Raw genomic sequence first — 288,358 nt, forward strand, 5'->3', positions numbered from 1 at the left:
ATTCCCAAGAGCAGCATAAGAAGGCAAGCCCCAGTGTACAGGGACTTGATCACATTTTCTCATGTCACATTGGCCGAAGCAAGACACCCAGACACATAGCCAAGCCCAGGGGAATAACAGCCAACAGATATGGTTGTTCGCAAAGTTTATTATTAATATGAGTGAATGTATTTAGCTCCGTCTAGAGGCATATTTGTGGGTGAAATTATCTTTTTTTTTATATTGAAATAAGGGATTTCCCTCTTTTTTTTTTTTTTTTTTTTTAGCCATATGGATAGACTGGGAATTTCCCATTTCTGGTAACTTTTTGTTAAAAAGTTATTTCTTCAATTCTCATTTCAACATTCTGCCTGGAAATCTCCTCAGCTAAACATCAAATTTCTTTGTTTACAATTTCTGCTTTCCACATAACTGCAGGATACAGGTCTGCTAAGCTTTCCACCATTATATTTCTTAACCACACTCAGATACGAAAGGCAGGGAAATACACTTCCCCTCTTGATGAGATAAGAAGAAAAATCACTTTGTAAAGAGTGGGCACACAGGAAGGGAAAAATTTTGACCCTATATTATAATCTATCACAATTAGACCTGGGATTTTTGAAGATCATTATAAGATGGTGGGGAGGGGGGAAAGATTTTTAAACAAGATGCTGCCCAGAATTCAGAAGAAAACTGATAAATCTACTTTTAACAATCTGATGCCTTCCAAACCTCCAAATTCTTGGTCATCTCCCTCAGATTGCTAGAACCAGTCTGAGGAAAACAGCACCAAGTGTAGTTTCTGCAAAGCTTGTTGTCCAGAAATGCATGTGAGTGACCTTGAGAAAACTATCTTCATTGTCCTTCTTCGAGGACAATGGGCTGCATTAGAATATTCTCGAGTTGGAAGGGACCTTTTAGAGATGGCATTGCAGGAGAATTAATGGAGAACTTCTAACATGCTGAATGGCCCAAGTCCTGCTTGTAAAGATAAGATGACCAGGCCTGGGGCTCAATTTTTTAGCTTTCATCCAGATTTTTGGCATGGTCTGTGAGTCTATGATTTTCTACTTTTCCTCCTCACAGGCCTGATTAAACTCTTTGATCTCATTTTATTGGGCAATAGTATTACACCACTTCACAAATATACCATTTATTCCAGGCTGACCTTAAAAGCCTTTCCATTCCCTCAAGCCTTGCAGCACATGCACGGTGAGCAGAAGACTTAGACAACACCAGGTTTTAAGAAAGGGGGGAAGGCGTAGAAGAGATGCTCAAAAATGTTGAAATAAAGGAAGGCCAGGAATGAAGGGAGGAAGAGGAGAAAATGAAGGCAAGTGAAAAGAATCGGTTTACTTAGGGTATTTCCTATGCATGTCCAACGTGGACTATTTTTTACAGCTTTATTGTGATACAATTCACATATCATACAGTTTACCCACTTAAAGTATACAATTTCAATGGTTTTTAATGTATTCACAGACTTGTGCAACCATCACCATACTCTAATTTTGGAACATTTCCTCATCCCCAAAAGGAAACCCTCACTAATAGTTACTCCCCACTCCCTTTTATCTTCAACCCCTGGCAACCACTAATCTACTTTCTGTATCTTGTCCTATTTTATACTAAGCTTGGGATTGATATGTTTGTTTTTTGTTTGATTTGGGGTTTTTTTTTGTAGATTGACCTCTAGTAATTGAGTAATGGACTCATTTCTACTCTTCTCCCATGCCACCCAAATGGAAAACAAAAGTTTGGATGAGCTGACCCCATTCTGCATTCTACATGACCCCGGTGGAGAGAGAGGTAAGAGGCTGATCTGGAAGGAACAGAGAAGGGAGAGGGTCTGGAGTGGGGTGGGGTTCATGCTTCCTGTGTCTCCCTCTGTCTCAGAGCCATGTCTGTCTGGCCTTTTCCACCCTAGTCCCAAAGGAGCTATGGGCATCCTGGCATCCACAGCATTGAATGTTTTGTTTCTGTGTTCTGCAGATAGACAAGAAGTGAGGGAGGTGAGTTTTTGCCCAGAGTGGCAAAAACTTGGCGGTTGGGAAAGGCCTGCGTAGCCAGGGACTGAGGAGGCAGATTCAAAACTTCCTTCCTAACCCCCAGCTGGTGGCCTGGTGTTCTTCAGTTGCGATAGTTCAGGGAACAGCCTCCCAGTGTTGCCTTTGGATAGGCTGAGCTGAGGATTGTGTAAGGATGTTCCCACATTGTCAATTGTTCTTTGTACTACGGAACAGCCAGCTTGGCTTCCACTGGGTATTCCCTGCCCCCACCCCCTTTATCTAGTTTGTCTTAATATTGAAGTTAGAATGACCAGAAACATACAGTAATCATAGCCTGCCTTTCCCATGGTAAATGATAAGAAGGGCAAAAAAAAATCCCGGCTCAGGGAGGGGGCAGGTGATAGCTAAAAGGTATGAGTTTCTTCACCTTGACTGTAATGATGGTTGCACATATCTATAAATATACTGAAAACCAGTGATTGTACACTTTAAGTGGATGAATTGTATGGTATGTGAATTATATATATATTTTGAATTAAAATTTTAAGAGGTGGGTATGGAAATAACATATAATATATGCTCATGTGCACCTGGACTACCTTTGGAAGGAAACAAGAAACTGAACAATAGTTGTTCCTCGGGAAGGAGGCTTGGAGACTTGAATTAAAGTTACTTTTTATGACTTGAATGAGGTATAATTGATGTACAGTAGACTGCATATATTTAAAGTGTACAAATTGATGAGTTCAGACATAGGTATATATTTCTGAAATTATTACTGCCAACAATATAAACATATTCATCATTCCCTAAAGTTTCCCCTTGCCTTTTTGTAATCCATTCCTCCCTCCCCTGGCTCAGGCATTACTTTTGACATTTTTAAGTAAAAAAAGTAACATTAAATATGTCACTATCAGATGTCTTTGGAGCTAAAAGAATATAGAGGGGACAACCAGCAAGATGGCGGCAGAGTAAGGAGCTCCTAGAGTCAGCTCCTGCTACAGGGTACTTAGTAAACACCCAGAGCTATCTGAGCTAGCTGAAGCACCTGTTTGGGGGCTCCAGGAGGCCAGAAGAGCATCCTGCCACATCCTTGAAGGAATGGAAGTAGGAGATTGCCCATCTGCAGAGAAGACTCGTAAGTGGAGCGCTCCATACCCTGGAGGCCGGTGTCCATCCTCTACTGGAGGCACAAGCTGCCTTGGGAGCTATTCTGCAGCTGGAATTGAAAGCTCCACTTCCCAAAAATGGGGGAGGAAGAGATGGTTGGGCACCAATATCAGCTACTGATGAGTAAATTCAGCGAGCTAAAGTATAATCCTGAGGACAGCTAAAGTTTGAGTCTGTCCAAGTCAGAGAAGCCGGGAGCTGCCATCTTAGCTCTGTGCCTGGCACAAGGGGAAGCAGGGCAGAATGAGAATCCCAGTGTTGGTGGGGGCCAGCTTCTTTCCATCCAGATCAGATTGTAGCTCTAGCATAGGCCCCAGCCCCACCTCCAGCTGGGAGGAAGCTGCGGGGACCTGTGCCAGCCTCTCTGGGAAATTACTGTCAAGCTGCAGAGACCAGTGATTATCCTATTCTGGAGGCACGAGCCACCCCAGGAGCTATTCTGTGGCTGGAATTGGAAGCTCCATTTCCCAAAAACAAGGAAGGAGGAGACAACTGGCTGCCGATTTCAGCTACTGACTGGTAGACTTGGCTGGCTAAGATATAACCCTGGGGACACCTGGGGTGTGAATCAGCCCAAGTCGGAAAGAGGCTGGTAGCTGGCATTTTGACTCCGCCCCCAGGCTGACAGGGAATCACAGTGATGGTAGGAACTGGTTTCTTTCACCCAGAACAGTCTACAGCCCTAGCCTAGGCTTCAGCCCCACCTCTAGCAGGGAGGAGGCTGGAGAGCTCTGCACCAGCCTATCCAGGTAACTGAAGGTACCTTTAGCTGACAAATAGACTGAAAATCGGAAGTCTATTGGGGCAACTGCAGTCATCTTGGACCTGCACTGCATAGATTGCTTCCCACACCTGCAGCTCCATCCCTGCCCCCGGCAGGGGAGAAAGGGGCATGAAGCCTCATCAGTCTCTCTGGGCAACTATAGTCTAGGCCTGCACAACTTGGATTATTCCACACAGCTGTGACTCTGTCCCTAACCCTGGCAAAGGAGAAAGTTTGGATAAGCTCCATTGGTCCCTGGCTCAATGAGGGCAGCTTGAACCTCCACAGCTTATAGCACCAATTACAACCTTGGCTCCTAGTGCACAACCAGCAAGGGAGAAAAGGCAGGAAGCCCTAAACTAAAGAGAAAAACTGCACCCAGAATAAATACTTACTAAGCCAGATGCCAAGACACCAACAAAAAATTACAATTCACACCAAAAAACAGGAAGATATGGCCCAGTTAAAGGAACAAGATAAGCCTCCAAATGATATAGAGGAGTTAAGACAACTAATCATAGATGTTCAAACAAAACTCCTTAATAAATTCAATGAGATGGCTAAAGAGATTAAGGATGTTAAAAAAACACTGGATGAGCACAAAGAAGATTTGAAAGCATACATAGAAAAATAGCATATCTTATGGGAATGAAAGGTACAATAAATGAAATTTTAAAAACGTTGAATCATATAATAGATTTGAGGAGGCAGAAGAAAGGATTGGTGAGCTTGAAGAAATGGCCTCTGAGAGTGAACATTCAAAAGAACAGATGAGGGAAACGGACTTGGTTAGGGCGTCTGTCTACCACATGGGAGGTCCGCGGTTCAAACCCCGGGCCTCCTTGACGCGTGTGGAGCTGGCCCATGCTCAGTGCTGATGCGCGCAAGGAGTGCTGTGCCACGCAGGGGTGTCCCCGCGTAGGGGAGCCCCACGAGCAAGGAGTGTACCCCGTAAGGAGAGCCACCCAGCGTGAAAGAAAGTGCAGCCTGCCCAGGAATGGCGCCGCCCACACTTCCGTGCCGCTGACGACAACAGAAGTGGACAAAGAGACGAGAGGCAGCAAATAGACACAGAACAGACAACCAGGGGGGGGGGGGGGGAGAATTAAATAAATCTTTGAAAAAAAAACAAAACAAAAGAACAGATGAAGAAAAGAATGGAAAAAAATTGAACAAGTTCTCAGGGAACTAAATGATAGCAAAAGACGTGCAAACGTACATGTCACGGGTGTCCCAGAAGGAGAAGAGAAGGGAAAAGGGGCAGAAGGAATATTAGAAGAAATAATGGTAGAAAATTTCCCAACCCTATTGAAGGACATAGATATCCATGTCCAAGAAGCACAAGGTACTCCCATCCGAAAATATCGAACAGACCAACTCGGAGACACATACTTATCAGAATGTCAAATGCCAAAGACAAAGAGAGAATTCTGAGAACAGCAAGAAAAAGCACTGCATAACATATAAGGGATACCCAATAAGATTAAGTTCTGATTTCTCACAAGAAACTATGGAGGCAAGAAGACATATCTTATATCCAGGACTGTCTTTCAAAAATGAGGGTGAGATTAGAATATTCACAGATAAACAGAAACAGAGACTCTCTAAGCAAGAGACCAGATTTTCAGGAAATACTAAAGGGTGTGCTAATGCCTGAAAAGAAAAGACAGGAGAGAGACACCTGGAAGAGAGTCTAGAAATGAAAATTATATCAATAAAAGTAACTGAAAGTAGGGAAGCAGACTTGGTCCAATGGATAGGGTGTCCGCCTTCCACATGGGAGGTATGCAGTTCAAACCCAAGCCCTCCTTGACCCGTGTGGAGCTGGCCCATGCGCAGTGCTGATGCGTGTAAGGAGTGCTGTGCCACACAGGGGTGTCCCCCGTGTAGGAGAGCCCCACGCTCAAGGAGTGCGCCCTGTAAGAAGAGCCACCCAGCACGAAAGAAAGTGCAGCCTGCCCAAGAATGGCGCCACACACATGAAGAGCTGACGCAGCAAGATGACACAACAAAAAGAAACACAGATTCCCAGTGCCGCTGATAAGGATAGAAGCGGTCACAGAAGAACACACAGCAAATGGACACAGAGAGCAGACAACTGGGGGAGGGGAAGAAAAAAGTAACAAAGTATCAAAAGAGTAGTGAAAATAGATTAAGACAAAACTCAGGAATAAATTTAAGCAACGATGTAAAGCACTTGTATTCAGAAAACTGCAACTCAATGTTAAAAGAAATCAAAAAGGCCTAAAGAACTGGAAGAACATTCCATACTCATGGATTGGAAGACTAAATATTATTAAGATGTGAATTCTACTCAAATTGATATATAGATTAAGTGTAATCCCAATAAAAATTCCACCAGCATTAAAAAAAAAATAGAAAACACAATCATCAAATTTATTTGGAAGGGTAAGGGGTCCTGAGTAACCAGAAACATCATGAAAAGGAAGAGGGAGCCCTCATCTCCAGATTTTAAATCATATTACCTAGCTATAGTGGTAAAAACAGCATGGTACTGGCAAAAAGACAGACACATAGACCAATGGAACCAAATTTATGGTTCAGAAACAGACCTTCACATGTATGGTCAAGTTATTTTTGACTAGCCTGTCAAACCCACAGCTCGGGCAGAACAGTCCATTCAACAAATGGTGCTGAAAGAATTGGATATCTATAGTCGAAAGAAGGAAAGAGGACCCCTATCTCACACCTGATTCAAAAATTTCTCAAAATGGATCAAAAACCTAAAAATAAAAGCAAGAACCATAAAACTTACAGAAGAAATTGTAGGAAAATATCTTCAAGACCTGGTGGTATGTGGTGGATTCTTAAAGGAGCTAAGAAGAGGCCTGAGATGGAGTACCGATGTTTAATGTATGTAGAAGTTTTAATTAGCTTTCCTGTAAAAGTGTGGAAATGTATAGAGTGAATGGTAACACATAGTAAGTAACAGCTAGTTTATAAATGGGGATGTGGCCAAAAATGGTAGTCTAGGTATGTAAATGCCTGTTGGAGATTTGGACCTGAAGGGTATTGGGAATGAAAGAAAGAGAGAAGGGAGAAAGAAAAAAAGAGAAAGAAAGAGCTAGAGAAAAAGAACGAGAGAGCTGGGATCAGGGGGTCTGCGAGTAATAACTTCTCAGACAACTTTATTGTTTACAAGGGGCTCTCTATATACCCCAGTGTATGTGACAAGAAGCAGGCATACGTAGCCTACGTGCCAATAAGCATAAACACATAGCATACGTGACATCAAGCAGCAACACGTATTAACTATCAACATTACCCATAGTCTAAGAAATTTAAAAAAAAAATCTTATCTCAAGGTACGAAGTCTGAGTGTTCTATTCATTACAAAAGGTATGTGCTCATCTTTTCTTTCAACCTTTAACAGCTTCATCCCATTTGCCAGGAACTCTTAATTACTGCATTCCTTAGGTTGCAAGCGTAGCCATGGAGACAGCACTAGCATGGAGACAGCTCGTCTCTCCTTGTGAGGCCACTGTGCCTCAGTTTCCAACAAATGCCAAGAGACAGAATGCTAGAGAATAATCTAGGAACTGAATAGCATAGTAAACCAAGTGGTGGATGAGAATTGTGGTTGATGGTACAGATGCAAGAGTGTACTTTGTGAGCTAGAGCAAATGTACATAACTACTGCAGGGTGTTGGGAATGTGGAGAAGCATGGAAAAAATACAACTGGAGTGACCTATGGACTGTGGTTAGCAGTAATAATGTAATATTCTTGCATCTATGCCAAAGATGTACTGTGTTGATAATGGGGCAGTATGGAGAATGTGTGCCAAATGTGTATTATGGATAATATTATTTTATCTGTAGCAAATGTTCCACCACACTGTGGTGTATTGGTGGAGGGGTGTTTTTTGGGAATTCTGCACATGTGCATGATTGTTTTATATGTTTACAACTTCTGTCATAAAAAAGATATTTTTAAAATAATAATAGGGTGGGTTGGGGGGAAAACACACCAAATGTAAGATAAGGACTATGATTAGTAGTAAGATTTTGACAATATTCTTTCATAATTTGTAATAAATATCTCACAACAATGGAAGGTGTTGGTGGAGGGTTGATGTATGGGACCCCTGTATGATGTTATGCATGTTTGCTTTGTAAGTTCACAGCTTTTACTATACACTTAATTGTTTATGTATGTTCATATATAAGTGATATAAAGATAGTAATAATAGGGTTGGAAAAATACATTGGTTAGTAGTAATATTTTGACAATACTCTTTAATCATTAGTTAAAAAGGTTTAACAACAATGCAAGTTATTGGTAATAGGGTGAGTTATGAGAGTCCTGGATGATATTTTATTTGTTTTGTAAGTTCATAACTATAATTATATACTTATTATTTATGTATGAGTGATATACTTCAATAAATTAATTTTTAAAAAAAAGAATATGGAAGGTGGTCTTAGATTCTTAGAGAAACCCTAAGAGATTCAAATTCAGATTTCTGAAGCAGGTCGAGCCATAGGAAAATTATTCACATTTGCCAACAATGTTCACTGTTCTAATAGATGATCTATCTGGGGTCTATCTAAAGGCACCTCCTCCATTCAGGCACTAAATCCCAATATTTCTCTTCTATTAAAAATGACATCCTCAATTTTTGCTCATAATTAGATCATCCCTTTCAACAAACCAACATGCTGTAATATCTGTCATTTTTACAAAAGGAATCCTGCCTTCTCATTTCAGGCCTCATACTGTAAGAAAGTGTTCTTTTAGTGGTATATTTACTCCCAACATTTATTCACTTTTGTGCCTTTTGTGGTGATTTCAGCATAGTGTTTCTAAATGCAAGAGGGCTGTGACATGCCTTCATGGAGAAAATGTGCATGTTGGAAAGCCTGGTTCAGGCATGAGTTATAATGCTTATGGCTATGAGTTCAGTGTTAATGAATCACATTAACAATGGTTGATGAAAATGTTATGACCAGAGGCTCACAGGAACCTAACCCTGTATTTCCCCTTGGCGCAATGGCCCAGTATTGTCTAACTCAGTTTCTTTTTTCTTTTTTTTTTAAAGATTTATTTTTAGGAAGTGGCTGTGGCTCAAACAATTGAGCTCCTTTTTACCATATGGAGGACCCCGGTTTGATCCCCAGGACCTCCTGGTAAAAAAGAAAAAAATAGAAAAGGAAAAAGGTGTCCCAGACCTGCGTGGTGAGGTGCAGGCCCCTGCACAGTGCAGAGAGGTGTAGGCTTCCGCATGGTAAAGCAATGCACCAAAAAATGTGGTGATGATGGGAAACGGACTTTGGCCCAGTGGTTAGGGCGTACGTCTACCATATGGGAGGTCCGGGCCTCCTTGACCCGTGTGGAGCTGGCCGTGCGCAGTGCTGATGCGCGCAAGGAGTGCCGTGCCACGCAAGGGTGTCCCCCGCGTGGGGGAGCCCCACGCCCAAGGAGTGCGCCCGTGAGGAAAAGCCGCCCAGCGTGAAAAGAAAGCAGGCGCCGCCCACACTTCCCGTGCCGCTGACGACAACAGAAGCGGACAAAGAAACAAGACGCAGCAAATAGACACCAAGAACAGACAACCAGGGGAGGGGGGGAAATTAAATAAATAAATAAATCTTAAAAAAAAAAAAAATGTGGTGATGCAACCAGATAGAAAAAAAAGATTTTACTTATTGCCCCCTCCACCTCATTTGTGCTCTCTGTCTGCTCTCTGTGTCCATCTGTTGTGTCCTCTTTATGTCTGCTCATCTTCTCTTTAGGAGGCACTGAGAACTGAACCTGGGGAGAGAGGTTCAGTTGGAGAGAGGCACTCAATCACCTGAGCCACCTCAGCTCCCTGGTTTGTTATGTCTCTCATTGTCTTTCCTCTTTGCATCTCTTTGTTGCATCATCTTGTTGCATCAGCTCATTGTGCCTGCCCGTCATGCCAGCTCACTGTCTTATACACCTTCTCCAGGAGGCACTGGGAACCGAACCTGGGGCCTCCCATGTGGTAGGTGGGAGCTCAATTGCTTCAACCACATCTGCTTCCGCTAACTCAGTGTATTAATCAGCCAAAGGGGTGCTGATGCAAAATACCAGAAATTGGTTGGTTTTTATAAATGGTATTTGCTTGGGATAGTCGCTTACAGATACCAGGCCATAAAGCATAAGTTACTTCCCTCACCAAAGTCTGTTTCCATGTGTTGGAGCAAGATGGCTGCCAACACCTGCAAGGGGTCAGACTTCCTGGGTTCCTCCCTTCCTCAGGCTTCTTTTTCCTGGGCTCAGGGTTCCTCTCTTTCTGAGGCTTGCTTCTGTTTCTTCTGTGAGCTTATTACCTGAGGCTCCAGCTTAAGGGTTGAGCATGAAACTCCAACATCAAAAGCCCTTAACTCTGTCCTTTGCCATGCCTTTTATCTGTGAGTCCCCACCCACTAAAGAGTGGGGACTCAACACCCTACTGGCACAAGAGGTTTACATAATTACTTAATCAAGTAAACCTATGAATCCAATATAATCTAATATGCCCAGAGGAAAAGATGTTTACAAACATAATCCAGTATTTCTTTTTGGAATTCATCGATAATATCAAACTGCTACACTCAGTTTCACAGCCACTTTATAGCACATAAGTACTGCAAATAACAAGAACCGTCTGTGTGTGTGCACATGCATGCATGTATATCTGGGTCCATTTCCATTAAACTCTTCTGTGTTATTAAGAGTCTGAGCATGTTCACATTAATACAAATACATGTAATAGTTCAGTTTTGGGCTGCTTTTCATGCTGTTGATTTTTTCTGTTCAGATGCAACAAGGAGGTCTCAATTCTTTTAACTTCCTGACAGTTATTTAGGAGCCTAGTTCAATGTGGTCAGTATAGGTTTATACTTTTCTTCTTTTATTGGTTTTTGTTTTTAAGCACATTTTAGGGAATTTAATCTCTTAAGGGCTTTCATGAAGGTATTTTTGACCTCAAATTGTTCAAAAGGCTCATAGTAATGACTAAAGGCTAGAAGCCTTATACTTTTTTCTCTGCATTTGTTTTAGACAAATCCATTGCAGGTCCAAAATAGATAATTAGGTAATTAATAGGCACCCCTTTGGGAAACGGACTTTGGCCCAGTGGTTAGGGCGTCCGTCTACCACATGGGAGGCCCGCGGTTCAAGCCCCGGGCCTCCTTGACCCGTGTGGAGCTGGCCCATGTGCAGTGCTGGTGCATGCAAGGAGTGCCGTGCCACACAGGGGTGTCCCCCGCGTAGGGGAGCCCCACGCGCAAGGAGTGCACCCATAAGGAGAGCCGCCCAGCGCGAAAGAGGGAGCAGCCTGCCCAGGAATGGCGCCACCCACACTTCCCGTGCTGCTGACGACAACAGAAGCGGACAAAGAAACAAGACGCAGCAAAAAGACACAGAAAACAGACAACCGGGGGAGGGGAGGGGAATTAAATAAATAAAAATAAATCTTTAAAAAAAAAAAATAGGCACCCCTTTAAAACCTATCTTGGCCTCATGTTAGATCCTTTTTTTTTTTTTTTTTTTGAGGTACCTTGGCCGGGGATTGAACCCAGGCGGGACCTCATGTGTGAGAAGCCAGAGCTCAGCCACTGAGCCACATCGGCTTCCTTGAGTTGGTTTTTTTCATTTGTTTGCTTGCTGTTTGTTTTTAGGAGGCACAGGGAACCAAACCTGTGATCTACGGTGTGGGAGACGAGTGCTCAACTGCTTGAGCCACATCCACTCCCTAGATCCTTTCTGGATTAGCACAACCCTGACTTTCATTATGAAATAGCTAGCATTTTTGTAAAGAATCAGTGATAAAAAGGATTATTGTGTCTCTGTAGAGAATGCAAATTACAAAATTTCTGGGACAGAGGGGACACAACAGGGTTCCAAGTCAGAAATGAAGCTTCATTCATCCTGTTCTCCTTCTGGTAAATGTATACGACTGAGGAATCTGGGGCTTAATTATTAACTTTAGCTCTTCTTCCTTTGAAGCACCTTCCCTGCCTGTTACAGTTAACCTCCAGAGTACTGCTTACAGCACTCACTGTTGGTTCCTCACTAGTATCCCTTCTTTCCTTTCCCCAGAATACTGATTTTCTCCAGGTATTCCCTCTTCCTCCAAACTCAGTGGAATCCGAGCCCTCCCCCCACACCTCTAGAAGTGACTAGTCTTAGGATATTGCATTCCCATTGCCAGCGCTTGGCTCAGGTATAGTCATGTGGCCAGATGCTAATCAATGAGATGTGAGGGGCAAGCGTGATGGGTGGTGCAGTGGTTCCAAAACTATGTCCACAAATTCTCTGATACGCCTCCCTTTAGGAGGTGTAGCTTAATTCCCATCCCCTTGAGAGTGGGCTGGACTTAGTGATTAGGTTCTACCAAATAGAATATGACGGAAGTGATGGTATGTCACTTCGGAGATTAGTTTATAAAAAAAGACAGGCTTCCGGCTTGGACTGGTGCTGTCACTCTTTTTTTGCAGATAACTCATTCTGGGGGAAGCCAGCTGCCATTTCATGAGGCCCACATGGCAAGGAGCCAAGTCTCCGGCAATCGCCAGCAAAGAACTGAGGCCTGCCAATAACTATGCTGTTGAATGAGGGCTCCTGAGAGGCACAGGTATCACTCCTGTCCTGGACGAATCATTTTCCTTTCCTCTGTTAGGTAGGACTGCCTCTTTCAAAACCCAGCACAAACTAGCTGAGAAATATATTGGACTCCAGGGCTCAAACAATATCATCGAGATTCAGTCCCTCTCCATCTCTCAGCTCTGTTGTTCTCTGTATTGACTTCTTTCTCTGGCACGTAATCCTTAGATGGTAGTAAAGATGACGCCCAATAGCTCCAGGCTCCCATTCTGACCAGCTCTGAAATCCCAGAAGACAGTAAAGACCTAGGGCTAATGCTCATTGGGCAAATGTGTGTCACATGTTCACCCGTAAACTCATCACTACGGCCAGGAGATTAGAATATGCTGATTGGCCAGACCTGAGGCACATGAGTACTTTCAGAGTGGTGGGGGCAGGCTATGGACCAAGAAGTGGAGAAAGGATGGCTCCCTAAATAAAAACTGCTTTTAAGGGAAGCAGCTGTGGCTCAATCAGTTGGGCTCCCGTCTACCATATGCGAGGCCCTGGGTTTGCGGCCCGGGGCCTTGGGAAGGCCAGCTGGCCCATGCGCCTCGGAGAGCTGAGGGCCTGTGCTGGCGCAGCAAGATGATGCAACAAAGGGAGATAAGCAGATACAGAAAAAAACGCATAGCGAATAGGCACAGAGAAGGGACAGCAAAGAAAGGAACAAGCCGCAAGGGGGGGATTAAATAAATAAATAAATACATCTTTAAAAAAAAAAAGAATAGTGAGGGGCTTTAAAACAAAACAAAACGAACAAACTGCATTTAAGGGAGCAATGGGAAAGTAAAAACAACAGGTCCCCACCTAACTATGTCTCCGTTACTGTTTCCCGCTGATTCTCAAACAAAATAAAACCACCTGCCAAACGTTCTCTTTCCTTTTGCTGCCAAACCTCAGGTGTCCCCTGGCTTCTCTACTTCCTGACTTTCTGTACCCTCCTCAGTCCTGGGTGGCAAGGCTTCCAGCCCCAGCACTTCTCTGAAAGTGCTCCGGCCATGGTCACATTGTCCCAGTGCAGAGGCCTTGCTTCTGTCTCTATCCTGCTTGCCCTCCCTGCCTCTAAGCCAGTGACCACCATCCCCTGCTCCCCAAAGTGCCTTGACAAGACTGGTTTCAGGACATCTTCCCAGCTGGTCCTCCTCCAGCCTCTCAGGTGGCTCTTGCTCTGTCTCCATCACTCCTGCCCCAGATGTTGTTCTCCAGGCTTCTTTCTTAAGCCTTTATGTCATCTTACATCTACACTCCCTCCCTGGTCATTCTTATTTACATCCAGGGCCTCGGCCACACATAAAATGAGGGACCCCCAAATCTCTCCTTTCTGGAGCTCAAAACCCATCCTGCCAGCTGCCTGCTGTTCAGTTCCACCCAGACATCCTACAGAAATCTTCAGACCCAATGTGTCCATAATCACATCCATTATCCTTCCTTCTCCGGGCAGGTGTGCTGTCACCCCCAAGTTAAGACTGCCTGGGGATGAATGCCAGTTCCACTGCTTGCTAGCCGGGTGACTGTGGCTGCCATTTCCTCATCTATAAGATGGAGGGAATAGAACCTACCTCACAGGATTGATAAAACTCGCCAAGTGCTTAGCACAAAGCTTGGCACAGGGTCAGTGGTGTACAATCAGGAAGAGAAGTCAAGCAGGATACAAGTAAAAAAGAACCTCAGCTTCCACAGTTCAAACCCCGGGCCTCCTCAACCCATGTGAAGCTGGCCCATGCGCAGTGCTGATGTGCGCAAGGAGTGCTGTGCCACTCAGGGGTGTCCCCCACGTAGGAGAGCACCACGCGCAAGGAGTGCACCCCGTAAGGAGAGCCGCCCAGCGCGAAAGAAAGTGCAGCCTGCCAAGGAATGGCGCCGCACACACGGAGAGCTGACAGGACAAGATGACGTAGCACAGATTCTCGGTGCCGCTGATGGGGATGGAGGTGGTCACAGAGGGGCACGCTGCAAGTGGACACAGAGAGGAGACAACTGGGGGGGGAGGGAGGAAGGAAGGGGAGAAAAAAAAAAAGAACCTCAGCTTGAGCCCTGAGTTCATAATGGATGCTTTATTGGCTCTAAGAAGGCAAGAACAACCCTGTTCCTCCCTGCTCTGCCTCAGTTTCCAGGACCACCATCTGTGTGGCTGTGCATGCTGGAAGCCTCCACGCTGCTAGGATTCCTCCTGCCCACTCATGCCTCCACTCCCCAGTCCCACCCCCCCCCAGAGCTCACTAATTTGGCCCTTGGTAACTTGGAAACAACCTCTCCATCTTTTTCCACCTCTCCATGTCCTAACAACGAGCCACCATCTCTCACCTGAGCTTCTAAACAGCCACACTGGTCTCCCAGCCTCTGACTCCCTTCACCCCACACCCAGCCCTCCTTCCCATAATCACAGCAAAGTTCTCTTACCAAGATACCATCTAATCACACTGTCCCTTTGCTTGCAAGTCTCTTATGGCTCTGTCCCATATGGGATGAAGTCCCCATGTCTTGGTGTGACAGACAAGTCCATATAAGCTGACCCTATTCTCCTCCGTTACCCCACCCCTCTTGTATTAGTTTCCTATCGCTGCTGTGATGAATTACCAACAATTTAGGGATTGAAACACAAATGTATTATCTCACAGCTATGGAGGTCAGAAATCCAAACTGGATCTTATGGAGCTAAAATAAAAATGTTGGCAGGGCTGGTTCTTTCTGGAGCATTAGGGGAGAATCCATCCCTTGCCTTTTCCATCTTCTCAAGGTCAGCTGCATTCCTGGGCTTGTGGCCCTGCATCAGTTTGCCTTTTCTTCCTCTGCTTCCATCATCACTTTCTACTGATTCCAATCTCCTGCCTCTTTCCTTTGCTCTTATAAGGACACATGTGACTGCATTTAGTACCTACCCCGTAATCCAGGAGAATCTCCCCATTGCGAGATCAGTAACTTAATCACATCTGCGAAGTCCCTTCTGCCATATCAGGTAAGAGTCACAGGTTCCCGGAATGACAATAGAGACATCTTTGGTGGGGGGCATTATTCAGCTCTCCACCCCGCCCAAACATTAGGGGACTCATGCTTTAGCCAGTTGGGAATGTCCCATGACACTCTCAGGATCCACAGTCACTTGCTCCCCTTTGTGCCTTTGCTCCTGCTGTTTCCTCTGCCCGGGATGACCCCCCATCCCACCTCTTTCTACCTGCCAACCTCCCTACTTGAACTTCAAGGCTTAGCTCAGTGGCACTTCTCTTTTGAAGCTTTCCATAACCCCCAAAGGTAGGTCAAATTAAGGGCACCCTTTCTAGTGTTCCCAGAACATAGCATTTTATGATATTGAGCCATAATAGCCAGTTTATATATCTGATCATTTGTTCAACTGGGAAGTCTCTGGGAATAGCGACCTCTGCTTGATCATCTTTATTGCTTCAGCTGCTAACATATAGCTCCTGGCACTTAGGAGGGTATGAAAATTATTTATTGAATCCAACAAAAATTGATACAATCCATTTAAGATTCTTTTAAAACCCTGTTTTGTAGTGGGATGGTTTTATAGTGGACGTCAGTTGTTTCATCTGCCTGGCATTCCTTACCACCTTGTTTGTATCACAGCGTCCTCTTGGATCACAAAAAAAGCTCCTGTAGCACCAAGCACCACAGTCTCATGTAGAGGCATCCTAAGAAAGAAGGAAAGAGACAGGAAGAACAAGAAGAGCTTTCTCTTTTTTACCTCTTTCATTTCAGGGAGTAACGTTTTTCCCTGAACGCCCCAGCAGACTTCCCTCTTCATCTCATTGGTCAACGCCAAGTCACACAATCATCCTGACCAATCTCTTGCATACGGGAACAGGATTGGTATTATTGAGTTAGACCAGTCACAGTTTATTTCTATGATTTCTTTTATTTTTCCTTATTTCTCCCCCCTTCCCCCCTTCTGTTGTCTGTTTCCTGTGTCCATTCACTGAGTGTTCTTCTGCGTCTGCTGTATTCTCATTAGGCAGCTCCGGGGACCCATCCTGGGACCTCCTGGAGTGGGAGAGAGGTCATCATTCTCTTGCTCCACCTCAGCTTCTAGTTCGCTGTGTCTCATATTGTCTCCTCTCTGTGTCTCTTTTTTGTTGCGTTGTCTTGCTGTGTCAGCTCTCCGTGTGTGTGGCACCACTCCTGGGCAGTTTGCTCTCCTGTGCCAGGCTGCACTCCGTTGCGCGGGGGGGAACCCCTCTGTGGGGTGACACTCCTTGTGCGTGGCAGCACTCTACGTGGGCCAGCTCACCACGTGGGCCAGGAGGCCCTAGGTATCAAACCCTGGACCTCCTATACAGTAGGCGGAAGCTCTATTTGTTGAGTCATATCCACTTCCTTCTATGATTTCTTTGCTAAGAGAACCAACCACAACTGCCCCACTTCTCACCCTCTGTGAGCCTAAGAGGGGACGAGGCCCATCTCCGGACTTGGGAGGTGAATTATGATTGGCCTCCTGAAGCATGAGGGAAAGTCTCCTGGGAACGCTTCCGGACAAGATTTTTTAACCTTTGAAAGGCGACCCCAGGAAGAGATAGACCCTTTGTTCCTCTGTGGACATTTGCGTGTGAGAACCACAATGGCTGGAACCACAGCAGCCATCTTGCTACCCTCAGGGTAATTGGTCTGAGGAGAAATTGCTGAGGATGGCTGAGCAGCAAGATGGAACAATCCCGGGTCTATAGTGAAGTTGTTAGCTTCTCATTTAACCAACTCAGAACTTGACCTATCTCTAACCTTCTAGTGTTGTAAGATAATAAAATTCTTGATTGTGTAAGCCATTTTGAGTTGGGACACCTTCTAACTCAGGCTGAATTTGCTCAGGTTCATATGTTCCAGAAATTTGCCTCAGTGCTCCAAAAACAGAAAGATCACCAGGGCAGGCCAGCTTGCTCTCTCCTTCCAAGGCCCATCTCAGTGCTACCTTGATCCTAAAGCCTTTTTTTCTGGTATACTCAGCCAAAATCATCCTGCCCTCTTCTGAATCCCCAAGCACTCGGTCATGCTTCTCCTGGCACTTACTGACTCACTCAGCAAGTGTTTATGAAATGCAGGCATATCCAGGTAATAGCATTGCTCAGGTGAAGACCACTTCCTGCCTTTGATCGTTCAGTCTACCTGGCTTTTCTCTGCCTGGCCTTTGTTCATTCATTTATTCCTTCATTTATTCCAACAGTCCTGTTCTCAGGGCCTCCTCTGGACCCAGCCTGAGCTATACAGATGAAGGATTCCTTGTCCCTGCCTTTGAGATGCACTCAGTCTAGCGGGGGGAGGTGATCAGACAGTGACAGAGCTGCATAAGGGCCACCAGGGAGCAGGCTGCAGGAAGAGGACACTAACACAGAGAGCTGAACAGTGATCACTGAGCTGAGCCAAGCACTGTCTCATTTAATCCCAACAGCAATCCTGAAAGCAACGGACACTATTATTAGCCCCATTTTATAGAAGATGAAACAGCTGCTTAGAGACGTCAAGTAACTTTGCCTAGCTCAAACTGCTCGGTAGTGGCAGAGCTGGGATTTGAACTCAGGAATCCCAGTTCCAGGCCCGTGAGGATAACCTCTGCACCTTCTGCCTCCCAGCCTCGGCGGCACACTTGTGGGAGCTCTCCTAGTCAATGGTGAGCTCTCTGAAGGAAGGGACGCCTGCTGCTCACGTGTGGACGCCCCACTCCCGGAGCTGCATATTTAAGGAGTTGGCTTGAAAGCACCACTCCACTCCTGCTTCTCTGTGCTTTTGCCATTGACTGAACCCTGTGCCAGGTGCTTTACAGTCATGAAGTCATTCAGTTGTCATATCAGCCCTATCGGGTGGCCATTATTGATTTTGCATGTTTTATGGGCGGGGAGACTGAAGCGCAGTGTTGTGAACTGAATCCCCCGAAAAGAGGGTCAAGTTCGAACCCCTGGTCCCTGGGAATGTAACTTATTTGGATGGATGAGGTCACACTGGATGAGGGTGGGCTCTAAATCCAATATAATTAGTGTCCTTACAAGAAGAGGGAAAACTGGACATAGAAATGGAGACACAGACACAGGGAGAAGCCCAGTGGAAGGCAGAGGCAGAGGTGGGGGTGCTGCTGCCACAAGCCAAGGAACAGCTGGAGCCACCAGGAGCTGCAAGAGGCAGGGAAGGATCCTCGCTTAGAGCCTTCAGAGAAAGCCGGGTTGATTTCAGATTTCTAGCCTCCGAGACTGTGAGAGAATAACTTTCTGTTATTCTAAAACGTCCGGTTTGTGGTAATTTGTTGCGGCCGCCGCAGAAAACTAAATCACACAATGCACTGGACTCAGTAAGGACCAACAGCCAGTAAGGGAAGGAAGTGGGATTTGAACCTAGATAGCTCAAACACTTAATTACTCTTTGCGGTGACTATGCAAATCAGCCATCTGGAGGCTCATTTCATGGGGACTCTCAATTAGAAAGAAGCTTTTTTAGGGAGGGATTGTGGAAGGCCATAGAAATTAGGAGGCAGGAGATCTGGGCTGTAATCCCAGTTCTGTGAGTGATCAGGTACCCTCGACAGTTATTCAGCCGTTTAGTCAACAACACTGGGAAGAGTGAGGAATGAAGCGTAAACCCTGGCTGCAAGGAGTCTGTTGTCAGTGGGAGCAGGCAAGGAAAAAACACAAAACAGAGAAATGAAATTACTTTAAACATCATGAAGGGAACACACAAGGGGTGTGACGTCTTAATTTGCATCCCTGTCTACCTATACGTGACGAGGCAAATCAGAAATCTGTGACATCCCCAAATAAAATCCCTCAAGGGCTTCCTCCTTTTCCTTCCTGAATTGACTCAAAACCAAAGTCACCAGAGCAAAGGATACTGTGGCCCAAAGTAACCCCTAGAAACCTGTCAGAGTAGAAAAATCTATTGGGGTTGTAAGATGACTGCTAATGCCAGGCTCTTTTTTTAAAAAAAAAGATTTATTTTATTTATTTCTCTCCCCTTCCCCCTATTGTCTGCTCTCTGTATCCACTCGCTGTGTATTTTTCTGCATCTGTTTGCATTATCCAGTGGCACTGGAAAATTGCATCTCTTTTTTGTTGCGTCATCTTGCTGCGCCAGCTCTCTGTGTGTGGGGTGCCACTCCAGGGTGGGCTGTGCTTTCTTCACACGGGTGATTCTCCTTGTGTGTGGGGTTCCCCTACACAGGGGCACCCCTGTGTGGCACAGCACTCCTTGCACGCAGCAGCACTGAGCATGGGCCAGCTTACCACACGGGTCAGGAGGCCCTGGGGATCGAACCCTGGACCCTCCATATGGTAGGCAGACACTCTATCAGTTGAGCCATGCCTGCTTCCCAAATGCCAGGCTCTTATAACTTTTACTAGAAGGATCCTGTCAACTTGCTAATGTAGATTCGTACATTTTCTTATTTTTTCAGATTTTATCTAATCCCTAGTACGTGAAAGATAAAAAAAAAGAAATAGACCCTACCATCTATAGATATTTTTCAGCTCACTCCTCATGGGAGATCGACTGGTTAGGGATGCAGGAAAATCCTTTTCCAATAATGAGGAATTACAGAAGTACAAGCAAGTGAACTTTATTCACTAGGCAGTAGTGCAAAGTTAAACCATAGCAAAAGAAGGGTGGACAGAAAAAAGGAGTAAAGGGGACTTAAAGGAGCAGAAATAATTTATAAAGAACCTTGAAATTTGTTGCTTTAAAATGGGGGCTGGGAAGCGGACATGGCTCAACTGATAGAGTGTCCGCCTACCATACAGAGGATTCAGGGTTTGATCCCCAGGGCCTCCTGGCCTGTGTGGAGCTGGCCCACATGCAGTGCTGCTGCGGGCAAGGAGTGCTGTGCCACACAGGGGCACTCCAGCTTAGGGGAGCCCCACGTGCAAGGAGTGCGCCCCGCAAGGAGAGCTGCCCCATGTGAAAAAAGTGCAGCCCGCCCAGGAGTGGCACCGCACACATGGAGAGATGATGCAGCAAGATAAAGCAACAAAAAGAGACACAGATTCCCAGTGCCACTGACAAGAATGCAAGCGGACACAGAAGAACACAGAGCAAATGGACACAGATAGCAGACAACAGGGGCAGGGGGAAGGGGAGAGAAAAAAAAAATTAAAAAAAAGATATATATACATATATATATAAATTAAATTAAATAAAATGGGTTTGGCAAACTATAGCCACTAGCTGGCAACCTGATTTTATAAATAAAGTTTACAAACAACTATGCCCATTTGCTTATGTATTGCCCCTAGCTGCCTTGGCACTACAATGGCGAAGTGGAGTAGTTGAGATAGAAACCATATGGCATGCAAAGCCTAAAATATTTACTGTCTCTCCTGCCAAACTCTGCTTTAAAAGGCTGAGTAAATTATGGTATGTCCATATGGGAAAAACATGATGTAGCCAGTAAAAAGGATGCTTCCACATTATTTTCAATGTCATGGGAAATGTTTGTGACATAAAGCAAAGTGAAAAAAATCAGGAAAAAATTTCATCTGCAGACTGTTTTTAACTTCTCAGTCCTGTACCCTGACCCAGTTTTGTTTTTCCTCCTAGCACTTACATTATCTGAAAATTTATATAGTTCTGTTTGTTTTCAGGAGGGCGAGGCCTGGGACTTACATTCCCTCCTGTAACCCCAGAATCTATCCACAGTGTCTGGTACATACACAGTAGACCCTTGAGTAGTTACTGAAAGAATAATATGTAAAAAGAAAAAGCACAGGAAATACTGGAAGAGGGAAGCGGATGTGGCTCAAGCAATTGGGCACCCGCCTACCACAAGGGAGGCCCCGGGTTCAGTTCGCCGTGCCTCCTTGAAGAAGATGAGCAGGAAAGCAAGCTGATGTGATGGGCTGGCATGGCAAGTGGACGCAACAAGATGATGCAACAAGGAGGCACAGTGAGAGACATGACAACAGGGAGCGGTGGTGGTTCTGGTAATTGGGTTCAGTTCTTGGTGCCTCCTAAAAAAGATGAGCAAACACAGAGAGCACAGAATGAACAGACAGAGAGTAGACAGGAAGTGTAAACAATGAGGGGGTAGAGAAATAAATAAATCTTAAAAAAAAAGAAACAGAAAATACTAGTAGAAACACACTAAAGTATTAAGGATTTCCTCCAGTGTGAAAAGGTGATTTTAATTTTTTTCTCTATATTTTCCTTTTTTAAAACAGAGCATTTTGGGGCATGGGTGTAGCTCACTGGTTGAGTGCCTGCTTCCCATTTACATGGTCCCGGGTTCAATCCGTGGCGCCTCATAAACAAAACAAAGACAAAATAAATAAAATAGGACATTCTATTTTTCTGGGAGGATGGAGATGTTCTATATCTTAATTTGTGGTGGTTACACAAATGTATACAATTGTCAAACCTCATCCAACTGAATACTTAAGATCTGTATTCTATTGTATGTTAATTATCTCAATAAAAATATGCAAACAATACACTTTTGTATTTTAAAAGATAAAGTTTGTTTTTTGTTTTTTGGGGGTATGGGGACCAGGGACTGAACCCAGGACCTCATATGTGAAGCTGATGCTCAACCACTGAGCCACGTCTGCTCTCCTGAATTGGCTTTTTCTTATGTTTGCTTGTTATTTGTTTTTTGTTTTTAGGAAGCTCCAGGAACTGAACCTGGGACCTCCCAAGTGAGAAGTAGGCGCTCGACTGTTTAAAATACATCTGCTCCTGATATTGTTTTATAGCATTTAGAAGACATATTTGTAAATAAGATAAATGGAAATAAGTGGGGGTGTGAATTAACACAAAAAGAGGCAGGTATCTGATGTGGCTCAGTGGTTGAGTGACAGCTTTCTGCATATGAGGTGCTGGGTTCAATCCCCAGCACTGGTATCAAAAAAAAAAAAAAAAAAAAAAAGAGATATTTGAATCTACGCCATAGAATTCAATTTGACTTGTTATAAAAAACAGAAAGAAAAAGCAAAGGCTCTTGGAACACACTTGCGCATAGACACCACCAATTTACACCTGCCAAATTAACAGTTGGCACTGCTTCATAATATTCCCCTGCAGTTTGTAAGGATTTTGTTCCTGGCTTTCTCTCATCTCTTTATTCCATAATAAGCTAAAGCCTCAGATGAAGCTGATCCCCCAGAACCTGTTTTCACTTAGCCTGTTTATGCCCCTGTGTTACCTTCCTGGGGCTGTACTGACACAGCCCCGCCAACTGGGTGGGTTAAAACAGTAGAAATGTCGCCTTGCAGCCTGGAGGCTGAAGTCTGAAATCCAGGTGTTGGCAGGGCCGGGCTCCCTCCGAGACTCCAGGGAAGAATCTGCCCCACGCCTTCCTCCTGGCATCTGGTGCCTTCCGGCAGGCCTTGGCATTCTTGGCTTGTAGCTCCCGTCTGCCCATGTCTGTCCCATCTTCACATAGCTATCTTCTCTCTGTGTCTGCATCCAAATTTCTCCCCTCATAGGAGGACAACAGTTGGATTTAGGGCCCACCCTAACCCACGATGACTTCACCTTGACCAATTTTATCTGCAAAGACCCCATGTCCAAATAAGGTGACATTCACAGGTGAGGACCTGAATATCTGTTGTGTGGGGACAATTCAACCCACAAGGGCCCTTTTTTTTTTAATCCCCCCCCTCAGTCGTCTGCTCTCAATGTCCATTTGCTGAGTGTTCTGTGTGACCACTTGTATTCTTGTCAGCAGCACCCGGAATCTGTGTTTCTTTTTGTTGTGTCATCTTGCTATGTCAGCTCTTCTTGTGTGTGGTGCCATTCTTGGGCAGGCTGCACTTTTTTTTGCGCTGGGTGGCTCTTCTTATGGGGTGCACACCTTGCGCATGGGGCTCCCATCCCCTGCGTGGCACGGCACTCCTTGTGCACATCAGCACTGCGCATGGGCCAGCTCATCACATGGGTCAGGAGGCCCTGGGTTTGAACCCTGGACCTCCCATGTGGTAGGTGGACGCCCTAACCATTGGGCCAAATCCGCTTCCCAAGGGTCCTTTCAACAGTGTCTCTAGGGGTGGTGACTGAGCTTCCACTCTCCAACCAGCACCCCTTCAAGCCTGGATAGGTTTCTTCAGAAGTTCAAGATCTCAAGCTGGAAAAGCACTTTGGCTTCCGTGTAGCTCTGTATAAAAGGACTGAGAGGTCTGCTGGTGGTTGAGCAAGACTGGGTTCCAACTCCCAGTGTGAAGGGGCCATGACAGGCAAGGGAAATGAAGTGATTTCCCCAGGACCACCCTTGGGCTAAGAGGGCAAAAGTATTGGATTGTTTTCCTCTTCCTTTCCCTTTCCCATCTCCGGGTGGGACCCAGCTGAGTGGAAGAGAGGAGAAAGAGAAGTTAGAAAACGACTGAGAAGAGGGGAAGGCTTGCCGAGGGTGGGTGTGCACGGCCAGCTTTCCATGCTCAAGAGTGGTCTTCACTCAATACTCTCCTTTCCCAAAGCAACAAGAAAACAGGAAGTGGAGCCATGTCTTCCACATTTATTCAAGAGGCAGGAGCTCAGAGCGGTGAAGTACCCAGACTTCGGGGACAGACAAAGCAGCCACATGACGTCGGCAGGTCCTGTCCTTTGCTGGGCCTTGGTTCCCTGACTTGTATTAATAAAATGGGATAACCGTGCCCACCTCTCAGAGGGGTGGTGAGGATTAAATGACACAATACACAAAAAGTCCTCAGCAAGTGCCTGTGGCTCGCTAAGTAGGAGATTCAGGCTTAACTAGCCTTGGAATCAAACTCTTCAAAAGAGCTGGGCAGGACAACCTTCCATTTCTAATTCCCAGCTAGTGCAAGAGGCACTAGCAGCTCCAGTGCTATCAGATACATATTTTGTGTCTGACCCTTTGGATTGCCTAATGCCGGGATCAGCAGAGCTGGGGAAGAAGTCTCTTACAGGGCTGTCCTCGTAGGTTTTTCCTAGTCCACCAGGGGTCACACATGCTAACAGTAATCCGTTAGGGGTCATTTAGACTCACTTACCTCCCTTCCCACAAGAATGTTATCTCAGATGGTGCAAAGAAAACTGTTTTTTAAGAGTTCACCTAAAAGCGCTCTCCTGTGGGCTGAGAAGAGAGGAGGGGCCTGATCTGGGTTATCTTTTTCAGGATTATTCTGTTTCTGAAAGCAGCAGCATATTTTGCTTACAGCTATGAGGGGCAAAGTGGCCACAGGGAGAAGAGAACCCAGCACGTGGGAAGAAAAGGACGGAAGTGAGCTTTCAGTGTTACTCTGGCCTAGCAGAGCCAGGAAACTCGCCAGAGCAAGTGCAGCACTGGCAGAGGGGCTGTACGGAGCACAGACGGGGGGCCGCCCCCGCTGGGGCCTGGAGAGTTCTGGCAGCAGCCCCCGGCCCAGGCATGTTCCCACATAATTAAAGCTGAATGCGCTGGGGGGAGGGTGCACGGCGCAGGCCTCTGCATTCTTCCTGGCTGCCGAATCCTCGGCGTCCTGCAGTTGGCCCTATTTGGGATCAAAGCCAGTTGGTGTAGATTTTCTGCAGCATGGAAACAAATGCAGTGAAGCTGTTTTACTGAGACATGTGTTTTGAAAAGAGGATTGTAATTTCTTCCCCAAGGGCAGGTGTGCGGTGGGGGGAGAGAGGGAGTTGTGACGTGGCTTTTCTATTGCTGTACTTTTTGCTAACCATTTTGGGCTCAATCCTTCCGTGTGAGCGTAAACTAATCAGAATATGGGAGTGGGCACCGCTACAGCTCAGGCTGAGTCTTTCACAAAAGATAATCTCTGGAAAATGGTGTTGGAAGACCCTCTGGCTGTATGTGATATCTCATTTTGGTTGCTCTTCTTTGGAGTGTTTCCAAGGCAGTCACTCTCCTTTTTCCTCTTAAAATTTTTCGTTTACTCTTCTTAACTTCTAGGTCTTTCTCTGGGCTCTGTTCTTCTCCAGAAATTAGATGTTCCTTCTTTTCAGTTAGCACTGAAGCCTTTTGGTTCTAAGTGTTAGGTTAATAATGGAAAGTGATAGAGGCAAGTTTCTCAAGTTGCGGAAACACCTCATTCTTTTAACGGGGCATGACTTCTCCAGTTCTCCAGCGAATATTTGAACCTTTTTGCCTATAGGACCATAACCAGGGAATTGGGAATTTAGAATCATAAATCGATCTGGGCTTTTACTTTTAAAATGAGGAAACCAATGTACAGGATTTGGCCTGGGACCTGCTACTCCTTTGGGGCAAAGCAGCAGAAGTTAACTCTACTGAAGCCCAGTCGGCACTGCTTTTCCAGTTCGACATTTATGCTCAGTTTTAGTTTCTCTTTTTTTTACATTTCTCAATTAAATGTACTGGATACCTAAACATTTTTTTTGAATCATACAATATATCACACAATATATTTGGTTCATAGTAATACAATTATACAGTATTTGTCCTTTTGTATCTGGCTTGGTTCGCCAACATAATGTTCTTCAAGTTCATCCGTGTTGTCATATGCTTTACGACTTCATTTCTTCTTACAGCTGCATAATATTGCATCGTGTGAATAGACCACAGTTTGTTCATCCGTTCATCTGTCGATGGACACCAGGGTTATTCCAACTTCTGGCAATTGTGAATAATGCCGCTATGAACATCGGTGTCTGTTCGTGTCACTGCTCTCTGTTCTTCTGGGTATCTACCCAGTAGTGGTATTGCAGGTCACCGGGCAAATCTATATTCAACTTCTTTAGGAACTGCCAAACAGTCTTCCGCAGTGGATGTACCATTCTGCATTCCCACCAACAGTGGATACGTATTCCTATCTCTCCACATCCTCTCCAACACTTGTAGTTCTCTTTTTATTTTTTTAATTTTTTAAAGATGTATTTATTTTGTATTTATTTCTCTCCCCCCCACAGTTGTCTACTCTCTGTGTCCATTCACTGTGTGTTCTTTTTTTTTCCTTCCCTTCCCCCACCCCCAGTTGTCTGCTCTCTGTGTCCATTTGCTGGGTGTTCTATGACCGCTTCTATCCTTATCACTGGCACCAGTATTTTGTGTTTCTTTTTATTGCATCATCTTGCTGTGTCAGGTCTCCTTGTGTGTGGTGCCATTCTTGGGCAGGCTGCAATTTCTTTCACACTGGGTGGCTCTCCTTATGTGGCGCACTCCTTGCACATGGGGCACCCCTACGCAGAGGACACCCCTGCGTGGCACGGCACTCCTTGTGTGCATCAGCACTGCGCGTGGGCCAGCTCCACATGGGTCAAGGAGGTCCTGGGTTTGAACCGCGGACCTCCCATATGGTAGGCGGGTGCCCTATCCATTGAGCCAAGTCCGTTTCCCATCTGTCCTAATAGGTATGAAATGCTATCTCATTGTTTTGATTTGCATTTCCTTAATCATTAGTGATGCTGAGCACTTCTTCATGTGTTGTATTTTTTTGCCATTTGTATTTCTTCTTTGGACAAATGTATATTCAAGTCTTCAGCCCATTTTTTAATTGGGTCATTTGTCTTTTTATAGTTGAGTTGTAACATCTCTCTCTATATCCTGAATATTAAACCCTTATTGGATATGTGATTTCCAAATATTTTCTCTCATTTAGTTGGCTGCCTTTTCACCCTTTTGACAAAGTCCTGTAAGGTATGAACATGTTTAATTTTGAGGAAGTTCCATTTATCCATTTTTTCTTTTTTTGCATGTGCTTTGGGTATAAGGTCCAAGAAACCACCGCCTATTACAAGGTATTGAAGATGTTTCCCTACCTTTTCTTCTAGTAGTTTTATAATCAGGTTTATCTTTTGAAAATAATTCCATTGTCAGTTGTATTTTACTAGAGTGGGTTTATCCTGAGTATTGTATTGTTTTGTTTTGTTTGTTTTCTTAAAGATTTATCCCCCCCCTCCCGTCTGCTCTCTGTGTCCATTCGCTGTGTGTTCTTCTGTGTCTGCTTGTATTCTCATCAGGCGGCGCTGGGGATCTGTGTCTCTTTTTGTTGCGTCACCTTGCTGCGTCAGTTCTCTGTGTGTGTGGCACCACTCATTCCTGGGTGGGCTGCAGTTTCGTGTGGGGCAGCTCTCCTTGCATAGGGGCCGCTCCTTGTGCAGGGGGCACCCTTACGCGAGGGCTGGCATTCCTTGCGCACAGCAGCACTGTGCATGGGCCGACTCGCAACACAAGCCAGGAGGCTCTGGGTATTGAACCCTTGGACCTCCTATATAGTAGGTGGACACTCTATCTGTTGAGCCACATCCGCTTCCCTAGCCTGGGTATTGTAAACCTTCATATTCCAGGACTGAGCAGGTGATTTTGATACCCAAACAAAAGCAGGTTCTTTCCTCCCAATGTGTCTTTAAAGCCAATTCCTGAGACACTGGGACTTCAAAGAGAGAGTTTATTAGTTGTGCAAGCACAGAAACTGCCTCCCTGATCTGCAGAAATTCTAATATTTTATAACCCCGGGTGCTAATGAATAATTGGGTGGAATTGGACAGAGGTAACTTCATTAATAAACAGGACAAACAGGGGTGGGCCCCAAGCCAGGGGTCGGGGTCACAAAGTTATAATCATTTCAGAGATCAAGGTTCCGAGGTAGGAAAGTACAGAGTAGAGATGAGTCACAAGGTTTTTTGTATGAATATTAAACAGAGGAGGGTAGAGTGCTCACAATCCCAATAGTAAACACACACAAGGGTGAGTCTACTCCATAAACAAGGGTGAGACCTCTCTAGCTAGCTTCAGTGATTTTGGATACTAACATTTTGCTATTTTATACTATAAAGGCATCTATATAATGATTTTGTTATCATAATTGTTAATTTTTAATCCTTGGTTACAACGTCACTCTTTGATTGAACTCCTGCCTTGGACAAAGATGTCTGCATTTATTTCTAGAGGCAATCGTGGAAATGGATCTAAATGGAGAGTTGGGCCAGGGGATTTAGAACATGGTATGAAAATGAGCAAAGCTGCTTTCATTGGGAAGCGGATGTGGCTCAAGTGATAAGGCCTCTTCCTACCACACGGGAGTACCCGGGTTCAATTCCTGGGGCCTCCTGGTGAAAAAGAAGAGAAAGCGTGCCTACGTGGCAAGCCAGTGCCCGCATGGCAAACCAAGTGCCTACATGGTAAGCCAAGTACCCGTGCGGTGAGCTGAGTGCCCACGTGGGTGCCTGCGTGGCAAGCTGAGTGCCCATGTGGTGAGTGAGCTGAGTGCCTGTGTGAGTGCCCGTGTGGCAAACCGAGTGCCCATGTGAGTGCCTGTGCACCTATACGGCAAGCCAGTGTCCACGTGGCGAGCCGAGTGCCTGCACAGCAAGCTGAGTGCCCGTGTGGTGAGCCAGTGCCAGTGCAAGTGAGTCATGCAGCAAGATGATGACACAACAAAAGAGAGACAAAGGGGAGAGTCAAGGTGGAGCACAGTAGAACCAGGAACTGAGGTGGTGCAGTTGACAGGGAACCTCTCTCCACATTAGAGGTTCCCAGGATTGAATCCCAGTGAATCCTAGAGGACAAAGATGAGAAGACAAAAAGAGAAATAGATACAGGAGATCAAACAGCAAATGGACACAGACAGCAAAAAACAGCAGGGGATGGGGAGGGGAAGAAGAAAAGAAAAACTGCTTTCATTCACTGAGTAATAAATGTTATCTGGGGAGCAGATGTAGTGCAGGTGATTGAGCGCCTGCTTCCCATGTACAAGATCCTGGCTTTGATCCTCAGTACCTCTGAAAAACAAAGAACGAAGAAACCAACTCAGGGGAGCCGGTACAGCTCAGTGGTTAAGCGCCAGCTTCTTATATACAAGGTCTCAGTTTCAATCCCTGGCCCTGGTGCCTCAAAAAATACATACATACATACATATATACATAAAGTAAAATAAATATTATCTGCACCAGTGCAGCTATGTGCCAAGTACCAATACCATATTTTCTAAATGATTCCTGTGAGGTTTCTGACCTGAAGCAATTCAACATTAGGCCCCAGACATCACTATCATTTTGTATAAAATTGTTCATCTCTTCCTGGCCTTCTCTGATGCAGCAACAATGCAAAAAATCAGATTAAGGACCAACTGCATAGCCCCTTTCATACTTTCCTAAGTTTACAGAATTACGGTAAGAGACTACTCAATATTCATGAAAATTATTCTTAAATGATTCTGTAATAGTTCTGGCTTCTGGAATCAGTTTTCAAAATTATTATCTGTGAACAGATGTTCAGAGCAGCATTACTTAACAATAGCCAAAAGCAAAAGCAACCCAAGTGTCCATCAACTGAAGAATGGATAAACAAAATGTGGATTCTCCATACAATGGAATATTATTCAGTTGTATAAAGGAATGAAGTTCTAATACAGGCTACAAGATGGATGAACCTTGAAAATATGCTAAATCAAACTGAGTCAGGAAAAAAAGGGCAAATGTTACATGATCTTATTTATATGACATAATTAAAATATGCAAATCCATAGTCAGAAATTAGACAGGTTAAAAGGGGCAGGGGTAGGGGTTGGAAATGGGGAGTTAACACTTAATGGGCATAGAGTATCTGTTTGGGGTGATGCAAGTTTTGGTAATAGATAGTGGTGATGGTAGCATAACATCAAGAATATAATTACCACCACTGAATTGTGTACTTGAAAGGGGTTGAAATGGGAAATTTTATTTTTTTTATTTTTATTTATAAAGATTTATTTCTCTCCCCTCCTCCCACCCCAGTTGTCTGTCCTCTGTGTCTATTTGCTGTGTGCTCTTTGTCCACTTCTGTTGTTGTCAGTGGCACGGGAATCTGTGTTTCTCTTTGTTGTGTCATCTTGTAGTGTCAGCTCTCTGTGTGTGTGGCATCATTCCTGGGCAGGCCGCACTTTCTTTCATGCTGGGCGGCTCTCCTTACGGGGCGCACTCCTTGCGCGTGGGGCTCCCCTACGCGGGGGACACCCCTGCGTGGCACGGCACTCTTTGCGTGCATCAGCACTGTGCATGGGCCAGCTCCACACGGGTCAAGGAGGCCCGGGGTTTGAACTGCAAACCTCCCATATGGTAGACGGACGCCCTAACCACTGGGCCAAGTCCACTTCCCTTATTTTGTATATATGTTACCACAATAACATTAAAAGAAAAAAATCAGTGTCTGATAGAAACTATCGTTAGGGAACAAGTTTCAGGAGTGCAAGGAAAAGGGGACAAAAAGAGGGTATAAATGGGTCAATTATCACCATAATCAGTGCAAGAAATCTCCCATCTCCTTCCCACAATCCACCAAAAAATAAAAAATAAAGGAAGGCTTATATAACTTCCTTTGGAGTTCCTTAATGCACAAATGCAAGGAATGTTCATTTGCTCCAGGCAAATTGCAATAGACTGTTTTTGGGGAAAAATTCCACTTCAGTTTGCAGAGGGAAGGAGACATTTGGCCATGGCTCTTGGCTAAAACTAGAGGTTCATGAAGGGAAAGTCTTTTCTCCCTATTATTTCATTTTTTTTCCTGACATTTAACACTTTCAACTTTCAACTACATCTGTTGCTGTAGCCACTCTGCAAATAGTCTAGGAATCCCATTTCAAGAATTTTCACAGGCAAGAATGAAAAAAAAAAGAATTGGCTAGCAGAAGAGGCCTGTCAAAGAACATTAAGTGGCTTCCTAAACTCACCGAAGGTGGCAGCTGGGTCTTTGGGTAGTTTAGGTGTACCCTGATACCATTTAAGAAGCAGAATCATTTCTTAAGAAACTCATAGGACGCCTTTATCAACCAGGAAAATTTCCCTTCTTTGCCTGAGAGAGATTATGCAGCAGAATCACTGTGAAGCAGAGTCAATTCAGCTTTATCCTGGCAAAATGAATTCGCTTACAAAATATTGTAAGAATGATGTCCCCTCTTCAGATAAAGCCATGACTCCAAAACACAAGCCAAAATATGCTACCAACACTAGCAAAGTGACATTGCATATAGCAGGCCTGTCTTATAGGTAGTATTTGTAGCTCATGTATCCTGACTTCACTAGAAGAGGGGTTTCCAAGTTATGAGAGGTTATTCACTCGTGATTTGCCCAATTCTCCACTCTACTGCCACACTATTTAAATGAATTCCTTAGCCCCTTTGATGCAGACAATTTTACTGTTCAAGCAAGCAGGAGGGGGTAGTTGGTTCAGTGCTTAATATTACCCAACACGGCAGATTAGAGAACTGGCAGAAGAAAGCAACAGATAACATTAAGATAAGACAAGAGAATATTCCATTCTGTCTGAGGAGCAGAAAGAAAAAGAATGAAGAAAAGCGAGCAAAGCCTGAAGAACCTGTGGGACACCATCAAGTTCATGAATATACACATTGTGCAGAGAGACACGGGACTCTTCTCCTCCAGAAAAATAGCTATAGGACAGGCTGAAACAGCCTGGAAAAAGATCTTCTAGGGTTTAGGACACCAGGTGAAAGGCTGGACACCGCCCAGAGGAGTAAGGAACAAAGGAGTGGGGAATCATGACTGCAGAACTGTGAGCTGAAACCAGCGGCTGCTGCTGCCAGCACCATGCCCCATACTAAAGACACTTTAGAATTCTCAGGCCCCTGGTCCTGTGGCTATAGACAAAGGGGCCTCCAGGGATCCACCTCCCCAGGAAAGGGGAGAGAGAGGGACACAGTCTAAGGCTGACTTAGCTTCTGACCCACAGATTTGGACTGCTGTGTTCCAGGAGCCCTTCCAGGCCAGGAAGGGCTGTGCCATTGTTTGCCTGGGGAGTAGGCAAAAGGCTAAAGACATACGACCCTCCCAATCTCCTTCTGTATTAACTGGGACTGATTGTTAAGGATGCAGAAGGGAGCAGAAATATTTCTTACCCTGGGTGGGGGCTGCCAGAGAAGTCTGGAGAACTGTCATAGAGCAAGTTTGAATTACAAGGCTCTTAGCCTCCAGGTAGGAAGCGCTATCCCGGTAATCTGGTCTGTGTTCCATCAAACACTCTGACCAGGCGTTGAACTGAGAGGGCTGTCAAAGTCCACCATCTGCTGGCAGAACAAGGAAGTGCATGTAAGAAAATTAAAAATAACTAAGTTTTTTTCCGGCCTTTATAGCCTTCCTCCCCAAGGCCCTAGGAAATGGGTCCGCAACCAATTACTGGGTCCAGAGCCCAGTTTTGAGCAACTTACAGGGACAATCCTAACGATTCAGGTCAAGCCAAGAATCAAAGAGCAGCAGTAACACAATCTCCCGCCACTAAATCTCTACAAAAGAGAAAGAAATCAGGCGTCTGACTAAACTACACATTGTGGGAGTCCCAAAGGAGAAGAGAGAAAGAGGCTGAGAGAATATCAAAGAAACAGTAGCTGAAAACTTCCTGAATATAATGAAAGGCATAAACATATGCATCCAAGATGCTCAACAAACACCAAACAGGATAAACTCAAATAGACCAACAATGATGTATAATCCAACTGTCAAATGTGAAAGAGAAAGAGAATTCTGAAAGCTGCGAGAGAGAAGCAATGTGTCACATTACAAAGGAGTCTCAATAAAATTAAGTGCTAATTTATCAGAAACCAAGATGGCAGGAAGGCCTTCTTGGTTTGACATATTTAAAGCAAAAACTGCCAACCAAGAATTCTGCATCTGGCAAAACTGTCTTTCAAAAATGATGGGGAGATTAATACATTTCCAGATAAACAAAAACTGAGGGAGTTCATTACCACTAGATCTGTCCTACATGGGATGTTAAAGAGAGTTCTGAAGGTTGAAAGGAAAGGATAATAGACAGATCAAAGCTGCATGGTTATCTCTAGTAAGGGTAAATAGATCAAAGCTGCATGATTATCTCTAGTGAGGTTACTTACATATGTAAATAATTTTTTTACCACCATCTTTTACTTCCTATAGTATCTAAAGGACAAATGCCTAAAATGTAGTGATAAATCAGTGGTTTTAGACTCATATTATATGAACATGTAATTTGTGACAAGAACTACACAAAGGTGGGGGGGATGGAGGGATATAAGAACATACTGTTAAGTTGGTATCAAAGCAAACTGCTAAAGATTTAGGATGTTATATTTAAGCCCCATAGGTAACTACAAAGAAAATATTGGAAAATATGCAAGCTCAGAGAGACAGAAATTACAGATTGCCAGAGGCAGGGGCAGAGGGAATGGGGAGTTAATGCATAATGGGTGTGATGTTTCTGTTTGGGGGATGGGAGTTTTAATAATGGAATGTGGTGAGGGTACTGCAATATTATGGATGTGATTAATCCCACTGAATGGTAGACACAGGAAAGTTTATGTTGTATATATGTTCCCAAACAAAAAATTTTTTTTAAGAGCAACTAAAGACAATGGCAATGAAATGTTATACATGACACTGGATGGGATCTAGTAAGAGAGGAGAAAAGGCTCAAAAGGACATTATTGGGACATACAGAAATTTGGAATATAGATTGTAAACTTTATATCAATGTTAAATTTCTTGAACTTGCTAACTGAACTTCAAGTGGTTACATAAGGTGCTTAAGAAATGTACATGACAGTATTAAGTATTCAAGGAGCAAGAGCAAGATGTATACAATCTATACTCAATGGCTTAGAAAATGGATAACAAGATAGGCAGGCATATAAAAGTAAATGTTGCAAAATATTAAAACTGGTGGATCTGGGTATCTGAGGGGTAGGGGTATGTTGGAGGTTTCCGTACGGCGTATTATTTTTATCACTGTCCTGTCAGATTGAAATCAATTAAAAATACTTTTGCCAATATATTCTAAGAAGTCATATTTGTGACAGTTTCCAAAACTAAAACTAAAAATATCAGTGTGGTAGGACCTGGGAAATATTCTCAGGTTTATAAATTGATTGCTTTTAGTTTGCAAAAGCAGTTTGGATCTTTACCTACCTGAGCTCCAAACTCAGGTAATTTTCCCTTTTTAATCAGCTCCTTTTTATTAATTTAGGAAGTTGGAGTGGCTGAAGGATGAATAATCTAGCTGTTCACTGTATTGCTGAGGGGTTGATTTTTATACTTCTTTTGAAATCCAGACCATTGACTCTTTATTAGCTACATCCTCCCAAACAAATGACAATCAGAAAGACACAAATTTCACACAGGGCAAAATAATTTCAAAGTTTGGTTATTTTAATGCAACTTCATCATTTAAAGTCTTACAGATATGTTAAGTGGTTCATTCCATCCTGAACAAAACACTAACAGCTCCTATCTTAGTAATTTTCTCAAATTCAAAACACATGACTCTGTTTTAAAAAACAGTCTTTACATATCTTGATAAGATTTTGTTTTTCCTGTTTTTTTTTTTTAACCTTCAAGTAATTTGGAAACATTTGCCTATTTGCTCATTCCTCTGGGCATAGTCTTTCAAAGCATTTATCCCACCTTTGCTAAAAACCTCTGCTCTCCCAGCTGGTGCCATGGCTGCTTTAATGGAGGAGATCATAGAGAAATGAGGAGCCAGCAAGCTTTATAAACCACTTCTAATTCTCTTAATTAGTATGCTACAATCCACCCCAGCTTCTGCAAGGTCAGACATGCAAGACAAGTACTTGGCCAAAAAAGCAGGATTTTAACTAGTGTAAAAATAGATTTTAAATAAAATAGAATCTCTATAGGAAAGAGAATTAGGTTATGCTTTACTTTCCCACTCTTGCTTTAAGATACCTGTATCTAAGTCCAAGGTGGACTTACAGAGTTGGTCTGCCCTAAGTAAAAATTGAGAATGTGTAAGTACATTCGTTTCGCAAAGTTACACATAAGGTTATTCAGGAAATGCTGCAGCACATCCCACAAAAATGGTGATTAATAATACAGTTGCTATATCAAACTGTTTAGGTCAAAGGGGTGAAGTCTAATTTCAGGCTAAAAACCAATTCCAAAATATGATAATTTGAACACTTTGGCTAATTACGAGGAAGAAAAAAAAATCCATCATATAACAGTATGTTGTTATCTCTTTTCTTAAAACTAAATCCAACATGGATCTTACTTTAATTTTGCTCAGTTACTACATATTACAAATTATTTGATGTTAATGGCACACAGCCCCTCTGTTGGGCCACAAGCATTACATGGCAGTTTTAAAGGCGGCTCTGTTTACATTCTAATTTTCAGATTTATAAACACCCTCTGGCTATATCTTGAAAGCATAATTGAAAATCTGCCCAAGCTCCTTCTGACCGCAACCTGAACATGCAGCCCAATCTTCTGTAAACATTCAGAAAACACTGATCCCAGCAAAATAAACTATCAGCTGGTCAGAGGCCTCACTCTACATTTTCAAGTGGATTATAAATCTGCCTCCTTTTCTTGCTAGATGGTAGGTAATCCACTTTGAGATCTGAACCTTCTTATTTGAAGTTCAAAACAAAGTGTGGAATCACCAAAAGTAAAGTGGCAACACCACCATTTTTCCTACACTAGGTCTACTTATTTTGCCCTGGGTCATTTGTTTTTCCTGTCTAGCCCTAGAGCAGGAAGAGATGGCTGTTGGTGACAAGCCAGTGCTTGGTACAGGCCCAGCCTCTTTTCATATAACATTCAAACAAATTCTTTGATCCCCCAGAGGAAGAGGTGGATGACAAAGACATGAGACTAACATTAGGGTGTTTTCATAAATCCTCAGGAGCCAATGGGAAGCTCTCTTTATAGTGCCGCTATGATCACAGGGAGGCTTGGTGTTCTCATGCTAACATTACCTTTGCGGTTACAAAAAAAATGTAATGTCTTAAACTGACCCCAGAACTCAGGGTCAAACATACCAATTCAAAAAATACAACAGAAAAATGTACAGCAGAATTGGGGCATCTATCAAGTAGGAAGGCAAAATGGTCATTAGAATGTTTGAGGTTAGTGAACTATTATGGTTGAAAAAGCAGCCACCTTTTAAAAACTGCCCATTTCCATCAGTTCTTCTAGTCATCACCCCTCTACATTCATTAAATCACACACTAGGAAATAAAAGATCCAAACAACTGTGGGTCGATCCTCACTTGATGTACTTATTTAGAGTGCGCCCTTACATTTAGCCATAGGTTCCAGCACACCCCCTTAGTGCCAGGGAAAACAGTCTCAGGGATATCTGTTTCTCGGAAGGTCACTTGCCCCTCTTGCTGCGGCCCTTCCTGGAAGGCAGCTTCCCGCTGCCTCCGGAAGAGGCGGGGCTTGCGGCTGAGGCCATGGCAATGTTGATCTGTCCCTCCTGAATTTCCTGCCGGGTCTCAGCAGGCAGATGGTTAATCTTCTGCTGTGCTTCCAGGTAGAACATGACATCACGCAGCTGCTCCTGGATTTCGGTGATCTGCATATCTTTTTGGTCGCAGGTCTCCTTCAACACCCTCTCCTCTTCCTTCAGCTTATTCTGCAGGAGGACTTGGTTGGCTCGCAAACATTTGTTCATTTCCTGCTCTTCTTTGAGCTCTGTGGTAAGTTTGGCCACTTTTGTGTTTAGCTGAGTGCACCTTTTGCAAAACAAAGGAAGACAAAAGCACGTCTTTCATTTGCTGACACAGTCCACTTTCTGCTCTGGGATTTAACGGATGAGCCATGACCTCAGAATCCATTTACGGTAGGCTCCTCCCTCCTAGGGTGAGGGCAGCTGCTTTGCTGCCATTACAATCAGCTACACAAAGAAGGAATTCTGCTCTAGTTAACTCAAGCATAGCTTCAAGACAATTTTTTTTAAAGAATCAGAAATTTTTCAGTAGGAGAAATTATAACGTGATTCATGGTAAAGCTTCTACTGCTTCCCTGTTTTATAGTCAGTGGTTAAAGAGGCGCCTTATAAATGATAGCTATGATAAGTAAGTTATGAGGAAAAGTGACATTTTTAGAGAGTCAAGTGCTCTGACCTTACTACATTTGCCAGAGAAGAAAGGAGCTTGTTCTAACCAAAGAGTTTTCAAGAATAGGGAGCGCCTGTTCGTGATGCTCAACCTTACTTCTGAGTAAAGAATTACCAACTAAAACATATTTGAGATACCTCTTTTATCTGTCAGAATGCCAAAGAGTTTGGACATGGGAAAAGAGGCACTTCCACACATTAGCACTGGATTGTGAACTGGGAAAGATTCTACTGTAAGTCAAATGGGCAATTATCTGTAAAAATGAGAAAATCTACATGCTCAGTTATTCTAGTCTAGTTCTAGGAATTTATCCCATACAATAGATATACTCAGGCTGTGCAAAAAGACCCAAGGAGAAAGATGCTCATTGCAATATCATTTACAGTAGTGTAAGTACTACACGAGGCAAACTAATGTCCATTGAAAGAGAACTGGTTAAACTATTATGGTACATCCACACAATGGAATACTATGCAGCTATTATGAAGATCAGGATAGATTTATATGTGCCAATATGAAACAATCTTCAAGAAAATATTTTTTCATGTGTGTATTATTTTAACAAAAATAACACCATTTTTTTTTTAAAGAAATCTATAATTGTAGGAAAAAAGATTATGTCTGTGAGATGTTTATGTAAACAGAACAAAAGATTTGGAAGGATAAATACCAAATTATCTCTGTTAATAATGGTTACCTCTGGGTAACAGGATCTGAGGGGTGAAAGAGAACTTTCACTTTTAACTTTAACACAGTTTCCAGTTTTAACTTGAACTCTTTAACAAACTCTTCAATTTGTTAGAGTGCTGAGAGGTAAAAAGTATTTTTAATTTTTGTTTCAATTAATGTTGCAGTGCTACTTTTACAACAGCTCTTTAAAAAAACTTTTAGCAAAGGGGGAAATTGGATGAATGGTATATGGGAACTCCTTGCAACTTTAAATTTATTCTAAAATAAAAAGTTTTTTTTTTTTAAAAAAAAAACAAAAACAAGACTTTTTAGGGAAAATTTTTCCCATTTAAATTCTTTTTTTTTCCTAGATAAAATTGTTTTAATAACCATTAAATTCATTTTTTAAATCCATTTTTATGGAGGTAAAAATCCACTTATCTTGTGGGTAAACATAAACCAGAAGGGTAATTTCCATCAGTGGCAACTATCTTCCCAAATAGCAGTAACAGGGTTTGTTCTTGCCATGCTGTTAATGAGTGCTCTGCCCCATATTCAACATCTATGTCCTTTAATCTTACACAAGGCCAGAGTGTACGACATCTCCAGTTTAGATGCAGTCTCTTTCATAACCGCCAATACTCAGCCACCACGGCTGAGAGGAGCAGCAGGCTCTAGGCTCAAGGAACTGCACTCCACAGGCAAAAATGGAATGGATTTGAACACACCCATAAGCACATACATGTTGGAGGAGAGTGTTCCACATGGCATCCACCTAGTATACAACACATTTTTAAAAAACAGGAAGTCACAATAAGTTTGCTCCATATTTAGGGAGGCCCCCCTGAAAATCTAGTGATGCGAACACCTGAAAATGAGGGTGTTTGTATAGGAAGAAAAAGTATCCGTTTATAGAGACTGTACAATAAAAAAGCTAGATTTAAGAATTGACCAATTATACCTACTTTCTTTCTACAGACTGCTTTTCTTTTAGGAGATCATTTAGTCTGTGCTCCAGATTATCACATTTCTCAATTGTTTCTTTAAATTTGGTCTTCATGTTATTAATCTAAGAGAACAAAGAAGAAATCAGATGCATTTCACAAAGGCATACTTCCGTGATTTCTGGGGCTATTTTAAAAATACACTTTTTTTTCTAATTATTTGTTTATAACTTTGACAAACCAAACTTAGAAAAGATGAGACAATCATTTGAAATAATTTCTGAAATAGGAATACAAATTTTGAGAAATCCTCTTTTTCTTACTTCTTTTCTATTCCAGGATGAACAAGGAATCAAGAGTTGTTGAATGCCAAGCAAAACTGCTGGAAAGTAACTAGAGCAGGAGGTGGCTTGTCAGAGGCGCGACGGAAGCCTTCCATTCTTAACTTAATGGCTTAAAAGCCATTGCTTTTTTTCCTCCAGTGATTACATTCCAAAAGTTATTATCCACTGGTAATCTAGGAAACTTGTGACAGCTGATGTGAGTTATTTTTCTCATATGCACTATTACTTTTATCATGTACCACAAAGCCATATGGAATATAAGCAGTCCTTGTTATACTGAGTTTATTTATAAAGGCAATCTATATAAAACTAATTCCTAATATAGAGTCTTAAAAACTTAAGGCATTTTTAGACTTTGGTGTATAATGTGTCAGATGGCAGCAATCCTGGCAGCAACCCTCAGGTTGAAGGGGTACCAAGATCCGTGGTCTTGGGAAACGCCCCAGCTCCCCTGGTCTAAGGATACTGGAGAGAAGATTAGGTGGGAAGGGGAGGTAGTGAGGCTGGGTGAACCATAAGGCAGTAATATTAGGAGGTGAAAATGACTGAACATTGAAATCCTATGATACAGACATCGGCCAGATGTTTTATAAGCAATATTTCAATTTATTCCTCATAACAATCCTCTGACTAAGGTATATCAACTTTTTATAGAAATTGAGGTTTTTTTAAAAAGAGAAAGGTTAGGGAATATGTCCCAGGTCACCCAGCTAGTGTTGTAGATCCAGAACTGGAACAGAATTCTAGGTACAAACCAAAGTTCTAAACCTTTGCACTACACTGTAGGCCAAAGCTCTATAGCAAAGGAGATTTGACCACCAGGCAAGATCTAAACTCTTAGTAGTGATGGTATTTTTGTTGCATGCAACATCCATCATGCAAAGGGAAGGGTCACACACTTTTAACTCATTCTTTGTAAACATTTTCCAGATGGATAAGCAGCTCCCCAATCGGAACTGATAGTTTTTAAAGAAAAAGAAAGGGAGATTTTTACAAGTTCTCTGTCATAAAAATAAAAATAGCTTTAAAATTACACTAATTCTAGTTTGGCATGTTTCTCTTTAATATTGATTTAAAAACAAGAGAACAGTAGATCATTTTGTCATTTTCTCCTGAACTGTCTTGTGATATTGTTGGGAAAGGCAGAAATTACTATCAAATGAAAACAAATTGTATATGATTTGGTCAGTAAAGAAACATTAAAAAAAAAAAGTCAAACACTTCTATATCAAGATGAAAAACACAAAGTAACCCTAAAATGATTTTTAATGCTCCTATAGACGAATGTTACCATGGTTTAAATTAGTAAATTTTTAAACATTTCTGACTATTAGCTCACAGTAAGAAATACCTAATACACGTACACATACATAAGTGTATTTAAATATATATTAAAATAAATTGTATATAACATACATATATAATTAAAACAAGTTCCTCAAAACATTATTACATGTGATACACTGATTTTTTTTTACATCTTCCCTATTTAATTAGTAAAAATAGTAGGTAAGACCCATCAAACTCATTTCACAATTCAAAACTGGAAAAATACTGACTTACAGTGGAACTAGGGGTCCAAAGAGAAGTGTTATCTTGGGAGAATTCACTTGCAGTGACTGCCTAATATTAAGAACCTTAAAGTGAGATGAGTCTCATTATCTAAGAACAAGCCTCTGTTCACATCACATAATAAAGGTACTACCTAAGGCATTATGGGGTAAGAATAGTATTATAATTGAAATTCCCAATTAATTCCAATCTTCATCAATTGTCCCTCTCCCAATGAGACCCACGAACAAGAATCTTTGTCTGGGACAGGCTATAGAGGGTTAGTGCTTCTCCCTGCACAGGCTCTACTGTGAGAAGTGCTAATGGACAGAGAACTGGTCAAAAGGAGGATGGGGCAGGAACAAAAGGGTTGCATAATCCATTAGTTTGTGGATAAATCACATTTGTTATTTGAAAACAAAACATGCTTTCAAGTACTTAAAGCTTGCCTCCACCTCACTCCTACCATAAAGTAAATAAGCATTTCCCAGTTTTCAGTTTCCCTTCTTTTTACTGGTTTGTCCTGGGGATTGCAGTTAATCCTGAAGTATTTCCAAGGGCAGAGAGAATCCTGAGTCTGGCGCTCAAGGGTCTGCTTGAAACCCTGGTAGGTGATCAAGGTGCTGTTCCTCCTAGGAAAACCCACTTTAAGGTAGCAGTTGAAATGCTGATACTCCTGCCCTGCAAGTCCACATCATCAAGTGGCAGTGACCTGTGCTCCAGAACTCTCCTGGGCACCACTGGAAGGCATATGCTTCCCCACACGTACTCTGATTCAGACTAGTAAATCAGACTAGTAACTCAAGTGGACCTGAGCAGCACCTCTGGAAAGGCATATCCATTGCTAGGAACGTTCTTATAAGAATTTCATCAAGAACTTTTAACTAAAGATAATTTTAAAGCTGGTGTTAAGCATTTATTTTTAAAAGTTGATCTCTCATTTATAAGCACAAGATGCCTGGATATCCAGAGACTAGGGTTTGTAAGCCTGACTTAAAGTGAAAGCCTGGGTCCTGCCTGCTGAGCTCCAGGGTCATCCTGATCATCAGAGTGGTAGTTCCCACCTGAAGACTCAAATATCACTAAATCAATCTTTTTTTTTTTGTTAAGATTTATTTTATTTATTTTTCTTCCCTTCCCCCCTGTTGTCTGCTCTCTGTGTCCATTCGCTGTGTGTTCTTTGTCCACTGGCATTCTTGTCATGTGGCACTGGGGAAGTATCACTTTTTTCTGTTGCGTCATCTTGCTGCGTCAGCTCTCCGTGTGTGTGGCACCACTCCTGGACAGGTTGCACTTTTTTGCATGGGGTGGCTCTCCGTGTGGGGCACACTCCTTGCAGTGGGGCACCCCTATGTGGGGACACCCTTGTGTGGCACGGCACTCCTTGCACACGGCAGCACTATGCGTGGGCCAGCTCACCACACAGGTCAGGAGGCCCTGGGTATCGAACCTTGGACCCCTCATATGGTAGGCAGATGCTTTATCAGCTGAGCCACAACTACTTCCCTAAATTAATCATTTTAAATTTTAGAAGTTTTATTTAATATTTAATACCAAATTAGACACTGCCTCCAAGTCCTGAGAACGGTCCCTAGAACCCCAATTATATACAAACCCTTGGAGGATTTTCTATCCCATAGGTTTTCAAACTATCTTCTTTGGAATCTTAGAGGTTCCTTGGTATGTTGGGGACAAGGGGGAACAAGAAGCAGCTAGATCTCTGGGCCTTCCACCTGGGCTTCTACCAAAGTCAAACCAGGGAAGAGGATTTGGCTCAACTGATAGAACGTCTGCCTACCACACAGGAGGTCCAGGGTTCAAACCCAGGGCCTCCTCACCAGTGTGGTGAGCTGCCCTTGTGCGGTGCTGATGCACGCAAGGAGTGCCGTGCCTACGCATGGGTGTCCCCTGCGTTGGGCAGCCCCACGCGCAAGGAGTGCACCCCTCAAGGAGAGCTGCCCCAAGCAAAAAAAGTACAGCCTGCCCAGGAGTGCTGTCGCACACACACACAGAGCTGACACAGCTAGATGATGCAACAGAAAAAGAGACACAGATTCTTGGTGCCACTGACAAGAATGCAATCAGACACAGAAGAATGCACAGCGAATGGACACAAAGCAGACAATGGGGGGTGGGGGGGAGGGGGAAGGGGAGAGAAATAAAATTTTTTTTAAATCTTAAAAAAAAAAACCCAAAAAAACAACAAAGTCAAACCATTTTTCTCTTTCATACATTGGAGGAATGAACAGCATAAAAGGATTATTTTGTTAGGGCACAAAGATGTCTGCTGAAACTTTAGCATTTCTGCCCAATTTCACTTTTTACAATTTAGAATGGCTCAGCATAATCTTGGTGCCTCAGCAGCCCACGCTGAGTTCCTAAAATGAGCTGTTTCCTAGTTGATAAACTAACTGCTGATTCAAATTACAAACCCTCATGTAGGACTTCTATTTTTTTTTTTAATGAAATTGTACAAGGCACTAAAAACCTGACTGAGATCGATAAATAAACAAATACACAAACTCAACCCACCCAAAATACTCAAATCTTCAAATTAGAATTTTTTTTTTTTTTTAAGATGCAAACAGTTCTCTACCTGAATATAAGACTGAGAAAGGAAGCATGTAGGAACCCTTTCCCCTGTATTCTACCTCCTTGCACCCTCCACATCAGACTGCCCAGAACTGTGGCATTTCAGCACTAACACCAAACCAAACAAAGAGACTTACTTCCTCTGCTGTGTCCTTCTCTATCCGAACTATCTTGTTTTCCCAGTAGATTCGCTGAGATTCCAGCTGGCTTGTTAATAAATATGAATACTAAAAGCAAAGAATAAACACCAAAACAACACTGCTGTCAGTCTCTAAAATTCGATTACAACTTCATTTTTAATGATCTACTGAATAGAAAGATTAATACTCGTCATCAGGATACGTATTATACCTTGGTCCAATTCTCAACAAACTTTGGGCCAGGGGGATCACAGAGATGATAATTACACTCCTATTTTCCTGAGGCTTATGATCTTGTGGGGAGAAATGGAGAAATGCACATTAAAAATCATGTTCTGTTCAAGCAGACTTTACAAAGAACCACAATGGTTATAATTAAGTGTTAACATAAATCAACTTACCTGTCTAAGCCACTCCAGGAAGCTGTCCCTGTTCCTCCCAACCCTTGTGCTAAGTGTCACTTCTTACCTCCTCAGTCCTCTGCCTGTCATGAATAGCACTTATGATCCTAGCATGTAATCACTAGTTGACCAGTCTGCCTCCTTGATCAGGCTGTGAACTCCTGGAAAGTGAGGATTATATCTCTGTTTCTGTACCCCCAGTGCCTCAGTGAATGTCAAGAAATGTTTGCTGCATGACTGAATAACAGTGCTGTGTCTCTACAGGGAAGGGACAGATAGCTTATGATAGTGGGGTGTGGTAGGACTTCTGAGAGAAGGTGAGATGTGAAAAGGCTCTTGACAGATAGGAGGGGGAGGCAGATAAAAAAAGAAAGATATGATTCCAGAAATAAATGCTGGACCAAGACAAGACCTGAGAATGTTCAGGATCTCTTCAGAGATTAACAAGTGAGGCTGATGGGTAAGGGATTAAGAGAGAAGACTAGGGAGATAAACTGGGACCAAATTGTAGACTCTATATTGAGAAATGTGGACAGAGGAGAATCAAAGGCTGAAGAGTGGCAAGATCACATGTGCATTTTGAAAGACAATTCTGGAAGACTACAAAGAGATCTGAGGGGAGCAGATGTAGCTCCTCAGTGGTTGAGCACCTGTTTCCCACGTACAAGGTCTTGGGTTCTATACCTGATACCTCCTTAAAAAAAAAAAAGCAACCCAAACATGTTTGTAGGCTAGAGAAGGCACTAAAAGTGCAAAAGAGAAAGGACAATTGGGAGAACGTGTGTGCACTGGATGTACATTCCATGAGGGCAGGGAATACACCAGGTTTGTTCAGTGCGGTGTCCCCAGCATGGGAACAGTGGCTGACACATAGTAGCTGTTGTGGGTTGAACAGTGTCCCCTAAAGACATACTTAAGTCCTAACTCTCAGTATCTGTGAATGTGACCCTTGAATACAGGGTCTTTGTAGCTGTAATTAGTTAAGATGAAGTCTTTACAGTGGGCACTAAATTATACGTGACTGGTGTCCTTCCAACAGGGAAATTTGGACACACAGACCCAGATACAGAGGGAAAATGGTCACATGAAGACAAAGACAGAAATTGGAGTTGTGCTGCCACAGCCAAGAAACATGCAGGGCCACCAAGACCTGCAAGAGGTAAGTAAGGTTCCTCCTCCAGAGCTTGAGGCTCTGCCAGACTGTGGCTCTGCCAACGCCTTGATTTTGGACTTCTGGCTTCCAGAATTGTGAGAGAATGAATTACTGTTGTTTTAGCTCATCCAGATGTGGCACAGACATCCAGTATGTGGCAACTCTAGGAAACTAATATAGTAAGTAGTGTTCAATAGACAATGGTTGACTTTTTAAAAAATTCAATTATATATTTACAATTAATACAGGGAGTTATTTATTCTAGAAACAATGTGAAGTGTTTAATCTTTTTCCCATCAGTATAATAATACATTGATGGTAACAACACCAGACTTATTTTAGGCCATTTTTCTGAACTATCAGATCTTTAAGAGTCTTGAGATGATCAAATTTTCAAATGTCCATTTCCTCCCACGGTTAAGATATTCATATTTAAAATAATCTTTTTTTTTTCTTTCAAATTTATACGAAACAGGATGTGTTAAATTTTCCTTTCATTAACACAAAATTTATACTATATCACTTTTACAGTAGATGGGATTTACTGTTATGGAGAAAAACCTGATTGTGTAAATTAACAAAATTACGTTGTTTCTTGAAGTATATGAACAGCAAAAATGGCTTTGAGTATATAGCCTCTAATTCATAAATGGCAGCCCAAAATATAAGAAAAAGCTTCTTGGGAATGCAAAAATGCTATTGGGTTTTCTTCATTCTGTCCAAGTAAGCTCAGTTTTTCTAACTGCTCTTGTGATGCTAACATAACTTGCAGTTTTCTTGCAGCTATGGAGGACAACCTAAATACTGAACTTGAGATAACTAGGAACATCACACTGAAAATAAGGTACAGTGAAACTTAAACTTTCAAAGAAGAAAAATAGAATAAAAATATCTTAATAATCATTTACAGTAATGATAGAACTTTCAAAAAGTTTACATGCAAGTTAAATGGCAAAATTAAAAGCTCAAACAACCTTTCAAGTTAGAATAGTAAAAGCAGTAGAAATAGGTACTGAGTGATAAAGTATCTTACCTCTAATTGTAAGGCATCTATTTTCTCTTCCTGGCATGTATCTCCCTCACATTCATACTGTACTATTTTTCCATCTGTTTTACTTGCAACCAGTCGATGTACATAATTATCTAAAGAAAAGAATGAGTCAACCAAAGCGTGATTATTTAGATTGAAAAGTGGCCTCCATTTGCTTTAACGCTGAGAAAATTTTTGTCTTTATAAATGTAATTCAATGCCTTGGCGATATTTCTCTAAAAGAAATATCACTTGAATTGTAAAAGGAGTGAGAGAGCAAGAATGGAAGTGTGAACTCTCCTTAAAATGTGTGATTCAGGCCATTCCTGGCAAGGTGTGCTCTCAAGGGCACCTTGACAATTCAAGTTGCAAAAGCTACTAGGAAGATGGTATTTCAAATAGTAAGGGACAGTGGAAAGGTTCTGAAAGAAAAATTTCTATACAGCAGGAATCCAAATTAGAAAATAAGAGCAGTGTTCACCTCCAGCATAGTCCCAGACTCGATGGTTGGTGAGCTGCATGGCGTACGTGTGCTGGGTCTCCTCAAAGTGCTTGTAAGCATGTCGACTAACATATCGTCCACATCCTATGTGCCCACATATTAAACAAATCCAAAGGTTCTGCCAAGAAGAAGGTCATTTCTTAATTAATTAAATAAAAACACACAATTAGGCCCAGTAGGTATGAAGGGGCCTGACATAGAATTAAACTTCGACTTGTTTCTACAGGAGTTTTGCATAATAAATCAAGGGATGCTTTGATAGGTTAATCATTTCTCTCTCTGATTTCTAAGAAGCAAGAAAAAAAATCTTACAATTTATCAGTAAAATGTATACCTTTTAAAAGAACAAAGAATAAAAGCATAAAAAATATAAAGTATTTTGTTTAGAAGTAAGATAATTTGTGTATTCACATCTATTGCCTGATCCAAGACAAAAAGAAAACAGAAATCTGTTTTAAAAAAGAATTTAAAAGACTTTAAGTCATTAAGGGCAGAAGAAAACCCCAGACAATTGAAGCTGTGTTAATTATTCTTTTCCTGCCCCATTACTTACTTCCTGAACACCACACTCAAAACACTTATTTTCTTCTACTGGCTCTGGAGTTTGACAGTACCGGCAAACGGGACACCTACCCAAGACACCAAAAGATAATGGTACATATTAAATATAAAAGACAGAGTTACAGAACCCAAAAGTCAAAATTCGAATCTTATGTACTATTTTTAGGTTGATCACTATTAAGGATTATAACTCAAAAGAGAAAAATTTTCAAGCTATTCTCAAACAAAAAATACAGAAGCTTGATAAAATAGAAAGAAAGGGAGAAATCTTGATCTACCTCCTGTCTTTTTCCACTTTCCTATCTAAGGCTTAATAGCTAAATATTTACAGGTTACAATTAGGAACCTTAGACAAATTTTTTTTAAGGTTTATTTTTATTTATTTATTCCTCCCCACCCCTTGTTGTTTGTGCTAGCTATCTGCTCTCTGTGACTGTTCATTGTGTGCTCTGTCTGCTAGCCTTCCTCTTTTTTTAGGAGGCAGTGGGAACTGAACCTGTGACCTCCTATGTGGGAGGGAGGCACACAATCGCTTGAGCCACGTCTGCTCCCCGCTTATCCTGATTCTCATTGTGTTCCTCATGTCATCTTGTTGCGCCAGCTCACTCTCTTGGTTGTCTTCTTTAGGAGGCACTGGGAACCGAACCTGGGACCTCCTATGTGATAGGCGGGAGCCCCATTTCTTGAGCCACATTCACTTCCCCGAAACAAATTATTACTTGTTTCATATCTGGTTATTCACAAGGTATTTTTATTCCAATCTACCTGTATTAGTCAGCCAAAGGTGCAAAATGCAAAATACCATAAATTGGTTGATTTTTATAAAGGGTATTTATTTGATTTACAGATATCAGGCCATAAAGCATACGTTACTTCCCTCACCAAAGTATATTTTCACGTGTTGGAGCAAGATGGCTGCTGACATCTGTGATGGTTCAGGATTCCTGGGTTCCTCTCTTCCAGGGTTTTGCTTCTTTCTGGGCTCAGGGTTCCTCTCTTCCTGGGGCTTGCTTCTCTTTCTCTGTGTGCTTACCTCCCAGGGCTATAGCTTAAGGCTTCAGCATCAAACTCCAACATCAAAAACCCCTCCAACTCTGTCTTTGCCATGCCTTTTATCTGTGAGTCCCCACCCACCAAAGGGCGGGGACTCAACACCCTACTGATATAAGAGGTTTACTTGATTAAGTAATCCAATATAATCTCATATGGCCAGAGGAAAAGATCAGTTTATAAACATAATCCAATATTTCTTTTTGGAATTCATCAATAATGTCAAACTGCTACACTACCCTATCCCCATTTATCAAAAGAGCTGAATTATTCATAATTAACCCTGTCCTCTCAAGGTTGTTCTTTAGAATTGGAAATAAGATCTGTAGTAAAAATTTTATCAAATTAAAATAAAACTGTTAATGTACTTCCTAATATTACACACGGCATCTTATCATACTGTAAATATCATCTGAGGATATCAGTACTGTCAGAACTTAAGTTGTGATTTACAAAAGCCAATAAAAACAGCATAGGAAAAAAATCCATAACCCTTTTCTGTTGTACTCAAGACAAAGTAATGCTAACTACTAGACATGAATATTTTTTGCCAGACGAGTAAAAACAGTGTGTCAGAATTAAAGAGTTATGGTTAACTAAATTGGCAGTAAGAAAAAAGAATGTTCAAGGTACAACCTGTATCAGTTTAATTTGTCACCCTGACTGAGTAAATGAAACTGAGAAAAGGAAATGAACAGAAAGAACACTAAATTTTTGACACAGATAAGGAAGCTCTGTGGTTCCTCTATTAAGGCTGAAGGATCCAGTCTCTGTCTTTCTTTGACAGGAAAAAACCTCAATGAAACAACAATGGTAGCTAGTAGGCAGCAAGCAGTTTTGTTGAGAGTAGAAACTAGCTTTGTGCCACACACTTGGTTTGTGTGTGGCTCTGGCAGTGACTGGATAAAAAAACTCTAAATTTTCCATATTGTGGAGAATGAGCTTTCTGAAATATAAATCTGATACTGAGAATATAAAGGAAAAAAGTACAAAATTATTTCTTCTATATAATTAGCATTCTATTACATACCATCTCATTAAATACAATTAGTATCTATTAAATATAATTAAGTTTATTAAATTCTCAGTGCCTTCCCCTCCAAAAATAATTTTGAGTTTTTATCTTATTTTCCCTCTGAGATGTTGAGGAAACCTCCTCCAAATGCCCTGACCTGACATCTGTCTTCCTGTGTCAGAACAATACCCTTCCAGATGTAGTATCAATGGTGCCTCCTACCTGCAGCCCTTCCTGACATCCCACAGCTGGGAAAGCCATCAATTTATTCTCCGTCTCTACCTTGAATCATATACATCTATGTTTATGTGTAAGCTCCCTTTGTAGATTGAACTTCCCTGAGGAGGGTCTGCCTTTGACTCTTCTCTCTCAACACCTAGTATTGTAATAAGCATATAATGAGGCTCAAACCCACATGCTAAATAAACTGTGTGCTTTAATTAAAAAAAAAAAAAAAAGATTTTATTTCTGCCCACTCACCCACTGTTGTTTGCCCTCACTGTCTGAGGTTCTGTGTGTCCATTTGCTGTGTGCTCTCTGTGTCTGCTTATCTTTTCTTTTTTTAGGAGGCACTGGGAACCAAACCTGGGACCTCCCATGTGGGAGGGAGGTGCCCAATCACTTGAGCCACCTCTTTTCCCTGCTTGTTGTGTCCCTCATTGTGTTTCCTCATTACATCATCTTGTTGCATTAGCTCGTCACGCCAGCCCATTTTGTCAGCTCTTCTTTTTTAGGAGGCACCGGAAACTGAACCAGGGACCTCCCATGTGGTAGGTGCCCAACTGCTTGAGCCACGATATGAAAGTTGAATTCTAGACCCAGTTCTTCTACTGTCTGGTCCTTACACCTTCAGCATGCTAAGCCTCATCTCTCTGAGTCAGTTTCCTCCTTTGTCAAATGAGGAAACTTCCAACTTTAATATGCTATGGCTCTATGATAGTTAATCTATAATGAAAGTAAAAACTGGATTGGCAGGGAACAAAGTGCTCAAAATTTAAATAGCATAGCAAATGTATACAAGATATAGATAAACATTGTATGGAATGCATGCATCCCACTGTGGCTGTGTTCCAGGCAATTTTAAACCTGGACAATTCATTGAAGAACCCCAAATGATACTCCAGAATATAACTGGGGCAAGATTCTCATCCAGCTAAATAAGCATGCTACATAAAACCCAGTGTATATTTGCTCAACAATATTAACTGAACTCCTATGCTTCACCAGGACTCATGCAAGCCAAGTTCTTGCTCTGAGAGGGCTGGCATTCTTCTTCCAGTCCAGCCATGGGTGGCAAAGAGAAATTCCTACGGACTTTTACCCCTCATAACTTCCTGGCTTTGGAATGTGACTTCCCACATCATGTGTGCTGCCCTTCCTTTTAACTGTCTTCTCCTCGGCTCCACTCTTCCACTGGCTAACTCCTATACCTCCTCAGCCCTCAGATCCAATGCTGCATCTCAGACACTCTGACTGCAAAGGGCTCCTATTCTCCGGCCATGATGCTGCACACTGCTCCTTCGTAACACTTGTTACGGCTATGAGTTCACATTTATTTATGAGATTATTTAATTCTCCTTCTTTCCCCCTGTACTGTGGAACCCAGGAGGCCAGTGTCTGATCTACTTTTCTAGCTAAGTCCCACAGTGCAGTTTCCAAAGGGAACAACCACCCCTGATTGAAAAAAAAAAAAGGTACAGGCCATGCAGCAATGCCAACCTGCAAATAAGGTCTTTGTTGAATTGGGAAATAGGACATGCAGGTGTGTGCCTCACACTTGGTGACTGCTCTTACTACTGGCCAATGAGCCATTAATACCTGACAAGTTAAAATCTTAAACTGCTATAACCCAGTCGATGAGAAAGTAAAAGAAACTGGCAGATATGAAGTGCTGCTGATAAATGAGATTTTGGACCTATATTTGGTTTTAGCATAAGAATCTTAAGGCTAAGCTTAGTCCCACCCCCCCTCACCCCCACATTTTTTTTTCATTCTCTGCCTCTTAGAAGGAAAGAGTAACTCATATTACTGTGGGAAGTACCACAAGAATTCAGAGTGAGCACACTAAAAAGGACTTGGAAGAATGCTGATTCCCATATAAAGGAAGGAAAGGAAGAAGGAAAACTGAATACCCTTCCATGTGACCTCTTTACTATCAAGGTGCTGAGGTTTATAAAATCAAATACTTAAAATGGATAATTTTTGGTGGTGGCCGAGTTTTTTTTTTGTTTTTTAATTTGAAACTTTTTATTTTGAAATACTTCCAAACTTACAGGACTGTTAGAAAATAATGTAAACCTCATACAGAGAACTACAATATATCCTACCCTCCCAGAGACTCAGATTCACCAATTTTAACATTTTGTCGCACTTGCTATAGCATTCTAGCTATCTATCCATCAGTCTATCAATTTATCCATCAATCTATCAATTTATTCATCCATCCACCCATCCCTTTTCTGAACACTTGCGTATAGGTTGTAAACATCATGCTCCTTGAACACTTAATAATGCCATGTACATTTCCTGAGGACAAGGACAGTCACTTATGAATCCACTTTAAGTGCAGTTCTCAAGTTCAAAAAACTTAACATTGATAGAATGTTTACAACCTATAATCCTATTGTTTTATATGTCCCAATAACTTCCTTTTGAGCCTTTTCTCCTCCCTTGTTAGATACCATCCAGGAGCAAGTATTGCCTTTGCTATTGTCTCTTTAGTTGTTCTCTCTCTCTCTCTCTCTATTCTGGTATCACATATATAACATCGACTCTTCGAAGTCAACCACTCCTTAGCATATCATTCATTGGGATTAATAATGTTCACTATGTTGTGGCACCCTCAGGTGGTGGCCACTTTTAACTCTGGAAAGGGTATGAGGGGCTTTGATATACTGGGCGTTGAGCCTCTGCACTCACGTGGTGTCGTCCCAGCGCTGCAGACACTGGCTGTGGAAGCTGTGGTTACAAAGTGTGGTGAGAATGCCATTCACGGACTCATCCATGCGCTCCAGACATACTGTGCACTTGGGGAGCTCGGTTAGGTCCATCACTGGGAGGCTGGCACCCTATAGGGAAACATCTCACGTAAGCCACACTTGAGGAACACCAGCTTTCTTTCTCTTTTTTTGGCAAACAATAGCTTTTCTGTTGCTCTTTGACTTCTGACAAGATAGTATCAACATTATTATTCTTTCCAGATCATTTAAATTGGTAAGATTTTCATCCACTCCTTGATTCAACAAATATTCACTGAGAACCTCCTATATTGCTGGCACTGTGGAAGGCACTGGGGATACAGTGGTGGACAAAACAGACCAGATCCTCGCCCTCAGCTGACATTCTAGGAAGGGAGACTGCTGCCACAACCTTAACAGATTATTTGACTTGTTACCAGACTCCTGTCTCTAGCTCTAAACATCTAGGATTATGATAGAACATAAAGCAACAAAAGCTGTAGAATAGGAATGGATTTGGATGATGTTTCTGCAGAGTAAATTATAACAACACTTTCTAGTTAGTGACAATAGTATTAACAGCACAGATTTTTTTTTCAGGAGGTACAGGGGATTGAACCCAGAACCTTGTACCTGGGAAATAGGCACTCAGCCACTGAACTATACCCACTCCCCTTAAAAACACTGATTTTATTTGGTCCTTGCTATCTGCCAACACTGTTCTAGGTGTGGAACAATGGTGAGCAACAGATCCAGTAAGTGAAAAAAAAAAACAAGAGTCAGTCCTGACCTTCAGAGAGCTAAGAGTCTAGAAGAACAGTTAAAACTCAAATAATAAAAAGAAGCATAATTACCAAGAGTTATAAGTGCTATGAAGGAAAAGTGCAGAAAGCTATAATAGGGTAGGAAACAGGGGCATGACTTGGGCTAGGTGGTCAGGAAAGGCACCCCTAAGAAAGCAATATCTAACTTCAGACCTGATAGCTGAAAGCCCAGGAGGAATACTTAGAAGGTGAAAAGGGATACATATAAAGGCAAGCTTCTGAGAAAAATCACGTTAATATACATCTCCCAAAAAATAGATATTTCCCATAAGTCTCTCAAGAGATCAAGTTCATTTGGTACACTGAGGCCTAGTGCACTGCCTGGCATAAGGGAAGCACAATTTTAGCACCTATCAAATTTATTTTACCTAATCAAATGACAGAAACAATTATTTCCATAAGGAGGTACCAGGGATTGAACCCAGGACCTCGTACATGGGAAGCAGGAGCTCATCCACTTGAGCGACATCCATTCCCAAGCTGATTTTAAGGTAAAAAGAGCTTTAGGTCTATTTTGAAAAAAAAAGAAAATCTAAATATATACAGAGTAGTATCTGTTACATAAAATGATTCAATGATCATATATTGTAAAGGAAAGTCTCCTAAGGAGGGTGGCAGCTTAAGTCAATCACAAGTTGCATCAAAAACAGAACAGGGAGGCAGACTTGGCCCAGTGGTTAGGGTGTCCGTCTACCACATGGGAGGTGCACAGTTCAAATCCTGGGCCTCCCTGACCCGTGTGGAGCTGGCCCATGCGCAGTGCTGATGTGCACAAGGAGTGCCCTGCCACGCAGGGGGGTCCCCCACATAGGGGAGCCCCCCGCGCAAGGAGTGAGCCCCGTAAGGAGAGCCGCCCAGTGCGAAAGAAAGTGCAGCCTGCCTAAGGATGGTGCCACCCACACAGAGAGCTGACACGACAAGATGACGCAACAAAAAGAAACACAGACACACGGATTCCTGTGCCGCTGACAACAACAGAAGTGGACAAAGAAACAAGATGCAGCAAATAGACACAGAGAACAGACAACCGGGGTGGGGTGGGGAGGGGAGAGAAATAAATAAATAAATAAATCTTTAAAAAAACCACAAAAAAACAGAATAACAAAACAAATCAGAATCAAGAATCAGGAAGATTAAGGGTTAATATTTAAAACAAAAAACATTAACCTCTTTTTGGCTCCAGGTGATGTTTCATCGATCTGAAATAGCTGAAAGCTTATTTTAACAACAAAGGAAACATTTTCTTTGCAATTTAAAAAATTAAGATAAAATTCACCATTTAAAAATGTACAATTCAGTGGTTTTCAGAATACTCATAATTGTCCAACCATCACCCTATCTAATTTTAGTACATTTCCACCGCCCCAAAGAAACCTATACCCATCAGCAGTCACGCTCCAATCCTTTCCCCAGTCTCTGGCAATCACTAATCTACTTTCTGTCTATGACTGTCGTTTTGGACATTTTCACAGATAAAATTTTAACATTGCTACATTTATATCAAATATAAAAATTGTTTTCACTTACATCTTCAGATTTCAGCACTTCAGCCCTTTCCACATAGACGAGCTGGCAAACATCGTCTTCTATTGAGTTAAATTGGCGGCCATTGCATGCCATATAAAAACTATCTGCATCAGCCTATGTACATAGTAGGGAAAAGGAAACATTGAGAAATATTCTTAAAACTTGCTTTATATTCAAAATGCATGACTTTATTCTCATTAGCATTTAAAAATTATACATGAGAGAAAACCACTAAAAGTAACTTCTACAGAAGCAGGTTTTCATAAGCTAATTGTTTAACTCCTTGGTCAACATCCTACATTGCCAAGGTGTTTCCTGGGCTACATTACAGTTTTAACTTGAACTGGCAGAAAGTACTGAGAAAGTACTGACATGTAGTGCACTGACAGCCAGTACAATTTAAATATTCAACCAGCAACAGTCAACATTTCCCTTGAAATCAGTTTCTTTTCCCCCTCTAGTCAGCATTTTCATAGCAGCTGCAAAGTAAACTCTCATTTTTGCAAAGCTTGGAATCAAATCATAACTGATGATTGCTGTACAAAGGCTCTTTTAAAAAAACAGAATCAAATCAGAAAAAATAGAAGACCAGTGGAACTGGCATTGAGTGAAAAGCCAACTCCTCTTCAATAAACTAAATAGTAATGATACATGAGAGTTAGATAAGGATTCCACTAGAAGATTTTAAACAACAACCTTGTGTACAAGACCAAAAGCAAAACTCTCAGCCAAGGTCAAAAGGTCCAAGATGAAACAGTTTCATCCCCTTTGAGTAGAAGACAGACAGAATATGGGTAAACAGTCTCTTTTAAGTTTAAAAAGCTATCAAGGCTCATGAGAGCATTTTTGAGTATGGACACAGGTAAATCAAAGCTCCTAGACTAGCCTTTTTAAAAGCAAGAGAGATAAGAAGCAGCTGGGAAGCCAAGGCTTGTCTGCGTTTCACTAGCACACAGATCAGCCCAAACACAGGAAGCTGTGTGCTTTGGCCCTAGTAATATTGACAAGCTATTTCTTAGGGGAATTCTGCAAAAGGAAATGCTGCATGATCGATCTCTAAGAAGAGATTCAAGGTTGTTCCAGGCAAAAATAGTCCTGCTTCTCTACCCTCATTGGGCTTCTAAATCTTACAGCAATTTTAAGTTTTTTCAGCAGCTTTTAATTCCACTCTGAAGATGTAATTCCAGTAAATTCTTGCTTATTTATGCTACTCTGTGACCAAATGAGCTAAGCAGCTAAGGAAAGATGATGAGTCTGAAAGTAGTGTGCCCCCCCACCCCCTCCCAGGTTGGAGGTGGGGCAAGAGATTCCTTCCTTCAGGAAATGATCTTTGTGATAGGTACAGTGCATTTTACCTTGATCAAAATATTTCAAGTCTGTTGTTGGACAGTAAATCTTTTTAATACAATAAAGAAGCAACCTAAAATGGCTTCCCCCATTTTTCAAGAGCAGTGGCCTTTTCCTGAAATGATTTTGGATGAGTAAGCAGCAGAATGAGCACATGGATTCATGTACTAATAGAACTGTCTGGAAGCACTGACGGTGGCTCAGGTCAGAGCCTCAGGTTCCAGCAGAGGATAGCACTGCGGCTATCCAGAAAAGGTGGATCCCTCCTCAGACCTTCCAGCTCTGAAATGCTCACCAAGCGACCACACCTCCCCAGAGGAAGGGACAAGGTTCATGACACTTAGCATGTGATAAAGCCCACTGGACACAACATAAAGTATTTTTTTCTTGGGGGAACTGTTTGTTTATACCACAGAAATGTACTTTTTAAAAAAAATGAGAACATTTATTAACAGTTGAGATCCCCCAAAATTCTGATTTCTTCTTTAAACTTCTTGGTATTGGAAATGCACCTTCATTCATTCAAATAGTTACTGAGCACCCAATATGGGCCAGGACTGTGCTATGCACTGTTAAGAGAGTAGGGAGCAAAACACATGATTCCTACTTCAACCCACCATTGAAATGCACACAAAAAAACCCTGAAGCTGGGGACCAAATGTGGCTAGTGGTTGAGTGCCTACTTCCCACATGGGAGGCCCCAGGTTCAGTCCCTGGTGCCTCCTAAAAACCAAAACAACAAACAAGCGAAAAAAATGAAAAACCAACTCAGAGGAGCTGATGTGGCTCAGTGGCTGAGCACTGGCTTCTTACAAATGAGGTCCTAGGTTCAATCCCTGACCCCGATACCTCAAAAAAAACAAAACAAAACAAAAAACAAACAGGGATGCGGATGTGGCTCAAGTGACTGAGCTCCCACCTACCACACTTGAGGTCCCAGGTTCGGTTCCTGGTGCCTCCTATAGAAGACAAGCAAGACAGCAAGCTGATGCAATGGGCAGGCACGGTGAGCTGATGCAATAAGATGATGCAACAAGAGACACAAGGAGGAAAACAATGAAAGACACAACAAAGCAAGGAGTGGAGGTGGCTTAAGTGATTAGGTGCCTCCCTTCCACAGCGGAGGTGCTGGGTTCAGTTATCAGTGCCTTCTAAAAAGATGGAGAGCACACAACAGACAGACATAGCAAATGCAAACAACAAGGGGGTGGTGAGAAATAAATAAATCTTAAAAAAAACCAAAAAATCTGAAGCTAGTTTCAAAACACACAGAAGAAACAATTCTTTCACGTAAAATGTTAGTGTCGTGTACAGCCAACAATTTAATGAAACCCAACTTTTCCTTTCGTCTGATCTCTTGCTTTTGTTTGTTCTCAGGATAAAGTGAGAAAAAGAAAAATCCATTATGCTCAAAGTTCCTTCGTTGTCAAAGTGGTTGACTCTACCATTAAGAAAATATTTTTACTTCTCAAAAGAAGGGTCTCCTAGCCGGTCCTAAGCATGACACTGAAAATGAGCCAAAATACTTGTTCTGGTTTGAGTCTTCTGTGGACCCCAGAAAATGATGTTCTTAAGCAAATCTATTCCTGTGCCTGGAAATCAATTACATGTGCTAGAACCTTTTGGTTAGATTCAGTTAAGGGCCTTTGATTAGATTGTGAGAACTAGGGTGGATCTTAATCCTTTTGCTGGAGTCCTTCATTAATGGAGGAGAACATAGTTAAAGACAGTTGCCATTTTACCCTGCCATGTGAGAGAAGACTTCCAGATTGCCTATAGCAGCAGAAAGATAGAGAAACTGAGAGAGAAGCTAGAGACCGGAATCAGCAGAGGAGGCTGAGTCAAGGAGGAGGGAGAGAACTATATGCTGATCTCCCACAGCTGAGCTTGAGAAGAAAGTGAGCCTGGAGGGGAAAGCAGGGATCTCTGCAGAGGCCCATCTTCATTTTGCCTTGCCATGTACCAGGACCTCACCAGCAGCCAACCTTGAAGAGAAAGCATCTCTGCTGATGCCTTGATTTGGACATTTTTGCAGCCTCAGGGCTGTAAGCTTTTACCCTAAAAAATCCCTATTGTAAAAGCCCAGCCATTTTTGATATTTTGCTCCCAGGAGCTTTAGCGAACTAAAACAATACTCTATTGACAAGTTATCTGACCTTTTTTGGTCCCAAAGAACTATAAAACTGAATCTTTCCTGCTTTCATGTGTTCTGATGAATCACAAAATGCTTACCTAAAGACCAAGCTTTCTAAAAGGTCACAGTACAATTTTTTAAGGACATGTTTGTAAGACTTCCACATAAAGCAATGGCCAACAGAAATACAAAAGATCACAAAAGATATAGAGGCCTATTACTTATTAAAATTCTCCAGTGAGAAAAAGAAAGGAATAAAAGTATGATTAGCTGTGCATGCTATGAAGTTGGGCTAGCTGGGTTTGAATCCTAGCTCTGATGCTTATGAGCTGTGCAACACAAACAAATGACTTATCTATGCCTTACAGATTCCTTAATGGTGAAGCAGGAAAGTAATACCACCTACTTGAAGGAAATGTTGAGAGGATTCAGGGAGATAATCCATGAAAAGCTCTTTGCACAGGGCCTGGCTCCTGTTGGAAGCTACTGCAACTGTTCTCACTATGGCCCATTATTGTATTTAATGACTTCAAGTCTTATACCAGGAGAGTGTTAGAAAATCCTCAATAGGATAGGCCTCGAACTCTAAAATCCAGGGTTAGCAAAAAATTATGCAACTCATGATACCAAGGTCAAGAGTTCTATCCCTATGGGGTAGAGGCATGCAGCAAGCTGTTTCATAGTGCCAAGAATCATCCTTCAATTTGAGCAACCTGGACCTGGTCAAAACACAGAGGTGGCAAGAATGTGCATATGTACAAAGAAAATCTATTAACAGTAACAGAAAATACCCAGAGTATTATCTGCATGTTACCAAAGGCAGCATTTGCTACAGGGAAGTTGGTGGGTTTATAAGGCAAGTCAGTGTCATGGGTTTATTAGACTTTTGACAATTTTAAAAGTCTAATATGTCTTTAAACTTTTTTTCCTCCTAATCAATATGGCTGACTCACAGATTCAGTTACTGGCTTAACCTAAGTGCTCTTAATTGTTAATGAGAAACTATGACTAAAGTGTTGCTGTTAAAGAATGTCTTGAAAACAGTGACTCTCTTCCCTTACTCATACTCATACCTTCATCCCATCCCTACTAGAGGATTATGTCCTAGGGATTACTATTGAGGGTGCAAATCCCAGCTCAGTCAACATTGCGAGTTGCGTGGCCCTGGGCAAATCACTAATTTCCCTCAGCAGTCAGTTTTCTCATCTGTCAAAAAGGGACAACAGTTATGTCTACTTCACTGGGCTGTAATGAGGACTAAATGAGACAACGCATGTAAAACACAGCACAGTGAGCAGTATAGCAATCGATAAAGATTACTTGTGTAGTCTAAGTCTACAGGATAGTTGAAATTCATGTTGTAAATGTTTTCCTCAACGTTAAAGTACTTTGTAAAAGGTAAAGAGATAATAACTGTGTACCCTTTTGTACATGGAATGCCAACCTAAGGGGCCCATAGAAGAGGCACAGATATAATCTACCTCCCACTCTCTCTAACTGCCTCCCCGTGGCCAATAACGACTGCAATGCTGTCGATTCTGGATTTCTGTAACGATAACAAGTGTAACCTTGTGTCATATGCTCCCTTTCACCCACAAATCTGGGTGACTGGTCAGAGAGGAAATAGTTAATGATGCTGAAGGCACATCCATTTCTTTGTTAATGAGCAAATTAGAACTGTTTATATGAGGCAAATTCAGGAAGGCTATTTGTCATTGAGGTGACAGAGAAGTAATTTCTGACAAAGCTGAATGTCAAAATCTAATGAAATTTCAATTAAACCTAAGGCTAGAATAGCTATAATATCTGGTTAAGGCCTAAAGTTTGCTTCATTCATATAGAAAAAGCACATTCCCACAAGAATGAGTACGCAAACCCAAGAGAATACCTTTATCATAACTCTATAACTAAGGCTCATGGAAAGTGCTAATTGATGCAGTGAGTAAAATGGAGTGGCTGGCAAAGCCTTCCTAAATCAAAAAGTATCTGTTATAAAGCACAGCATTTTTTAAAACCGAAAATATCACCATTCTTTCAGTGATTCTATTATACTAATTTCCAATCAGAATTCTAAAGCATGTTTAATACTTCAAGGAATGTCACAAAATCCCTCCTAGCCACCAAAATAATAATTTAAAAAATGGATTTTATTTTCTAAAATGTACTCAAGAGTATCTTTAAAAAAGAAAATTAAAGAAGTAGGGATATAGTGTTATAATGGCAAACAATAATATGGTGTCAACTTCGAAGAGTTTGGGAACTATTGCTCTACTGAAATAGTTACTATCACATTAAAAAAGAAACAAAACAAAACAACCTAAATATTAGATTTCATACCCAATCTGATTTGCAAAAAATTATGGGTATAAGAACTGCCTTTTTGCTAATGAACTTAAAAATACATCTAGAATTATAACAATACCCTGGAAGACATGTATGTCCAGCATCTCAGGTGCAAAATGTTATAAATCACACACAGCTATTATTATACACTTCCAAAAACACAGTTTCTGTGGCAAAGAGATTTTTAATATCTTAACTTTTACCTGTGCACTAAACTTTATCAGCACCATATATTGGTTTGGAGTAGAGTCTCTGATGATTTTCATTTGTTCAATTACTTCATTAAATGGGGCGACAAACTTCATAAGGTCATGACTGGTCATTGTAGCAGGGACTGTGAGAATACACAGCATGGCACTGCGCCTCACATCTTCTTTTAAGGAGGTCATCTTACTAATAAGACAATAATTAGACTGTCTTGAATAGATGAGGTTTGGTTAGTTCAGACATCACTAATTAGACAACTTTTATGTCCAAGAAAACAGGAAAATTAAAACGTGTACTATTTCACAAATCAATTTCAACAGCTTGTTATTTCACTTCAAAATACAAACTACAAGGGTAAATGCAGAATCCCTTAAACGTATCTGCAATAGAGTATAAGTTTCAAAATGTTCTATGCTACACCCTTCACTGGAATTTTTAATGTTAGGCTTGTGATAGTTAAAAATCTGCATTAAGCAATGCTTATTAGTTGTTTATTCTCATTAGTTTTTGCACAATAATCTGTTATTAGCAAACTCAGAGGCACAACTCTAGCTACGGATGTCAGTAAAAGGGTCTAGAAAAGAAAAGGGCTCTAAATATAAGAAAGAATAAATCCTAAACCATGGGAATGTGTTTGAAGATTACAGAAATGAGTGGAAAGAAAACCTCACATAATGCAATTTACTTTTGAAATGCTGCAAACTCTTCAACAGCTGTGACCCAAAATGGCTACCTGAATATTCGCTTCCCAGTGGAAACCTGGCAAACAAGTTAGGATAAGGACAGCCTATATGGAGTCAGTTACCAATTATCCAAGGTGCTGATGGCCCAGCTTGTAGTTCATCTAGCCAAACGCTTCCCTTCCTTTGACTTCTAGCAATCTTTGTTTGGACAACAGTAAAGGGTAAAAAGAAGTGGTGAAAGGGTCATCAGTTAACTGAATTCTCAGCAGCTTTAGCAGGGATTTAGTGGTGATATAAAACTATAATGATGCTGTAGATCACTTTTATTTTTTCATCTTCCCCAATCATCTTCAATGCCCACTTTCCAAGGGAATATTAAGTGCATCTGTATGTTTCTTTCATAAGAAGTTTTGACTCAATCCACAAGATTACAAATATAAGTCACCTAAGAATTCTCTAACATGCAACCCATCAAAGTATTAACCTTTTGAAGTTTAAAATATCCACTTTCCTTTAGGATAGGAGACTTTGCTCTGCTCTAGGCAAAAAAAAAAAAAAAAAAAAACAGACCAACTTGAAAGAAAAAAGGGTTTTCTTACTTTGTCTTGTATAGATGCATAATACCATGAACTATTTCAACTGATGGATTTCCACTGAAGAATGAAATCTGGTCGGGAAGCTGTTTGGATGGAGAATCGGGAGTAGCATTTATGCATTCTTTACTATGATCTCTACTCTTCTCTGCAGTGGAGGATGCTTCTGAAGACTTTTCTTCTTCCATTGAAGCTTTTAATTCATCTTTCACAAATTAAAAATTTGCAGATTATAAACTGACAGGAAATATGTTGAAGGACTCTAACTAGATTAAACTTTCAAGTCAGAAGGATAAATTTTGACAGAGAAATTGTAATATACTACAGTAAGAACTACTTTAACAGAACAGCTGAATGTTAGGAGCATATCAACTTGAAATCTTTCTTTGCCCAATAAAAATCTCATTAACACCCTCAGAAACTTAAGAATGGCTCTTATATTTGGCAGTTTCAACATCCTCTCTTAATGGCACATTCAGGGCTATTAAATTTGGAAACTAAACCTACCAGTTTAGTCCTGGAGGTGGAGTATACATCCTGTCATGTCAGAGCAGGGGAAGGCACAACATATTTACATGGATTATGATCTGCCCCTGACCTATATGGTAAGTAGTTCTCCCCCACAGAATAGTTATCAACTCAGCTTTGTTAGAACCAATTTAGAAGAATATTTGGAGAAGATAAAATGTGGCTTGACAATTTCACATAAGGCACACAGGCAATGAAAGATGTAAGTATGCTAGAGGTAAAAAATCAAGGGCTATTTGAACAACATGTATAAAACAAACAACAGAGGATCACATTACAAAAGACAATCCAGGGTCTTAGAAAGCATACCTGGGTTGGACTTCATGGTCTCAATGATCACATCTGTCATTTCTCGACGGCCAAGATGCTGATGTATGACTGCTGCTTTCTCTCCTGGTGACTTTCCTTCTAAACAGGCTACAGCTGAAGCTAGTGTCTTCTTTTTAATCACCTCATCAGACATTTCCCCAGCTAAAGAACAAATAAATGATTAAAATCTGATAACAAAACAAATATCTCTCTATTCTTGATGAATCCAACAATATGTTTTCCCTTTCTCTCTGCTGTCCTCCCCCAACATAAGATGGCTCTCTAGGGTCCATCTTACTTATCTCGGGTTCCGGCAGTGCTCAGCACAGACAATACACATCAGTGCAATAAACTTAGACAACGCAGGCTAGCCTAGTGAAATCATGGACTTTTAAAGTAAATCAATGAGCTTTAGAGAAGGTTTGACAGTGACTATGCCCAGAAGAACCAACATCTTAGTAATACCTGGTACAAATAAACTCTATGTTGAGCCCCAAATAACGGCATCAAGCTCATTAATAAATAAAAGTTCCAAAAACCTTTAGATAGAATACTTAAACCCTGGGTTAGGCTGATGCTATGACTCTAGACCTGAACAACTGCGGTCACTGTATTAAATCAATGAAACACACAAAAGGGAAAAGGAATTTGGCGACTACTGGAATATTCTTAATATAAGCTCTGTCAAGGCAGGGATCAGACGAGTGTTCTGCCCATCACTGTATCCTCAGTACATATACTACACTGCCCAGCACACAGTGAAAACTCTCAATATTTGTTAAATAAATTAATAAATTACTGACTCACGTAAATGTCTATAGACTAAAGACTATAGTTGGCTTTCAGAACTCAGAATTACTTTTGGCATTTGGAAGGTGCTTTTAACACACTAAATCATATTCAATGTTTTTTTTTTTAACAAATCAATTTTATTGATACTAACAAAGCATACAATTCACCCAAAGCATACAAGCAATGGTATTTGGTATAATCACATAGTTGTGCATGCATCACTTAAATCATTATCAGAGCATTTTCATTACTTCAATAATAATAAACAAAAAACAAACAAGAAAATTCTTCACCTTTCAATCTCTCTATTCATATTCAGTCTTCAATCTGCAGCTTCAAAGGGCACTGCCTCAGGGAAGTTTCCAATGACACCTTTCCTATTTGCCTCAGTCCCCGTCAAAACTCCTATAATAGTTCTCCAAATTGTTTCTCTTTTCCTTCACAGCACTTAAACAGATCTAATTCTTCACTTATTCTGTAATTACGTAATTTCATGTCATCCCCACTGAACTTCTGATGCCATTAAGGCAAGGACCAAGTCAGATTCTGTACACAACTAAAGCTCCAGCACCAGCATAGAGTAAGCATGCAGTTAATATTTCTCGAATGAATGTAACTGGTAGGGAATTACCTGAGCTCCAAAGAATAGTGTCACAGCTGCATTTCCTATTAAAGAGGCTGTGATGTACAGTTCGGACTCGAAAGTCTAGCTCCCTGAGTTAGAATCTCAGTCTCACCACTTATAGATAAACTTGGACAAATCATTTAACCACTGGGCCTCAGTTTTCCCATACGTAAACGAGCATATCATCCCTGTATCTCAAAGAAAACACACAAGGTGTTTTATACCGTGCTAGGTTACAGATGTGCCCAGATTTTAGAGATAATTACTTGTTACAAGGCGCCTAAATGGGTATTCTTCCAAACAGGAACGATCTAAATCTGGAAGAACCGTCAGCATCGCTGGGGATCTAGTCCATATCTTCAAAAAGCTCAGAGGAAAGCGAGTGAGACAAACACTTAGACAATTTGACTCTAACCCAGAGAGAGGAGGGAAAGTTGCCAGGTATAAACAGAGTGCCAGTGAAACAGGGAGCGAGGGTCCAGGAAGGGCTTCCCAGAGATGACACCTAGGAAGCCCTCCAAGGATGAACGGGATGAGGGGGATCCCAAGCCCCTTCTCAGCTTCTTCCTGACGCAAAAGCCCTCGCCGCGGCCTGCCCCCGGGCCCCTCTACTGGAAGGGCGAGTCCTCCGAGCCCAGGAGCCGGCAACAGGGAGGGCTACAAGGCCGGAAGGCTTACCGTCGGCGCTGAAGCCGAAGCCGGAGGGGAAGGGCGAGTGTTCCGCGAGCTCCAGTCGGATGACAACCAGTGACACACTCATAGGGCAGGCGTTGGCCGGCGCGGGCTCCGGCGGGCTCAGACAAGGGTGGGAAGCGAGCCGAGAGGCCGAGCGGCCTGGGGCCGGCGGGGCCGCCACCGCCTCCGCGACGCCACCGCCGCCTCAGCAGCAGCAACCCCTCTCGCCGCGCTTGGAAAGTACAACGACCGCCACTTCCGCCTCCCGGCCGCCGTCGCTGACCCGCGGGTCACGTATGCGTGGCTCGATTGGGCGGGGCAGAGATCACGTGACCCGCGCGTTTGCGCAGTAGTGAATCTCAGGCCCTCTAAGCGGCAGTTCTAGACGATCCGGGAGAGAAGACGCCGAGGGCGTTCCGGGCTCTGGGTCCCAGGAGGTCAAGCGGTGGGTTTCCTCCCAGGCCCGAGTTAACCTCTCCCTTCCTATAAGGGCCTCGCTCTGAGCTCACTATGGTTAGCGGCGAGGGGCCTTCGTCCCCATGAGGTCTCCGAGTTGTCCCAGGAACCCGCGCTACGCAGAACGCTCTTGGCGTGTTTGACATTTCGCTCTAGCTCTAGGAACGGTTGCTTTTTGGCAGCCTCCCTTTACAGATGAGTATTGAGCCTAGAAAAGATGAAGCCACTTCTGTGAGGGCCCTTAGGGACTAAGGACTCCATTGCAGTTTTTGACTCTATTAAGGTAGGGCGGTGGGTCGTTAAAGCTTACAATGCTGGAGGCACAGCTGTGTCTTTAGTCCCGAACCCATCACGTTACAGATGTTTATTGAGAGCCTAGGCACTTTGGAGGCGCTGGGGAAACATCGATGAATAAGATAAACACAGTTCTTGCTCTTAGCACACACCATTTGTGTGACCGTGAACTAGTCATTGTGTAAAACTGTGATAATATTGTCCTACGGTTGTGAGGATGAGACGAAATATATATATGAGCCACCGCCTCTATATACATTTCCTTTTTTGAAGTTCAGCATTCTTTCCAGGAACTCAGACTGTCTTTTAGCGCATAGAAGTTGACAGCCACAATTATATAGCATATCTGTGAAAAGATGCTATCCTAATCATACGCTGTAACAGTATCTTAAGATGTGTCACCGCACGTTCTGAACATGTCTTGGAAATAATGGCCTGTACATGTAATATGACCACATATTTGTGTATATTTAGCTTGTGAGTGTACCCTGTAAAATATGGGTCAATGTACAATGTCAGGGTTTCTCAGTTTCAGTACTTCTGACGTTTTGGGTCTAGGTAATTATTTGTGGGAAGGTGTCCTATGCATTGTAGAATATTTAGCATCATCCCCAGCCTAACTTGCTAGATGCCAGTAGAACACACCCTCACCCCCAGGGTGAACATTTCCAAATGTCCCTTGGGGGCCAAAATTGCCCCTGGTTGAGAATCACTGATTTAAGTGAAATTGCATATGCCATATGTACAGTAAATGAATGAGAACTCATGTGAACACTTTATAGTATACTACAATAGTAGATGACATTTATCAGTGTGCTGGGTACTAATTTGCGTGCTTTGCATAGTTTATCTCATGTAATGGTAATAACTTCAGAGACAGGTACTATAGTCATCCCTATTTTACAAGGAAGAACCCTGAGGCTCTGAGACAGTCTTGCCCAGGATCTCACAGTTATTAAGTGGCCGGGCTAGAATTTGAGCCCAGGCGATTTGATTCCAGAGCCAACATCCTTAATCTCTTTACAAAACTATTTTCTTAATATAAGGTAACATACCTTGTGTGTGCATACTTTGAAAGCGTAAGTTAGGGAAGCAGACTTGGCCCAATGGATAGGGTGTCCGCCTACCACATGGGAGGTCCGTGTTTCAAACTTTGGAACTCCTTGACCCGTGTGCAGCTGGCCCATGCACAGTGCTGTTACATGCAAGGAGTGCCCTGCCGCGCAGGGGTGTCCCCCGCATAGGGGAGCCCCACACACAAGGAGTGCGCCCCAAAAGGAGAACCACCGAACACGAAAGAAAGTGCAGCCTGCCCAAGCATGGCACCACACACATGGAGAGTTGTTGTGTCAAGATGATGCAACAAGGGAAGCGGACTTGGCCCAGTGGATAGGGCATCCACCTACCACATAGGAGGTCTGCGGTTCAGACCCCAGGCCTCCTGACCCGTGTGGACCTGGCCTATACGCAGTGCTGATGGGCATGAGGAGTGCTGTGCCATCCAGGGGTGTCCCCTGTGTAGGGGAGCCCCACATGCAGGGAGTGTGCCCCGTAAGGAGAGCCGCCCAGCGTGTAAGAAAGTGCAGCCTTCCCAAGAATGGCGCCGCACACAAGGAGAGCTGACGCAACAAAAAGAAACACAGATTCCCGGTGCCGCTGATAAGGATAGACGTCACAGAAGAACACACAATGAATGGACACAGAAGGCAGACAACTGGGGGAGGGGGGCAGGGAGAGAAATAAATTAAAAATAACTCATAAAAAAAAAGCTTAAGTTAGGTAACAAATCTAAAAGATCATGTTAATGTCATTCTGAGAGGCAGGGAGAAGACTAATCTTTATGGTACAGAAGAACAGTGCAAGTCCCAGAGAACTAAAATTGTTAATGAGAGATGGGGAAGTTGGGCATTTACAGATTTTTGTGGCTGCCACCAGTAAGCCTGTCCTGTTTTCCCCTGTTTTCTCATTCATCCAGTTTATTCATCCTTTCTTTTTTTAAAAAATTTGTCTTTATTTTTTTTTTAATGTTACATTGAAAAAATATGAGGTCCCCATATACGCCCCACCCCACTCCTCCCATATTCATCCTTTCAATGCATATTTATACAGAGCACCTGCCGTGCACCCAGGCATTGTGCTAGGCCCCAGAGAATTGATGGATTTAAAGACAAATAAGGTATTTCTTGCCTTAGGAGCTTACAATTTTAGGATCTAATAGACATACAATTACTGTAGAATAGTGTAAGTGCTCTATTGAAGATGTGGAGAAGGAGTGAAAAAAAAAAAAGAGGGTGGGGGGAGTACCAGAGTCTGCCTGGAAAAAGAAAGAAAAGCTACACAGGAGGTAAAGCTGAAGCTGTGATGTAAGAATGAATGGAAGTTCACCAAGCAGATGAAGCAGAGAAAGGTGTTCCCATAGTGAGCACAGCAAGTACCAAGGCCTGGAGATAAGAGAAAGAGAGTGTTGGGAGGTGCTAGAACAGAACTGTCATCTATAGGTGGCAGGCCATTCGAGGGAGCATTGCCAGCGTACCCATTAGCAGGAATATATGGAGGACAGTGCCCTCTGAGATTAAATTGGCCTTTTGGGCCCCAGAGACACTTTTCATCCCTGTTACTCTCTCACACAAAATGTATTGACACTTTTATGAACCAATAAAATTCTCTTCATCAGAAATTTTGGCCTTGACCTAAGAAGTACGTAAAACTAAAAATGCAAACAACATAAATTTTTTAAACTTCACAATTCACTTTCAAATTCAGCAAATTTCCAATTACCTGAGAAACATAATTTTGAAGATTTACTGCTTAAGATTTCCTTCTTTAGATTCTTTGTATAGTTTATTAAGTCCTTATGGCATGGAAATGAGTCTCCTATAAAGCATTGGAGCTGTCTTGCCATCCTTTTTTGCTCTAACCTGGTTTTTTTTTTTTCAAGATTAATTTAATTATTTATCTCCCCTTTCCCCCTTGTCTGCTCTCTGTGTCCATTCGCTGTGTGTTTTTCTGCATCCACTTGCATTATCTCGTGGCACTGAAAAACTGCACCTCTCTTTTGCTGCGTCATCTTGCCGCGTCAGCTCTCCATGTGTGCCGCACCACTCCTCGGCAGGCTGCACTTTTTACACATGGGACGGCTCTCCTTGCAGGGCGCACTCCTTGCACGTGGGGCACCTCCACATGGGTGCGCACTCCTTGTGCGTGGCAGCACTGTGCGTGGGCCAGCTTACTACATGGGTCAGGAGGCCCTGGGGATCAAATCCTGGACCCTCCTTATGGTAGGCAGATGCTCTATCAGTTCATCCACGTCTACCGCCCTAACCTGTTTTTAATAAGCCTTTAAACTACAAAATACATGTAAAAAGTTTAAAGATTTTCATGGAGAAATCAATTCAAATAAAACTTGCCTTAATTTTATTAATTTTTCCCCAACTTTTAATTTCAAACCTATAGAAAAATTGAAAGACTAGTACAGTGATCTCCAATATACCCTTTACCTGGATTTGCTAATTATGCATGTGTTGGTTTTATATATGTATATGTGTTTATATATAAAACATCCTTATAGCTATGTGTTGTGTATGTATAATGATAAACCAAATGTGTAAAATGTTGAAAATTAGCGAATCCAGGTGAAGGGTCTGTGGGAAGCTATTATACTATGCTTTCAGCTTCTCTACATGTTTGGAACTAGGTGTAGGTATATGTGTGTGTGTGCATATACATTTTTTTTTGAGCCTTTTGAAAGTACATTTAGAAGAGAGGCAGTTGGGACCAATTAGGAGGCTACTGCAGTGATCTCTGGTGGGAAGGTGATGGTGGCATCCTACATGCTGATGGCAGTGAGAATGGAGAGAGGTAGAGTTTTCTACCTTGGGCAGCTTGGTGGATGGTTGGAGTCTACTGAACTAAGTAACTTAGAAGAAAGCAGGAGATACTGAGTTCAATTCTTTTTTTTTTTTTTTTGAAAGATTTATTTTTATTTGTCTCCCCTTTCCCCCATTGTCTGCTCTCTCTGTCCTTTCACTGTGTGTGCCTCAGTGGCACCAGGAAACTGCGTCTCTTTTTTGTTGAGTCATCTTGCTGAGTCAGCTCTCTGTGTGTGCGGTGCCATTCCTGGGAGGGCTGCGCTTTTTTCGTATAGGCCGGCTCTCTTGCAAGGCACACTCCTTGCACGTGGGACACCCCCACATGGGGGCGCCCCTAAGTGGCATGGCACTCCTTGCACGCAGCAGCTCTGTGCCTGGACTAGCTCACCACACAGGTCAGGAGGCCCTGGGTCTCGAACCCTGGACCCTCCCATATGGTAGGCGGATGCTTTACCGGTTGAGCCACGTCTGCTCGCCTGAGTTCAATTCTGGATGTGGTTTGAGGTACTTGTTGGAGAGGAGTTGGAGATGTCCATTTGGCACTCCTGAGCTCCAGGGGAGAGGTCTGGGATGAAGGCAGCAAAGTCAAGCTATGCCCTATACCTTCTTCTCATGCAGTTTTGGCCTCAACATGTACACAAGGAGGCTTTTTCAGTCCTCTCATCACCAATGGGCTTGGAGGGCAGCCTTCTGGAAACACATCTGGTGCAGGCCCCAAGGAGCCCACCGACGGACACATTCTAGAAGCAGCAACTACAGAGCAGTGATTTTTGACATGGGTGGAGTTCTCATTCCTTCTCCAGGGAGAGTGGCTACAGGTGAGGTCTTCATTCTTTTTCACTTTCTGGGCCTGGGGTGAAGAGGGGGGGAATGGAGGGTGATAGGGGGAGATGGAGAGGAACATTTGGCGGCAGCATATCCCAGTGGGTAATACCCTGGCTTTTGAAAGAAATTCCAAGCACAACTTAGTAGTTGTGTGTAACCTGGGCAAATTACTCAGCTTCTCTGAGTTTTAGTTTTCTCATCATTAAATTAAAGTTAATAGACAAAAAGACAATTAAAACACACACACATACACAAAGCTAATAGTACCTCACTCTTTGCAATTTTGTGGGACTTAAAGTAAAGCATATGTTTAGCACAGTAAGTGCTTGCTTGGCTTACCCTAAATTCTCCAAAAATGATCAGCTGCCATTGTTGTTATTGTGATTAGAATTTTTTTTTTTTTTTGAGGTACCGGGGCCATGGATTGAAACTCTGGGACCTCGTATGTGGAAATTAAATCACTGAGCCACAATGGCTCCCCTGAGTTGATTTTTTCATTTGTTTTGCTTGTTGTTTGTTTTTGTTTTTTTCTAGACAGCTCAAGAACCAAGCCCAGAACCTTCCATGTGGGAAGCAGATATTCAACTGCTCGAGCCACATCTGTTCCCCTCCTTTATTTCTTTATTTTTTTTAATTAAAAAAAAATTTTTAATTTTTATCTTTATTCATTTTTTAAATATTACATTAAAAAAATATGAGATCCCCACATATCCTCCACCCCCCCTTTACTTCTTTAAAAATAGAAATTAAACCATTCTCTGCATACTTTTCCATAGCTTTCTTTTTTCTTGACTCTAGAATATATTGGTAACTTTAAAAAAAAGTATGTTTTTATTTGAGAAGTTGTGAGAGCTTACAAAATAATCGTGCATTATGTGCAGAATTCCCATGCATCAGTCCCCCAAATACCTTACATTGTTGTGGAACATTTGTTACAGATTATGAATGAACATCATCAAAATATCACCACTAATTGTGGTCTACAACTTAAATTTGGTATTTTTTTTCCATATACCCCCTACTATTAACACTATGTATTAGTATTGTACATTTGTTGTAGTTCATGAGAAAACACTCATATTTTTACTATTAACCACAGTCCATAAATCACCACATGGTTCACTGTGTTATATACAATCCCATGCCTTGTACAATCCACCCAAAGTGTATACTCAGTGGCTCTCAGTTTCATCACAGAGTTGTGCAATCATTGCCTCAGTATATTTTTGAACGTTTTCCTTAGTCCAAAAGAAAAAGGCCCATATCCCCCATTATTTATCCTTAGCGTTGATATAGGACTTTCTTTGACATTGTGCAAAAATATTACAAATTGCTGCTAGCTATAGTTCTTGGCAACTTTTTCATAAAAGCAGGCATAGGTCTAGGTCAGGGGTGAGCAAATTTTTCTATAAAGAGCCAGACAATGGCATTTTAGGCTTTGTAGGCCATGTGGTCCCTGTCATAGCTACTCAGCTCTGCTGTTACAGTGAGAAAGCCATAGACAACAATCAATTAATGCGTGTGGTTGTGTGCCAATAAAATTTTTATTTACAAATACAGATGAGAGACAGATTTGGCCTATGGGCTGTACTTTACAAACCCTTGGTCTAGCTGTTTGGTAGTATTCCATTGTATGGATATACCATAATTGATTAAATGAGCCCTTTATTAATAGACTTTTAAAAATTTCTTACTACAAGTAATTCTGTGCAAACAGCCTTGTAATCCTTGCTTATTATAAAATATACCTGTGGGAGAAATTCCTAGAGGTGGAAATTCTAGGTCAAATGTGTGCACATTTTAAAATGTTATCAGAAATTGTCAAATTGCTTTCTATGGAATTTTTATTAGCTCACACTCCCATCAGCAATACATGAAAGTCCCCATTTCCTCGCTTTTGCCAACTCTGGGCCTATAAAAAAATGCTATATCCTTTAGATTAGCTCTAAAATGAAAGAAGTATTACTGTTTGGATTGAATTTAAAAGGTCTTTCTGTTCTCAAAGGACATACTCCAAATCACTAACATTGGTTATTTCTAAAGAACAGGATTGCATTTCATTTTACTTTTTTCTTCTTCCTACCTTCTTATTTTGTCCAATATCTTTTCAATGAATAGGCAGTACTTTCATAATCAAAAAAAACAATAAAGGTAATTTCATTTCAAAATAAAAAGTATATATAAAGTATATTATGTCTTAGATACATAATTATGAATTATACACATATTTTGCCTGCTAGCAGCGGTATTATAGAAAGAGCTATACAACCCCTACCCAAATGTTCCCAGTATTACACAAAAGCTGATTCATCTACTGCCTTTGCTCTATGCCGATAGAAAATTTCTGCTTTTTTCCACAAAGACAGCATTCCCCAAATGAATATTTCAGTGTACCAGCTCCACTGCCTTAAAGGATTAATAGTTTTTTTTTTCAAGATTTATTTTATTTATTTCTCCCCCCCCCCCCCATTGTCTGCTCTCTGTGTCCATTTGCTGTGTGTTCTTCTGCATCCGCTTGCATTGTCCAGTGGCACTGGGAAACTGTATCTCTTTTTTGTTGTGTCATCTTGCTGCATCAGCTCTCTGTGTGTGTGGCATCACTCCTGGGCAGGCTACACTTTTTTCATATAGGGTGGCTCTCCTTGCAGGGGGTACATGCCTTGTGCGCGGTGTACCCCTACATGGGGCATCCTTTTGTGGCACCGAACTCTTTGTGCATGGCAGCACTGTGTGTGGGCCAGCTCACCACATGGGCCAGGAGGCCCTGGGAATTGAACCCTGGACCCTCCATATGGTAGATGGACGCTCTATCAGTTGAGCCACATCTGCTTCCCAGATTACTAGCTTTTGAAATGAAGGGCTTCTTTACCAAATGTCAGAATCTGACTTATTACCTCATTTACTCCCATACTATGTGCCAGGACCCTGGAAGATACCTAATGTATATGACTCAGCTAATGAGAAACAAGGAAGAAAATATTGCAGTGTCCAGACTTACCTCAAGGAAGTAGTAAGGACCTGTTGCTTAAATACAGTGTCCTCTCAGTCACACACTTAATTATCACTGTTATTTTGGACATCTTGGATCGAGAGTTTGCATTTCCTGAATTTCCCCAAATTCCCGGTAGAATCACAGTGATGTCACAGAAACTAGTATGGTAATTAGCCTAAGATTCCCAAACCCCAGCCACTGTTGACTGTATTTCATTTATTACATATTCTGTTTCCTATAGAATGGGAGGTGCAGAATCATGTCCCTTCTGGAACTATATTGAAGGCCTTGATCGCAGGTGGGGAAAATGGACCGTGGATGAAATTTATGAGAGGAGCAATAACAGTAGAAGATTTCTTACAAGAATTTAGGAGACTGTGCTCTGAAATGGTGAGTAGTAAACACTCCTGCATTGCTGTGTGATCCTTTCTGACTTGAGAAGTGGTTGCAGCACTCATCTATTGATAGGTAAGTTGGTTAAACTGCAAATAAACAAGTAAAAAACCTAATAGTACATTACGCATTTTAAAGCTATTTTTTCCCTCTCCAGCTACTCAATTTTAACTCCATATGTAAATAAGCAGAATACTCTCTATAAGTAGACATTATTCATCTGAGACACAGAAGCCACCCTACAAGACAGCTTTAATCAAAAAGCTTATTTAAAGCAATAGTATTATTGAGCATTTTCTAAATATATGCTAAACCTTTACCTATATTAACACATGTAATCCTCATAATCACCCTTTTAAATATAAAATACAGTTAATGTAGTAGTCATCAAAAGGTTGTTGATGCAAAAACCAGAAATCTGTTGGCTTTTATAAAGGGTATTTATTTGGGATAGAAGCTTAACAGTTACCAGGACATAAAGCATAAGTTACTTCCCTCACCGACGTTATTGCCATGTGTTGGGGCAAAATGGCTGCCAACGTCTGCCAAGAGTTTAGGCTTCTTGGGTTCCTCTCTTCCCAGAGCTCTGTTTCTCTTCGGGCTCAGCTGTTGTGCTCTCTCCACAAGGCCAGCTGTAGACTTTGAGGTGAACGGCTCTGTCTCTCTCCTGGGGGCTTCTGCCATGTCTAAGGATCTGTCTCTGTTCCTTTGAGTTCTTCTCCTGTGTGTTCATTTCATAGGCTCCAGCTCAAAACTCAAAACTCCCTTCTCTGCAGTATGGTTTCTCTGTGAGTCCCTGCCCCCTTGAGGACTCACAATTGACATTGCCCAATCAAAACCTTAATCATTATTTAATCAAGTAAAAGCAAAAGCTCTGAATCCAATATACTCTAATATGCTTGGAGGGCAGATCAGTTTACAAACATAATCCATCATCTATTTTTGGAATTCATAAACTATATCAAACTGCAACAGTCATAAACCTTGAAAACATAATACTAAGTGAAAGAAGCTGGTCACAGAAGACTGCATATTTTTTTATTCCATTTATAGGAAATGTCCAGCATAGGCAAATCCATAGAGACAAAGTTTAGTCATTGCCTAAGACTGGGGGTGTTGGGGAGAAGTGGGAATTGACTGCTCATGGGCATAGGATTTTTTTTAGGGTGATAAAAATGTTCTAAAATTGAATGTGGTGATGGTTGCATGATTCTGTGAATATACTAAAAAGTACTGACCGGTACACTTTAAATGGGTCAGTTGTATGGTTTGTAAATTGCATCTCAATAAAGCTATTATAAAAATATATACAAAATGGTAGATTTGCCCTTGCAAATTTCAAAACATTTCACAAAATAAGTTTTCAAAACTCCCATGGATTGAATTTTAATACAAACAAAAAAATTGCTCAGCAATTGAAGTTCATAATGGTGATTCTAATCTGTAAATTCCTTCTGGATCATTACAAATTAGACCACAACTGCTTAATATACTTTTAGAGTTTAATTCTCTGTTCTCTGTGGTGTTCTGCTTCTCTTCAATTGGTTATTCACGAGAGGACTAAAGAATGCACTTAACTGGTATATTGATATCAGCAGCTCTGTTTCCTACTGTATTAGTCAGCCAAAGGGGTGCTGATGCAAAATACCAGAAATTGGTTGGTTTTTATAAAGGGTATTTATTTGGGGTAGGAGCTTACAGATACCAGGCCATAAAGCATAAGTTACTTCCCTAACCAAGGTCTATTTGGAGCAAGATGGCTGCTGACGTCTGCAAGGGTTCAGGCTTCCTGGGTTCCTACATTCCTGGGGCTTGCTTTACTCTGGCTTCTAGGTCCTTCCTTCCTGGGGCTGACTTCTCTTTTTCTTCTGCATGCTGACTTCCCAGGGCTCCAGTTTAAGTATTCAGCATCAAACTCCAAAATCAAAACTCCAACATTAAAAGCCCCAACTCTGTTCTTTGCCATGCCTTTTATCTGTGAGTCCCCACCCACCAAGAAGTGGGGAGTCAACACCCTAATCATAACTCAGTCATGCCCAGGTACAGATCAGATTGCAACCATAATCCAATATTTCTTTTTGGAACTCATCAATTATATCCAACTGCTACACCTACTCATGTATCTCTAATTCCAGGTCACTCTTAAAACTAACAACAAAGTTCAAAACTAGGGTGAGGGGAACAATTCCTTTAGGCAGTAAACCAGTGCCTTGTGCTGTACAACCAGGCAGCAGAATGAAGCCATGACTAAAATTTTTTCTCTGTTATTCTTGCTCTTAATGATGTCTGGTTCTATTTTCCCATCCCCCATTGCCAGTCAAAGACCTCTGTGCCAGTGGACTCATTTTTTTCTCTGCTGACCTGTGAACAAGTGGCAAAGCCGTTCCCAGTGATGACTGAGGCCATAACTCAGATTCGGGCAAAAGGACTTCAGACTGCAGTCTTGAGCAATAATTTTTATCTTCCCAATGGGAAAAGCTTTTTGCCCCTGGACCGGAAACAGTTTGATGTGGTAAGCTTGAAAAGTTCCCAAACTGTTGAAACAGGGTCTCTTTCATGGTGGATATAGAAGGACGCTTTCCTCTGCCCATTCATCCATGGATCGCCACATCAGTGTATCTGGGAAACATCTCAGCAAATGTATTGAGAGACCTCGTAGGCTCTGGAACACATTGGGGGGAAGTGCTCTAATAACTAGAGTGTTGTATATTTCACTAACGAGCTTCTGTTTCTTTCCATCCTTGGAAGAGGTACTTTAGTTTGATTCTAGAAAGTGGCATATTCCCTGTACCTTAAACCTAGATCTATCTTTTCCTGTGTATATTTGTGCCCCTAATTGGACTAGTGAGACCAAAGTAAAGGTTTTCAGTGCTGGCTCCACATCAGCATGACCTGTAGGTTTATAAAGGTCCAGATGGCCAGGCTTCTTTTCCTGGACATATCATTTGAATGGGTCTGGGTGGGATGTGGGTGTGTGTATTTCTGAAAAACTCCCTCGGGAAACGGATTTGGCCCAGTGGTTAGGGCATCCGTCTACCACATGGGAGGTCTGCGGTTCAAACCCCGGGCCTTCTTGACCCGTGTGGAGCTGGCCGATGCGCAGTGCTGATGCGCGCAAGGAGTGCCCTGCTACGCAGGGAGCCCCATGCGCAAGGAGTGCGCCCCGTAAGGAAAGCTGTCCAGCGCGAAAGAAAGTGCACCCTGCCCAGGAATGGCGCTGCCCACACTTCCCGTGCCGCTGACAACAGAAGCGGACAAAGAAACAAGATGCAGCAAATAGACACAGAGAACAGACAACCAGGGAGGGGGGGAATTAAATAAATAAATAAATCTTAAAAAAACCTCCCTAGATGATTCTGATATGTATTTGGGGTCAGAACCCCTGAGAGGCTGACTTCAGATTCCATTTGTGATTTTCTGCTGTTGCTCACCTGAGTCATGCTATCTTGAGAAGGAGGCTTTCCCTCCACCTTCTGGTCATGCAGGGGCTCCTAACAAGGGGCCAATGAGCTTGAATTGAAAGGCAAAGAAATAGTATTCTTGTGGGGATGTGTTGGTGCGGGTGTGATGTATTTATTAAATAATACACAGTATAGTGTGGACTTAGTGAGGGGCCTGTGGTTTTCACCTGGCTGGTAAAGGGATCCATGGAACAAGTAAGGTTGAGAACCCCTGCTCTAAAGGATCCTTGACAAACTGGGAACGTTTTCATTCAATCTATATTTGGATGTACACTTGCCTTGTTTCCATAGTTCCTGGTTTGACAAAAGGTAATAGAAACCTTAAACAGGTTATTACTGTCATGTACAAAATAGAACTAAAAGAGAAGGCCAGGGATCTTATCAAGCTTAAATCTTAAGAAGTCTTTTTCTGCCCTCAAAAAGTAATTCAGGGGAGAAGGAGGGGTATATGGGAATCCCCTATATTTTCAATGTAACTTTTAGGTAATCTAAAACTTCTTTAAAAATAAACAAAAAAAAAACTTAAATCATGAAAAACTCTTGAAAATCCAAGACCATATCATCTCCTATTTTACTTTGTCTTTTTCCTCTTTCAACCAAACATCTTTAAGCATCTATATTAAGAATTAATTTACTTATCATAATATTATGTTTATTCTCCTATATTGTCGTTTACCACTGGTATGCAATAGGGATTTTACTTTTAATTTTAGCTTGATATTCCATTTGGAATGTTATTTGTGAATATATTTAAATATTGGTGCAGTGTTTTACTTTGCAAATAGATGTCTTATTGTCAATAAACTGATTATTGTATCACTTAAAAAAAAGTTAGTCACCTTGTGAGAGGCCCATGTCTCCTGCTCAGAACTTGGCGCCATGAGCCTGAGTTCACTCCTCTCTCATCCTCTGTCTCAATGGTATAGCAGTGCTACTTCCCTCCAGCATGTTACACTGAATCATTTCTGAAATGCCCTGCTTCTCTGCTATCCACTGTTGACAATTTTGTGAGGTGGAGCTTTTCTTTTAGCTCACTCAGGGCCTTAGGAGACAAGGACAAATAGGAGAGGTGGACATCTGTTCACTTGAAAGGCCATTTCTGGCCAGTGTGAGGCAGAGTGGGGTGTGGGGGATGGGGTTTGTCCTTGGTCTTGCAAACTCTGGGTCATTCCAAGAGTAGATCAGGGCTTTAGTTCTCTTAGGGCAGACTAAAGGGCATTGGTTATGGGCCTGTGTGGCTGTCTTAGGCCCACCCTATAGGAGAGTAAGCCCTGGGGACATGTGAGAGGGAATCAGAGATAGCCAGCCGCCAAGACAGCCTTTTCAGGGGGCTCCCGAACCCTCAGCGAACCTCCCCTGATCAAGTTGGATACAAGGCTGAAACAAGGCTGTCAGGGTGCAGCAACTCTTAGCGCCAAAGGAATGGTGTCCTTATTGCCGATTACTGACAGTCTCCTCAGGGCAGCCCTCCCGTGGGATTTAGTTGTCTAAAGTATGGTGTGTATGTTTTTTAACCTCTGACATGTAGACATTAAAGTCATGTTTATTTTTATTTTTATTTTTTTTTAAGATTTCTTTTTATTTCCCCCCCCCCGCCCAGTTGTCTGCTCTCCGTGTCCATTCGCTGTGTGTTCTTCTGTGTCTGCTTGTATTCTTATCAGTGGCACCCAGAATCTGTGTTTCTTTTTGTGGCATCATCTTGTTGTGTCAGCTCTCTGTGTGTGTGGTCCCATTCTTGGACAGGCTGCACTTTCTTTGGCGCTGGGCGGCTTTCCTTACGGGGTGCACTCCTTGCGCGTGGGGCTCCCCTACACTGGGAACACCCCTGTGTGGCACAGCATTCCTTGTGCGCATCAGTACTGCGCATAGGCCAGCTCCACATGGGTCAAGGAGGCCTGAGGTTTGAACTGTGGCCCTCCTATGTGGTAGGTGGACACCCTATCCATTGGGCCAAGTCTGCTTCCCTCGTGTTATTTTTTTTTTTTTTAAAGATTTATTTATTTTTATTTATTTAATTCCCCTCCCCTCCCCCGGTTGTCTGTTTTCTGTGTCTTTTTGCTGCGTCTTGTTTCTTGTTTCTTTGTCTGCTTCTGTTGTCGTCAGCGGCACGGGAAGTGTGGGCGGCGCCATTCCTCGGCAGGCTGCTCCCTCCTTCGCGCTGGGCGGCTCTCCTTATGGGTGCACTCCTTGCGCGTGGGGCTCCTCTACGCGGGGGACACCCTGCATGGTGCGGCACTCCTTGCGCGCATCAGCACTGCGCATGGGCCAGCTCCACATGGGTCAAGGAGGCCCGGGGCTTGAACCGCGGGCCTCCCATGTGGTAGACGGACGCCCTAACCACTGGGCCAAAGTCCGTTTCCCCCCTCGTGTTATTTTTGAGGCAGTAAACAATGCCTTCTTTCTGAAAAAAATGGAGAAAAACTTTTCATAAAGCTGAGATGTGCAGCTTTTTCTTCTGCTCTGTGGAGCCACAATATCCAATACTACCAAATGTTTTGTCATTTTGGAACTCATTTAAACCTCCCAACAACCATTGAGATAGGAGGGACAGTTACTCTTATTTTCATTTTACAGATGGTGAGACTCAGACCCTTTGTGGCTTTGTTGTTTGCAGAAGGTCAGAGTCTGAACCAGAACTTGGGTTTTCTGAGTTTGCTATTGGATTGTAACTGAGTACTCCCAAATCACGCAACTTAAAAAGGCAATAGTCTTGTTATGAAACTGAGGGTTACTTGGGTTCACGTAGTACTCTTGAGTTATTATTTGGTGAACAAATCTCAACCGCCCTCTTCTCCTCTTTTCAAAAACTGTGTCACTGTGCATATTCAGGAGCTCCACCTCTTAGGGATATTCATCTCGTTTCTATCCCTCCCCCAGGTCGTGGAATCCTGCATAGAGGGAGTCTGTAAGCCAGACCCCAGGATATACAAGTTGTGCCTGGAGCGGCTTGGCGTGCAGCCCTCGGAGTCCATTTTTCTTGATGACCTTACACCAAATCTAAAAGCCGCAGCCAGCCTTGGTATTCACATCCTGAAGGTAATAGTCACTGTGAGAGTAATATACCAGTCCTGTTTATTGAACCCTATACAGTCCTTTTACATTCATGGTTACAATTTTCTTTAATAGTTCCCCCCCCCTTGTGGCCATAGCTGTCTCATTTTTTTATTAATTAAGAAATCTGTATAACTAGCTGCTTGTTTTTTCATTGGGAGGCAAGACATATCAAACATAGAGTAAGAAGACAGTTTGAGAAAAGAGATAAAACAAGGTGGTGAAGGCAGGCTAAGACTTCTGGGGTGACACTCAGACTCCTGCGCACCTGGGCTGTCCCACAGTCATGGCTTAAAAGAATGAGAAGCCACATGAGAGGGAGTCTTGGTCCAGCTCTCTATGTTTGGGTTTTCATTATTAAGCTGATGGGTCTGTAAGGACGGGGAGGATGTGGCACCAAAATCTTCTGCCCTCCCAATATAAGGGAGTAGTATAGACTGTTTATAATTGTGTTTTTTTTTTTTAACTTACTTGTTTTATTTTCCTTTATTTTAGGAATAAAATTCCTAAAATTGAATCTGGGACCTTGAACGTGGAAAGTGGGCACTTAACCACTGAGCTACACCTGCTCGCTAAACTTTTTTTTTTTTAAAGATTTATTTATTTTTAATTTATCTCTCCCCTTCCCCCCCACCCCCAGTTGTCTGCTGTCTGTGTCCATTCGCTGTGTGTTCTTCTGTGTCTGCTTGTGTTCTTGTCAGCGGCACCAGGAATCTGTGTCTCTTTTTGTTAAGTCATCTGTATCAGCTCTCTGTGTGCGGTGCCACTCCTGGGTGGGCTGTACTTTTTTTGCGCCAGGTGGCTCTCCTTACAGGGTGCACTCCTTGCACATGGGGCTCCCCGGCGTGGGGGACACCCCTGCATGGCACGGCACTCCTTGCACGCATCAGCACTGCATGTGGGCCAGCTCACCACATGGGTCAGGAGGCCCTGGATTTGAACCCTGGACCTCCCATATGGTAGGCAGACACTCTCTATCAGTTGAGCCAAATCTGCTTCCCCCTAAACATATTTTGAAATAGTTTCAAACTAACCAGACAGTAAAAAAAATAATACACACCCCACAAAAATAACTCCAACATATTATCCCCCCAGATTTCCAGATCCAGTTTTAACATTTTGCTACATTTGCAATATCAGTCTGTTTATCTTTATATGTACTTATCAGTCTATTTTTTTTAAAGATTATTTTTTGTTTCCCTTCCCTTCCCACCACCTCCCTCGCCCCAGTTGTCTGTTCTGTGTGTCCATTTGCTGCGTGTTCTTCTTTTGTCTACTTCTGTTGTTTTCAGCGGCATGGGAATCTGTCTCTTTTTGTTGCATCATCTTGCTGCGTCAGCTCTCTGTGTGTGCGGCGCCATCCTTGGGTAGGCTGAACTTTCTTTCGTGCTGGGCGGCTCTCCTTACGGGGAGCACTCCTTGCACGTGGGGCTCCCCTACTGGGGAGGCACCCCTGCATGGCATGGCACTCCTTGCGTGCATCAGCACTGCACATGGGCCAGCTCCACACGGGTCAAGGAGGCCCGGGGTTTGAACCGTGGACCTCCCATGTGGTAGACGGACGCCCTATCCACTGGGCCAAGTCCGCTTCCCCTCAGTCTATTTTTTGAGTACTTGAGTGTGGGTTGTATACATCATGTTCCTTGAGCACTTAATACTGTCATGAACATTTCCAAAGAACGAGCATATTCACTTATTAACCACTTTAAGTAGAGTTATTGTGCTCAGGAAATTGCGCATTGATATAAAGCTTACATTCCATATACCAATTTATTCTTATGTCCCAAGAACATCCTTTCCTCCCTTGCTGGATTGTATTCAGGATCATGTATTGCCTTTAATTGTCATTGTCTCTTCAGTTGCTTCTTTTTTTTTTTTTAAATTATGGGACCATATATTCAATATAAAGTTTCCCATCTCAGCCACTCCCAAGCATACCATTCCATGCTATTAATTACGTTCACAGTATTGCAGTACCCTCACCATCTGCTTACTAAAACTTTCCCATTTCCACAATCAGAAACTCACCACTCTTCATGCGTTAACTCCCCATTCCTTCCGACCCCTTCCCCTGGCAACCTATACAGTTATTTCTGTATCTGTGAACTTGCATATTCTCCAGTATCTTCTCTGTAATTCCCATAAGGCCCAACATTCGAAATATGTTAACAATCTTTTTTACTTTGACAGTAACTAAATTTCAGTTGTGTATGTAAACTATGTTCCTATACCCATCCTTTGCCCCACTATTATGTAGTTCTTGTCACAAATTACATGTTTATACATTATGAGTTCACAACTGTTGATTTTTCACTACGTATTATACATTTGCCTTTTCCATCCTGTAGGAAGTAAAAAATGGGAGTTACAAACCCAAAACTCAATAGTACTGATATTTCTGTTTACCCATGTCATTCTCACCGACATCTTTATTTTTAACGTGGCTTCGATCTATTGTCTAGTGTCCTTTCCTTTCAACCTGCACAACTCTGTTTAGCATCTCTCTCTTTTTAAAAAAGATTTATTATTTATTTACTCCCCCACCTGCCTTGTTGTTTGCGCTTGCTGTCTGCTCTCTGTGTCTGTTTGTTGTGTGCTCTGTGTCTGGTTATCTTCTTTTTAGGAGGCACTGGGAACTGAACCCAGGACCTCCCATATGGGAGGGAGATGCCTAATCACTCAAGCCACCTCTGCTCCCTGCTTGTTGTGTCTCTTATTATGTTTCCTTATTGTGTCTCCTCATTGTGTTATCTTGTTGCGTCAAGCCCACCATTCCAGTCCATCACGTCAGCTCACTGTCTTGCTCATCTTTAGGAGGCACCTCCCATGTGGTATGAGGATGCCCAGTGGCTTGAAAGTTCTTTATTTTTAATTAAAAAAAATTTTTTTAAATTTATTCCTCTCCCTTCCCACTACCCCCCCCTCCAGTTGTCTGCTCTCTGTGTACATTCGCTGTGTGTTCTTCTGTGACGGCTTCTATCCTTATCAGCAGCACCAGAAATCTGTGTTTCTTTTTGTTGTGTCATCTTGTGTGTCAGCTCTCTCTGCGTGCGGCACCATTCTTGGGCAGGCTGCACTTTCTTTCACTCTGGGCGGCCCTCCTTACGGGGCACACTCCCTGCACATGGGCCTCCCCTACGCGGGGGACACCCTGCATGGCAGGGCACTCCTTGCACGCAACAGCACTGCACGTGGGCCAGCTTCACATGGGTCAAGGAGGCCCAGGGTTTGAACCGCAGACCTCCCATGTGGTAGGCAGACACCCTAACCACTGGGCCAAGTCCGCTTCCCCCATTGGCTTGAGTCACATCTGCTTCCCTCTTTAGCATCTCTTGTAGGGCTGATCTAGTGAAGACAAACTCCCTTGGCATTTGCTTATCTGGGAGTGTCTTAATTTCTCCCTTATTTTGTAAAGGCAGTTTTTCCAGATACATAATTCTTGGTTGGCAATTTTTTGTTTTCAGCATTTTAAATATGACATCCCACTGCCTTCTTGCCTCCATGGTTTCTACTGAGAAATCAGTGTTTAATCTTACTGAGGTTCCCTTGTACATGCAAGGTGAGGTTTCTTGCAACTTTTCACAATTCTCTCTTTACTTCTGTCATTCAGCAGTTTGATTATAATATGTCACAGTGCTGATCTAGTGGGTTTAATCTAGTTTGGAGTTCATTGAGTGTCTTGGATGTGTATAGTCATGTCTTTTGTTGATTTTGGGAAGTGTTCAGCCATTAATTCTTTGAATATTCTCTCTCTCCTTTTTTCCTCTTCCCAGAGTCCCAAGGGGCATATATTGGTATGCTGGATGGCATCCCACAGGTTCCTCAGGCAGGATTCACTTCCTTCACTCTTTTTTCTTGTCCATAAACCAAATGATATCAATGGTCTTACCTTCATTTTCATTCTCTGCCAGCTCCAATCTGCTGTTGAACTAGTCTGGGGAATTATTAGTTTATGTTACTGTGGACTTCAGTTCTGTTTGGTTCCTTTTCATAATTTCCATTTCTGTATGGATATTTTCTGTGTTCATCTGTTATTTTCCTAATTTTCTTTAATTTTTTGTCCATGTTTTCCTTTAGCTCTTTGAGGGTATTTAAGGCTAGTTTTAAAAAGTCTTTATTTGGTATGTCCCAGGTCTGTCTTCCTCACTGATGGTTTCTGATGCTTTATTCTTTTGTATGGGCCATCTCTTCCTGTTTCTTTGGATGTTTTATAATATCTTTTTGAAACCTGGACACTTTTAATATTTTACTGTGTTATTGCTGGAATTTAGACTCTGAGGCATCTGTTCCTTAAACTTGTATCCAGCTGGTGTTTGTCAGAGCTTTTTTTGAATGCCAGGATTGAACAAAAAAAAAGAGAGAAGAAAATACCTTTTCCAGTCTTTGCAACACTTGACCTGTGCAAGTGTTCTCCTTCAGAGCTTATCCATATAATGAGCATAGAGAATACCTCCAGGCCAAAGTGTAGGGGCCTTCTGATTTTTCTTTTCTTTATTTTATTTTATTTTACTTTACTTTACTTTAATTTTATTTATTTTCTTCCCACACCCTTGTCGTTTGCAGTTGCTGTGGCTGTTCATCTTCCTTGTTTCTTTGGGAGGATCTGAGAACCAAACCTAGGACCTCTGATGTGTGAGAGAGTTGCCTAATCGCTTGAGCCATCCTGTTCCCTGTTTTGTTGTCTCTCATATGTTTTTCTTCATGTCTCTCTTTTTTTTTAAAGACTTATTTATTTATTCCCCCTACCCCTTGTTGTTTTGCACTTATTGTCTGCTTTCTGTGTCCATTTGCTGTGTGTTGTTCTGTGTTTGCTTGTCTTTTCTTTAGGTGGCACTGGAACTGATCCTGGGACATTCCAGAGTGGGATAGAGGTGCTCAATCTCTTATGCAACCCCAGCTCCCTGGTCTGCTGTCTCTTATTTTCTCTCCTCTGTGTCTCTTTTTGTTGCATCATCTTGCTGCACCAGTTCTCCATGCGGGCCAGCACTCCCACGTGGGCCAGTATGCCATGCAGGCCAGCACGCCCCACAGGCCAGCACTCTGCATGGGCCAGCTCACCACACGGGCCAGCTTGCCTTCACCAGGAGGCCCCGGGAATTGAACCCTGAACCTCCTATATTGTAGATGGGAGCCCAATTGTTTGAGCCACATCTGCCTCTCTTTTTTGTGTCTCTTGTGTCATCTTGCTGCATCAGCTTGCTGTGTCTGCCTGTTGTGCCAACTCGCTGTCTTGTTTGTCTTCTTTAGGATGCACAGGGAACCTCCACTCCCTGCTTTGTTTTGTTTGTCATTATGTTCCTTCTTCCCATGTTTTTTGTTGTATCATCTTGTTACATCAGCTTGCTGCACCTGCCTGTCACGCCAGCTCTCTGTCTTCTTTAGGAGGCACTGGGAACCGAACCAGGGATCTCTCATGTGGTAGGCAGGAGCCCAATTGCTTGAGCCACATCCACTTCCCCTTCTGATTGTTTCTGTGTGTGAATTGTCTTGGGCATGCACATATGGCCCTAGGAACTCCCCTGTTTACATGGTTTGAATGTCCCTTCTTCCCTAAGAAACCGTTTCCTCACAGTCCCAGGGACTGGGACAGGTACTGCATTGTGTGTCCTATAGCCAGCAATCCCTTGTCCCAGGCAGCATGATTTGACTGTTTTTCCACAGCTTTCTACACGTAAGGTACATTGTGGGCTGGTGATTGCCAAGACAGGTTGGGTCAGGCATACATGCTCCCAATGTGTGCACAGGGAGGGTTACTCTACTCTGTTCTCTCAGAACCAGGACTAGGTATCCACACTGGGAGTGTGGACACACCAAGCGGTGGGGGAGGGGACAGCCCAGATACCATGAGAGTCTACTGATTTAAGTAGCTTTCTACTTGATTTGTCGCGTTCCTTGTCAGTGCAGTTGTTTAACTTTTTTCTAGAGCTTTGAGAAACATGTTTCTTCCAGTTCTTGCTGGTTGTTCAGTGTTTCTGTTGGGCGGATGGAGCCCTGAAGTCTCACTCAACCATCTTGATTGGGGCTAGCATGGTCTCTTAACTGGCATTCTTCCCAGCACACAGAATGTTTAATGTGCTTAGGAATTAAATGGGAATAGGAAACTCATTCTACTCTTTCCTCATTAATTGAAGGTTCCAAAATATCTCTTCAGAGAATTGGCTTCTTGGATATTTCCCTCTAAAACACTTCCCTCCTAGAGAACAAATGGGAGGAGAGGTCTGGGTTGAATGGTGGTACATGTTCAATATTTTCCTTGAAACCAGGTTAATGACCCAGAAACTGCAGTGAAGGAATTAGAAACTCTTTTGGGTTTTGCATTGAGAATCGTTGTTCCAAACACTCGTCCTGTGAGGAAGACAATGGAAATTCCAAAAGATTCCTTGGAGAAGTACCTCAAAGACATGCTGGGGTCCCAAACCACAGGTATTTGAATTTTCCTATTTGGTGACTCTTTGCAAGGCTATGCCTTCAGTCTGGTTTTCACTTTCAAACCCTGGTAGACTATGCTAGAGATAAAGAGGCAATCTGGAGAGGAAAACAGCCATTGGACCCAGCCATTCTGAGTGCGACTTTCAATTTTGTTTGGGAAGAAGCATTAGCCTTCTTTTTTATGGATCCCCAGAAGTGTACTTGCCACCCTTTTCCACCAGAGAGTGTGGCATGGCTGCAAGAGCCTGGAGACAGCTATCAAGAAGGAGAAGAACTCAGTGATTCAGTATATCCTCAGGGGAATTGGATGTTTCTAATTTTTGAGATGAGGCTTGTCTGTGAAGGTGATGTAAAAGTTGTAGGATTTAAAAATGTTACAAGTTGTGCCTGCCCTTCAAAAGTCCAACTTTCATCCTTCACATTCCACCCTCACAAAAACAGGTGCCTCATGAACTTTTGAAGAAATTTCTACCTGGTGGCAGAGTTTTACTCACCTGCTTAATCCTTGGAAAAGCCTTTTTTTTAATTGTGGAGCTTCACATTATAATGTCTTCCAGTGACTGGGTTGTTGATAGTGCCTCTGCAAAGTTGGGGGGCCCTTTCTGACCATTCACACTAGCTCAGGCAAACTCCCATTGCTTTCCTGTTCTTCTGACCAAATTAAACAAAGCTGTCGTCAGAGTTCAGTCTCATTGTAAACCTGAGGGTTAATGAGGTTTGCCTCAGCCAGATGTTTCTGCAGTAGAGCCACTGAATTAGCTTAGTGGGGTGGGAAATTACATCTCATTGACAGCAGCTTTGGCTCAAGCCGAAGGCCTCTGCATAGCCCCTTTCAGCTGTCATGTCAGTGCCAGGCGTGGTCTGGCCAGGCACAGGATGAGGGACGTACAAGGGCACTTTTCATCCTCAGGCTTAAAGCATTCCATTTGGCAAGATGGGTTGCCATGACTGTGCCTGTGGCTGATAAACAGAACTAAAGAGCTTTTCTTCACAGAGCAGCAGTTTGCAAGGACAAAACTGGACACTCATATGAAGTGAGAAAATTATTGTGTAAATCGAGCATTCTCTCCCACCCTGTAGCAGTCTGTGATTCTAGGGTTGAGCTAGCATGGTGTGCCTGGGGCTCCATCACTCTGGTATCCATGGAGGAGGTGCTTTTCTTCCAGTGCATCCCAAGTTGGGAGTGTTCTGCATCCCAAATGCAGACTTCATTAGAAAGAAAGACTGTCTGTCCAGGTCTCTCCTCCAGATCTGGTTTGAGTTTTCTTTGTTTTCAAACTTGCAGGTCCACTGGAACTCTTTCAGTTTGATCATGGGCAATCAAATCCAACTTATTACATCAGGCTGGCTAACCATCAGCTGGTTCTGCGGAAGAAACCTCCTGGGAAACTCCTTCCATCTGCACATGCAGTAGAGAGAGAGTTCAGGTAAATTCTTAGGACCTGGGGGTACACTCCACCATCTGGCATGTCCAGCACACAACCTTAGCACTCTGTAAAAAAGTGCCTTGAGACATTTAAAAATACAATTAAGAATCTCCAAATTATTTCACATGGAACCTGATTTTATTCCAAAATTTCTTTTCTCTTTTCTATACCTAACTTTGTAAGCGAGTACATTTATTTTGCAACCTCTAAGTGAAAAAAGCCTTATTGAGATCCCTGTTAGTCTTAAAATCAATACATTAATGGGCTATAGATGAAACAAGTATGGCCATGAGTTGATAATTTGTTTTGTTTTGTTTTGTTTTTTTCGCATGGAGTGGCTCTTCTTGTGGGGATGTACTCCTTGTGGGTGGGGCTCCCCTACATGGCGAACACCCCTGTGTGGTACGGCACTCCTTGCGTGCATCAGCACTGTGCATGGGCTAGCTCACCACATGGGTCAGGAGGCCCTGGGTTTGAACCATGGACCTCCCATATGGTAGACGAATACTCTCTCAGTTGAGCCAAATCTGCTTCCCGAGTTGATAATTGTTGAAGTTGAATGATGGTTACATGGAGGTTTATTATATGGGTCTCTTTTCTTTTATATGTTTTTGAAATTTTCAGTAATAAAATGTTCAGAAAGCAAATGTATTACAACCCATCCCAAATAAAACAGTTTTGCAAATAGGAAAACTGAAACCTACAGAGTTGAAAAAAACTCAATCAAATTGCTTGGAGAGTGAGTGGGAACCTACAAATAAGCTCCAGAATGTGGCTTATTGTCCTGGAACTCTTTCTCTTCCTTCTAACTTCCATCCTATTATCATGCTCTGTAGAAGGAAAATTGCCAAGAGTAAGAAGGAAAAATATGATTTCAGCTCCTGGCTCCTGTTTGTTCTCATTGTTTACCGTCTTTCCTCTGGACTTTTTGATTCCTGGAATCTGGCTTCTCTGAGTGTTGGAGAGACTAGCAACTGATGATTATGACCTCTTAGGGGTTCCTCAGAGAACACCTCTAGCTATTTGAGTATTTACATATTTGCCCACATAATAGCGTGTGTGTAATTGTTAGCAGAGAGACCTTAAAAAATGTAAAACCACTACTCTGTTTTCTGTGCATCCTGCTTGTGTACTCTGAAACCATTTTCAATGGTACAAGGAAGTTTTTTTGTTTGTCCATCTGTTTTTGGTCTTTTTTTTGGTTCCTCCTTTCTTACCTTGGGTTCACTGATTTTTTTCTTTAATGGAGGTACTGAGGATTGAACCCAGGACCTTGTACGTGGGAAGCAGGCACTCAACCACTGATCTATGTCTACTCCCCCCAAAGAATATTTTTTATAATTCCATTTCCATTTCTATATATACTTATTTTTAAATGAGAAAAATAATTTCAAGGAAATCTTTGTTCAGTCAGCAGTTTAGGCTCAGTTTTATTTGTTCTGGCAGGATAATGAAAGCCCTCGCAAACGCTGGAGTGCCTGTCCCCAAAGTTCTTGATCTCTGTGAAGATTCAAGGTAAGGTTCAGATTTATTTTTTCCTTTGCATATTTAAGCTATAGGAGCAAAAGGCCCATATGCTAACTGAAATTCCAGTTTGTTAAAGATAAGACAAATGAAATTTTGTTAGGAAAGAAAAGGGACCTTTTAGCAACCTCCTCCAGGAATTCACAGTTGTTTGTTATTCTGAAAGATAATGAAATGCTTGTTTTGTGAGACTCGATAGAAAACATTGAAAAAAAAATTCTAAAAATATGTATCCATCTAGTCCCATTTTATTTGTATTTGTTAATTTTTTATTGTGTTTTTTACTAATTTTTTATTTTGGTCTTTCTAAAAGTTTAAAAAATGCTTTTTTCTTGTTCTTTTTAATTATGAAAAGTTTAAACTATACAGAAAAGCTGAAAAAAATAGTATAATGAACATACATTACTCTTCATCTAGAAAAAATAATGTTAACATTTGTCACCTTTGCTTTCTCTGTGTGTGTATAACTTACATATACATAACTTTTTTTGGCTGAACCTTTTGAAGGAATTTATAGACAGCATGCATCTCTGAAGAAGAGAGACATTTTGTTTCATAACCCCAGCACCATTACACTGAAGATAATTAACAATAATTCTGTAATGTTATTTAATATCTATCCCATGTTCATATTTCCCCAGTTGTCCCAAGAATGTCTTTTATAACTTTTCTGAGTCAGAATTTATAATGGTAGAATTTTCAAAGCACTTCTTTTGAGTGGTAAAACTGATTTCTAGTAATGACTAAAAGATGGGATAATAACATTTCTGTGGGTCAGTCTAATACTATAGGGTGGTATATGTGTTTTTCATGCTATGAATAATGATAAAAATAACATGAATAACAAGAAAGGATATTTATTAAATACTCAATGAAACCAGACACTATGTCAGGCACTCTACATATATTATATATTTTGCTTCTTTAATTCTTATAATTTTGAAGTAGGTACATTTCATAGATTTAAAAATTTCTAGGGAAGTGGATGTGGCTCAAGCAGTTGAGTGCCTGCTTCCCATATGGGTAGTCCCAGGTTCAGTCCCCAGTGTCTCCTAAAAACTAAACAAACAACAAGCAAACATATGAAAAAACCAACTCAGGGGAGCCAGTGTGGTTCAGTGGTTGAGCGCTGGCTTACCACATATGAGGTCTGGTTCACTCCCCACCTGCAGTACCAAAAAAAAACCAAAAACAAAACCCAGAGTTCTAGGGGAGCAGGTGTAACTCAGTGGTTAAGCGCTTGCTTCCCATGTACAATGTCCCAGGTTCAATCCCCCGTACCTCCTTAAAAAAAAGTTCTATTCACAAAAGCCAAAAGGTGAAAACAACCCAAATGTCTAAACGGATAAATGGATAGACAAAATGCGATATATCCATACAATGGAATATCATTCAGTCCAAACAGGAATGCAGTTCTGATATATGCTACACAGTGGGAGAACTTTGAAATCACTATGCTAATGAAAGGAGCCAGACACAAAAAGCCATACATTGTCTGACTCTGTTATTTGAAATGTCCAGAATAGGCACATTCATATAGACAGAGGATTGGGGGTTCCCGGGGAATGGTGGGAAAGGGGGAATGGGGAGTGACAGTTTTATAGATATCGGGTTTCCTTTTTAGGGTGATGAGAATATTTTGGGATTAGCGGTGCTGGTTGCACAATATCTTGAATGTATTAAATGGCACTGAATTGTATATTTTAAAATAGTTAATTTCATGTTATGTTAATTTGACCTCAATAAAAAACCCAAAATGAAACAAAAGCTCAGAGCATGATATATATACAGCCTATTCTCAAATGTTTAGAAAATAGTTAGACAAATACTTAGAGCAGTAGGTAAGTAGATGGATGGACAGATGCATGGATAGATTGAAAGAAAGGAGGGAAGGAAGATACAGCAAATGCGGTAAAATGTTAAAATTCTGGGGTATGTAGGAGTTTTGTGTTATTTTTGCAACTGTTCTGTAAGTTCGAAATTAGCTCAAATAAAAAGTTTATTTAAAAAACAACCAAAGAAAACCCCCGAAACTCAGAAAGGTTTAGTGAGTTGCCCACTCACAGAGCTAGCAAGGGGCAGAGATGAGATTTAAACTTGACTCCAAACCCCCTGGTCTCAACCATGCTGCTTATTTATATTATCACCCTTAACCCCACCCTGTTGGTTCTACAAATGGGCCAAAGAGAAGAGAGAGGCATGCTGGCCAACGAGTAAAGACAGGATGCGTGTGTGCGCGTGTGCGCGTGTAGATTCGTTGGGGGAGGCGGTACTTCTAACACCCTTTGCTTGTGTGTAAAGGAAAAAGTAGAAGTGCAGTACTCTGGATCTGAACTCCTTCACCAGTGCTCACATTGCACGCACAGCAACAGTTAGAAAGAGTAGTGCCATGACCAGAGCCTGCCCCACTGAGTCAGCCACTGGCATACCCTGTCCATGTCCCTGCAGCATCATCGGCACCCCCTTCTATTTGATGGAGTACTGCCCAGGCCTCATCTACAAAGACCCTTCTCTGCCTGGCTTGGAGCCCAGCCAGAGGCAGGCCATATACACTGCCATGAACAGCGTCTTGTGCAAAATTCACAGTGTGGACATCAAGGCTGTGGGCCTCGAAAACTATGGGAAACAAGGTAAGAAGATGCTGGCTTGTCTTTCATTCTGATCATTTCATCATCAGTGGCCCTGCTTTTAGGATCTGTATGATTTCAAGGCAGTAGTGCACCAAGTAGTTTGCTTAATGTAAAGTTAGCCTGCCACTTGTAAATCCAGTTCCATTTTAATGGAAATACAATTTACTTGGATATCTTGTCCTTGGTTAAATCTCTTCATTTTTTTTATTTTTAATTTTTTTTACACTTTTTAAATTAAAATTAATAGATCACAAAGAACGTTACATTAAAAAACATTAAAAAAAAAAAAAATCAGAGGTTCCCATATACCCTGCTCCCCACCCCCTACCCCATCATTTTGGTAAATTATATGTTTTTTAAGATATATACATCACAAAAAAAAAGGTTACATTAAAAAATATAAGAGGTTCCTGTATACCCCCCACCTCCCCAGGTTAAATCCCTTCTTGAACCACAAAATCTCTCTTCCTTTAAACATTCATCACTGGACCATTAAAATTTTTCTTTATTCTGATCCTGGACAAGGGTATTTAAAGTACATTCTTCTCCTTTTTTCACCTTTTTCTCTGAACATTCTTTTCAACAGAGATGGATTTTTAAAATCTGAGTAGCCAAGGTGTGTGCTCATATATTTTATTTCTGACTCCCCCCACCCCCTTTTAAGGTACCAGGAATCAAATCCGCACAACTATGTGATTATAGTAAATACCACTGATTCTGCACTTTTGGATGAATTGTATGTTTATTAATATGTATTGATAAAATAGATTTGTTAAAAAAAAAAAACTTTCCACCAAGGATCCATAGGTACCACATAATCCTCCTTTCTCATCCCAGAGAGGCAGGCTGCTCCTGGGAAGGACATCTCAGCCTGCCTTGGCAGGCCTTGCTTGGGACCAGAGGCCAATGGAGCCAAGAGACTCAGGGTCAGCTCTGTCTGCTTCCCAGGAAAAGGAAAATGAGTGTAGTGATGGGTCTGGGGATTCCCAAATCCATATGGCACAGTTTCCTGAGGGACTCTTTCTACAAAGGCTCAGCTCCTATGGTATTTATTCAACTTCTTATGATAATTTTCAAATTTACAGAAAAGTTGAAATCACATCCATATACCCCCTATTAATTTTAACAATTGCTAACTTTTGTCATATTTGCTTATATCTCTCTCTATATATATTTGTAGTTAACTGAGTTTCAGAGACCATGACACTTCACTCCTAAATACTTCAGCTTGCCTTTTCTGAAAATAAGGACATTCTCCAATACTGTTAACCCACTCAAGAAAATTAACCATTTTCGCTGAGTATCTAATACCCAGTCCATATTCAAATTTCCCCACTTAACCCCAAATATCTCTTTTAAGTATTTTTCCCAAACCAGAATCCAATCAAAGTTAGGACAAGCCTCCACTTTTTTCCTCTGAATTTCTTAAGAGAGCAAGTCAGTTGTCTTATAGATTTTTTTCCAGTTATTTTATAGATATATCTAGATTATCTCTTCGTAATTTCATTTACCACTATCTTCTATTTCCTGTAATTCCTGAAAACTGGAAGTTAATTCTAAACACTTGACCCAATTTTGGTTAAATTCCTGTGGATCTTGAGCTCCATATCAAATAGGAGGCCACAACTCGTGACCCAGCTGGATTCTCAAAAGAGCCGACGTTTGGATGCTCTGAGAGTGCAGTGGACTCTACAGCCAGAGCTTGATCTCTATATTCTTGTCTTCAAACCCTTCCTTCTGTGAGGACCGTTTTTCTCTCAGATGAGGGGGTGAGAGTTTGGCTCAGAGGCAGGCACCTGATGCATTGTTGGATACTGGTGACAGTGACAATAATAATAGCTATCATTCATTGAGCAGCTTTCTCTGCCAACACTGTGCTTGGCATGTGGTGGATTTCATTTAGTCTTCACAACAACCTTGTGAAACCTAGGTATTAATACCCTCATTGTCTAGATGAAAAAAGTGGTGGCTCAGAGAGGTTTAATTAATTGGCAGAACATGACCATGAGCCAGGCTAACTCCAGAACTCTTTCCAATTTTTGTTCCCAGATATAACTTGCAAGTCCTTTAATGGCAGTACCTCTTGTGTTTCTTAGTAGCAAAGACAACAGAATAGTAATAATAGTAAGCATGTAGAATTTACTATACACGAGGAACAGTTCCAAGGACTTTACATATTTTATCCTCTCAACAACTGTATAAGGCCCATTTCATAGATGGAGAAACTAAATAGGCACAGAGAGAGAGATTAAGTAACCTGCCTGAGATCACACAGCTAGAGAATGACAGAGCAGTTGGTCATTTTCTGTGTTCTTAGCCAGCCACTGTTGTTTAGCCAGAAAGGGATTTAATAAGGCTATTAGGAAGCTCACAGGATCTCTGGGAGGGCCCAAGATGAGGCGTGGAGGCTGTGCACCTAGCCCATACTGATCCAGACAAGACAAAACAGCAGCAGCTCCCATCTTGGGGTGGCAGGACCTTAATGTGGAAAAATCTCCTGTCATAGAAAAATGTTCGAAGATGCCGTACCACCACAAAGTATTACAAATGGTTTTACTGCACTGGTTAATTGCGGAAATCCTTGGAGGCTTCTGAAATGGCACACCTATATTCTAATCCTCTTTCCTTCAGGGGACTATATTTCACGCCAGGTGCAAACCTGGATTAAGCAGTATCGAGCTTCTGAAACCAGCACCAACCCAGCGATGGAGAGGCTCATCGAGTGGCTGCCACTCCACATTCCTGAGGAACAGAAAACCACGGTGGTACACGGGGACTTCAGGTAGGCATGGCTGTAAGGAGAGCCGAATACTAAGATGTGAAAAATGATTTGAAGGGCATCTGAGGGAGAAATTAAGCAGTCAGTGTTGGCCCAATTCAGTTGGTAATTATTTCTATTTCAAAGTACATCCTTCGTGCTTGAGCATGGTCTTTTAAAGCAGGGTTTGGGAACCTCAGCATGACTGACATTTTGGGCTGGGTAATTCTTTGTTGTGGGAGGAGGCCCTGTGCATTGTAGGTGTAGCAGAATCCCTGGCCTCTGCCTACTGGGTGCCAAAAGCACCCAGGTCCCCAGTTGCGACAACCAAACATGCCTCCAGATGTTGTCAGATGTGCCTGGGGGAGGGGGGTAAGAAATCACTCCTAGTTGATTTAAGGTTTTAAAGTAAGGCCAAGAATGAGGATGCCTCTAACCTCCTGTGAAGTCAGGTGATGGACATTCTCATTTGGTGTGGAGTGAAATAAATGAATGAGAGTTGACATGGTTTTTTCAGGATTGTGTAGCAGGTCTGTAGCATGCCTGAAAACGGACATTGAATGTGCCTTGCATCCAGCTTGAGTGTCCAGTTTTATCATCTCTTGCTGTGAAACCTGCCCATTAGGTACTCCAGGGGTGTAGAGTTTCTGCTTCATGGCGGCAGTTGAGGGCCTGCTTTTGAAATGAGCCTTATTTGGGCCTCTGACTTGTTTGGTTGTTTTCTTGCCCATCCTAGGGAACTCTGCCTTTTTTAAACCAGGCTAAACAGTTAAGATTAATTTTTAAGACATTTCCTTGCTTTCCAACCTTTGGGCCTTTTCTCTCTGGCTTGCGCTCTGTCACTCCCAGCTCCTTCCTTTAGCCTCCCTTGGGGAACCTCCTGAATAATCTGCTCCTAGTGTAAAAGACGGGACTTTCTCTTTGTCGTGTAGTCATCCACAAGATGTGGTCTTTCTGCTCTTGCATCAGTCTCTGACTGACTGGAACCAGGGATTTTCCCCCCACTTTGAACTTGGCATACAACTGATGCAATTGGGCTGCCGGTGAACCCTCTTTCCTCTTTTCTGGTCCTTAGAGACTCTAGAGCCCTTGCCAGCCATGTTCTCTTTGCAGCCATTCCAACCCCTTTCCTTTTCCATGGGTGGTCTTTTTTTTTTTTTTTTCTTTAAGTGGCACATATCATTTATTTTTATTTTATTTTGTTTTATTTTTTAAAAGATAAATAGATCACACAAAATGTTACGTTAAAAAAACATAAAAGGTTCCCATATACCCCACTCCCCACCCCTCCACCTCCACTCCTCCCACATCAACATCCCCTTTTATTAGTAAGGCACATTGATTGCATTTGATGAATACACCCTGGAGCACTGCCACACCCCATGGACCACAGTCTACATTGTAGTTCACACTCTTCCCCAATCCATCCAGTGTGTTATGGCAGGATAAACAATGTCCTGCATCTGTCCCTGCAATATCATTCAGGACAACTCTAGTCCTAAAAATGCCCTTTATCACATCTGCTCCTCTCCCTGCCCTCAGCAACTCCCGTGGCCACTGTCTCTACATCAATGATATAATTTTTTCCATTGCTAGAGTCACAACAATTCTATAGGAAAATACCAGCAAGTCCACTCTAATCCATACTCTATTACTCTATCTTGTGGACCCTGAGATGACAGTGTCCACTCCACCTCTAAACTGAAAGGGGGCTTAGATCCCACATGACTGATGGATGCAGTTCTCCTGCTTGCAGTTGTAGACACTCTTGGTTTCCTGGTGTGGTGGTTGACCATTCTCACCTCCCTGTCAGCTGACCTGGGCACATCCAATGAACCAGAGAGTAGGTGTTATAACTGTGCTAAGGCTCAAGGCCCAGCTGGCACATGGACAGTCAGAGATTCAAGTCTCCTGAGCATATACACAAACCTTAGCACCAATCACAGATTCAGTAAAAGTGGCAGAAGAGGCATGTATAGAGAGGTCACATCTGAGTCCAACTCCATCATGATCAGGAGCACAAATTCCAAAGTAGGACCCACTGGCAAGGCAATGAATTCCAAGCCATCTGTCATGACTATAAAACCTGTGTGTCTCTGTAGCCCTCAGGAGCACCTGTACCTGGGGTTGTATTTACTTTGGCTATCTCTGGGATCCTGCTGGGATGTCCGTAAGCGTGATGCCTCTGAATACCTCCTGACTCATTTTGAAGTCTCTTAGCCATATAAACTCATTTGTCTTCACCATTTCCCCCTTTTATTCAGGTCTTTTTCTAGTTGCATCACCAGCTGGTGATGGTAGTAGTCCTTTGGCACCAGGGAGGCTCATCCCTGAAAATCATGTCCCACCCTGGGCCACAGGTGGTCTTTTTTGTCACTCACCCTTAACAGCTACTCTGTGAACCCTGTCTTTGCCTTTCTTTGCAACTCAGGTATCTACGTATGTAGCTGTACACAATAGGCAGGGGATCTCAAGCTATGATGTAAGCACTTTCTCCCTTGGCTATACTGAAGTAGCATTTGTAATGCTACTTTCAGAAAAGATGTCCTCCATTTTCAGAGAGCATGCTGTCACTTTCTGAGTAACACTTACTGTCAAGATGTTTGTATCCATCCATAGATGGAAGACGGTTTTGAGCTCATAGAGTCAATCAGTGGTCTGGAAGTAGAAATTGCTACAGCTGTGAGAAGAGTTGGTAACATTGAAGATGGGAATGTATTACTAGCCACAATTCCGCTTCCAGACAAACTAGCACCTGGGTACCCTGAGACTGTAAAAGCATGTTCATTTTGGCCATACTTGTAGACATAATACATAGATACGTTCCATCTGTTGGAATTCTTTTTAGTAGGTAAAATAAATCAATTAGCTCTACATGAATCATTATAGATTAATCTCAAAAAGATAATGGTGAGCAAAAAAAAAGGAAAGCCTAAAAGGAAACATACAGTGTGATACCATTTATGTAAATTTTAAAATAATCTAAAGCAATATATATGGTTTATGGATACATGCATAGGTAGGAAAAATTTTTAAATGTCTGTGATTGATACAGACCAACTTGAGCACAGCAGTTACCTTTGGGGAATGATGGAGAGTAAAAGAATAGAGGCCATTAGCTAACTTGGGAATTATTTTAGTTTTTAAAAACCGGAAGCAAATATAACAAAGTATTAGCATCTGTTAAATCTGGAAGGTGGATACTTGGGATTCTGCTTTATTCTCTTCTTCTGCATGTTTGATAATTTTTCAAAAATTGAAGCATGTGTCAGTCTCTCTCTTCGTGGCTTCTCCACATGATCTTTCAAGCATGGTGGCTTCTGGGTAGCTGGGCTACTTACCTGGTGGCTCAGGACTCCAGAGATAACGTGTCTTGAGAAAAAGCAGCTCCTTTTCTAATTTAGCCTTGGGAGGCACACAGTATCACTTTCATCTGTATTATGTTAGTTAGATGTGAGTCATTTCAAGGGGGCAAAGAATTGCTCTGCCTTTTGTGCGAGGAGGGTCTGAGAATTTGAAGAAGTGTTTTAAAGCCATCACATCACAGTACCCAGAGAGGGTAGCTATGTGGAGAGGGCCACCTGACAAACATTGCAGCCCTCAGTAAAGAGATAGACCTGCCCCTCAGCTGTCTACAGAGAGGGAACTGCCTTGCCATCTTCTGCTGGCACCTCCCATGGGCTGAACCTAACTGGAAATCAGAGAGCAAGGGACCCCGCAGATGCAGCCCAGCACACAGAGCAGGGTGGGGAAGAGTGGGGAGTAGCTCTAGAGGGCCCAGCACAGAGTACACCCTAGAGATCGGGTTTCTTAGGACCGTTTCTCCATTCCTTCTGTGGCTTATTCAGGCTGGACAACCTGATATTCCATCCAGAGAAGACTGAGGTGCTTGCTGTCCTTGACTGGGAGCTTTCTACATTAGGCGACCCCCTTGTGGATGTAGCCTTCAGCTGTCTGGCTCACTACCTGCCATCTGATTTTCCAATACTGAGAGGTAGGAACTGCTGCTGGTCGGGGAGGAGGGATCAAACCAGCAGGTGGGAGCAAACTCATACTTGTCTGTGATTGGACTGGAACAATTGAAGTCCTGCTGGTTTTGGTAGAAAACACAATGATGGATTAGGATTTTATTGTATAAAATTCCTTACTTGGCTTAATGAAGACATTTGGTTTGATTCCTATTTGGATATTTAATTTGTTTCCTTTACAAAAATTTTTATTCTCCCCCCCAAGAAAAACAAAAACAAAAACAGGCAGTGAACATCTTTGCAGCACCGTTTGTCTAGATATAAGATATATTCCTGGGACAAATTCCTAGGAACAGAATACATTACATGCTTCTAAACCATGAAAATGGTACAAATGAAGCAAATCAGTGAAATTTTTCATTTGATGTAATTATCTTTTTCATAATTTCAATATCATTTATCAAATGACTGATGAAAGGTAATGTGCATTCCCCTGAACTGTGATCCAGATGGACTCCATTGCTTCCTTTACTGCCAGTTTAGTCTGGAACCTTTAAGAGCCCATTTGTGAACAGTTTCAGACCTGGATTCCCAAACACCTGAAGGAGGAAGAGCCAGTTCTTTGAACTAGTTGTGAAAAGATTTTCAGAATCTAAATGCTTATCATCACAGGGGAGGTTAATTGCCCAGGAATGGCTCTATCTATCGCCTCAGGTTTGAGTGACTGTGATCTGACTCAGCTGGGAATCCCGACTGCAGAGGAGTATTTCAGGATGTACTGCCTGCACATGGGGCTCCCTCCCATAGAGAACTGGAACTTCTACATGGCTTTCTCCTTTTTCCGTGTGGCTGCAATCCTACAGGGAGTCTACAAACGCTCGCTCACAGGTAATGGGATGGCTGCCTCCAAAAGCCAGCCTTAGTGTGTGACTCAAAACCAAGACAATTTCTGCACTTGGAAGCCTCATATGGCTGCAGAGGCTTTAGGGGGTACTGGTTTGGCCAGAATTTCTATAAGGTTCAGTTAATTCAACCATTTGTCATTAAATATATTGTCCTTAACATCTTAACTTATATGTATATTTTGTCTCCAACATACTTCAACTTTTTTTTTTTTTTTAAAGATTTATTTATTTATTTAATTTCCCCCCCTCCCCTGGTTGTCTGTTCTTGGTGTCTATTTGCTGCGTCTTGTTTCTTTGTCCCCTTCTGTTGTCGTCAGCGGCATGGGAAGTGTGGGCGGCGCCATTCCTGGGCAGGCTGCTCTTTCTTTTCACGCTGGGCGGCTTTCCTCACGGGCACACTCCTTGCGTGTGGGGCTCCCGCACGCGGGGGACACCCTTGCGTGGCACGGCACTCCTTGCGCGCATCAGCACTGCGCATGGCCAGCTCCACACGGGTCAAGGAGGCCCGGGGTTTGAACCGCGGACCTCCCATATGGTAGACGGACGCCCTAACTACTGGGCCAAAGTCCGTTTCCCGACTTCAACTTTTTAATTATTAAAATAATGAATGAAAATTCCTTAAAATAAAAATATTCATGTAATGATAAAAAGTCCAATCACATAGAAGAATATAAACTTTTTTTCCTTCCCAGCCCCATTCCTCAAAGGTAAATAAATGTTGCTATTAATAGTTTCTTGGGGCCAGAAATTTTTTCTTTATATCTATCTATCTACACACATACTTTCTTTCTTTTCTATTTTTCACAAACACGATCATCTTACATGTACTCTTCCGTACCTTATTTTTAAAAATTTTTTATGCTTAAGACTTACAATCAAGTCTTAAACATATATGCATATATACAACAACTATATAAGGTAAGTTTCTTGCTTTTTTCTCTCTCACTTAACAGTGTTTCATAGAGACCTTTCCATATGGATAGGTACAAATCTGCATCACTCTTTTTTATATCTGTAGTACATTACATTGTATGGCTGTACCATGATTTATTTAACCAGTTCCCCTATTGATGGATATTTGGGCTGTTTTCAAATTTTTACAGTCACAGACAGTGGTTTGTGATCCTTCCTCACACATTAATGATTATAGCTGAAGGATAAATTTCCAGAAATAGAATTTCTGGGTTAAAATATCTGCTTTTTAAATTTTTGTAGCTGTTGCCAAAATGCCCAGTAGAAGGATTGCTGGAGGAGAAAAAACATTATTGTGCCTTATTTGATGCTGCTTTTACATGCATAGGGGAAAATACTTTGCTTAACTGGCTGGGAGTTCGAGATTGTAGCTTGTAAGTTTCAGCTTTTGAGAAGAAAAGTTAAGCATTGTTACTTAGAACTGCCTGTTGGTTTGAGCATGTGTATATATGTACTGCCTGTAGATGTTAACATATGTCTATATGGATATGGGGCAGTGTCATTAAGTTTAATTCTAAAGATCGTAGGGTAACAAACGAAATAATCTATATCCTAAATTATTTAAGGTAGAAAAGCAGATTAAAGTTTGTTTACAAGGCAGATAGAAAGTTAATAAAATTCACTGAAAAGGCCTAGAAACAGTGACTAACCCAGTAGCATTAAGCACCCCTAATGTCCACATTATAATCTCTAAATTCCATTTCCCATTAAAAGAGAAGTGAATGAGTTCAGGTCCATGGCAGGATATCTACAATATGAACCTGGGGCATTTTTCTTTCTTTCTTACTTTCTTGAACCCAGAACATCTTATACCAGAAAACAAAGAAGTTGTCAAAGACTACCATATTATCTCAGAAGGCCTCAGAAGTGAACTCAATTAGGCTCCCACTTGCTAAAGATAGGAAATTTGAGCACCCAATAAGAATGTTAGCTGAAATGGATTGAAGGACATCAAATAAGTTTAAATCCTTGAATAAATAATGATACTAAAATAGATAAATCTTATCAGTGACTTTGGACGATGCCAGGGAACCTCTTTATTACTTTGCAAATAGGTAAATACAGGGAAAGAATCAAGCATTATCCTGCCTTTCCTCAGAGTTACCAAATAATTGATTAGTTTCTTTCTAGAGAAGTATCTTAGTTGGAATGGTAGAATTAGAACACTACTTTGCAGTAATCCTCATGAATTAATGGATCTGGACAAAAAATCATCAGTGGCTGCTAACATCACCAAGAGATTTATACCACTGATATTTCCCCTAAAAGTCGAACCCAAATCAGAACACACCTCGAGAGCTAACTACCAATTTATGGGAATATAGGGTTCAGAGAAAACATGTTGAGTGGCACCATGGAGACATAAGCACTTAGAAAATCCACATTATGGGGAACATCACAGTATGGGAAACAACTCAGTTTCTTCAGTGAAGAAATTTCAAAGGGGGAGAAAAGATGTGAAAAAGGAAACTATATTAAAGCATACTTGAGAGACATCAGCTAGTTGCAGTGTTTGGACCTTATATGGATGGACCCCAGTTTGAACAAACAAATTTAAAAAAATAATTTTAAGAGATAGTGAATCTGAATTCTGACTAGATAGTTGCTGTTAGGGATTATTTTTTAAATGTGATAATGGTAATGTGGTTTTTTCAAGTGTTTGTCTTTTAGAGATATATTTACAGATGAAATGACCTGATACTCAGGATTTACTTCAGAAAAATCCAGAACATTGGGCATAGGGATGGCAGGGAATGGAGGGTATATACGAAGCAAGATGGGCCATGCACTGATAATTGTTAAAGGTGGGTAATAGATTCCTGCAGGTATCTTCTCTCTACTTTCATATAGCTTTGAAATTTTCCAAAGTAAGTTCAAAAGGCAGGTAGAAGGAAGCCCAGCAGTGGCTTTGCTAATACCAGGGGGTCTTCTTAACTTTGGATTCAGTGGCATCCCAGGCTTGCTAGCAGCATGTTACTCTCAGCCAGGTGCCCAGCCTCTTCTGAGAAAGGAATCTTCAGTAGGGGATTTGACCATCCATTCATTCACAAGTTTCTGAGCATCTTCTAGGTGCCAGGCACGGTGCCAGGTGGTACTAGAGATAAGAAGTTGTGAGCAAGACAGTGTCCAGATAAAAATCAGAATCCAGAGAAAACCCTACCTGGTCTGATAATTAGAAATTCTTGGAAACAAATTCAGCAGCCTTGCAGGATACAAAAATTGCAGGATAAACTGGCCAGTCAGTGAGTTTTTATACACCAGTAATGAATAATCTGAAAAAGAAATTAAGTAAACAATTCCATTTTATGATAGCATCTAAAAGAATAAATTACCTAGGAATAAATTTAACCAAGCTGGTAAAGACTTGTACACCGAAAACTACAAAACATTGCAGAAAGAAAGGAAAGGAGGCTAAATAAATGGAAAGACATCCCATGTTTATGGATTAGAAACTTAATATTGTTAAGAAGTCAGTACTGCCTGAGATGATCCAAAATATTCAACGTAAGGATGCCAAGTACATTCAGTGGGGGAAATAATGATCTCTTCAACAAATGGTGTTGGGACAACTGGAAATCCACATGCAGAGGAATGTATGTGAACCTCTACCTCTCACCGTATATAAAAAGTAATTCAGAACAGATAAATGACCTACATGTAATAGCTAATACTATAAAACTCTTATAAGAAAACATAGGGCAGTATCTTTAGGACTTTTTAGTAGGCAATGAGTATTTAGATTTTACTTTAAAAGCACAAGCAACGAAAGAAAAAACAGATAAAATGGACTATCAAAATTAAAAACTTTTGTGCACCAAAGATATCAAGAAAGTAAAAAGACAACTTAGGGAATGGGAGAAAATATTTGAAACCATCTATCTGATAAGGGTTTAATATCCAGAATATATAAAGAACTCCTGTAATTCAACCACAAAAAGACAATCCAATTTAAAAAATGGGTCAAGGATCTGAAGAGACATTTCTCTAAAGATTTTCAGACAGCAAATAAGTATATGACAAGATGCTCAACTTCACCAGCCATTAGAGAAATGCAGATTAAATCTACAGTGAGATACCACTTCACTTCCACTAGGATGGCTATTATTTAAAAAATTGAAAGCAAGTGTTGGTGAAGATGTAGAAAATCGGAACCCTTGTTCTCTGTTGGTAAGAATGTAACGTGGTGCAGCCACTGTGGAAAATAGTTTGGTGGTTCCTCAGAAAGCTAAATTTAGAATTACCACATGGCCTGGTAACTCTACTTTTGGGTATATAACCAGAAGAATGGAAAGCACAGAATTATATAGGCACTTGTACACTATTGTTCATCACAGCATTATTCACAGCCAAAAGGTGGAGGCAACCCAAGTGTCCCTCAGTAAGAAAATGGATAAACAAAATATGTTTATATCCATACCATGGAATATTTTCTCTTTAGTTTAGGGCTTCCTCCCTTTTCTCCCTTGCTGGTTGTGCAGTAGGAGCCAAAGATGTAGTTGGTGCTATAAGCTGTGGAAGCTCAAGCTGCCCTCATTGCCCCAGGGACTGATGAAGCTTCTCCCAACTTTCTCCTTTGCCAGGGGTGGGGACATAGTCACAGCTGTGTGGAATAATCCAAGTCGTGCAGGCCTAGATTGTAGTTGCCCAGAGAGACTGATGAGGCTTCATGCCCCTTTCTCCCCTGCCGGGGGCAGGGATGGAGCTGCAGGTGTGGGCAGCAATCTATGCAGTGTGGGTCCACGATAACGGCTGTTGCCCCGGTAGACTTCCAGTTATTCAGTCTGTGCCAGTCAAAGGTACCTACAGTTACCTGGATAGGCTGGTGGTGGGGGGGGACCCCACCAGCCTCCTCCTTGCCAGAGGTAGGACTGAAGCCTAGGCTAGGGTTGTAGGCCGATCTGGGTGAAAGAAACTGGTTCCTACTGTCACTGTGATTTTCTGTCCTCACTTCCCCTCAGCCTGGGGATAGAATCACAGTGGTGACCAGTGGCCTGTTTCCAAGTTGGGCAGATTCACACCCCTGCTGTCCATAGGGTAATGAGTCTGCTAATCGGTAGCCAAAATCAGTGACCAACTGTCTCCTCCTCCCCTGTTTTTGGGAAATGGAGCTTCCAATTTTAGCTACAGAATAGCTCCTGGGGCAGTTTGCACTACCAAAGTAGGACAGTCACCAGCCTCCGTGGCTTGGTCGGCTATTTCCCAGAGAGGCTGGTGCAGGTCCCTGCACTGGAGGTGACACTGGGGCCTAGGCTAGAGCTGTGGTTGACCTGGATGGAAAGAAGCCGGTCCCCACCAGCACTGTGATTTTCAGTCCTTCCTGCTTCCCCTCGTGTGAGGCATGGAGTTAAGATGGTGGCTCCCAGCCTCTTTCTGACTTGGACAGGCTCAAACTTTAGCTGTTTTCAGGATTATATTTTAGCTTGCTGAATTAACTCATCAGTAGCTGAAGTTGGTGCCCAACCATCTCTTCCTCCCCCCATTTTTGGGAAGTGGAGCTTTCACTTCTAGCCATGGAAAAGCTCCCGAGGCAACTTGTGCCTCCAGTGGAGGATGGCACCGACCTCCAGGGCATGGAATGTCTATTTATGAGTCTTCTATGCAGATGGGCATTCTCCTCCCTGCCATCCTTCAAGGATGTGGCAGGATGCTCTTCTGACCTCCTGGAGAAACACGGGCTTCAGCTAGCTCCGGATAGCTCTGGGTGTTTACTAACTGCCCTGTAGCAGGAGCTGACTCTAGGAGCTCCTTACTCTGCCGCCATCTTGTTGGTTGTCCCATACCATGCAATATTATTCAGCCATAAGAAAGTAAAGTGCTGGTGCATGTTACAACATGGGTAGACCTTAAGGACATCATGTTGAGTGAAGTATGCCAGAAGGACAATTACTGTATGACTTCTCTCATATGAAATAGATCAAGCAAGTTCATAGAGCTGGAATAGTGATTATCGGAGATGGGAAAAGGGGGGCATGGGGAATTATTGCTAAATGGGTATGAGTTTTGGTTTAGGATGATGAAAACTGGCAACAGTGGAGAAAATTACAGAGTATTGTCATATACTTAATGTCAAAAATTTGGCAATTTAAAATGGTTTAAAATGATTTTTATGTATATTTTACCACAATGAAAAATGAGTAAAATATTTTTTTAAAAAGTAATAAATTTTGTTCATATTGTTCAGAGAACTATTATATTACTTGTTAAGCCCATAGCAAGTGCTCAGCAAACAGACAGAGCTGCTGATAAAATAATCATTATTATCCTTTGTTAACTTAATTATTAAGGGTTGTTTGGGAGTAATAACTGTTTTCCTTTTATTTTGCTTAGGACAAGCAAGCTCAGCAACTGCTAAACAAAGTGGAAAGGTGATTGAATTTACGTCTAACCTGGCCTGGGATTTTGCAGTCAAAGAAGGGTTCCGGATCTTCAAAAAGATGCCAGCCACAAAACTGTTAAAGAGGTCCTACCACACATGGGCCAGTCCACAGTGCCTGCTGAACGCCACAGGCATGAGGAGTTACATCTCTTTTCCAGATACTTCCCGGGCTAACGCCTCAAAGGGAGCTCTGGTTATCTCCCCAGAGGGCCTTTCCCAGCCAGTCAGAGAGCAGTATTGCCGGCTGAAGCGGTTTATGGAGCAGCATGTGTATCCTGCTGAGTGGGAGCTGCAGAGACACCAGGCCTCAGTAAAGAGATGGACCCCTTCCCCGCTGCTGGAAGACCTCAAGGTAAAAGCGCCTTGCCAAGAGTTTGTAAGACCTTGTCAGCATGGCAGAGGTTCGGCTTGTTTGAGCACCTCTGCTTCCTTGGCAGGCAGTGAAGAGACAGGAGAGCAAATTATCCTTGCTTTCCACAGTCATCAGAACGGAGCTCTAGATAACTCAGTTTTCATTTCATGGCTCTGGCTTTGTGACTGTGTCACAGCCAGCCAGCTTGTGTGGGAAGGAGCGCACAGGCTGAGGAATGCTGTATCCGGGCATTAGACACTTGGGACAAGGAATCCTATTTTATGCATATTGGAATTATGTTGAAAGTGTAATACAAAATATATCAATTAAAGCCTGTCTTTTGAGGATCCCTAATATCAAAGATAAAGGGCCAAAATCAGTTGTAAGTGACGTTTGACATTGTTGTCAGGCAGTGATGCCGTTTTAACTGGTGAACTGACGTACTTGCTGCTCTTTGTTAGAATTAATCTTGCATTGTGTTGGGTTTTGTTATTTGAGGTCTTCAGGAGCATATGTTTTGCCTACAGTGCAATCATCATCTACTTAAAAAGAAATAGCATTATCATTTTTTCCTGGTTATAAGCCTATTGTAAAATTAAAATGGCTCAAACATGGCAAAAATATAGAACACAGAGTTCTCTAAAATTCACTGTCCTCTGAGATCACCACAGTCAACAATTTGGCATATTGTTCTCTCAGCTTTTTTCTATTATATACTAACATATAGTATTCCAGTGTTTTACTGGCATCATTACATATGTCCTAATCTCCCACTTGCTTTTCATATTTAATAATACATCAGTGCATGGAGATCAGCCTTTGAGGCACATCATCATCTGTTTAACCATCTGTCGCTGAAGGACAGTGGATCTTTCTCAGTCGGCAGTCTGGATGCAAGCCACCGAAGCTAACTGTGGGTCACTTAGGCAGCAAAGGGCCTCAGGTAGCTGATAACATTCAGAGGGAAGCTAAAGAACCAGCTTCAGAAGACGGTGGAGGAGAAGGCAGGTCTCAGAGCCTGTGGCCGAGAGCAGCCCAGCTAGGCAGTTTCTCGACGTTTCTTGGGACTCAGGGTTTGAAGAGGGACTTTCCAGCTGTCTGAGTGTAAGCCCCGTGTCCATACCTTCACTGGCTTCTGCAGTGGGGACCAGGCCCTGACCCTCCCCAAATGCAAACAAGTGAGGGAGTCCCTGCACATTTCCTGTTTCTACAGGATTAATTCTTTAAAGTAAAAATAGGATAAGACTATAATAAATATATAATAAATACATAATAAATAATGTAAAACTGTCATCCATAGGTTTTTACCAGCATATGCTCCCATCATTAATCTTGAAATGCCTTTTATACCACATCTTGGCCAGTACCCTTAATCCTTATCTACCTGATATCAATAGAAGCCTGGTCTGTCAAGCGCACAGAAGCATCAGAAAAGCAAATCCTCATGTAGTGAATACCTCCAGACTCTAAAATGAATGCCTAGGAAAAATCTATATTGGTGAACATTCTACTTCTAGTTACACCTGATTGGGATCACAAAAACTAAGACTTTGGGGGTAGAGTGATGAAATCGTATCGCATGATTTTTATCCAAAGTGTGATTACCATCCACAAATGAAGAAGTAGACCATTTACCATGTATTTCACAAATCCTGTGAGCTCACTATTACTACACTCAGTGTACAGGTGAGGAAGACTTGTCCAAGTTCCCAGCTAGTCCATCATAGCGCCTGGATTCCAATCCAGATCTTCTGGGTTTAAGTTCTGTGCTGCTTTCTACAAAGAAATGATACCTTCATTTCTTTGCTCTGCCTCTTCTCATAACTCCCTGGTTTCCTACATCCCCCCTCCTGTTCTTCATTTATTCCGATCACTGCACGCTGCGCTAATTAGTTCACAAATAGTGGTACAAGTGACTGTACTGACTGTGTATCTGATTTTGAGATGAAGCCCGAGCTAAACATAGAAATCAGATCAGTGGGTGCCCTCCCAGTGAGGAGAAGTAAAGATAATTGCATTTATAATCACTCATGCATTCTCTCATTTCATCTTCCTGACAGCCCAGTGGGGTGGGAGCTATGGACACTGGTCGGGTGTGGGCTGCCTAGTATCCATTACCCCTCCCTTGGTAGCAGCACCCCAGTTTCATGTGAGGGCATTCCCTCTCCCCCACTGGATACAGTCTGGCACAACTGTCAGTCAGGGTGCCCTTCCCCACTTTTGTTGGGAGCCAAGCCAGCCTGAAAACAGTCGGTGCTCACTCGTTCCACATAGCAGACTCCCAGTGGGACTGCTTAGTATCCTCTTCTGCGGCAGTCCTCTCGGCTGCCCTGGTCCCTGTCTGCTTCCAAGCCTCTTTCTCTAATCTCTGTCCCTTTTGTTTTGTTTTGTTTTGTTTTGTTTTGTTTTTGTAGGTTCCGGGACCTTGTACATGGGAAGCTGGTGGTCAACCACTGAGCTACACTGGCTCCCCATCTCTGTCCCTTTTGAGAGTTCCTGATAACCTTCCCATCCCATTCCGTTGCTCCTAGTTAGCCCCAGGCAGTTTCTCTCGCTGCAGCTCACTGGGCGCAGCTCACTGGGCACATCTCCATTTCACAGATGAGGAAACTGAAACACAGACAAGGAGGTCAGGGATCCTGCCCAGCATGCGGGGAGGGTCGGTGCTGGGACCAAAAGCCGGAGCTGCTCCCTACCAGTGCCAGATGGCCCTGAGGGACAGAAGGCAGCCAGCAGCCACGTTTGGTAATTGGGGCTATCCTTGTCCCAGGAACGGTCAGAAGTTTTGCCTCATGAAGGAGTGAGTTCAGGGGATCAGCTTGTCCACTAAGTAAAAGCAGCTGAGGCTGCAGCCAAACCCTGTCCCTTCCAGGCGTGCTAAAGGGCCCTTCAGTCTCCATCGTAGGCCACTCATGCCCTGCCAATATTCATAATCAGAATAGGGTACCGTAAATAATGATAAAATAAGGAGTAAGTGGGGGCGATGGCCACCGGCACTGCTAGGACTTGGTCCTTCCCAGGGCCTCCTGTGCCTTCGCCCCTGCAGATCTGCAGCCTCGACACCCAGTCTGATGGCACAGACACCGGTCACTGCTTTGGGCACATGTTTCATCTCTGGCAGTCATAGTCTGCCTTCTTTCCTCCACTCCCTTCCATTGTTTTCCATGAATCAAAATAAAATCATTTACTGGGGTTCCAGGATTTATTTTTCCCATGATAGGAAAAAGCCAAGGCTGAAGGACTTTGGAACCTCTTCCTACCCTTGGAGATTGATCCTGAGAAAAAATACGGAGCAGGACTGACCAATGTGGAGTACGCGCACTTGTGTGAACTCATGGGCATGTCTCCATATGCGCCTGAGGTACCTTCTTTGAAGTCCCCTGAGTGTGCAAGAACATCCTGGTCCCTGGGGAGAACATCTCAGCACACTTTATTAGTCACTTTCTGGTGGTAGAAGGGAAGCCCCGAGAGCGCCCTGGGGTCAGGAACACTGATACTAACTTCAGCTTCCAATATCGAGGGGTGGACCAGTGCAGGCAGGGGTTGTTGAGTGGAGCTGGACAGCAGCTTCCCATGGGAGTGGCCTGGAGTCTGGGGGCTGTATGAGGCACGGCCTGCCTGGCTCCCATTCACCTCCAGGCCCCTGGCTCCAGGCTCCTTTCTCCCAACAAGAAGGGGTGGGGGGGTTGGTCCCTGGCGGGGTTCAGGGGATGTGAGGTGTTATATTGACAATGTTAAGCATCCATATGTTTCTCTGGAGAGAGAAAGTACTTTCATTAGGTTCTTGGAAGGGTCCGTGATTTGGAAGGGGCTCACATCCACTGCTGCCAGGGTACTGGAAGTTGTAAATACACACATGGGAGTGATACTGGGCTTCTGTCCTTCGCAGATATTTAACTGCTCTGCTCCAGACACAGGGAACATGGAGCTCCTGGTGCGGTATGGCACTGAGGAACAGAAAGCACGCTGGCTGATGCCTTTGCTGGAGGGAAAGACCCGCTCCTGCTTTGCTATGACCGAGCCCCAGGTACCTCTCCTGGGCCGCCAGCCCAGGAGGCTTCTTCCGAGCAGACCAGACCCTTGCTGGGCCCCACTGGGTCTCTGTATACAAGGAGGGCAGGACCCTCTGCTAATTCTAACCAGGATGTGCTGTCCTCCCAGGTTGCCTCCTCAGATGCCACCAACATTGAGTCTTCTATCAGAGAGGAGAATGGCCTCTATGTCATCAATGGTCACAAGTGGTGGATCTCAGGTATTCAGCCCAAAATCCATTTTTCAGTCACACTTCCGTGGGTCTGTTTTTGATAAGCATGCCTCTCCATCCCTTCCCTGTGCCCAGCTGTTGTCTGAGAAGCAGTCGATTGGTCAGCTGCTTTTTCAGTACATGCCAAGGAGATTCTGTCTCCCTGCTCCCAGCAGAGGCAGCAAACCCTCAGGGAGTGTGTTGTTTCAAGGGCTGTCTCATAGGGGTGCAGACATCACCAGGTGATCGCAGGTGGGGCAGACTGCCCCCTGCACATGTGACCAAGGAGTCGCTCATTTGTTCCCTCCTGTCTCTTCATTCTGCCTCGGGCCTCTCCCTTTGGAAGTTCACTGTCTCTGTGGTGCCCCTCCCTCCCAGATCAGGTGCGGCATATCAAAAGGATGAAGGGTAACCTGGCATGTACTGAGCGCTAAGTCTGCAGGACTCTGCAAGCACCATGGGCATTTCACCTTGCTGAATCCCCATCCCTCCCCAGTAGGGTGGGTCTTATTGTCCCCATTTTACAGAGGGGGAAACTAAGAGCTAGAGAGCTTAAGTCTCTTGCCTTAAGGTACTAGCTCCCATCTGGCAAGTAAGGAATCAAATGTTTGCCTGATTCCAAAGCCCCTGCCCCAAACCATTAGGTTTACGCTGCCTTTGGAAATGGGGCAGAAGAGATCAGTGATAATCAAGTAGCAGTTTTCAGCCTCATCTCTAAATTATATTTTCCACCCTATATGATGTTTTTTAGAAATTTTTTCTCTTACACCTTGAAATTCATTCCTCACTGGGACAAAAACCAATTGCTCTTATTTCTGATTACATTAAAATCTTACCCATCTGATTACATTAAAATCTTAACAGCGCTCTCTCTGATTGCTGCTTTGGCTCTTCCTGTGGCAAGACTGCATCTCGAGAGCCAGTCGATGGTCCTGGCATCAGATGAGGGGATTCTGTCTGTGTCCTTTCCTGGCAGGCCTCTTGGACCCTCGCTGCCAACTCTGCGTGTTTATGGGAAGAACAGACCCGCATGCCCCACGCCACCAGCAGCAGTCTGTGCTCTTGGTTCCCATGGATAGCCCAGGGATAAAAATCGTCCGGCCTCTGACGGTGTATGGGCTGGAAGATGCTCCAGGTTAGGGCTCACAGCACAGCATCGAATGGCTTTGGGCAACTCTTGAAGGGTGAGAGGAGATTTGGAGGGCCATAGGTGCCTCACTGCCTCCTCAACTGTGAACAGGAGCCATGTAGGCAGGTTTCAGAGACGCCTGTAGGCACTTTTCTCCTCTTCACTTAGAAGATAAACAGAGCCCTGAGAGAGAGGCTGAGGAAGGACACCACAAGTGCACTCCAAACCTTCTCCACCCGCTCTGCTCTCCCGGTGTGGAGAGGTGAGCCCCAGACCACAGCCCTGGTTTGGTCCTCTCACTGGTGCTCTTTTTCTCTGCTAAAAAGGTACATGTTTTCCCTTTCGGCATTTCCATAGGATCACTATGTTGCTGGGGGTCACTAGGGAGTTTCAGCTTAGGGAAGAAGCCTCGTGTTTTATAAAATGAACGGCAGAGTATTCGTTTGACCTGACAAATGAGTGCTTTTCCCCCATCATAACAGGCTTCTTCTCGGCACCCCTCCCTTGCTACCATGTCCCAGTTAAGAGGGCTAACTCGAGGGCAGGACTCTTGCCAGTCAAATGACCTGACCTGAGGCAGGGGATAAGCATTTAAGGAGAATGGTAAGGCAGACTGCTCAGAGGGGTGCGTTTGGGTCTTGCAGGTGGCCATGGTGAAGTCCTGTTTGACCACGTGCGTGTGCCCAAGGAGAACATGGTCCTGGGCCCTGGCCGAGGCTTTGAGATCGCCCAGGGCAGACTGGGTCCCGGCAGGATCCATCACTGCATGAGGTTGATCGGGTGCTCAGAGAGGGCCCTGGCGCTCATGAAGGCCCGCGTGAGTGCGTCCCCTATCTCCCAGCACTGACCCACATCCGCCGTGTTTGCTGTTGAATTTCCAATCCCAGATGTTTTCTGAAGGCAGTTAGGAGGTGAAGCAGGGTGGTGTTTTTGCCAAGAACAAGTTGTGTCCATCTTTGCTTTGCACCTACAACTTCACTGAAGTTTGAAGTTCAGAGCGGGATGGGCCCTGCTCTGTCCCCATGACCAGAGAAACAGGCCAGCGTCTGGGCAGCAGAGGGCAGTGCTCCAAGGTCTACAGGGTCACAGGCTGCCAGAGCCGCCCCTGCTCCTAGCGCATCTTAAAACACCAGCTGCGGGAGAACCCGCCTTGATAGCTTTCATCCCTGCGGTTCCAGCTGCCGGCCCTGGATCACCTTCCTCCTGTGGCATGCCTAGAGCTCTGTCCAGAGAACTCCATTCTGTTGTGACTCTCTCAAAGGCTGGAAACCTAAGTAGAAGAGAGCTATGGGTCAAACATAACATCCAGGAACAAGAATTTATATCAGTGGTATTGATTTCACAATGATGATGCAAACCTTTGAGACCAAATACATAGGTCACATGGTTGAGCACCTGTTTCTCACATATGAGGTCCTGGGTTCAATCCCCAGTACCTCTTAAAAACAAACAAACATGGGAAAAACAACTCTCACTGGGGAGCGAATGTAGCTCAGTGGTTGAGTGCCTGTTTCCCATGTTCTGGGTTCAATCTCTGATACCTCCTAAAAAAAAATTCCTCTGAAAAGAGCAGAGGCAGTCAAATGTATTTTATTCCTGAGCAAACATCCTGTGTTCAACATACATTTGAGTTCAGACTGATAAGTTCTTTTTCCTTTAAAAATAGAATGTTCTTTGATGGCTCAGGGTATGGTAGGCCTCCAGCACCATTCTGCATTAAAACTCAATTAATCTTCCTGGAGAGCAGTTTGACGGCATGCGTGCATAACATTGACACAGCTGTTCCACTCCTAGGACTTGCCTGCAAAGAAACGAGACCCTACAAAGATCTGATACTGGGAGGTTCCTCAGCACTGATTATAATAGCAAAATGCTGGGAAGATCCTGTACAGCCAACAGCTGGTGACAGGCTAACTGAGCCAGGGCAGGGCCTGCAGTGAGATTCCAGAGTAAGGCTGGGGAAATCTACTCAGCAGACATCAGATATGTTCACGCTCTACTCTTAGCGAAAGCAGCAGTCTTCAAAGCAGTATGTAGAGCATTACCCCAGTTTTGTCAAAAAGTGTGTATGTATGTATGTACATACATAAAAAAACCTAGAAGGCTGTCTACCCATTGTCAACTAGAAGTCTTGAGATGGTGGGTTACCAGACATTTTTATTTTTTATTTTGGTCTGAAAATTTAAACCTTTTCTGCCATGAGATACATTATTTGTGTAATAATTGTTTTTAGTAAGAAAAGAAGAAAAAAGAATATTCGATTGCCTTTTCTGATGTTTTGTGACTTTCAAAGGCTTTAAGTCCCCCATGCAGATAAAAGTTGGCCGCAAGGGGGCTCTGGCACCCGGCCTTTCCTCCCGATGGCGCTCAGGCCGGCAGAGGGCGCCCGCAGCCTCTACTCCGTGCCTCGCAGCCATTCCTGCCCTGCCTGCCCAGACTTGGCTAAACTGCCAAGTTGAGGGCTTCCTGGGAGTCGTTTGCACGGTGCCTGTGCTGACTGTGAGTAGCTGTACCTGCTCCTGGAAAGGGCCTGTGGCTAGAGAGCCGGCAGACTGGCAGATGAGTCCTGCTTTCTGCTCGGCTGCTCTGCAGCGAGGCCTGCCCTCTCCTAGGAGCTTCCACCCACCCCTCTCCAGGGCAGCCCTTCAACGTCACCCTCAGCCCTGCTGGGCACCCTCATCCAAGGGTCAGCGTGTCCTTATCTCTGTGTCCCTGCCTCAATAGGTGAAGTCCCGAGTGGCTTTCGGGAAACCCCTGGTCGAGCAGGGCACGCTTTTGGCAGACATTGCGCAGTCGCGCGTGGAGATCGAGCAGGCCCGGCTGCTGGTGCTGAAAGCTGCCCACCTCATGGACGTGGCAGGAAATAAGGTCAGAGGTGGGGGCTCTGTGGAGGGTCTCGTAGGTGACAGAGATCCTAAGGTTTAGGTGAGGGAATCGTTCTCAGTCTCCACACACTGAACGTGACGTGGTGAACTTCCCTGTTCAAAGACGGCGGGCCTCACGGGGCCAGTCAGCATCTGGCTTTAAACCTCCGCCCTGGTCTGGGGTCCATGGGCACGTGGGTGCAGGTGTCAGGCAAACCACAAGTAGGAGATGGAGAAAGACCCTCTACTGGCCTTAATCCATATACAGAATTAGCCAAAATTGAAGCTTATTTCAAGTGTGACAGTATTCCTTAAACAGTTATTTCCCTCCCTCTCGTGACCAGCACTGCCCACGGGGACCGTTCTTTGTCCAGCCCTTTGTGGGGCCACCTCCACCTCCTTCCTGAGAGGCCTCAGTAAAAGGGGGACAACCCAGGTTCACAAATTCTCAGTTCCCTGCCAGGGTAGTACCAGATACCATGGAGGCACACAGTGCTTCTTTGAACCTGGCCCAGGGCAGGTCCTTATGGCTTGGGTTCCTGGAGCCCCCAGCTGGCCTTGGCCCACTGTCAGGTGGAGGGGTAGCTGGCTGTGCTGCCAAGTCTCCACTCTGCATTCTCTGGATGACAGTGATCTCCATCACCTGGGAGTGTGGCAGAGTTCCCGGGTTGTCCAGGCACTGGCAGCACATCCTACAGCATCTTGAGTCATCTTGCAAGTTACCAACTTTGCCCCTCCATGTCCCCCCACCAGGACTGGGGACACGGTGTGCACCTCGTGGAGCTTCTGACCTAGTGGGAGCAATCTCTGCTTTCTGGGAGCCACTGTCTTTACTGCTCCCTGTGAAATGGACATTTTTCCAAGGGTTCAGCCCTTAATCTACCTAATGGGTCCACCTTCTCTTCCTTGCAGGCTGCAGCTCTAGATATTGCCATGATTAAAATGGTAGCCCCATCTATGGCCTACCGAGTGATCGATCGTGCCATTCAGGTGAGCAGACTGCAAATGCTTGGTGTGTACAAACCATTTATAACACATGCAGGCCCGGCCAACTTCAGCTCCCCCACCTCCCGTAGACTGGGATGGCGACCCTTCACTGCACCCGTACTGGGCATGTGCTCACTCCTTTTCCCTCCTCAGAACAACCCCGCAAGATGGCCCCATTATATCCCTATTTTGAATCTGAGGAAACAAGGCAGAGAAAGGTGCAATGACTTGTCCATGTTCGCTAAGCTTGCAAGTAGCCACACTCAGAATCACGTGAACGTGGTTCTTTATGAGGCCAGAGCCCAGGTTCTCAGCCACTCAGGGATGCCTCCTTCCCAAATCTCAACACCTCGTCCCAGCAGAGAGATTTCCCCAGTGCAGCCCCCCTGCAGAGGGACTTGGCAAGCGTGTGGCGCAACCTGAGGTATTCCAGAGCATCAGTTAGCACACCGGGGTCCTGGGGATGTTCCCAGGAAGTTAGCTGCTGTGAGGCAGGGGCCCTCAGAGGCAAGGTGCACCCAGCCTCCTCCCCTTCCTGCCCTTTGTCCACCAGGCCTTTGGAGCAGCAGGGCTGAGCAGCGACTACCCCCTGGCTCAGTTCTCCGCTGGGGCCCGAGCACTGCGCTTTGCCGATGGCCCGGATGAGGTGCACCGGGCAGCAGTGGCCAAGATGGAGTTGAAGCACTGTCCCTAGGCCTGCAGGAGCCGGCATGTCCGGGTTGGGCTGTCCGCCGCCCAGAACTTTAAATAATGTGGTTTAAAAGGTTTGTTGTGTGATTCTTGCACCCTGTCCAGAAGCTCTGTGCTGGGACAGTCACTGTGAACGCAGCTGCTTTGGGTCCCCACAGCAGATATGCCTGTGGAAGCCCCGAGTGTGTCATTTCAGTGAGGAGGAAGGTGGTTCGGTGAATGCTGCTGGATCTCAGCACAGAGCTGGGGAAGCTGGGCTTTGGGCTCTCCCCGCCACCCTCTCTGGCCGTGGTGTGCATGGGCTGTGGCATCAAGGCTCCCCTCAGGAGCCCTGCTGAGGCCATGGGACCCTGCTCTGGGGGGTGCTCCCTCGCACAAACGGGGGCAGCCACAACTGGCTGCAGCCTCCAGACCCAGGGCCACAGCACCCCTGAAGCCACTGGCACCTGATTTGCTCTGCCTGAATGTCCACAATCCAGAACACTAATTAAAATTTATTTTGGCAAAGGGCTTTGGGGGCACAAAAAGGAATAAGACAATACATCCAAGACCTTATGGACCTTCTTTGACATACAAAAGGAATCAAGAATAAAGGTTTCCCTCTCAGCCCCTTGGACTCTGCGCTCCTCTTGCAATGGGCATGGGGGGCTGGGACTCCTGGCAGGTCCCAAATCGGCCGCCTCTCCACTGTTAATGGTTGATTTCTCTTGTGCGCACTATAAATGTCACCAAAGGGGCTGCAGCTTTCTGGTGTGTATGGCCTGCAGGTCCCAGTCTCCTCCATCTGCTCTGCATTCACAGAAATTCAGAGTATTAGGCAGGAAGGGAGAGGTGGACAGTGGACCCTTAACATTGAGAGAGTGGCTTTCTCTTCTCTGAGGAATGAATGTGAAGTGTCCACTCATCAAGGTCTGAGTTCCTCTAGCCACCAGCTCCTGAGAAAGTGGCCTGTGGACATACATCATCTCACAATTTGTGGTCATGTGGCTGACAGCTGCCCACTTCGGGTAGACCAGATAGGCAGGGACTGTCCCCCTTGTCTGCTGCACCATGGACTTGACCTCCTGGCAGGAGCCACTTTACCTGAGAATACCTGCTTGCTGTCTAAGGGCTTGTGAAGGGGCACCCCAGATATTCTTGCCTTCTTCAGACTACTGTTGAGATCCTGCTTGTTGCTCAAAAAAGGTAAAGTTAAATTCAAATTAAAAATGTTAATACAACTTAAAAAACAATTAAAAGAACAATACGATTGGCTTTCATGACACCAGCCACACTGACCTTTTGCAAACCCTGGCCAAAGCAACAGGGCCTGAGTTCTTGCTTCAGGCCCCAGGAAGGAGGCAGGGTTTTCAAAGAGGAAGTGCCTGGGTCAGTGGCCTGGCCCATGACATGGCCCTAAGAATTTCTCTTGTTGCCCAGGGGTTAACCTGGCTTTCCAGCAGTACAGCTGCAGAGATGAAAATAAGTCTTACTGCAGGGTAAACCCCATGTCTCCCTCGGATATTGTGCTCTCCAGGCTGGAGGCACCCAGGCGGGACCTTGAGAGCTGGCCTAGAGGATGGCAGCCATGGAGCCCAAGCCTCCAGCAAGCCCTCATCTGGGATCTCCAACAGAGTTGAATCATCCACCAGCCACTGTGGGTGGAGCCCCAGGGCTGGTGTTGGCACTGGTCTAGGCCTTAGGGAATGCTTGGCACGCAGTTAACAAAACCTGTAACTTTGCTGTGTCTCACGGTGCTCACCAGTCAAGTGGGGCAAAGAGGTAAGTGCCACGCAGACAGGAATGGGTGATGTGGCAGGAAGTGCTGGGGGCGAGCTGGGACTGGGAGCTTAGCGGAGGACTCTTTCCAGAAGCTGCCCTGGAGCCAAGAATGGGCTAGGGTGCTTTCAGAAGAAGGAGCTGCAAGTGCAAAGGCCCTGGGTGGGGGAGCCCTGTAGGTCTGCGGAGAGCGAGGAGGAGAGAGGTGAGAGCTGAGGTTGGGCAGGCAGGTCCAGAGCCAATCACTTCCAGCCTCATGGCCTTGGTAAGGAGCTTGGAGTTGATTCTAAATGTGACCAAGTACGGCGTTTAGGTATGATGATATGACCTGATTTGGGTTTTCAAAAGATTCGCCCACTCTCCCAAGTTCTCAAGAATAAAGAAGGAAGAAAGGACTTTAGCGTCGGGTACAAAGTTCCCTGCCATTGTAGAGGGCTCCAAAGGAACCACCTGCAAATTTTCCTTTAAAGGGGGAAAGGAGCAAGGGCCTAATGTCAGCAAAGGCCTAAAGAATTGAAAGAAAAGGAAATCTAAGCTGGTCCTAATCTCATTTTTTCACCTTCAGGAAACAATTGGCATTTCTGGAAAGCTGGCCAAATGTGGTGACTGAGGTGGTGATTCCCCGAGCACTGTATTTCTCTAGCCTGGAAGGAAATGAGTGGTTACAGGCGCATGCTTGGGTGTGAACACGCTTGATGTGGTAAAGATCATGCCTCACCGGTTTTTCTGTGGAAGAGATAAAAGTGTTCCCACTCGCCCTACATGGCTGGGCCTGTCTTCTTGTTTATTAGCTTGTCCTGGAAAAGGGAACAAAATGTGTGATCCCAGCATATTACCCCCCCCCCCTCGCACCCATGGTAGTCTCCCAAAGTGACTGAACGCTTGTGCTCCTCTGCCCTTGGCAAGCATCAGGGGACTGGCCTTGTCGGGCCGAGCCCCCTGTGCGTCCCATGACGAAGCCTCACCCGGTTCTCCCCGGACTCCCACTCCCGAGGGGCTTTTCATCCCTGCCAATTCCCCCTCCTCTTCGCACTCCCAGTGGGAATTTATGGTCTTGGCCTCCGTAAGCTGCCTATGCTTCCCCGAGCCCTGATCTCAGGTCCCATCAGATCATTTCAGGATAAGCCTCATTTAGAGGCTGAAAGGAGGTGACTGAATTCCACGGAACTTTCCTGGGTAGGGCCCCTTCAAGAGAGCCGCTGGGCGTGAGACTTTAAGAACAGGCTCCAGTCTTCCCCATCAAATAGCCCGCCTAAGAGTCTCCAGTGGTTGTGTGGGGACAGCCCTTGTCTGTCACTGCTCCAGGAATGCCTTGGAAATGCTGGGATTGGGTGGTGCTTGCCTCTGCAATCCCTGAGAAAAAGCTGGAGCAGGCCCAAGGAAGAGTAGTCGCTAATTATTCTACAACCTACACAGCACACAGAGGATGGGTACAGGGTTCGCCCCTCAGTCAGACTCCAGTGTGAGGACATCAGAGCAGACAGATGCTGTCAGATGTCAGTCTGGGAGTCCAGCAAAAACCTAAATGATAATCTGTTTGACAAGTACTCTGGGACGGAGTGAAGGAGTGGCTTGGTGAGTTTTTTAGTACATCAGTGTTAGATAACAGCAGCTAAGAGCTGCAGTTCTGGATTCACACAGCCCCAGATTTGAATCCTGGCTCTGTTACAGACTAGTAGGCTGACCTTGGGCAAGCAGTTGACTTTCCAGGGTTGTCTGAGGATTAAGGGTGATGACATGGTACCTGGCTCACAGCAAGCCCACAGTTCATGCCAGTTACACGGGGCTGGAGTCAGGAAGCAGGGTTGGCTAAGGAGGAGGAGACTACCTAAGCTGGGGAACGGGCCTGTGGGGGTTTCATCAGGAACGAGGGCACCTTGCACCAGCTTCGACTGCGAGGCTTCTTACGCTTCAGCAGGCAAAGGGATTATTACCTGGAGTGTTGAGACCAGCTCAGGAATGGGTTTGCATGAAGGGACGGCAACGCAGAACTTAATAAAAGGACAGAAAGAAAGACACAAGAGAAAATAAAGATGGGACCAGGGGACTTAACAGCTTCTGGAACTGAGAGCCTCAACCCTAGTTTCCACATCGTATTTACTAGAAATTTCAAAGCAGTAATCTATGTTTACTTTTAAGGCTGCTTGTTATTAAAGCTGCAACAGCTGCAATACTAGGGAACAGGCCATACAAAGTTCAAGTGCCTCCTCACGCAATTTTCGTGCTGACCAGAGTATTCCATCTAGTCAAGGCCTGTGTTCCTAAACCCACACTTTTTATCTGCGACATGGCAATGTTTCAACTTCAAGCCAGGTTCCCACGTTCAAATTCAAGCTATTTTCCCACACCGGGGATCTGGTTGAAATGCAGAGTGCAGTTAGTAGGTGTAGCATTCTCCCAGGTGAGGCCAGTGCTGCTCATTTGGGGACTGTACTTTTTGAAGCCAGGTGAGGAGACTGGCTAGACTCTCCAGACCTGCCCACCTTGGAGAGCAGAGGCACCACTGGAGGTACCAGTAACCGCTCCTAGCTTCTTATTCTTAGCATACATACCAGCACCGAGAACGATCCCTTTTGAATCCTCACAACAATGGCAGGCACTTTTCTTTTTCCTGTTTTAGAGATGAGAACATTGAGATTCAAAGAGATGATGGGACTTGCTTGAGATCACACAGCTCGTCAGTGAATTCAATCCTGAATGCAGAATCTGGAGCTCTCTCCACACTTTCCTCTCTGAGCATCGCTTTCTTAGGATCTCTCAGGGACTTGCTGAAAGGCACTGGCTGCCTCACCCGGCCAAGGACAGCTTCCTCTGCCCTAAAGAAAATAAAGTACCAGGAAGCAGACTTGGCCCAATGGATAGGGTGTCCGCCTACCACATGGGAGGTCCAAGGTTCAAACCCAGGGCTTCCTTGACCCATGTGGAGCTGGCCCGTGTGCAGTGCTGATGCGCGCAAGGAGTGCTGTGGCACGCAGGGGTGTCCCCTGCAGCGGAGCCCCATGCGCAAGGAGTGCGCCCCATAAGGAGAGCTGCTCAGCGTGAAACAAAGTGCAGCCTGCTCAGGAGTGGTTCTACACACATGGAGAGCTGATGCAGCAAGATGACAACAAAACGAGACAGATTCTGGGTGCGGCTGACTAGAATACAAGTGCACACAGAAGAACACACAGCAAATAGACACAGAGGGCAGACAACTGGGGGGGGAAGTGGGGATGGGGAGAGAAATAAAAAATCTTAAAAAAAAAAAAATATATATATATATATATAAGTGCCAGCAGTGTTTGTAATGGCAAAAGATTGGCAACATCTTAAACATCCTTCCATAGGAGACGGGTGAAATAATAATGGGACACCTATCCAGTGGAATACTATGAATCCATGAAAAGGAATGGGGAAACCTTCCTGCTGTGGGGTTAGAGTGATGGGTGTCTTAAGTGAAAAAAATCAAGGTGCTTTGGGCTAAGGAAGGAAGGTCAGTGATGGGAGGAAGACTCACTTTTCAGTTATTGCCTTGACACACCTCTGGTAGTTCGGATCGTTTGTGACCTTTTTTTCCCCCTTTCCCCTCCTGTAGGTTGCCTGGAGTGGTACCGAGGCTCAGTGTGGTTTTGGAAACTAGCCGTGAAGTCAGAGTTACACAAACAAAGGCGCCGGGTCCCGAGCTCCCTCCAGGGGATCCCTCCCGTGAGACGCAGCGTGACAGGGGCTTTCTCTCGTAGAGCCACCGCAACAGGGAGCCCATGTTTTTTGCTGCAGCATTTCGCTAACTTTATCCTTTCGAGAACATACTAGCTCTCCAAAGCAAAACGAAACGCGCACACACACACTTTGTGGGTGGTCTTAGGCTCTCACATCAACACTTTTGCTCGGGACCTCACAGCCTTGGCACCTCTTCGGGCCCCAGTCCAGGGTTCCCGCTGTCAAAAGCTCCCGGACAAGCGCCGCCTTCCTGTGTCCCTTCCCCAGCTCTCTGCTGTGGAGACGTGTGCATCTTTGCCAAGTCCCAGCTCCTCCTGCTAGGTTTCTGGGGCTCCCCCTTGGCCCCTGCTGGCTCCTGGCTGGCTGGAACGCACAGGACCTGTACCCACTCCTCTTCCTGGCCAGGGCTCGCTCATTCTTCCCCGCATCCCCTGAGTCCAGTCCTCAGATGTCTGTGGAGTAAAACGGTTTGCAAAATCCCAACTCCCACCCCTGCCTCCCCGTAGCCCCTTCTCCAGAGAATGAGAAAGGGGTGAAAGAACGCAAACCCTGGCAGTCCTCGTGTGTCAAACGCCCGCCGCGGCCGCCAGGCCCTGCGGGCTGGTCCCCGCTGCCCTCTCGCTTCCGCGCTCGCGCCACTCGCCCCCCGTGGAGCCCCTGCGCGCTGGAGCCGCCGGGCCTCGCAGCTCCCCGGCCGGCGGCTTCTCTTTCACCTGCCAGGTGGGGCCTGGCCCCTGCGGCCCGCGCCCGGGGATGCGCTCCCCGCGACCTGTGCGGGCTCCTCATCCGCGGCTCGCTGCTCGCCTCCCTCCTACCGCGACCGCGACTTGGGCTGAGCGCGTGGGGGGCCCGGGCGGGGCGCCCCAGTGAGGGCGAGCGCCCCGGGGGCCTTGGGCCTTCCCGCGCCCCGGGCGGCCCCCGCCTGGCCGGGGTTCGGCCTCCCCTGGGCGGGCGGGCGCGCGGGCCCCGCCCCGGGCCGGCCCATTGGCTGCGGGCCCCGGGGCGGGGAGAGGGCGCGGGCCGGTGACCCCCGCCGCCCGCGCCCGCCCGCACTCGCCGCCCGCCGCAGCATGTTGCGCGTCGCCGCCCTCGCCGCCGCCGGCCTCGGGCCCCGCCTGGGTCGCCGCTTCCTGTCCGCCGCCGCGCAGGCCGTGCCGACCCCCAACCAGCAGCCCGAGGTCCTCTACAACCAGGTGAGACCCCGGCCCCCGGGCCCCCGACCCCCGGCTCCCCGGCCCCCGGCCGCGCTTTGCCCTTCCCCCGAGGCTCGCCGGCCTTTTCTCCAGCTCCCTTCCTCGTGTGGGGCCTCGGTTTACCCCCTGGGCGCCCGGGGGCTGCCTGCCGTTGCTCCTCACGCAGCGCGTCCCTGCCCGCGTCGTCGGGCCCCCTCGCCGCCTCCGCCGGGCGCGCCCCGCCAGCCAGCCCGCGCGCGGGTCGTTAACCGGCCCGGCCTCGGGCTCCGTCCCCGCCCGCGCGGCGCTCGGCGCTCCGCTCGCCAACGGTTCCGCGCGGGGTCTGGCCATCGCCCGCCGGAAGGCGCGTCGTCCTAGGCCCTGTGCGCTCTCGGCTCCTGCCCTCGTTCAACCCGGTTCAAAAGGAAACGCGACCTCGGGAGGGCAGGAGGGGCCATTTTCATCCAGACTCGCCCGTTCTCCGGGAAAGGCCAAGGGCTCTCTCTGCGCTCTCCTCTTCCCCCTGCTGTGACGGGGATAGGGTGGGGGACCTTCCCTCGGGGCGTGATCCCTAGATGCGTGCGGGTGGCTGCCGGGGAGCTTCTCTGTGACCAAAACGAGGAGGGGCTTTCCAGGATAAAAATCCATCCGCAGGACTTTGGAACATTTCCTCTTTTGATCTTTGAGTCTGGTGTTGAGCTGGAATTCAGAGACGAACTGGTCATAAAAGACTTCATTTTGTTATTCAACAAGTGCCAGTGGCCGCACTGCTCTGAGCTTCAGTTTCTTCATCCGTAAAATGAGAAAGGGGTTGAGTAATATTGGTGGCTACGTTAGAGGGTGGTTGTGGTTACGAACACAAGTGACACCCGTGTGTTAGCTCAGGGTGTCAGACATTTGGCAGGCGCCTAAGAGTAATAATCACCTGTATTCTCTGAGCGTTTCTTTTGTGCCAGATACCATTCTAAGCATTTGCCTGGATTGTCCTTTAATTTTATCTTCCCAACAGCCCTGTGAGGTTAGTACTACAGTTATCTGCATTTTGCTGACGAACAGGCTGTGTCACAAGGAGGTTTAGTTGTTGAGAAATAAAAAGCATAACCTTGCAAAAATATCTAACAAGTCACTCCTGTCCCTGCTTCTGTGGATCGGCCTGTGAGGGCTTGGTCTTGCAGAATATCAGATGAATAACTCCTGCCCCCTGTTTCTGTAAGTGAGCCTGTGAAAACATGGCCTGACTTCCCCCCCACCCCCCCACCCCGCTTCTATAAATCAGCCTGCAGCCTTGCAGCTGCCTTCTGCTTTTGTAACCCCACTTGCAAAATTTCGCCTAGCAATGCATTAGCCAATGAGCAAAAGTTATGCTGATCCCACCTGAAATCCTATATAAACCTATGAAAACTGAAAAACGGGCCTCAGAATTTGGAGATTGACTCTCCTCTGGGCCCACGCATAATAAAACTGGTCATCCTTCTCTCTGGAGTGGGGTGGTTCAGAACTCCTGGCTTTGCTGCAACGCGGTAACTTCCTGAAGTTCAAAGTCAGTGGTGAAGTTGGTGTTCACATTTGACTCCCAAGAGTGAACTTCTAACCATAACAATCTGTGCTACGATTGTTGCTGCTGTAGGCACCAGGAAATAAGGGGGTTACCAACCCTCTGGGACCATTGCTGACTTGGAGTGCTGTCTACCTAGCCCCCAGCTGGCTGCTTTCAACAGTGGACCTGCTCATGTGGCCCAGAACTTGATTGAAAATCTGCACATAGGGTTTAAAGCACATCCATGTGGTTTTTATTACTATTTTTTTCACAATTTTTAAAGAACAGTCATGCATACCTTACAGGATTTTGATACATCACCCCACTACCAACACCTTACCACATTGTGATACATTTGTTACAAATGATAAAAGAACATTACACTATTACTGCTATCGATAGCTTGTAGTTTATATTTGGTATATGTTCCTCACAAACCAACCTATATAATTAACACCATGTATCACATTGTATATATCGTATATAGTTCATGAGAAAATGTTCTCATGTTTGTACTTTTAACCACAGTCCTTTATCCACCGTGGGGTTCTCTGTTATACAGTCCCCTGCCTTGTAATCCATCTGACATGTACACTCAGTGGCTCTCAGTCTCATCACAGAGTTGTGCTGTCATCAGCTCAGCCATGTGGTTTTTAAGGAATTTTAGAAATGTTCATTTGCGGGGGGAATAAAAACAGAAGGTAAAATGTCCTTTGCATCATGCAGGCCATAAATGCAGTGACTACAGCTCCCTAGCTATGCTGCTTATCAAGGAGTCCATGCTTGGACAACTTGAACTTTAAATAGATCAAGTAGAATATCCTTCAGGCAAAGATGGGAGCACCCTGAGCCTGTGTTGCCACAGAGATCTAATTAAAACCTTCATTCTTACTGCTCACAGGGAGGTGAGGAAATGGGCCAAATGTGTGCCAGGGTCTGTGGTATATAGCAGGAGTCCTGCTCTCCAGATTTAATCTGGGAATGTAGGTTGGGGGAGTGGGGTGATTTTTTCATATGACTTTTTGAAATCATGTATGTCACACATGCTTATTGTGTGAAAACTCAAGAGACCCAACAAAAACTTCCTTGACACCCCTTTGCACCCCCTTTGAAGGCACCGTTCACAGGTGGGGCTGTGATCTTGTAGACATTTCTTTTTACTTTTATAGGTACGTGTAAAAGCTTGTTCTTTTTTTTATATATATGTATAAATGAGATCCTGTCACATACGTTGTGACACTGTTTCACTGAACAATGCATCTGGATTGTCTTTGTAAATCAGTACACCCAGCTCTTAATCATCTTCCAAGGACAGGAAGGCATTCCACCCTGTGGAAGTATCACGCTCCAGCCGGCCCCTTTTAATGCACCAAAGGCCAAACAGCCTTTGGCCTGTTTCCAGTGTTCCTCTGTTCCAAACCTTACTGGTAAGAATACTGAGGTCTAATTGTAAAATCTGCAAAGTGTCCTACCAGAGAGGCTGGATGCAAGCTAGAGCGTGCACCTGGACCTTGCCCCAGGTCGGGAGCTTTTTTCAGAGATGGTGGTTAGTGGTTCCTTGACGTTTAAAGGACTGTTCCAGGGTCAGTTTCCCCAAACAGGACTCCTAGAGGTAGGCTTCTGCGTGGAGCAGCTGCTTATGTGGGCACTGGGTTTTCTCACCCAAGGGCATTTGGGAGGTGGTGTGCCCCCGGGGGCACCTGGATGGAGTGGGAGGCAGTAGGTGATGGGTTAGGTCTTCTTCCCACCTGTTTCTCAACCCCAAAGAGGCGCTCTATCTCGTCCCAGGTGGGGTTAGGTTCGGAAGATAGAGAGGAGTTGTTTTTCCCGACTTCCCCAGGAGACCCGTCGGAGAAGCTGATGATGAGCAGGCTTCCTGCAGGGTGGCATTTCACATCCTCAGCAGTTTTTTTTTTTTTAAGATTGTTTTTTAAATTTATTTCTCTCCCCTGCCCCCCACCCCCAGTTGTCTGCTCTCTCTGTCCATTCGTTGTATGTTCTTCTGTGTCTGCTTGTGTCAGCGGCACCAGGAATCTGCGTCTCTTTTTGTTGTGTCATCTTGCCGCGTCAGCTCTCCGTGTGTGTGTGTGTGGCACCATTCCTGGCCAGGCCGAACTTTCTTTTGCGCTGGGCGACTCTCCTTGTGGGGTGCACTCCTTGCGCTTGGGGCTCGTGGCATGGCATTCCTTGTGCGCATCAGCACGGCACACGGGCCAGCTCCACACAGGTCAAGGAGGCCCTGGGTTTGAACCTTGGACCTCCCATGTGCTAGGCAGACACTCTTTCCGTCGAGCTAAGTCTGCTTCCGAGCCTCAGCAGTTTTGGGGACACACCTCTGTTGATGAAACTGCTTCTCTTTTCTCATCCTCTTCCCCCAATTTGAAGAGTAATTAATATCCAGAAAGACAGTGCCAAGGAAAACGCAAGGGGCAATGATTTCAGCATGGATTTCAGCAAATCCCTCTGTATGGGGCTGGCAAGTAACTGGATTGGCAACATCACCAATTCATGTTTGTCCATAGTAATAATGAGGAAGAGGTTATTGTTGGACACCATGTCACAATCTGGACTCAGGCTGCTTGCCACTCAAGTTGATACCATCGCGGGCAAATTCATTCATTCAACAGACATTTCCCAAGCACCACCAGTTCCAATGAACAAAAGAGACAAGAATCCCTGCTTGTGGGAAGCTGGAGTTGGAGAAAGGAATCAGTGAAGTGTATATTATTATAGAGCAAGGTGATTGTGTTACGGGAAAAAATAAAGCAGGGAAAAGGAGTGTGTGCAGGGGTGGAGAGTGGTATAATTAAACCCTGCACCTCAGCTGCCCCATCTGTAAAATGGGGTGAAAATCCCGTCCACATCATTGGGTTGCTGTGGGGATGAACCAGGTCATCCTTGCACATCCTTAGCCAGTTCCTGGCCCAGGTCACGGTCCCTACATATTTATTACATATTTGCTGTATGCCTTAAAGAAGAGCTGGAATGGCGGGGGCAGTATGGAGCTTACAATCTAATGATGCAGTAACTCCTGACTTCTGTGGGTGCTGTGGTATATGTGTTTATTTCCTGAAGGGGTGAACTAGGTTGCAGTTAAAATCTAATGGTGGGAAGCGGACTTGGCCCAGTGGTTAGGGCGTCCGTCTACCACATGGGAGGTCCGCGGTTCAAACCCAGGGCCTCCTTGACCCATGTGGAGCTGGCCCTTGCGCAGTGCTGATGCACGAAAGGAGTGCCCTGCCATGCAGGGGTGTCCCTGCGTAGGGGAGCCCCACACTCAAGGAGTGTGCCCCGTAAGGAGAGCCACCCAGTGCGAAAGAAAGTGCAGCCTGCCGAGGAATGGCGCCGCCCACACGGAGAGCTGACACAACAAGGTGATGCAATAAAAAGAAACACAGATTCCTGTGCCGCTGACAACGACAGAAGCGGACAAAGAAGAACACACATCAAATGGACAGAGAGAGCAGACAACGGGGGCGGGGGCGGGGGAGAGAAATAAATTTAAAAAAATAAAAATAAATCTTAAAAAAAAATCTAATGGTAATTAAAGGTGATTTAAACTTGGATTTTTATTTTTACCCACTTGAGCACAACACTCAGGAAATAGAGAACTAACAAAAAGGAAATTATAAAGAATCTCCCTATATAGAGTTTTCTGATTACAGTGTCGCATGTCCTCGGTACAAAAAGTCAAGCTTTGCAGAAGTCTGCAAAGTTGCAGTTCACTGGAAATATGCATAGCTGGCCAAAATGTTTATTACAACGTTGTTTGTATTAGCAAAAGGTTGAAAGTAAGCCAGATTGCCCTCAGTAGGGAAATAAATGAATAAAATATGTTACAGTTTATAGGATTAATTCTATCCAAGCGGAAGTTACAAAGAAAATAACATGTACCAACATCATGATGTCAAAAAAGTTCCAAAGGGGGGTGATTGGGAAGGACTATAGCCTGCATTCTGCACAATGTGAAACTACTTATGGACATCTTAAAACTTCACAGAACTTTATTTTGCTCATGGATCGATAGATCGGCACATAAAAGATATGAAATGTCCTGGAAGGAAAACCTCCTGGGTCTGCAGGTTGGTGATTGCCTGGGTGGGGCCAGGCAGGACAGGGGATGTGCTTGTGTCCAGCGACTAAAAAGTCTGTAAGCAAGAGACTTAGTCTGTAAGCAAGAGATGGTCGTCCAGTGTTCCTCCCCTGCAGGTCCTCACCGTTAACAGTTGGTGTATACAGAATAGGAGTTTGGTTTTTCTTCTTTCCCTAGGGAAACTAAAGGAAGGAGCCCCCCAGCCACGTTGGGCTCAGTAGAAGTTGGGAACAGCTGCGTGCTGAGTTGAGTGAGATGGGTGAGAGCACTGTCGTCACCCTGCTTTTGTTGCTCAGCTGCTTCAGGATCAGACCCTCTGGGCAAACAAGGATGTGAATATTTCCAGGGCCCTGGAATAGACTATTTGCAATCAGAAGGGAAGAGCCACTTTGAGTTCTTCACATTCGTGTCCCAGCACCTAGCATGGAGCTTGGCTGATAGTCCCTGCTCGGTATAGCCCAGGGGATAAGGTTGCTTAATGGGAACTCAGTATTTCCCCTCAAAGAGGCCTTCATTGTAAGGTATGTGGGAGGGAAGGCGAGTGGGACTAGCAGGGGGTTGCTGAAATTGGCTAAGGAGAGGCGACCACGGCAAGATAGAGGTTGTCAAGCTCTAAATACATCTCCGAACATCTCCCATTCAATTAGCGCCTGCCCGGCCTCACCGTCCCCAGTAGAATTAACCCTCCCAGCCTGGAAGTGGTGGAAGGCCGGGACTGTGCCCCCTTGACAGGTACCAAATTATCTCCAGTAAGTTTGGGGAAGATGCCTGCCCTTGGCCTTAACCCTCTAGCCACCGCCCAGGCTTCAAATGATTCTGTGAAGTGCGAGTGTGGGTGGCGTTCCACGTCTGTCAACTTTTCTCCTTGGGATCTTACAATGCTAAGATAGCAGCTGCTCTCTGTTGGCCGTCGGCCACTAACAGCCACCTGAAGAGCAAATGTGTTAGAAAACCACACCATTTGCTTTGGGAAGATAGGGCACCCCAGGGCTATAGATTTCCTGGGTAACAGATCCCTAATCCCGTCATGCCTCCAAGCTTGGACTAAACATCTTTCTAGAACGTGCCCTGCCTCCTTAAGCCAGGGCTACTGAACATAATTTAACCTTTTATTGGCAACCCTGGGGACTGTGAATGGCCAGGCTGCCATTCCGTCGTCCTCGTTGTTCGGCCCCTGCCCCCGGATCCAGCCGTCGGGCTCACCTGCTGTGTGCGCCTGCTCACTGCTCTGCTGGGTCTGCCCAGCTTCTAACACCCCCCCCCAACCCCGCACCTGCGCACATTGCTGTCTCTTGCAGTTCCCGACCTGCGGGAGCCTGGAAGGCAGGATATCCGTGGGAGTGAAGGTGACTCAGCAGTTCTGTTTTTCATACAGAAACCTGCCCCCCAAGTTCACAAAGACAGAGGTATAAGAAAGTTGGCTGCAGCAACACTGTTGGGGACAGTAAAAATTTGTCTTGAAATCACATTCGTGGGAAATGGTTAGATAAACGGTGCTCGGTAGCTTAAAAGAATGAGGCCCATGTGACTGGGGAATGACCTCCAAGATAAACTGTTCACTAGAAAAAGCAAGTTACGAAACAGAAAGTGCATTAGCCCCACTGAGGACGGAGGCGTCCCGCATCTGCGTGTTCTCTGCCGCGGCCCCAGCGCCCAGCCGGTCCAGGCGCACAGCAGGCGTTGCCGTGGAGGCCCGCGTGATGTGCTCTCTGCTCCCCGCGCCATCCTCACCACCTTCACCCCTAGCCCAGCACTCATCACATCGCTGTGGCCCAGCCTTTCAGTTCCTCCTGCCCCGGGCACCCCTTGGGGACCCCCCACCCGCTATGTGGAGCCCGTTCCCCACTGTTATTGTGGCCTGTTCGCTTGCGACTTTTGTTTGCTTTTATATTTTAAATTGTGGCAATATACGTATAGCATAAAATTCGCCCTTTTAACCATTTTAAAGTGTATAATTCAGTGGCATTAATTAGTCACAATGTTGTGCTGCCAACGCCACTGTCTATGCCAAAACCTTTTCGTCATCCAAACAGAAACACTGTACCCTTTAAGCAAGCACTCCCCATTTCCCCCACCCCCTGACTCCCGGTAGCCTCAAATCTACTTTCTGGGGAAGCAGCTGTGGCTCAATCAGTGGGCTCCCGTCTACATTTGGGAAGCCCTGGGTTCGTGTCCCGGGGCCTCCTTGTGAAGGCAGGCTGGCCTGCACGCTGCGGAGAGCCACCTGACTGCGAGTGCCGCAGAGGGCCGACTCAGCAAGGTGACGCAATGAAAAAGGGAGACAAGCAAAAACACAGAGGAACGTGCAGCGAATGGACACCGAGAGCAGACAGCAAGCAAGCCACAAGGGGGGAGGGGAAATAAATATAAATACAGACAGAAGAATGCGCAGCGAATGGACACAGAGAGCAGACAGCACGCAAAAAAAAAAGCCACAAGGGGGGAGATATAAAAAAAAATCTAAAAAAAGGTATAGAAAGTGAAGTATTTTGATGGAAAAGCTCTAAGCATTTGCCAGCAGTTCAGATGGAAAGCATCAACTCTCGATGCTGCTGGGAGCTCTCACTCTGCTTCTGGAAACTGAAGGGGCAGCCTGAGTCGGAAGGAGCCCCAACCCCCAGGCTGAGCAAGTTTTGTAAGTTATGTAAGTCAAGCTTTGGGTTTCAAGGCGGGGACCAGCTATAAAGCTTTTTAGCCTGGAGTCCGTCCTTGTATTTACGCAGGAGAAGTTGCTGTGAAACTCGCAGCACTTGAAACAACTTGGCAGGAGCTAGGGCTCAGTTTGAAAACAGTTTCTATGCCAGCTCCCACTGAGGGAAGGGGAGATCACAGAAATCTGCCTCTAGGAGAAGGGTCATCTAAACTGGAGGAAGGTCTAAGTTCCTCTTTGGCCCACCCAGTTGAGAATGGAGGATGGGATTTTAAAACTGGTGCTGGGGCGGCAGACTTGGCCCAGTGGTTAGGGCGTCCGTCTGCCACATGGGAGGTCCCTGGTTCAAGCCCCGGGCCTCCTTGACCCGTGTGGAGCTGGCCCATGCGCAGTGCTGATGCGTGCAAGGAGTGCCCTGCCACTCGGGTGTCCCCCACGTAGGGGAGCCCCACGCACAAGGAGTGCACACCCTGTAAGGAGAGCCACCCAGCACGAAAGAAAGTGCAGCCTGTTCAGGAATGGCGCCACCCACACGGAGAGCTGACACAGCAAGATGACGCAACTAGAAGAGACACAGATTCCCGTGCCGCTGACAATAACAGAAGCCGACAAAGAAGGCGCTGCAAATAGACACAGAACAGACAACCGGGGTGGGGGCGGGGAGGGGAGAAAAATAAATAAATAAATCTTTAAAAGAAAGAAAAAAAAACTGGTGTTGGGGGGGACCGGATGTAGCTCAGTGGTTAAGTGGAGGTCCCAGTTCAATCCCCGGTACCTCCTAAAAACAAAAACAATCAAAAAACAACTTAGGGGGCTTCTCACATACGAGGTCCTGGGTTCAATCCTCAGCCCTGGTACCTCACAAAAAAACCACAAAAATCTGCTGGACCCAAGGCAAACAGATGCCACTTAATGGTCCTGCTAGCACCCAGTGTAAGACCAGGGGGGATGCCCAAGGAGAAAGGGGTGAAGCCAGTGGAGTTTAGCCAGACTGACCCACCCCACTGCTTCGGATCTTTGCAAAATAACGAACTCTTTCTCTTTTTTCAGGACAGGCTAATTTAGGCCGCTTCTGTGCTGGGGACGACACAGACGCATGTGGGCCCTGGCCCTCCTCCTAAGCTCTTTGGCCTGAGGGAGGTGCAGGATCTAGAATAAAACCTCAGTAACTGAGTTGGGAGGCACTGTGTGTGACGTCCACAGCGCATTTCACAGGGGAGGAGGTCTCTGGAAGGGCCGGGCACAGCCTGTGAAGGGTGCTGGAACCCAGTCCTGTCTGGCTTCGAGGTCAGTGCTCTTGATGCAGCCTGAACAAAAATGTGAACTCAGTGCGATGGGGCAGTGAGTGAACCATCCAGACTCTGACCTCCTAAGGGCAGGCCTGGCGGTGACCGGAATGACTGGGCAAAGAGCACAGGCCTTGGAGTCCCGAAGGTTGGGTTTGAATTCTGACTCCGCCACTCTCTGCTCTCTGACCTTGAACAAGTGGCTTGCCCTCTCGGTGCCTCAGCTTCCTCCTCTGTGAAATGGGAGAGAATGACGCTTACCTTCTAGGTTTCTGTGAGGGCTCAATGGGAATAAAGCTCCTGGTACTGCCATGACTGCCATGTAAGGAGCAGCTAGTAAATGCTAACCATCTCCATGACACGTGGATGGCCGAGCGGTGATAAAGACAGGGGAACCGGTGGCTGACGAGTTCTGGGGTGGACGTCCTCCTGGTCAGCAGAGCTGGTGGATAATGCGGGGGCCTGCCCGGAGTGGCTCTGCACCCTCAGACCAGCCCAACTCCTCCCCGCCGCGCGCGGGCTTGCCCGCTGCTTGCCTACATGCTCTGTATCCTCCCTCCCGCTGGTCGGCACGAAGCTGGGGCTTTGGCTGTGAAGACGGAGAGACGGCTGCCCAGCAAGTGACTGCAGGCTGCCGTGTGCCTGCCGAGCCCTTTAATCCTCGGCAGCCCCGTGAGCTTCCCTCTCCTCCACGTTCACCAGGAGGAGGCCGATTCTCAGAGAGGGGGAGGCATCTGCTCTCTCAGGGACCTCGGTAGAGAAATGACGGTGGAGTGAAAATTTGCCCTCATGCAACTCAGTAACAAAAAGACAACCCAATTAAAAACTGGGCAAAGGACTCGAATAACTGTTTCTCCAAAGAAGATGTGCAAATGGCCCATAAACAGATGAAAAGATGCTCAATATCATTAGTCAGCAGGGAAATGCAAATCAGTATCACAGTGAGATGCCGTTTCAAAACCACAAGGATGGCTAGAATGCAAAAAGATAGACAAGAACAAGTGTTGGCAAGGTTGTGGAGAAATTGGAACCCTCTTGCATTGCTGATGGGAATGTAAAATGGTGCAGCTGCTGTGCAGAAGTTTGGTGGTTCCTCAAAAAGTTAAAAATAGAATTAACATATGACCCAGCAATTCCCCTCCTAGATAAAAACCTTAAAGAATCAAAAACTGATATGAAATAGATACATGTACACGCATGTTCAGTTCACAGTAGCCAAACTGGAAACAACCCGAATGTCCGTCAGCCATGAATGGATAGACAACATGTGATCTCTCCATACAATGGAATACTACTCAGCCCTAAAAAGGAGAAGTGCTGATCCTGCTGCAACCGGGATGAACCTGGAAAACATGCTTCTAAGAGAAAGAAGCCAGGCAGGCACAGAAGGTCACATGTTCCATGACTCCATTTATAGAAAATGTGCAGAAGTGGCAGATGCACAGAGACAGAGAGTATATGAAGGGCCACTGGGGCTGGGGAGAGGGGAACCCTGGAGTTCCTGATGATGGGCTTCCTTTTCCAGTCATGAGAATGAAAACTACACAGAGGTGGTTACATGACATTGCGAGTGTACTAAATGCTGTGGAACTGTTTGCTTTAAAGAGCTAATTTTATGTGATATAAATTATACCGCCTCTTAAAAACAAAAAAAATTGAACTGGGTGTGCCCCGCTTGGGATCCTGAACTCCCCTTGCCACGCCCATTCCCTCCCCCCGGCACTCCCCAGCCCCTCCGACAGGAAGAAGGACAGGCACCAGTGCCCTGGATGGTGCCCACCAGCTAGTGTGAAACCGCCCAAGCATGCACTTCTGGTATATGTTTACCCACAGTTCTCGCCAAAGCCAAGATCCTTTCACTGTGGGTGCACAGCCAAGGGTTGCAGAGACAATGGGCCAGGGGTTATGCAGAAATCAGATTGGGAATTTCAGCCTGGGAGAGTGCACTCCCTCCCGGGACCCGCGGCCCGCGCCCCACCCCACCCCCAGGTCCTGCCTGTGGCTACCCACTCACCCTCCCAGCATTGCACGCCTACTTCCTGCCTGGCTCGGTGCAGACACGCCCCTCTGTGTGAGGAAAGCACCCTGGCTGACCCCCCCTCTATGGGGAAGGAAATGAAGCCTCAGAGAGGTGGTGGAACTTGCCCCATGCGGCACAACTAGGAGCCAGAAGAGCCCAGATTCATCTTGATCCAGGCCTCAGATCCCCTGCTCTTGACCACGGAGCTGCTGCTCCTTCCCCAGGCCCTGCTGGGCCCAGCCCGAGCCTGGCTCCGGCCTTTGCTTCGAGGCTTGATCTGCTGTATGGTCACAGGCTCTGGTCCAGGGTAACTGCAGGTGACTCCCAGGGGCCCTAAGGCACAGCCAGGCCATGTCGGGGTGCTGGACCTGAGGAGACCCCTTGGGGAAGGAAGACAGGGAGCCAGCCTCAGGTGGAAGTCCTTGCCTTCACCTGGCCTGTGGCTCTTGCCCAGCCCTGGGAAAGTGACCACAGGCTCCTCCCCGTGAGACCGGCTGCCCCAGCCTTCGGGAACAGCTGGAGGATTTCTTCCCTGCAGTCTCTCGAGACCATCGCCGGGTTCCAGGCAAGCAGCAAGCAAACTGGGCGCTTTATCAAGCTGTTTTTGGCAGGAATTCTTCTCTCTGAGAGAATGAAGAGGCTTCCATCCACCTCCCTGATACTGACCTCATCAAATGGGCGTGAAGTGCCGCCCAGACTTAGCTTGGTCGCTGTTAATACAACAGAAAATGACAGCGATTGCTGAGTCTGGCTTGTGAAGCAGGTGCTGCGCCGAGTCTGGCTTATGTGACGGGTGCTAAGCTGAGGGCTTTACAGGGTCTGACCCGGTCTCCGATCACGTCCTTCCTGGTTCGCTAGTCACTTTGGCCGCCTTTGTTTTTTCCTCACTTACTCCTGCCCCAGGGCCTGTGCACTTGCTGTTGCTGCTGTGTGGATGGCTTGTCCTTCTGCAGCTGGCTCCATCTTGTCTTCCAGGGCTCAAGTCAAAGGTCTGCTCCTCAGAGGCCCTCCCTGACCATTCCCACCCCCACCCCACCCCCATGCCCTGGTGGTCACTCTCTCTGGACTGTTTTTCCCTTTCGCATGTAGCACTAAACATGAGGGGTCACCTTCTGTCTTTGCTGCTTTATTTTCTCTGCCCACCTAAACAGCATGTCCACGAGAGCAGGATCCTTGTCAGTTTTGTTCTCCACCACCTTTTCAACCCTAGAACGGCACAGAGGAGATACTCACTAAATAGTTGCTGAGTGAAAGAGAATAATCTAATTCAGTCCTCACAACAGTGCTCTGCAGGGGTGTGATGCAGATTCTCTGCTGGTCCTCCCAAGGACAGGTGGAGGCTCTTTTCCCTTCCCTGTGGATCTGTATTGAGCCTGGGACTCACTTTGACCAACAGAGTGTGGAGGGTGAGGCCATGTAGCTTCTGAAGCTAGGTCTTTTTTTTTTTTTTTTTTTTTTTTAATATTTTTTAAATTTATTTTTAAAAGATAACTTAGATTATATAAAATGTTACCTAAAAAAAATATAAGGGATTCCCATGTGCCCCACTCCCCACACCTCCCACCCTTCCCCACACTAACGACCTCTCCCATTAGTGCGGTGCGTTCATTGCAATTGAGGCGCACCTTTTGGAGCAGTGCTCCACAGCAGGGATTACGGTTTACGTCGCAGTGTACACTCTCTCCCACTCCATCCTGAGGGTTATGGCAGGCTATACAGTGTCCCGTGTCAGAAGCTAGGTCCTAAGAAGCCTTGGAGCGGCCTCCGTGGTCCCTTGGGACCCTAGGGGGGAAGCCGGCTGCCAGCTGAGAAGTCTGACTGTCCTGAGACTCCCAGGCAGGCAGGAAGCTCAGGTAGTCACCTGGAGCGAGCCCCCTGCTGGCCCCAGCTGCTGGGTCAGGCGTGACGGAGAAGCCACCGCGAGCACTCAGCCCTCCAGTGACTCCCAGCTGGACTGCTGCCACCAGACAACAACTCGCTGTCCCAGGCCCCTGAGTCACACAGCCAGAGCCAGCGGGGAGAGGGAGACGCGTTCTCCGTTTTTCAGATAAAAGAAACCAAGGCACCGCGAGGTCATTGGACTTGCCCACGGCCACTGGACCCCGGGAGGCCGAGTGGTCACTCCAACTCAGATGGCCTCCTGCCCCTGTGCCGATGGCCAGGCGATTCATATTTGTGCTCTCTGATTTTCCCCCCAATCGCCGGTCAGGATTAAGTCGAGAGCTGATCCTGAGAATTCTTCTGCTCTCGTTGTAGATCTTCATAAACAACGAATGGCATGATGCTGTCAGCAAGAAGACATTCCCCACTGTTAACCCGTCCACGGGAGAGGTCATCTGTCAGGTGGCTGAAGGGGACAAGGTGAGGACGAGTTACTTACCGCGGGGCGGGGATGAGCTGGTGGGGATGGGCCAGGATGGTTCCATTTTTAAATTTTGTATGTTTTTGTATGGTTGAAACTTGACCATGTACATACATTACTTTTATAATGTAGAAAATGATTTTAAAAATGGAGGAAAAAAAAAAACTTCAGACAAAGGTACTAGATGAGACCTGGGTTTGAGGGTTCGTACGTGTTGAACTGTAGACTTGGGCGTGACTCTGGGACCCTCTAATCCCGTCTCTCCTTTCCTGCCTACAAGTCGAAGGTCAGAGAGTGGAGGTGCACGGGCGGGGTGGGGGGGGGGAGTCTTGCTGGGTAGAAGTCGGTCTCCTGAGATTTAGCCTTAGCTTGGTAGTAAATTAGGTTTGACCATTACTTAAAAACTTTGTTCTTGTGCCTTACACGCTTAGTAAAATCATTTTCTATAGACGAGACATTAAAAATAATTCATGCCTAAGCCTTGCCTCTTTTGCTAAAAGCAAATGTGAGTCTTTCTGGCTTATAGAGGAGCCTGATGGTAGAGGTGTTTAGTAGGAATGAAAACTGTGCTTCCCGCCTCCAGCTGTACATCTCCCTACAGGAACAGTGCTCCTTGTGTTTATTTTACTGCTTCCCCAAGGAGAGGGCAGCTGATTAACCCTGCATTTGTTGGAAAATGCCAGTCGTCATAGAAGGAATGGTTAATTCTGCAGGGCTTGCTTTTGTCGGCAGAGGGAAAAAATTGGTAAAATTCCAGACAGTGACCTTTCAGTGCTTTTCTCTCCAAAACTGGGGAGTTTTGAAAAGAAAATACAGAAATCAAAACTACTGGGATTCTCGTTCCCACCATGGCCACTGGGAAGTAGAGAAGAGGGTTTTGTTACTCACCCCGTCGGCAAAGTCTGAGGTCAGAGGGAACCTCTGGGACCGCAGGGGCCAGCTTGGGAGCGGTGATTCCGAGGGATCCACGCACAAGCCTTTCCTGTGTGGCCAGTCTGTGCGCCGGAGCCTCTGTGGGTGTGTTTGGCAGAGGGACAGGCTGGAGGCCTTTGCCAACGTGAAGGCCTGAGCTGCTTCGGTGGATGTTTTCCAGGAAGACGTGGACAGAGCAGTGAAAGCTGCTCGGGCTGCGTTCCAGCTGGGCTCGCCATGGCGCCGAATGGACGCGTCCGACAGGGGCCGGCTGCTGAACCGCCTGGCCGACTTGATCGAGCGGGACCGCACCTACCTGGCGGTGAGTCCTCAGCCCTCTCCCCCTCATCCCGCACAGTGAATGCGCTCAAAGCATCCTGGGAACAGGTAGGGCTGCCCTCTAACAAGTACCTGGCTAAGATAGCTTAGGGTGAGCACACTGGGGTTCTTCCCTGCGTGCAACCAGAAGAGCCTCTCGTTGCTGCCGTTGATGCAGTGTGTATCAGTTTCCTGTGGCTGCTGTAACAAAGTACCATAAAACAGTGACTTACAACAAGAAAAATCTTTTTTCTCATAGTTCTGGAGGCTGGAGGTCCTAATTCAAGCTGTTGACTGGGCACATTCTCCCCCTGAAGGCACTTTTTCTACCTTCTGGAGGCCGTAAGGCTTCCTGGGCATGCCTTGGCTTGTAGGCGCATTGCTCCAATATGCCTTTCTCTTCACACGGCCTTCTCCTCTTGTGTCTGTGTCCAAACTTCCCTCTTCTTCTAAGGATGTGGCTTGCCCTAATCCAGCAGGACCTCCTCTTAACTTGATGGCATCTGCCAAACCCCTATTTCCAGATAAGGTCACATCCTGAGGTTCCAGTGGACATGAATTAGGGGGTCACTATTCAACCCAGCACACCGTGGGTTTGGCTAAGATGGGAGAAACTAGGGGAAGGAGGGGAGCCTGCTGCGGCGGCCTTTCTGGGAGGTAGACTTGCAGGGATGGGCCTCTCTCCTCTACCCCTGTGTGGGGTGCCTGCTCCCTGGCCGCGAAGGGTAGAAGGAGCCAAGAGGTAGGCAGCTCCTCCCCTCTACTCAATCCATCTGCACACAGCACCCAGAGTGACCGTTCTAGAAGGCAGATTATACCAGAGCACTCCATTCTCAAGCCTCCCATGGCATCCTCTGTCCTTAGGATAAAGTCCCTGTCCCTGACTGTGGCCTGCAAGGCCCTGCCTGGTCCGGCTCCATCTCCCAGCTCAGGCTGGACGTGCCCCCCGCCCCCTCAGCCTGGCTTCACCAGCTTTCCTGGCTGCCAGGCTTCTTCCAACATCAGGGCCTTTGCACGTGCTCTCCCCTGTGCCAGCGACGTGGGTCGCTATTGCCACCTGCACCTCCCGCATTGCAGTTACCGCCTACATCCCCTTCAGGTTGTGACCTACAGGGCACGCCTCAGGACGGTGTCTCTCAGACCCGGTCAGGCAGCCTGGCCTCCTCCTTTCTAGTACTCTCAATGCATACGTGGGTGATTTTATCGTTATTCACCGTCTCTGCTCTATAAGCTCCACGTTCATTGCTGTATTCCCAGCACCTAGCTCCAGCAGAAGCTCAAAACGTGTTTGTGAAATGACTGAAAGAGAAGTTGCTGCATCAGCTCCCCTCCCGGCCTGCTTTGGAGAGAAACGCCCACTCACTTACCAGCCAGAGACGTTCGACACGAAGCTCCTGCCAGCCCCGCTCTGTCCACAGCCCCACACTGTCCGTCACCTGTTCGCTTTGCCTCACCCCTGCAGCCTGTGCCAACCTTGTTTTCTCTTCTCAGGCCTTGGAGACCTTGGACAACGGCAAGCCCTATATCATCTCCTACCTGGTGGATTTGGACATGGTCCTCAAGTGTCTCCGGTAAGGGCTCAGGGTTCCTGCTTTTCCTTTTTCTTGCAGTGCCGTGGGGCAGCCAGGGGCCTGGAGAGGAAGAAATAGAATGGCAAAAGTGCTCAAGGAGCACAGGAGTTGGAGAAGCTTGTTCTATTTAGACTCCATCGCTTGGGAAAATCCCTCAATATCAGTGGTCACTTAATTATAAATGTTTTCTCTTTCTTCTTGAGCCAATCTTTTTTTTTTTTTTTTAGATTTTTTATTTATTTCTTACCCCTTCTCCACCCCCACCCCACCCCCAGTTGTCTGCTCTCTGTGTCCATTTGCTGTGTGTTCTTCTGTGTCCGCTTGTATTCTTGTCGGTGGCACCCGGAATCTGTGTCTCTCTCTGTTGCGTCATCTTGCTGCATCAGCTCTCCGGGTGTGTGGCCCCACTCCTGGGCAGGCTGTACTTTTTTTGTGCTGGGTGCACTCCTTGCGCATGGGGCTCCCCTACGCTGGGGACACCCCTGCGTGACACGGCACTCCTTACACGCATCAGCACTGCACGTGGGCCAGCTCACCACACGGGTCAGGAGGCCCTGGGTTTGAAACTTGGACCTCCCATGCGGTAGGCGGACGCTCTATCCATTGGTCCGAGTCTGCTTCCCTCAAGTCAGTCTTGAGCATTTGTGCTTTATTGGGAATTTATAATCCTTTTATTTCTGAAAGGTCAGTAGTGAAGTCCTCACTTTGATTCCTCATTTTAGCTGTATGCATTTTCTCTCTTTAATCTAGCTAAAGAAGGGGAGAGAAATAAATAAAAATAAATCTTTAAAAAAAATCTAGCCAAAAGGTCTGCCAGTTTTGTTGATCTTTTCAAAGAAACAACTTTTGGCTTGGTTGATCTCTACTGTTTTTTTATTCTCTATTTCATTTATCCCTGCTCTAATCTTTATTATTTCCTTCCTTCTGCTCACTTTAGGTTTAGTTTAATCATATATATATATTCTTTTAAAGGAGTGAAAAGAATTTATTTGGGAAATGGGAGAAAGAACAGAGCTTGCTGAGAAATGGGAGAGAAAGAGGGAAATGCATACCAAGATTTGGTGTGGGCTCTTCTAGGCAGAGCACACCCATCATAAATGTCTTAATGACCGAGAAAGGCAAGATAAGGAGTAAGAGCTTTGTCGGAGCCATCTGGGTGCAAGTAACAGAAACTCCCTCATCCTAACTTAAGCAGTTCAAAGCGACAGGGGGGCTCAAGGAGTGGAAAAGGCTGCCGAGTCTCACTCATCACTGCCCGTCCCTCCCACCTGCTTCGGTCCCCTCTTGACCTGCACGTGGCCTCCAGCGGTACCAGTCCACATCTTTGAACCTGGCCGCTCACACTTCCCGAGCTTGCTTCTGTATTCATGATTCTAGCCAGACTAAACTGCATTCTCTCAGTTCTAATACTGAATTCCTGGTGGAGGGACCCTGGTTGGCTGGCCTTGGCTCTGATCAGCTGTGGGCAGGGTGGGCGGATGATTATCCGAATAATGGCTGCTCCCGTGACCAGGTGGGCGGGGATGGTGGGGAAGCAGTGCTCAGGAAAGTAGGCATTCGACAACAAAGCAGGAGTTACCTTCCACAGTCAGTGTTCTCAGCTGGGCAATCGTGCCCCAAGGGACAGAGGGCGATGTCTGCAGACGTTTTTTGGATGTCACAACTGGCATCTAGTGGGCAGAGGCCAGGGGATGCTGGTAAACATCATCCACTGCCCTGGACAGCCCCCCACAACACAGAATTGCCTGGCCCAGGTCAGCAGTGCTGGGGCCGGGCACCCTGCCCTGGAAGCTGGCCGCAGCAGCCTGGAGAATCTCAGACCTGGCTGTTCTCCCTCCTGTCTTTATGCTGATTAAGTGACTCTCCGGAGGGGTCCAAAACACAGGGAGGAGAGAGACCACTAGCTCTGGGAGGAAGGGAGCGGAGAAGTCTTAACCTGTGGAGCTCGGCAGTTCCTTGGCTGTTCTGTCCTGAGGCTCACAACCCTGTGTTCAAACCCGGGCTGACATGGGCCTCAGGCCCACCTCGCCAGATGCCGTTCATTTCGCACATCTTCCTGTTACCTCCTCTTCATCGTCTCTCCCCACATCTCTCAATTTTCCTACCTCCCTGAAAACATCATCATCGCTCATTATAAACACGCAGCTGGCCTTTTCCCCCAGCTCGAATTTGCTGTGCTCTTCTGTCTCTTGCGTTCCTGGGTGCTCTACGAGGGCTGGGGCCTAAGCGATTTCTTTTTTTCTGGGGACTGTTCAATGCTTGGTACAGCTCTCTCTACACAGGAAGTGCGAGCTGTTTGTTGAGTCCAACGCTTTTCTATCATGGAATCTGACTTGATCCATGGCTCTTGGATCAAGGGATTGCGGCTGAACTGGCCCGGCACTCACATGTCAACAGATCTGGGTGTTTATTAAAAATGCAGATACCCGGGATCAACCCGAGAGAGCCGGGTTGAATAGGTTGGATGAGAGAGCTTGGAGTTTGGTGTTTTTAGGATTCCAAGGCTTAGAAGTTAGTTACCCAGTGTTACGTAGTTACTGTGACCCTAGCAGCTCTTGGAGTCTTTCTGGGAATACTCCAAAAGCAAGTGCCAATTTTGAGTCTTCTCTTTCTGCCGGGGTTTTCAGCATTCCCTAACTGTCACTGAGTAAAGCTGTGGACTTTTTTATTTTAAAGGTATTATGCAGGCTGGGCTGATAAGTACCATGGGAAAACCATTCCCATGGATGGAGACTTCTTCAGCTACACCCGCCACGAGCCCGTGGGGGTGTGCGGGCAGATCATTCCGGTGAGTGCTAGCGGAGTGGGTGACGTGGGCTGTTGTCTGGAAAGCAGGAAGTGAGATCTCGCGTCTGGGAAAGACTCACTGCAGAGGGGTGAGGTTCTGTGGCTTGGCATCAGAAGGCGGCCTGGGTGGTGGTTGACAACACGGGCTTAAAGGGAGTCCCCCTGAGTTGAAGGCCCGTCCCTGGCACGTGCTAACTCTGTGACCTCGGGCAAGTCACTTACCTCCCCCCCCCTCCTGAGTGTCCTCACGTGAAACAGGGTAATGAAAATCGTCCCCAGTCTGGGGAGGTGTAGAGGACAGAGTGCCGTCCTGCCTGAGCGGTGCTTCTCCTGCTGCCTAGTATGTAAAAGGCCCTATGGACCGGGAATTGGTATTTGATCATCAACCACCTTCTCGCCCATCCGCCTCGAACCTACGCTCAAGGCGTGGAGGGCACACCAGGGGTTCTGAGAACCGGCGCCCACTTTCCTTCCGTGGGTGCCGCTTTCTGCTGGCTGGCGGGGCGCTCGGAGGAAGGCTTAGGTGTCGGGGGCCCTTGACTCTTGTAGTGGAACTTCCCGCTCCTGATGCAAGCGTGGAAACTCGGCCCGGCCCTGGCGACTGGGAACGTGGTTGTGATGAAGGTGGCGGAGCAGACGCCACTCACCGCCCTCTATGTGGCCAGCTTGGTTAAGGAGGTGCGTGCCTTGTCCCCGCCCCGGCCTCTGGGTGCCTTTGTGCGGGCTTGCTCTGAAGGAGTTCCGATGGGCGAGGTGGGAGGAGAGCAGGGACAGCCCTGCTCCCCCATTTTTCTTCCAAAGCGGCTCCCCTCTAACCGGCCTTAGTTTCCCCAGGGCTGCCGTAACAGGGTTCCACAGAAATGGGACCCCTCACCGTTCTGGAGGCCAGAAGTCTGAAATCCAGGCGTGGCAGGCCGCGCTCCCTCGGAGGCTCTAGGGGAGGGCCCTTCTGGGCCTCTCCTGGCTTCCGGGGGGCTCTGGCCACCCTGGCCGCCCCTTGGCTTGAGGCAGTGTCACTCCAGCCTCTGCCTCTGCCTCCCCGTGGCCGTCTCCCCTCCGTGTCTCTTCTCCTCTTCCTATTAGGGCTCCAGTCTTGGGGTTGCATTAGGGCCCACCCTAACCCTGTGTGGCCTCCTCTTCATTATACTAAGTACAGCTGCAAAGCTCCTATCCCAAATGAGGTCACATTCTGAGGCTCCACTGGGCATGGATCCTGGGGCCTAGTCAATCCCACACAGGCTCTGGTGCAAGAGTCCCTTCGGGGACCGAGCACCGTTGTTCTAACTGAATGTCTGTTGGGGGGAAGTGGGGACAGCAGCTACGGGAAACCCCAGGAAGCAGGCTCCTTGTCCCCGCCGTTTAGAATTCCTGTGCAGTGCCTCACAGAGCCAGCTCCTGCTGGCCAGGTGTCCGGGGCATCTGCCCCAGCCTCCCTAGCAAGGGCTGAGTTTCCCCGTCTTCGGCCTGCTCCTGGCCTTCTGGAGCAGGGGAATGACTCCCAGTGTCTGCTGGCTCTTTGTCCACAGGCTGGCTTCCCCCCCTGGCGTGGTCAATATTATTCCTGGATTTGGCCCAACGGCTGGTGCTGCCATCGCTTCCCACCAAGACGTGGACAAGGTGGCGTTCACAGGTTCCACGGAGGTAAGGCGTCCCTGGGGCCGCAGGCTTGGGGCACGTTTGGCTGACGCCCCCTCCATCGCCAAAGGATGGTACAGTCAAGATCGGCTTCTGGGTATCGTGCGGAGGGCTCTGCACGCTGAGCCGCTCCTGTGAGGGGCCCCGTGCGTGCCCGGAGTCCTGGGGTGGGGCCGAGCCCCCCGTGGTTTGAATGACCCTCTGGCTGCCTTGGGGGAAGGGCCAGCCTCCCACCTTGAATGGAGAGCCTGTGCCTGTTTAGATTTCAGGAAGCCCGCAGCGTCACGGCATGGCACCTGCGCTGTGCCAGGCTTCTCCCCCGGGCTGCGCTGCCACTGTGGTCAGGAGCTTGGCCTTCAGGAGGCCCTGAGTCCAAATCCTGGCCTTGCCGCTGGGACGCTGGATGATGCACTGAGCCGCTTAGAGGCTCTGTTCCATCATCTCTTAAATGAGCATGGCAAAACGATGGGGTAGAGACTGGGTAAAGTGCAGAAGGGAAAACGATGGCCCGGGGCCAGGTTTCCTGTTTTCAGCAGCGCTTACTAGCTGTGTGATCCTGGGCTAGTCGCTTTACTTCCTGAAGCCTCAGTTTCCCCATCTGTAAAATGAGGATAACTGCACCCACCTCACAGGGTTGTTGTGAGGAGTTAGAGAAATCTTAAAAAGTCTAGCCCACGGTGAGTGAGTGAGTGATATTGTTATGCTGCTTCCTGCCAGACGCCGGAGAGACAAAGATGAATAAGATGCCCTTGAAAGCAGAAAAGTCCTTCTAAGTAAACTTTTTCCTGTCACTTCAGAGACGCAGCACTGAATAGAGTAGTGAGTATGTGCCTCGAATAGTTCCACCAGACGTTGCGTTTCAGCGGTGGTTCTGAGGAGGGCAGAACGGTGGCCCGGATGAGGCGGGTTTGGGCTCTTCCTTTGTGCACTTGTCACATAAAACGAGGCTGAGATGAGATGTTGAGACTCCGGCAGAGGAGATGGTTTCCCGACAGGAGTTAAGGCAGCTTTGTGCCAGGCTCTGGGAAGATGCTGAGGAGCGCCTCTGTCCTTGCCCTCGCAGAGCTCATGGGGCCGGGGGCTCACACGTAGGGGGCAGGACAGCCTGGACCCGAGTGTGAATTCCAGTTCCATGTTTACCAGCTGTGTCACGTGAGGCAAGTACCTTGATGGCGCTGAGCTCCAGCGGCCACGTTTCTAAATCAAGGAGAGCGTCACCCTTACCCCCGAGGCTGTCGTGAGAACTGAGCGTCACGTGCACCAAGCATTTAGCACGGGGCCTGGGACGCAGGCCACGCTCAGCCCTCGGAAGCCACCTGTAATGACAACCACCGCTGGCGCCGTCCTCCTCCTCTCCTCCGAGGCGCGCAGAGGCGGGTGAGGCCGTGACTGGAGGGGAATGGCCAGATGTGGCGACGTTCTCCATCTGCTGCCTCAAGACGTGCAGTCCTGGTTACAGCATTTGCCCTCGTTTCCTCGCCCCACCTTCCCGCGTCCTGCTTCTGCTTCCTCGCAGGTTGGCCACCTCATCCAGGTTGCTGCGGGGAGCAGCAACCTCAAAAGAGTGACCCTGGAGCTGGGGGGAAAGAGCCCCAACATCATCATGTCAGACGCCGACAGTGAGTCTTTGGGTGGAGGAGCCTGACATTGGGGGGGGTCCATGCCGTGGGTCTGCACTCCTGCCGTCCTCACGGCCCATCGGAACTGGCTTCTGCCCCGACGGCCTCGGGCCGGCCTCCCCCGCTGATGGGCTTCGGCCTCCTCCCCGCCTCTCCCGCAGCCCCTCGCCTCTTTGCCCTCCGTCTTGCTGCCAGGCTGAGCTTCGTCGTTCCCCGCTGTGCCGCACACTTTACCTCGGACTCGCGTAGCCCTCCCCGGCCGCTTCCTTTCGCCAGCTCCTGCCCCTGCAGCTCCCGGGCTTGCCCTCCCTGAGGGGGCCATCGGCCAGAGTTTGCCGTGGCCCCAACGTGCCAAACAGCAGACGACATGGCCTAAAGAACAGGAAGCTGGGTCCAAACCCGAGGTGCCAGTGGGGCCATGCTTCCTCCCAAGTCCAGCATTCTGGAGGCGCCTGGCCGGCCGGCCCTAACTCAGCCTCTGCCTCCATCCCCTGGCCATCTCCTTCTGTCCCCTACGCCTCCTGTCTCCCTTGTCCAAACTTCTTCTTCTAAGGGCTCCAGTCACGTTAGACTTAGGCCCGACCTGACTTGGTCGGGCTCATCTGAACTAACGGGATCTTTGGAATCAGTTCATTCCCAGGATGGGGGTTAGGGCTCGAACGTGTCTTTGGGGACGTGACTGGGGAGACATGAGGGACATCAGTCAACCCGTAGCGCCGTCCCTGACTGCCCAGGCTGGGCTGGTCCTCCCCGCGGTCACAGCCCTGCTCCCCCGGAGGGCTGCGAGTACTTCTCTCTGTCCGTCTCCATGCTCCACAAAGGGGGAGACCCCTGGGTCTGTCTTTTGCCGGCACAGGGCCTAGCACCCAGCAGGCAGCAAAGCAGTGGCGCCGGTGGGCTCCGGGCGTAGGGAGCCCCTGGGGCCCGTCCTCATGGCTCCCTTCCTGCCCCCGCAGTGGACTGGGCCGTGGAGCAGGCCCACTTGGCTCTGTTCTTCAACCAGGGCCAGTGCTGCTGCGCCGGCTCCCGGACCTTCGTGCAGGAGGACGTCTACGCCGAGTTTGTGGAGCGGAGCGTCGCCCGGGCCAAGTCTCGGGTGGTCGGGAACCCCTTCGACAGCCGGACGGAGCAGGGGCCACAGGTACGCCGGGCAGCTGCAGGTCGGCCTGGGAGCGCGGAGCCGCGATGGAGAAACAGAGCTGGGCAGGGCTGGGTCCGGGCCTCAGCCCTGCGGTTGTGAGCTCACGTGGCCGCCGGAAGCCACAGGCCCTCCCTGAGCCTCCATCTCCCACCCTGTGACGGCTGCCCTTGCTCGCGCGCAGGCCGGCTGTGACGTGCTGATTCATAACGGAAAGTGCTTCGTAAATCCTCCGTGCACAGCGTGTCTGCGCAAAAGCAGATGCGTGTTCCAGTCCAGAAAAGGCCCAGGAGGATAGCCGTGGTCCTCTCTGGGCAGCAGGTCCGAGGGCCATGCTATGGCCTGGGGGTGGGGGCTCTTTTTCACTACATACACTTCTCAGCTGTGTGCATTTCTTTACGACCAAGAGAATGCATTCATTTTAACCATCAAAACTATAGTCAGTAATAATTAGAAAAAAAACAGAGCCACAGTTTGGCAGCCCTTCGATAAGTTAACATGGAATTATTATCCTATGACCTCGCAATTTCCATTCCTGGATTTGTACCCAAGAGGACTGAAGACAGGTGTCCAAATTAAAGCTTTTTCATGCCTGTTCCTAGCAACTATAGTCATAGCAGCCAAAAGAGTGGGTTTTTGGCACTTTTTAGCTGTTGAAAATCATGTGGCTCTGAGCCCCTGCATCTCTTTTTTCTTCCATTTTTCTGTGTGGTTATTTAATTATGAAGGTACTAGGAGCCTGTATAAAAATAATTAATAAAGAAATGTGTTTAAAGTGAAAAACAAGTTCCCCTTACTCCCTCCCATGTCCGTGCCCCAGAGGCACCCACTGGGATAAACACACACTCACACATACTGGTGGCTTTTTTGTTGTCTTTGTATACAAAACATATATTGTTCTAAAACTTTTTTTGTCTCTTTGTGAGATACCTTGGGTATCCCATAAAATTCCAAATTTTGCGTCAGTTTGTACTTGTTAATATATGGCTACATAATATATATATGTGTCATAACTTTTTATTATTATTTTCTTTTAAATGTTACATTAAAAAAATATGAGGTCCCCATACACCCCCCACCCCCCATCCCACTCCTCCCACATCAACAACCTCTTCCATCATTGTGGCACATTCACTGTACCTGGTAAATACGTTTTGGAACCCTCCTGCACCACATGGACAGTGGTCTACATTGTAGTCTATACTCGCCTCCATTCCACCCAGTGGGCCATGGCAGGACACACAATGTCCAGCATTATTATTATTTTATAAAGATTTATTATTTATTTCTCTCCCCTCCCCCCCAACCCTATTGTCTGTTCTCTGAATCCATTCGCTATGTGTTCTTCCGTGTCCGCTTGCATTCTTTTCAGGTGGCACCGGGAAACTATGTCACTTTTTTTGTTGTTATTGTTGCGTCATCTTGCTATGTCAGTTCTCCGTGTGTGCAGCGCCACTCCTGGGAAGGCTGCACTGTTTTTGAGCAGGACGGCTCTCCTTGCAGGGTGTACTCCTTGTGCATGGGGCACCCTTACACGGGGGACACCCCTGTGTGGCACGGCACTCCTTGCATGCAACAGCACAGCGCATGGGCCAGCCCACACTTGGGCCAGGAGGCCCTGGATATCGAACCCTGGACCTTCCATATGGTAGACAGATGCTCTATCAGTTGAGCCACAACTGCTTCCCAATAGCTTTTTTTTTTTTAAGATTTATTTATTTTATTTCTGTCCCTTTCCCCCACCCCCACCCCAGTTGTCTGTTCTCTCTGTCTATTTGCTGCGTCTTCTTTGTCCGCTTCTGTTGTTGTCAGCAGCACGGGAATCTGTGTTTCTTTTTGTTGCGTCATCTTGTTGTGTCAGCTCTCTGTGTGTGTGGCACCATTCCTGGGCAGGCTGCACTTTTTTTGCGCTGGGCGGCTCTCCTTATGGGGTGCACTCCTTGCGTGTGGGGCTCCCCTATGCGGGGGACACCCCTGCGTGGCAGGGCACTCCTTGTGCACATCAGCACTGCACATGGGCCAGCTCCACACGAGTCAAGGAGGACCGGGGTTTGAACCGCGGACCTCCCATGTGGTACACGGATGCCCTAACCACTGGGCCAAGTCCGCCGCCCAATAACTTGTAAAATTATTTTAACCAACCCCTCTACTCTTGCCTTTGTATGTTTTTACAGAATTCTCCCTAATAAATATCCTTGTTCAAGTCCCTTCACCCACATGTGGGATAAATTCCTAGAAGTTAAAATTGCTGGGCCAAAGGTTAAGAGCATTTAGTTTTCTTGACAGATATAATAAGCCACTTGCCAAAAAGTGCAGGGTCCTTCTGATGGTGTATGAGGGTGTCCACTTGCCCATACTCTCCCATCAATATTTAAAATTCTGCTAATCTGAGAGTCGAAAAATAAAACCAATGGGTTTGATTTGCATTTCTTTGATTATTAATGAGGCTGGGCCTGTTTTCTTTTACTGGCCATTTGTTTTTCCTCCTCTGTGCTTGCTTATTCACGTCCCTGGTCCATTTCCCAAGCGGCTCTGTAACTCTGTGCCCCTTCTCCTGCAGGTGGACGAAACCCAGTTTAACAAGATCCTGGGCTACATCAAATCTGGGAAGCAGGAAGGGGCGAAGCTGCTGTGTGGTGGGGGGGCTGCTGCTGACCGTGGCTACTTCATCCAGCCCACTGTGTTTGGAGACGTGCAAGACAGCATGACCATTGCAAAGGAGGAGGTTAGTATGGGGCCAGAGCTGGGGGGAATGGTCTTAGGGAGGAGAGGTGGGCGGTTGAGGCCTGCACCTTGACCCTGAGCTGTCCTTCAGCTGGCTTGGGGCCAAGGCACAGTTTTGTGCCTTGGACATGTGATGTACATGATTCATATCTGATCTCCCCACACTCATCGGCAGACCTTTGTGGCTACCCACTGCCTCGGAGAAATTCCAAATTCCTTAGCGTGGCCTTCAAGGCCGTTTGTGTTCTGGGTCTTCTAAGCCACAAATCTGGGTGGGCCATCTCCCAGCCTGTCTTCTCCTCGGCAGGATATTTGTTGGATTAGACTGCAGGGCTGGATGCCCTGCATGAAGATTTCCCCTGGTACTCACTGTGAGTTTAGGTCAGCAGCTCTATTCATTTATTTACTCATTCATTCATGCATTTCACATGAATGAAATGCATGAATTTATTTGCTAAACACCCAATATGTACCAGAGCCTCTACAGAACCTAGACAGATAGGGGTCTCCGAGACAAGCCCTGACTCTCTCGACTTCACCCAGCTGAACTAAGACTGGTAGTAGCCCTGTGCGGGGAAAATAGTACAGTGCCACTTCGTTGCACATGTAATTAAAACTAAAATGTTAAAATGCAAAACCAGGGTAAGACAGTCCAACAGAGATCTCACTTCTTCCCCAGCCTGGCTACTTGAATGCTTGTCTAGAAATCTCAAATGCCAGTTTTCCGGGAGGGGCAGGGGTGCCTCTGCTTTGCTGGTGCCCTGCACACCTGACGCTCACCTCTCGGTCAGTGTCCCAGCCATGGTGAATGCCTGGCAGGCTTCTCCCACCCTCATCTTGAGACTCGCTAGTCCTGGAAGCAGTTTTTCTTCAAAGTGTCCTGGTTCTTTTTGGAGGAGAATGGGATTTAGAAACCAAGATGTGGGTGCTGAGTGTGCTTGTGGCTGGTGTTCCTCCCCATCTCACCCCATTCTGCTCCTTACCCTTATGCTGGTTTGACCTATTTCAGCTCACGTCATACTATAACTTGGTTGTCACTTCTGGGAAACCACCTTAGTGTCCTAGGGTTGTCGTAACAAATTGCCACAAACTCGGTGGCCATCTCCAGCCTCATGGGTCTGGAGGCTCGAAGTCTGAAGGTCCGCGTGCCCTCCGACATCTTTAGGGGAGAGTCTGTTCCATGCCTCCGTCCTGGCTGCTGGTGGCGGCTGGCAACCCTTGGCGTTCCTTGGGTTGCGGTGTCACTCGGTCTCTGCCTCCATAGTCATATGGCTGAATTCTCTGTGTCTGTTTCTTTTCCTGGTCTTCTCCCCTCCTCTGTTTCTTCTGTCCTTCTTTTAAGGACACAAGTCGTGTTGGATTAAGGGCCTACCCTACCGTATGACTCCAGTTTAACTTGCATAATTCCTTCTGTAAGGACCATGTTTCCAAGTAAGGTCACATTTTGAGGTACTGAGAATTAGGACTTCACCATGTTTTAGGGGACACCGTTCAACCCATAGAGAAGCCTTCCCTGACACCCTTTTCCCTGCCGCCACATCAGGCCAGGCACCTCCTCGGGGACCCCCTCACTCATCACAATGCATTATCATCACTGACAGTCAATTTTCCCCGGCTCTCTACACTGAGAGGGCCTGAGAGCAGTGACACCCCAATAGCACCAAGCACACCCAGCACCCACATCTTGGTTTCTAAATACTGTTTTCCACTGAAAGGAGCTAGGACTAAAGCAGGGAGAGTACAAGGGAATCCTGGGATATCTTGAACGAAGAGACCATATTGTGTCCACAGTTGTTTCTTCAGCATCTAACTCTGTGCTTTGCACCTATATCATATTTGCTGAAGGAATGATGGAAGTTCTTTGATACTAAACCTACAGGTAGACAGCAAATAACCCAAACATTGCAGGATTATTGAGAAATCAGATACTCTAGGTAAAGCTCGCGGCACAGGGAAGGTCATCAGTCCCTGTTAGCTTTCTTCCGTTAGTGTTCGATGAGCTTGGAAGCTGTTGTCTCCCTTTGGAACTGTTAGGCTCTCTCTGGGGATTCAGTGCTACGTCTGGAACTATCGGTTCAGCTCTGAAATCTGGGCAGCAGGTGGTTCACCTGCCTACTCTGCTCTCACCCTAGATCTTTGGTCCAGTAATGCAGATCCTGAAGTTCAAGAACATAGAGGAAGTTGTTGGGAGAGCCAACAATTCCAAGTATGGACTGGCTGCAGCTGTCTTCACAAAGGACTTGGACAAGGCTAATTATCTGTCCCAGGCCCTCCAGGCTGGCACCGTGTGGTAAGAGCCTCTTAACCTCCTTTCTTGACTGAGGCAAGGATCCCCTAAAACCAGTCTCGGTAGGGAGCCAGTGCTCACCAGTCTAGGATTTGGTGGTGCTGGTGGGGTGGGTTAGTACTCAGTTTCTTGTGGATCATGGTGTGGCTCAGGAGACGGATTGATTTCCCAACCCCTCTCCTCTGCGAGATTAAATACGTCTCCAATGCAGATGCCCTAGAAGCTCTTCTTGGGCAAGCAGATGGATGGCTGGGGGCTCCTTACCAACTGTTTCAAGGGCAGGGAGACCAGGGTTGAGGGCAGACACATTTCTAATCCTGTTCTGCACTTACTTCATACCCACTGGTGTGGCCATTTTTTTTTTTTTTTTAAAAGGTATATTACAAGTGTTAGTAATGATGTGGAAAAAATTAGAACTCTCACACATTGCTGATGAAAAGGTAAAAATGGTACAGCCGTTGTGGAAGAGTTGTGGAGGTCCTCAGACAGTTAAATATATAATGACCATATGGCCCAGCAATTCCATTCCTAGTTATGTATACCCAAATGAAATGAAACGTGTCGATGTAAAAACTTGCACACTAGTGTTCACAGCAGCCTTATTCACAAGAGCCCAAGTGTCCATCAGCTGAACAGATAAACAAGATGTGGTCTAGCCATATACTAGAATATTATCCAGCCGTAAAAAGGAATGAAGTTCTGATACATGCTGTAAGGTGGATGAACCTCAAAATAATTAGGCTCAGTGAAAGAAGCCAACCAGAAAAGGTCACATAATGTCTGATTCCATTTCTATGAAATGTCCAGAACAGGCAAATCCATAGAGACAGAAGGTAGATGAGTGGTTGCCAGGCGCCGGGGGAGGGATGAATGGGTGACTGCTCATGGGTTCGGGGATTCTTTTGGGGGAGATGGAAATTTCTGGGATTAGACAGTGGTGTTGGTTGGACAACATTGTGAATATAATAAAAACCACTGAATTACATACACTTTAAAATGGTGAATTTTAAATCTGATTTAAAAATTGCAAAAAAAAATTACCATATAAGCAGAAGTACCTAATTCCAACCAGAAGCTGTCACAGGGAGATCTGTGGCCACATCATGAAAGACAAAGGCATCGTAGGCTTTATCTCCTGTAGCTTTATCTCATCCAGTTTGCTTTGAACACCTGAAGAGTTGGTGATGCTATGGTTCTAGCCATTCATTTTGCCTCAGTAAAATTTTAGAGCAAAGCGGGGAGAAGGAGGGGAGGGACTGGCTGGGATGGGGGATAAGAAGTATCCCCTCAGAGTTATTTTGAAAGTTCATTTCAAATTCCAGGGTCAACTGCTATAATGTGTTTGGGGCGCAGTCACCATTCGGTGGCTACAGGATGTCTGGGAGCGGCCGGGAGCTCGGCGAGTATGGTCTGCAGGCGTATACCGAAGTGAAGACGGTGAGTGGGGCAGCCCAGTGTCTGGACCGGATTCCCTGTCAGGCTGGGGTCAATCAGGAGTTACCACTAAGGAGCCAGAGAAGCTCCCAAAGAGGGTAAAGACCCCGTCTGTGCCTTGCCCTTGAGAAATAACTGGGGGCTTGACTGTGCCGACATAGTGCTATCAAACTAGAGGAAGGGAAGCACCGCGAGGGCCAGCGCAGAGAGGAAAGGCTTCTAATAAGCTTCTAGACTTATTATCTAATGCAATTAGGCATTAGCTAATCAAGGGCCATAAATATACCCATATCCTTTGACTCTGCATTTCATGTATTATTGATAGGATTATAGCCTGGAAAACAAACCGGAAATAGAAAGGATTATTTCCATAAACTTTCATCTTAGTATTATACTCTAATAGGGACAAACAGGATGTAACCCAAATGCCCGATAAATTATGGAATACCCAAACTATGGAGTACTGGTTAGGCATTAAAAATGTTTTTGTAGAATATTTCAAAGGGGAAATGCTTATCCTTTAAAGTGAAAACACAGGCTATGAAGTAATATATGCAGACTAAGCTCAATTTTAAATCTATGCACATATAGATTATCATATATGTTTATTTGTAAATATAAAAAAAGACAGGAAGGAAAAACACTAAAGTGATAATGATTTTCTCTCTACAGTGAACACTAATTATAGTTTTAATCAAAAAACATATGGGAAGCAGACTTGGCCCAGTGGTTAGGGCGTCCGTCTACCACATGGGAGGTTCCAGGGTTCAAACCCAGGGCTTCCTGACCCATGTGGTGAGCTGGCCCATGCACAGGGCTGCCGTGTGCAAGGAGTGCCGTGCCATGCAGGGGCGCCCCTGTGTAGGGGTGCCCCATGCGCAAGGAGTGTGCCCTGCAAGGAGAGCCGCCCCGCATGATAAATGCACAGCCTGCCCAGGAGTGGTGCTGCTCACATGGAGAACTGGCGCAGCAAGATGACGCAACAAAAAAGAGACATAATTTCCCAGTGCCACCTGATAATCCAAGTGGATGCAGACAACACACAGTGAATGGACACAGAGAGCTGATGATGGGGGGGAAGGGGAGAGAAATAAATAAAATAAATCTTTATAAACAAAAAAACCAAAAGATAGCCCAACCTAATCTATAGAGACAAAGTTGATAAGAGATTTGGGGAGGGCGTGGGGAAGAGGAAGCGGGGTGGGATACTGAAAACATTTGAAAATTATGGTGATGGTTGCACAGCTCTGCAAATACACAAAATACCATTAAATTGTATACCATAAATGGGTGAACTTTATGGTATGTAAGTGTCTCGATAAAACTATTAAAGAATTATAAGAGCTCACTCGGCCTGCAGCATGGGGCTAGAGCAGAGATGAGAGACTGGTTGGGAGACGGCTGTGAGGCGAAGAGGGTGGTGGATCCACCCAGGGAGGTGCCCCACACATGCCGGGAGTGAATGGATCTCAGAGATCCAGGAGGCGGGGGCAACAGGATTTGGGGACTATTTGGATATAGGGAGGGAGAGCAGAAGAGGAATCAAAGATGACTCCCAGGTTTCTGGGCCGAACTAGAAGGAGTACGGTGGAGTCATTTCTGCAGTAGGGACGTAAGGTACACGGGTCCCTTTAGGCGGGCTGAGCGCAGGGATGCGTGGGACTCCAGGAGGAAACGCGCAGAAAGAACCAACTTGGATAGGTGGCTTTGGAGGTGAGATCTGGATTTGAAATAGACAGATGTCACTGACCTAAAACGGTTCATCGAAATGATAGTTACGGACAAGATAATTTAGGTGTGGAGTGAGAGAGAAGGGGAGGGCTGGGCCTGCGCCCCAAGGAACTGCAGTATTTGAGGACTGCCTGCAGGGTGGTGGGAGAACCTGGGAAAGAGAGGCTTGAGGTAAGACCTTGGGTATTGAGATGATGCGGAGAACTGGAGAAGGCTCTGGAAGAAAGAATGGGCAGCACTTGATGGCCAGAGGCTTTCCAGTGGAAGAAGTAAAGCTGATTCAAGCTGGCTAATCCCTATGGACACCTACCATGTACTGGACTCCATGCTTAGTGCTCAAGTTAAAGAGGCCTGTGTTTTAGCTTTGAGGGCGCAAATGATGATTCTAACAAAAATAGGGAGTTTTCAGAAGACAAGTTTGTAGAAGGAGGAGGATGAATGAGAGATTTATTTTATTTTAATCTTTTTTTTTTGAGGTACCAGGGCTGGGATTGAACCCAGGACCTCATATGTGGGAAGCTGGCGCTCAACCACTGAGCCACATTGGCTCTCCTGAGTTCTTTTTTTTTTTATTTGTTTGCTTGTTGTTTATTTTTTTTGTTTATAGGAGGCACCGGGAATAGAACCCGGGACCTCCCATGTGGGAAGCAGGCGCTCAGCTGCTTGAGCTACATCCACTCCCAAGAGATTTTCTTTTAAATTCACTTTTACTGAGTGCTTTGTGCTAGGCTTTTTAATGTATATTACCCCGTTTCATCCCCTTGACCACCCATCATAAGGGGTACAGCGTGGGGTCTCTCATAAAATTCACCAGTTGGCCAACAAGCTGTTAGAAGTAAGGAAAGCCCTTGTCTCCATACGCGGGCAGCGCCTCGCCGAGGGTGCCCACAGTCCAGCGAGAACAAAGATTTAACTGCTTCTCTGCACTTCTCTCCCAGGTCACAGTCAAAGTTCCTCAGAAGAACTCATAAAGAACCACCCCAGCTTCCTGAGGCACCTGAGGACGGAAAGGTCAGCGAGCTCAGCGAGAAAACCAAGGAAAAATGGACCTCTGCACACTGAAAGTCTTAAAAGAGAAATTCTTCCACAAATCTCTCGAGTCAGAAGCAAGTCCTGGAATTTCATTTGATAAACAGCGTAGATGGGGGTGGGGGCGGTGGTTGGAGAATCTACAGAAAGTCTTCTGAACTGCACCAATACTGCTAGCTTTCCAGGTGGTCCTTAGAGATAGATGACATGTCTTATCCTGTCCATCTGATGCACTTCTGTAACTTGCCTTTCTGGGGAAAAAAATAGCTAAGCCATTGTTTAAAAATTGTAATAGTATTTGAGGCAACATCTAGCACCTTGCGTTGTATTCTGGACTGAAAATCATTAAAGTCAATGCCATTGTTAACTTCTTGGGTAATTCTTCCTTCACCCCAAATAACCACCGTTGTGTTGCTCCAGGGTTTCTGAGTCACACACAACTACTAAGAGAACTACAACCACCACCCACCCTATTAGTATTAGCTATACTAATATCAGACAAAACACACTTTAAATGAAAAAGTTACAAGAGATACAGAAGGACATTATATATTAATAAAAGGGACAATCCACCAGGAAGACATAACAGTCATAAATAGCTATGCACCTATGCTGGGGTTTAATGTATACCCAGGAGACTTGAATCTCTGGACTGACCATGTGATAGCCAGGCCCTGAGCCTCAAGAGCCTTGCAACTCCTACACTCTGGTTTATTGGACTTACCCCACTCAGCTAACATGGAGGAGAAGGTCAACCACCACACCAGGGAGCCAAGAGTGCCTACAACTGAAAGCAGGAGAATTGCATCCAGCATCCATGTGGAATTTAAGCCCCTTATTGATATAGATGTGGAGTGGACACAACCATTATAAGGTCCACAGGATGGAGGAATAGAGTATGGATTAGAGTGGACTTACTGATATTATTCATGAACTATTGTGATTAGTAATCGAAGAAAATGTGGCATTGGTGTGGAGAAGTGGCCATGGTGGCTGCTGGGGGTAGGGAGTGGGAGGAAGAGATGAGATGTGGGGGCGTTTTCGGGACTTGGAGTTGTCCTGGGTGGTGCTGTGGGGGACAGTTACCGGACACTGTATGTCCTCCCATGGCCCACTGGGTGGCCTGGGGGAGAGTGTGGGCTATGGTGTGGACCATTGACCATGAGGTGCAGTGGTGCTCAGAGATGCATTCACCAAGTGCATGTTTTCAAGGTTCGTCCCTGTTATAGCATGAGTCAGAACTTTATTCCGTTTTATGGCTGGATAATATTCCATTGTGTGGATAGACCACAATTTGTCTAGCCATTCATCAGTTGATGGGCATATGGGTTGTTACCACCTTTTGGCTATTGTGAATAGCATTGCTGTGAACATTTGTGTACAAGTGTCTGTCTGGGTACCTCTTTTCAATTCTTTTAGGTATATGATTCTTGATTCTTGATTCTCTCATTCCACTGCCTACCAGATATTGTCGCTGTAGAGTCGTGTTATTTGTAACTCCCATCTTCTAAGGACACCAGCGGGTAGGTCCATCCTCACAGCTCTTGCAGAGGATAGGACTGAAGTTCTACTCTGTGCCCACGAGGTGGCGCTGGCACTTAACACCTCACAGCGGTGGCAGGAGGGGCCGGGTGCTCCAGGCTGCAGGAAAAGCTCCTTGTGTCCCTTTGTTCACCGGAAGTGGAGCAGTTCCTTTTGGGGGCTTGGAGAGCTAAGTGCAGACACAGCAGCTTTACACCCAGTACTCCTGTGACTGACCCTCATCCCCAAAAAGAATTGTTCCTAACCTGAGAACTTGGTTTTTACTTGAGACAACTACTTAATGTACTAATGGGTCCTGTTCCTAAAAGCACAAGGAGATTAATAAGCGTCTAAAATATCATAACCAACATGTCTTCATTGAGAGCGTTTCCTTTGTTAGGAGCTTAAAAAGTGTTTCTTAACGACTGCAGTGAGTCTGATTTACAAACCTTGGGTGCAAGAAACATAACATTTCTCTTATTTTATTTTTCAAATTCACCCTTTTTTTTAAAGATTTTTAAAAATTTATTTCTCTCTCCTCCCCCATCAGTTGTCTGCTCTCTGTGTCCATTCGCTGTGTGTTCTTCTGTGACAGCTTCTATCCTTATCAGTGGCACCGAGAATCTGTGTTTCTTTTTGTTGCGTCATCTTGTGTCAGCTCTCGATGTGTGCGGCGCCATTCCTGGGCAGGCTGCACTTTCTTTCGTGCTGGGCGGCTCTCCTTACAGGGCGCATTCCTTGCAGGTGGGGCTCCCCTACGCAGGGTTAGTCTACCACTGGGCCAAGTCCGCCGCCCCAGAAATTCTATTTCTACATGCACACCCAAACCAACTGAAAGCAGGGACTCAGAGAGATGTTTTTATGCCAGTGTTCATAGAAGCATTATTCACAATAGCCAAAAGAGAGACATGACCCAAAAGTCTATGAACAGATGAAAAAACCACATATGATACAAATATATATAATATATATAAAATGGAATTATTATTTAGCCGTAAAACAATGAAATTCTGATAGACACTACAACATGGATGAACCTTGAAGACATTATGAGGGAAATAAGCCAGTCACAAAGGACCAAATACTGTATGATTCCATTCCTCTATTATTTTTTCACTGGCCCATCTATGAGCAGGTGCAGACAACATGCCCTTTTACCTCTTAATACTTTGTTGTGTTTGCATTTTTACCTAGGATACTCTCTTACATAATCCAGTTATCAAGTTCAGGAAATTTAACATTGATACCATACCTGTAGCTAATCTCCTTGTGGGAGTTTTGACAACACTAGAAACATCTGAGGGACAGGACTGCCCTGGGGGGGAAGCAGGAGACATTCCCTTGTCCCACTCTGCATCCTCAGAGGCTGTCAGTGAGTTTTGGGGGGGTGTATGTCCCCCCACATTGCCCTTTGGAATTGTCTAACCCCGTCAACTTCCCCTGAAGGGGTGGGCCTAGGCAGTCTCCACACAACGTGGCCCTCCCTCCACTCCAGCCTGGCTGGCTGCTCCAGGGTGGACGCCTGACCTGGCCGCATCTGTGGGCTTCCCTTGAGAATGTGGAAGTGGACACTGAGGCAGGTGAGGCGAAGGGAGGACTCTGGAACTGAAAGGTCACGTGGAGTTGAAGCCACGGCAAATCAAAACTGTGAAGCCCAAGGAGCAAGGAGTCAATAGAGGAAGTTGGCGTGTAGACAGAGATGGAGGGCCATGTGACCTAGAAGAAAGGGATGGCGAGCGGCTGCCGGCCATCTCTGCATCCCTGCCTGGTTTCCTGACGTTGATGCAATCTGCCCATCTGTATTAGTCAGCCAAAGGGGTGCTGATGCAAAATACTGCGGTCACCCCTCGGGCTGAAGTGTGGTTTGCTGGCCTGGCGGGGGAGCGGCCGCGGCAGACCAAGCCGCTGCCCCCATAATAGGGTGGCTGGTCGGACTCACCGCCACCCCTGAAGGGAGCTCGGCATGGGCGCAGAGTGCCCTCGGGTCTCCCCTTCTCGGCAGCCATGCTTCCGCGGCCGCCCCTCCTCCCGGATGGCGCCACACGATGCCTGTGGGGCAGCACCCTTCTTCTTCCTTCTCCCTGCGCAGGCGCAGGGTGGAAAATTCCAGTCTGCCCTTTTCCCCTCCCCCGACAGCAGCCACAGCCAGGTGTGGGCGGGAAACTCAAGTCTGCCCTCCACGCCAGCAACAGCAGCCACCAATCCCTAAACCCTGCCCCTTCCCCCAGCAACAGCGACAGCCAATCCTTAACCACCACCCCTCCCCCGTCCAGTACCGCCCACTGACCTTTCACCGGCAACCAATCAGAACAGGGCGTGGCTTCGACCAATCAGCCTTCCCCCAGCCCCTATAAAACTGTTGCCTCTCCCTCAGTAAAGTGGACTTGCGTGTTTACCTTGTCTCCGTGGTAGTTCTTCTGCTGTGCGCCCTCCAGTCCTGAGAGCCCCCGACAAGGGCCTGGCCTCCCTTGTCCCCAGTTCGTCGCCTGCTTCTCCGGGCGACCCCTTCGTCGCCTGCTTCTCCGGGCGACCCCTTCGTCGCCGGCTTCGCCGGGCGACCCTGTCAGCCAAACCGCGCAACCCCTTGTGAGACCGATCCCTCGTCTGCTGCCGGACCGACCCCTCGTCCCAAGCGGGACCGACCCCTCGTCCAGAGCTGGACCGACCCCTCGTCCAGAGCTGGACCGACCCCTCGTCCGCAGCCGGACCCCACCTCTACCGACCGAGCAAGCCGCCGCAAAATACCAGAAGTTGGTTGGCTTTTATAAAGGGTATTTATTTGGGGTAGGAGCTGACAGATACCAGGCCATAAAGCGTAAGTTCCTTCCCTCACCAAAGTCTATTTGGAGCAAGATGGCTGCCAACATCTGCGAGAGTTCAGGCTTCCTGGATTCCTACGTTCCTGGGTTTGCTTTTCTCTGGGTTCAAGGTTCCTCTCTTCCTGGGGCTGGTTTCTCTTTCCTCTGTGAGCTGACTTCCTGGGACTCCAGCTTAAGTCTTCAGCACCAAACTCCAACATCAAAACTCCCACATCAGAAACCCGCGCATCGAAAGCTCCAACTCGGTTCTTCCCCATGCCTTTTATCTGTGAGTCCCCACTCATTCATGCCCAGGTACAAATCAGATTACAAGCATAATCCAATATTTCTTTTTGGAATTCATCAATTATATCAAACTGCTACATCATCCTATTCAGAGTTGCCTGGTTTTTATTTGTACTTGTGTGTGTGTGAAGTTCTATATGGTGTTATCACCTGTAGGCTCGTGTATACACCTCCAAGGTGAAAAGAGCGAGCGGTGCAAAGGTATTTTTAAAGGCTTCCTGTATTCTCTTATTCTCCCAGAGGTGAGCCCCTCCGACCTCATTCTGCCTTCGGGTCTTGGTCTCTACAATGGCAAAGTGGTTAAGAACTGAGCTGCGCTCAGAACAGCCCTCAGACCCCCACAAGCCTCGCTCTCACTTCTTCCTGGTCTCTGCTCAATGTCAACTCCTCAGAGAGGCCTTTCCAGGCAGCCCCATCTCAGACAGCATTATGCTCCACTCTTCATTTTTTTTCACAAATAAATTTTATTAATTCATATTAATAAAGCATACAGTTCATCCAAATTATACAATCAATGGTATTTGGTATAATAACCTAATTGTGCATTCATCACATCAATCATTATTAAAGCATTTTCATTATTTCAATAATAATGATAAACAAAAAACAGAGAAACAGGAAAATTCTTCACCTCTCAATCTCCAGGCTTTCACTGCTGTACATAGTTGCTATTTCTGGCTATTCTTGCACAGTTATTTATTTATTAAGCAGTTTTATTGAGATATATTCATATACCATAGATCTATCCAAAGTATATAATCAATGGCTAGTAGTATAATCACAATGTTATGCATTCATTACCACAAAAAAATTGTAGATCAATTTCATAACTCCAAAGAAGAAAAACTCCACACCCTTTCTCAGTCCTTTCTCAGTCCTACATAACCACTAATCTAACTTTATCTTTATAAATTGATTTATATTTACATTTTATATAAATGGAATCATACAATATATATTACTTTGTGTCTGGTTTCTTTCACTTAGCATAATGTGTTTTTTGTCTGATATTAACATCTTGCAGTATTAACATACATTTGCTCAGTTTCAAAGAAAGATGGGCTTATCCATGCAATTTTATCCATATTCACATTTTACATGAAGTTTTACTATACAGTGTACTATTCAGTTCCATGTTACATTTTTTTAGCTTTGTTTTTACTAGTATACATGAACTTAGATTTTCCCTTTAACCCACTTTGATATCCACATAATAGAACAACTAGTTACTAACATTATGTTGGACTTTTACCTTTTCTATTCATTTCCAAAGATTAATACACATTCTTTTAAACAATTCTGCACAAGTTAACCCTCAGCTTTCCATTGTCTAACCTCATTCTATTTTCTGGTGACCCATATTCAAGTTAGTAACTCCATGAGATTACACAATATATTTAGTTCATAGTAGCACAATCATATAGTATTTGTCCTTTTGTGTCTGGCTTGTTTCACTCAACATAATGTCCTCCAGGTTCATCCATGTTGTCATATGCTTTACGACTTCATTTCTTCTTACAGCGGCAGAATATTCCATCATGTGAACACACCACATTTTATCCATTCATTGGTTGATGGACACCTGAGTTGTTTCCAACTTTTGGCAAATGTGAATAATGCTGCTATGAACATCGGTGTGCAGATGTCTGCTTGTGTCACTGCTTTCAGTTCTTCTGGGTAATATACCCAGTAGTGGTATTCCAGGGTCAAGTGGCAAATCTATATTCAACTTCTTTAGGAACTGCCAAATAGTCCTCCACAGTGGCTGTACCATTCTGCATTCCCACCAACAGTGAACAAGTGTTCCTATCTCTCCACATCCTCTCTAGCACTTGCAGTTCTCTGTCTTTTTAATAGTGGCCATTCTAATAGATGTGAATGATATCTCATTGTAGTTTTGCTTTGTATTTACCTAATCATTAGGGATGTTGAACATTGCTAGTGAAATTTAACATTTTTTCATGTGTTTTTTTGCCATTTGTATTTCTTCTTTGGACAAACATCTATTCAAGTCTTTTGCCATTTTTAAATTGTGTCTTTTGGCTTTTTGTTGTCAATTAGTAGCATCTCTTTATATATCCTGGATATTAAACCCTTATTGGACACGTGATTTCCAAATATTTTCTCCCATTGAGTCTGCTGCCTTTTCACACTTTTGACAAAGTCCTGTAGGGTGCAAAAGTGGTTAATTTTGAGAAGGTCCCATTTATTTATTTTTTCTTTTGTTGCATGTGCTTTGGGTGTTAAGGTCCAAGAAACCACCATCTACTACAAGGTCTTGAAGATGTTTCCCTACATTTTCTTTTAGCAGTGTTATAGTCCTGGTTTTTACATTTAGGTCTTTGATCCATTTTGAGTTGATTCTTGTATAGGGAGTGAGGTAGGGGCTCTCTTTCATTCTTTTGGTTATAGTTACCCTGTTCTCCCAGCACCATTTGTTGAAGAGACTGTTTTGTCTCCTTAATCTGGACTCGGTAGGTTTGTCAAAAAACCAGTTGACCGTACAGGTAAGGGTTTATTTCTGGATTCTCAATTCTATTTCACCGATCGATGTGTCTGTCTTTATGCCAATACCATGCTGTTTTGACCACTATAGCTTTGTAATATGTTCCAAGGTCAGGAAGTAAAATTCCTCCCATGTCCCTCTGTTTTTTTTTTTAGAAGGCTTTTGGCTGTTTGGGGGCACTTTCCCTTCCAAATGAATTTCATAATTGCCTTTTCTAATTCTATAAAGTAGGTCGTTGGAATTTTGATTGGTATTGCATTGAATCTATAAATCAGTTTGGGTAAGACTGACATCTTCATTATATTTAGTCTCTCAATTCATGAACATGGAATGTTTTTTCATTGTTTAGGTTTTTATTGATTTTTTAAAAGCATTGTTTTATAATTTTCTGCATTAGGTACTGACTTCTTCAGTTAAATTGATTCCTAGGTATTGGAATCTTTTTGTTGCTATTGTAAATGGACTTTTCCCCCTGATTTCCTCCTCAAATTATTCAGCACTAGTATACAAAAACATTACTGATTTTTGCTTGTTGCTCTCATATCCTGCCACATTGCTGAACTTGTTTAGTAGGTCTAGTAGCTTTGTTGTGGATAGTTCAGAATTTTCTAAATACAGGATTGTGTCATCTGCAAACAGTGAGGGTTTTACTTCCTCTTTTGCTATTTGGATGCCTTTTTAAAAAAAAGATTTATTTATTTATCTTCCCTCCCTCCCCCCCATCCCTGCCCCAGTTGTCTGCTCTCTGTGTCCATTTGCTGTGTGTTCTTCTGTGTCCGCTTCTATTCTTCTCAGTGGCACCGGGAATCTGTGTCTCTTTTTGTTGTGATATCTTGCTGTGTCAGCACTCCATGTGTGTGGCATCACTCCTGGGCAGGCTTAATTTTCTTTCGTGCTGGGCGGCTCTCCTTTTACTGCACACTCCTTGCGCATGGGGCTCCCCTATGCGGGGGACACCCCTGCATGGCACGGCACTCTTTGCACCCATCAGCACCACATGTGGGCCAGCTCCACATGGGTCAAGGAGGCCCTGGGTTTGAACTGTGGACCTCCCATGTGGTAGGTGGACACTCTATCCACTGAGCCAAGTCCACTTCCCTTGGATGCCTTTAATGATTTTTTCTTATCTAATTGCCCTCGCTAGAACTTCTAATATAATGTTGAATAACAAGGGTGACAGTGGGCATCCTTGTTTTATTTCTGATCTTAGAAGGAAAGCTTTCAACCTTTCCCCATTGAGTACGATGTTGGCTGTGTGCTTTTCATATGCCTTTTATCATATTGAGGAATTTTCCTCCTATTATCTTTTGAAGTGTTGTTATCAAGAAAGAAGGCTGGATTTTTTTTGAATGCCTTTTCTGCATTGCTTGAGTGATCATGTGGTTTTTTCCCTTCAATTTGTTAATGTGATGCATTATGTTGATTATTTTCTTATGTTGAACCACCTTGCATACCAGGAATAAATCCCACTTGGTCATGATGTATAAGTCTTTTGATATGCTGTAGTGTAGGGAGCCCTGCAAACCAGGCTCCAAGTTCATGGTAAGAATGTAGACAAAGTGCACCTGGAGAGTCTGGAGATAAAATAGAAGATGCCCACTGGGCAAGGTCATGTGCTGAGCTGAATATGCTGAGTGTGGATAAGAAAGAAACGGTGTTATCTGTAGGCTTACGAATAGAAGACTAACTTTTGTGTTTGTAGTGACCTAGAAACACAAACCTTCTGAATGTGCTGTTTCCCCTTATGATATAAAATAAAGTGGGTGTTCAAGCCAAGTGCCTGGGGTAGTTGCGAGCCCCTCATGGTCCACCTGGCCCCCGCTATTTGGTGTCTGTCTCAGCCTCGCACTCCTCCTACCTCAGCAACCAATTCAGCTGCACGGGTAGGATTCCATGTGCAAGTATTGTGTTGAGAATTTTTGCCTCTATGTCCATTAGAAAGATTGGTCTGTAATTTTCTTTTCTTATGGTGTCTTCATCTGGCTTTGGTATTAGGGTGATGTTGGCTTCATAAGATGTGTTGGGTAATTTTCCCTCCTCTTCAATTTTTTGGAAGAGTTTAAACAGGATTGGTTTTAATTATTTTCTAAACGCTTGGGAGAATTCACCTGTGAAGCCACCTGGTCCTGGACTTTTCTTTGTTGGGAGATTTCTGATGATGAATTCAATCTCTTTAAATGTGATCGTTAAGTTCTTTTATTTCTTGTAGTATCAGTGTAGGTTGTTTGTGTGTTTCTAGGAATTTCTCCATTTCATATAAGTTGTCTGGTTTGTTGGCATACAGTTTCTCATAATATCCTCTTACGATTATTTCTGTGGGGTCAGTTGTAATCTCTTCCTTTTCATTTCTGATTGTATTTATTTGCATCTTTTCTCTTTTTTTCTTTGTAACTCTAGCTAAGGGTATATCAATTTTATTTATCTCCTGAAAGAACCAGCTTTTGGTTTTGCTGGTTTTCTCTTACATTTTTGTTTTTTTTTAGATTTATTTTTATTTATTTCTCTCCCCTTCCCCCTATCCCCCATCGTCTGTTGTCTGTGTCCATTTGCTGTGTGTTCTTCTGTGTCCGCTTGGATTCTTGTCAGTGGCACTGGGAATCTGTGTCTCTTTTTGTTGCATCATCTTGCTGCATCAGCTCTCCATGTGTGCAGTGCCACACCTGGGCAGGTTGTGCTTTTTTCATGCAGGGTGGCTCTCCTTGCATGGTGCACGCCTTGCACGTGGGGCTCTCCTACACAGGGGACACCCCTGCGTGGCACAGCACTCCTTGCACACATCAGCAGTGTGTGTGGGCCAGGTCACCACACGGGTCAGGAGGCCTTGGGTTTGAACCCTGGACCTCCCATGTGGTAGGCGGATGCTCTATCAGTTGAGCCAAATCCACTTCCCTCTCTTAAGTGTTTTTGTTCTCAATTTCATTTATTTCTGCTCAAATCTTTATTATTTCTTTTCTTCTGCTTGCTTTGGGATTGTTTTGATATTCTTTTCCTAGTTTCTCTAGTTTTTCAGTTAAATCTTTGAGTTTAGCTCTTTCTTCTTTGTTTCTCCCTCTCCCCCTCCCCTCCACCCTGCTCTTTTTTGCTGTCTGTGTCCATTTGCTGCATGATCTTCTGTATCTATTTCCCTTTTTGTCTTCTCATCTCATTTTTCTCCTCTGGTATTCACCACGATTTGATCCTGGGGACCTCTGATGTAGTGAGAGGTTCCCTGTCACTTGTGCCACCTCAGTTCCTGGTTTCTGTTGTGGCTCCCCTTGACTCTCCCTTTCATCTCTCTTTTGTTGTGTCACCATCTTGTTACATGACTCACTTGAGTGGGCATGGGCTTGCCATGTGGGCATGCACACAGGCACTTGGTGTGCCGCATGGGCCCTTGCACAGGCACTAGGGTCTCTTCGTGGGCACTGGCTCGCCACGCAAACATGCTTTCTCTTTCTCTTTCTTTTTTACCAGGAGCCCCAGGGATCAGTCCCAGGTCTTCCCATACAGTAGGTGGAAGCCCAATCACTTGAGCAACATCCGCTTCCCATCTTCTTTTTTCAATATAGGTGTTTAGGTCTATGTTTCTCTCTCTCAAGACTGCCTTCGCTGTTCCCATAAGTTTTGATAAGTTACGTTCCTCTTTTCATTTGTCTCAATTTATTTACTGATCTCACTTGCAATTTCTTCTTTGACCCACTGAGTATTTAGGAGTATGTTGTTCAGCCTCCACAGATTTGCAAATTTACTTTTTTCCTGTCTATTACTGATTTCCAGTTTCATTCCATTATGATCTGAGAAGGTGATTTATATAATTTCAGTCTTTTTATATTTATTGAGAGCTGCATTGTGCCCTAACATGTGGTCTATCCTGGAGAAAGATCCATGGGTACTTGAGAAGAATGTATAACCCACTGAGTTTGGATTCAGCATTTTGTGTATGTCTGTTAGGCCTAAATCGTTTATCATATTGTTTTCAGTTCTCTGTTTCCTTGTTGATCTTCTATCTAGTTGTTCTATCTAATGATGTGAGTGGGGTGATGAAATTTCCAACAATTATTGTAGAGATGTCTATTTCTCCCTTCAGTTTTGCCAGACCTTGTCTCTTGTATTTTGAGGCACCCTGGTTAGGTGCATAGATATTTATGACTGTTACTTCTTCCTGGTGGATTGTCCCTTCTATTAACATATAATGTCCTTCTGTATCTCATAACTTTTTTGCATTTAAAGTTTGTTTTGTCTGATATTAGTATAGCTACCCCTGCTCTTTTTTGGTTACTATTTGCATGTAGTATCTTTTTCCAGCCTTTCACTTTCAGCGAGTTTGTATCCTGGGGTATAAAGTAAGTCTCTGGTAAGCAGCATGTGGATGGTTCATGTTTTTTAATTCGTTCTGTCAGCTTGTACCTTTTGATTGGGGAGTTTAATCCATTCACATTCAATGATATTACTGTGAATGCACAATTTACTTCTACCATTTTATTCTTTGGTTTTCATATGTCCTATCATTTCAGTTAGATCTTTGATTTTAGCTCTCTCTTCTTTTTTAACGTAGGTATTTAGGGCTATATATAAATTTCCCTCTCAGGACTGCCTTAAGTTTTACCAGTGGTATTCTCATTTTCATTCATCTCAACATATGTACTAATTTCATTACAATTTCTTTTGTGACTAACTGATTGTTTAGGGATGTGTTGTTCAGTCTCCATATATTTGCAAATTTACCTCTTTCTTGTCTGTTATTGATTTCCAGTTTCATTCCATTATAATCTGAGAAGGTGCTTTGTATAACTTCAATAATTTTATATTTATTGAGACCTGCATTGTGACCTAACATGTGGTCTATCCTGGAGAAAGTTCTATGAGCACTTGAGAAGAATGTATAACTGCTGAGTTTGGACAAAATTCTGTATATGTGTTAGGTCTAGCTCATTTATCATATTCCAGTTCTGTTTCCTTGTTGGTCTTCTGTCTAGCTGTTCTATCTAATGACGTGAGTGGTGTGCTGAAGTGTCCAAGGAATATTGTAGAGTTGTGTATTCCTTTCTTCAGTTTTGTCAGTGTTTGCTTCATGTATTTTGGGGTACCCTGATTAAATGCATAGACATTTATGACTGTTTTTTCTTCTGGTGGATTGTCCCTTTTATTAATATTTAATAGCCTTCTGTAACTCATAACATTTTTGTATTTATTGTCTTTTTTGTCTGATATCAGTATAGCTACTCCTGCTCTTTTTGGGTTGCTGTTTGCTTGGAGTGTATTTTTCCAACCTTTCCCTTTCAGTCGGTTTGTGTCCCTCTGTCTAAGGTGAGTCTCCTATATACAGCATATGGGATGACTCATGTTTTTTTTTAATCCATTCTGTCAGCCTGTATCTTTGATTGGGGAGTTTAATCTATTCACATTCAATGATATTACTGGAAATTCATCATTTACTTCCACAATTTTATTCTTTGGTTTTCATATGTCATTCCTTATTTCAGTCTGCCTGTAAGCTCCATGAGAGGAGGGACTTTTTATTACTAATGAATCTCCACGGTCTAGAACAATGCCCAGCACACAGATGAGGGGGGAGTTAGTTACTGAATGAGACATGAATGTCCGGCCTGGTAGATTTGGGGTTTGCTTGCCAGATGATAGCTGACTGTCACCCATATGACTCCTACTGTTTCTTCAATCCCCATACCAGGAGTGGGGAAAGGGATATTGGTTCTGCACATTATTTGGTGATGATGATGGTAATAATAATAAAGAGTAAAAGTTAATGGTTTATTTGTAAAGATATATCAAAATGTCAAAATGGTAAATTTTATGTTATACACACATACACACACATGCACATATAAAATCACAATAATAATTTAAAAAGGACATGTGCAGCACAACATTGTAAACAGAGTTAATGTCATTAAAATGTGCCTTTAAAAATAGCTAAACAGGGAAACGGACTTTGGCCCAGCGGTTAGGGCGTCCGTCTACCATATGGGAGGTCTGCGGTTCAAACCCCGGGCCTCCTTAACCCGTGTGGAGCTGGCCATGCGCAGTGCTGATGCGCGCAAGGAGTGCCTTGCCACGCAAGGGTGTCCCCCGCGTGGGGGAGCCCCCACGCGCAAGGAGTGCGCCCATGAGGAGAGCCGCCCAGCGTGAAAAGAAAGAGCAGCCTGCCCAGGAATGGCGCCGCCCACACTTCCTGTGCCGCTGACGACAACAGAAGCGGACAAAGAAACAAAAGCAGACAAAGAAACAAGACGCAACAAATAGACACCAAGAACAGACAACCAGGGGAGGGGGGGAAATTAAATAAATAAATAAATCTTTAAAAAAAAAAAATAGCTAAACAAGGGAAGCAGACTTGGCCCAGTGGTTAGGGCGTCTGTCTACTACATGGGAGGTCTGCGGTTCAAACCCCGGGGCCTCCTTGACCCGTGTGGAGCTGGCCCATGTGCAGTGCTGATGCATGCAAGGAGTACCATGTCACGCAGGGGTGTCCCCCGCGTAGAGGGGCCCCACGTACAAGGAATGCACCCCATAAGGAGAGCTGCCCAGTGCGAAAGGAAGTGCAGCCTGCCCAGGAATGGTGTCGCCCACACGGAGAGCTGACACAGTAAGATGATGCAGCAAAAAGAAACACAGATTCCTGTGCCGCGGACAAAGAAGACAACGCAGCAAATAGACGCAGAGAACAGACAACAGGGCGGGGCGGGGCGGGGCGGGGGGGAATGAACAAATAAATAAATCTTTAAAAAAAAAAAGCTAAAATGGCAAATTTTATGTTGCCACAACAAACTTTAAAAAAAAATCCCATGCCTGTATTTTTGGGACAATCTCTGGGTCTTTTTATCTCAGCTGAAAAGTGGGAATAACAGTTGTGAACTGAGATATCATAGTTCTTTGGGAATCATGGATTCTCAGCATCCTGCTTTACAGCAGGGCTTGGAAAGGTACTGCCTAAGACATCTGAGAAGTTCTCCCACATGAGGGATGATGTTTTTTCTGTGGGCTCCTGAAGACAAACCGAACCAGTCAGCAACTGGGGAAGCGCTGACTTGTGCTCAGGAGAAGAAAGAGTCCTTTAGCAATGGAGCAGAAAAGTCTGCCGCTGGGGATGGTTCATACCAGAACAAAGGAAGTGTCCAGCAGGGCCTGAGGCGCCCAGCTGAGATGCGGGTGAAATGGAGACTGCACCACGGGGGGTGGGTTGGCCTTGATCACCAGATCTGAAAGATTTGAGCTAAGTGAAGTTCAGCAAAAGCAAACTTTACTTTCAATTTTTACTATGATAGTTGAGGAACAGAAACTTTGTTCAGAAACTAGTGTATGCTCCCACACTACAGGGGAGAATATAAGCTGGTATAACCTTTCTGGTGGCACTCAAAGAAAAGATATTTATCCAAGAAAATGATTGATCAAGTGTGCAAAATAGGTTAGGAAACAGCACTATATGTCACAAAGAACATTTCAAACAACTTCAATGTCCATTTAAAAATCCAGTGACTACTCAGGGGTATTCAGAAGGAAGAGACGGCATTCAAACTATCAAGCAAAAAGGAGAGAGTTGGGGAAGGATGTGAGGCCAGCTCACAGAAGGGCAGGGCAGGAGGATCAGAGGGGAAGGAGGCAGGACCAGGCCCTCCGGGATGGCAGGGTCCCTCCTTTCTGCTTCTCCCCACACAGTGCCTTCTTTCTCTGCAGACTGGCTTTCACTGCTTTAATATCCAACTGGCAGAAAGCGAGGTCTCTGCCTGGGACACCTCCCGGCTCGGGCATCCAAGAGCAACCCAGAATTGACTTAAAGAGCCTTCAGTGGGGCCAGTTTGGGTCGGATGTCCATTCCTGGGCCAGTCAGCTGTGGCACTGTCATGGAAGTCAGGCCCAGACAAGAGCAGGGACTGTTGGGTGACAAGCACCCTAGAGGATCTACCACCCTGCTCTTCAAAATGCATTCCCATCACCTGGCAGCTTTGCAGAAATGCTCATCTTCACTCCACAACTACTAAATCAGAATCGGGATTTTAATAAGGTCCCCAGTGACTGGGCGCACTGATCTACCACTAGAATGGACAGTAAGGTCCAGTTCTTTTTCTTTTTAAACAGATTTATTGAGATATAATTTTATACAATTTACTCATTTAAAGTTTATTTCAATGGTTTTAGTATACATACATCACCAGTCAACTTTAGAATATTTTAGAATATTTCATTACCCAAGAAAGAACCCTCCACCCCTTAGCCATCATCCTCAAATCTTCCACCCCCCATCAGTCACTACTTTTTTTTTTTTAAGATTTATTTATTTATTTATTTCCCGCCCCCTGTTGTCTGTTCTCTGTGTCTATTTGCTGCGTCTTCTTTGTCTGCTTCTGTTGTTGTCAGCGGCATGGGAATCTGTGTTTCTCTTTGTAGAGTCATCTCTCCGTGTGGGCAGCGCCATTCCTGGGCAGGCTGCACTTTCTTTTGCGCTGGGCAACTCTCCTTACGGGGTGCACTCCTTGCGCGTGGGGCTCCCCTACGCGGGGGACACCCCTGCGTGGCAGGGCACTCCTTGCATGCATCAGCACTGCACATGGGCCAGCTCTACATGGGTCAAGGAGGCCCGGGGTTTGAACCGTGGACCTCCCATGTGGTAGACGGACGCCCTAACCACTGGGCCAAGTCCGCTTCCCAGTCACTAACTACTTTCAGTCTCTGTGGATATACCTAGTCCACCTCATATAAGTGGAATCATATAGCATGTGGCTTTTTCACTTAGTATAGGTTCCTTCATGTTGTAGAATATCAGAAGTATATTCCTTTTTGTGGCTGACTATCCTGCTGTATGGATATACCACATTTTATTTATCCATGCATTTGCTGATAGACATTTGGGTTGTTTGTGCTTTTTGGCTATTATAGATAATGCTGCTGTGAATGTTCGTAAAGTTTTTTTTTTTTAAACTTTAAAAGTATCTTTTAAAAAATTTCTCTTTATTTTTTAATGTTACATTAAAAAAATATGCGGTCCCCATACACCTCCCAACCCCCCTCACCCCACTCCACCAATAACAGCAACCTCCTCCAACATCATGGGACATTCATTGTACTCGGTGAATACATCTCTGAGCACTGCTGCACCACATGGTCAATGGTCCACATTATAGTTTACACTCTCCTCCAGTCCACCCAGTGGGCCATGGGGGGACATAAAATGTCCAGTAACTGTCCCTGCAGTACCACCCAGGACAACCCCAAGTCCTAAAAATGCCCCCACATCACATCTCTTCTTTCCACTCCCCAAACTCAGCAGCTACCATGGCCACTTTCTTCATCTCAATGCTACATTTACTTTCATTACTAATCACATTAGTTCCAGAATAGAATATCAGTAAGTCCACTCTAATCCATACTCTATTCCTCCATTCTGTGAACCCTGAGATGGTTATGTCCACTCCACCTCTGTATCGAGAGGGTGCTTAGATTCCACTTGGATGATGGATGCAATTCTCCTGTTTGCAGTTGTAGGCACTCTTGGCTCTATGGTGTGGTGGTTGACCTTCTTCACCTCCCTGTTAGCTGGCTGGGGTAAGTCCAATAAACCAGAGGGTAGGAGTTGCAAGTCTCTTGAGGCTCAGGGCCTGGCTATCACATGAACAGTCCAGAGATTCAGGTCCCCTGGGTATATACTAAACCCCAGCACCAACCACAGGTCTGGTAAAAGTGACAGGAGAGGCTTGTGAACAAAGATCACATCTGAGTCCAACTCCATCACACTCAGGAACACAAACTCCAAAGTGGGGCCAACTGACATGGCACTGAAGTTCATCTGCTATGACCATAAAACCTGTGGGTCTCTGTAGACCTCAGAAGAACCAATACCTGGGGTTATATCTACTTTAGCTGTCTCTAGGACTCAGCTGAGGTGTGTGTAAAGGTTACCCTTCTGATGACCTCCCAGCTCTTATTTGGAGACTCATAGCCATATAAACTCATTTGTCCTTTCCATTCTCCCTTTTATTCAAGGTCAAAAAGTATTTTTAACTCCTGATATTACATGTAGGCTGAGCTATTCTGCTGGTCTGAGTTGACCCTTTTATTCAAGGTTGTTCTCCAGCCACATCATCAGCTGGTACTTGGTAGTAATCCCTCAGTGCCAGGGAGGCTCATCCCTGGGAGTCATGTCCCATGCTGGGGGGAAGGCATGCTGACTTTGGCTTCAAGACTGGCCACATTTGAGCAACATGGAGGCTCCCAGGAGGTAACTCTTAGGCACCCTGCAGCTCTAGGCCTAGTTCTTATTTCAGGCACACAGGTTCACAATCATAGTCAATAGTATCAAGGGCTCATTGTTGGACCATCCTTCCTTATTGGTCTTAGCCATTGCACTCAGGGGATTTTTGCTGTTCCATTAGGAAATGTGACAGAGCTCCCCCAGCCAGGAGCCAGGCACTCTCCCAGCCATCGTTCCCAACTGTAACTGCTATGAAAATATCCAAACATTTTTATGAACCCCACACATATGCCCTGGAGAACTCCCTCCCAACCATGTGCCTCCCACCAATAACACCCCATACCAGTATTCCTCCCCTGCTACCATCAAACACCTCTGTGGTCCAAAACCTCCCTGAAAATGAAGCCCAATATATTGCCAGGTTCCATTATTAGTAAAATGGAATATAGTGATGGGTTTAAAGGTTAGATATAGAATACATACTAATTTAGAAAAATTAAAGTAAAAATAAATTGGGGTATCAAAAATTAAAAAATGAAAAAGCTTTGTTTTTGATGTTTTGCCTTCCATCACTGCAATAAGTGTTAACCTCTATGCACATTGGCAAGGCAACTTCTTCCATCTCTTCCTCAGTGTCTACATTCTTTCTTTTTCTTTTTTTTTCATAATTATTAAGCTTGTCCTCACAAAAGTTTTAGATCACATTAATTCATATATACAATATATGGTACTCCCACATATTCAACATCAGACACTTTGTCCCTTCCCCAGCAGTAATCTTTTTACATGTTCATACTATATTTACTGTAACTGATGTACAGATATTGAGACAATAGTTTTCAAACAAGGTTACACTTGGGTTTACATTGTGGTTTATATTTTAGACTATACAATTTTCTAAATTTTTAGTTATCTTATGTTTTACATTATGATTTACATTTTAGTCTATAGGTCCCTATACATTTTTGGTGTAATTTACCATGTCCTATATTCATCCTTGCGTAATCTTATGGAACACTTCCATTGCCCCACAGTTACACTGATTCCACCTATTCAATATCTCTTTCCGCCTCCCCTCAGGGCCCACAGTGACAATCACTCTTCATTGCTTGAAGGACCATGTTCAGAGATACTTGCAACAACGTTGAGGGCTTGACATGCTTGACTGCTTTAACGCATTGAGAGCCATGATTTCTCTGGAGAGATACAATTCCCTCTGTTTGAGAACATCAGTCCTCCCCAGGATGTGGGTATACCTTCACTCTCATTGTATGGGTCTCCATCCAATGATATAACCCACTATGACAGAATGAGCACTCACACACTCCCTAGAAGCCTGTCCTGTGTCAGATTCTCCCCTTTAAGTATCTTAAACAAGTAGCCTTCCTTATTATATTTTTGAAAAAATTTTCTCAACATTATACTCTCAACCACATACTTGACAATCTCCTATGTTCATATGTTCCCCCACCCTCTCCCCAATTTCTTGGGCCATAATACCCATCCTCCCATCCCTAGACCCCCTCAAGCCCACGAAGCCCCACCCAAATTTATCCCTATGCCCCCATTTTATCCCTTCCCTGTACAAATACTTACCTCCAGCTTATCATAGATTTCACCCACGTAGGTGTCAGCTTGCAACCTTCCTCTACCCCCCAAATTCCTTTAACTCTATCATCCGGTCTCTAGCTCTCTGAGGCAGTTGGATTTACTTATTTCATATCATTGAGGTTGTGAAGTATTTGTCCTTCAATGCATGGGTTGCTTCACTCAACATAAGGTTCTCAAGATTCATGCATGCTATCACATGTGTTTGTAGTGTATTCTTTCTTAAAGCTGAGTAGTATTCCAATGTATGTATATACCACATTTTATTTATCCATTCATCTGTTGATGGGCATTTGGGTGGATTCCAACTTTTGGCAATAGTGAACAATGCTGCTATGAACATTGGTGTGCATATATCAGTTTGTGTCCTTGTTTTCAGTTCTACTGGGTAAATACCCAGCAGTGGAATTGCTGAGTCATATGGCAAATCTATAGCTAGTTTTTAGAGAAACTGCCAATCTGTCTTCCAGAATGGCTGGATCCTTCTGCATTCCCACCAGAAGTGGATGAGTGTTTCCCATTCCTCCACATCCTCTCCAGCACTTGTAGTCTTTTGTTTTTTTCATAGCTGCCAATCTTATGGGAGTAAGATGGCATCTCATTGTAGTTTTGATTTGGATTTCCCTAATAGCTAGAGATTTGGAGTATTTTTTCATGTTTTTTAGTATTTCTTCTTTGGAGAAGTGTCTGTTTAAATCTTTTTCCCATTTTTAAATGGGTTGTTTGCCTTTTTATTTTCAAGATACAGGAGTTCTTTATATATGCAGGATATAAGTCTTCTATCAGATATATGGTTACCAAATATTTTCTCCCATTGTGTAGGTTCTCTTTTCACTTTCATGTCAAATTCCTTTGAGGTGCAGAAGGCTTTAATTCTGACAAAGTCCCATTTATCTATTTGTTCTTTTGCTGCTCATGCTTTGGGTGTGAAGTTCATGAAGTCTTTCCTATTACAATGTCCTGTAGATGCTTCCCTACATTGCTTTCCAAAGTCTTTATGGTCTTAGCTCTTATATTTAGGTCGTTGATCCATCTTGAGTTAATTTTTGTATAAGGTGTGAGTTGATAATCCTCTTTCATTCTTTTACATATAGATATCCAGTTCTCCAGGCACCATTTGTTGAAAAGGCTATTCTCTTCCAGTTGAGAGAGTTTGGTGGCCTTATCGAATATTATATGACTGTATATATGAGGATCTATATCAGAACTCTCAATTTGGTTCCATTGGTCAGTGTGTCTCTCCTTGTGCCAATACCATGCTGTTTTCACTACTGAAGCTCCGTAGTATATTTTGAAGTCAGGTAGTGTGATTCCTCCAATTCCTTTTTTCTTTTTCAATATGTCTTTGACTATTCAGGGCCTTTTCCTTTCCAAATAAATTTCGTAGCTAGTTTTTCTAGTTCATTAAAGAATGCTATGTTGATTTTTATTGGGACTGCATTCAATTTGTAGATTAGTTTTGGTAGGATAGACATCTTAATAATATTTAGTCTTCCTATCCATGAACAGGGAATATTCTTCCATTTATTTAAATCTTCTTTGATTTCCTTTAACAGTGTTGTGTAGTTTCCTGTGTATAAGTTTTTTTACATCTTTAGCTAAATTTATTCCTAGGTATTTGATTTTTTAAATTTACTGTTGTAAATGGTATTTGTTTCTTGATTTCCTCCTGAGATTGCTCATTATTGGTGTACAGAAATGCTACTGATTTTTGCGCATCAATCTTACAACCTGCAACTGTACTGATCTCATTTATGAGTTCTAGAAGCTTTGTTGTAGACTTCTCAGGGTTTTCTATGTATAGGATCATGTCATCTGCAATAATGAAATTTTGACTTCTTCTTTTCCAACTTGGATGCCTTTTATATCTGGTTCTTGCCTCAGTGCTTGATCAAGTACTTCTAAGACAATGTTAAATAGAAGGGGTGAGAGTGGGCATCCTTGTCTTGTTCCTGATCTTAGAGGGAAAGATTTTAGGATTTCACTATTGTAAATCATGTTGGCTGTGGGTTTTTCGTATATACCTTTATCATGTTCAGAAAATTTCCTTGTATTCCGATCTTCTGCAGTGTTTTTATCAAGAAAGTGTGCTGTATTTTGTCAAATGCTTTTTCTGCATCTATAGATATGATCATGTGATTTTTTTCCTTCAATCTGTTTATATGGTGTATCACATTGATAGATTTTCTTATGTTGAACCATCCTTGCATACCCAGAATGAATCCCTCTCGGTCATGGTGTATAATTCATTTAATGTGTTGTTGAACACGATTAGCAAGTATTTTGTTGAGGATTTTTGCATCTAGGTTCATTAGAGAAATTGGTCTGTAATTTTCCTTTCTCATGGTGTCTTTGTTTGGCTTTGGTACTAGGGTAATGTTGGCGTCATAGAATGAGTTAGGCAATGTTCCTTCTGTTTCGATTTTTTGGAAGAGTTTCAGCAAGATTGGCATTAGTTCTTTCCAGAATATTTTGTAGAATTCACCTGTGAAGCTGTCTGGCCCTGGGCTCTTCTTAGTTGGGAGGTTTTTAATGACTGATTCTATCTTTTTACTTGTCATTGGTTTGTTGAGATCATCAATTTCTTCTTTTGTCAATATAGGCTGTTTATGTGTTTCTAGGAATTTGTCCATTTCCTCTAAAGTGTCCTTCTTGTTGGAATATAGTTTTTCAAAGTATCCTCTTATGATAGTCTTTATTTCTGTGGGATCAGTGGTGATATCTCCTTTCTCATTTCTTATTTTGTGTATTTGCATCTTCTCTCTTTTTTCCTTTGTTAGTCTAGCTAAGGGTTTGTCAATTTTATTGATCTTCTCAAGGAAACAGCTCTTGGTTTTGTTTATCTTTTCAAGTGCTTTCTTATTTTCTATTTCATTTAGTTCTGCTGTTATCTTTGTTAGTTCTTTCTTTCTTCTTCCTTTGGGGTTACTATGTTCTTTTTTTACTAATTCCTTCAAGTGTGCAATTAGTTCTTCAATTTTAGCTCTTTCTTCTTTTTTGATGTATGAATTTATGGCTATAAACTTCCCTCTTAGTACTGCTTTTGCTGCATCCCGTAAGCTTTGGTATATTGTGTTATCATTTTCATTAGTTTCAAGATAGTTATTAATTTCTTTTGAGATTTCCTCCTTGACCCACTGTTTTTCTAAGAGTGTGCTGTTTTATTTCCATATCTTGTTGTGAAATCTGGGCCTCTGGCCCTTGCACATTTCCAGCTTCACTCTACTGTGGTCAGAGAAATTACTTTGCATGATTTCGATCTTTCTGAATTCATTGAGACTTTATTTGTGGCCTAGCATATGGTCTACCTTGGAGAATGATCCATGTGCACTTGAGAAAAATATATATCCTGCTGTATTTGGGTGTAATGTTCTGTATATGTCTATTAGGTCCAGCTCCTCTAATATACTGTTCAAAGTTTTTGTTTCTTTATTGATTCTCTTTTGAGATATTCTGTCCAAAGTTGATAGTGGTGTATTAAAGTCCCCCACTATAAATGTAGAGGCATCTATTCTTTCACTTAGTTTTTCCAGTGTTTGCCTCACATATTTGGAGGTGCCCTTGTTAGAAGCGTAAATGTTTATGATTGTTCATTCTTCTTGAAAGATTACCCCTTTCATTAATATGTAGTGTCCATCTTTGTCTCTCACAATTGTTTTGCATTTAAAGTCTATTTTGTCTGATATTAATATAGCTACTCCTGCCCTTTTTTGGTTATTTTTTGCTTGTAAGATTGTTTTCACTTTCAACTTCCTTGAATCCCTGGGTCTAAGATGAGTTTCTTGTAGACAACATATAGGTGGGTCCTATTTCCTTATCCAATCTTCCAGTCTGCATTTCTTAACAGGTGAGTTTAGTCCATTGACATTTAGTGTTATTACTTTCAAGGAATTACGTATATTAGCCATATTTTCTTTGGATTTGTGTTTGTCTTATGTTGTTTGATTTTTTCTCTTCTTGTAGTTTTAGTTGTTCTTATACTCTCTTCCAACTGTCTCTCCTGTTTGTTTCTTTCTTCCTGCAGAACTCCCTTTAGTATTTCTTGAAGGGCAGATTTCTTGTTGGCATACTCTCTTAGTTTCTGTTTATCTGTGAATATTTTAACTCTCCATCATTTTTGAATGCTAGCTTTGCTGGATAGTGTATTCTTGGTTGGAAATTCTTTTCTTTTAGTACCTTGACTATGTCATACCACTGCTTTCTTGCCTCCATGGTTTCAGATGAGAGATCAGCACTAATCTTATGGAGCCTTCCTTGTATGTGATGGTTCTCTTTTCTCTTGCTGCTTTTAGTATTTTCCCTTTGTCTTGTGCATTGGATATTTGTCAAGTATATGTCTCGGGGTAGGCCTGTTTGGATTTATCCTGTTCAGGGTGCATTGTGCTTCCTGGACATGTATATCCATCTCCCTCAATAGGTTTGGGAAGTTTTCAGCCATTATTTCCTCCAACATCACTTCTGTTCCCTTTCCCTTCTCTTCTCCTTCTGGGATGCCTGTAATGCATATGTTTGTGCATTTTGCATTGTCATTCAGGTCCCTAAGTCCCTGCTGGATTTTTTTCTATCTTTTTATCAATTAATTCTACTATCTGTTTGATTTCAGATGTACTGTTTTCCACATCACTAATTCTTTCCTCTGCCTCTTCAAATCTGCTGTTATTTGCTGAGAGTGTATTTTTTATTTCTTGGATTGTGCTATTGATCCCCATCATCTCTGTGATCTTTTTGTGCATGATCACAATTTCTTCTGTATGCTTTTCAAGTGTTTTCTTAATATGCTTAATCTCTTCCTTCACTTCATTGAATTGGTCCATGATACATCTTCTGAGAGCTTTAATTACTTGTTCAGTGTTCCGCTTCTCTTCCTGGTTTTTAGTTTGTTCATAGTATTGGGCCATATTTTCCTGATTATTGGTATGGTCTGTAGTTTTCTGTTGCTATCTGGTCATCATTTTATCTTGTTGCATTTATTCTGTTGATTATCTTCTTATTCTAGCCTTGGGGTTTAATTAGTTGTTGTTTTTGTGTGTGTGTTAAGTCTTCTCTTTGTCACTTTTTTCTTCTTATTCTATTTCCTTGTTGTTTGCTAAGTTCCCTCAAAGGAAAATATTAGGTCCAGAGAAAGCAAAAGGAGTAAGAAAAGAAAAATATAATCATAGTATTGATAGTGAGTGTTAGCAGAAGAACAATGTGAGATCTAGGAGAATGTATATAGATCTAATGGAAGCTGTGTATAGTTATAACTGTAAAAAAAGTGGAGTGCCTATAATGAGATATTAAACTGAATATGGGGGGGAATATACTATGAATTAAAAGGTCAGTGTGGTCAGGAGAGAGGGAAAAAGAAAAGCGAGGACAATAACATAAAGAGTGAATAAATGATAGAAAACAGATTGGAGGTTTTAGAGATAAAAAGTCAGGAATATTGGGGGCTAAACAGAGAGGGATGGAATGTAAGAGAAACAATAAATGATGGAGGAGGGAATGATGTAAAGGAAAGGGGATAGCATTGGTAGCCAAAATCAGTACACACAGAAAAGAGAAAATTGAGGATGAGGAAGCACAGCAAATAAGAAATGTTGCCTGCAGCACTAATATAACAAAAGAAAAAAGGGGGAAAAAAAGGAGAAAGAAAGAGAGAATAAGAAAAAAAGCAGAGAGAGGGGAGAAAAAAGAAAAAGAAAAAAAAAAGGGTGCAGGGGTGGGGGGGATAAAGAGGAAGAAAAAACAAGAAAACAGACCAACAAAAAAGACCAGACAAGGCCCCAGGCAAACAATCCTCTTTGGAATTGAATAAATTGCTTAGGAGTCTGACCTTCTCCCTTTTCCCCTTCCTTCTCTCCCAAAGCAGCAGGAAGGCTGTGTGAGGGCTCCTGCAGGAAATTCAAATGGGTCCCTGGTGAACCAACTCACCTGAGAAAATAATGACTTTTAATTTCTTGAGAGAGCACCCACCCCTTGCCAGGAACCGTAAATATGCTATTGGAAGCCTGTAAAGCACGTCCTACTGTCCCTCTCCCTTAGGTGTGCTACAAGGAGGCTAGTTAATTTTCTGACTCCACCTTTTCCCAGACCAAGTTTCCTGTCCCAGGGCGTTTAGGTAAATTGGGTTCTCTCACCAGATTTGCCTCTTCTCTATTCCTATGCTCTCCCCAAGTCAGCTAATATCTCCTCCAAACTCAATAAAAAGGGGGGCCCAGAAAATCGGCGCCTCTGCACCTCCCACCAAACTCTCCCACTTCTGGTGTTAGTTCGCATCTGGAGGGGTAGGACAATGCCGGATTTCCGGAAGTGCTGGGCTCGGCAAACAGAGGCCTGGGAGAATGTGGACTCGGGGTATTTAGCATGGGCCGTGGGGGTTCACGCGTTTGGGGGACATGCGGCTTGGAAACTCTGCCCCATGACCGGCAGTTCTCCGTGAATGCTGCGGCTCTTAGCCCTAGTGGGGGAGGGATTTACCTTCCCACAGTTTCCACATTCAGTGTTAGAAACCTGCAGTTCTACCTTGAGCAAACACCAATTCTGCTGCAGTCACTCCAGATTGATGTCCAGACACCTCCCGCCCTGCAGGTTCCTGAAACAGCCTGCTCCAGTAGGACTCCGTCACCACACAGCCGGTCTTTTGTAAGAGAGATGATGATGGTATACTTACTCAGACCCCATCTTGCCCCATCTCTGTTTGTACAAGTTTTGCATGGACCTGTGTTTTCATTTCTCTTGGGTTAGGCTTCCATTTTCATTTTTTAAAAATTGCATTATGGAAACTCAGATGTGACTGGGACTTGGTAGGCAGCTTCTGATATTGTCCAGGGTTTCCCTTGAAAGAGGACTTGGAAATTTTTTAGCTCTTCCCCAAATCAAATGCATGCCTCAAAACAACTCTTGTTGAATGTATTTGTCTGACAAAGGGGTGTGGATGCAAGATACCAGAAAATCAATTAGCTTTATAAGGCTATGTATGTGGGGTAAAACTCATAGTTACAAGGCCCTAAAGAGTCTAACTCAATGCTGCTTTCGCACCAAAATCAGTTGCCACATTTTGAAGGAAGATGGTCGCTGATCTGTGAGGGTTCAGCCTTCCTCTTTGGGCTTCCTTTCTCTCATTTGTAGGCTGGCATAGGGCTTGTCTCTCAGGCCTTCCTCTCTCTCCTGGCATAGGGCTCTTTTTTCCCCCAGGCCTTCTATATCAGTCTTGGCTCTCTTCCCAAGGTCAGCTTCCAACTATCAGGCAAATAGCTCATCTTCCAGGGGTCCAAGGATTGAAAAGGACAGAGCCCTCTCTCTCCCAGCATGTCTTCTTGAGTGGGTGTCCGTTTTTTACCAGCCCACCAGGGGGGCGGGGACACAACCCAAGTTAAGCCTTACTAACATAGCTCAATCAGAAGCCCTAAGTTGATTTTATCAAGTAAACTTAATCAGAGCTCCCTCACTGAATTTAATAAGGTATCACAGACAGAGAAATACATTAGTTTATAAACATAATCTTTCTCTTTTGGAGATTTGGGGATTCATTTGGAGATTAGGTGATCTACTAAACTGAACAAACCATTGTGTTTTGACTGAGGGTAGGTCACTCACCAGAGTCTCTAAATGCCCAGCGAGATGCCTGTCTTCTCCAAGCTTGAGCTGAGTTTGAGTCCAGTTGTGCACTTGGGACAGTGGACTTGGCCCAGTGGTTAGGGCGTCCGTCTACCACATGGGAGGTCCACGGTTCAAATCCCGGGCCTCCTTGACCCATGTCGAGCTGGCCCATGCACAGTGCTGATGTGTGCAAGGAGTGCCGTGCCACGCAGGGGTGTCCCCTGCGTAGGGGCGCCCCATGCGCAAGGAATGTGCCCTGTAAGGAGAGCCACCCAGTGCGAAAGAAAGTGCAGCCTGCCCAGGAATGGTGCCACACACACGGAGAGCTGACACAAGATGACACAACAAAAAGAAAAACACAGATTCCCATGCCGCTGACAACAACAGAAGCAAACAAAGAAGATGCAGCAAATAGACACAGAGAACAGACAACTGGGGTGGGGGGAGGAAGGGGAGAGAAATAAATAAATAAATCTTTAAAAACAAACAAACAAAAAAAACAAGTTGTGCACTCGGCCATGCTGTGGACCTGATAATCCCACAACTCTATCAGGAGCTGCCTTCTGGAACTTCTCCAGCCTTACCTCCAGTCGCCAGCTTCTGCTCATTCTTGCTTCAACAAACATTTGCTGCTCCCTTCAGTCACTATTCTGCTTTGTGTCATAGGCTCGTTTCCCTTAGGATGCTGAATATCCTCCTCTGTGGCAGTTTGAAATTATTTTATGAATCTCCAAAAGATAATCTTAAAGTAATCTATACCTGTGGGTTCGATACCATCTGATGCATTAAATTTGACTGAAGGCCCTTTGATTAGATTACTTGATGAGATTGATTTAGGGATTTTTATTGGACTATGACAGTGAGGTATGATTCGTGTTGAGTCTCCATCCTCTTGCTGGGTCTAATAAAAATGGAGATAAAGGGAAGCAAATGTGGCTCAACCAGTTGGGCGCCCACCTAACACATGGGAGGTCCTGGGTTCGAGTTCTGGTGCCTCCTAAAGAAAAAGAGCAGACGGCCTACCTACCACAATAAGCTAGATGCTGTACCCGCTGCAAGGAGCAGATGCCTAAACGAGTGGCTGCCACAAGCCAGCAGACACTGCAGACTGCAGGGAGTGGATGTGGCACACTTGCCTTCCACATGGAGGTGCTGGGTTCAGTTCCTGGTGCCTCCTGGAGAAGGCAAGCAAACAATGAGCAGACAGATGAGAGAATTATCTGGGGGAGGGAGAGAATTTTAAAAATGGAGACACAGAGAGAGACATACAGACACAGGAAAAGGAAGACACCATATTTGATTCTGCCATGTAAAGAGGTTTCACGCACAGCTGAGCTGCAAAGAGAGAAGCCCCCAAAAAGCTCAAAGAGCTGGGGGGTGGGGAGAGAGAGAGAGAGAGAGAGAGAGAGAGAGAGAGAGAGAGAGAGAGAGAGAGGAGGCTTGGTAAGAGACAAGCCCTATGCCAGGTTTGCCTTCAGCTGCAGAAAGGCAGAGACCTTGGTACAGATCAGTGGCCACCCTGCTTTGCCACATGTAGCTGACTTTGGTGAGAAAGCACCTCTTATGGTGCCTCGATGTGGACATTTCACAGCCTTGGAACTGTAAGATTTTACCCCAAATAAATTCCCTTTATAAATGCCAACCCAATTCTGGTACTTTGCATTGGCAGCCGTTTGGCAGACTAAAACAACCTATAACCTCCAAGTTCATCCTTCTTCTGAATGATCTTTGTACTTAGTACACACTTCTACTTATTGCCACTATAATGCTTATTTGACTTCCTTCCTTCTTTGGACTGTGAACCCCTTGAGAGCAGAGACCAAGTTTCTATCCCTAGAGTACAATGGCACAAAGTGATACATAAGAAATTGTACTGGGGCATTGCTAAGCTATTCAAAGCAGATACCATAAAATATACTGCCTTTAACAATGGGTATTTATTGGCTTACTCGCTTACAGTTTTTAGGATGAGAAAAATGTCCCCAATAAAGGCATCATCAGGTGACACTATCTTCCCGAAGACCAACTGCTGTTGAGCCTGTACTCCTGCCATTTGGCAAGCACATGGCGGCATCTGCTGGTCTTTCCCTTCTCTTTCAGATGTCCTTGCTTTCAGTTTCTTGCTTCCATGGCTTTCTCTTTCTCTCTATTATCCCAATTATAAAGGACTCCAGTAAGAGTTTAAGACTCACAATGGGCCATGCCTTAATTGAAGTGACCTCATCAAAAGGTCCTAGTTACAATAAGTTCACACCCACAGGAAAGGATTAGCGTTAAGGACATGACCCTCGGGGGCACATACAGTTCCAAACCACCACAGGCATAACTGTGTGATCATATTAATGCTATCTGAAATTCAAGAATGTGGGCCTGGTCAAAGAGGGTACGATATCAATGCTAAGGGCCAATAATGGGGGGGGGGCGGGGTATGGGAGTTTTCCCTTTCGGACTAAGGAAAATGTTCAAAAAATGTCCTGAGGCAATGACTGCACAGCTCTGTGATGAAAGTGAGAGCCACTAAGTGTACACTTTGGATAGACTGTACAAGGCATTGAACTGTATAACACAGTGAACCAAATGGTAGAAATGGGCTATGGTTACCAGTACAAATATGAATGTTCTCTCATGAACAATAACAAATACACAATACTAATACGTGGTGTTAATAATAAGGGGTGTATGGGAAATATATACCAACTATAAGCTATGGACCATAGTTCGTGGTAATAGTCTGATGATGTTCTTCCATAAACTGTAACAAATGTTCCACAACAATCTAAGGTGTTGGTGGAGGGGTGATGTATGGGAATTCTGTACATTATGCATAACTGTTTTGTAAGCTGGCAACTTCTCTAATAAAAGTATATATATTAAAAATAAATAAATCAATAAATGTGGACCTACGATACAGAAGCACAGAAAATGGATTCTCAAGGTTGAAGAGGGTGACTGAGGAGTACGAGAACCTTGCTAGGAAAAGGGTGGTCCGTGGGTCGCAGCATCAGTATCACCTGGGCACTGTTGGAAACGCAGACTCTCAGGTCCCAGTCCTGACCTAGTGAATCCTAATCCACATTTTACTAAGATCCCTGGATGATTTGTCTGCACATTCAAGTTTTAGAAGTGTTGTACTAGAAAAGGTTGGGCAGACCTTTAGACCAACTGAATTTATTCTCTGCCTGAGAAGATGATGGGACCCCAAGGGCATGGTAGAACATTACAGCTACCTGAGCTATGGTTTCCTGGGAGGGAAATGGGGTAGTAGCAACAAAATGGGGCTCTGTCCTTTAGTTCTATGACTAACTCTGTCACTTAATCAGCTGAATGAGCCAGGCCACTGCCAGGCACGCAGTATGCATTAAATATTGTTGAATGCACTGCTGCAAATTGATAATATTGGATTACCCTTAGTCTTCTCATCTGTAAAATGGGGGTGTAATAATCACAGTGCACAGCTCCAAGAGCTTAGGTTAAATGAGACAGAATAGGTGAAAGTTACTGTGGTGGCATTAGTTCCTATCATGGTGAAGCTTGGGTGCTTGGGGTGTTTTAGAAAGGGAATATGCCATATTTTCCCCAAAACTGGCTACAGTTATATGGTGCTAATGTCACAGGCATATAAATGTAAACTTGGTTCCAGAGTAGAAAAGTGGGAGAAAGAAGTTAAAGGCTGCCTCTGGTAATGAGATCACAGGAGATTTTCACTTCCGGCATTTCTTTTATACCGTTAAATTTTGGAGAAATAATGTCATAGGCAATGCTTCTGAAGTTGGTGGGGGGGGGGGGGTGTTGGGAAACACAGTAGAAGGAAAAAAATTACTGGGGAGGGAAGATTTTAAAGTCTTCAAGTGCTTTTTCACCCCGAGTTTTCAAAGGCTCTACTCTGATCTACTCTGAATGCAAGCTAAACCAAATCACCAGGGGAAAAAGATGCCAACACCCTTTCCTGGCAATTATTCAAGCAGATTATCCAGTATACCAGGTGATGTCACACTGAGGGCTCAGAAGTTCCCCACACTTGCTCTAAGTACTTAGATAATTCACCTACTAGCCTGGGTCTGTTAATACTTTAAACAGACTTTTAAAATGTATTAAAGAATTCAGTATAAAAAAGATCCTTTTAAGTGAGTAATGAGATTAATTACACATCACATAGCCTTTTTAAAAATAAAATTCACGTAATATATGCTCATTTTTCATATCTATTCATTTGTGAATATATATAATTCACGAAACATAAGTCACTCCCCATTCACCCCTCTCCCCAGCTACTGGGAACTCCTAATCTGCTTTCTGTCTCTGGATTTCCCTAATGTAAGTACTTCATAGAAATGGAATCATACAACATGTGATCTTTTGTGTCTGATGTCGTTCACCAGACATACAGTTTTCAAGGTTCACCCATGTGAACCAATACTTCATTCTTTTTATGGCTGAAAAATACTACACCATATGTGTATACCACATTTTGTTTATCCATTCATCCATTGATGGGCATTTGAGTTGTTTCCACTTTTGGCTATTATGGAATAATGCTGTTGTCAATATTTAGGGACAAGTTTTGTTTGAATAGTTCAATTTCTCTTGATCACAGGCATACTTTAGAGATATTGCAGGTTCTGTTCCAGATGTAATAAAGTGAGTCACACATTTTTTTGGTTTTCCAGTGCATATAAAAGTTATGTTTACATTATACTGTAATCTATTAAGTGTTCAACAGCAGTATGTCTAAAAAAACAAACAATACACCTACCTTAATTATAATGTGACATAGAGACACAAAATAATGTCACTGAAAGAACTGTTCAATGCAGGGTTGCCACAAACCTTCAGTTTGTAAAAAATGTGTTACCTATGAAGCGCAAAAAAAACGAAGAGCAATAAAATGAGTATGTCTCTATATATCTAGGAGTGGAATTGCTGAGTCATGTGATAATTCTATGTTTAACTTTCTGAGGAAATTGCCAAACTGTTTTCTCCATTTTGAAATAATTGTAGGTTCACATGCAATTGTAATAAATAATGCAGAGAGATGCTGCATACCTTTTATCAGTTTGCCCCAAAGGTAAAACAACTTACAAAATAATATCACAATGTTGCATACAATACCACAACCAGGATATTGCTAAGATAGTCATGTGGAACATTTCTATCACAAGGAACACTTACGCTACCCTTTTATAGCCACCTCCATTTCCTTCCTGCCTATACTCCCTCCTTGACCCCTGTCAACCAGTAATCTGTTCTCTATGTCTTTAACGACCATTTCAAGAATGTCAAAAAAATGGAAACTTACAGTAAATAACCCTTTGGGATTGGCTTTTTTTACTCAACATAATGCTTAGGTGAGTCATCCAACTTGTCGCCGAGTAGTATTTTTTACTGCTGAGTAGTATCCCAAGGTGTGCAGGCACTGCATTTTTTTTTTAACCATTCAGCCCCTGAAGGATATCCAGTTTGTTTCCAGTTTCTGGTTATTACAAATAAAAGCTATTATAAACACTCATTTACAGGTTTTTGTATGAACGTAAGTCTTCATTTCTGGGATAAATGCCTTCCTATGCAATCGCTGGGTTATGTAGAAGTTGCAGGTTTCGTTGTTTTGTTTTTTTTTAAGAAACTGACAAACTGTTTTCCAATGCGGCTGTAATGATTTTATATCCCTACAAATGCAGCGATGTGTGACAGTTTCTCTATCATCTTGCCAGCGTTTGGTGTGATCACTCTATTTCTGAGAGGTGTGTAGTGATGTCTTACTGTGTTTTAATTTGCACTTCCCTGATGGCTAATAATATTGAACTAATAATATTTCATGTGCTTATTTGTCATTTGTTTATCTTCTTTCGTGAAATGCCTCTTCAGGTCTTTTGCCTACTTTCTAATTGGATTCTTTATCTGCTGCTGTTGAGTTTCCAGAGTTTCTTACATATTCTACCTACTATTCCTTTGCCAGATAGGTGGTCTTCCACTCATTAGCTTGTCTTTTCATCCTTCAGGGTCTTTCACCAGAGAAGAGTTTTAAATTTTTATAAGGTCCAATTTATTAATTTTTCCTTTAATGGATTGTACTTTTGGCATCCAATCTAAGAACTATGGCTCGCTTTGCATTCTCAAGATTTTCTCCTGTTTTCTTTTTATGCTTAAATTCATGACTTAATAACAAAAGAATCTAAATGGTGACTTGAAAATTTTTAAAATTCTAATACCATAATACAACCTAAAAGTTTCCTTAACTACATTCAACAATATTATTCAGTGGTAACTGCAGTCACAATGTGTGCCTCCATTATCCAAATCCTTCCATCACCTCAGAGAGAAATTCCGTACCAGTAAGCATTAACTCCCCATTCCTTACCCTCAACCCAGCCCCTGCTAATGTGTATTCTAGTTTCTGAATCCACGAGTATCAGTGAGCTCCTACAATATTTGTCCTTTTGTGTTTGGCTTATTTCACTCTACTCGATGGCTTCAAGGTTCACTGTGTTGTTGCATGCATCTGAACTTTCTTTTTTATGGTTGAATAATACTCCATCACATATCTACGTCACAATTTGTTTATTCAATCATCTGTTGATGGACACTAGGGTTGCTTCCAACTTTTGGCAGTTGTAAATAATGCTGCTATGAACATAAATGCACAAATATCTATTTGAGTCCTTACTTTGAATTCTTTTGGGTATATGGTCATGTGGTAATTCTATACTTAACTTTCTGAGGAATCACCAAACTGTCTTCCACAGCAGCAAGACCATTTTACATTCCCACCAATAACAATCAAGTGTCCCTATTTCTCCATATTCTCTCCAACATTTATTTTCAAATTTTTTGAAGAGTAGTCATTTTAGTGGGTGTGAAATGGTATTTTGTGGTGTAGATTTGCATTTCCCTAATGGCTAATGATATGGAGCATTTTTTCATGTGTTTCTTGTCCACTGGTATATTGTCTTTGGAAAAATGTCTATTCAAGTCTTTTGCCCATTAAAAAAAAAAAATGGATTGGATGGATTTTTTTTTTTAATTTCTCTCCCCTTCCCGCCCCCCCCCCCCCCAGTTGTCTGCTCTCTGTGTCCATTTGCTGTGTGTTCTTCTGTGACCACTTCTATTCTTATCAGCAGCACTGGGAATCTGTGTTTCTTTTTGTTGCATCATCTTGCTGTGTCAGCTGTTTCTGTGGTGCCATTCTTGGGCAGGTGGCACTTTCTTTCATGTTGGGCGGCTCTCCTTACGGGCCGCACTCCTTGCATGTGGGGCTCCCCTACGCGGGAGGCACTCCTTGAGCACGTGAGCACTGCGCATGGGCCAGCTCCACACGGGTCAAGGAGGCCCGGCATTTGAACCGCGGACCTTCCATGTGGTAGGCAGATGCCCTATCCATTGGGCCAAGTCCGCTTCCCTTGCTGGATAGTAAACCGTCATCAGATATGTGGTTTCCAAACGCTCTCTCATATTGTGTATGTTGTCCTTTTATTTTCACAATGAAGTCCTTTGGTGCACAAAAGTTTTTAATTTTGATGAAGTCCCATTTATGTGCTTTTAGTATAGTCTAGGAAACCATTGCCTAACACAAGATCCTGAAGATGCTACCAATGTTTTCTTCTAGGAGTTTTGTAGTTGGGATTGTTATATTTAGGTCTTTGATCAATTTTGAATTATTTTTCTATATAGTGTGAAGTAAGGGTCCACCTTCATTATTTTGCATATAGCTATGCAGTTTTTCTCACACCATTTGCTGAAGAGACTATTCTTTCCCAATTGAATGGCTTTAACATCTTTCTCAAAAGCATTGGTCAAAGGTGTGAGGGTTTATTTCTGAACTCTCAATGTGATTTCATTGGTCTATATGTCTGTCTTTATGCCAGTACCATACTGTTTTGGTTATGCAGCTTTATAATAAGTTTTAAAATCAGTTACTATGAGTTCTCCACTTCCTTTTTAAGACAGGTTTGGTCATTCGGAGCCTGTTACTCCTCGATATAAATGCGATGATTGGCTCTTCCACTTCTGCAAAGAAGGCTATTGGAATTTTGATTGGGATTGTGTTCAATTAGCAAGTTGCTCTGGGTGGAACTGACAGCTTAACAATATTTAGTCTTCCAATCCATGAACACAGAATGCCCTTCCATTTCTTTAGGTCTTCTTTGATTTCTTTTAGCAATGTTGTGTGCAAGTCCTTTACATCCTAAGCTAAATTTATTCCTAGATATTTGATTCTTTTAGTTGCTATTGTAAATGGATTTTTTTCTTGATTTCCTCTTTGCATTGTTCATTACTAGTATATAGAAACACTACTGATTTTTTTGCATGCTGATCTTGTACACTACCACTTTGTTGAATTCATTCATTAGTTCTAGCAGCTTTGCTGTGAATTTTTCAGGATATCATCTGTATAGGGTCATGTGATCTGCAAATAGGGAAACTTTCATTTCTTACTTTCGAATTTAGAAGCCTTCTGTCTTGCCTAACTGCTCTGGCAAGAACTTCCAATAAACTTTTTTTCTTTCTTTCTTTTTTAAATGTTACTTTAAAAAAATATGAGGTTCCCATATACCCCCCACCCCCCTCTCCCCACTCATCCCACATCAACAACCTCTTTCATCATCGTGGCACATTCATTGCATTTGGTGAATACATTTTGGAGCACTGCTGTACCACATGGATAGTGGTTTACATTGTAGTTTACACTCTCCCCCGATCCACCCAGTGGGCCATGGCAGGACATACAATGTCCAGCATCTGTCCCTGCAGTACCACCCAGGACAACTCCAAGTCCTGAAAATGCCCCCACATCATATCTCTTCTTCCCTCTCCCTACCCTCAGCAGCTACCATGGCCACTTAGTCCACATCAATGCTAAAATTTCTTCCATTACTAATCACAGTAGTTTCATAGTAGAGTATCAGTAAATCCATTCTAATCCATACTCTATTCTTCCAGCCTGTGGACCCTGGGATGGTTATGTCCACTCCCCCTCTATATCAAGAGGGGGCTTAGATTCCACATGGATGATGGATGCAAGTCTCCTGCTTACAGTTGTAGGCACTCTTGGCTCCCTGGTATGGTATGGTATACCTTCTTCAACTCCCTGTGAGCTGGCCAGGGTAAGTCCAATCAACCAGAGTGTAGGAGTTGCAAGTCTCCTGAGGCTCAGGGCTTGGCTGTTGCATGGACAGTCCAGAGATTCAGGTCTCCTGAGTATACACCAACCCCAGCACCAACCACAGGTCTGATAAAAGTAACAGAAGAGGCATGTGTAGAAAGGTCATATCTGAGTCCAACTCCATCACACTCAGGAACACAAACTCCAAAGTAGGGCCAAGTGACATGGCACTGAACTCCAGAGCCATCTGCCATGACTGTAGAACCTGTGGGTCTCCGTAGCCCTCAGGAGAACCAGTACCTGGGCTTCTATCTACTTTTGCTGAGGTGTGCGTAAGCATTACCCCTCTGATGACTTCCCAGCTCTTGAGTAACAGTTGTGACAGTGAGCTGCCTTGTCTTGTTTCTGACCTTAGAGGGGAAGCTTTCATTTATTCACCATTGAATATTATGCTGGCTATGGGTTTTTCATACATGCCTTTTATCAGGATGAACATTTACGGAAATTTCATTCTATTACTACTTTTCTGAATGTTTTTATCAAGAAGGGTGTTGGATTTTGTCATATACATTTTCTGAATCATTGCAGAAGATTGTATGATTTCTCCCCCTTGTTCTGTTAATGTGGTGTATTACATTATTTTCTAATGCTGAACCAGTCTTGCATCTTGGGATAAATCCCATATGATCATGGTGTATAATTCTTTTAATGCCCTGTTAAATTCAATCTGGTAGTATTCTGTTTAGGATTTTTTGCATCTATATTCATGAGGGATATTGTTTTTTTGTGATAGCTTTATCTGGCTTTGGTGCTAAGGTGATATGGGTCTCATAGAATAAGTTGGGTAGTATTCTGTCTACTTTAATTATTTGGAAGAGCTTGAGCAGAACTAGTGTTAATTTTTCTTGGACTGTTTGGTATTATAAAATTCACCACTGACCCACTTTCCATCCCTGGAATAAACCCCATTTGGTCCTGCATATAATTAGTTTCATATATTGCTGAATTCTATTTGTTAATATTTTGTTAAGGAATTCTAGGCCTGTAGTCATGATGGGTATTGGTCTGTGTGTGTGTGTGTGTGTGTGTGTGTGTGTGTGTGTGTGTGTTTCTGTAATGTCTTTGACTTTGGAATTAAGAGTGATACCAACATCATAAAATGAATTGGGAAGTGTTTATCCTCTTCTAATTCCTGGAAGAAGCCATGTTATATGTGTTAATTCTTCTTCTTTTTTTTTTTAAGATTTATTTATTTTATTTAATTCCACCCCCACTCCCCACCCCCGGTTGTCTGTTCTCTGTGTCTCTTTGCTGCGTCTTGTTTCTTTGTCTGCTTCTGTTGTCGTCAGTGGCACCAGAAGTGTGGGTGGCGCCATTCCTGGGCAGGCTGCACTTTCTTTCACGCTGGGCGGCTCTCCTTACAGAGGCGCACTCCTTGCGCATGGGGCTCCCCTACGCGGGGGACACCACTCCTTGCGCGCATCAGCACTGCGCATGGGCCAGCTCCACATGGGTCAAGGAGGCCCGGGGTTTGAACCGAGGACCTCCCATGTGGTAGACGGACGCCCTAACCACTGGGCCAAGTCCGTTTTCCCTTAATTCTTCTTTATTTGGAGAATTCACCAGTGAAAATGGGCCTAGAGATTTAGTCTGGAGGAATTTTTAATTACAAATTCAATGTCCTTAGTAGTCACAGGGCTATTCAAATAATTTTCACATTGGATTAGGTGTGGTAGTGTTTTCAAAAGAATCTGTTCATTTTGTCTAACTTGTGAAATTTATGTGGATAGAGTTATTTGTAGTATCTTCTCATTATCCTTTTGATATCTGCAGGGTCTTTATTGATATCCCGTTTCATTGATGAGTTGGGAATGTGTCTTCTTTTTCATTTCTGTCAGCCTTTATAGAAGTTTGTTCATTTTATTGATCATTTCAAAGTACCGGCTCTTTGATTTTTTCCTATTATTTTCTGTAGTCAATTAAGGAATTTATTATTTCCTTCCTTTTGCTAGTTTTGGGTTTATTTAGCTTTTCCTCTTCTAGTTTCTTGAGATGGGAGCTTATGTTATTGATGTTTTCAAGATGTTTTCTTTGTTTCCAGTTTTAAGAAGTTTAATTTTTATTTGTCCTGGCATGGATTTCTTTGGGTTTATCCCATTTGAGTTCATCTTGCTTCTTGAATCTTAAGATTCATGTCTTTTGCCAAATTTGCAATAGTTTTCAGATATTATTTATTTGAGTGCTTTTCTAGCCTTGCTCTCTCCTCTCCTTCCAGTACTCCAATGCTATGGATAAAAGACGGTTTGTCATAGTCCCACTTAGTCCCACAAGTCCCTGAGTCTCTGTTCCTTTTTTTCCTTTTTTTTTTTTTAAGATTTATTTATTTATCCCACCACCACCCCTGGTGTCTGCTCTCTGTGTCCATTCACTGTGTGTTCTTCTGTGTCTACTTGTATTCTCATAACATGGTTCTGGGAACTGATCCTGGGACCTTATGGAGTGGGAGACAGGTGATTATTCTCTTGCACCACCTCAGCTCCCTGGTCTGCTGCTTCTCTTATTGTCTCTCCTCTGTGTCTCTTTTTGTTGCGTCATCTTGCTGCCTCAGCTCTCCGTGCACTCCTGCACCAGGCAGCACTCCGTGTGGGCCAGCTTGCTGCACAGGCCAGGTTGCCTTCACCAGGAGGCCTTGGGTGTCAAACCCTGGGCCACCTATCTGGTAGACAGGAGCCCAATTGCTTGAGCCACATCTGCTTCCCTTTCCTTTTTTTAAAAATAAAAATCCAGTCTATTTCCCTTTGTTCAGATTGGGTATATTCTATTATTCTATCTTCAAGTTCCCTGATTCTTTTCTCTGACTTTTCCATTTGCTGTTAAGCCCATTTACTGAGCGTTTCATTTTGGTTACTATGATTTTCAGTTCTAATATGCCCATCTGGTTCTTCTTTTAATCTTCTATTTCTTTGTTGAGACATGTTTTTCATTTGTTTCAAGCCTGTTGATTGTTAGTTGAGGCATTTTTATCATGGTTATTTTAAAAATGTTTGTCAAGACTCCCAGAAAACTAAAATGCCACCTTTGATCTGATTGTGCTGAAGTGCTACAGTTTTTATTAATTGCCAGAGTGTAAAAACAAGAGTTTTAAATATATATGCTAATGTAGTTTGTTTCACGCTCAAAACAATATTGTTTCTTTTTGGCTATTTTAGCTCACATCTTTGTTTTATGATGTTTCACTTCTGTATAACTTTTTAAGCTAGTTTTGTTGTTGTGGCTTTTTTTTTTTTTTCATGGAAAAGGTAATGATGAAACTCCATCTGGCTCAACATCTTTGAGAAATGTTGACTCCTTTTACCTGCTGTTTAGGTTTTCCCCACAGACATTACAACAATAATTATCAGTGAGGATTTATATTGCTCCCAAGTTTTTGTTTCAATGAACAAAGCAATATTTGAACCAAATCCCAACAAATGAAATAACTGGGTCCTGAAGCAGGGGCATTTTGCATTTTGACAGCAGATACCAGTTTGTCCTCCAGAGAGGTTGTTCCCATCACAGCCTTGCCAGCCGTGTTTAAAATACCTAGAACAGGTTTTCTGAAAATAGTTCTGCCTGCATCCCGTACCAGATAATTCCAGAGGGAGGAGACAAGCGACTTTCTATGGACTCATGTGAGGTCAAATGTGTCGGCCCTGTCCTCTCCCTGATGTGTTTGGTTTTTTCCCTGAAAACAATTTATCATGTTTACAGGAAATTTTGCTCACAAATCCTTCTGAATTCCCTTGGAGAGCATCACAAAATCAGGCTTTTTTTTTTTTAATTAAAAAAATTTATTATGGTAGCACAGATACAACACAAAATTTCTCATTATTATCACTTTCAATATCACAATCGAGTGGTGCTTATTACACTTACAGTCTTGTGTTCTCATCACCACCACTCATTCACCAAAACTTTTCCATCACCCCAAACAGAAACTCTGCACCTATAAGCAACAACTCCCCATTCACTACCCCTACTCCTGCGTCTGGGATCCTATAATCTACTGTCTGTCGAGATTTCAGTTTTAAAGATTAAAAAAAAATTTTTTTTAGTTGTATTTGTTCATTGAGCAGAGAAGGGAAAATTGTCATACCTGAAAACTGAAACTGAAGTCCATGGAAACACAAGGTTTGAAAAAAACCCTCACAGAACATAGAAAAGTCTTAGAAGAAGTGCTACTTCTGGTAAATAAAATTTTCAATAAAGTTCACAAAACCCTCCAAAAACAAATGTTTGCCAGATAACTCTAATTTCTCTGTCATCTTGGTGTTGGTATCTATTGTCTTTTTCCATTCAGCTTTAGATTTTCCTGATTCCTGGTATGACAAGTGATTTGGGTTGAAATATGGACATTTCAGTATTATGCTATAAGATTCTGAATCTTATTTAAACCATCTGTTTCAGCTGGCTTTCTCTGGCCCCACACTGGGCAGGGGAAGTGGGAAGTTCTGTCTCATTACTGATAGTTGGAGATAGAAGTTCAGGTTCCCCACTCAGCCTACCAGAGGGGGACTTTCTATTTCTACTGATTTCTAGGTCCCCATGTGGTCTCCACTGTCACTGTTTTGGGGGTGCTCTTATTACTGCTGGGTGATGGTGAAATCCCTGACTTCACTAGTCCTTCTCTGGCACCATTCAATAACTGCCCTGGTTATCCAATACCAGTTATCACCTGGGAAGGGAGGATGTCCAGGCTCCTCAAATGGTCTCCACTGACACCGTGGGCAGAGGACTCACTACTGACTAGCAGGAATGAAAATCCTGTGTGGTGGTTTGAAACTGTGTACCCCAGAAAATCATGTTCTTAAAGTAAATCCAGTCCTGTGGCTATAAACCTATTGTAAGTAGGACCTTCTGATGAGATTACTTCAGTTAAGGCATGGCCCAGTGTGGGTCTTACTCCTCTTAACTGGGGTCCTTGTTAAGAGAATGTAATTCAGACAAAGAGAGAGAAAGCCATGGAAGCAAGAAGCTGAAAGGAGATAGAGACCAGCAGACGCTGCCGTGTGCCTTGCCCTGTGACAGAGGAGTCCAGGATTGCTGGCAGCTAGTCTTTGGTCAGAAAGCCTCCCCTGATCTTGCCTTGTTTTGGACATTTTTCTCAGCCTCAAAACTGTAACTAACTGTAACTGTCAGTTAATAAATTCCCATTGTTAAAAGTCAACCCATTATGGTATCTGTTTTGAGAAGCTTAGCAGAATAAAACATCCAAGATTAAAACTTGGTCTCTCTGACACCATCCTGTGGGGGACTGTATTAGTCAAGGTTTTCTAGTGAAACAGAACCAACAGGAGACAACAGTTAAGTAGTATGATATTTTATAAAATGGTCTCACGCAGCGGTGGGGATGCCTATGTCCAAATTCCATAGGGCAGGGAAGCGGACTTGGCCCAGCGGTTAGGGCGTCCGTCTACCACATGGGAGGTCCGCGGTTCAAATCCCGGGCCTCCTTGACCCGTGTGGAGATGGCCCATGCGCAGTGCTGATGTGCGCAAGGAGTGCCATGCCAGGCAGGGGTGTCCCCCGCGTAGGGGAGCCCCACGCGCAAGGAGTGCGCCCCGTAAGGAGAGCCACCCAGTGCGAAAGCAAGTGCAGCCTGCCTAAGAATGGCGCCACCCACACGGAGAGCTGACACAACAAGATGACGCAACAAAAAGAAACACAGATTCCCGTGCCACTGACAACAACAGAAGCAGACAAAGAAGACGACATAGCAAATAGACACAGAGAACAGACAACCAGGGCAGGGGGGTAAGGGGGAAGGGGAGAGAAATAAATAAACAAAATAAATCTTAAAAAAAAAAAAAGACATGTCAAAAACAAAACAAAACAAAATAAATTCCATAGGGCAGCCTGCAAGCCAGGGACTTAGATGAAGGTCCTCGTTGAATTCCCCAGGAGATGCTATCTGAAGTACAGATGGGGATTGTCTTAGCGCTGAAATCACTTCTCTTTTTAAGGCCTTCAACTGATTGGATGAGATGTGTATTAATCAGCCAAAGGGGTGCTGATGCAAAGTACCAGAAATCTCTTGGTTTTTATAAAGGGTATTTATTTGGGGTAAAAGCTTACCATTACAAGGCCCTAAAGAGTACAACTCAAGGTTACTTCCTCACCCAAAGTCAGCTGCCATGTGTTGAAGCAAGAAGGGGGTGATATCTGCAAGAGTTCAGCCTTCCTCTTTCCTCTTAAGGCTCCGTGGGCCCAGCTTCTTCCTGTCACAGCTGTAGGCTAGCATAAGGTTCATCTCTTTTCCCAGGGCTTCTTTCCAGCCTCAGCTGCTCATGGCTCTGGTCTCTTCAGCTGCAAACTATTAGGTGAATGACTCATCTCTCTCTGGGGCCTCTGTTGTGTCTATGGAGCTGTCTTTCTTCCTCTGTCTTCTGTGAATCTACTTCTGTGTGTCTCTTTGATTGAGTGTCCATTTAAATAGCCCACAAAGAGGGAGGTGACTCAAATTGAGCTGCCCTAATGACATGGTCGAATGAAGTCCTAATCTTAACATAATTCAGTCAGAGGCATCTCAGCTGAATCTAATACAATCAAAGGGTATCACAATAAGAGGACCAGTTAAAAACATAATCTCTTTAGGTATTCATAAATAATATCAAACTGCTACAAGACGTCACTCATTGTTGATGACAATCTCCTCTGTTGAATGTAGATGTAACCAGCCATCTATGCAATCAACACACTGATGATTAAAGTCTATGAAATGCCCTTAGCTTAGTGCTTGCTTGGCCAAACAACTGGGCACCATTAGCTTAGTGCTTGCTTGGCCAAACAACTGGGCACCATTATCTGGCCGAATTGACACATTAGCCTAGCCATCACAAGGATGTTGGGATATCTTATTTGTAGAATCCTGAGGATGGAAATCTAGCTTCCCCACTCAGCCTTTGGATTCTCCTGGAAGCCTTTTTGGGCTTCACTCCATTAGACAAAAAGCCATATCTACAAATTTTCCTAAGGTAAGTCCTTCTCTTCCTTGGCCTCCCACTGAGAGGGCTAAGGGCAAATGCTGTGAAGTTTGCTAGAGGCCTTATTGTTCAACTGAGATGATATCTGAACTGTACACTCCATCTTTTTAAATGGCCTTTTTCATTACTATACTTTTTTTTTTTTGGTAGGCAAGGGAGTAAAGAATTTGTTAAGAGGGAAGCAGATGTGGCTCAACTGATACAGGGTTTGCCTACCACATGGGAGGTCCACGGTTCAAACCCAGGGCCTCCTGAACCATGTAGTGAGCTGGCCCACATGCAGTGCTGATGCACGCAACGAGTCCCGTGCTATGCAGGGGTGTCCCCCATGTAGGGGAGCCCCACGTGCAAGGAGTGTGTCCTGTAAGGAGAGCCGCCCTGCGCAAAAAAAGCACAGCATGTCCAGGAGTGGCACCACACACATGGAGAGCTGACACAGCAAGATGACTCAACAAAAAGAGACACAGATTCCTGGTGCTGCTGACAAGAATCCAAGCAGACACAGAAGAACACACACAGTGAATGGACACAGAGAGCAGACAATGGGGGTGGGGAGGGAGAAGGGGAAAGAAAAAATAATAATAATTTAAAAAAGAATTTATTAAGAAACAAGAAAATAAAGTACATGGTCCAAGGAATGGATTGCGGGCATGTCACAGAGTGAGACGCACTATGACAGTGGTATTTTGAGGCACCACGTTTCTGACATCTTAAATTATTTTACAGCCACACTCTCTAATTTAGCTTTAGACTGTTTTTCTGACAGTGCCTTGGGTTTGATATTTGATTGAAAGTCACTGCTCAATTTTAGCATTGTCTGCATTGGAAGACTGTAAAATACTAGAACCATAAAGTCCTGGCTCCTTATTGTTTAACAGTCCTTTTCACAATTTATCTCTCTTCCCTCACATTTTACCAAGAGCAGGAAAAATAAACCAGGCAATATCTTTAATACTTAGCTTAAAAGTTTTCTTAGTTAGATCACCTAATTCATTAGGAACATTTTCTCCTTTCCAAATAATTGCAGGAGACAGTGTTGCCAAACTTTCTGCCACTGTGTAACATTCCAATAACATGTTCTTCACTTCTTTTTTTAAGTCCCAACTGGTAGGATTCTCAAAATCCAGATTTCTACTAACATTTTGTTCAAGGTTATTTACCCTTTCTGTTACATACACCTCAATCTTTCTAGCCTCTGCTCACTGCCTGGTTGTAAAACCACTCCCACATTATAAGTTGTCATGATAGCACCTCACTCCCAGGTGTCAAAATCTGCATCAGTTGTTCATGCTGCATGACAAATTATACCAATATTTAGCGGCTTAAAGCAACATTTATTGTTTCACAAGTTGTGTGTGTCAGGAATCTGGGCATGGCCCAGCTGGGTGTGTCTGGATGCAATCCAGGTGTTGCCAGGGCTGCAATCACCTCAAAGTTCAACTGTGGGAGAATTCGTTCTACTCTCCCTTTTGTAGCTGTTGTTAAGCCCAATTACATAACTATCTGCAGGTCCCAAGTTCTTGCTTGCAGTTGGTTAGTGTCTTAGTTTCCTAGGTCTGCTCCAACAAGCACCAAAAACTGGATGGCTGAAAAGAGAGATTTACTGTCTCACAGTTCTAAAGGCTAGAAGTCCAAAATCAAGGTATTGGCAGGGCCATGTTCCATCTGAAATCTGTAGGGGACAATCCTTCCTTGCTTTTGACTTCTGATGTTTGCTGGCAAACCTTGGCATTCCTTGGCTGGTGGATGCATCACTCTACCCTCCATCTTTACATGGCCTTCCCTCCAGTGTCTGAGTCCAAATTTCTCCCTTAAGTAGGCCAATCATAATGGATTAAGGGCCTGTCCTACTTCTGTATCACCTCATATTAATTTAACTAACTTCACCTGTAGCTTTCCTATTTCCAATTAAGGTTACATTCTGAGGTACTGGGGCTGGGACAGAACCTGGGACCTCATTAAGTGGGAAGCTGGCACTCAATCACTGAGCCACATTGGCTCCCGAGTTGGTTTTTTCGTTTGTTTGCTTGTTTGTTTTTGTTTTTAGGAGGCACTGGGGACTGAACCCAGGAACTTCCATGTGGGAAGCAGCCACTCAACCGCTTGAGCCACATTCACTCCCTTGCACATATAAATATATATATATATATATATATATTTTATAGCTGTGTGGCTGTTCTTTTAAATTTTATTTATTTATTCCCCCCCACCCTGCGGCCTGTTTGCGGTCTGCTCTCTGTGTCCATCGCTGTGCATTCTTCTATGTCTGTCTCCCTTTGTTGGGTCATCTTGATACACCAGCTCTCTGCCGGCATGTGGGCCATCAACTCTCCACAGGTGTGGGCCAACCTGTCTTTACGAGGAGGTCCTGGGACATGAACCCAGGGCCACCCATATGGTAGATGGGAGCCCAATGGATTGAGCCACAGCTGCTTCCCCCTTGGACATATATTTTTTGAGGACATGATTGAACCCATAACAGCCAGAGACATTAATTTCTTGATACCTGAGTTCTCTATAGGGCAGCTCACATGTCAGTTGGCTTCCCTCAGAGCAAAAGAGCAAGAGAGTGCAAGAGGGCATACAAGATGGAAGCCTAAAAGACATCACCGTCCAACTCTAAAAGCAAGTCACTAGGTCTATCCCACACTCAGGATGAGGGGATTACTTAAGGGTATGAATACCAGGAGGTGGGATCACAGGAAACTATTTTATAGGTTGCTTACCAGGGCTTTGTCTTCTTCGTTCATTGACTCCTTTAGCAATTATTTACTGAGAACCTGTAATGGGCCTGGAACCAGCCAATGCTGGGGAGGAGACCAATAAGACAGACTAGATTCTTTCCTTTGTTGAGGTTACTTAGTCTAGTGGGGATGGATAGTAAAGAATATAAAACAAATGAACATATTAATAAAAATTGTGATGATAACAAGGAAATAAGTTATGAAATTATAATAGAAACATCTGATTTATAATAGGGGACAAGGGTTCAGCATTGTCTGAGAAAATATTTAGAATGAGTAGAAATTAGGCAGCAAGGGTGTGTGTGTGTGATAAATCCTTAATGAATGAGGACTTAATCAATGAATGAATTCAAAGCACTTTCTATTTCATTACAGTTACAGATATTGTTAATTTCAATCATTTACAGAATATTAATTTGAATCATTTACAGATTTCCCAAAGCTCACTGCTGAATCACTGTTCTTATTAGGTGGTGTCAGCAAAGGTACAATACCAGGAAGATTCAAATACATAATAGCACAACCCAATAAAAGTTTATTTTTTTCTCATATAACAGTCATCAGTGGGTGTTCAGATCAAGGCAGTAAAGTTCTCCTCAACCCAGGAATCTTCCATCCTGAGGCCCTGCCTTCTCTGGAAGCCTGGCTGAAGGAGTATTAGCATAGAGGAGCAACTGTTAAAGGTTTATATGGGTCAGGCTTGGAAACTGTGCACATCTTTTTGCTCTTTTTCCACTAGGAAGAGCATAGGCATATAGCCACACCTACCTTAAGGAGGCTAAGGAATGCAGTATAGCTGTAGGGCCAAAAAAGGAAACAACAATTTTGCTGAACAACTCATAAGTCTCCACCGCAATATTCAACTACTTACTTGACCTTGACATATTCATTCACAAGTCTCACAGGCACTGCAAATTAACTAGATAGAAAAGAACTCCAAGACTTTTAAGTCTTTCATTCAATGAATGGCATCATCATCCATCCAGTTGCTTAAGCCAGATACCTGGCTTTACCTAATCAGGTTATCCTTGATTCCTTTCTTATCCTCTTCACCTTTCACAACTAATCCTTTAGGAACTCCTGTCAGCTTTACCTCCAAAACATATTTTGAATCCATCCTCTCTCTCTCCATCTCTACTGCCACCTCCTTAGTTCAGGGTTAATAATCTCTCGTCTAAATCATGACAATAGCTTCCTGCACTGGGTTGAATAGTGGCCCCTCAAAATTCAGGTCTACCTGAAATCTGTGAATATGACCTTATTTGGAAACAGTGTCTTTGAAGATGTAATCAAGGTAAAACAAGGTTATACTGGGCTCAAGCCCAATGACTAATGTCCTTATGAGAAGAGGGGAATTTGGAAAGATGCCTACAGAAAGATGGTCATGTGAAGACAGATGCAGAGACTAACATTATGCTGTCTTTGATGGTTAAGTTCATGTGTCAGCTTGGCTAGGTTATGGTATCCAGTTGTTTGTGGTCAAGCAAGCTCTGGCCTGATTGCTAATGGAAGGATATTTTGTGAATTTAAATCATTAGTCAGTTGACTGCATCTATGGCTGATCATATATACTGCCACAAAGGAAACTGCCTTCAGCAAAGAGAAATCTCATCCAGTCAGATGACGGCCTTAATGGAAGAACTGATAATTTCTGCAGGGAGAAAGAATTTCTGTCTCTACTTTGTCCAGTCCACTTTACCTGGGGAATTCATCAAACCTTCACTGGAGTTCACCATTTGTGGCCTGCACTATTGAATTCAAATTTGCCTTCCCTGCATGCAATGCTTCTGCCAAAACTACCATCCATGGACTTACAGAATGCCTTATCCACTGACATAGTATTCTACACAGGACTGTTCTGATTAAGAAACCTACTTCACAGAAAATGAAACATGGGAATAGGCACATGCTCATGGAATTCAATGGTCTTACCATGTTCTTCATCACCCTGAAGGAGATGGGTTGCCAGAACAATGGAATGGCCTTTTTTTTTTTTTAAATTAATTAATTAATCCCCCCTCCCCCACCACAGTTGTCTGTTCTCTGGGTCCATTCACTGTGTATGTTCTTCTGTGTCTGTTTCTATTCTTGTCAGTGGCACTGGGAATCTGCGTCTCTTTTTGTTGCATCATCTTGCTGTGTCAGCTCTCCATGTGTGCGGTGCCACTCATGGGCAGGCTGCACTTTTTTCGCACTGGGTGGCTCTCCTTACGGGGCGTGCTCCTTGCTCATGGGGCTCTCCTACGTGGGGGACACCCCTGCGTGGCATGGCATTCCTTGCGCATCAGCACTGTGCATGGGCCAGTTCATCACACAGGTCAGGAGGCCCTGGATTTGAACCATGGACCTCCCATGTGGAAGGTGGGTGCTCTATCCGTTGAGCCAAATCTGCCTCCCTGGAATGGCCTTTTGAAGACTCAATTATGGCACCAGCTGGGTGGCAGAACCTTGCAGGGCTGGGCCAATGTTCTCCAGAAGGCTGTATATTATAAATTAGCAAACAATCTATGGCGTTGTTTCTCCCATAGCTGGGATTTATCAGTCCAGGAATCAAGAGGTAGAAATGGGAGTGGCACCATTCACTATTATTACTAGTGATCCACTAGAAAAATTTTTGCTTTTTCCCATGATTTTATGCTCTGATGGGTTACAGGTCATACTTCCAAAAGGTGGAGTGCTTCCACCAGGAGAGAAAACAATGAATCCATTGAACTAGAAGTTAACACTGCCACCTGGTCACTTTGGGCTCCTCATGCCTCTGAAGCTACAGGCAAAGAAAGGTGTTACTACACTAACTCAGGTGACTGATCCTGATTACCAAGGGGAAACAGAACTGGTATTACACAAAGGAGGTAAAGAATAGTATGCTTGGAATATAGGCGATCTCTTAGGACATCTCTTATTTGCCCTACTCTATGATTAAAGTCAGTGGAAAATTGCAATAACCCAATCCAAGGAGAACTACTAATGGCCCAGAACCTTAAGAATTGAAGGCTTGGGTCACTCCACCCAGTAAATGACCACAACCAGCAATGGTACTTGAAGGTAAAGGGAATATGAAATGGATAGTAAAGAAGGTAGTTATAAATAAATGAGTGTGACCAGGTGACCAGCTGCAGAAACAAGAACTATAATGGTTAATGTGGTAATTTATGACAGTCCTAGTAAACTAATACACCTCGTAAAAGCTCTCCATGCTTGCCTACATTTCATTCTTTATACAGCAGTGTGATCTTACATCTGATCCTATCAATCTTTAATTTAAAATTCTCCAAAGGCTTAGAATTCCAAAGCCCTTTCAGTGACTCTTTTTTTTTTTTTTTTAAAGATTTATTTTTATTTATTTAATTCCCCTCCCCTCCCCCAGTTGTCTGTTTTCTGTGTCTTTTTGCTGCGTCTTGTTTCTTGTTTCTTTGTCCGCTTCTGTTGTCGTCAGCGGCACGGGAAGTGTGGGCGGCGCCATTCCTCGGCAGGCTGCTCCCTCCTTCGTGCTGGGCGGCTCTCCTTATGGGTGCACTCCTTGCGCGTGGGGCTCCTACGCGGGGGACACCCTGCATGGCAGGGCACTCCTTGCGCACATCAGCACTGCGCACGGGCCAGCTCCACACGGGTCAAGGAGGCCCGGGGCTTGAACCGCAGGCCTCCCATGTGGTAGACAGACGCCCTAACCACTGGGCCAAAGTCCGTTTCCCTCAGTGACTCTTAAGGTCATGTGACACAGTCCTTGCCCATCTCTCCAACCTCATCCCTTATCCCTTCCTTTCATGCCCACTCTGCCCCAGCTCCACTGCGTTGGCTTTCTTGGTATTCATTGAATACATCTAGTTTACTTCCACCTGAACAGAAATCTCTTCTTGGAATTTCTTTGTTTTTTATTTATTTTTCTTGGGATTTTAATAGCCAGCTCCTTCTACCTCAGGGGCCTCAGCTTAAATGTTATCTCCTGAGAGACCTTCATTGATCATCTACTACAAAACAATCCCCATATCCACTAATTCTCTTACTTTATCAGCCTTTTCATTTCCTTCTTAGCACATACCATATTCTTTGTATTCTTTCCCTGTTATCGTCTATTTTCTCTCCTCAAGGTAGGAACTTGTCTTGTTCCTACCGTTTTCCCAGTGCCTGGTAAACCTTGCACACAGTGGTGCTCAGTAAGTGTTAAGTGAACTATCAAGAAGCGATCAGGTCAAAAACTTTTCAAGGGAAGTGGAGTTGGCCCAGTGGTTAGGGCGTCTGTCTACCACATGGGAGATCCGCGGTTCAAACTCCAGGCCTCCTTGACCCGCGTGGAGCTGGCCCATGCGCAGTGCTGATGCGCACGAGGAGTTGTCATGCAGGGGTGTCCCCCACATAGGGGAGCCCGACGCGCAAGAAGTGCGCCCCCTAAGGAGAGCCCCCCAGCGCGAAAGAAAGTTCGGCCTGCCCAGGAATGGCGCCGCACACAGGGAGAGCTGACATAAGATGACAAAACAAAAAGAAACACAGATTCCCGAGCCGCTGACAACAACAGAAGCGGACAAAGACGCAGCAAATAGACACAGAGAACAGACAACCCGGGTGGGGCGAGGCGGAGTAATAAATAAATAAATCTTTAAAAACAAAAACAAAAAACTTTTCAAAAGCTCCTTTGTACGTTGCTGGTGAAGTGTAAGGCGCCAAGATTGTAGAACACAAACTTGGGTTCTAATTCTGACTTGACCATTTCTCAGCGCCATGGTCAACTTGAGTCTATTACTCCAAATGGGGGATAAGAACAGGATTTACTTCACAGCGCCAAGCACCCACCTTGTAAAGTTAAAAAAGCTACGGGAGGAAGTTAAATAGAACTACTATTACTATTATTATAAAGAACTCTGTCCCCTTACGGAAGGGCTTGCATGGACCTTAGTTTCCTCTTCTCTGTTAGGCTTTGACTCCCAGAGCTTTTCCCGCAGAATTTACAAAATCATAAACGCCCGCCCCGAGACCAGAACAGCGGAAGACCAATATTCGTGCAACTCTCCGCCATCAGGAAGGTCCCCAGCGTCCCCGCCCCGTCGGGCGCCGCCCTATTATGTCATCAGCGCGGCGCCAGCACTGCGGAGGGCCCGGGGGCCTGTTCTGGATGCGGCGCGCCATGGGGAAGCCCTGGCGGGCGCCTGCAAACCAGCTGCACGACTCAAGGGCGGCTTGGAAAGCTCAGCACACTGTGCCGAGGGGCGCGTGGAGCGGTGTGGGCACGGAGCCAGGCGGCCAAGAGGGACGACCCGGAGCTCAGGCGGGGCACAGCGCGGGCCGGCGGGCGGGCGGCCGGCGGGGCTGCCCGGCGCGGGTGTCCCGGCGATGTGTGGCGCTGAAGCTGCGGCGGGAGCAGCGGCGGCGGCGGGATCAGCTTCGGCTTCTCGGCGGTGCCGGCGGCCGAGGCGTAGGCGGAGACCTCTCCTAAGGACCTGGCGAGCCCGGGCCTAAGCGGCGGCCCCACCAAAACCTTGCACAGTGCCCCGGGCCCTCTCCGCCTCGCCCTGCCCCGGGAGCCTGCCTCCCTGGCCAGGGATGAGGCCGGGAGGCGTCTGCGCGGGGCCCAGCACAAAGGCTTGTCGCCAAGTACCGCCGCCTGGCCTTTTGTTGCCGCCGCCAGCGTAAAATTGCCCGCTCAGGCCGAGCCGTCTCCTGGGCCTTCATCCCCGCTGGTTCCCCTTGGATAGCTGCTGCTTGTGTCCCCCAGGCCCAGGGGCCCGATCGCTCAGTCCCTTGCCCCCTGGGTTGTGGTGGGACCCGGCAGCCTCGCAGCCTCCGCCGCTCTCTGCCGTGGGCGTCGCGAGGAGCATGTCGGAGGAGAGCGAAATGGAGAAAACCATCAAGGTAAGGGGGAGGTGTCCCTTCTCCCCGCTTTGTTTCTGTGGCATTACTTTTGGCTCCAGTCGGAGACAGCAGGGAGAACCTGGAGTGGGAGGTTCAAAGCAGTTGGCGGCTTTCGACCTCCTCTGGCTTCTGTGGATTGCGTTTAACAGCCTTGGGGCGAAGGATTTGTGTAGGGTGGGATGTTCGATTTCCTCTAACCTTCCTGGTTAAAGTGGTGATGGGATTTTTGCGCTCAGCTAGAAAAAAGTGAGTGACGAGTATTCTTGGTGTGGGTGCGATGAAGGGGACCCTATGAAGAGACAGTTTGCATGCTTTGAACCCTCTCAGTCACTCCCAAAGCGTCCCCAGCATTTGATTCCGCTTGGGTTCTAACTGCAACAGTACCTAGAGAGTTTGATTTTACCCATCCCTCCCTATTTATTTGAAACCAGCTTCCTGGAAACTTGCAATTTCAGAAAGAGGTGGTACACCTTTACACAAAGCGTGCCCTTTGTCAAAAAGATTTTCACTTTTCCTTGTGGGTTCTCCTATTTTCCTCTTTCCTCTTTCCTCTCTCCCTAGGGAACATTGAGTTTATTTAGGAAAAGCTTACTGTCCTGTGCCTTACTACACTGTTAACAAAAAGAAAAGCAAATATATCTGTTCTAAAAAACACGTTTTCTAAATCCTGATTTTTCTTAAACAAATTTTGTCCATTATGGCCAGAAAATTAATCTGGTTTGACAGCTGTAGCTAGGAAATGAGTATTAATTATAAATTGAACACTTTAGGTTAAAGTTTGATATGTAGTATTACTGATTTTACTTGAACTAAGAACTTAATTTTTTATTAAAAAAAAAAACATAATTTTTCCTTGAGGGCAGCTTGGGGTTATTTACCTGGCCTCAAGACACAGTGGCTATTATTAGTAATTTTTTTTTAAAGATTTATTTATTTATTCCCCCACCCCCATTGTCTGCTCTCCGTGTCACACTGTCGTTTAAGTTTTTAAACATGATCTCCTTTAGTTCTTTGAACATATTTACATTGGTCATTTTTGTTTTGTTTAAAGATTTATTTTATTCCTCCCCCCCATCCCTTGTTGTTTTGCACACGCTATCTGCCCTCTGTGCATTCTTCTGTGTCTGCTTCTCTTTTCTTTAGGCAGCACCGGGCAGCTATCCTGGGACCTTCCAGAGTGGGAGAAAGGCACTTGCACCACTTCAACTCCCTGGTCTGCTGCATCTTTTATCGTCTCTCATCTTTGTTTCTTTTTTGCTGGGTTTTCTTCTTGGGCCAGCACTCTGTGTGGGCCAGCACTCTGCTTGGGCCAGCTCACCTTCACCAGGAGGCCCTGGGAATCAAACCCTGGAGCTCCCATATGGTAGACAGGAGCCCAGTTGCTTAAGCCACATCCAATTCCCCATTAGCTTTTCAAATTTATTATTTGAGTGTCTCCCAAAAGCTCAAGGTGATTATTTGTTTACCTTCAAAGTGTGGTGAAGTTTTGGTATTATGTAATAGGATGTCCAAAATAATATTTCTTTTCCTCGTTGCCCTTGTTTTAGTCACTTCAGGTTGAATTCATCATTCATCTGAACTGTCCAGATAGCACCATACTGGAAGTTTGTGTTGGCTATTTGAGGTCATTTATATATTCCAAACAAATTTTCTATGAAAAAACCACCTAGGTTTGATAGGCAGTGCATTGAATCTGTAGTTCAATTTGGGGACAGTTGCCATCTTAATATTGTGTTCTAATCTGGAAACATACTAAAGCTCTCCATTTCTTAAAGCTTCTTCAGTTTCTCTTAGCCATGTTTTGTGGTTTTCAGAAGTCCTGCACATCTTTTGATAAATTTATTCCTAATATTTTATTTTTATGATGCTATTGAAAATGGAACTTTCTCAATTTCATTTTTGGGTTGTTACTACTAGTTTATAGAAATATGGTTGATTTCTGTATATTGCTACATAAAGTGGTCCTGTCTCCAGCCAATGCAGTTTTACTTTTTCCTTTACAATACAATTGCTTTTAATTCCTTATTCTTGCCTAACTTAACTGGGTAGAACCTCTCTTACAGTGCTGAATAAAAGTTGTGAAAGCAGACATCCTTGTTCCTGATCGCAAGAAAGTCTTAGCATTGAGTAAGGTTTTTTTCCTTTAAGATGTTGTCAAGTTGAGAAAGTTAACTGTATTTTTTGTTTGCTGAGAGTTTTTATTGTTTATTAATTTTTTGTTATATGCTTTTTCTTTCTCTATTGATTGGTCATATAATCTTGTCCTTTATTCTTAATATGGTATTATTGATATATATTAATATATATCATTAATTGATTTTTGGATCTTAAATCTATCTTGCATTCCCTTGATAGACCCACTTGGTCTGGTGTAAAATCATTGTTATATGTTGTTGGATTCAGTTTGCTAATACTTTGTTGCGGCTTTTTGCATCGATATTTATGAGAGATACAGGTCTATAGTTTTGTTGTGATAACCTCTGCATAGCTTTGGTATGAGTGTACTACGAGTCTCAGAGAATGAGTCAGGAAGTGCTCTCTCTATTTTCTGGAAAGGTTTGTGGAGGATTCGCAATTTATTATTATTATTTTTTAATGTACAGGGGACCTGGAACTATCTATGTGGGAAGCTGGTGTTCAACCACTGAGCCACATTGGCTTCCCTGAGCTGGTTTTTCCTTTTGTATTGCTTGTTGTTTGTTTCTAATTTTTAGGAGGCACCGGGAACCGAACCTGGGACCTCCCATGTGAGAGGCTGGTATTCAACCCCTTGAGCCACATCCACTCCCTGGCAATATTTTGTTTTTTGAATCAGTGCTTCTTACTCAGTGGAGGGTGATTTTTAAAAATTTTAATTAATATATTTTTTAGGAGGTACGAGGGATTGAACCCAGGACCTCGGACATGGGAAGCAGGCACTCAACCACTGAACTAAATTGCTCCCCAATGGAGAATTTTTATTTTTATTTTTTTAGGAGGTACTGGGGATTGAATCTGGGACCTCATACATGGGAAATAGGCACACAACCACTTGAGCCACATCTGCTCCCCAGTGGAGGGTGATTTTACATCTCAGGAAACATTTGGCACTGTCTGGAGAAATTTTTGGTTGTCATAACTTTTAGAGAGTGCTTTCTGGCATCTAGTGGGCAGAGTCCAGCAATGTGAACATCCTGCAATGGGACAGGATAACCCCCATAACAAGGAACTATCTGGCCCCAAGTGTCAGTGGTGCTGATGTCAAGAAAACCTGCTTTAATTTGTTTGGTAGAATTCACCATTGAGCCACGTGGGTCTAAATGGGTAACACTGAGTTCTGTGTAGGAGGTGGTACGTGGAGACAGCCTGGGAACACTCATCTCTTATCTTTATGCTAGGGATTGGGGGTGGTACTGTGGGAGGCCAGAGCCATAGATTCTAATGTTTTTTTTCCCCAAACAATAAATCTACTTTAGTCAGCAGTTATACTCATCCCTTATTTGTGTTCATTCCTTAATCTTGAAGGATTTGGGATGATGTCCACTCTGCCTAATTCAGGTCGAGATGTTATGGGGCAGAGGAATGGGATCTTCTTCCTCTTGGACTTGGGCTGGTCTGTCATCATTGCTGAGATAACACAATAGATTGAGTGCCTCTCTCCCACTTTGGAAGGTCCCAGGATCAGTTAGCTGTCCAGGGCAGGCCTGGAGAACTGGACAGGAGTTGGCCACTGATCTGCTGAGTTTCAGGGCTCCACCGCCATAGGAACAACACAAAGGCTTTACGACTCTGAGATAAATTTAACAAATAAATTGAAAGTTTACAGGTTCAGATAAAAGAAGTAGAAGAATCATATTAGGGATTTATACCTAAGTATAACTTTATTATGTTGGGAAAATAGCTTTTCATGAATTCCTAGATGGAGCCCACAGGGAAATGTTGATTTCATGTGGTGTTTGGCTTGCCTTTGAGATTCTAATCTTAATAGTATCTGTAAGTCACTGTGTGACCTCGACAAGCTCTTTAATCATGATGTACAGTTTTTCCGAAGGGTGTTCGTGTAGTCATCCTGCTTGTCCATCCCAACACAACTTCCTTCCATCATCTGGCTTTAGTTCACTTTTCTAGTCAGTCATTCAGTCCACAGTGATTAGCATTTACTACATGCTGAGAAACGACCGAAAACTGGCAGAAAAGGTGGAGATGAAGACCATTCTAAACTTGGTTTATATACTTGCGTATTTATTGGGCAGAAGCTGTATTTTCATCTCTGAACTTAGCTCAGCTTCTGATACATACTAACGGCTCAGAAAGTGTTAAATGAGCAAGTATCCTATTCCCAATACACTACCAATGAAGATGCTTTTGCTAAATATAGCCTATCAAATTTTTGTTGCCTCAAAACAATTTGAAGGGGAAGTGGATGTGGCTCAAGTGATAGAGCTTCTGCCTACCAAATGGGAGGATCTGTGTTTGATCCCTGAGGCCTCCTGGTGAAAAAGAAGAGAAAGCGTGCCTGCACGGCAAGTCAATGCCTGCGCGAGTGCCTGTGCGGTGAGCCAGCATCCCGTGCAAGCAAGTCACGAAACAAGATGATGATACATCAAAAGAGAGACAAGGGGAGAGTCAGGGTGAAGCACAGCAGGCACCGCAGAAACCAGGAACTGAGTGGCATAATTGACAGGGAACCCCATCAAAGGTCTCCAGTGTCGAATTCCAGTGAATCCTAGGGAAAAATGAGAAGAGAAGACAACACAGACAGCAAAAACAGCAGGGTGGGAAGAGGGGAAGAGGGAAAAAAAAACAACGCTAAAAAATTTTTTTTGAAGGACTCATGGGTTTTAACTTGATTTGTCAAGGTCTGACTTTGGTTTCATATTCTACCTGTGAGGCCCTACAAAAATCAATTTTACATGGTCACAATTTAAATTGTATGACTTTCTTGCCTAAAAGTATATGGCAACGGAAACTCATCATCCGATGCCTAGGCAAGAATTCTGTAGAAACTGATTAAACTGTAGAATTTTTATCCTGAACTATTGAATACAATTTTTTTTAAAACTATGGTTTCATAATGACTGTGACAGAATATCTTTATACCCAAAATGGTGCTGTTGAAAGTTAGATAAATTTACTATGATGTTTACTACTACTTTATCTGAACTTTTTAAGTCTCAATTTATTCAGAAAGTGGATGTGGCTCAAGCGAGTAGGCTCCTGTCTACAGTAGAGGAGGTCTAGGGTTTGATTCCTGGGGCCTCCTGGTGAAGGCAAGCTGGTCCATACGTCAGAGTGGAGAGCTTGCCCACGTGGATAGCTGACTCGCATGGCATGCTGGCCCATGTGGAGAGCTGGCGCAGCAAGGTGATGCAACAAAAAGAGACATAGAGGAGAGACAATAAGAGACACAGCAGACCAGGGAGCTGAGATGACACAATAGATTGAGTGCCTCTCTCCCACTTTGGAAGGTCCCAGGATCAGTTTCCAGTGCTGCCTAAAAGAGAAGACAAGCAGACACTTGAACACACTGTGAATGGACACAGAAAGCAGACATCGAGTGCAAAAAATGGGGGGGGGGATAAATAATAAAAATCTTAAAAAAGAAAAAAAAGAGTATAGACCTATACAACATATAGTCTTCCTGGAATCTCAGAAAATACATTTGACCACCAAAGAAGCATTTAGTAGCTGAAGCATTTTGAAAGAATATCTCCCATCTTCCATACATACACCAAAAGAAAGCACTGAGTGTTTTCTCAAATGGACCTTGTAGATGAGCTGAAGAATTCTTCTTTTTAAAAAATATTTTATTTATTTATTTATTTCTCCCCACCCCTTTGTTGTTTGTGCTTGCTGTCTGCCCTCTGTGTCTGTTTATTGTGTGCTCGTCTTCTTTTTCTATTTTTTTTTAGGAGGCACCGGGAACTCCCATGTGAAAGGGAGGTGCCCAGTCACTTGAGCCACCTCCACTCCCTACTTATTGGTTTCTCATTGTCATCTCGTTGTGTCAGCTCACGGCATCAGCTTGCTGTCTTGCTTGTCTTCTTATAGGAGGCACCGAAACTGAACCTGGGACCTCCCATGTGGTAGGCATGCACCCAACTGCTTGAGCCACATCCGCTTCCCAAAGAATTATTTTTTTCCACAAAGTCTTAGCTTTCTCTCTTGTTGAAAAACAAAAGCTAACCTAGTCATTTAGACAAAATGTCTAATTATTACATCTTAGGGGAACATAAAGCTCTGTTTTTCTCAGATTCTCTTAGAAGATGAGATGTTGAGTGATAAGGGCTTCTATTGTCTCAGCTCTGCTTAATCATTCTCTGTCCCCTCTTTTTAATTTTAATAGGAAACCTCCATTTTAGAGGAATACAATATCAATTGGACTCAGAAGCTGGGAGCTGGAATTAGTGGTCCAGTTAGGTAAGTGACCTTTGTGAGAGCTATGGCAAAATTGCTTTAAGAAGGGACATTTGAAGTGTATCTTAAATTAGAAGGGTCCAGGAGCATCAGATTTGAGAAACAGCCTTAATTTAACAAGTGGAAGCATTTATCCTAGACTTTTTCTCATGCATTTAGAAATATAATTAAGTGACCAAGTCACATGGTCTGTAATATGGAATCATTTAAGATGCTGTGCTCATGGAGAGCCTGTCAGAGTCCCCTTTATACACCAGAGGCCATTATTTCTTTGTTGGCCAGCGGAGAGAAAGATCCTGGCCTGAGCTGAGGCCTGAGCTTTGGTGGCTGTGAAGGGTGGGTAAGATACTTTTCTGCCTCTCCACCTACTATACTACCTTGGAGGGTAAGTTTGTTCTGATGCATCTGTATATATCCTTGATTAAAAGGTAGAATCCTTAAAGAACAAACTTTTAAATTGATTTTCGTTATAACATTGATAGTCTCTAATTGAATTTTTCCTCCAAATCTAGAGTCTGTGTGAAGAAATCTACCCAAGAACGGTTTGCACTGAAAATTCTTCTTGATCGTCCAAAAGCTAGAAATGAGGTATGATCCTTTATTGCCTTGATTTGCCCACATAGTTGAAGTGCCCAAGAACTGTTCTTTCTGCAGGAATGGCAGCTTCCTGGAGAGAATACAGGGAATGTGTAAAGAACTTTATGTTCAGGTTACCCTTCTTCCCTATTCATGATAGCATTATAAAGCCATCTTAGATTGCTCAGTACTGAAGCCTTTTAACTAGTAGAGACTTATTTTCTTTTGGTCACATCTTGTTTTCTTAATGTGATCCTTGTCGACACATTTTGGTTTGTTTCAACTTTGGCTTATTGGAAAAGGTGCTTGACAGGTGGAGATAAAAGCAGTACAAGGGAGGGTCTGGTGAATGGTGTTTCGAGAGTGGTGCAGCAGGATGACTTTCAGGCTGTTTTTGTAGTGTTTCAAAGTACACATATGTTTTAACTTGTGTGGGTGTAGTGATGACATGTTAATAGCATGTGTAATGAAGCACTTGTTCTTTTGCATCAAGAGATATAAATAATTTCTTAAATGAGTTATTTGACAAATTTTCCATATATTAGGACATTAGAAGATAAATTTCTTGGTGAGGGTTTTTTCATGGAAAGAGCATTAAAAGGTAATCCATGTATGAAAACATCTTTTATGACATAATTCTAAGTGATAAGTTTTTATTGTAATAGGCTTACCTTGTATTTACTGTGCAGTTATTTGTGGTCAGTTTTTGGAGAGACGTTTGGAGAGAAAATATTGGCATGCCCTATGTATAAAACATTTCTTCTGTTCTCTTTAAGGTACGTCTGCACATGATGTGTGCCACACACCCAAATATAGTTCAGATTATTGAAGTGTTTGCTAACAGTGTACAGTTTCCTCATGAGTCCAGCCCCAGGTAAGGCTACCTGGGGCATCATTACCTGCCTACCTTTCCATATGTATGCCAAGGTGTAGTGGAGTCTTCCTCTCTTTCGCATGCGTGCTTGCTTTGTCCGTATGGCTGTCTGTCTCTATCTCTGTCTTGGTCTCTTTTTCTTTAGAAATTTTGGAAAATTTCAAACATGTAAGAGACAGAATTGTGTAATAACTCCCTGAGTACTCATCACCTAATTTTAACTGTTATTAATTTATGGCCAGTCTTATTTCATCCATAATCCCATCTACTGTCCTGATCCCCCTGATGATTTCAGTCATTCTCCCTTTTAAAAAAAACATTTAGTATGGAGTTTAAACTGATGCTGTTTCAAATCAGTGAAAGGGTCACTAATGTTATTCCAGGCAAAGTGTTTGAGATTGATAGGGCAAAAAGCCCTTAATCTGGTTTTCCTTTTATAGGATGAAATTTATATTATTATTTTAATCACTAAATGTTTGGTTAGCCCATTGGGTGACAGGCTAAGTCTCTTCCAGGGAATTCAAAATGAAATTTCAAAAGATCTGGTTTCTGGTGAGGAGACTGAGATGTAAACATATCATTGGAGCAGTGTAGTGGGCACCAAGGAGAGGCATGCATAAAATATTCTGAGCTTTCACAGGAAGGAGCTGCTATCTGTAGGCTGGGGAGGTGACCTGTCTCACAGAGCAGCAATGTGGAGGGCTAGGACTTAAGGGGGAACAGGCATTTTCCAGATAGAGAAAGAAGATGGATTTATAAAAATGAATGGGAAATGAATTCATTATTTGCTACAACTGTGCTCTGTTGGTGAAAGCATTTGGATGGAAGCTGGAAGCATTTATATATCAAAGAATGGTAACTAAAATACACAGATTTACATATATATGTTTCGAGAACATGGGAATTTTTGCCCTTATTTAGTAGCTGTGTAACCCTGGCTAGCTATCTTGTCAGGCATGCTGTGGATCACATGGAAAACTAGCCCAGATGGAAGGAGAGAGAAAGAAGAAAAAAATAACTAGGACAATCCAGTAACCAACCAAATGACTTGAAGTTTATGCCCTGAAAAAGTACTATTTTGTTTTCAAAACATTTTCAGTCTGGCTGTCTTAAAAGTCTTAAAATAAATTTTAAAAACCTGTCATTTCAAATAGCATCCTCTTTTTAATTTATATCTAGTAACAAGTATAGAATCTTGAAAGGGATCATTGTATTCACAACTAATTCTTTTATTTCCATTTTAGCTTCCTAGAAAATTTCAGGTGAGGGATATTCCTTATACATAGTGTCTACTTGGTATTACCAAGGAGGACAACCCCTAGGGCTTTGTAGGACTGGATTTAGGAAGTGGTTATAATTCTTTGCAGAATTAGGTGTCTTTAGGTCAGCTGCTTGATGTTTCAGGTTTTTTTTTTTTTTTTAAACTTAACAAAATCAAATGCTTTCAAACAGGGCCCGACTCTTAATTGTAATGGAGATGATGGAAGGGGGAGAGCTATTTCACAGAATCAGCCAGCACCGGCACTTTACAGAGAAGCAAGCCAGCCAAGTAACAAAGCAGGCAAGTTAACCCCGGGTACCAATCAAACTGCCAACAATGTTGGTTAACAAGTACAATTTCATTGAGGGGAATAAAAGAAAGCTTAAAGAAAACTCTTATTTGATCTCTTATTGCCTGCTTTGTTATGTAATCAGAAAAGATGTCTTGACAGGGAAAATGTGATACCTTTTATGCTTGGGGGAGTGGGGGAATGATTGTTTTCTTAAGTGATTGTCACCTGTTTCCTGAGGCCTATCATGAGATTAAGTAAACTCTGGAAGGTAATCTTACTTCTTTGTGGACTGTAGATATCTTTATGTAATTAAGAGTTAAGAATTAACAAGTGATTATGATTACAGAATCATTATATAGATGGCTTTTTTTATTTTAAACTTTCTAGTGTATTGTAGAATAGCCAAAAGTAAATACCTAAAATTATGGAAATTTGCTGAACTAGATTCCAGATTCCTTGATTTTTGATAATGATTATAAAACTATATAATCTTTATCTTATGATTGTAAAAACCTTGTGCCTGGCCCCCGTTTGTCCCCCCATCCTGTTTTACATCTTTAAGTCTTATGATCCACTATACTCATTAGCATAATCCTGCCTGTCTTTGGATACTATAAAACTATCAGAATTACTGCAGTTCAGGAAGACAGATTTTAGTCCGAGGCCCTGTGATCTAGCTTTGCGTTTAGCAATAAATTCTTTCTCTCTTTGAAACTCCAGTGTCTCAGGAATTGGTCATTGGGCAGAAAAACCCTGCTTTTGCTCGGTAACATTTTTAGATATGTAGCTTTCAAGAACTGTTATTGGACTTTGAGATAAAATGCTGCTGATAACACCTGAAAGATAGTATGGTTTAAAAATATGTTCTAAGACAGCTAAATAAAAGATACTTGTTTCATATGAATCATCTTTCTCATTCCTTCAGATTTTGGTAGTAGTCTAAGATCTTTGTAATTCTGGGTTTTTCCCAGTTTTATTCTCCCTATTTTGACATCATATTTTATTGCTATAGAAATGATTTCTGCCACAAGAAATACCAGAATTCTAACTGATAATAACCTCTTTAGGAGGTGCAAGCTAAATCCTCAAGGCATATTTTCAGGCCAAGCCAGCAAAGCCAAGAACATCAGCACAGCCCCATTGGTTCTTCCTTTCTTCTTTTCTTCCTCCCTCCCTCCCTCCTTCCCTTTTTTCTTTCTCTTTTTCTCTCTCTCTCTTTCTCTTTCTCTCTCTCTCTTTCTTTCTCTCTTTCTGTTGTGGATTTACAGAACAATCATTCATAAAATACAGGATTCCCATATACCACTCCACCACCAACACCTTGCATTGGTATGGAACATTTGTCAAAATTGATGATAGTGCATTTTTATAATTGTATCATTAACTGAAATTCATGGTTTAACCCTATTGGTTCTTAATAAAAAGTTCTTCCCACTTTCCCATGAGCCTTAAAGCATTTTTGGATACCTCCTTTCTGGTAGAGAGGAATTGATATTTGGAATGCCAAAAAAAATTTCATACTGAGAGTTGAACAGGTAGAATCTGTTCTATTTGATTTTCAAAAGTTATATCTTGCATTTTTCCAATGTGAAAACTAAAGGTTGAGCTCTGATAATCTTCTGCAAAACGAAAACCCTTCAAATCCACACAGACAAGCAACATTTTCAACAAGCAGGATGAGCAAATTGGTATTTGATTTGTTAACAATCCAGGTCATCTGCTTTCAGTTTTTCTTGAGGGCGGAGCTTGGAGCTTCCCTCCCTGGAGTATGCAGCTCTCTTGTGAACCAGGCAAGATTCCCTGTTATCCTGCTCTGGGAAGTTCACACCTACTAGAAAATTGGCCCAGCTTTTTTTTCTTCTGCTGTGCCTCTTAGACCTCAGATGAATGAAAGTGGAAACATTTATTTTTCCGTTTTGTATAAGTCTAACTGTAAGTTTATTCTGATAAAATTATTTTGTTTTACTGTTGTATTTTTTTGCTTATTTGTTTAACAGAATACAGGTTGCAGTTAAACTAGGTTTAATTAATTTCTATTTTTGACATACCAAGTCTTATTTAATTTCTGCTTAAAAACTGAAAACCAGCCAAAGTCTTAACTGACCTAATTAAGGATTTTTTTTTCTTTAACATCTTGAGTTCTCTAAACCAGAGTTATTCAAGATTTATATTTTCTAAGAGATGGTTGCTCCATTGTGCCCTTTTCCAGATAGCTTTGGCTCTACAGCACTGTCACTTGTTAAACATTGCGCACAGAGACCTCAAACCTGAAAATCTGCTCTTCAAGGATAACTCTCTGGTGAGAAGACTTGCTTTTTCTGCATTTTAGTGCTGCCACTCTCCACGTAGTTCAAACGTGCATGTTTATATGTTTGGAGTGCTCTAAAACCATGGTAAAAAGGCTTTAGGACAGAGTACTTCAAGCATCATATTTACCCCTGGGTTCCCTTGCATGAGACGCAGAGAAATTATACCATACCTTCTGGCATTGATCATGTTGGATGGTACTGTTATGTATTTGTGAGGCTTCCGATTTTGAATGTTATTTGGAGGGTTTGGGAAGGGGCAGGAATCTATAGGCTATTATATATAATATTGAAACTTACCAGTTTCATTTGCTGTTACATAATGAGGTGTGCTCCCCTCCAGATCTACCCTCTGCCCTGTGCTCCATGTCCCATCAAATAATTTGCTCTGGCTGTCATGAAGCTTATGGCTAATGTTAAGAGCAAAGCAGTACCCTAGACTGGTGAGGGGTGAGGGAGGAGGGGCCAGGAGGCTAAGACTTCAATTTTAGTGCTGCCTTTATAAGTTATAAAACAAGTTTAACTATATGAGTGAGGAGGAATTCCTCAGTTAGGTATTATTAAGAGATATTCCTCTATCTGAATCATTGTCTCCAGACCTGGGGACGTGTTACTCATAGGCTCAGGTCTTAGCCAGCTGTCATTTTACTCATGGGAGCTCAGGGTAGCATGTCTTGCTCCTGCTGTTTCCCTTAATGTTTGCTGAGAACTCCAGAGCAATGACTCTCATTTGTTTTCATTTCAGGATGCACCTGTGAAGTTGTGTGACTTTGGATTTGCCAAAATTGACCAGGGTGACTTGATGACACCTCAGTTCACTCCTTACTATGTAGCACCACAGGTAAGCATGTGCTGTTTCTGCCCTAAAATGTATCACCAAGCTGCTTATAGATTCTACATCAAAAGTAGGCATGCTTTAAAATGGCACGGTGGGAAAATTCAGCTTCAGATATCTATAGACTGCTTTATTTTAGGTAGACATTTTACTCTTTTTAAAAAAATAACTTTAGGCATTATTTATAGTAAACTTAAGTGTGTGGTTAGATGAGTTTTGACAAATGCTTACACTGGTACGAATACCACCTCATTCAAGATAGAACATTTCCACCAGTTCAGAAGTAGCTTTGTGCTCCTTTGCAATATATTCCTTCCCACTGTTACTCCTGGACAGAGGCCAACCACTGATCTGCTTGCTGTCATTGTTGGTTAGTGTTGCCTCTTGTAGAATTTCTTAAGAATGGTATTATGTGCTTTTTGGTTTTAATTTTTTTTTTAATAACTGATTTTATTGAAATGTATTCATAAACCATACAGTCCATCTGACTACAATCAGTGGCATTTGGTATAATCAGAGTTTTGCATTTATCACATCAAACAATATTACAGCATTTTCATTACTTCAAAAAACAAAACAAAACCAAAAAACCCTACCCCTTAGCAGTCTGCTCTCAATTTCTCTGTCCTTCCCCTGCCATACATAACTGCCAGTCTATTGCCATTGTTTTATTTCTTTTGCTAAGCATTTTTCTTCTTTTACATTTCTTTTATTATGGTAACATATACATAACCTAAAATTTGCCATTTTAAAGTGTACAATTCACTGTATTGATTGTATTCACAATGTTGTGCTGCCATTACTACCTTCCATTACCAAAATTTTTTCAGTACCCCAAGCAGAAATTCTATACCCATTAGGAATAACTCCCTCCCCTGCCCCATGCCCCTGGTATATTAGTCAACCAAAAGGGTGCTGCTGCAAAATATCAGAGATTGGTTGGTTTCTATAAAGGGTATTTATTTGGGGTGGGAGCTTACAGATAGCAGGCCATAAAACATCAGTATTTTCATGTGTTGGAGCCAGATGGCTGCCGACGTCTGCCAGGGTTCAGGCTTCCAGGGTTCCTCTCTTCCCAGGTTCTGCTTCTCCCTAGGCTCAAGTCCTCTAGTATCTCCATGAAGTCAGCTGTAGACTATGAGGCACTTTAGGCTTTGCCTCTCTTCACAAGGTCAACTGTTGACTACCAGGTAAACAGCTCTGTCTAACCCCAGGGCTTCTTCCTTGTCTAAGGAGCCGTCTCTGTTCCTTTGTGTTCTTTTCCTGGCTCAGGTCCTCTCTTCCCGGGGCTTGCTTCTCTTTCCTTTGTGAGCCTACTTTCTGGGGCTCCAGCTTAAGGCTTCAGCATCAGACTCCAACATCAAAACTCCAGCATCAAAAACCCTCAACTCTGTCCTTTGCCATGCCTTTTATCTGAGTCCCCACCCACCAAGGGTGGGGACTCAATGCCCTAATGACATGGCCAATCAAAGCCCTAATCATAACTTAATCATGCACAGGTACAGACCAGATTACAAACATAATCCAATATCTATTTTTAGAATTCATAACCATATCAGACTGCTAACACCTGGTAACCTGTAATCTATCTCTATGAATTTGCATGTTCTAGTTATTTCATATAAAGTGAAATCATACAGTATCTGTCTTTCTGTGCCTGACTTATTTTACTCAGCCTGATGTTTTCAAGGTTTATCTATGTTGTTGCTGTAGTAGAACTTCCTTTTTATACCTGAATAATATTCCCTTGTATGAATATACCACATTCATCTGTTCATCTGTTGATGGACACTTGGGTTATTTCCATCTTTTGGCTATTGTAAGTAATGCTACCGAAAACATAGATATACAAATAGCAGTTTGAGTCTCTTATTTTCTTTTAAAGATTTATTTTCTTTATCCTTCTCCCCTTCCCCCTGTTGTCTGTTCTGTGTGTCCATTCACTGTGTGTTCTTCTGTGTCTGCTTGCATTATCCTGCGGCACTGGAAAACTGCGTCTCTTTTTTGTTGCATCATCTTGCTGCGTCAGCGCTCTGTGTGTGTGGCACCACTCCTGGGTGGGCTGCGCATTTTTCACATGGGGTGGCTCTTCTTTGCATTCATTGTGCATGAGGGACCCCTATGCAGGGATGCCCCTGTGTGGCATGGCACTCCTTGCGTGCAATAGCAGCACTGCGCGTTTGCCAGCTTACCACATGGGTCAGGAGGCCCTGGGGATCGAACCCTGGACCCTCCATATGGTAGACGTATGCTCTAATCAGTTGAGCCATGTCTGCTTCCCTCTTATTTTCAGTTATATATGGTATATACCTAGAAGTGGAGTTGCTGAGTCACACGGTCATTGTATATGTCACTTTCTGAGAAACCACCAAAGTATTTTCAATAACAGCTGCACCACTTATTGTATTTATTTATTCACCGACTTTTTTTTTACAAAATTTTATTGAAGTGTATCATACATACATACACATGCATAAAAAATAAGTGTATAGTAAAAGATGTAAACTTACAAAGCAAAGATGCTTATCAACATACATGTGATTCACAGCATGCCTGACAAGATAGCTAGCCAGGGTTACACAGCTACTAAATAAGGGCAAAAATTCCCATGTTCTCAAAACATATATATATGTAGGTTCCAAATTATCCATATCCTTGTTACTTTCTGTTTCTGAAATAATAGCCATTCTAGTGTGGATGAAGTGGCATCTCATTCAAGTTTTGATTTGTATTTCTGTAATAACTAATGATGTATATTTATTGGCAATTCATATCTCTTCTTTGGAGAAATATGGGTCATGCCCTTTGCCTGTTTTAAAATTGGGTTGTTTGCCTTTTTGTGTTGAGTTGTAGAAGTACTTCATATTTTATAGATATTAAACCCTTGTGAGATATATGATTTGCAACTCTTTTGTCCCATTCTGTAGGCTGTTTCTTTTTCTTGATGATGTCCTTTGATGCACATCGATGAAGACCAGTTTATTTTTTCTTTTGTTGCTCATGCATTTGGTATCATGTCTAAGAATCCATTGCCAAATACAAGGTCCTGAAGATTTTTCCGTTGTTTTCTTCTGAGTTTTATGGGTTTAGTTCTTGAATTTAGATTGTTGATCTATTTTGACTTAGTTTTTGCATATGGTTTGAGGTAGGTAGTTCAGCATGTTATTAAAATTCATGCATGGTGCTGTGTGTATCAGTAATTTGTTCCTTTTTATTGCTAAGTAGTATTCCATCATATGACTCTTCCACTTTTGTTTATCCATTCATGGACTGATGGATGTTTTGGATTGTTTCCAGTTTTGGGTCATTTTAGATAAATCAGCTATGAGCATTCTTCTAAAAGTTTGCCCCTGCTCCCCTTAGGTAACGATTTCTACCAACAGTGTATAAGAGTTCCAGCTGCTTTACTTTTCTTACATACATCATGTTTGGCAGTATTATTTTAGTCATTAGATATGTAATGTTATCTCATGATAGATTTCTTTTTTCTCTCTTTTTTTTTTTTGAGGTACTCGGGAACTCATGGTGGGAAGCTGGTGCACAATCACTGAGCCACATAGGCTCCCCCAAGGTGGTTTTTTCGTTTGCTTGTTGTTTGTTTTTTGTTTTTAGGAGGCACTGGGAACTGAACCCGGGATTTTCATGTGGGAAGCAGGTGCTCAACCGCTTGAGCCACATCTGCTCCCCCATGATAGATTTAATTATGGCATATTCCCAGTGGCTACTGTTCTTATTGTGTTGTGTGTGTGCTTATTGGCTATTTTTATGTTTTTTATTTGTAAAGTGTGGCATAGATATGTTTCCTCCCCCTCTTTTATATTTGCTGGTCTGTTTGCCTTGTAATTGAGGTATAATAATTCTTTATATATTCTTGATACAAGATCTTTATCATATATATGTTATATTAATTTTTTATTGTTGCCATAACAAATTACCGCAAACTAAGTGGCATAAAACAACACACCTTTATTACCTTATAGTTCTGGAGGTCACAAGTCTGAAATGGTTGTCACTGAGCTAAAATCAAGGTGTTGACAGAGCTCTGTTCCTTCTGGAGGCTCTAGAGGAGAATCCGTTCCCTTGCCTTTTCCAACTTTTAGAGATTGTGAGCGTTCTTTGGTTTATGGCCCCTTCCTCTGTCTTCCAAGCCAGCAATGTGCGTTTTCCAGTCTCTCTGACTCTGACCCTCCTTCCTCCCTTATAAGGAAGCAGCAGCGGGTCTTCATTTACGTTCAGGGGTAGGGAAGACAAAGTTTGCTTCCCCTTTCCCAGTAGATTAAAGCTTTTGTTCTGTTGGGGAGAAGGTCTAGGCAGAGCTTTGTGCCCCTTCCATAGTAGTGGCTGCTCTCCTGCAGGTCTCTACCACTGAGGGTCTCATACCATGACCCTGATCTTTCTCATGAGCTTCTGATGGAGTCTGTAAAGAAGAGCCTCTGAGTATGAACTCCCCTTGTTTCTGTGACTTCTGGGGGACTATACTGTCGTACAAGCCCACATTTTGCCTTTAGCAATTTGTTAAAAATTTAGCTGAATTCTTTTTACCCATCTGGTATCGCATGCCATCTGGGCTCTGTCACAGGCAAACCATTGCTCGTGTCCTCTCTCCTTAGAAGGGCCTGTCTTCCTTTAGGTTTCACAATACTTGGTTGCCCTGAGACTTCAGATGTCTGATGGGTTCAAGAAAAGTGATGATTTTGTAGTTTACCTGGCTTTTCTTTACTATTAGGGTAGCTATGATGCTCATCCTAGGAAGAACTCCCCAAAATTTGATTATGATGTGGGTTTTTACTTGTTTTTCCTCCTAGGAGTTTGTTTAGCACCTTGGATCTTATAGGTTTATCGTGTTTATTAAATCAGGAAATTTTTCAAACAGCATTTCTTCAAATACTTTTCTGCCCTTCTCCTCCCCTTTCTTTCTGTGACTCTAATTATGTACAGGGCACTGAGGTTCTGATCATTTCTTTTTTTTTTCCATCCTTTTTTCTCTCTGTGTTTCCCATGGGCTCTGTTCTTTGCTAGATTTTCAATTTCATCTATCTATTTTCTGCATTATCTCTTCTGCGATGCCCATCTAGTCAATATTTTTATATCTTTTCTCATCATGTTCACTTTTTCTTTTAAGTATCTGACTATATTTAATAACGTATTTATTTGCATCTTATCTGTTATTTCTGAGTCTTTTTTAAAATTTTGTCCATTTTTTTTTCCTGGTTGTGTGTGACATTTTCCCGCTTCTTTGCCTAGTTTTTTTTTTTTTTTTGGGAGGTACCAGAGGTTGAACCTGGGACCTTGTACATGCGAAGCAGGCACTCAGCCATTGAGCTGTAAACCCACTCTACTGTCCAGTAATTTTTGATCAGATGTTGTGAATGTGTAGGTAAATATTTGGGTTTTATTGTCATTTAAGAATTAAGAGTATTAAAGATTCTTTTAGCAGCTAGTTAAATTACTTGTGGATCAGCTTGATTGTTTTGAGACTTGTTTTTAAAAACTCTGTCAGGGCAGTCTAGCTTAGACTTTACTCTAGGACTACGTTAGTCCTACTACTAAGATGAAACTCTTCTAGGTTCTCTGTTAATGCTCCAGATATTCAGTGAGGCTTCTTTATATTTGTTGGACATCAGCTATCTCCTAGACCCCTGTGACATCTAGGAGTTCTTTGGGCTTAAACTTCCTGGGAGTTGTTCTACTCCTTGGTTGTCTTCCCAGGCTCATGAAGACTTGTTTTCAAAGGGATTCTTATGCAGGTTTTTGCGTACCTCCTTCATAGCCAATCATCTGCCCCACAAACTTCAGTCACATTGCTTTCCCCAGTTGTCTCTTCAACATCTTTTTTTGTTTTTAAGATTTATTTTTTATTTATTTCTCTCCCCTTCCTCCCCCCGCCCCAGTTGTCTGCTCTCTGTGTCCATTCGCTGCATGTTCTTCTGTGTCCACTGTATTCTTGTCAGCAGCACCCAGAATTCATGTCTCTTTTTGTTGCATCATCTTGCTGCGTCAGCTCTCCATGTGTGTGGCGCCATTACTGGGCAGGCTGCACTTTTTATGCGATGGGTGGCTCTCCTTATGGGGTACGCTCCTTGCGTGTGGGACTCTCCTACGTGGAGGACACCGTTGCGTGGCACGACACTCCTTGTGCGCATCAGCACTGCGCGTGGGCCAGCTGCACATGGGTCAGGAGGCCCTGGGACCTCCCATGTAGTAGGCGGATGCCCTATCATTTGGGCCAAATCCTCTTCCCTCTTCAACATCTTAACCTAATGAAACCCCTATGTCCTACTTAGATTCTTTCTCCCTGCATTTCATTCCGGAAGGTGCCTTCTTGGAATATCATAGGACATACCACATTTGTTTGCCATGTTCCAAGTTTCACTGTCCTGTACTGTACTGCTTATTGTTAGTTGTCTGAAAAGTTACTTTTTTTTTTTTACTTTATTTTATTTTTTAAAGACTTATTTTATTTATTTCTCTCCCCTTCCCCCCATCCCTGCCAGTTGTCTGCTCTCTGTGTCCATTTGTTGTGTGTTCTTCTGTGTCCTCTTGTATTCTTGTCAGTGGCACTGGGAACTGTGTCTCGTTTTTGCTGCATCATCTTGGTGCGTCAGCTCTCCGTGTGTGTGGTGCCACTCCTGGGCAGGCTACACTTTCCTCGTGCAGGGTGGCTCTCCTTATGGGGCGCACTCCTTGCACGTGGGGCTCCCCTACGCGGGGGACACCCCTGCGTGGCACGGCACTCCTTGTGTGCATCAGCACTGCACGTGGGCCAGCTCCACATGGGTCAGGAGGCCCTGGGTTTGAACCCTGGACCTCCTATGTGGTAGGCGGATGCTCTATCAGGTGAGCCAAATCCACTTCCCACTTTTTATTTTTTGTCCAATATTTTAGTTGCTTATGGCAGGAAGGCAAGTCTGGTAGCAGTTAATCCATCATGGCCAGGGTGGCAATTGTTTTTTTATATAGCTGGTGCTTTTTCTTTTCATGATTTGTTTTACAAAAGAAGCCCTCATTTTGTAAAAGTACTCCATTGGGGTACAGGTGACAGGCAATAAACTGCACATATTTAAATTGTACAATTTGCGAAGTTTTGACTTAAACATTTGCATATACAGTCATGAAACCATAACCACAATCAAGATGGTGAACATATCCATCACCTCCCAGAAGTTTCATTGTGCCCTTTGGTAATCCTTTCCTGCTTCCTTCTTTGTCACCCCATTTCCATGCAACCTTGCGTCACTGTAGATTAGTTTACATTTTCTATAACTTTCATTTATTAAGTATTACATTGTACAGTGTTTTCTTTTTTGGGCGGAAGGATCTGACTTCTTTCACTGAGCATATTACTTTGAGTTTTATCCATGTTGTTGCATGTTTCAATTGTCCATTCTTAATTATTGTTGAGAAGTATATGTATATCCAGAAGATATACCCTGTTGATGGACATTTGGGTGGCTTTCAGTTTTACCTATTAGAAATAAAGTTGTTACAGAGCATTCACATACAAGTTTTTATATAGACTCTTATTTTGTTTTCTTTTGGGTAAAATACCTAAAAGGGGAATGGCTGGATCATGATAGGTATATGTTTAACATTTCTGGAAACTGCAGATTGTTTTCAAAGAGGTGGTACCATTTTACATTCTCACCTGCCATGTATGAGAATTTCAGGTCCCTCACATACACACCACCATTTGGTATGGTTGGTTTTTAAAATGTTAGCCATTTTAGTGGGCGTATATTGGTATTTCATTGTGTCTTTACTTTGCGTTTCCCTAATGACTAGTGATGTTGAGCATCTTCTCATGTTCTTCTATGCCATCTGTATATCTTGTGGCATGTCTATTGAAATCTTTTCCCTGTTTTTATAAGCGGGTTGTTTGTTTGCTTATTTTTGAATTTAAGAGTTCTTTATTAGGCATATGCTTTGCAAAGATTTTTTTCCCAATCTGTGGCTTACCTTTTCATTCTCTTAACAGTGTAATTTGAAGACCAGAACTTCTTATCTGAGGTACCAGGGCCCGGGATTGAACCTTGTATGTGGGAAGCCAGCACTCAACCACTAAGCCACATAGGCTTCTCTGAGTTTTGTTTGTTTGTTTTTTTTTTTAATTTGTTTTGCTTCTGGTTTGTTCTTGTTTATTCAGGAGGCACTGAGAACCGAATCCAGGACCGCCCCCCTTCCATGTGGGAGGCAGTCACTCAATTGCTTGAGCTGCATCTGTTCCCAAGAGCAGAAGTTTTCAATTTTAATGAAGTCCAGTTCAGCAGTTTTTTTTTTCAGTGGGCTACGCTTTGGTTTCATATGTAAGAAATCTTTGTCTAGCTATAGATCACAATAATTTTCTCCTGTTTTCTTCTAGGAGTTTTTATTTTTAGGTTTACGTTTTGATCTATGTTCCATTTTGAGTTAATTTTTGCATATGGTACACAGTTTTGATTCAATTTCGTTTTGTAGCATTTGGATATCCAGTTGTGTCAGCACCATTTGGTAGTCTGTCCTTTCTACGCTGCATTGCTTTTGAGCCTTTGTGAAAAATCAGTTGAACATATATGTGTAGGTTTATTTCCGGACTCTAATCTGTTCCACTACTCTGTTCGTTGGTCTTTATGCCATACCACAGTTTTGATTACTATAGCTTTATAATAATTCTTTTTTTTTTTTTTTTTTTAAAGATTTATTTATTTATTTAATTTCCCCCCCTCCCCTGGTTGTCTGTTCTTGGTGTCTATTTGCTGCGTCTTGTTTCTTTGTCCGCTTCTGTTGTCGTCAGCGGCACAGGAAGTGTGGGCGGCGCCATTCCTGGGCAGGCTGCTCTTTCTTTTCACGCTGGGCGGCTTTCCTCACGGGCGCACTCCTTGCGCGTGGGGCTCCCCCACGCGGGGGACACCCTTGCGTGGCACGGCACTCCTTGCACGCATCAGCGCTGCGCATGGCCAGCTCCACACGGGTCAAGGAGGCCCGGGGTTTGAACCGCGGACCTCCCATGTGGTAGACGGACGCCCTAACCACTGGGCCAAAGTCCGTTTTCCCTAATAATTCTTGAAATCAAGTAGTTTTAGCCCTCCAACTTTGTTCTTTTATAGAGTTGTTTTATCTATTTTAGTTTCTTTGTGTTTCCATATGAACTTTAGAATTAGGTTGTTGATTTCTCCAAAAAAAGCCCTCTGGGATTTTGACTGAGATTATGTTAAATATATTTTTCAGTTTATGAGTCTTTTTTTTTTTTTTTTCAGATTTATTTATTTATTTATTCCTCCCTCCCCCCATTGTCTGCTCTCTGTGTCCTTTTGCTGTGTGTTCTTCTGTGTCCACTTGCATTCTTGTCAGTGGCACCATAAATCTGTGTCTCTCATTGCGTCATTTTCCTGCATCAGCTCTCCGTGTGTGCAGTGCCACTCCTGGGCAGGCTGCACTTTTTTCATGCAGGGTGGCTCTCCTTACGGGGCGCACTCTTTGTGCATGGGGCTCCCCTACATGGGCAACACCCCTGCGTGGCACGGCACTCCTTGTGTGCATCAGCACTGCGCGTGGGCCAGCTCACCATATGTGTCACAAGGCCCTGGGTTTGAACCTTGGACCTCCCATATGGTAGGTGGATGCTCTACAGTTGAACCAAATCTGCTTCCCATCAGTTTGTGAGTCTTGACATTTTAACAATATTGCATCTTTAGGTCCATTGTCAAGCTATTTCACTCCATTTTTTGTGTCTTTAGTTTCTTTTAGACATTTTATAGTAGTGCTTCATAGCTTTTCTTAGATTTATCTGTGTTTGATATTCTTTATGCTGTTGTAAATGGTATTTTTAAAAACTTCAGGGGAGTGGATGGGGTATATGGAAATCCCTATACTTTTTTTTTTTTTAAGATATAGACCCCTTTTTATTCTCCATGAAGTTTTTGTTTTTTTAAGATTTTTTAAAAAAACTTATTTCACTCCCCTTTCCCGCTCCCTCCCCCCAGTTGTCGGCTTTCTGTGTTCATTTGCTGTGTGTTCTTCTGCTTGTCTCAGCAGCACTCCCCTATACTTCTGATATAACTTTTCTGTAATCTGAAACTTCTTTAAAAATAAAGTTTGATATATGGAAGGGAAAAAAATGTTGTGAAGTAATGGCTACAAAGTGATGCAGGACATCTGCAATTTGCACAGAACTTTCATTTTAGGGGAAGTAAAACTTTCTCTCCTGTGATAGTTGTTTTTAAAAATGGCGAAAGGTTTTTTGATAGCTGTTTTTAAAATTTTTTCCCCTATTTCATGTGTTGTTTTTTTTTATATCATAGCACTTACAGAGATTTGTAGATAGTAGGCATTATTAAAATTAGTGTTAAATGGAGCTGTATTTTAAAAAATCCACAAATATAATTTTAACTTCTAAATTTCTTTTTTTTAAAAGATTTATTATTTATTTATTTCTCTCCCTTTCCCCCCCACCCCCCCAGTTGTCTGCTCTCTCTGTCCATTCGCTTGTGTGTTTTTCTGTGTCCGCTTGTATTCTTTTTCTTTCTTTTTTTTTTTTTTTTAATATTACATTCAAAAAATATGAGGTCCCCATTCACCCCCACCACCACCACCCCACCACTTCCCCCACAGCAACGCTCTCCACCATCATCATGACACATCCATTGCATTTGGTGAGTACATCTCTGGGCATCGCTGCACCTCATAGTCAGTGGTCCACATCATAGCCCATACTCTCCCACGTTCCATCCAGTGGGCCATGGAAGGATCTACAATATCCGGTAATTGTCCCTGCGGCACCACCCAAGACAACTCCAAGCCCCGAAAATGCCTCTACATCTCATCTCTTCTTCCCATTCCTTCCCAGCAGCTACCATGTCCACTTTTTCCACACCAATGCCACATTTTCTCGATTACTAACCACAATAGTTCATGAATAGAATATCAGTAAGTCCACTCTAATCCTTACTGTAGTCCTCCTTCCTGTGGACCTTGGATTGGTTGTGTCCATTCCACATCTATGTCAGGAGGGGGCTTAGATTCCACTTGGATACTAGATGAAATCCTCCTGCTTTCAGTTGTAGGCACTCTTGGCTCCATGGTGTGGTGGTTGACATTCTTCAACTCCATGTTAGCTGAGTGGGGTAAGTCCAATAAACCAGAATGTAGGAGCTGAAGTCTGTTGAGGGTCAGGGCCTGGCTATCATATTGTCAGTCCAGAGATTCAGATCCCCTAGATATATCTTAAACCCCAGCACCAACTACAATTCCAGTAAAGTAACAGGAAAGGCTTGTGAAAAGAGATCACATCTGAGTCCAGCTCCATCACGCAGAAATACCAACTCCAAAGAAGGGCCAACTGACATGGCAGTGAACTCCATCTGCCATGACCATAAAACCTGTGGGTCTCTTTAGCCCTCAGAAGAACCAATACCTGGGGTTGTATCTACTTTATCTGTCTCTGAGACTCTGCTCAGGTGTGCATAAGGGCAATCCTTCTGACAACCTCCAGACTCTTTTTTAGAGATTCATAGCCATATAAACTCATTTGTCCTTTCCATTTCCCCCTTAATTTAGGTCAAAAAGCATTTTTAACTCCTGTTATTATATGTAGACGGGGATATTCTGCTGGTCCGCATTGAACCTTTTATTCAAGGTCATTTTCTAGTTAAGTCATCAGCTGGTACTTGGTAGTGATCCCTTGGTGCCAGGGAGGCTCATCCCTGGGGGTCATGTCCCATGCTGGGGGGAAGGCAGTGCATTTACATGCTGAGTTTGGCTTCGAGACTGGCCACATTTGAGTAACATGGAGGCTGTCAGGAGGGAACTCTTAGGCACAGTGCTGCTCTAGGCCTTGTTCTTATTTCAGGCGTACAGGCTCACAAGCATAGTCATTAGTATCAGGGGCTCACTGTTGGATCCTCATCCTTCCTGGTCCTTGCCGTTGCACCCAGGGGACTGCCGTTGCTCCCCTAGGGACCATGAAAGAACCCCCCTCCCTGGCCAGGAACCCAGTACCCCCCCAGCTGTTGTTTTTAATTGTTTCTACTATGAGTATATCCAAACATTTCCATGCACCCTGGACACATGCCCTGTGTAACTCCCTGTCAACCATATGTCCCCTGTCAATAACATCCCATACCAGTATTCCTCCACTGCCATTGTTGAACCACTCTGTGATCCAAAACTTCCTGAAAAGTGAAGCCCAATATAATGTCAGGCTCCCTTAATAGTAAAATGGAATATAGCGATGAGTTTAAAGGTTAGATATAGAATTCATATTGATTTGGAAAAATTCTACATCCTGTCTTTTTCTTTTCTTTTCTCCTAATTATTAAACTTCTCTTCACAAGAGCTATAGATCACAGTAATTCATATATGCAATATACAGTACTCCCACATATCCAATATAAAACCTTTTCCCTTCCACAGCAATTATCTTTTAACATATTCATACCATATTTACTGAAACTGATGTACAGATATTGAGACAATAGCTTTCAAACAAGGTAACATTTGTGTTTACATTGTGGTTTATACTTTAGGCTATACAATTTTCTAAATTTTTAGTTATCCTATGTTTTACATTATTGTTTACATTATTAGTCTTTCGGCCCCTATATGTTTTTGATGTGATATTACATGTTTTATATCCATCCTTGCGTATTCGTGTGAAACACTTCTATTGCTCTCACAGTTATGTTGGTTCCATCTATTCAATATCTATTTCCCCCTCCCCTTGGGGCCCACAGTGACAGTCAATCTTCATTTCTTGAGGAGCCATGTTCAGAGATACTTGCAACAGTGTTGAGGGCTTGGCTTGCTCAACTGCTCTAATGCCCTGGGAGCCACCATTTCTCTTGAGAGATACAGTTCCCTCTATTTGATGGCATTAGTCCTCCCCAGGATGCGGGTATACCTTCACTCTCATTATATGGGTCTCTACCCAATGATATAACCCACTCTGGCAAAATGAGCAATCACATATTCCCTAGGAGTCTGTCCTACATCAGATTATCTCCTTTAAGTATCTTAAACAGGTAACTAACTTGTATTCTTGTTAGCGGCACCTGGAATCCATGTCTCTTTTTGCTGCATCATCTTGCTGCGTCAGCTCTCTGTGTGTGCAGCGCCATTCCTGGGCAAGCTGCACTTTTTTCGCTCGGGGCGACTCTCCTTACAGCGCGTACTCCTTGCGCATGGGGCTTCCCTACGCGGGGGACACCTCTGCATGGCAGGGCACTCCTTCTGCGTATTAGCACTGTGCATGGACCAGCTCATCACACAGGTAAGGAGGCCCTGGGTTTGAACCTTGGACCTCCCATGTGGTGGGCGGATGCTCTATCCGTTGGACCAAATTCACTTCCCAACTCTTAAATTTCTTGATGACATTTAAAATTAAATAAAACTAACAAATATGAACAAGTCAACATACTGACATTTTAAAATCACATTTTCATTTTTAATACAAGTGAATGCTGTAGAAACAAAACATTATTATCAATTTGATTTAGTCTTTTTATAGCAGTTTTGTTCAAATAACTAAGCATTTTATTTCTTGCATTGTGTAGAGAATCGTATGGAAATAAAAGTGTCATTTGAAAAGATAAATTCTTAAAGATTTTTTTGCTTCAGACTTTTAAAAATAGCAATTTCTCTTTTTTTGTTAGTTTGTTTAAAATTGTAAAGAATATAATCACACAAATGGGGGACTCTCGTTAAAAATTCTGCATGCTAAAATGTAAAAGCTTCAATTTGAGCACAAATAAAAAAGAAAAAAAAGTAAAATTCAGTATCCTTCTGTTGCTAGGACAGTGTTGCATTACCAATATATAACATCTTGCTAAACTCTAATTATGTGAGCTTTTTTGTAGGTTCTGTCATATTTTCTATATAGATGATCAAATCATCTGCCAATAAAAATGGTTTTTGGTCTTTATTTCCAATCTTGGGGGTCTTTTATTTCTTTTTCTTGCCTGATTGCTCTGGATTGAACCTCCATTATGTTGTTGAATATAAGTGGTAAGAGCAGACATCACATCTTGCTCCCTCATCTTAGTGGGAAAGCATTTACTCTTTTAGCATTAAGTATAATGCCCCTTATCAAGTTGAGGAACTTCCCGTCTATTCATAATCTGCTGATAATGTTTATCCTGAACAGATGTTGGCTATTGTCAGACATTTTTTTCTACATCTATTGAGATGATTATATATTTTTTCTATTTTTTTTTTTAAGAGTCAGTTGCATTGATTGATTTTCATGTTACACCCAGTCCAGCATTCTTAGGATAAACCCTATTTGGTCATGGCATATTTTACTATATTTTTGGGTTCAATTTGCTAAACTTTTGTTTTGAATTTTTATATCTATGTTCATAAGGGAGTTGGTTTGTACTTGTTTTTTTTTTGTACTTGTCTTTTATTATGTTTTTGTCTCCTTTTGGTGAGTGATGTTTGTCTCATAGAGTATGTGTATTAGTCAGGGTTCTCTAGGGAAACAGAATAACAGGAGAGATCTGTCAATAGTATAAGATTTTATAAGAGTCTCTCACATGACCGTGGGGATGTATAACTCCAGGTTCTACAGGTAGGCTGCAAACCAGGGGCTCCAATGGAAGTCCAGTGAAGGTCCTTGATAAGTTTCAGGGAGATGATGGCTGTCCAAAGATGAGCTGGGAAATTCTTTCTGAATGTTGACATCACTTCCCCTTTTAAGGCATTCAACTGATTGGATAAAGGGTCACTCATTGCTGATGGTCATCTCCCTGGTTGATGTAGATGTAATCAGCCATCTGTGCGGTAAACTCACTGATGACTAAAGCCCATAAATGCCCTTGTATTACAATTAACCCAGTGCTTGCTTGACCAAACAATGGGACACAATTACCTGGCTGAGTTGACACATTAGCCTAACCATCACACTGCAAATCAAACCCAGGACTTTGTATGTGGGAAGCAGGTGCTCAACCACTTGAGCTATATCCATTCCTTCATTGTATTTTTAAGAAGCATTGTATATCTATTAACTAAATCCTGCCTCTGTGCAAGACTGATTGATAAGTTATTGGTTATAATAAGGCAAAATCGATTTTGAAAATGTGTTCATGTGATTTGGAGTTTTTATTTTGATTGTTGATTGCCAGTTGATTGCCTACATTACCCTTTGCAGAAATCTATCTCAAGTTGTTTGTTGTTGGTGGTATGATTTTCAGTAAAGCCTCCCTTTTGGCCTGGCTCTGACAGGTACTAGAAGCACAGAGAAGACACCAGAAGGAGAAGTCTGGCATCATACCTACCTCACCAACACCCTACACTTACAACAAGGTAGGGGAAGAGATATTACTTGTCTTCATTCCTTCGCTTTAGCACCTTCCTGTGAGATGCTGGTGGCCCCTGGGAATTTGATCAGTTAGGCTCCTTGATATTCCAGCCAAAAGTGTCGAAGCAACGACACACAGAGAAAAAGTGTTTGGAATTAAATTTTTATCTGATGAAATATGAAATAAAGTTCTTACCAAATTAGCTTTTGCAGTAGGAACCAGGGGCCATAGTCACTTATGGGGGGCTTGCTGTGCAGGCCAGTGACCATATTTAAAAGACGTGGTTGATTTGCTTTTTTGAGATGGAGGTCATTTCTGGGATTTAGAAGCTATAGAATATTCCGTGTCCGTTAAGGTAACATTCTTTCTTACCCCATAAAATACCCAATTTAGAACAGTGTCCAGTACACACAGCAAGACTTCATAAATGATAACAGGTTCTGTGTTCTTAGTAATCTGTAGCCTACACATCAAGCATCACTGTTCTAAAGCCCAGAGGTTTAAGGCTTCTTGAAATGGACCCTGGAATTACCCAGTAGATCAGAAGAAAATGATGATGTTTTGGTTCTTGAGGGTTGGATATTGGGAAATGATAGACAGTTAAGGGTGGTCAAAGGCAGTAGACTAGGAGATACTCTCTGGCTCCCCCGTTCTTCAGCTGCATGGCTTTGTTTAAGCCTCTCAATTTTATCCTTGATAGATGATATTGGAGATGATAAAACTTTTTTTTTTTTTTACACAACTTCTTAAGGTATCAGTTTCCTCATCTGTAAAGTGAGAAATTTGAACTAGGCAATTTTTAAAAATCCTCCTTCACCTTTATACTTTTATAATTGTTCTACAGTATGGGTCATGTGTTCCATAGATGTCCACTGGTCTGGTGCTGACACAATGGAAAGAGTGCCTGAAACAGCCTGTTTTCCAGCTTCTCTCCAAGTAGCACACAGATATTGTGATGGAGGTGGCCACAGTGGTGGGCTTGCTGGTTTACCATCTCAGGCAAACATAGCTTCTGTCCTGCAATTCAAGAGAGACTTGAAGTGTGTCCAAGGCAGGTAGAGCTACATCCATCTAAAACAGGAGTCCTTTCTGTATCAATAATCTTATGGTGACTACAGGCTATGGAGTCCCCTTAATACCTGCAGACATGGTGGTTGGAGGCTGTTTTCTTTATTTCAGAATATCTTTCCCCAGAATGGTGTGAGGCTTTCAAATGGGCACAGTTGAGTGCCTTTATGGCCAAGGGAATGCTTTTAGATTTCCTTTTCTTCCTTCCAGTGCCTCTCTGTAATGTGTGCCACATTTCTTTGGGGTTTCTCCAGAAGTGGCCTTTAAGAAATGGCTTGTGCTCTATTATGGAATCAGCCTACCTATCTGTGTTTTAGCTGTTTTGTTCCAGTACCCTTGGCCATGTGCAGATTGACGGATTACTTGTTTCACACAACCAGATGGCTTATATCTACTCCTTGTCTGGCTGGGGGCAAAGGATTTTATCCCTGTACCCAAGGATCAGATAGGAGCCTGGGCCCAAGCAGGGAGAATTTTTTTTTATTTTACCCCAGCCTGGTCTTTTATGCTAGTATGTACATATGTGGTATTGGTGGCATATAGAAAATATGGAGAGACAGGTGATGAGTTCTCTTAAGGCTTCATGAAGCTTTCCAGTCTCTGTTAAAGAATTCTTGGAGCTAACATCCTGTGTGTGCTAGGCACTGTTTCTAGGCCTGTCATTGGGGCCTTATCTTGGGCTCTGCTTTGCTCTGAGTGACCATTTTCTTTTTGCTTTCAGAGCTGTGACTTGTGGTCCCTAGGGGTGATTATCTATGTGATGCTGTGTGGATACCCTCCTTTTTATTCCAAACACCATAGCCGGACAATCCCAAAGGACATGCGAAGAAAGATCATGACTGGCAGTTTTGAGTTCCCAGAGGAAGAATGGAGCCAGATCTCAGAGATGGCCAAAGACGTTGTGAGAAAGTGAGTCCATGGACTGCTGGGAGGGGAGGACAAAGAGACCCTGAAGTGGTAGAAAACAAGGAGAGTGGGGAGAGAAAAGCAGTTAGTCTTCCTCTTGGAGTTCTTTCCTAGGTAGGCCACTTCCCACTTTGGCATCACAGAAAACCTCAGGAGCTTCAGTTGAGAGTTCTCAGTAACCTTTCTTGGTGAAAATGGAGCTTTCCCCCCTCCTGTCACATCTCTGGAATCCACCTCCAGTATTTTGATCTCTGGTCCCTCCCTAGCCAGTGTCTCAGTAGGCTTGAATTCAGGTCCCTAAGCAGTTGATAAACCTCCTGGTGTGCTCTCTTGTTTCTTGCATGCAAGCTAGTCATTTAGGACTGACATGATGCCTAGAACTCAGTGGAAGTGCTGAGATGATGATGACTGTTTTGGTTTTAATCCCTTGGCTGCTTTGGGGAGGGTGTTATTGTGTGGGACCTGGAATGCCTCTTGGTTTCTCTGACACATACTATGATGGGAAGATGTAGGAAGAATTAGGGCTAGTGAGTGGATGATGGTAGAGTTGGCGCTAAAAATCCTTTGGTACCTGGAGGACTTTGGAAAAAGTCAGACTTAAATTTGTAGTGTATTTGCTTTTATTGTCCAGCCGTGTGGGCGGCTCGGCTGTGTGAGTTTTAGACACTCTTCTGATATTCCCACCACTTGGTCTTGACTTAACTCTTTCTCCTTTGTTGGTCCCAGTTTCTTTATCTGTAACATGATGAAGACTGAATTAGAGGGAGAATCCCAGAATTGTCTCCTGACAACCCAGACATTTCTCTTTGGGGATTATTCCCATTCAAAAGCAAACTAGATCTGTAAAGAAGGACTGTTTATAAAATAGACAAAGGAATGTTCTTTGGGAGTGGGGACCATGCTGAAATTATCGCCTACCTCCCCATGTGGTGTTCATAGTGTGTGCTCTGCTGCTTAACCAAAACCTCAGTATCATCTATATGGGCTTTGCTAGTTTTCTGTAGAATATATTTCTTGTCCCAGGATCAGCATTCATGTCTTTTGGGATGCTTTTCTAAACAATCCTTCCTTTAGAATCTGAAGCAGTTTGGTCAAAATGATCCAGAAGTTGCCGAGAACCTGAAAGAGCTATTGCTAGGCATTTTGCCCTGGCTCTGACATTTGGAAATGGGAGGGTATAGGGTTAGAAGGTGGTGCTGTAGAAAGCACAGGAGATATGTTGCAGTGAGCTAGGGTCACATCACTGTGAATAGACAAGCTATAAAAGAGTACAACTTATTGACCAGAGTAGCACATTAGACTTAGAAGAAATGCCATCGTCTTCTCAAAGACTCTAGATTTTAGATTCTGAATGTCTCTGGAATAAAGGGTTCATGTCCTGACATGGTGACATGACATTTAGGAGTTTTAACTGGTAACAACTGGTTTTTCAGAATGGCAGGACATGTCCCCTGTTCCTTTTGAAGCCACTGTCACCCAAAAGAACACTTTGAATTCCTTTTGGATGTTAGAAACTACTGCCCAAAAACATTAGTATGGAGATGCAGGTTCCCTGGAAGCTATAAGCCAAAGGTAGATTACCTTACTAAAGGTTAGAAATTAGTCCAGATACCACTGAAATAAGCCTTTTCCCTTGTCCTGTATAGAAAGAACTGCCTCAGGCTACAGGACGTAGGAATGGCTAGGGATTGAAATTCTACTCCTGCCCTGCAAGTGCAAAGCCTAGGCTTAGAGGAGTTGTTAGAAAGTAAGGCGAAGCTAGAGCTGGTGAGAACCAGATCGAGGAGCTTCTTCTGGCCTCCTGGGAGCATTTGTGCATGTCAGCCTATTGGACTTTTCTCCATAGGCTCCTGAAGGTCAAACCAGAGGAAAGACTCACCGTCGAGGGAGTGTTGGATCACCCCTGGCTCAACTCAACTGAGGCCCTGGATAATGTGCTGCCCTCTGCTCAGCTGATGATGGATAAGGTTTTGAATGATGCTCATTTTATTGGAATAATGGGGCTCAACTTGGTGAGGGGTTAAAGGCAAAGCAATGCAGAGCGCACAGTCTTTCTCAGAGAAGCATCTCTGATTTCCTGAGGATCAGAATTGGAAATAATGAGCTTCTTTGCATGAAAGTCCAGAACAAGCCCCAGAAAAAGTACACTAAGGTAACACTCAAAGAAGTATCCTTTTGAGTGTTGGGGGCACAAAGCGGTATAAGATGCCAGCCTTTCCCACAAGAAGATTAAACAAGTGTGTTCAGGAAGGCAAGACCAAGAAGCTTGAAACAAAGCAGGAACAATTCACATGTCAGATTTTTGTATACTTAATTGTCTGTGAATGCTACGGAATTCAGAAAATGAGAACATTGTTGAAGGAAGGGTATAATCAGGGAAGGTTTCCTAAAGAGAAGGCAAAATTCTCACTTATTAACTGCCATGTGGCAGCTTCTGAGGTCTTTGACATGTGTGGTCATGAGCTGCCCTTGAAGAATTTGAGTAAACAGTGTAAGTGCCCGAGTATGGCAGAGAACATGAGCACAAAATTATAGACCACAGTGAATCAGGGAGAAAAACTGTGTGGCTTTACTGGTGGGAAGTTGGTAAGATAGATTTGGCAGGCCAGGATCAGAAGGCTTTGAAGGTCTGGTAGAAGTGTGTCTTACTTGGATGAAATTGAGAGGCCATTGTAGATTTTTCTGAGAAGAGCTGTGCTGTAGGGAAGGTGTCATTTAGGGACAGCCAGCCAGACTTGGTGACTTACAGATTTCTGCAGTAATCTAAGAGCTAGGTGGCTGCTCTGGGAACCGATAGGTCAAGATACATGAATAGGCTAAGTATTTTTTAAGGAAAATTTCCACAGATGGTGATTGGCTGGGTATAAATGGAAAAGGAGAGGACAAGTTAAAATTACCTAAGGTTCTGAGTGGGTGGCTTCTCTGGTGACACCATCAACAAATAGAGGGATAAAATCAGGAGGGAGGCTGTTTAGGTGAAGGGAAATCTCCTAGGTTTTCAATATTGTTTGAGGTAGCGGAGATATGTACTGTGGGATCAGAATGTGACGACTGAAAAGTTAAGGCCAGTGACAAAGGCTTGAGTGTTACCAGCTTAGAAGAGATGGGGTTGGAGTATGGGAATGAGTGGATGGGAAAAAAATGGGAGGATCTCCCTGGGTTTATTTGGAGCATGGGAGAAGGAGAGCTAGAAGAAACAGTTCTCTGCCACCTCGCTGATGTATGGGTGGTAGTCCTCCTGTTCTCAATATGTCCATTAGTTTAGAAAAGGTTTGGTCATTATATTCTTTTTCCAAATCCAAAGGGATTACTTAAATCCTTCTATTGTCAGCACATCGGAGTTACAGTGTGGCTTTTCTCAAAAAGTTGGGAAACAAGCAAATAAAATTGTATTCTGGATTTACCTTATAATCAGTACATAATGAAGCCAAGTATGCACAGGCAGAATAATCCTAAAGAGAAAGAGTGGTTTCCAGGCCTATAAGATAGAACTGTGATGTGACTGTGTATTCTTCTTTCTGGAGATACAGTGTGGTCAGTCAGCTGTGGAAGTGTAGGAAAATGACCTCATATGCAGATGTTGAATAGTGTCTGTCTATAGGAGACAGGGAGCCTGGGCTCATGACCTTGAACTGTTTCCATCTTTTTGATTGGACCTTCAGTGATGAGGAGCTAGATGCAGGAATTATAGTCAACAGTTGGGTCTTACAGTGCCCATATGTGATGATATCAAACACTCCCTGATCTGACTGCATGGTTCTACCAAGGAATTGTTTTCTAAAGTTACATAATATTTGCCTACTGAGAGGTTTTGTTGTTAAAGTTCAAACAATACATAGGTATATAAAATAAAAAACAAAAGTTCCCCTTCATTCCCCTGCCCCAGGCACTTTTCTCAAAAATAGGTAATCTCTTTATGATTGGTGTATCCTTCCATATCTTTTTCCTTTTTCTGGGAAGACACACACATACACATACACACAGATTGTCCTTTTTCCCCCCCCAGTACAAAAACAGGATCATATCCTTCCTGTAAAACTTTCTCTGGTTATTTGGTTTCATACATTGGTCTGCCTGTCATAACAATGTATGCACTGGTCATAAAGACACAGACTTCCAAGAGTTTAAGACTATGGCAGTTGATTCTCACTGTATATTTAAAAAGTTGGCTTTCCATATTAGGCTCGTGGTCTTAGTTCATAAGAGAATGGGTCCCTGAGGTATGACTGTATTCACCATGTGAAACGGTCTAGATTTCCAAGCACTCAGGGCTTAGTGATGGTGTCACCATGAGGGCATTTCACCAGGCAGTGAGTAAAGGTCCTCCTGGAAGGCTTCTCAGGCAGTAGCTTGCCAGCTTTTCCTCTGATGTTCATATCTGCCTCTCTTTGCTCTTGTCCTTGCAAGTGGCTATGAGCATGAGCCTTGTTACTCCTTACTCGAATTCTGTGCCTCCACCAGAAAAATAATTCTAGCTTTGTAGGGACCTTGGTTGGCCTGGTTTTCCCTAGACCCTGCTGGTCTGTGGATAATTGCCCTCTGTTTTACCAAAACTAGTATGGCATTAGTCCTAGTGTGAAATTGCCTTCTTAGTCCTTTGAGCCGTTCCTTCCTCCTTTCTTAGATTGCCTTTTTAGGTGCCCAGAAATGAATGTGTAAAACTGACAAAAGGTTTGCCTTTAGGCGGTGGTTGCAGGTATCCAGCAGGCTCACGCGGAGCAGTTGGCCAACATGAGAATCCAGGATCTGAAAGTCAGCCTCAAACCCCTGCACTCTGTGAACAACCCTATTCTAAGAAAGAGGAAGTTACTCGGGTAACTGAGCTTATTTCTCCGAATTCTTCTTCACTGCCGGCATGGCTGAGTGCTGGGTTCTGAAAGCTCAGCCAGGGCTCATTGCCCTTTCTGCCTCTTAGAGGGTGGAGAGAATAAGGTCTTTAACAGCATCAGAAGTTGGAGACACTCTGTAGTTAATTATTTATCTGAAAATATCTGTTGCCTTATATTTAAAGTTAATTATCTGCCTGGAGTTTTGTTTTGGGGGTCTCAACATTTTTATTACCTCTCCCCCAAACTTTTAAAGCACCAAGCCAAAGGACGGTGTTTATATCCACGACCGTGAGAATGGAGCCGAGGATTCAAATGTTGCCTTGGAAAAGCTCCGAGATGTGATTGCTCAGTGTATCCTCCCCCAGGCTGGTAAAGGTCCCGCCATTTATGAATGCTCTGTCTGTGTATTTGTGAGTGTATGTGCATGACAAAAGATTGTGGTGTAATTGGGGGTTATCTGTTTCATCTTTGTGTTATAAGAAAATAAGTATATCACGTATCCTTGTCTACATATATTTGTATGTACCAACTAAACAGTGGGCTGTGGGGAACTCAGAAATGTGGTAAATTTTGCCCCTTCTTTGGCTCTCTGAAATTTCTAGATTAGGTTTAACTGTGAGTGTATAGCACATCATGTAATAGTTTGCTTTCTTAGTTTGTCAGTGAGTGTATAGGTTAAGGAATTGAGAATGGAAAAAATGTGGACTGGTCAGGATCAGGTCACAGGCTTTTCTGGAGCCTTTTGTGTATAAGGCTGCTATTAGCTTGGGACTATGAAGAGAACAGCTCCTTAGTTCAGGAGAGGCCTCTTTTGTTACTCGTATCATGGGTTGAATTATTTACATGTGAGGGTTTTGGCTTATGAGCTTTGAGGAGGTTTGGACTCACTCACCTGGGTGGTGAGTATGTTCCCATTTCAACATTCTGGGAAATGAGAGAATGAATGAGGTGCTTTGAGTACCGGGCCAGAAAACTGTTGGATTGGCCTGTAGTATTAGACTCCGTGGGTTTTAAGAGAACCCACACAGTGTACCTCAAAAGCTCTGCAGGGGCAGCAGATGTGGCTCAAGCAATTGGGCTCCCATCTGCAATATAGGAGGTTCAGCGTTCAATTCCTGGGGCCTCCTGATGAAGACAAGCTGGCCCATGCGGTGAGCTGGCCCAAGTGGAGAGCTGGCCTGCACAGAGTGCTGACCTGTGTGGCATGCTGGCCTGCGCAGGAGTGCTGACCTGCATAGAGTGCCGGCTTGCGCGGAGAGCTGGTGTAGCAAGATGACGCAACAAAAAGAGACACAGAGGAGAGACAATAAGAGATGCAGCAGATCAGGGAGCTCACGTGGCAACAAGAGATTGAGTGTCTCTCTCCTACTCCAGAAGGTCACAGGATTTGTTCCCGGTGCTGCTTAAATGAGAAGACAAGCAGACAGACGAGCACACGGTGAATGGACACAGAGCAGATAGCGAGTGCAAAACAATGGGGGGGTGGGCGGAGAAAAAAATCTTTGGGAAAAAAAGCTCTGCAGGCATGTGTCTTTGATAAGTAAGAAATGAGCTTAGGAGAAAGGTGTAGCCCACTCAGTCTTGTTCTCCCCCTCTTGGTCTAGGTTAGCCAGGTATTCCCACTCAGTGATAGCGTTCTAGAGATCAGAAATGGTCTCCATGTAATGTAGAGACTAGCAGAAAAGCCACTGTCTGGTGAAGGTTTACATTTAATCACTTCTTCTCAACCAGTTGAACATCATGTCCTTCTATCTGTGATAAGAAAATCCCATGATGCTGCAGGAAAAATGCAACTTGCTCTTAATTCTTATCAATAGGAGAAAATGAAGATGAGAAGCTGAATGAAGTAATGCAGGAGGCTTGGAAGTATAACCGGGAATGCAAACTTCTAAGAGATACTTTGCAAAGCCTCAGCTGGAATGGTAGGAACCTTAATCATCCTTTCCCTAGGAATGCAGAGAAGTGATTATTTTGAGTACACATAGAATCTCTTTGGGGTGGAGCTAGGGCTGTTTCCAGGTAAAGGCTGGAGGCTGGAGAGTGAGTGGAATATTGTAGGGCAGCTCTATACTCACTGCCTAGGCATATCTGGATGGCTCAACCTTTCAGTTGTTTTCCAGAGTTCAAGTGAAGTGCATGTTGCAGATTTAGTTCTGGAGACCTCTTACCACACACCACAAAGACCAAAAAATCCCAGACTTCAGGACTACTTTCAGCTACCAGGGCTGTTCACCAGGTCATTAAGGAGCAGTGCATTATGAAGAGGAGAAGGGGAACGTACGAGGGTGTCTACCCTGCTGATCTGCTTAGCTTAGAGAAGAGCTACTTCCCTCAAGAGTAGAGAGTTGGCCACATCTCTTGCAGGTGGATTCATTTTTCCCCAGGTCAGGCAAATGTGGCAGAAATATATTTCTTTAACTGCTTTTTGTAGTGTCTTTCCTGTTTAGTGGACCACACTGCACTTGAGCTCCAGATACTCAGAGAAGGGAGCAAACTCTTTGACTTCAATGACTGGCTGACGTGCCATGAGAAATACTAAGTGCTAGCCTGACTGTTCTCACACTTGGTGGATGTTACCTACCATAGGTTTTGTTTTGTTTTAAACTATAACATCAATACAGAAAAATGATCATATATGAAGTTTGCACTTTCCATGAGTTTTCACACAGGGAACACTCACTTGTAACCTGCACACAGATCAAATAGTAAAAGATGTATCCTCTTCCAGGGACTGCCTCCCACCCTCCAAGTTTAATTACTGTGCTGCCTTAATCACTAACACTACTGATTAGTCTTGCTTGTTTGTATTTTATGTAAATAGAATAATAGAGATGTTTTCTTTCGTGTCTTGACTTCTTTTAGTCAACATTTTGTATTTGAGATTCATCCATGTTGTTGCTATAGTTGCAGATCATTCACTCTCAGTCATTTATAGTAGTAGTTCATTATATGAATATACTATAATATACTTATTTGTTCTCCTGTTGAATGGGCATTTGGTTTGTTCCAGGTTGTGGCAATTAAGAAAAGAGCTGCTACGGACCCTCTTGTATGTTTTTTTTCCTAACAGCTTTCATTGTTTATATACATACAATTCACCCTTTAAAGTGTAGAAGTATATATCACAGATGTGTATGACTGCTATAGCAGTCAATTTTAGAACATTTCCATCACCCCCAAAAGAAACTACTCTGTCATACCCCTACTTCACCAGCCTTCCTCCCCAACCCTCTTTGCTCCCATTACTAAGCAAACACGAATCAGTACTTTCTATCTCTGTAGGTTTCCCCATTTTAGACATTTTATGGGAATGGACTCATGTAACATGTGGCCCTTGTGACTGGGTTCTTAAAATGTTTTCATGGTAGATTCCTATCATAGCATGTATCACTACTTGATTCCTTTTTATGGCTTAATCGCATTCTGTTGCATGGGTATACTACAGTTTGTTTTGTCAGTTGGTGGAAACTTGGTTTCCATGGTTTCCCTATGAAGAAAAGGGCACTATAAATGTGTACAGTTTTCCAGACATCTCTGTTCATTTCTCTGGGGTATATATCTAGGAGTCATGGGGATATGTTATCTCTTCAGCTTTAGCAGGTACTGCCACCATTTTTCTAAACTGGTTATACCAGTTTATATTCCCACTAACAGTGCATGCAAGTTCCAGTTGCTCAACATCCACACAAACATTTGGTCTTATCTGTCTTTTGATTTTGGTCACTCTGGTTGATATATAGTGATATTGCAATAGGGTTTTAACTTGAGTTTTCCTATTGACAGATGAGATTGAGCACTTACATTTATTGGGCATTTAGATTTCTTCTTTTGTGAAGTGCCTTTTCAAGTCTTTTGCTGATTTTTCCATTGAGTTGTCTGTGTTTCCTTATAAATGTGTAGAAGTTCTTTTTATTTGAGATTGAGTCCTTTGCCAGATATATGTACTCTCCCTGTTTGTGACTTGCTTTCATGTTGTTGTATGAACTTTGAATTTTTACTGCCAAATTAATGGAACTGTCAAATTGCTACCTGAAGTAAGGGGTGTCTGTAACGAATGCTTTTGATCAGTGTTGGGGTTGGCCACTGATATTGGCGAGGGTGAATTTATTTGACACTAGTAATGTATGCCTTTTTACTTCCCTCTGAAGAGTCTATAACCTACCTAAAAGAGAGTTTGGGGGCTGACCATGTTCTTTCTTGGGTTTCAGGTCGTGGATTCACAGATAAAGTAGATCGACTAAAACTGGCAGAAATTGTGAAGCAAGTAATAGAAGAGCAAACCACATCCCATGAATCCCAATAACATCAGCGTCAAACTTTTTTTTTTTTTTACAATTTTAAAAATTATTCTTTAATGTTTAAAGTAATTTTTATGTAAATTAATAAATCATAATTTCATTTCCACACTGCTTAAAGATGCTGTATAGATTTAGATACGGGACACACTGGTAATTTAATTTGTTTGCTTTTGAATGAAGCTCAAGTCCTAGAGATAAACTATTGCTTTAGGACTGTTTAGTCTTATATTTATAAGATGACAGATGGTATTATAAAGGAATATGGTTTTATTATTAATAAAGTTTTCAGAAGCTATTGACGAAGAAAACAAATAAAAAAACATTCCCAGTGGCAGACAAAGGATCAACGATAGTGAACTTCCTGCTCAGTAAACTCTTGAATTAAGTACTATGGAATGTGGTTTCAGTTGCCCTGTGTATTTACTTTCTGCCACATTCTTAGCTCTAGTGACAAGAAATTTGTGTGGATCAGTCATTGCTGACTGCCTACTGGAACTCACAGACTCACAGGATGTATGCCTGGGCCTGGGAAGTCAGCCTCCGCAGTGGAAGAGGCAAGAGGCTGAGTCCTCATTTTTCTCGAACATTTCCCTAGAGTAAAGTGGTACTCTTTTGTCATATTGGTTAAAAGAGTATTAGTGTGTTTCTTAAATCAAATGGGCTTATCTTTTTGGTATATTTGGTATATTGTTTTTGTGTTTAGAGATTCAGTTATACCTCCCCAGTTGTGTGCCCCTTTGTTCTCTTTCCCTTCCTATAAACCTCACTAGCCCCATCACTTCTTACTTCCTTTTCCTGTTCCTCTGGACCATTTTGGGCGTGATTTTTCTTAGAAAGTTAAATATCATTGAAACTGATGACAATCAGATTAGTGTCCAAGACAACCCACTTTTTTCCCCCTCCTAGAAGTTTCCTTTTGTGTGTGTGTGTGTGCGTGTAATGTTTCTGCTTAGGTTTTGTCTTGGCATCCCCTGGGCTGCATTTATCATGTTTGTTACCCTTCATCTTCTGGAACTGTGGCTCTCACCCTGAGGGCAGCTTTTTGAATGAAAGCAAGGCTGGATGCATTTCCGTTTTTTCTGTTATACAAATGGGCTTCCATAACAGATTTTTTAAGAAGCAGTTTTTCGTGGGTATCTTTGGGGTTAATAATGAAGAGCCAGTTGGGAAACTTTCAATTAATAGGAAAGTGGGAGAGAATCAGGAGATTCAGTTATTCAGTTTTATTGTATCATGGTTCACCTCTATTAAAATCGATCCCAGGGTAGCAGATGTGGTTCAAGTGGTTGAGTGCCTGCTTCCCATATATGAGGGTCCTGCATTTGATCCCCAGTACCTCCTAAAAAAAATTCAATCCCATACTTATTTGCGAATGTCTCCATCTTGTTGAGTATGTCTTCACAGTGATGTTGGTTAGTAGGCCCTATATCTTTGTGACTCACTGTGGGAATTTTATGATTAAAACATAAATTATCTTTTAAGAATTGCCTTTCAATACTGGTTCCCTATCTTGGACAATTTATGATTTAAATTACCTTTTAGGTTTGTTGATTAGAGTACTTTTCTAGTTTTTTTCCACCACAAAGGTGAGGCTCTTAGTTGACTGATAGATGATATGAATAGGTACCCTCTAAGGACAATTCACTACTATTCAAAATGGGCAAACTGAAGAAATTAGGCACAAAAGGGAAACAAATGTTTTCTTATATGCTGGCCAGAAAAGTTAGTTGAGAATGGAATTAAGACCATATCCTGCTTTACAGTGCAGTTAAATCTTACAAATGCTACTTGCGTTTAGGAAAAACTCTGCATGTTTCTAGAAAAACTGAACAGTCTGTAGTTTTCATATCTAAGGGTAGAAGGTCAGTATTCCTTGGGAGAGGAGGGGGAGTAATTAACTTTGTTACTACTTTTCTTCAGAGGAAGCTTCTAACTCAGTTCTTTATGGTCTCATATTTGTTATATGGGGTGTCTTCCAAAAGGCTCAGGATGATTTTTTTTCCTTCAGCATGTAGTGAACTTCTAGCATGATCTAACAGGAAATCGAAAGTGATGCTTCCTTTACCTTGAGCAGCTGTTGCCCATGTTTTTGTCACTTCAGGTTGAATTCATCTGGCCTCCAGCCTCAGTGCTGTGTTCAGACATGTCCAGATGAGCACGTGCTGGAAGCTTGCGAATATGCTGGAGGATGCCCAAACTGTTTTAAGTCAAAGTGGGCCCTACCCTGGACAGAGCACCTTGGGGGGAAAAAAAGATTGGCTCCCAAAGAATGCAGTACAGTTTGGTCTTCAAAGTGGAATTCTGTTTCTACATTCTCTGTCAGTTACAAATTCTGCCTTAATGTACTAGTCAGGTTTGCTAATAAGTAAAATTTGCATGTAACTGGAAGCAAAACAAAATCTTCCTTGACTCTTAGGACCTGCATCTTTAAAGTCTATACTTGGGTAAACTTATTGTAAGAACAGTTCTTATGAGGCTGGAATTTACCTATATCATTTGTTGACCCTCTGTTTATTAAAACCACTGTTTACCATTCAAATACCTTTAGAGGTATTTATATTTACAAATCTGCTTGATATAGAACAACTTGGTTGTTTTTCCAGCTAATATATTTTATGAGCATAGGAGGATGTCTGTTAGTTTCTGTTGCTTATGTTCACTTGAGAAAGTACAAGTCAAAGAAATAGTAGGTAATTGTTTTCAGTGGTACTGTCAAATGATTTAAATTAACTCTTGCATGAGTTGTGTGTGTGTATGTGTGTGTGTGTTAATTGAAGAAAATGTGTTCTAATTTGACAATTGGAAAATTCTATATTTGATTTTAATTGAGCTTTTCTTTATTTAAAAAGGAGAAGTGTTCTCTCATTCTTGATTCTATCTCACAAAATTACTGACAGCATCCTAAAATCTGTTGATAATTTTGAAATTCTGTAGTTTTAATAGGTTTTGGTCATTACATAATACGAGAAGAAACAAGAAGAAAAGAAATTCAGCTAGAAATTATTTGACCTTATCGGGGTAGATTTTTCAAGTGAAGTGGCTATTTGAATGAATATTCTTGCTAGATGACATTGGTAAATTTTATCCTCCATATTAGAAATTAGATATTATTAATAGGGGGGTAATTAATGAGTCAGTCTTGTCTGGTGTGATATATGAGATTTCATAGGACTTTACTATTCTTTTCTGAATTTGATAGGGAATTTTATCCATTTTTTAGTGTTACCTCCAATCATAACTCTGAAAGATTTTATATTGTAACTCTGATTTTATTGAGTATAAAAATATTTTTATGCAAGATAAAAGTTGTAGAGTCTGAGTTCAGTTAAGAATGCAAAGGAGAATAATCAGACAATGAATGGGTGGATAGGGCTTCTTTTACCATTTTTTTTCTGTTTTAAATGTCTTCTGCTAAATATTCTAAGGAAATTGACATCAAGAGCAAATTCGAGGACTTCTGCAGCCATTTCAGTTCAGTGTTAGGTACAAAACGGAAGAAATCAAAAAAAGTTTTTACAGTGAGAGTCTATGTTGCTTTTCTTGCCAAAATGGTCATTAGAGACCTGTGTTTTGTTTTGGTTTGGCTTTGTTTTGGGTTGTTTTTTTTTTTTTTTAACCCCAAAATTTGATTTTACTTTGGGGCAGTTGGGAGGAATTGAACTTTGGTCATAATCCATTGTCTACTTCCATGGTGAAATTGAGTGTGTTTTCTAACACTTAATATGTTATATAAATAATGAAAATTAACTGATAGAGAAATACTATTTTTATATGGCAATATAAAATTTCTAAACACCTTAATTATGAACATAGGCTAATGAAGGAGAGAACTTGTGTAAGCATTTGCAGTTTTTCTTCAAATGAAGAAAGAATTCAAACACTGACACGGAAGGTTGAACCCAGAAACAGTACCCCAAATACTGTGGAAATAAGGAAAATTGGCAGTGGGCAAAAGGCCAATTTGTCCAGCATAGAGATCCCCAAAGAATCCTTTTCCCCTCCCCCCCGATGGAATGTTTGGTTTCAAGAATGAGCAGATTAACGGATATCAGGAGGAGAGGCGACTGGTACTAGGGATAAAGGATAACTTGCCTGGGTTATTGTACTGGCTGGATCACTACAGGGTTTCTCTTGGGATATCACTTTATGATGGTAAAAGGAACTTGAAAGGAGCAATAAAGTGCTTCCTGTTGTAAGGAAGCCACAGAGATTTGAGAGAGAGAGAGAAGCAATAGTAGGAGACATAGCCTGAAGGCCGTAAGACTCAGAGTTGGGCAGTAGCTTCCCATAAGGCAACCGACATCAACCCAAGACAAATATCTGAGTCTTCCAGGTTCTGTGTGCCAGGGAGAAGTGCTGCTGATGGACATAGGCCCGCATCATCAGCTGATTCATTTGGGCCACATAAGTGGCTGCCTTATTGACAGACTGTGTCTCCATTCGGCCTTCTCTACAGAAAAACAAAATGACTTTGGAAGAGGGTAAGGTCAAGTTTCAGACTTGGGCTCCATACAGGAGGGACCCGAGGCTGGGGCCTGTACCTGAGCCTTCGTGTGTCAGCATGACCGTGTTGGCGTTGGTGTTGATTTTTCTGCCAAGCACGTGCTGTGACCTGGCATCGGGCGATGACTCTTTCTACGAAATAATCATTCCCAAGAGGCTGAGAGTCGAGGGAGGGGACGACCCAGTGGACAAGGCATCCTACGCGCTGATAATGCAGGGCCAGGAGCAGGTGCTTCACCTGACTGTGAAGAAAGACTATTTTGTGAGTAACTTTCCAGTCTACAGCTACCACAATGGGATCCTGGGGCAGGAAACACCTTTCATCTCACGTGACTGCCACTTTGAAGGCTACATAGAAGGAGTCCCAGGTTCTTTTGTTTCTGTCAACACTTGTTCAGGCCTCAAGGGCATCCTGATTAAGGAGGAAAAATCCTATGGCATTGAGCCCATGGACTCTTCGAAGGGGTTCGAACATGTGTTGTACACCATGGCACACCAAGCTCAAGGCTCCTGCAATGTCACTTCCGAAGAGAGTCAAGCAGTGTCCACCAGGCGGCAACAAGGGAGCAGGAAGCCTCGTAGCACACAGTCGCTGTCCTACTTGTGGTCACACACCAAGTATGTGGAGATGTTTGTCGTGGTCAACAACCAGCGGTTCCAAATGTGGGGCAGTGATGTCAATGAGACGGTCCAGAGAGTAATGGACATCATTGCTCTGGCCAACAGCTTCACCAGGGCAATCAACACAGAGCTGGTGCTGGTTGGCATGGAGATTTGGTCCGAGGGGGACCTAACAGAGGTCCCCGTGGACTTGCAAGTTGCACTCAGCAATTTCAATCGCTGGAGACAAAAGCAGCTCTTCAATCGTGTGAACTATGATGTTGCCCACATGATTGTCGGGCATCATCCTGGAGGGAATACGGGACAGGCATTTCTCGGTGGTGCCTGTTCGAGTGGTTTTGCTGCAGCTGTTGAATCCTTCCATCATGAAGATGTCCTCCTGTCTGCAGCACTCATGGTTCACGAGCTTGGGCACAACTTGGGTATTCGGCACGACCATTCGGCCTGCCTTTGTAACGATCGTCGCTCTTGCCTCATGCATGAAAGTATCAGTAAAGAAAGTGGCTTCAGCAACTGCAGCTCTGACTACTTCTATGAGTTTCTGCGTGAACACAAAGGGGCCTGTCTGTTTAACAAGCCACGGCACACAGGCCACACTCGTAGGGATGCCACCTGTGGAAATGGTGTGCTGGAGGACCCGGAGGAGTGTGACTGTGGTCTTTCCTGTGCCTCAGATCCCTGCTGTGAGTCAACATGTAGATTAAAGGCAGATGCAGAGTGTAGTCGAGGACTCTGCTGTTTTGAATGTAATTTCCGAAAAGCAGGATTCAACTGCCGTCCTGCTCTGGATGAGTGTGACCTCCCAGAGTATTGCAACGGAATCTCTGGTGAATGCCCTCAGGACAGCTACAAGCAAGATGGAACATCCTGTGGTAGAATTTTCTACTGCATTGACGGTAAGTGTAAGAACCCTGATGATCAGTGCATGAAAGTTTTTGGTCAGACTGCAAGATCTGCCCCAGAAGATTGCTACGTTTTAATGAACAGCAAAGGAAACCGGTTTGGAAACTGTGGTATTACCTCTAAGGAAAACCCACTATATGTTAGTTGTCAAGAAAGTGACATATTCTGTGGGAAACTTGTATGTTCAGGTATTAAAAATTTACCAGAAATTCTACCCAATCACACAATGATCCAGATCCCTCATGAAGATGACTGGTGCTGGAGCATAGATACCGTAGACACATTGGACACCCCTGATGTCGGAGATGTGGACTTTGGCACTTACTGTGGCCCAAACAAAATCTGCGTAAATCATTCCTGCATTGCGTTCACCACGCTCAAATATGACTGTAGTCCAGCTGACATGTGTAATGGGAGAGGTGTGTGCAACAATTTAAAGCACTGCCATTGTGAGGCTGGCTTTGCTCCCCCTGACTGCAAAACAGAAGGAGATGGTGGTAGCATGGACAGTGGTCCCCCTGCCAAGGTAATTTTTCCAGGAGGTCAAGGTGAACCTGTCACTCGTAAAAAACGTAAAGACCAACAGAATCTTGGCCTAGTAACTCTTATACTCCCTCTATTTCTTATAGCTTTATTGTTGGGTATGGTTATTTTTGCTAGCACAGCTCCTGGAGCGATAGTTAAACAAGTTCCACCAGAGACCCCACCTCAAGAGATCCCATCTCAAGAGCCCCCAGAGGCTTCAACTGAACTAGAAGAGGAAGCAGATACAGAATCTGAGTAGTGAGAGCAAGAAGCCAAATATGTGAAACACCTGATAAACTGGGTGGAAATGAGAGGTTCAGTGAAGCGAAGGTTAAGTTGGAATTGCTGACTTCAATGACTGATGAGATTATATAGTCTGTAGAAATACGTTAATGTGGAAGGAGGGGTTTCCTTCACTTCAGTCGTGATTATATATTCATACGTAAAATCATATACAAAAGAATATTTATTTGCCTTTTCACATTTTATGAAACAATTTTATTTAAACTTCTCTCATGAATCATTGCTATCAATGTCTTCTTTCAATAGGGCCAATTTTTGAGATACCTAAAACAGTTTTCCAGGTCATGCCATCTTCCATCTATAGTGATGGACATATGTACTATCTTACCAGTATATACTGCTTTCACTGTATTATTCAGTACTGTCACAACTACGCATTATGTTAGGAACTTTATTTATGTGATTGTTCTAATTTGCCCTTTCAATGTATTCATGAAATAGAGAAGATTGTAAATAAATAAAAGTGTATTTTCAGATGATGTATCACTTCTGACTCCATGTGGCCTCCTATTGGAGACTGTTTTATATTAGTGCTAGGTGGAAGGGATTCAATCTAATCCACGTGGAAATGCTGGTCATCCTGGGTCTGGGTGAATGGGGAAGAGGAAGGCAACATAGATATAGTTGAGGCCACTTGCACAATACAGTTATGTTTAAGTGTTCACTTCTTTGTTTTGTTTCTTTTTTCTCTGTTGAAGTTCATAGTCTCTCTCCTGACAACTGATAGGATTATATCCAATTACATAGTTTTCGGGGTAGTTGTTACTTCTCTGAAGGAGCACAAAAGAGGTATAATGACAATATTATTGTGCACTAGATACCATACCATACTAAACACTTTAGATCCATGGTCTGAATTAAATCTTATCACCACACGAGACCCCCATCTTGTGCAGGAGGAAACAAAGGCCAAAGAGGTGATAAGAGTTGTCTAGAGGTATTAAGTGGTGTAACCTGGGTGCCTCCCCGGGTATGACTGAGTCCATGTGCATGACTGCCACCACCAGCCTTTTACTTAAAGACGAGCTGGGGTGGGGACGACACTATGTCCTTAATTTCTCAGCACAGGGCTTCTTTCTCAGTGACTCTATTATTTTATTTTATTTATTTATATTTATTCTCTCCCCTTCCCCACCCCAGTTATATGTTCTCTGTGTCTTTGCTGCGTCGTTGTCTGTCCGCTTCTGTTGTTATCAGTGGCATGGGAATCTGAGTTTCTTTTTGTTGTGTCATCTTGCTGTGTCAGCTCTCCACGTGTGCAGTGCCTTTCTTGGGCAGGCTGCACTTTCTTTTGCGCTGGGCAGCTCTTCTTATGGGGCACACTCCTTGTGTGTGGGGCTCCCCTACGCGGGGACACCCCTGCATGTCACGGCACTCCTTGCGCACATCAGCACTGCACGTGAGCCAGCTCCACACAGGTCAAGGAGGCCCAGGGTTTGAACCGCGGACCTCCCATGTGGTAGACGGACGCCATATCCACTGGGCCAAGTTCGCTTCCCTCACAGTGATTCTAGAGAAACAAAAGCATTAAAAATGGATGCTGATCTCTATTATGAACCCCCCCCACCCACCACATTGTGTACTATTACCGATTCACATGTCTTTTCTCTTGTTAGAACCTGACTTCAGGGAATTGCAGAGTGCATCATAATCAGCAGTGTGGGGAAGCAGATTTGGCTCAACTGGTAGAGTGTCCACCTACCACATGGGAGGTCCAGGGTTCAAACCCATGGCCTCCTGATCCGTGTGGTGAGCTGGCCCATGCACAGTGCTGACGCGCACAAGGAGTGCTGTGCCACGCAGGGGTGTCCTCTGTGTAGGGGAGCCCCATGCATGAGGAGCTCGCCCCACAAGGAGAATCGCCCCACATGGAAAAAGCACAGCCTGCCCAGGCCTGGTGCCGCATGCACACACAGCTGACACATCAAGATGACGCAACAAAAAGGGACACAGATTCCAGGTGCCACTGACAAGAATACAAGCAGACATAGAACACACAGCGAATGGACACAACAGACAACTGGGGGGGGGGGAAGGGGGAGATGGAAAAAAAAAAAAAGCAATGTGACCCAGCACAGTATAGGTGCACCGTATAGGTGCTCAATAAATGTTTGAATGAACCAAGTTTAAAATATGGTGGTAACTTCCTTCCTGGGTGGGGTGTTACTTGCTAGTCCTTGGCATGGCACACCCCAGATCTTGTGCAGGTGCAGTATTGCTGCAGGTTGATTGGATGTTGCAAGTGTTCCAAGGAAGCTTCTGAGCATCAGATCATGAAAATACATTAGCTGAGTACCTCTTCTATTGCCCATCCTATGTCAGCAGAAAAGAGCAAACGAAAGATTGGGAAGCGGATGTGGCTCAGGTGATAGGGCCTCTGCCTACCATATGGGAGGACCTGGGTTCGATCCCTAGGGCCTCCCGGTGAAAAAGAAGAGAAAGTGTGCCTGCGCAGTGAGCCAGTGCCCACATAGCAAGCTGCTTGCCCATGTGTGAGCCAAGTGCCTTCGTGGCAAGCCAAGTGCCCACATGGCAAGCCAAGTGCCTGTGCGGCGAGCCAGTGCCCACTTGGTGAACCGAGTGCCCATGCAGTGAGCCAGTGCCCATGCAAGTGAGTCACACTGATGACACAACAAAAGAGACAAAGGAGAGAGTCAAGGTGAAGCGCAACAGAGACCAGGAACTGAGGTGGGGCAATTGACGGAAACTCTCTCCACATTAGAGGTCCTCTGGATTGAATCCTGGTGCATCCCAGAGGAAAAAGACGAGAAGAGAAGACAAGAGAAATAGATACAGAAGATCACACAGTGAAGGGACACAGCAAAAACGGCAGGGGAGGGGGAAAATGCTGTTTTTTTTTTTAAAAAAAGGATAAAACCTGGTTTCTACTTTCAAGAAGCTTATATTAATTACGTCAGGAGGAACAACACTAAATAGACCAAAATCCAAAATCAGGTGTTCGGTTCTGGATGCATGACTGTAAGTACAACAGGTAGGAAACCTAGGTCACAAGACCTGCACATAATCAAATCCTATAATGCTTTAATCCCAAAAGATCAAATTTCATAGAAATCACACTGTCTGTTGGTAGTTGCCTGAGAGTTTTGAGGACAACTGTGAAATGCATAACAGAAATGTTAACTTAATGGGCATGCTGATAGTGACTATAATAAAAGGTACTGCTTCATATTTAATCTAAGGGAATCATGATTTATGATACATGATAATGATGGTTGGCTAATTTGGTGGACTTTTTTTAGAGACAAAAAGGCAGTTAATTGGAAATCAATTGGCCCTATTAGCATTTCAGCATAGTTAACAAAAATTATCAAAAACTAAGCAAATAAGGAAATTTTTAGTTTTAGCTGCTATCCTTAGGATTAACTTGATCTCCATGTTAGAAGATAGGTTTTAAGACAGAAAACAAAGATTAGGGCAGCTGTTTGGAAGGATTTCCTCAGAAAAGGTAATAGAAAATTAGTTAATCTATGTGTAAACTGTGAAGTGAATCTTAAAATGTATAGAATCCCCCAAAACCCAGGAGTGAAGGTTGAAGCACAAGAGTAGTCTCTGGTAGGTAGTGATTAGATGTAATGTGGGCAGGAGAGAGCGGGTAGGTGTAACTCCCGATCTATCAACTCCCGGATTCAAGGGTCAGCAACTGCTGTGACAGTAGTTGTGTGACTGCCTCTAGGAAGTGTATGTGGGGTATTATGAGGATTGTTACCTGTTCCACATGTCTTCGTCACTCATGCCCTAGCCAGCTACCACCCCAAGGGGTTCTGACAGTGACTTCTTGCCTTGCTTGCTTTGGCCTGCGTGGGTGGTTGTGTTCTCTCTGTGTTGCTTCAGGACATCAAGACCCAGGCCCGCCCTTTAGATCTGCAAGCACAGCCAAGACCAGTCTCTAGATTTTTTTTCCCAGACATGGGAGAAATAAAAGGAGATTACAGTGTAGAGAAGAAAATATGTTTGGATGTTGCAGAAACTGATCCTCGTGGAGTCGTGCTCCCCTGGAGGACGTGGATAGGCCATGTCTCTCTTTTGTTCTGACAAGACAATCTTTCTTGCTCCTCCCAAAAAAAGAAAGGAAAACAACTGAAAATAAGATTTTGTTATTATACTTCACAAGGGTAAAATTCTGCCCATAATGGAAACAAATGATGGATTAGATGACAAAAATTTCCTTTCTTGTATTTCCAGACTTCATTCCTGAATAGAATTTGGGTGATCTGGGAAGGCCAAGTCTCACTGAAGTGTTTTCTCAAAAAAAAAAGGGAGCTTTCTTTCGCCACCATTGAATTTGCAAAATGCGAACAACTGTAAAGTTTTAACTGCTTTTAGATATTAAGCTTTCAAAATTCTCGAGGTCATTTCTCGGATCCCCAATGTATAAATATACCATGGCTCCTGGTGGTTATTCTGCATTGGGGACAAGAATCTTCCATAACCACAACCCATAAATATGCACGATCCATCATCTGATGCCAAGTGTTAAGGAAAAGCTATGCAAGGTTTTGACCCTGATTTTCCCTGTGAGATAGAGCCTGGGGCTGGGGTATTTGAAACCTGTGACAAAATGAATTGCAATTTCAAAGGCTCAGCAGTATTTTTTGTTTTTGTTTTTGTTTTCTTAATTGAAGATAGGGACAGGATTGCTTTGAATTGAGCGGCAATCTTTTAGTGAGACTTTTCTTACGCAAACAGTACTCCCTTCTCTGGGGCTCAGTTAAAGGAATAAATAAAAACTAAGCCCAGAGTTTTTACAAGAAAAATTTTGCAAAATGCTGAAAAACTTTAAAATTAATATCCTGCATTTCTAGACATTTAGCCTTAAAAATTCTTGAACTAAATGAGATTGGGGAAAGGGATAAAATACCACTTAGGGTATTTAATAAATTCATGGATATCGTCACATTAGAAGATTATACTGGAATGCAATATAAGAGGATAACCAATGAGTTGGGATTAATTTGTCAGTTACAAAGTCATGGCTGCTCCTCCCGCCCTTAAAAATTATTTAAAAGGGAATGTCAGAGATGTAGCTATGGCAGCTCAAGTGTTTGACTCTCCATACCTGTTTCACTGCTATAATGAATGGGCTCTATCTTGGTGAGATCTCGAATGACCTAACATTTCCCCATGCACTGATTTTTTTAAAAAAAAACTTATTTTGAAATGATTTCAAACCTCAGGAAAGTTGCAATGATAATACAGAATCAATGCAACAACTCCAAAATTCCCTAACCCAGATACTCAAATTTACCAAGTGTTAGCATTTTACTATATTTGTTATATCATTTTATCTATCCTATCCATCAGACTGTCTATTCTATAAACATTGAGAATAGAATGCAAACACAATGCTCCTTGAATACTTATCACTTCCAAGTACATTTCCTAAGTACAAGGACATTCACTTATGTAATGAATTGCAGTACAGTTGTCAAGTTTACACTATTTGCCATAAATAGCATATAGTTCATATTCCAGTTTTTTTCAGTTATCTCAAAAATGTGCTGGGCATTTTCTCCATTCAGTCCAGCCTAGGATCATTTGTTGCATTTAATTGCCATTGTCTCTAGTCTCTTTAAATTGTTATGACATATACACAACTTAAAATTTCCCATCTCAACCACACCCAAGCATAAGACTCAGTGGCAGTAATCACATTCACAGCGTAGTGCTACCATCACCCATGTAGTAGGAAAACTTTTCCATCACCCTTAGAATCACTGTACCCATTACACATTAACTCCCCATTCCCTCTCCCTTCTGTTCCTGGTTACCTGTACTCTACTTTTTTTTTCTGTGAATTTGCACATTCTAATAGTTCATGTAAGTGGAATTTCCTTTTGTGCCTGACATTTCACTCAACATGATGTCTTCAAGGTCTAGCCATGTTGCAACATGTATCAGAAGATTGGAGGAATATTACATGTGTATACCACCTTTGGTGTGTCCATCAGTGGTGATGGACACTTCAGTTGCTTCCATCTTTTGACTCTCAAGATTAATGCTTCTGTGAACATTAGTATACAAATATCTGTCCATCTTGTGCATGTGCAGCTCCTTGCGTTTGTGCTTCAGGATGGCTATACTGTGGAACTACTGGCAAAGAACATCTTTAAAGGAATTTTAGTAGCTGAAGTTATAAGCATTTTTGGAACTTATTTGTTGTTTAATAAAATGAACACAAGCCAGATTTCAGACAAACAAGAAATTTCCCTCCATCTTAGAAGTTTATTACAAATCCATTCAACATTCTGGAATGTATGGAATCAGTAAGATTAAAACAATGGTTGAACATCAAAATTCAGCAGTTTGGTCACTGATCAAGGATTGTCCTTTTGTGAAATACCATCGTATCAGACAAGATGGATATTCCAAATGTAAATGAATGGGCTTGGGAATATTTAAGGCAAAATGTAATCTCTTAAGTAAGAAGTGCCATTCTTTGGACTGAAGAAACTGAAGTCATGTTTATTATGTCATAAATGAAGTTTTGGTTATACTACTCAAAGTCATTCTCCTTAAAATGAAAAAAACAAAACCACAATTCCTCTGTAAGTTTGACTACATAAACTGTCATGTTAATTTAGAAATAATGCTTTTATCCATTCTGAAACAAAATTATGCAAATTCTTTGATTCTATGATATCTGTGTCTCTGATACCACTAAAGCCACTTTTTACTGAGGAATAATACACACCATAAAATTCAACTGTTCTAAATGTATAATTCAATAAGTTTTAGGACATATATAGAGTTTCATTCAACCATTACAATTCAACGTTAGAACATATCTATCACCACAAAAACACCCCAGTGCCTGTTTGTGGTCACGCCTGCCCCAGGTAATCATTAATCTACTTTGTATTTATAGATTTGCCTTTTCTGGATATTTCATTTAAAAAGGAATCATACAATATAATCATTTGCTTATGGCTTCCTGCACGTGGCATATTCTATTATGTAGTATTTCATCATTCCTTTTTATGGCTGAACCACTATAAAGATAATATGACTTTTTTTTTCAGTTGTTTTCTTATGTGGTAATGTATATAAATTTGTCACTTTAACAATTTTAAGTGCATAATTCAGTGGTATTAATTACATTCAAGATGTGCTGCCATCACCACCTTCCATTACTAAAACTTTTCATCATGCAAACATAAACTGTGCTAATTGGGCAGTAAATCCCCATTCCTCTTCCCCTCCCCACTCCCCAGCCCCTGGTAATCTCTAGTCTACCTTTGTCCCTTTTAATTTGCTTACTCAAGATGTTTCATGTAGAAGAGGTCATACAGTTTGTCCTTTTTGTGTTTGGCTTGTTTCATTCAAAGTATATTCAAGGTTCATTCATGTTGTGGCATATATCAGAATTTCATTCCTTTTTTTGCAGTTGAATAATATTCCTTCAGATATATGGACCACATTTTGTTTGTTCAATCATTGATGATTTTGGGGTACTGCCAACCTTTTGCTTATTGTGAGTGATGCTGCTGTGAACACTGATGTGCAATGTCTGTCTGAGTTCCTGCTTTTAGTTCTTTTGGGTATACATTTAGAGAAGCATACCACATTTTTTTAGCTAGTTAGCAGTTAATGGATTATTTTGTTTCCCCTTTTTGTCTCTTATGAATATTGCTACTATGAACAATCATGTACAAGTTTTCTGTGGACACCTCAGTAACTTTTTTTTTAAGATTTATTATTTATTTATTTTTCTCTCCTCCCACCCGCCGTTGTCTTCTCTCTTTGTCCATTTGCTGCGTGTTCTTCTGCGTCTGCTTGTATTCTTTTCAGCAGCATTGGGAATCTGTGTCTCTTTTTGCTGTGTCATCTTGCTGCATCACCTAGCTCTCTTGTGTTATGTGGTGCCACTCCTGGGCAGGCTGCTCTTTTTACGCATGGGGTGGCTCTCCTTGCAGGGCACACTCCTTGCATGTGGGGCTCCCCTATGCGGGGGACACCCCTACGCAGGGGACACCCATGTGGCACAGCACTCCTTGCAGGTGTCAGCACTGTGCATGGGCCAGCTCATCACACGGGTCAGGAGGCCCTGGGTTTGAACCCTTGACCTCCTGTACGGTAGGCAGACGCTCTATCAGTTGAGCCAAATCCACTTCCCAGAGTCACTTTTGATAAAGAGTTTATAGAGCATTACTCATTTTTATCAAAGTGAAATGTGTGGTATTTAAGATCTGTTTATCTTACTCTTATTGAGTTTTCTTTCAAGCTGAAATATTTTTGCATTTGCAAAGCATTAAGACAGGATTTTTTGCTTCCCGTTTATTCTTTAACTATATATCTGTGACCTCATTGGTAAAAGTTTCCTTAAGGATTGCTTATAATAGCAATACCAAACATTTGTAAATATAGGGTCATACCCCCCAAACATATCTGTTTGAAATTCAAAACAAAGAGAAAACAATATCTGAGTCATTGCCCACAATTCTTTTGGGAGTATACTTAACAGTGGGATTGCTGTGTCACATGGTGCTTCTTTAACCTTTTGAGGAAGAGCCAAACTGTTTTCCACAACAGCTATACCATTTGCCATTCCCACCAACATTGTATGACAGTTCCTAGATCTCCCCATCCTTACCAGCATTTTTCTTTTTTATGTTTTGAAAATAATATCCATTCTCATAGGTGTGAAGTGGAACCTCAGAAGTTTTGATTTGCCTTTCCCTAACGACCAATGATGTTGAGAATCTTTTCATGTGCTTTTTTTTTGGCATTAATAGATCTTTGGAGATATCTCTACTCAAGTCTTTTGGCCATTTCTTAATTGGATGGTCTTTTTGTTGAGTTGTAAAGGAGTTTTTTATATATTCTAGATATTAAGTACTTATGAGATATATGGTTTTCAAATATTTTCTCCCTTTCTGTACATTGTCTTTTTACTTTAATAATGCCCTTTGAGACAAAAAAAGTTTAATTTTACGATATCCAATTTTCTTTTTTTTTCTTTTATTGCTAATACCTTTGTGTAAACCTATTAATCCACTGCCTAATACAAGGTCCTGAAGCTATTTAAACAAAAAGAGTTTAATTTTATGAAATCCAGTTTTCTTTTTTTTTTCTTTTATTGCTAATACCTTTTGTGTAAATCCACTGTGTAACACAAGGTCCTGAAGCTACTTTATTTATTCTAAAGTAAAAATAGTTTTCATACTTATATTTAGGTCATTGATTCATTTTGAGTTAATTTTTATATATGTTTAGAGGCAGGGGTCATTTTCCTTCTTTTACATATAGATATTCAGTTTTCCCGGCACCATTTGTTGAAGAGACTATTCTTTCCCTGTTGATTGGGCTTGATACCCTTGTCCAAAATCAGTTGACCATAGATGTGTGTGTTTATTTCTGCTCTTTCAGTTTGATACCATTGATCAGTGCCTGTCCTCGGACAGGTAATAGTTTTGACTACTGTAACTTTGTAATAAGTTTTGAAACTGCAAAGTGTGAATCCTCCAACTTTGTCCTTTTCAAGATGGTTTTGGCTCTTCAGGGCTCTTGCCCTTCCATATGAATTTGCATTTCCATTTCCGCAAATTAGGTCGATGGGTTTTTTGTTTGTTTTATTTTGTTTTGTTTTCTCCCCCGCCACTGTTTTGCTGTCTGTGTCCATTTTGCTGTGTGATTGTCTGTGTCTGTTTCTTTCCTTTTTTTTTTTGTCTTCTCATTTTCTCCACTAGGTTTCACTTGGATTCGATCCTGGAACCTCCGATGTGGGAGAGAGGTTCCCTGTCGCTTGCACCACCTCAGTTCCTGGTTTCTGTTGCGTCTTGCCCTGATTCTCTCCTGCATCTCTCTCTTTTTTTTTAAAGGTTTATTTTTATTTATCTCTCTCCCCTCCCTCCCCACCCCTCGTTGTCTGTTCTCTGTGTCTATTCTCTGTGTTCTTCTGCATTCTTGTCAGTGCCATTGGGAATCTGTGTCTCTTTGTTTCGTCATCTTGCTGTGTCAGCTTTCCATGTGTGCGGCACCACTCCTGGGCAGGCTGCACTTTTTTCTCATGGATTGGCTTTCCTTATGGGGTGCACTCCTTGCGTGTGGGGCTCCCCTATGTGGGGGGCACCCCTGCGTGGCAGAGCATTCCTTGTGCACATCAGCACTGCTAAGCGCCACCTCACCACACACGTCAGGAGGCCCTGGGGATCCAACTCTGGACCTCCCATGTGGTAGGCGGATGCTCTATCAATTGAGCCAAATCCCCTTCCCAATGAATAATTCTGATTACATTGGGTTCACATCAATGGGAATAAGGTTATGAACATACTTTTCTGCAGTACATAACTCCATGCTACCACAGGGGAATAGAGACTATTCAAAGAAATAATGGATGAAAACTTCCGAAATTTAGTGAAAGATATGATTAAATGCATCCAAAATGCTCAAATAAGATAAACCCAAATACACCAACACCACAACATATTCAAACTGTCAGATGCCAAATTTAAAGAGAATTCTGAAAGCCACAAAAGAGAATCAATGTGTCATGTACAAGGTATCCTCAATAAGACTGCTGATTTCTCATCAAAAACCCTAGTAGCAAGAAGTCAGTGGGATGACATGTAAATTGCTGAAAGCAAAAAGTTGCCAACAGAGAATTCTGTCTGGCACATTGTCTTTTAAAAGTGAAGAAAAGAGGATGTGTCATGATGATGGGAGAGAGTGTTGCTGTGGGGGGAGTGGTGGGGTGGGGGTGGTGGGGTTGAATGGGACCTCATATTTTTTTAATGTAATATTTTTAAAAACTGAATAAAAAAAAAAGTGAAAAGATTAAGATATTACTACTCTGAGGGAGTTCATACCACTAGACCAGCACTACAAAAGATGCCAAAGAGAGTTCTGCAGGTTAAAAAGAAAAAAACAATAGCGAGTAGACACTGCATAAACAAAATTAAGTTCTCTGGTGAGAGGAATAACAATATGCACATATGGAAGTCCCAGAAGGAGAAAAGAGAAAGGAACAGAAGGAATATTCAAAGAAATAATGACAGAAAACTTAACCGTACTTAGCAACAGAAGTGAATATGCATCCAACAAGCCACAAGAATGCCAAACAGGGTAAACTGGAAGAGAAATATGCCCTGACATACACTGGTCAAACTATCAAGGAGAGAGTTCTGAAAGCTGCAAGAGAAAAGCAGTGTGTTATGGACAAGGGACTACCAGTTAGATTAAGTGCTGATTTCTCAACAGAAACTGTGGAGGCAAGAAGGCGGTGTGTTGAAATACCTACAGTGCGAAAAAAAAAATTGCCAACCAAAATTTTTTATCTGGTGAGACTTTCTTTAAAAAATGAGGGAGAGATTAATACATTCCCACATAAACAAAAGCTGAGGGAGTTCACCACTATAACTGCCCAACAAGCAACGCCAAAGGACAGGACACTGAACAGTGGTTTTGAGTGGTATAAAGAAATAAAGACCTCTCATAAAGGTAACCATATGGGTAATTATAAATGTCAATACTATTAAATTGTATTGTTTGGTATGTAATACCATGTCTTTCTACAGGTGCTAAAATAGAAATGAATGAAAAGTAATGATAAATCTATGGTACTGGATATAAAATGTTTAAAGGTGGCAGTTTGTAACAAATACAAAAAAACTTGGGGAACAGAAGGGAATAGGACCAAAGCATGCATGCTATTGAAGTCAAGATAGTATCAAATCAAATATGATAGTTATATATTTAGGATGTTAAATTTTAACCACAAGGAAAATATATGAAAAAGTGTATGAGATAGAAATGAAAAGGGACTCAAGTGTGGTACAATACAAAAAATCAAATAAATATAGAAGTGGACCATTATGGAAGAATTGAGGCACAAAAAAGGCATGATGTACAAAGACTAAATAGGAAAATGATGGAAGACTGCATTATATGTATTTACTTTAAATGGAAATGGATTGGGAAGCGGATTTGGCCCAGTGGATAGGGCATCCGTCTACCACATGGGAGGTCTGCAGTTCAAACCCCAGGCCTTCTTGACCCATGTGGAGCTGGCCCATACGCAGTGCTGATGTGCGCAAGGAGTGCCCTGCCACGCAGGGGAGCCCCACATGCAAGGAGTGAGCCCCATTAAGGAGAGCCGCCCAGCGTGAAAGAAAGTGCAGCCTGCCCAGGAATGGCGCCACCCATAGAGAGCTGATGCAGAAAGATGATGCAACAAAAACAAACACAGATTCCTGTGCCACTGACAACAACAGAAGCGGACGAAGAAGAACACCAGCAAATAGACACAGAGAACAGACAACTGGAGCGGGGGGGAGGGGAGAGAAATAAATAAAATAAAATAAAATAAATAAATCTTTAAAAAACACACACACACACAAAACCCGGGCCTCCTTGACCTGTGTGGAACTGGCCCACGCGCAGTGCTGATGCGCCCAAGGAGTGCCGTGCCATGCAGGGGTATCCCATGTAGAGGAGCCCCACGTGCAAGAAGTGCGCCCTGTAAGGAGAGCCGCCCAGCGTTGAAGAAAGTGAACCTGCCCAGGAATGGCTCCGCACACATGGAGAGCTGACACAACAAGATGATGCAACAAAAAGAAACAGATTCTTGTGCCGCTGACAACAACAGAAGTGGACAAAGAAGAACATGCAGCAAATGAACACAGAGAGCAGACAACGGGGGGCTGGTGGGGAAAGGGGAGAGAAATAAATAAATAATAAATCTTTAAAAAAAATGGAAATGGATTAAACTGTCCAGTTAAGAGACAAAGATTGGCAGAATGGATGAAAAAAGCATGACACAACTCTATGTTGTCTACAGGAGATTAACTTTATTTTTTTATTTGTTTATTTTAAAGAAACTTTAGATTACATAAATGTTACATAAAAAATTATAGGGAGGGAAGTGGACTTGGCTCAACGGATAGAGTGTCTGTCTACTACATGGGAGGTACACTGTTCAAACCCTGGGCCTCCTTGACCCGTGTGGAGCTGGCCCATGTGCAGTGCTGATGCGCGCAAGGAGTGCCCTGCCACGCAGGGGTGTCCCCGCATAGGGGAGCCCCACACGCAAGGAGTGTGCCCTGTAAGGAGAGCCGCCCAGTGCAAAAGAAGGTTCAGCCTGGCCAGGAGTGGCACCGCACGCACGGAGAGCTGACACAGCAAGATGATGCAGCAAGGAGAGTTCCCCTGTGCTGCTAAGAATAGAAGCAGACATAGAAGAATACACAGTGAGTGGACACACAGAACAGACAACTGGGGTGGGGGTGGGGAAGGGGAGAGAAATAAATAAAAAATAAATCTTTAAAAAAAAAATTATAGGGGATCCCCATATGCTCCACCCTCTTCTCCCCCACACTTTCCCACATTAACAACATCTTTCATTAGTGTGGTACATTTGTTGCAATTGAACCCATATTGAAACATTGCCACTAACCATGGATTACAGTTTACATTATAGTTTGCACTCTGTCCCACGCAATTTTTTAAGTTATGACAAAATATATAATGGTCTGTATCCAGCATTGCAACATCACGCAGGACAATTCCAGTGTCCCCAAAATGTCCCCATATTACATCCATTTTTCCTTCTCCTCCTCAGAACCTCTGGTGGCCACTGCCTCCACATCAGTGATAAAAGATCTTCTATTGCTAGAATAACAATAAGTCTGTATTAGAATAATAGTAAGTTTACTTTAGTCCATTGTTCACTCCCTAGTCTTGAGGATTTAGGGATGGTGATACTCACTCTACCTCTATTTGAGAGGTGGCTTAAATCCCATGGGGCAGATAGAACTGTCTTGCTTGTAGTTGCAGACTGTTCCTTAGAATGGGCATTGTCCATCATCACCTTGTTAGTTGTCCTGGGTGAGTCCAGTGAACTGGAAAGTAAGTGTTGTCACTCTGCTGAGATTCAGGGCCCAACTGCCACATGGACAGACCAAAGATTTAAGTCTCTTGGACATACACCTATCAAGTATAGTACTAAATATAGATTTAAATAGAAGGGGCAGAAGAGCCATGTGTAGGGAAACCACAAATCAGTCCATCTCTTTCATAGTGGGGAGCATAAATTCCACGGTAAGGCATACAGGCACAGCACCGGACTCCTGAGCTGTCTGCTCTGCCTACAGTGTCTGGATATCTCTAGAGCCCTCAGGAGCCCCACCATTTGAGGAATATTTACTGTGGCAGTCAGTGAGATCCTGCTGAGATGTGCATAAGTGTAACCACTGGAATGACCTCCCAACTCACTTTGAAATAGATTCGCTTTAAATTCAAAGACATATGTAGATTGAAAGCAAATGGATGGAAAAAATATGATGCAAGTAGTAACCAAAAGAGAGCTAGAGTATCTATATTAATATATGAGATAAAATAGACTAAGTAAAAAACTGATATGAGGCTACCATACCAATGTGAAGTGTCAATAATAGGGGAGTATAAGAGGTATGGGCTTTTTTTTTTTTTTTTTTGAGCAATGAGAATGTTCTAAAATTGACTGTGGGGATGAATGCACAACTCTAATTACACCAAAAGTCACTGATTGTAGACTTGAATGGATTGTATAGTGGGTCAATAATACTGTTTTTATTTTTAAAAAGAAAACTGACAGGAGAGACAAAGTGGTCATTATATGGTGATAAAGGGACCAATTCAACAAAAGATGTAACAATTATAAATATACATGCACCCAACAGGAAAACCCCAACATAAATGAAGCAAATACTGATTTGAAAGGAGAAATAAAAATGCTGCAACATTAATAGTAAGAGAATTTAATACACCACTTTCAATTATGGGTAGAACATCTAGACAGAGATGAATAAGGAAATTAAGGAATTGAATGATACTCTAAACCAGGGGTTCTTAACCAGGGGTCCATGGACCCCTTGGGGGTCTATGAATTGAAAATTCAAAAAAGCACTGTTCTTATGGGGACGTGTTGGTGTGGCTGTGATATATTTACTAAATAACACACAGTATAGTGAGGACTTAGTAAGGGGCCAGTGGAACAAAAAAGGTTAAGAACCCCTATTGAAGCCAACTAAACATAACATAAACATACAGAACACTTCTCTTGACAACATAAATCACATTATTCTCGAGTATACATGGATCATTATCCAGGGTAGGATAGATCATATCTTAGGTCACAAACAAGTCTTGATAAATTCAAAAATATTTAATTCATATGATGTATCATCTCCAGCTACAATGGAATGAAACTAGAAATCAATAACAGAGGGAAAATGAAAAATTCACATATATGTGGAAATTAAACAATGTGCTATAACTGGGTTAAAGAGGAAATAACAAGGAAAGTTAGGAAATACCTTGATCCATATATATATTATATATATATATAAGATAATATACCAAAACAGATAGGATGCATCAAAGTCAGTGCTGAGAAGGAAATTTATAGCTCTAAATGCTTACATTAAAAATTAAAGAGAAAGATGTCAAATAAGAGACCTAACCTCAAAACTGAAAGAAATAGGAAAAGAAGAGTGAGCTAAGCCTGAAGCATGCAAAAGGGAGGAAATAAAGAACAGAGCAGAGGTAAATGAAATAGAGAATTAAAAAACAAAAGAAAAACAAACCTAAAAGTTGGTTCTTTAAAAGATGAATAAAATTGACAAACCTTTAGCAAAACTGACAAGGGAAAAAAGAGAGTGGACAAAATGACTTAAATCAGAAAAGACATTACTGAGGATGAGGACATGGCTGAAGCGACTGGGTTCCCGTCTACCATATGGGAGTCCAGGGTTCAATTCCCAGCGCTTCCTGGTGAAGGCAAGCTGGCCCAAGCAGAGTGCTGGCACAGCAAGATGACACAACAAGAAGAGATACAGAGGAGAGACAATAAGAGACGCAGCAGACCAGGGAGCTGAGGTGGCACAAGAGATTGAACACCTCTCTCCCACTCCGGAAAGTCCCAGGATCAGTTCCCTGTGTCACCTAAAGAGCAGACAAGCAGACACAGAAGAAAGCACAGCAAATGGACACAGAGAGCAGACAATGGGGGGGGGGGGGATATAAACAAATCTTAAAAAAAAAAAAAGACATTACTAACAATCACACTAAAATAAAAAGGACTTATAAGAGGATACTATAAATAACTACGTGAACAAATTAGATAACCTAGATGAAATGGACATATGCTAGTAACACTGAAACTAATCACACTAACTCAAGAAGAAATAGAAGATTTCAACAAGCCAATAAATAGTAAAGACATTGAATCAATCACCAAAACTTCCCAAGAAAGATAATTTCAGGACCAGATGACTCTGCAGGGGAATTTTACCAAATATTCCAAGAAGAATTAACACCAAAAGTGCTTATTAACCTCTTTCAAAAAATGTAAGAAGAGGGAACACTTGTAATTCATTCTACGAGACCAAAATCACTATCATACTAAAGCCAGATAAAGATACCCCAAGAAAAGAAAATTACAGACCAGTATTTGTTATGAATATAGGTGCAAAAATCCCCAACAAAATATTATGAAACTGAATTCAATGGTATATTTTAAAGACTTATACACCGTGGTCAAGTGGGATTTATCTCAGCTATGTATGCATGGGTCAACATAAGAAAATCTATTATGTAATAAACCACATTAGCAGAATGAAAGGGGAAAAACACATATGATCATCTCAATTGATGTAGCAAAGACATTAGACAAACTCCGACACCTCTTCCTGATAAAAACACTTAAAGAGGTCGAGATCAGAGGGGTCTGGAGGTGCTTATGGTGGTGGCTGTGGCTGAAGCAGGTATCAGGAGAGTCTGCTGGAGAGAAGGCACCATGGACAATCAGGGCTGCCCCCAGTGTAAGACCACCAAGGGCCAGAATCCCTCCTTGAAGCTGATGGTGAATGTATGAGGACACACTCTGTGTGTGAAAGCTGTGTAGATTTACTGTTTGTGCAAGAAACTGAAAAATGAGTGTGGCATTCTACTTATAAAGAGCAACTTCAGGGTGCAGCTCTTTGAAGATCCTACTGTTGTTAAGGAGGTTAAAATTTGAAAAACAGTGCTAAAGATATGCAATAAAAGAGAAGATGACTTTCCTAGGCTATGAGAATATAATGATTTCCTGGAAGAAGTGGAAGAAATTGTTTTCAACTTGACCCACAACGTGGATTTGGATAACATCAAAAAGAAAATGGAGAGGGAAACGGACTTTGGCCCAGTGGTTAGGGCGTCCGTCTACCATATGGGAGGTCCGCGGTTCAAACCCCGGGCCTCCTTGACCCGTGTGGAGCTGGCCATGCGCAGTGCTGATGCGCGCAAGGAGTGCCGTGCCACGCAAGGGTGTCCCCCGCGTGGGGGAGCCCCACGCGCAAGGAGTGCGCCCGTGAGGAGAGCCGCCCAGCGTGAAAAGAAAGAGCAGCCTGCCCAGGAATGGCGCCGCTCACACTTCCCGTGCCGCTGATGACAAAAGAAGCGGGTGCCGCTGACGACAACAGAAGCGGACAAAGAAACAAGACGCAGCAAACAGACACCAAGAACAGACAACCAGGGGAGGGGGGGAAAATAATAAAATAAATAAATCTTTAAAAAAAAAAAAAAAAAAAAGAAAATGGAGATATGTCAAAAGAAAAACAAGGATGTCATTCAGAAAAATAAGTTGAAGCTGACTCAGGAACAGGAAGAATTGGAAGAAGCTATAGAGGTAGAATGACAGGAAAATGAACAAAGATTAGTTATACAAAAAAAGAAGAACAGCAGATTCTGAAAAGGAAGCATAAGCAGGCTTTTTTAGATGAACTGGAGAGTTCTGTTCTCCCTGTTGCTTTGTTTTTGGCTCAACGTAAAGACAGATCTACCCAATTGAAACTGCAGCTTGAGAAACCCAGTATAAAACCAGTGACGTTTTCCACAGGCATCAAAATGGGTCAACAGATTTTATTAGCACTTATTCAAAAGCTTGAGGAAGCTCTATATGAATACCAACCAGTGCAAAGAGACAAGTGGACCACAAATTCCTGAGTTTGAGATGCTAGGAAGACTTGGGTACTTAAACCGTGTACCCATGTATCCTGCCTCTCCACAGGATTTTGCTGAGGGCTACACTTCTCTTGCTTGTCACAGAGCACTGTAGGATGCATTCAGTGGGCTTTTCTGGAAGTCCAGGTAACCTTTATTTTTCAGCTTATAAAATTTGGAGCTTAGAACAGAACCAGGAGCTAGCAAAACAAACTTGTAAAATTATAGCCATATGCAGCTGCACAACAGTACTACCACTAGCAACCATGTTAAAGTATTTATAAAGAGAAATTTTTAGAACTAAGCTGAGTAATATAGTGGATGCATATTTGTGAATAAGATTTATTTTTTTCCTTATATTCCTCAGAGGGATTGAAGCAATAAGTGTCATCTGATGGAACATATGAATAATCCATGTATGTATATTTGAGGTTGACAGACTTGTAAAATCTTCTTAAAAATAAAGCTAGACTTTATATTTTTAAAAAACACATAGAAAACTAGGAATAAAAGGAAATTTCTTCAATATAATAAAGGACATACATGAAAAACCAGGTAACATCGTACTAGTGGTGAAAGACAACTTTACCTTTAAGACCAGGAACAAGATAAGGATGCCCAATGTCCCCACTGTTACTTTTTAAAAAATATATTTATTTATTTTTTTAAAATTTCTCTCCCCTTACCCTCCTCTCCCCCCCAGTTGTCTGCTCTCTGTGTCCATTCACTGTGTGTTCTTCTGTGTCCGCTTGTATTCTTGACAGCGGCACTGGGAATCTGTCTTTTTGTTGCATCATCTTGCTGTGTCAGCTCTCTGTGTGTGCGCGCCACCCTGGGCAGGCTGCAGTTTTTCACACTGGGTGGCTCTCCTTGCGGGGCGCACTCCTTGCGCATGGGGCTCCCCTATGCAGGGGACACCCCTGCGTGGCACATCAGCACTGCGTGTGGGCCAGCTATCACATGAGTCAGGAGACCCTGGGTTTGAACCCTGGAGCACCTCCCATGTGGTAGGTAGACTCTCTCTCCGTTGAGCCAAATCCACTTCCCCTCACTGTTACTTAACATTGTACTGGAAATTCTAGCCAGGGCAATTAGGAAAGAAAAAGAAATTAAAGGCATTAAAATTCAAAAGGAAGAAGTAAAACTTACCCTATTTGGAGATGACTTATTTTCATATACAGAAAACCCTGGAATCTCCACAACAAAGCCCCTACTGCTAATAAATGAATTCATCAAAGTGACAGAGTACAAGACCAATACCTTATATACAATAGTAAGGAATAAGAAGAAGAATAAATCAAGAAAAATGCATTTAAAATATTAATAACAATGGAAAATAAAATATCTAGTAATAAATCTAACCAAGGATGTAAAAGACTTATACACAGAAAACTAGAAACATTGCTAGATGAAATCAAAGAAGACCTAAATAAATTGAAGGACATTATGTGTTCATGTATTAGAAGACTAAATATTGTTGACATATCTATTCTACCCAATGCAATATACAAATACAATGCAATTCCTATAAAAATTCCAATGACCTTTGCAAAAGTGGAAAAGCCAAGCATTAAATTTATACAGAAGGGTTTCTGAATAGCCAAAGCTATCTTGAAAAAGAATGAAGTTGGAGGACTCACGCTTCCCAGTCTTAAAACTTATTACAAAGCCACAGTAATCAAAACAGCACGGTCACCCTTAGGCACACCTCAGCAGAGTCCCAGAGACAGCTAAAGTAGATACAACCCCAGGTATTGGTTCTTCTGAGGGTTACAAAGACCCACAGGTTCTATGGTTATGGCAGATGGACTTCAGTGCCATGTCAGTTGGCCCTACTTTGGAGCTTGTGGTCCTGAGTGTGATGGAGTTGCACTCAGGTGTGGTCTTTGTTCACAAGCCTCTCCTGTCACTTTTACCGGACCTGTGGTTGGCACTGGGGTTTAGTGTATACCCAGGGGACCTGAATCTCTGGACTCTCCATATGATAGCCAGGTTCTGAGCCTCAACAAATTTGCAACTCCTACCCTCTGGTTTATTGGACTTACCCCACCCAGCTAACAGGGAGGTGAAGAAGGTCAACCACCACACCAGGGAGCCAAGAGTGCCTACAACTGCAAACAGGAGAATTGCATCCATCATCCAAGTGGAATCTAAGCACCTTCTCGATACAGAGGTGGAGTGGACATAACCGTCCCAGGGTCCACAGAATGGAGAAGTATAGATTTGAGTGGACTTACTCATACTCTATTCCAGAACGAATGTGATTAATAATGGAAGTAAATGTAGCACTGAGATGGAGAAAGTGGCCATAGTAGCTGCTGAGGGTGGGAATGGGAAGAGGAGATGTGATGTGGGGGCATTTTCAGGACTTGGAGGTATCCTAAGTGGTACTGCAGGGACAGTTACTGGACATTGTATGTCCCCCCATGGCCCACTGGGTGGACTGGGGGAGAGTGTAAACTGTAATGTGGACCATTGACCATGTGGTGCAGCAGTGCTCAGAGATGTGTTCACCAAGTACAATGAATGTCCCATGATGATGGAGGAGGTTGTGGTTATGGGAGGAGTGGGGTGAGGGGGGTGGGGAGTATATGGAGACCTCATATTTTTAAATGTAACATTAAAAATTAATTAATTAAAAATTTTAAAAAAGAAAACAAACCAAAAAACCCAGCGTGATCCTGGCACAACGACAGTCATATAGACCAATGGAATTGACTGAGAGCTCAGAAAACCCTCACCTTTATGGCTATAAGCATTTGGATTCATTTTGTGAATCCCAAAAAGAAAAAGATTATGTTCTAGAACTAATCCATTCCTGTGGGTGGGGGGCCCTTTTGACTGGCCTATGTCAGTGAGGTGTGACACAGGTTGGGTTTCCACTCTCTTGTTGAGCTTTATATAAACAGAGACACAGACACACAGGGAAAGGAAGCTGCCATTTTTGTTCATGCCATGTGAGAGAAAGGAGAAGGTAGAGAGGACTCCAGATTCACCTAAAGCTGCAGAGAGGCAGAGAAGCCCTGAGAGTCTGAGAGAATTTCTGGAGTTTGAAATCAGCAGAGGACAGAGGCATGGAAAGAGGACCGCAAGGGGCTCAGTCCACAGAGCAGCTCAGGGCTGATGAGATGAGTCCTACCATATGCCTGGTCACCATGTGGCAGGATGCCAGAAGCACCAGTGGCTGACTTTGGTGAGAAAACATCTCTGATGGTGCTTTGCTTTAGGCATTGCATAGCCTCAGAACTGTAAAAAATTTCCCCTAATAAAATTTCCATTGTAAAAGCCAGTACATTTCTCGTACTTTGCATCAGCAGTTCTATGGCAATCCAAGACAATGGCCAACTGATTTTTGACAAAGGGGCAAAAACCACTTAATTGGGAAAGAATAATCTCTTCAAAAATGGTTCTGAGAAAACTGGATCTCCATTTTCAAAAGAATGAATGTCCATCCCTAGCTCATGCCTTATACAGAAGTCAACTCAAAGTGGATCAAAGACCTAAAAATAAGGCACAGAAGTATAAAACTCCTGGAAGAAAATGTAGGGAGGCACCTTCAGGACCTTGTCTTAGGCAATACTTTCTTTAGACTTTACTTCCAAGGCACAAGGAACAAGAGAAAAAAATAGATAATTAGGACCTTATCAAAATGAAAAACTTTTTTTTTTTTTTAAAGATTTATTTATTTATTTATTTTATTTTATTTCCCCCCATCCCCTGGTTGTCTGTTCTTGGTGTCTGTTTGCTGCGTCTTGTTTCTTTGTCCGCTTCTGTTGTCGTCAGCGGCACGGGAAGTGTGGGCGGCGCCATTCCTGGGCAGGCTGCTCTTTCTTTTCACGCTGGGCGGCTTTCCTCACGGGCGCACTCCTTGCGCGTGGGGCTCCCCCACGCGGGGGACACCCTTGCGTGGCACGGCACTCCTTGCGCGCATCAGCACTGCGCATGGCCAGCTCCACACGGGTCAAGGAGGCCGGGGGTTTGAACCGCGGACCTCCCATATGGTAGACGGACGCCCTAACCACTGGGCCAAAGTCCGTTTCCCAAAATGAAAAACTTTTGGACCTCAAACGACTTTATCATGAAAGTAAAATGACAACCTACACAATGGGAGAAAATATTTGGAAACCACAAATCTGGTTACATGTTGATTATCTACAATATATAAAGAAATACTTCTCCAAAGAAGATAAACAAATGGCCAAAATGCACATGAAATGATGATCAACATCATTAGCCATTAGGGAAATGCAACTCAAAACCATGAGATACCATTACACACCAACTAGAATGTCTAGTATTAAATCAAAGGAAAATTACAAGTATTGGAGAGAACTTGGAGAAACAGGAACAATCATTTATTGCTGATGAGAAAGTAAAATAATATAGCTACTATGGAAGTTAGTTTGGTATTTCCTCAGAAAGTTAAGAATTATTATATGACCTGGCAATCCAACTGCTAGGTATATACCCAAAAGAATGGAAAGCAGGGACTTGAACAGATATTAATAGTACACCAATGTTCATAGCAGCATTACTCACAATCGCTAGAAGGTGGAAGTAACCCAAGTGTGCATCAACCAGTGAATGGATTGGCAACATATAGTATATACACAATGGAGAGGCATGAAGTATTGATACATGTGAAAATGTACATTACCTTGAAGACATCATATTGAGTGAATTAAGGCAGACATAAAAGGACAAATATTTTATGAACTCACTGATATGGATCTAATTAGAAAAATCAAACTTATAAAGTCAGAATCTAGAGTATAGGTTCCCAGGGGACAGAGTGAGGGTAGGGAATAGGGAGCTAAGACTTAAAATGTTTACAGTTTATTTTTAGGAGTGTGGCAGTTTGCTATTATTTATGAATTCCAAAAAGAGATATAGATTGTTTGTAAACTGGTCTGCTCCTTTGGGTGTGACACCCTTTGATTGTATTAGATTCAGCTGAGATGTCTTTGATTAAATTATGTTAAGATTAGGGCTTTGATCTGACCACTTCAATAGAGTGTAACTCAGTTTAAGTCCTCACCTCCTTGAGGGGTATATAAACAAATGCTCAATCAATAACACAGAGAAGTAGATACACAGAGAAAGACATGCCAGAGGAGAGAACTTGGTTTTGATGCTGGAGCCCCAGGGAGAGATGAGCCATTTGCCTGATAATTTACAGCTGGCATTGTGAAGAGACCAGAGCAGCTGAGCCCTATGCCAGCCTACAGCTGAGGTCAGAAGAAGCTGAGACCACAGAGCCTTAAGAGGAAGAAGGAAGGCTGAACCCTCACAGACATCACCCACCATCTTGCTTCAACACGTGGAAACACGTCCTGGGTGAGGAAGTACCTTTGATGATACTTTGAGTTGTACTCTTTAGGGCCTTGTAACTGCAAGCTTCTACACCAAATAAATACCCTTTATATAAACCAACAGATATCTGGTACTTTGTATCAGCACCCCTTTGGCTAATACAGGGATGATAGAAAAGTTTTGGTAATGGGTGGCAATGATGGTAGCACAACATTTTGAATGTAATTATAAACTAAATTATATATTTGAATGTGGTTAATAGGAAAATTTTAGGTTGTATATATGTTACTAGAATAATAATGAAATAAGACAAGAAGCATGCACAGAAAGGATCAGTGTGGCCCTTATGCTTTGGCCTGAAGCTATTCTGCAAATTTATTATATTGATAATTGTTGAAGGAGAGTATCTCCACAGGCCAATATGCAAAGACTGAGAAAAGTGTTTTCTTTTCCCTTTTCCCCTCCTCCTCTTCCTCCTGTTGCTTCTTCTCCCTTTATTCTTCTTTCTCTTCTCTCTTTTTTTTTTTTTTTGTTAGCTCCAAGCAGTCATGGTAAGCTCTATCACAACAATAGGTGGATACATGCTTAAGGCACAGAAGCACCAGAGTCTAAATTCCAGTGATAGAACATTGAAATATAAAAACATCTAAGTTTCAACAAATGATTCTAGAACATACAAAGAAACAGGAAGTGATGCCAGGCAAAGGAGAAGATTAAAGTATTAGAAAACATGAATGAGGAGGATCAGACCTAGGACACTCAAGACATAAGTCTTTTTTAAAAAAATTGTCCTAAATAAGCTCAAAGAACTAAATGAAAACATGGAGAAAGAACCAAAGGAAATCAGGAAAATGATAGAGTAACACAATGAGAATATCCAAAGAAACAGAAATTATGAAAAAGAACCAGAACTGAGAACCACAGTAACAGAAATTTACAATTTCCTAGAGGGGTTCAATAGCATATTGGAGTTGGCAGAAGAAAGAATCAATGAAATTGAAGATAACACAATTGAAATCACCAAGTTTGAGGAGCAGAAAGAGGGAAAAAAATGAAGAAAAGTGGACTGAGCCTCAGGAACCTGTGGGATACAGGTTCTCTTGTACCAATATACTCATTGTAGGAGTCCCAGAAGAAGAAAGAGGAAAATAGGCAGAGAGAATATTTTTAAAAATAATGACCTAAAACTTTCCAAATTTAAGGAACAACATGAATATACACAACCAAGATGCTTAATGAACTCCAAACAGGATAAACCCAAATTGACCAACATTGTACCATTTTATAACTAACTGTTGAATGCCAAAGATAGAGAATTCTGAAAGCTGCGAAGAGTGCAACATGTTACATACAAGGGAGCATCAATAAGATCAAATGTCAATTTCTCATTGGAAACCACGGAGGCAAGAATGCAGTAGGAAGAAATTTAAATTGATGAAAGCAAAAAATCCCAACCAAGAATTCCGTATCCAGCAAAACGGTCTTTCAAAAATAAGGGAGGCACAGCAATGTAGTGTGTTGGTAGAGGGATGTTGTATGGGAATTCCACACATGTTCGTGATTGTATTTTTTTTTTTAAGATTTATTTATTTATTATTTATTTCTCTCCCCTCCCCTCCTCACCCCGGTTGTCTGTTCTCTGTGTCTATTTGCTGCATCTTGTTTCTTTGTCTGCTTCTGTTGTTGTCAGCGGCATGGGAATCTGTGTCTCTTTTTGTTGCGTCATCTTGTTGTATCAGCTCTCCATGTGGGTGGTGCCATTCTTAGGCAGGCTGCACTTTCTTTTGTGCTGGGTGGCTCTCCTTATGGGATGCACTCCTTGCACGTGGGGCTCCCCTACTTGGGGGACACCCCTGAGTGGCACGGCACTCCTTGCATGCATCAGCACTGCGCATGGGCCAGCTGCACACGGGTCAAGGAGGCCCGGGGTTTGAACTGCAGACCTCCCATGTGGTAGACGGATGCCCTAACCACTGGGCCAAGTCCATTTCCCCAAGATTGTATTTTAAGTTCACAACCTCTCTAATATATTTTAAAAACTGAGGGAGGGATTAAGGCATTCCTAGATAAACAAAAGCTAAGGGACTTTATCACCACTACAGCAGCCCTACAGGTAGGTCTGGAGGTTGAAAGGAAAGGGCACTAGATTGAATTAAGCCATGTGAGGAAATAAGATCTCCATTAAAGATATTGTCATGATTAAATCTAAATACCAATTACTATTGTATTTTGGTTTGTAACTCCCCTTTTAATGTGCTAGGGGACCTAAAAGGCAAATGGATAAAATGTAATAATAATTCAATGGTTTTGGACTCATAATGCATAAATATGTAATTTGTATCAAGAACTATATAACAGTGGGGGGACAGAGGGGTATAGGAACATAGTTTATGTATGCTATTGATTTTAAGTTGCTATCAACGTAAATGACATTGTTATAGATTTAGGATGTTAAATTTAGGCACCTTGGTAACCACAAAGAAAATACCAGAGAATATGCAAACTCAGAGAAAAAGAAAGTAGAGTACAGATCACCAAGGGTGGGATGCAGGACAATAGGGGTTAATGCAAAATAAGTGGAGGTTTTCTTTTTGGGGTGAAGGGAAACTTATAGGAATGGATGGTGGAAGGGGTAATGCAACATTCTGAATGTGATTAATCCTGTTTATTGTATGTATGAAGAAAGGTTATGATGGGAAGATTTATACTGTGTATTTGTTTCTACAACTAAAAAAACAAGAAAGAGAAACTAAAGAGATAACAACAATTAAATGCAGTACATAATGATGGATATAATCTAAGAATGGAGGAGAAACGATTCAAAAGGATATCATTGGCACATAAGAAAAGAATTGGCATATAGAAAGTAGGCTTTATGGCAACTTTAATTTCCTTGAATTAGATAATTGCACTTAAGGTGCTTACATAAGTAAATGTCCTTGTTCGTTGGAGACGTACATGAATATATTATATGTTCAAGAAGTATGATGTGTCTAACCTCTCAAATGTTTAGAAAATAAAGTGAAAGTGAGAATGAGACAAAGAGAGATGATAGAATGATACAGAAAAGATGGTAAAATGTTAAAATTGTTGGATTTGGGTATCTGGGGAGGTGAGACTATACTGGAGTTCTGTATATGGAATTTGTGTTATTTTTGCACCTGTCCTGTATGTTTGAAATTATTTCAAAATAATGTGTTTTTTTTTAATTAAAAGAAAAACTGATCACATAGAGTACACTTATTTTCTAACTACTCCACTCACTGAGTGTTATTCAGGGTGGCATTGATTAGTATGCCTCATACCTGTGTGAAAGACTGGGAATTTATGATAAAAACATAAATTATCTTTTAAGGATGGTCTTACTGATTGTGGGAAGGTAGCAGAGTAGAAAGCTCCAGGAATCAGTCCCTCCACCAGAACAACTATTAAACAGGCAGGAACTATCTGAATCAACTATTTCAAAACTCTTCTGGAATCCAGTAGAGCACTGTGCATCTTCCACAGAAAAGTGAAAGGAAGAGGCTAGTAAATTATGGTTAATACCAGTGAAATGCACTCTCCATGCACTGACTACTGGCTCCTATACCACAATCGTGGGGCTAGCAGCAATGAGATATAAACCTGGCCCCTGAGGCAGTGTGCTGTGTCAGGGTGGAAAAGAAAGACATCGTCCCTCCAAATCTGGGGGTGTATGGTCAGATCACTGTCAATGCTTTTGATCAGCTACTTCAGAGCAAGACAGGCCCAGCTCTGATGGCAGCCAGTGTCCCATCCCAATCTAAACAAAGGTGGCAGAGGAGACTTGCACATGGATGATTCCTCAGAGCTGTGGAGAACAGTTGAAGGGCTGTATTTGTTGGGCAAGTGAGAAGTCAAGAAAGCGCAGCTTTGGGGAATCATGGGAGAAGCTCCTGGCACCCTTTCTGGCCTCTCCCTCTTACCCTTCTCAGGGCAATTTGGAGCTGGCCAGCACTCCCTTTGTGGGTCCCTGGCCTTGTTCTGGCTGGGAAGGATTGACTTCTGAAACTCCTATCCAGCATGCCCACCATCTCAGAATTTGCCCTCCAGGCAAAAGCAGCTTGAGACAGGAAAAGCAGAGTAAGAAATAATTGAGTCAGGTGACCTTGGGCAAAGGTTACCTGCTTTAAGAAGTACAATAGAGGGAAGTGGACGTGGTTCAACTGACAGAGCTTCTGCCTACCATATAGAGGGCCCAGGGTTCAATCCCCGGGGCCTCCTGACCCATGTGGTGAGCTGGTCCATGCACAGTGCTGCTGCGCACAAGGGGTGCCCTGCCCTCAAGGAGAGCTGTCCTGAGTGAAAAAACACAGCTTGCCCAGAAGTGGCACTGCACACAAGGAGAGCTGACGCAGCAAGATGATGCAACAAAAAAGAGACGCAGTTTCCTAGTGCCGCCTGATAATATAAGCGGACACAGAAGAACACACAGCGAATGGACACAGAGAGCAGACAACAGGGAGGAAGGGGAGAGAAATTAATAAAAATAAATCTTAAAAAAAAAAAGAAGTACAATAGAAATTCAGGAAAGGGAGAAAATCTGTTCCCTGGGGAGTAGAAAGAACATTAAAATTCCTGTAAACAGGGTAACTCCTAAGGCCTCTAGCAAGCACAAACTCAGGACAAGACTTGGAGAACTCTACCCTTTCCTTTGCCTTGGGCTGACATTTTTGTTAGGAAGGTTGGACTCTGAAGGATAGCACTAGCTACTGTAAACTATTTCAAAGACTATGAAAGGTGTTTTTTGCTTAGGTTTGCTTGGTTTTGTTAGCTCCTAACACTCAAGAAAATCTGTCATATCCCTAGCTGGATACAAACTCAAGAAACACATCACAGAGAATAAAACCCAGAGCTAACACTTTAAAATATTAATATGTACAGTGTGCAACAGAAGATTATAAAAACAGGAAAGACAAAGAAACAGGAAATGATGGCCTATCCAAAGTAAGAAGAAGAAAGAATCAGTGAATTTGAAGACAAGACAATTGAAATAAGTCAGACTGAAAAGAAAGAAAAAAGAATTATAAAAAGTGAAAACGTTCTCAGAGACCTGTGGGACACCATCAAACATAACAATATATGCTCTACTGGAATTCCACAAGAAAAGAAAGAGAGAAAGGGCCATTAGGAATAGTCAATGAAATAATGACAGAAAACTTCCCAAACTTAGCAAAAGACATGCATTTGGACATCGAGCAAGCCACAAGAAATTCATCCTGGCATATATTGGTCAAACTGTCAAGGAGAGAGTTCTGAAATCTGCAGAGAAAAGCAACATGTTATGTACAAGGGAGTACCAATTATATTAAATACTGATTTCTCATCAGATACTATGGAAGCATGAAGGCAATGTGCTGAAATACCTAAAGTGCTGAGAGAAAACAATTGCCAACCAAGACTTTTATATCTGGTGAGACTTTCTTTAAAAAATGAGGGAGAGATTAATACATTCCCAGGTAAATAAAAGCTGAGGGAGTTCACCATTATAACTGCCCAACAAGCAACGCCAAAGGACAGGACACTGAACAGTGGTTCAGATGGTATAAAGAAATAAAGACCTCTCATAAAGGTAACCATATGTATAATTATATATGCCAGTACTATTGCATTGTATTGTTTGATATGTAACACCATCTCTTCTTACTGGTGCTAAAATGCAAATGAATAAAAAGTAATGATAAATCTATGGTACTAGACATACAACGTATAAAGATATAGTTTGTAACAAGTATAAAAATGTTGGGGATCATAGAGGTATAGGAACAGAACATGTGTATGCTGTTGAAGTCAAGGTGGTATCAAATCAAATATGATGGTTATATAATTAGAATGTTAAATTTTAACTCATGGTAACCACAAGGAAATTATATGATAAACATATCCAGAAAGAAATGAGAATGGATTCAATATGGTAGAAAAAAAATATGAAAGTGGGCATTAATGGAAGAATTGAGGGACAAAAAAAGGCATACAATTTACAAAGACTAAACAGGAAAATGACAGAAGGAGGGCCTGCATTATCAGTATTTACTTTAAATGCAAATGTATTAAACTCTCCAGTCAAAAGACAGATTGGCAGAATGGATGAAGAAGCATGATTCAACTCTGTGCTGTTTACAAGAGACTCACCTTAAATTCAAAGACAGAAGTAGGTTGAATGTGAAAGGGTGGGAAAAAATATACAAAGCAAGTAGTAATCAAAAGAAAGCTAGGTAGCTATACTAATATGAGATATAATAAAATAGACTTTAAGTAAAAAACTGATACAAGGAACAAAGACAGTCATTATACATGAACAAAGGGGGCAATGCAACAGGAAGACATAACAATTATAAATATATATGCATCTATAGCAGTTTGATATTATTGATGAATTCCAAAAAGAAATATTGGATTATGTTTGTAAACTGATCTTTTCCTCTGGGCATATTAGATTATATTGGATTCATAGGTTTACTTGATGAAGTATTTATGTAAACCTCTTGTGCCAGCAGGGCGTTGAGTCCCCATCCTTCGGTGGGTGAGGACTCACAGATAAAAGGAATGGCAACGGACAAAGTTAAGTGTTTTTGATATTGGAGTTTTGATGTTGGAATCTGATGCTGAAGTCTTAAGCTAGATCCCTGGGAAGTAAGCTCACAGAGGAAACAGAAGCAAGCCCCAGGAAGAGAGAAACTCTGAGCCCAGGAAAAAGAAACCTGAGGAAGGGAGGAACCCAGGAACCCTGAACCCTTGCAGATGTCATCAGCCATCTTGTTCCAACACATGGAAATAGACTTTGGTGAGGGAAGTAACTTATGCTTTATGGCCTGATATCTGTAAGCTCCTACCCCAAATAAATACCCTTTATTTTTAAAAAAACAACCAATTTCTGGTATTTTGCATCAGCATCTGTAGCAGTTTGACATTGTTATGAATTCCAAAAATAGATATTAGATTATGTTTGTAATCTGATCTGTACCTGGGGCATGATTGAGTTATGATTAGGGCATTAAGTCCCCACCCCTTGGTGGGTAGGGACTCACAGATAAAAGGCATGGCAAAGAACAGAGTTGAGGGTTTCTGATGTTGGAGTTTTGATGTTGGAGTTTAATGCTGAAGATTGAACCTGGAGCCCCGGGATGTCAGCATGCAGAGGAAAGAGAAGCCAGCCCCAGGAAGAAAGGAACCTTGAACCCAGAGAAAACCAAGCCCCAGGAATGTAGGAACCCAGGAAACCTGAACCCTCACAGATGTTAACAGGCATCTTGTTCCAAATAGACTTTGGTGAGGGAAGTAACTTATGCTTTATGGCCTGGTATCTGTAAACTCCTACCCCAAATAAATACCCTTTATAAAAGCCAACCAGTTTCTGGTATTTTGCATCAGCACCCCTTTGGCTGACTAATATAGCACCTGACAGCAGAGCCCCAAAATATATGAAGCAAATATTGACATTTGAAAGAAGAAAATAGACTTTTCTACATTAGTAATAGGAGAATGTAAACTACCACTTTCAATAATGGATAGATCATCTGGACAGAAGATCTGTTACTAAATTAAAGGCTTTAATGATATTCTAAACCAACTAGACCTAGCAAACATATGGAACACTTCATTAAATAGCAATATGATACAGCTTCTCCTCCAGTGTACATGGATCATTCTCCAAGAAAGACCATATCTTAGGTCATAAAAGCAGTATCAGTAAATTAAAAAATACTGAAATCATACAATGTATCTTCTGCAACCACAACAGAATGAACCTGAAATGAATAATGGAGGGAGAATTGGAAAATTCATAAATATATGGACATTAAACAATGTACTTTCAGTGGGTTAGAGGAAATCACAAGGGAAATTAGGAAATATCTTGAGGCAATTGAAAATGAATACACAACATCCCAAAACTGATGGGATGCAGGAAAGGCAGTGCTGAGAGGTAAATTTATAGCTTTAAATACTTATATTAAAAAAGAAGAAAGACAGGAAGTGGATATGGCTCAAGTGTTTGGGCTCCCGCCTATGACATGGGAAGTCCCAATTTCAGTTCCCAGGGCCTCCTAGAGAAGGCAAGCTGACACAATGGGCCGGCATGGGCAAGCTGATAAAAGAAGATGATGAAATAAAGAGATACAGAGAGGAAAGACAATCAAAGACACAAAAAACGAGGGAGCTGAGGTGGCTCAGGTGACTGGATGCCTCTCTCCCAAATGGGAGGTCCTGGGTTCAGTTCCTGGTGCCTCTTAAAGAGAAGATGAGCAGACAATGAGGAAGGGGGGAATAAATAAAATAAATAAAATGAATCTTTAAAAAAAAAAAAAGATATCAAAACAGACCTTACCTCAAAACTGGAAGAAACAGAAAAAGAAAAACAAACTAAGCTAAAGCAAGCAGAAGGGAGTAAATAACAATTAGAGCAGAAATAAATGAAATAGGAGAGTGGATGTAGCTCAGGATGTAGCACCTGCATCCCATGGACAAGGTCCTGGGTTCAATCCCCAGTAGCTCCTAAAAAAAAATTAAAGATACACACAGGGAAGTGGATGCGGTTCAATTGATTGAGCTGCTGCCTACCACATGGGAGGTACCAAGTTCAGTTCCCAGTGCCTCCTAAAAGAAGATGAGCAAGGCAGTAAGCTGATGCAATAAGATGATGCAATGAGAGAGACACAAGGCAGAAAACATGAGAGACACAACAAGGCAGGGAGCAGAGGTGGCTCAAACAAATAGGTGCCTTCCTCCCACATGGGAGGTCCCAGGTTCAGTTCCCAGTGCCTTCTAAAAAGAAGACCAACACACAACAAACAGACACAGCAAATGCCAATAACAAGGGGATAAGGAGAATAAACAAAATAAATCTCTGAAAAAATACATGCATATATTTGTATATATGTGCTATAGAAAATTATTTTATTTAATAAAGCTTTATTTTTCAAAATGTACAGTTGGTTGGACCTGTTTATGCATCTTCATCAGCAGATGGAGCATCTCTACCCTTGGTGTTTCTGGTATAAATTAGTTGAGCTTTGTGTTTTGAAACCAGCTTGATAAGTCCTTTACTAAGCAGCTCCTGAAGGTCTGCCATGGCCAGGGAACCACGAATCTTCAGTCTCTCAGAGACCACAGCAGGAGTTATAAGCTTGTAGTTGGGAACTTCCTTGTAGAGTTTGTCAAACAAGACTAAATTATTGAGCTTGTCTTGAATTTTTCCTTTGGACCACGTCTTCTTTTTGGCTTTGCCTCCAGATTTGTTCACTGGGTCTTTGTCTTTCTTGGCCGACTTTCCAGCATCTTTCTTCTTCTTGTCGTCCTTGGGCAGCATCATGAAGCTCAGGGAGCAGTTGCAGCCACTGCAGCCTTGCTAAGATGAAAATTATTTTTTTAAAAAAAGAAATAAATGAAATAGAGAATACAAAACCAATAGAGGGAATCAACAAATCCAAAAAAGTTGGTTCTTTAAAAGATCAATAAAACTAAAAACCTTTAGCTAGACTGACACAGAAAAAAAGAGAGAGGACAAAAATGATTAAAATAAAAAATGAAAATGGGGGCATTACTACCAATCACAGTGATATAAAAAGGAGTATAAGAGGGAAGTGGATTTGGCTCAACTGATAGAGTCCACCTACCATATGGGAGGTCCAGGGTTCAAACCCAGGGCCTCCTGACCCATGTGGTGAGCTGGCCTATGCACAGTGCTGATGCGCACAAGGAGTGCCATGCCACGCAGTGGTGGCCCCCATGTAGGGGAGCCCCACATGCAAGGAGTGCGCCCCCTAAGGAGAGCTACCCCACATGAAAAAACCGCAGCCTGCCCAGGAGTGGTGCCACACACATGGAGAGCTGATGCAGCAAGATGACACAACAAAAAGAGACACAGATTCCCAGTGCCACTGACTAGAATACAAGCAGACACAGAAGAACACAGTGAATGGACACATAGAGCAGACAACTGTGGCAGGGGGAAGGGGGAGAATTAAAAAATAAAATAAAATAAAAAGGAATTGTCAAATTCCTAGAAACATTGATTCTATAATGACTCAAAAAGAAATAGATTTCAACAAACCAATAACTAGTAAAGATATCAAATTAGTCAGCAAAAACCTCCTAAAGAAAAGCCAGGACCAGATGGCATCACAGAGGAATTTTACCAATCATTCCAGGAAGAATTAACACTATTCCTGTTCATATTCTTGAAAAAAATTGAGGCCAACATTATTCTCATACCAAAGTCAGATAAAGATAGTCCAAAAAAAGAAAAAAGAAAATTACAGACCAATATCTCATATGAATACAGTAGCAGCAGAAATCCCAACAAAATACTAGCAATCCAAATCCAACAGCATATTAATAAAATTATACACCATGATCAATTGGCATTCATCCCAGCTATGCAAGGGTTGATCAACATAAGAAAATTAACATAATACAACACATTAACAGAATGAAGGAGGAAAAAAAACCCATGATCATATCAATGCAGAAAAGACATTTGACAAAAGCCACCATCCTTTCTTGACTAAAAAAAAAAATTAGAAAACTAGGAATAGAAGGAAACTTCTTCAATACTATAGAGGATATATATGAAAAACCTACTGCTAACTCCGTACTCAATGGTGAAAGACTGAAAGCTTTCTTTCTAAGATCAGGAACAAAACAAGGATGCCCACTGTCACCAGTATTATTCAACACTATACTGAAAGTTCTAGCCAGAGCAATTAGGCAAGAAAAATAAATAAAAGGCATCTAAATTGGAAAAGAAGAAGTAAACCTTTCTCTATTTGCAGATGACATGGTTCTTTATAAAGAAAATACTGACAAATGTGCAACAAAGCTCATAGAAGTAAATATGAATTCAGCAAACTGGTGGGGTACAAAATCCACACCTAAAAATCAGCAGTTTCTATATACTAACAATGAACAATTGGAAGAAGGATTCAAGAGAAAAATTCCATAGCAATTAATAAAATCACATATCTAGAAATAAATCTAATCAAAGATGTAAAAGACTTGTACACAGATAACTAGAAAACATTGCTGGAAGAAATCAAAGACTACCTAAATAAATGGAAGGATATTTATGGATTGGAAGACTAAATATTGTTAAGATGTATGTCAGTTCTACACAAAGTGATTTACAGATTTAATGCAACCCCAATTAAAAACTCCTACAGTCTTCTTTGCAGAAATGGAAAAGCCAGTCATCAAATTAATATGGAAAGCCAAGGGACACAAAACAATCAAAACCATCTTGAATAAGAATGAAGATGGAGGACTCACATTTCCTAATCTTAAAGCTTATTACAAAACCACATTAATAAAAAATAGCACATACTGGCATAAGAACAGCCATGTAGACCAATGGAACCCAATTGAGAGTTCAGAAATGATCCCTCTTATCAATGGCCAACTGATTTTAGACATGAGTGTGAAGCCCATTCAACTGGAAAATAATTGTCTCTTCCATAAACAGGGCTGGGAAAATTGTACCTCCTAATGGAAAAGAGTGAATGTGGTCCCCTACTTCACATCATATACAAAAAATCAACTCAAAATGCATCAAAGACCTAAATAAAAGGCTCAGATGTATAAAATTCCTAGAAAAAAAATGTAAGGAAGTATCTTTAGGACCTTCTGTTAGGCAATGGTTTCTTAGACTTTGCACCCAAAGCATGCACAAGAAAAGAAAAAAAAAAAAGGACAAATGGAACCTCATCAAAATTAAAAAATTTGTGAACCAAAGGATTTTATCATGAAGTAAAATGACAGCCTACACAACGGGAGGAAATTTTGAAAACCATGTATCTGATAAAGGTTTAATTTCCAGAATATATAAAGAAATCCTAGAACTGAACAACAAACAGATAAACATCCCAATTTTAAAATAGGCAAAAGACCCCAATAGATATTTCTTCAAAGAAGATATACAAATGGCCAAATGCACGTGACATGATGAGCAACATCATTAACCATTAGGGA

The 288,358-nt window shown here is 43.3% G+C and overlaps 5 protein-coding genes, 2 long non-coding RNA genes and 2 pseudogenes across 24 annotated transcripts; 6 read left to right on the plus strand and 3 right to left on the minus strand.

The window, feature by feature from the left end:
• Nucleotides 1–15,971: 15,971 nt before the first annotated feature.
• BRAP (BRCA1 associated protein) lies at nucleotides 15,972–65,046 on the minus strand. 3 transcript variants are annotated; one of them, XM_058280974.2, is made up of 12 exons: nucleotides 64,752–65,028; nucleotides 62,657–62,818; nucleotides 61,826–62,024; nucleotides 60,540–60,729; nucleotides 54,513–54,626; nucleotides 52,124–52,272; nucleotides 47,132–47,207; nucleotides 46,558–46,696; nucleotides 46,080–46,189; nucleotides 43,490–43,579; nucleotides 38,887–38,990; nucleotides 15,972–16,183 (listed from the first exon to the last, which is right to left on the minus strand). In XM_058280974.2, the coding sequence occupies exons 1-12, from the start codon at nucleotides 64,831–64,833 to the stop codon at nucleotides 16,096–16,098; spliced, it is 1,503 nt and encodes a 500-aa protein (XP_058136957.1). In that variant the 5' UTR covers nucleotides 64,834–65,028; the 3' UTR covers nucleotides 15,972–16,095. The 3 variants fall into 3 exon arrangements, with proteins under 3 accessions (XP_058136957.1, XP_004483073.1, XP_071066128.1); XM_004483016.4 differs by lacking the exon at nucleotides 15,972–16,183 and adding an exon at nucleotides 34,518–36,868 and having other exon boundaries at nucleotides 64,752–65,046; XM_071210027.1 differs by lacking the exon at nucleotides 15,972–16,183 and adding an exon at nucleotides 34,518–36,868 and having other exon boundaries at nucleotides 63,742–65,019.
• LOC131274438 (uncharacterized) lies at nucleotides 43,992–51,476 on the plus strand. Of its 3 annotated transcripts, XR_009181715.1 has the most exons (5): nucleotides 43,992–44,210; nucleotides 44,933–45,052; nucleotides 45,170–45,225; nucleotides 45,819–45,890; nucleotides 51,211–51,476. It is a non-coding gene; the product is annotated as an uncharacterized lncRNA (long non-coding RNA). The 3 variants fall into 3 exon arrangements; XR_009181713.1 differs by having other exon boundaries at nucleotides 44,933–45,225; XR_009181714.1 differs by lacking the exon at nucleotides 45,170–45,225.
• A 13-nt stretch (nucleotides 65,047–65,059) lies between the features above and the next one.
• Nucleotides 65,060–117,573, plus strand: ACAD10 (acyl-CoA dehydrogenase family member 10). Of its 6 annotated transcripts, XM_058280975.2 has the most exons (22): nucleotides 65,090–65,193; nucleotides 69,986–70,185; nucleotides 73,426–73,574; nucleotides 75,895–76,089; nucleotides 79,916–80,074; nucleotides 86,353–86,512; nucleotides 87,804–87,945; nucleotides 89,392–89,460; nucleotides 91,918–92,099; nucleotides 94,731–94,881; nucleotides 98,706–98,851; nucleotides 99,540–99,713; nucleotides 106,031–106,431; nucleotides 109,652–109,792; nucleotides 110,321–110,458; nucleotides 110,593–110,683; nucleotides 111,651–111,809; nucleotides 112,448–112,620; nucleotides 114,105–114,302; nucleotides 114,528–114,671; nucleotides 115,580–115,657; nucleotides 116,208–117,573. In XM_058280975.2, exons 2-22 carry the CDS (start codon nucleotides 69,999–70,001, stop codon nucleotides 116,346–116,348), a joined length of 3,378 nt encoding a protein of 1,125 aa, XP_058136958.1. In that variant the 5' UTR covers nucleotides 65,090–65,193; nucleotides 69,986–69,998; the 3' UTR covers nucleotides 116,349–117,573. The 6 variants fall into 6 exon arrangements, with proteins under 6 accessions (XP_058136960.1, XP_058136958.1, XP_058136959.1 ...); XM_058280977.2 differs by lacking the exon at nucleotides 114,105–114,302 and having other exon boundaries at nucleotides 65,060–65,193; nucleotides 116,208–116,419; XM_058280976.2 differs by lacking the exon at nucleotides 111,651–111,809.
• LOC101443550 (uncharacterized) lies at nucleotides 116,824–123,903 on the minus strand. 5 transcript variants are annotated; one of them, XR_011646588.1, is made up of 4 exons: nucleotides 122,515–122,757; nucleotides 120,655–122,253; nucleotides 120,037–120,093; nucleotides 116,824–118,899 (listed from the first exon to the last, which is right to left on the minus strand). It is a non-coding gene; the product is annotated as an uncharacterized lncRNA (long non-coding RNA). The 5 variants fall into 5 exon arrangements; XR_011646586.1 differs by lacking the exon at nucleotides 120,037–120,093 and having other exon boundaries at nucleotides 116,824–117,133; nucleotides 118,821–118,899; nucleotides 122,515–122,755; XR_011646589.1 differs by lacking the exon at nucleotides 120,037–120,093 and having other exon boundaries at nucleotides 120,655–120,918; nucleotides 121,599–122,253; nucleotides 122,515–122,751.
• ALDH2 (aldehyde dehydrogenase 2 family member) lies at nucleotides 122,813–156,473 on the plus strand. Its single transcript, XM_058280980.2, is given in 14 exon segments — nucleotides 122,813–122,994; nucleotides 136,816–136,920; nucleotides 138,015–138,155; nucleotides 139,643–139,722; nucleotides 142,399–142,510; nucleotides 143,059–143,187; nucleotides 144,036–144,044; nucleotides 144,046–144,150; nucleotides 145,661–145,763; nucleotides 146,720–146,904; nucleotides 149,462–149,626; nucleotides 151,758–151,915; nucleotides 153,235–153,349; nucleotides 156,016–156,473. Coding segments are annotated over 14 exon segments (1,563 nt in total). The 5' UTR covers nucleotides 122,813–122,871; the 3' UTR covers nucleotides 156,049–156,473.
• A 50,118-nt stretch (nucleotides 156,474–206,591) lies between these two features.
• On the plus strand, nucleotides 206,592–253,573 carry MAPKAPK5 (MAPK activated protein kinase 5). Of its 5 annotated transcripts, none has more exons than XM_004483021.5 (14): nucleotides 206,592–207,316; nucleotides 213,642–213,715; nucleotides 214,225–214,300; nucleotides 215,065–215,162; nucleotides 216,615–216,723; nucleotides 218,925–219,014; nucleotides 219,767–219,862; nucleotides 235,055–235,135; nucleotides 236,921–237,108; nucleotides 238,952–239,072; nucleotides 241,789–241,919; nucleotides 242,188–242,303; nucleotides 243,752–243,856; nucleotides 246,143–253,573. In XM_004483021.5, the coding sequence occupies exons 1-14, from the start codon at nucleotides 207,281–207,283 to the stop codon at nucleotides 246,235–246,237; spliced, it is 1,416 nt and encodes a 471-aa protein (XP_004483078.1). In that variant the 5' UTR covers nucleotides 206,592–207,280; the 3' UTR covers nucleotides 246,238–253,573. The 5 variants fall into 5 exon arrangements, with proteins under 5 accessions (XP_004483078.1, XP_004483077.1, XP_004483079.1 ...); XM_004483020.5 differs by having other exon boundaries at nucleotides 206,712–207,316; nucleotides 242,188–242,309; nucleotides 246,143–246,338; XM_071209794.1 differs by lacking the exon at nucleotides 215,065–215,162 and having other exon boundaries at nucleotides 206,770–207,316.
• On the plus strand, nucleotides 250,698–253,573 carry LOC101444641 (disintegrin and metalloproteinase domain-containing protein 1-like). The gene has a single exon (XM_004483019.4). The coding sequence runs from the start codon at nucleotides 250,698–250,700 to the stop codon at nucleotides 253,041–253,043; it is 2,346 nt and encodes a 781-aa protein (XP_004483076.2). The 3' UTR covers nucleotides 253,044–253,573.
• A 13,362-nt stretch (nucleotides 253,574–266,935) lies between these two features.
• LOC131274439 (CDK-activating kinase assembly factor MAT1 pseudogene) lies at nucleotides 266,936–271,896 on the plus strand (annotated as a pseudogene).
• A 13,388-nt stretch (nucleotides 271,897–285,284) lies between these two features.
• Nucleotides 285,285–285,734, minus strand: LOC101446727 (small ribosomal subunit protein eS25 pseudogene; annotated as a pseudogene).
• Between the last annotated feature and the right edge of the window lie 2,624 nt (nucleotides 285,735–288,358).

Source organism: Dasypus novemcinctus, chromosome 19 (assembly GCF_030445035.2).
Source record: "Dasypus novemcinctus isolate mDasNov1 chromosome 19, mDasNov1.1.hap2, whole genome shotgun sequence".
NCBI classification, from domain to species: Eukaryota; Metazoa; Chordata; class Mammalia; order Cingulata; family Dasypodidae; genus Dasypus; species Dasypus novemcinctus.

Coding starts and splice junctions, on each gene's coding strand:
- BRAP (XM_004483016.4), bottom strand. CDS start 64,833: ATGAGTGTGTCACTGGTTGTCATCCGACTGGAGCTCGCGGAACACTCG. Junction 46,190..46,557: donor AGTCTGGGACTATGCTGGAG/GTGAACACTGCT, acceptor TCTTTTCTTTAG/ATAATTATGTACATCGACTG. Junction 38,991..43,489: donor AGAAGGACACAGCAGAGGAA/GTAAGTCTCTTT, acceptor TTGTTCTCTTAG/ATTAATAACATGAAGACCAA.
- ACAD10 (XM_058280975.2), top strand. CDS start 69,999: ATGTACACAAGGAGGCTTTTTCAGTCCTCTCATCACCAATGGGCTTGG. Junction 110,459..110,592: donor TTGCTATGACCGAGCCCCAG/GTACCTCTCCTG, acceptor CTGTCCTCCCAG/GTTGCCTCCTCAGATGCCAC. Junction 114,672..115,579: donor TGGACGTGGCAGGAAATAAG/GTCAGAGGTGGG, acceptor TCTTCCTTGCAG/GCTGCAGCTCTAGATATTGC.
- MAPKAPK5 (XM_004483020.5), top strand. CDS start 207,281: ATGTCGGAGGAGAGCGAAATGGAGAAAACCATCAAG. Junction 214,301..215,064: donor GTCCAAAAGCTAGAAATGAG/GTATGATCCTTT, acceptor GTTCTCTTTAAG/GTACGTCTGCACATGATGTG. Junction 242,310..243,751: donor CCTCCCCCAGGCTGGTAAAG/GTCCCGCCATTT, acceptor TCTTATCAATAG/GAGAAAATGAAGATGAGAAG.
- LOC101444641 (XM_004483019.4), top strand. CDS start 250,698: ATGACTTTGGAAGAGGGTAAGGTCAAGTTTCAGACTTGGGCTCCATAC.